General features: G+C 36.2%; 1 protein-coding gene across 1 annotated transcript; it reads left to right on the top strand.

Annotated features, from left to right (window-relative positions):
* The first annotated feature begins 93,226 nt into the window (after positions 1-93,226).
* MMP16 (matrix metallopeptidase 16) lies at positions 93,227-265,889 on the top strand. The gene is made up of 10 exons (XM_014870751.2): positions 93,227-93,634; positions 176,074-176,222; positions 183,729-183,851; positions 192,132-192,436; positions 212,201-212,362; positions 215,336-215,553; positions 238,055-238,193; positions 246,371-246,521; positions 250,462-250,577; positions 255,025-265,889. Exons 1-10 carry the CDS (start codon positions 93,503-93,505, stop codon positions 255,357-255,359), a joined length of 1,830 nt encoding a protein of 609 aa, XP_014726237.1. The 5' UTR covers positions 93,227-93,502; the 3' UTR covers positions 255,360-265,889.
* Positions 265,890-288,358: the final 22,469 nt, after the last annotated feature.

Raw genomic sequence — 288,358 nt, 5'->3', positions numbered from 1 at the left:
TGTTGAAACAGTTGAAACAAATTTATTATTTCATAGAGAAATTCACTCAGATGATGGGATTTCACATAAAATACACTAAGTGTGGAGTTGTGCTTTTTGTTAGTTCTAATATTCTAATATAATTTTTATTTCATATGTATGGATAAAAATAGCATTCTAATAAATAATACTTCTGTATTGATTTATCATAGTAAATTACATAATTAACATTATTCTTTTTTTTTTTAATTTTAATTTTAATAGCAACTTAAGTATTAGTAGGTACATTAAAACAAATAGCCCTATTGATAGCATTGACAGCCATCTAAAATTAGGTCCACTGTAGTATGTGTTTAAATTTGTGCCTATTCTATTGTATTTTTATAATGTATTTTGAAAACATTATTAATATAGAGCTTAAAGAACTGATACAAGTCATCAGTAGCTACAGTTCTATAAAGATTAATAAAGGCATGGTCTGTAGAGCTAAAAGTGTAACAATACTGCAAAAGATCTAAATATTTGAGTATTTAATGGGAAACACATGGAAGAGACAGAGATGCCTAATTTTTAACTTATCACTTTAAGAAAATATTAGTAAACCAACTTTTCTTTATGCAGCCGTGTTTCAGTACTTAGGTGCTGAAACTGAAAAAAAAAAAAAAAAAGAAAATGCATGTCTATAGGGAAATGTGTAATCAGAAAAAATTGATAAGTGCCCAAAAAGGCACATAAGACAATATAAGAAATGCTTGTTTTGACATTCTTAGAGTTGCCATTATTTCTCTACAACCTCTGTTTTCCTTTTATATTGTAATTTTTGTCCTCTTGTTTATGTACTTTGTAATACAACAGTTTCTTTCCCCAAAAGATTTCAGTTTAGACAATAAAACCTTAAATATTTGCTTAGCTATTTTTTCGAACAGAGTAGACACAGTGATACCAGCAAACTGTGTTAGTTAATGGAAAGAAATGCTGTGGGTGAGACTATCCAAGCACTAATTAAACTTCAGAGGAAGAAACAGGAATTTAGGAAGAAGTGTTGAATGGAAGTGGGTCTGAAGGAATTAGAGAAAAGTGATGGGAGGAGATTTAGGTGGACAACAGGAAAAAGTGCTGGAAGAAAAAGTCAGTTTGGTATTTGAAAGAAAAAGGCTCATAAAAGTCTCTGATAAGCCTTCTGAAAATCCAGTCATCCTTGCTCTGACCAGGATTTTGTTTTGTCTTTCTCTCTTGCTCAAGGCCTGTGTATTGGTTTTCCATAGCAAGATTTTGGTAGCAGGTGGCTGCATAAATGACTCTGTAAGAAGCTTCTAGAAGCTTCCCCCATGTCCAACAGGGCCAATGCCAGCTGGCTTCAAGACAGAGCAGCCACTGGCCAAGCCCAAGCCCCTCAGCAACAGTGGTAACACCTCTGGGAAGGCAGATTTAAGAGAGGGGAAAGCATCCTGTGCATTCACACCTGGAGATGGGACTGGGAATATGTGATAGAAACAACACTGCAGACACCAAACACAGGGAAGAAGGAGGGGGGAGGAAATGTTCCAAAGTGCCAGAACTAAGATTCCCCTACAGCCCCTGTGCAGAGCATGGTGAGGCAGCCGTGCCCCTGCAGCCCCTGGAGCTCCATGGTGGAGCAGAGATCCACCGCAGCCCTTGGAGCTCCGTCATAGAGCAGAGATTAACCTGCAGCCCCTGGAGCTCCGTGGTGGAGCAGAGATCCACCCGCAGCCCCTGGAGGAGACAGACGCACACCAGGGCAGGTGATGCCCAGAGGAGGCTGTGACCCTGCAGAAACCCATCCCGGTAGAATCTGTGGAGCCATGGAAAGGAGTGCACGTGGAGCAGGTTTGCTGTGAGGATTTGTGACTCTGTGGAGCACTCACAATGAAGCAGTCTGTTCCTGAGGAACTGCACCCTGTGGAAGGGACCCATGCTGGAGCAGTTTGTGAAGAACTGCAGCCTGTGGGAAGGAGTCACCTTGGAGATATTCATGGAGCACTATCTCCCATGGCAGGAACCCCACTCTGTAGGGATAGAGTGTGAGGAGTATTCCCAATGAGAAGGAAGGAGTGGCAGAGACATCATGTGAAGAACTGACTACAGCCCCAGTCCCTGTCCTCCTGTGACACTGATGGGGATGAGCAAGAGAAAATGGAAAGTAAAGCCCAGGAAGGGAGGTGATGCTTTTGCAGGGAAGACTTTTAAGATTTGGTGTTATTTCTCATTATCCTACTCTGATTTGATTAGCTGAATTAATTCATTTTCCCCAAGTCAATCTCTTTTTTCCTTGATGGCAATTGATAAATTATTTCTCCCTATCCTTCTACTGGCCCATGAGCCCTCTATTTTATTTTCTCCCCACTGTCCATCAGTGGAGGAGAAGAATAGAGTGCCTTCAGTGGGAACCAGCCATCCACCCAGGGTCAACTCCTTCAGCCACTAAAGAGACCAGACTGTGCAGGAGTACAGGGCCAGTCAGGTGAAGATCCAGAAGGATGAATTCTGCACTCAATATGTTCCATTTTGAGCAATATGAGATTTAGAGTCCTTTAACCTAGCTACATTTATGGAGTTTTTTGCATACAACCATTCATAAGCCAGATTTAAATTTTCACTCTGAAGTATAGTAACTGAATTAGTTATTTAAAATAATGGCTGAGCATGGAAAAAATTTATTTTCCCCATTACTGTTCTAAAATGGAATTTCATTGATTTTTAGGAGCAAATGTAGTATGTGGCAGCTATTCCACCATATTGTGGTTCAAACTTTGGCCATATCTTTTTGGTTGGTTTTTTTTCTCTTAAGAATGGAAAAAGCAAGGTATATCTTGCTATGTGCAGTGCTACAGTTACTAGCCATAATGACATGAGTACAGAAACAGACACTTCAATTTCTTCAGAAATGTCTAACAATTAAGCCCTATAAATGCTGAACTAAAAATAAATCAGAAAACCCTGGGTCTGACCAGCCTGACTCAAAACCTTTACTTCTAAATGAGTCCTGCTGTGTAATTTAAATTCATCTTGGAGTATGGATACAGAAAAAAGCCTCTGAGCTACTACTTTTTCAACTAGGCCTCACTGCTTCCTTTTTTTTTTTCATAGACCATCAGAAATGGATGGCTTTAAATGAATAGACTTAGAGAAATCATATTAAAATGAAAATATCAACACTAAGACTCTCAAATTTACTTTTACTCTGTAATAAAATTTACGGTATAGGACTGTCTACATGTCATAGAAATCCCTTATTTTAATCTTTTTTTCTGAATTATTTTAATCAGAATGTTTTAAATGTTCATTATTATGAATAATATCTGTGTTTTGGATATTTGAGGTATTAATTTAGGGTTATAAGAGTTTTTTTTTTTTCCACCTGCACTCTGGAAAGACTGATAAGCAGCAAGAGAGTCCTGTGTTCTAATCTTTTTGCTATCACTCATGCAAACACAGATTGAGTTAATCCTGTGATGGGATCTGTAATAGTTGAAGTAAAGCATAGGAAATTACAGGCCAGAATCAAACTGGGATCCAGGTTATTTGGATATAAAATTTTCATAAGCCTCCTAGAGACTCAATAGGATGTCTCCTTCATCTTTACAGAGGACTTTGAGCAATTTACTTATCTGCCTAGAGTAAAAGAGAGAAGATATTCTGTCCCTGGTGATGCTGGTATACACACTTGTGGAAGGAATTGTTTGTTACTAGTAATAATTACTTTAATTAGTTTCCATGTCACAAAACTTGGCATTTCAGGTTGCATTAGTCTTTCATTCATTCATAATAAGATAAAGGAAGTGAATAGAAAGAAACATAATGTCAAATAAACTAATGACAGAAAGGCAGGGCATGCTGCATAATGCGAAGTAAACACCAAGATTTTCAAATGTTTGAAGGCCTATTTCAACCCTATAGGATAATTCCACAATCTCTTCACTTATGCATACCTCTTAATCTTTGACAGGAAACAGTTAACTGTTTTTGGTTTTCAGGTAATTTAGCTGATGCTGCATTCTATGAATCTAGTTTTACACTGCAATTATGCTGAAATCAACAAAGCAAAACATTTTTGTTAATAGAGTCCTGTGATTTTTTTTCCTCAGCATTTTAGCCATTATCATCCCTATTGACTTGCTTATTACATCTTAATGAGCTCTTTTGTTAGTCCTTCCAGTCATCAAAAAGACTAGGAACTTAAACCTGATTTCTCTCTTCTGCTTTCATGGTAGTGTTACTTCACTGATTTTACTTGAACACATATTTATTTCAACCTGTTTAACAGGATAATCAAATAATGTGTTTCTTATATATTTTTTTCTTATCAGTTCTAAGTTCACTTTACCCTCTTTTTAACCCCTCTTTTTAACTATATTTCTTATCATTACATTATGAATCAGAATAACTTCCCCTGTTGGTGTTCTCAGCAAGGCTGCAGCATCTTAATTTTATGTTTTGGGGCATTAAACAACATGTTTCAGGAAAAAGTACAGCTGATTCTTAGGTATAGAACTAAGAATAGGGACAGATAATTACTCAAATTGCTCTGTTTTTGCTCTTTTTAGTGATCTTGCAGCCCATCAAAATCTATGTTATCTATTTTGTAATAACAGAAACCCAGGAACAAGAGGTTGGGCACAAAAATTTCTCAGTCAAGGGTATTTGGCTGCCAAATTGTATGTTGGAGTATTTGAATGCATCCAAGTGCTCACTGCCATTGAAAGGACTTCCATCTGGCCAAGAATGGCCACCAACTCATAGTCAAATAATTTCTTCAAAAAGCCTGTGAAATCTTCAAATTATGTTTATTTAGATGTTTATTCTGAAAAAGATACAAATAATATAGGCTATGAATGGGCTTTACTAGATATCACGAATGTATTTATTTCACCTACAAAAGGCTTGGATGCTAGAAAAGAAAGGATGACAGAAAAAAATGCACTGGTCTTTGCTTGTGAATCCAATCCAATGAAATAGACCCTTTCTGCTATGTCTGATGGTAAGTCATTCAATCATTTTATTCTTCTTATTTCTTGCACGTAGAACCAAAGGATCCTGAAACTCTCTGCTGGAATCTCTCCCACGGTAATGCAGGCACCAAATACTAAAAGTTGTTGTATGAAACAGCAGAAATACACATTACTTGGGGAAAACACTTGGCTAGATCTCAACTGTCAAACTTACTGAACACAAATTGAAATGTGTCAAAAGCATCAAGAAGTTGATTAAGAGCATGTCTACACTTTCTTACTGCTCTAAATTCATCATGACAATGATAGAAGGTCCTTTGCTTATCACACTTACCTCCATTAAAGACATAAAAGATGTATGTTGTCTAAGGCAGTGTAGGTGACTTCTGTGAATTACTGAAACACATAAATTTTATTTGTTAGAATGGCTAAGGTCAGCTGGTTTGTGATAGGTGGAGACTATTTATCACTCTATTTCTGAACTTTAAATTAATGTATATTAACAGTATTTATTATTCTTGATAATGCTGATATATATTAAATTTTGGCTTTTAATAAATTAAGTAAGTTTACAATATTTATCAATGTGCATTTGTCAGTACTGGAGATGTTCTGGACAGTATTTGCTCACATTCTGCTACAGCATTACAATCTACAGTGTGAGAAACAGATTTCTGTGACACTTGGTAATTGGGCCCTAAGATCGCCTCTCTTTGTGTGAGGTGGGCACCCAAGTCCAGAGAGAAAGATATATAAATCTATAAGTCTTGTACTGCAGGAAGTTGATAGAGAAAGACAAACATCCTGCTCTCAGCACAATTGGTGATGTTTCCAAACAGGAAAATATATTACAATGTAAAAGGAAAATAATCTTCCTGTTGCCTGTAACATTTGCCATGAAGATAGCAAAAGAAATAAAAGGAATCAGGAACACAGTCCAAAAGAAAGAAAAGGATCTCTGAAGGTGAATGTGAATCACATCACACAGACACATTTTGCAGTCCAACCACCTCCACCTCCTGGCTGAAAATGACTAATCATTGTCATGGCTTAGACAATTTAAAGCTAAAGTACCAAGAAAAATCCTATGGAACAGAGACAATAACTGCTTTGAGACAAATCAGATCTCCCACTGATCCTGAAGAAAATGGAGATGGTCAAAGCTTGTGGTCTGTGTCCATGAGAATACTGCAGGGTAGACAAGGAAGCAGGCTGAAACAAAAGCAGAGGAGAAGACTTGCAGATGACTTCTGTCTGGAGAGTGATGTGTGTAAAGGACAAAGAATTCTGGGTCTGCAGTACCCATTGCAGCATTGGCAGTGGGTACTGATTTTAGGGAGCCCTTACTGAGAATTATTTATATGAGGGAACTAAGATAAACCATATTTCCTTCCTCTTTATTTAATCTTTTCCTTCCTTATATCTGACCTAATTTCCCACTATAGTTTCAATATTTCTTCTCCAATTATTGTTTTGTCACTCCTTCTTACCCCCTTTCCCTCTTCTGTGGGTGTTCTCACATTATTGTGCCTGTATACAATGTTGTATTTTCTTCTTCTTCAGAAGTATTGTCTCTTCCAGTTTCCATCATATTTATCCACCCAAACTAATTGTCATAGGCATAGTCTAAAAGTTATTGCATTTTAACTCACTTTCCCTGTCATCTTTCCTGCTGAATTTCAACTACGCATGCCATCTACACAGATTTTGCTGTAATGAAAGTAATTACTGCTGATTACCAATTGCTAGGTATCAGAATACAGATTTGTTATCACCTGAAGCAACCTTGAAAGATATTATGCCTCTTCCATTTTAATTCTTTAAAACGTAAGGTAGATGCTATAGAAAATAAAATTGTGTTTCCAGACAACTTTTTTTCTCTCTCTTTTCAATTTTTTTAACTTTTACTACACCACAATTAAACAGGAAGTAAAGAGATCAAATATACCTGACTGGACTTCTATAATTATACAAAGTGATATAAACCCAGATTTTAAAGCATTTACACCCATCCCAAAGATCCCAAAGTCATTATTTGGACCAAATGAAATATTTTGAGTCTTTGAGGGCTGTAAAAAAGCACAGCAGATGGTTTAGATACAGAGAGATATGAAACAAGAGCCATAGCTTCAAATGACCAGAGCTGAAACAAGCTTCTCTGTTTTAGAAACAACTTATTACAAGTCAATTACAAACATTTTTTCACAGTTTAGGAAACAGCAGTTTTCACAGAGAATGGAGGGCAGCTTTGTCTCTTACATCAACCAGTCCATATATTCTGCAATATCTAAAAAAATCACAGCAAGCAGAAAGCAGCATGCAGACGTGGTGCTCTTAAACACAGCATGAGCACACAGCATAGATTCCTGAGGAAATCAGATGTCCAAATCAAAGTGACAGTGCTTGTTCAGACCAGTTTAAACACAGCGACATCACTGATATTTAAATTTGAAACCATAGATTTCTATTGTAATGTAGTAATTTTCTGTTCTGTGAAAGCAATACTTCTTCATACACAATCATTTTAATAACTGAAACTTGATCATTCCAATACATCTTGATAAGGGGACATAAGACATAGAACTAGATGCCTTCTTGACTGAGTACTATTGTGTTGAGGAAGATGAAACAGGAAAACCTTATAAATATGATTGCCTGGCAAAAGATTTTGAGACTATGGAAACTATAAGCGAGATTGAAATGAACACCATCTTTGAGATACCAAACCTTAGTTACTAAACAACTAGAAAACAATAGTATAGCCAGCTGAAAGTAATCTCCTCTTGATTGAACAATTCCCTCTGCTTGCAGACAGGTCCAAAGGGCAGAGGAGACCCTACTAGCTTGGTAAAGGGGGTCCAAAGAGTAGTTTTTAGGGTTTAAAGTGTAACACAGTATGGTAATGTAATGATTCTTATAGGCTGTATGTAAATGCTATAGGATTTGTATCTTGTATTAGACTGGTTAGGGAGAATAAGAATTTTCAACACAGAAGAAGATTTATTGTATTGTAACGGGAACCTCACTCTCTTACCTCTTACTCTCTTAACTCTTTACTCTTACTTTCTCAGACTTCTCCATACTCTTGCTCTCCTGTTCTCACAGACCTGCTCCAAGCTGTGGCTGGCAGCTCCAAGCCCCTTTCACCCACTGCCTTTGCAATAAACCACAGGTTCCAAGACCTGGCTTTGGCGATCTCTCCTCTCTGTCAGTCCCGACCGTCGTGCCCACCGTTGCTCCTACGCTATTGGAAACGAAATATATTTTAGCTTGTTTTTTTTCAGTAGTACAATCACTATTTCTCTTTTTTTCACACATTCTGGCAACTTCAATTTCACCAAAATCCTTCTATCTATAACTTCCTAGTTTGGGCAACTCTTTATGCAGTGCTCTTCTTGGGACTTCTGCAATGCTTTTTGATATCTAGAATAACCCGACTTTCTTCACAGGGCAGACCCAAACCTGATGGAGATTTTAGTTCATTCTGAATATCCATGAGCTACTGAATGCTTCTGCCTTTCCTTCGGTTGAAGTCTCTATGGACCATTTCATTCAATTCTCCCCCAGAGCTTAACAGTCCCTTTTTTTGAGGGAGAAACATCACATCAGGTTTAGCAAGGTTCTTTCACAAAAAATGTTTATGAAGATGAACAATTTACGAATTGAGCTACTACATTTATTTTAAAAACTTATTTTTTTGAATATGATCTTCCTTTTATAATATCCTAACAGAAAGGATATCAGTTTAACAGCTCGTCTATCTAATTTTTGTTAAACCTATTAAATCTTAATAAAGAATGCTCTTAATGTAACATTTTGCCTCAGAAATTATTTTTGCAATTTTTAACTCACAATATCATACTGAAGACTTTTATAACTGTATTCATATCTATTTATGTATTATTTATATCTATATCTATATATTTATTTATATCTATTTTATCTCTTTATATTTATATAACTGTATTTATATGTATAGACAGATGTGTATAAAAGAAATAGAATGCTGAATGTATTTTCTACAGAATTTCTTGGTAATACTGACATTGCAGGGCTGTGTTAGAAGAAAATAAACCTAACAGAGCAATGCAGAAGCTTGAGACAATAAAAAAGCATCCACCATGAGAGTGACTCAGCTATAGAAGCTTCCATGAAAAGGCTGCCATTAACAGCTATGGAAAGTCACCACAGCATGATTTCACCTACTACTGCTAGGAGTCAAACCTATAGAAACTGGAAAGGAATTACTTCCACAAAATTCCATGGAATCATAAGGAATAGACCCCGAATTTCCGAATTTATACCAAAATGAAAGCTCTTTAAAAGAGATTTAGAAAAAGCAGGTAAGAAAACTACAGCGGTATAGAACAAAATTTTCATACTGAAAGGGAAATGTTCTGTTTTACTAAAATTCAGCCAATACAGATTATGAAAATCTGTGCATGTAGGCAATAATAAGTTACTACTTTGAATGCAGAATTAGATGCTATTCAAAAAGAATACACGGAGTAGGAGTAACAGAATCCCAAGGAGAAGATTTATTTCCTGCATGCATGAGATTAACAACCTAAATAATCTGAATAAATATGAGACAAAATAAACCATGCTATACATTACTTGGAATATTTGTCATATTATTAAGCACATAACCTATAACTCCTCTGCTCTAAAGAATTTATAATTGTGTGCAATGGTTTAAGCTGATTTTTTTTTAATAAAGTCTTAAGACAGTTCTGGGTATAAATAAAATTAAACAAATGAAAATGTCATAAATTTCTGCCTTCTAAAGCATTTTTGACTGAAGAATATCAATTACAAAATTCATATTATTAATTTTTTTAAATAATATTTTGCTTCTAATGTATTCCTAAGAAAGCTAAAGAAAATTAGCATGCTTGAATCTGTAACTATAACAAAATCAGAAAAAAATTAGAATCCATGAAGGAAGACTTCATTTTAATAATAAGCCTGCAAGGACTTTCTTAGTCAAATGTTATGCAGAGACAGGTAATAATGATTCTGAAGTCTAAATGTGTTGTAAATCTTCACCTCCTTGGAAAAATAGAGAGGACCAATTGGAAGAAACACAAAAGCAGGGAATTATCTTCCTCTGAATTATATTCTATGGGCCTCGTAATTTGTAATACTGCCCACATCTTCCAGTAAATGAAGGCCTATGCAGAAAATAAGCTATTAAACACTGTCAACCATATATATAATTTTCCATTCTCTGAGACAGAGATTTCCTGCCTCTTTGAGCCAAACTAGTTACAATGAACCCCAGTAAATTAGAAATATTTAATGGTCACTATGCAAGCAAGCTTAACTGCATGACAAATGTATACCTCCTAAATATACAGTTTTATATTATTTCTCACAGTAGTGTTGCTGTTATATAATTCTTGTTCAATTCTTGTTGTTATTATTATTAATTTCTTTGTTCCTGATGCATTAACAAAAATCCACAAAGCCTAATAATTGATGAACAAGCACTGCTTTACAAATTAGGCGCTTAATAGTTTATAATATTAATATAAATATATTGTTAAAATATTTCCACCAGAATTTTATTCACAATCTATAGTTTTGTGAATAAAAACAGTTATTTTAATCTTGATACTTTTTTAGATTCTAACAACTGCAATTTAAAAGACAACATATGTAAGAATGCTCTTACTTCTTTTTTTGACATATGACAAACATAATTAAGGTCCTGATCAGTTGTATTTTAATCAAGTTCAAAAATACAATCAAAAAAGATACTATTGGATGAAATTCAACTTTTATATAAGCCCATTTCCTTCAAATGAACATCAGCTGATTATACCAGATCTTGATGTTGTGGGGTGAAAACAGATATTGTTGGTAAGAGAGAAAAAAATCCTTAATATCCAGAAATTGTGGCCTTGTCTTTCCCTTTTGATTATCTTTTGATCACATAGTTAAATAGTTTGTTAAATAAATAGGATTTTTTTAATGTTGAATTTTTCAAAATTCACTTATACATAACCTAGAGACTTGTGACTATACATATATCAGATTAAAGGGAAAATTTTTCTGCTAATTTGAGACACGGAATGCCAGCTTCATCCTGATGGATCTACGATATCTCTAAAATTCAGCCTAATATTAAATATCTTTATAATTCTCAATTTTTCCCTAGACTCTTCAGAATTCCAAAATGGCAGCCAGACAGGATGTTGGAAAATGCAATATTATTCAAAATGTTCCAGATCTACCACAACAAAGTGCTGCACTGCCTGCTCTTAAATTTATATGGTAATGGAGCAGACTAAAACTGAAGATACTGGAATAAATACTAATTGTATCTAAAAAAAACCCAAACCCAAACAAACCAAAAAAACCCCAAAACAAACCCAAAAAGACCCTCCAAAACCAAAAAGAAGAATAAATTTAAATTTTGATTTCCTGTGGGTGGCATATAAGTCCTTGAGTTACATATTGCAGAAATGGCAGGCCATCTCAATTTAGTATAAGTGAATTGAAAAAAAAAATGTAACAAGCCTAAGTGATGATTTAGGCAGTAAATTTGAATTCCTCATTTTTAAACTGAGCCTAACAACAGTAGAGACCTTGAACATCTTATTTCCAGACAAACATCACTGTGAATAGGGAAAATGTTCAACTGAGCAAACATATGAAAAGCATACCTGTCCGTGGATCCCTCTTTTCATTGATCAGAATATTGTGTTAAGTAGCATCTCCTCCTTCATTTTAAACTAGAATTTCCCTTATGTTGTACATCATTAATATGCATATCTCTAGAGATGAATTTCCAAACTGATTATCAAAATTTATCTTGCTAGTCCTGGGTCTTGCAATAAACATTTTTTAATCTGTTTTTCTACCGTATCAATAAAGATAGTTGTCTGACAGAAATTAGAATAATTTCCTTTTTTTAAATTTGTTTGTTTGACCTCATTTACACAACCCCTAATCTGAGCTCTCAGTAGGTTATAACAATGAGCACAGAAGTATTTGTATCAGGGTAGGTTGTAATTTTTTTTACCCTCTGGGGCATTTTCACTGTGCAGGCACCACATGTCCCTGAGCCAGTTCATGGTCCTTGCTCCTGCCTCTTGCAGCACCAGGCTGGCACTGAGCTCCAGCCTGTGCTCAGGCCAGGAGAGAAGTCAACACAGGAAGATGTCACCCAAGGTTATAAATTTCTGGTGGAGATGAATCTCACTAATCCCAAAACATAATCCACACCACCTTGTCTTTTCCTTCATACTTTCCCCTCCTTCTATTTTTCAGTTTTTCTTCACACCCTCACCATTCTTCTGTCTTTAGAGCCAGACAGCAGTCAAATTTTCTGTTGCACAGGAAATTCCAACATTTTAAAACTTGTTTTTCTTCTGTATTAGACATCACGTCATTTCATATTAAGCATTAACACTACTGGCATGTCATATTATATTAGAGTATGATACATTAGCCAAAATATTATATTATTTAATTTGCAGCATTATTTTGATTATGTAAGACTGCTTTTTATATATTGTTTATTTTACTTTTCTATTACTTTAATACTAGATGCTTTTTCATTGTCATGCTCAGTGTCAAACATGCCTCATTGCAGGAAACGTAAACCACACCGTATTAAAAAATGTCATATCTTATTATCTTCTCCTAATTAGACTAAAAGGTTTGAACTGACATTACTGAAGTGTGACATGCACTAATCGCAAATCAACCAAGAGCTCATTGGAGGGAGTTCTAATTTAATCTGTTTATTGGCTTGATCTTTGTAAAAAAAAAAGTACAAACATTCTTTGAGAATGAAGATTTAGAATGATTATATAACATAAAAGAGAGCCTTTATTCATTAAAAGTCCAAATTTTGTTCTCTAAACCAAGACATAATTCCTGTTAAAAGGCAACAGACCCAAAGCTGTATACCCACCACCATGAATATGTTCACATGCACATACTGTTTCTGGGACATCACTTAATGGAAATTGTAGGTTTGGCCATTGCAGACCTTCCTACAGAGACACCTGTTTGTGACTGGAGAGGTGGTCACTTGGTAGCACGGGGAGGAAGCAGAGTGCACTAGCAGGATCACCAGCTAAAGTGCTGATATTCGAAATATACCTCTTGCTTTGCTTGTCTTCCAGGGAAAAAAGAGGACTGAAACTAGCAATTATGACTCTAACCTTCACAAATTATGTAAAAAGAAAGAATATCAATTAACTTTAAAAAAAACCCAACAAACTAGAAATATCCTTGCATGTGATATGAGCAGGGCAGGGACAAGAGTTATCTGGAGGGAATGTAAATATTGAAATTATTGCTGATTATATGTTTCCAGGAAGATAAGAGACATTTAGTCTAGGAAATTGCTTATTGGCAAGATAATTTTTTTTTTTTTTAAGCAACTGCGAGCAATGTGATTGTGACGAAAGAAAAACCACGGGAAACTGTATGAGAAATGTTTTCCTCATATATTTGTATCCTCTTGTCCTTGTTCTCCTTACTCTGATTCAGCTTTTCCAAGACGACAGGGAAGATGACTTTCTTACAGTGATAAACAATATGACAGCTTTGAAACTCACAGCAATGTTCTGCAGGGATATAGTTTGATGACAACTGTCTTTGGTAGAGCCTTTTCACTGCTGCTTTGTCATTCTCTATTACCCAGCATGTAAGGTGTATACATTTCCATACAGAGTCAGATGGGAAATTTGTCAACATTTACAGAGAGAAGAATAGTATTGTTGTAAGGGAAAAAAGCCCCTACACATTCATAGATAAATGTTAAAAATGCGAATCTAGAGATCAGAAAAGATAGAACACTGAAGATAAATAAGAAGAAATTATGATTTAGCTCTTAGTTTACAATAAAATTTAAAGAAAGATGCTTTTCATGTTGTTAAATCATGAAATTTACACTAGACTTGGCAACACCAGACTTATATCTAAGAGCTGTTTATTTTAGTGCTCCATTTCGGACAGTGGAGGGTATCAGACTTTACATTTTTATCTCTTTCAGGAAGAGGCGTTCAGGCCTCACATACATAAAGGACAATTTTGAAATAAAGCAAGTCGAAGATGTTTCCTGAACATAAAGCGAATTAACAATAAAGGGCTGCAACTCTGACATATTACTTGAACACATTTTCCTCTTTGGTGAAGGAGAAAATGCAGCAGAAGTGAATGTCTTCCTAGGAAGACAAGGAAACATCAAACACTTACTTTTCCATCAAAACTAAAACATTTAATGGGCAATTTATCGACTTTCGAGAAATATGCTGTTGTTTGTTAGATTTTCCATTGATCTAAGGTCTGTGCTCAGAAAGTCTGATATTATGAGTCATAAAACTTACTTTCTGTGAAGACAAGTCTTTGTTAAATTAGCAAAGTTTAACAAGAAAACATCATTCCATTTCAGGAAGTATACAATAAAAACAGGTTTTAAAGACTGATATTTTTGCTGACCTTTTTCTAATTTTTTCCAGCACTAATATCTCACCTTGACCAAAGCTCCTATGGAAAAAATTTAGATAGTGAATGATAAAGTGCAAGAGAGGTGAAAAATAAGAGATAAAGCTGTTATGTAATGAAACAAATTAGATGAAACACTACAATTCAAAGCCAGTCAACATGTATGAAATGTTCTTGACAACTTTTGCTACTTGGCATTTAAATTACTCAGTCTCAGCATCCTTGGAAAGCAGTCTGCCACTTCTTATGTTGAAATTAAAGAAAGTACATATTATTTATGTGTATTTTATTCCTTACATTTTTCACTCACAAAAGACAACCACCACTCCATAAATACATGAATACAACCCAGGAAAGAGAGGCAAGCACATGGTGTACCATTATTTACAAGCCATCAGTATCAATTAAGACTGTTTGTAAGACTATGTGGGGTGAAATAATACATTTCTGGATATGGAGACAGCACTAAGGATGTGCATGCCTACCAGTGCTCAGGTCTCCTGTACTGTACCACTGAAAAGAGAGTTTCCTGCTCTCTGGGAATGAAAATGGCATGCCATGTCTATGGCAAGCCCATCAAATTGCTGAGCAATCCCAAGCTGCAAAACTCAGCAGCTCTGTGCTATATGGAAGGCAAAAGGGCACATATTTGTGGAAGCAGATTCCCAAGGGCATTCCTCTGGCTAGCAACATTTTTCTGCATCTTCTTTTTCTACAAAAGTCCGAAGTACAAAACTTTTTTTGCTTTCATGAGACTGCAGAAGACACTGTTCTGGACCAGACTGAAAGTCCACCTAGTTCAGATCCTGTCTTGTCACTGTCTGACTTGGAGGCTATTTTGTCCTTTCATCCTGATCAGAACCACGTTTTTGAAATTTATTGCACATGATTCTGTTCCTAAGGTTTCCTCTTCACAGCATAATGTGATCCTTAGCCAGGGAGAAAGTTCTGATAATTCCATTATTTTGCCCAATGAGAACATGTTTCAGACAGAAGAGATTGCTGAGCTTTCTGACTGACTGTCCTTGAGCTTTCCTGTCAGAGGACGTTCCTCAGTATTTCATATTTACTAGTTCAGTGGTCCTACTTTTTTTTCCAGGAAATAGGATATATACTTAAAGGAAGTCCGATATGCCTGATGTAAACCCACCTCAAGGATTTTTGTCAGCACTAGTATCTTTCAGCAAATAAATGGATGATGCTGTTGTTCCTTAATCAGCCATGAGGTGGCTGTTAAGTTTTCCATAACAAATTTCATTCAAGGCACGCCTGCCCATCACAGTGTAAGGACTTAATGGCGTTTCTGTCACAATCTATGCGAAAATTGATGCTGCTTTCAGCTTGTGCAGGATCAGCACTGAAGAGCATGGAGCTATTCAAGGCTGTGAAGTGACAAGAAGTTGCAGCCAGGTGCAGGGTATGGCTGGGAAAATTGTTCCATTAAAATCACATCTCACTAGGTTTTTACTGTTATTAGTTAGAATTTGAAACAGTGTATATAAGGGGTAACTGGAAATGTTAAATACTTTTACATATTCTCTTGATTAGTTGTTTATTTGGGGGCTTTAGGTGTTTGTTCTTTTGTTGTTTTTTTTTTTTAAGGATTGTCACGTTGCTGTTTTGTCACACTAGTAGGCACAACTGTACAAGCTACAGCTTTAAATCTTCCCAGGTCCAACTGATTTAGTGTATCTTGCAATGTTGCCAAAAATATCCTTAGCAGTAATTTTGACAAAAAATTCCAAATCTTCTCCTACCATAGCCAAAAACTGGGCCAAAATCCAATGTACTTACAGAAAACAAGCAAATTATTAGCAAAATATATTTCTTCTTTTGTTACTTTAATCATATAATATTACTGATCTAAATAAATCTAATAATAAAGATCGAAATAGAATTAGTTCTTCTGAGACAGCAAATATGATGTCTCAACCAAAGGTTATCTATAGGAGGACTACAACATCTGTCAGATGTCATTGCACTGGATTTATTTATACAGCATTTATCATGCTCAGAATTGCTGACCAAGGATGCAATAAACTGCTTCAGAAAGCAAAAATACATGAAATATAATGCAATTGTGAACAATTCATTCAAATATGACCTGTAAAAGATGAGAGACTTCTCATATACACTTTGACGTATATGCTTTCCCAAAAAATAAGACACTACCTGAATTATCAATAAGATGTGCAATTGTCCCTGTCATTGATTTGAATCTTTAGTGTTAACGTTCACTTTAAACAGACATTTCTCTTGCATCTGTTGTCTATCCTCATAATACAAGTCAGTCCTTTGCTCAGAGTAGTAGAATTCAATACTACACAAAAATTCTTATACATTAGTATTGATAGCTTCTGAACTACTCCAGCAATGTTTCACAACAAAAGGTTTTAAGACTTTTTTACTGATAAAAAATTTATCAATAAAATAAAATAATTAAATAAATTCAGGCTTCGACAAGTTCAGATGAAGTTAAAACCCTAGGATTGAATGTGCAGTAAGATTTAAGTCATAATACTATTCACACTTAGAGTATGAATAGCATAATTATATGTGAAAAAAAGTTATATACATTATTTTAAAATTATTTTGTGTTATATCAAGCAAGGCCATTTTCCTACCAAAGCATTTGCCTTGTCTAAAAAAAATTACATTTTTAAAGTTCAAATTAAAGTTATTATTAGAATAAAGGTAGCCTAAACCAGCTCTTTTTTTAGCATTAAAAAACAGAAAACAAAGAGCCTCCTCTCAAATAGTGTATTTTAATAAGAACTTAGAGATTGTGCTTTCCCTTTTATGCATTCATGACGAAAGCACTGCAAATAATGTTTAATAATCATCATTTTGGCTTTTTTACATAGGTCTGTTTCTATTCAAAGTGGATTCACATAACTGGAAGCCAGAATTATTTTTTTTCAGTCACAGCTAGTTTCTAGGTGTAAAGAGAACAACATTTCCTTACCACATGTACCAGTACGATTCCTTTGTAAAGAGAAGTTAAAGATAATTGTAAGTAGCATGAGATTGTCAGGTAAATTACAGAAAAAGTATCTCCTGCCATGGTTATTTCCTGATTGGTAAATATTTGTATAGGTCTTGAGCTTGTGGATTATAGACAATTAACACCTCTTTCTCTCAGAATTACAATTTGTCTTTAGGGAAAGCACCTTTGCCAATATCCATAATAAAATAGATATTTCAGTACATTTTTTAATCTAGGCTATCATGTTAAGCACTGCTAAATTTGATTTTTCCCCCTTTTTCACCAAATTTAGAAATTTGAAACAATATTTTCCTTATAGAAAAGAAGAAACAAATTAGAGCCTCAGCTGTTCACAGACAAGTGCTACCTTATATTGGCTTATTTGCCTTGCTAGTACATAGAATGCCTGCCATAATTGCAATATTGGGTTACTTATTGTAAATAAATAGCTAGTATCTGCTTTGATTTTTAGTAATTTTAACATGTACTTACATTCTTAAGTAAGTAAGATATTCTTGATTCTGTGGTCTGTATAGAGGTATAGAACTAAATATCCTTATCAATCATGCATCAAAATCTGAACACCCCTTGGTTATTTTAACCCTTCAAATATGGATACGAGGAACTAAGTCTTGGCACAGAAATATAAGCTACATAAATAGAGATATAAGATATATAAACTTATAAAAGTAGATGCATTATAAACATGCAGCTGAGAAAAAGAATAGCTATACATTGGATGTGAACAGTAAAAAAGTAAGTTAAAGTATTATTCTTGGCAAAATAAAAGAACTTCGGACTAGGAAATAGGCAAAAGTAAGACCTACATTTAGTTAATCTTCCTTTAATGTTTCAAATAAATTATTCATGTTCTCAAGCAACAAAATGTTGACCTTTACTTTTAATACAATGTAAAGTTCACTTTGGGGTGAACTGTGGTGACACACTATTTTAATTACTCAAGATTCGCTTGCAATTCAGATTTCTTCCTATATATTTAAAAGGAATAAAAATCCACAGGAACATGAGATTAGCAGAAATTTCAAATACCTTTGCCAATATCTGAAATTTCATCTTGAACACATTGCTTAAAATTTCTCATAACAATTTCAATTTTTAATATTTTAATTAAGCCTTAATCCCATGAATGTAATTAAATACTGTATATTCTATATTGATCAGTGCTCACAGACTTCTTACCTATTAGTTATGTTAGTGTTTCTACATATTTTTATTAATGTGGGAAATTACTAAATTTCTCTTTTGTGCTGTTCTTGAGAAAAAAAAATGTTGCATTTTTTTGTGCTAATGTCTTTCCAGGAAGAGAAATGACAAATTACTGGCCTCCTGCAGTAAGGGAATTTGACAAATGTTAATGAGGATGGGAGATAATGAACAGCATAAATTTCAAATTAAATACTTTTCATTTAGTCACGAGGTTAAAACTCTTTTCCAAAGTGCTAACAAATACTTTGGATATGGATACATCACATTGAAAATCTAAAAGTGGCAAAAATGAAGGTGACAAAATTTTTCGTCTTTGCATTAAAAAATACATGAGTGTTTTATACCCAACCAAGAATTTAATCTATGTATCTTATATATGGCTACTAAAACTGTGAAATAACTGTGACTGAAAAAGGAGTTAGAAGACAGCTTCAGAAAAAAATCTGAGGGAATCTAAAGGTGGACACTGCAGGGTTATGCTTTTAGGTACCCATCTGTCAGAGCAGAATAGAGAAAAGAGAGCCAAGTCACAAATGCACCTGGGTGTCCTAGACTGGGAGCAAAAGGAGTCATCTCACCAGGCTGGAATTGCCCTAGTCCAAAAGGGAAACATGACTTAAAAAATACTTAACCATAGCTCTAAAAGATTATCTACTTGCAACTACCGTTCTACAGTACTACACAGTCTCCATGCTGTCTTTTCTGTATTTCTGGTAAGCAATTCTATTGTGAAACTATTAAAAACATAAAGACGATATGATATCAATCCCTGAGATTCTATTCCTAGTTCTGCTACTGTGTCAGTATTTCAGGGCCATAAAACATTTCAGTCTAAACTTACAGCTGAGAAAGATCTCCTTCACTTTTTAAACAGTTTAGTGTATGCAGCTCTTAATTATGCATCTTATAACATGCCAGTATTAATATTTTCGAAAGAAATGTGTATCCCATCCACAAAATAGCTTTTATCTGTATGGGTTGGCAGTATGAGCTGCAGGCCTCAGAATTTAGACAAATGTTCAAAACATAATTGTCCAGGCTCCCTATGCAGTGTGTACGGTCTGGTGGAGGGCAGACCTGAGGCTCAAGACCACTCAGCTCCATGTGCCAGCAGGCCAGGAGGCATGGAATGGCTAGGGAGAAATGGGATCTTTCACCAGGCAGCCTGCAGGCTGGCCACATGGCCTCAGCTAAACCTCTCTTGGGACTAAATCTGGAGGCTGCTCTTAAGAACATAGACATGACATCTCTGCATTAATAATGTCTTCCAATTTAACACACACAGTCTGGTTTGAAAATGGCTTTGGATTTTTATGCTTCTTGATTGAGTTAGTGGTAGGACTTTCAAGGGCCACCCCTCTGTAGCTAATTGAACATCCTGATATTAAATGACACACACCTGTTGACTCCTTAATCACCAGAATATGCTGCTTCAAGGAAAGGGGAATTAACTTCTTGGCAGAGCCACTGGATTATTCTGAGTACATATAATTGTTCCAAACTCTTGAAGTAAAAGAATCCAGTTCTTACCAGTTCTTGCAAAACAAGTTCCTCCTTCCCTTACATAGGGTTTGTACAACCTGTACAGGTAGACAGGAATTGTGTTTCATGCATCTGTCAAAAGAGAAATTCAGCATTTTAATGATAGAAAAATCCAGTCTGTCACCTTATATATACATGTGTTTTCGGAGATAAATTCACTTGAGTGAAGACTATTGCCTTGCACTCTTTCCATCTGTTAAGCAGAAATGTATCATTAGTAAGAGATAATTCTTGGATATCACATATATGCATAGATACATCCATTCACTGATTTTCTTTCTTAAATCTGGGTATCATTACTGTTCTGAGTAAATTAATCTGTAAAAAACTGGCTGAACAGCCAAGTCTTTAACTTAGTTTTACAGCTCAAACTGATTAATGATATGACTCCATGTCTTTAAAGCTAGAATCATTTGTTGTCTTTTAGAAATAATATAGAAATTATTGCTGTCTGCACAGAAAAAAAAACATTCTGTCTGTAAAGAATTAGTAAAAGTTCCTAACAGCACAGTGCTAATTGATCTTTAAATTATTCATAGAATTCCTCTGGGTTCTTATTCTCCGCAGGAGTTTAGGTTTTTTCTTTTTCCCTTAGTAAAATGACTTTATCATTATTATAATTTCCTGTAAAGTAACCAGCTTTTGTTTGGAGTTTAAATGAAGGACTGAGTCCATTAACGTACAGATTTAAACATTTTTTAAGTTAAGACCTTGACTAAAACACTGACATGAACAGAAATGAACAGAAAACTTATCATCATTTCATAGTAATTGCATTAGCACTATCAGGAAAGTCAGAATAATTCTATCTGCAAAATAATTTTGGCTAGGAGGTTGCATATCATTGGTTCCCCCCACTACTTATAAAAGTTTAGGTTTGCCTTAAATAAATATGAATTTACTAATAAATGAATGAGTTCTGATTAATGAGTTCTGTTAACCTTTGTTAGTGTGTAATTCTGCATGTGTTTCTTTGTCACGAGAAGATTCATGTTTTGTGTCTAACTGTATATATCTAGAAAGTAGGTTTTGCCTCCAGTTTTGTTACTTGTGATTTTCTGAGGGGAAGGAGATGTTTGTTTGTCTTTAAATCACTACAGAGAGAATTATTTCTCACCTAAAAATATCTTTAAGAATATTTCCCAGGCGCCATAAGAAAAAAAGCAATGTCTGACCTGGATTTTTGCTAATATGGGTTACAACTTCTTTTCAGTTCTGTTGTTGACATATATGGTGTATATAATCCCATATGGTATGTGCCAGTATATTGACATACCCCAGAATAAACTCTGATCCAGAGCATTCACCTTAAATGAAATCTTTTTCATTCAAGAAGACATTGCCTGAGAAATTGCAAGTACACTGTTGAGCAAGTTATCCAAAGCAGGCACCCAAATTATGTGTACAAATGGAACCATAGAAAATTAATCATGTAAGGATTAATTAATTAATCATGCAGCAAACAGCAGTTTCAGTTCACATTTATCACAAGCTCTTTTAGCGTGCATATTTTACTAATAAAAAATAGGTACTAAAAAGATACAAGCAAATTCAAGACTGAATACCTACTGTCTTGATCTCATTTGATATAGCCAACCTAATGCAAAATCCACTAGAACATTCACTTTATATCAACTTTATTTCCCTTTACTATTTAAGGTGAGATTAAGTGTCTAGCTAACTATTGCAATACAGAGTGAGAGAAAAGAGCCCTTAAGAAATATTTAGTCACTGCTAATGGTCTTCTGTGTCATTTGGGAGCTAACTTATGGATTGTATTTCTGTCTCCATGCATTAGGATGCATCTATTATGGAAGTTGGACCAAAAAAGTTTCAGAGCTCCTTTGCAGTCTACTTATTTCATAACCCCGAGATAAGACTGAAAGAGTACAGAAATACCTGTGGTGGAAAGGAAAAATGTGTGGTTGAAACATGTTACACTTCCCTTATTCTTTTCTTTCTCTATAGACTACATTAGGTGAACTAATGTGCCAATTAGCCTATATTGTGCTAAAGCTTATATAGTAAGGCTAATTGGAAAACTTCTTTTGTTTGTGGAAAGAAATAATTTGGGGACTCCATAATTAAGAAAATAATATTGAAGAAGGAATTCCCAGATAAGAAATAACTGACAGTTAGAAAATTGCTATGGAGTACTACCATGTATATTTGCTCCTTTCTTCATCTTCCTTAGTATCTTCCCATGGCCATTAAAATTAAACACCAGACCCTTCAGTCTTAGACATGACTCAGTAAGGACATTAGTTTTGTATTCTGTTTATCATCAGGACTTCTCATCTGGTGGTATTTATCATGTCAACAAGTGATTTGTGACTTTCTTGGACTATGAATTTTGGCCTAAATATGTTCTCCCAAAAGTTAGCTTCACTCTAAAGTGAAATGGGGAGATAAATTAGCCTGATGATGTCCCATCAACAGATGGACAAGACTGAGAAAATAGACTTTTTTGGAGCAAACATAATTTTAAGATACAGCCCTTGTGTCTCCTATAGCACCACAGCCCAATCAGAATAAAAAGAATCACCTGTAGAACAAGTTGAGCACAATTTAATAGCTATACATAAGGGACAGTATGATATGACTGTCTTACACTCTGTACAGCTTCTGGATGAGCCCTGCATGCTCACCTTAAGAGCCTGTTCCACTCACCCTGACTTGAACCATGAAAGATCATTTCCTATGGTAACAATACAACCTATTCCATCTTCGCCATTCTTGAACTATGATGAATGTATTTTGGAATTTTTACTTATTCCACTCTGTTTCTTTCAAGGACAAGACAATCAGATACAGCTTTCTTTCCTTTGACTTGAATTTAAAGTATTTTTCAATATTCTTTTATTTCATTTCATGTAAGTAGTCAGTGCATAAACGCATGAACCAAAAAATTTAGATTTTAAAAAGTGAATTTTAAATATCTCTGGACTTGACATTTGAACAATTATTATTACTCTTTTTGCAGCAATATAAAGACGTGGAAATCTCACAGAAAAGACAATTAAACATTGTGTCAGCAGCTAGAGTGGATCAATGTCAGCAGTCATCAGGTAGAGAGATTTTGATATGGCAACCAACACCCAGATGCAGTAGATGATTTTCAAAAGGCAAATTACTTCTCTGGAGCCCCAATGTGGTCAATGACAGCAGAAAATAAAGAACACATGTTCAGAGAAATATCTACAATCTGCTTTTCATTTTAAGGTGATATATTTCTTTTTTCTTTCCAGAGGATGTTTTATTTAAATGCAGAAATGGTTGATCTGGGTTTTAAAATTAACCTAAGATCAGATATTTTTAACATTAAAAAAAATTGCAATCAGGCTAGAAGCTTGTGTTAGAAGTTGAAGCCAAATGTAAATTTAAACAGCCAATCCATAAACTTATTATTAAATGACATTTTAAAGGTAGTGGTTCCAATTTGAGCCTCCATCCTTCCTCTTTTCTGACAGTTACCCAGCATTCACAACCATTTCTCTTGACCTCTCTCTCCTACTCTGCCCCATTGGCTTCTTTCCTGGTTTTCAACGATATTCTGAAATCTCTTTATAAAATTGATCAGATGACACCAGCTATTCCTCAAGCTTTTCTAAATTTTCTCTCACTTTATTTAGAATCAAAGAGCTCTGCTGCTCCTTTATGCAAGTTGACTAGTAAGCACTGGCATCTACTTTCTTTGAAAGATGCTTGATTGTTATTTAAAACCTGAATGACCTGACTCAGCTCAACTGAATAAAATGTTAAAACTCCCCTAATTTTGTGGATAAGACACAAGACAATGGGTATTTTATACTGGATTCTGGATAGGATATGGTCTCACTGCAAGATTAGACAAGTTTGATGCATCCTTTTTTCATTTTTGCCACTGACTCAAAATATATGGCAGGATACATTAATTTACTCCATTCTTTGAGTCAGAAATTTAATTGCATATTCAGTGGAATAAGACATCTAAATGATTAAAAATACACTGGTACTATTAGCTGTAAGCATTCCTTATATTTTAAACTACATCTCTACTCCTTGGTCTCTTTACCTGTAACACAAAAATGAGATTACTCACTCACTTATGTTGAGGCATTTTGAAATGTTAATTGAAAGATGCTTTTCCAGCACACCATTTATTTACTTATTTATTATTGTCTCTCCATTCAAATGGAACTTGAGAGATAAGCAGCATGTGGGTAATTCCAATAATATTATAGAATCATAGAATGGCTTGTGTTGGAAGGGATCTTAAAGATCATCTAGTTCCAATCCTCCTGCTATGGACTAGGTCACCTTTCACTAGATCAGATTGCTCAGAGCCCCACTTGGGACAGTGGATAGAGAGATGGGTAGATAGATAGATAGATAGATAGATAGATAGATAGATAGATAGATAGATAATCATTAAAAATATAATATTGTTCTATCTTTCCATCAGTCACCGTGTGAAGGGAATCACTAATAGGTAAATTTTAGATTGGTTTTTTCCTACATACTACTTTGATCTGAGACTCGGGCCTTCAGATTCTAACTACCCAAAATATCATCTGAAGCAGTGACAAGTCTGTTAATGATGAGCCAGTCGGTCAGTTGTGCTCATTTATTTGGTGACTTTTGTATTCTGCAGAAAAAGAGAAAGACGATGGTGTTGAGATAGTCAGTCTCAACCTTTTGGGGTTTACAACAAAATACTTGACAGACAGGATAGTGGGATTCTAATGGCTCCTTCACATATCTGTTGAGGTGAGGATAGTTTCAGATAGACTAGGACAAAACCTCCTTTGTGCGTGAACTCTTAATTTTATCACAGATTTCTGCCCTCTGAAAACACATACAACAAGTCATTTTCTGCACTGTATTTTGGGAAGAATTTGAATTGAAAAAATTGTAAGACACTTTTCTTATCCTACTAAGCCATTTTTATCCAGTTCATGTATCATGGATTTTGTTCATAATTTTATTTCATTTTCTCTCTGCTTGTATTCATAGCAGGAGGGATCTTGGCTAAGAAATATCACAGTAACTTTGAGATTATTCTTCAGTGGTTAAGACTAGGATTGCTTCCTGATGTAACATTCCAAAATGTCTCTTTTGTATGTGGTGCCTGTCAATATAATATATGCAGATTCAAATATGACTGCTATTTTTATATCTATAACTAGTCTAGCCATTTCTCTCTTTATACTATCCAGTTCTCCATTCTCCTTCCATCTCCTATACAGAAGAAAGAGGACAGCTTGTTTTGTCATTGTTTCACACAGATAGACACTCTGATATTAGAGAAATATTTTCATAGGAGCATACAGAGAAAGGAAAATATCTCTTAAACCATTTTTTGTGTCTCTCTACCATGCCGAAATTGTTCCCTACAGTATAATTTTTATTTTTCTGTAGCTTGAACTTTTATATGTATCTCAAATGAGAAGACTTCAACTGTTTCTCTTTAAAAAGATATTGCATAACCTACTAAAGCTGCTTGATAGCATATTTCCCCTTCAACATTCACCTATATATTTAAACTAATTTCCAACTGACTACACAGTTTTTCTGGGCCTTGGCGATTTTTTTCTTTTAAATAATTATAGGATGACATTCCTTCTCCCGCCCCATTTGTAATTTTACATAAGAGTATACCAGTAAATATTGTGGTTATATTTATTATTCTACTAATCTGACAAAGTACTTCAAATCCTGTAGTTTATTAATTCAGGTATCAGAGTTACACCAAAATTAAGGATTAATTTAAAATATGAATTCAGATATCAAATATTAATTAAAAATGGCCTAGAGATAGAAATGAAACTGTCTAAATTACTTTAGGGACACTACAGTATACAAGAACAACTTCCAAGCTGAAGAAAACATAGTCCTGCCAAGAGATTTTACATAAAATTCAATCTATCAACCAGACTATTTATAGGAGTTAAACATATTATATTCTGATTATTTTGACACAAAATATATCTTATAGTGCTCCTAGTAATTACTTTATGGCAAAGCAAAGGACTAAGGATTTCTTTCAAATTACAAACAAACTGAAAAACTCTGGTGTTTGAATTTTATCTGGCATGATTGATCTACTTGTAATATAGTATACTATAATTTGTGTAAGCTAGCAATTTTTAATAGAAGGTAAACATAACATAACTAGGAACATAAATACTAGTTTTGCTATTCAACCTTGGCATATTTAATGTGCATTTCAGAATGCTTTCAATTGACACCGTTGAAAACCTCTGTTCAAGGCTTCCCTGTTGAGGGCAGAAACAACCCTTAGCAGAAAACTCAGTTTTTGAGAGAAATCAAAAGAAAAAAATCCAAACACTTAAAACTATGAAATATTTTTAGCAGTTTTATCACACAAAAGGAAAAAAAAAGAGGTTTAGCAAAATATAGTCTGGAAAAAAGTCTTTTTCTAGTATTTTGCATTTCTATATACCATGCCTAAAATATTTTCTTTCTCAATATGTACTCATCCTACAGATGAAAAATGGAGAAAAAATTAACATAACTGCACATCTAGACTAGTCTTTATAATGAGGTTTCTAAAACATTTGTAGCAAAGAGACTTCTAGCCTCAACCCAATTAATACAGAAGACATGTTGACAGGAACCAGCTTGGAAACATCTATGGAAGTCTGACCTTATCTTTTGCTTGAAGACAACTGCATGATTGTTGCCAAGTTACTCAGGTCCAACTCTTGTCTTTATGAACCATAGGAACATTTTATAGAAGTAGGAAAAATGTTTTTCTTATCACAAATGACTGAGAGCTCTACTGTCCATTAACAAGAGAAATTGCAATAGTTTTTCATTGCCTTTCCCCCCCTCCTTTTGCTTTTCAAATATAGCCTTGGGAACATCCCCCACATGGGCTGCAGTTTTTCCAGAGCCTCAGCATTAGACTGACTGTGACATTACAGCTGGCAAAGCCCAGGGTGGAAAATCAATGAGCACTGGAACCTGCAATATCCACTGATGAGCTTTTGGGGTTGTTCTTTGTCATCTTAGACCTTTAAGGTTCTCCCAGGTCATTGTCTTTGTACAACTTGTCTCTTCTCACTCCATGGTTTGCTCCATTCATACTTTGCTTTCACAAAGACATTCAAACCAGCACTCTGTCTCCATGTCACAAGCACACTAGAGCCTCTACTCTTAACAAACTGTAAAAACAATGCAGAGAGTTATTTGGTAAAGTTTTATATATGACCTTTGCTGCTCTATCTTTAATTTGTGTAAAGAAAATGCACGGCCTTTTGCTCTGCAAGCATTTACCAAAATGTTCTCATTTGAGCAAATGCCATGCCATTAGTGTTAAACTGTTGCAAGCACTTACTAAAAGGTTTCTCCTCCCTACATTTATGACAGTTTTAGCAAATAACATTAGCAGTATCATTCCAGATGATACTGGAATCAAAAAAGAGTTGAGCCTTGGGGCTATGTTTTCCCACTGATTCACTAGATAAAATTTATTATGTTTACAAAATATATCAGCATGTTCATAAAACTTTTTGTTAAAGAGAAGTGAAAGAAGCTTTATGTTACCTAGCATTGTATTTCTTTGCAATTTTAATTTAAAGCAACTGTAGCAATAAAGATGGAATGTATTTCTTTTTCAGTGTTTAAATACAAACTGGTGAATGTAGGTTTTGCATACCAGACATGGGCTGCTCCTGCATGAATTAATAAAAACAAACTGAATTTTCATTCCCTCAACTTATGAATGGTGCCAGTCTTACAGTGGGATGTCTATACTATTATGTGCTTAAGAAAATATACAAATTAAAAGCTAGGCTACAGGGGTGCACATTTTTGAAAGTAATTTCAAAATAACTGTACCATAAAGGACTAAGTTGTTACCATGTGTTTTTGAATATTAGCTAATACTACATTTTAGTTTAAGAGATTGCCATCCAAGGCACAGTGAGGAAATGCTAATCAAATACTGAGTCCATAGATTGTGATTCCACTCTACTGGAGACTGAAAAGGCACCACCAAAAACATAGCAACATTTCCAACATTTATTTTTCCTTAAAAAGGCAGAGTCTAAGTTCATGTGTATCAGGGTAAGGTAATTTGTTCATCTGTACAGGTGTAAATTAAAAGTGACTCTTCCAGTGTCTAGGACATACTACTTAAAGTAAACCAATCTTTTTTTTCTGCTGCTCATGCACTAGAGCTCTGGTCACAGTATTTTCTGTTTTCAAAAGCTTTTTGTCTTCCTATAATGTCACACATCTTTACTGATTCATAAAGAAATGTTCTTAAATATTGGAAAATAGAAAGGAGACCTGGAGATCCTGATGATCAAGAAAGCTTGTGGAAGGATATTTATTTCTTTTTCTTCTGAAAGTGAAATTGTTGCATATAACAATTTCCTGACTGAAGACAGTGAAAATCACTTTCAAAGACTAAAAGTCTAGTCAGGGACAATTAGAGTGTTTATCCACATGACCCTCACAAAATATATGAAGCTGTGCTCTAGACATTTATATAGTAGGTAAATTAATTAAATCTCTGCAGTCATGCTTTATTGTGAGGTTTTCATGGAATAGCCAAGAGTGAGCACTTGCTGAAAAGATACACTTGGTCTAGGAGAATTCACTTCCACTGAGGCCTGGACCATGACAGAAACCACCAAGAACTGCTTACTCCCTCTGAAAATCATGGCCAAATTTTGAGTGCTTTGGAATGCATAGAAAAAGACAGAATTACATGTTATCAGAGGAGATAAATGCATATGACAGAGAATTTAATCCTCATCAGTTGCAGAGATATAATGAATGAGCATCGCAGCTACAAACAATTAGAGCCTCAGTAAACCACCACAGGACGACTGATGGGCTATTAGCAATGCCAGCTGTCATAAGATAATGCACATTAAACTCTGCATCCCCACACTGCTATTAAATACAATAAAAGAGGGACACATGACCTTTCATTTCTAGCCAAGAAAACTATTCTTATAAAACAGAATATTTTATGTTTACAAACAGGGAAACTGATTAAAAAAATGTAATCTTCACAGCTCCATCTATCAAACTAAACAACAGCTTGTTCTCCTGCTATGCAGTGTGAATTTCCCACATTAACTGTAATTTTCTGGTAGTGGTAGGTGTTCAGGACCTCACAAAAACAAAAAACAAAAGAAAAGGTACCACTGTAGTAATTCCATTATTCCATGTCCCCTCTGGCCCTTCTTTATATCTGCTCCTCTATCAGAGGAATACCCAGTACACAGCTTGTTCATATACAGCCAAGTCACATGAGAGATGTCTCCTTGGTGCCTTGGGAACACAGTGCTCCATTTAGCTTTGCTTCTTCTCTGCCAGTGGTAAAAAGCAAAGAACTAGGGATGACACTGAGGCAGAGACTTTATGTTTTCAGAGGAAGACATCCATTCTGGAATTCACGATGTGGATGTAGAGAAGGTTCAAATCACAAGTAAGCTGAAGAGTAATCAGAAACTTTATGTTGACTTTAAGTTGAGAGCAAAGATTGGATGTATTGGAAAAAACACTGTAAGGATACATTTTTTCTAATAACTTAATCGTGGCTAGTAAATATATTGAGATGCTGAGGGATGCCCAGAAAAGGGCAATGAAAGGTCTGGAGTGCAAGTTTACTAATAGTGGATGAGGAAGTTGGGGCATTTTTCCTGGAGAAAAAAAGGCTCAGGAGGTCTTTATCTCCCTCTACAACTGCCTGAAAGGAGGTTGTAGCCCAGTGGGGTTCAGCTTCTTCTCCCAGATAAGAAGTGACAGGACAAGAAGAAATGTCCTTAAGTTGCACAGGGGAAGGACTAGATTGGATACAGGGAAAAATTTCTTTACTGAAATGGTGTCAAGCACTTAAATAGACTGCCTTGGGAAGTGGAGGAATCCATCCCTGGAGCTGATAGAAAGATGTGTGCATATGGCAGTTGGGAATATGGTTTTGTGGTGAATACAATGGTGCCAGGTTAACAGTTGGACCCAATGATCTTAGAGGTGTTTTTCAACCTTAATGATCACATGATTCTCTGACTCTATGACTTAGTCTATGTCTCACTGAAGCAATTACTACAACCTCCATACCAATCATATCCAGCTCTATACACAATCCTATCCCCCCAAACAGGCCAGTAACACTTGAATTTTCTAAAAGCTTTGCCCAATTCTAATTTCTAAGAGGTGGCTAGAAATTGTTTGTAAGGATGCTGTCTGACCTGAGCAAGAAATGGGTCAGGGGCCATAGTGGCTGCTTTACAGTGTAGTTAGTGGAAAAAATGCATATAAATTGCATCACATTTTTTCCATATAAATGTAACAACCTTTTCTAGATCAGATTTCTCCCGAGTTTCTCAACTCCCCCCTATTTCCACACAAAATGTTTCTTGTTTTCTTCTTATACCTATGGCAATATTCAGTCATTCCTTACAGTTCTTTCTCATGTTCCTTAACTCCTTTATGTTTCATTTAAATCTCAACCAAGTGCTTGAAATTTTGCTAAAAACTTCCTTAAAACTCAAGAAAGACTTTTTTTGTCACTGACCTGGAAAAAAAAGTCTGAAATTATGCTCTAGCTGTGATACATTGACTTCAAGAAGTTTTCAGAATCAAGAGATGTCCAGGGCATAAATAGAAAGATTTAGCACTGTATAGTACTATATGTCCTATGTTTCATCTTACATTGGGAGCCAACAACAACTGGGCATTTACCAGAATCATTCCTTAAATTTATGGAGTGTTTGAGGAATTTCCTACATGAAGTGTCAGAAATAGTACAAATATTGCAATAAAGGTAAATAATGTGGTAAGGAAAATATCCATTTTTATATTACCAAAGATATTTTCATATTTACAGTTATCCAAGAAAGACCATATTTTACATATATCTTCATTGGAACCTTAATCTCACTGTAATATATGGGTCTTTGCCATTAACTTCAGGGTGGATCAAGATTTTTTATGAAATACTTATTGTCTATCTTTCTAGTGAAAAACAAAGTATACAAAAGAGAGTTTAGGTACATCTTACATAGTGTAAAAGAATAGAAAAGTGATAGAAAAATTGAGCTGAATATTGGAAGAGGGTCATTAAACTAAGTATTGCACACGCTTCTAAAACCACACACAAAATACGTGATGGAGACCATTATGAACCTATACAAGCACTGTCTATAAGAGTCTTGTACGTATATAATTTTTCCATGTGGGAATGTAACAACCCAGAGACAACATGGAATCACTGTATTTGGAGTATTTAAAGCACAACTGGAAAATTCCTACAGCAGCTCAGTCCAACTTTGAACTTATGCTTGCTTTGAGCAGGATCTCCAGAGCTCCTTTCAAACCTTTTTGTTTTAGGTTTATGTTCTGGGGTAACATTTTATTTTATTATTTGCATTCTAATTTCAACGTAGGCAATGTCCAAATTTAATAAAGCACAACTGTTCAATTATCTTCCAGTGTTTATAAACTTTACTTGCTTTTCCTAACTTTTAAAATCCCAACAACATTACATTTAGACTAGGACCACCAAAATCAAATCAAGACAGCTTTGTGTAGTCATTCAAATAAATCTCCCATATATTCTAGAAATGTTATTAATTCGGAGATCTCATGTGACAGTAAGTATCTCCACAGATGTTGAACAATTTGCTGATTTGTGACCAGAGTAGAACTATGTTCCTGCAGGCAAAAAAATATTCTTACAAGAAGAAATTGTAGACATGACCTAAGAAAGTAAGAGAATATTACTGGCTCATATTACTAGAAAATGTATGTCTAAAAATTAATAAAATCTAAAATAATTAAAGAAATTAAGGACATTTTAATATAAGAATTTTTCATCAGTTGGTTGAACTCCACTGGGAGAGGTGCATTTTGCCAGGGGTAAATTTTGCCCAGTGTGTTTAAAATAATTGAGGGCCCAGAAAAGAATCAGATGAAAACAATGGGAGAATGAGCACTGCCCTAAGGTCAGGCATCTGAAACCAGGGACTTCCAAGTTCTCTTATAGATACTGGGAAACTTCATTGCTTAAAAATATGCCTTGCAAGTGTTATCCCCTTTCTTAACCTAGTTTTGGGTATCTTGTTCTTTGTGAGCACTATTCAACCTCAAGGATTTCTGATTATGTCGAAAAAGTCCCAATTTGATATATGACAAGATTCTTAATCTTTCTGCACCAAGAAGGAAGGTTATCCTGCAAAGTAATTTCCCCTGTCATGAGCTAGGAAAATAGGAAGTCAGCAGAGAAAACACTTTAAATGACCTTGCAGTATTGAGCTGCCACATCCCATTTCTGGAGATTTCTGTACATTAAAAGACTTCCCTGGTGTCTAAGAAGATCAGTGATATACAAAGCAGAATGGAGGATTAAAAGCCACAGGGATATCACTGGGATAGAAGTAGGCATGAGAAAGCTGTATTTGGATAAGTTGGAAGAATAAGAATACTGGGTGTCTTTTTTTAGCTGAACTCTTTAGAAAATTCTTCATTAGAGTTATTTGCAAAATAGGTTTTCTAGATATTAACGTTACACATTATTTCAACATAGAATAAACTGCTCCAATAAAAGTGGGTTTTGTAAAAGTAGTTTATAAAAAGTCTTCTAAATTATATAAGCAAAAATGAGCATCAGCAGGGCAAAACCCTAGGTAAGCCTGGCATAGTACAATGCTGCCTCAATGCTGCTGGTTTTAGTTCAACATCTGCTGTACTCCACTGGCAGCATCATGTAAACAGGAAAATAAATTGCTTGCACTTGCACTAGAAGGCTACTTGGTTATGTAATCTGGTGAGTATATTACCACTATGGTTGCCTTCTGTCAAAAGTTTTAATTTAATAAAGCTAAAGGTGACCTTAAGAATATTTAAAAATGGGACTCTATTGTTTTAATATATTAATTTATGCAACAGTATCATTTCTACACAATAGGAGCATGTAGTGATAATTAATCTAATAATACTTATTTATTTGTCACTTCAATATGCATGCTAGTATTTTTGTCACAAAAATGGTGAAAGGTAGATTTGATTAAAATGAGAACATTCTAGGACCACAGGTAATGAAAAACACCTCATATTTCCTTACCAGATAATTTTTCTTGTTTTGTTGTGATGAAGATCATGAACTACTACTGAGGGTTGGAACATTGCTGGTTTCAGACAATGTTCCAGCCTCCTCCAGATAGAACCAGAGGTGTCCATGACCAAAGGACAGGCACAACCTCTGTGACACACCACTGTGGACTCTGCAGGCAGGAAAAATACTTAGCTGAGAGGATGAGCAAGCCTCTGCCTGCCATTTCAAGCATAAACTAGAATAGATGAAGGGAAAAGAAGGTCCTATCAGACTGCTGTGGTAGTCTAAGGAAGGTGAGAGCAAAGAAGCACATTTCAAATTAAGAGCTGAAAAGACTTTTTATTTAATCAAATTTTTTATTTCTTACCATATAACACTACTGAATTTCTAGCACATGATATGAAAGCTCCAAACACTTCTCTCTGTCAAAGACAGATTTTTGGGCTATGCACACCAATGTTGCAGAACAACTTGGCAATTTTCACCCTGCCATACTTTGGGTAAGCATGACTCAACAAATTCCTCGTGCAATTTCCCTTAGATATTGAACTTTCATTTCATGCCTCGGCAGACTTGTCACATGGCCCAATATTGAGTCTTGTGCTAGAGAGTCTGTTGAATAACAAGGAAGGGATTCAGCTGGCCTGGAAAAATGTGCCATCAGGAGGAGCTTCTCCTGTCTCTGACCAACAGCATCTGGCCAGAGGGGCAGCAAGGATTCTGTGCTACTGTGAGAGGAGAAAACAGGTATACAGATTTTGGGATTGTGTGGGGAGAAGGTGGGAAGAGAATAGGCATTCTGAATCTCTTGGCAAGTAATTTTTAAAAGTGATTACTTTCTAAAATAGAGATTGCTCAGTGCTAGACATACTGATTTTCTTATTATCATTACATACTGTGCAGGTTTGATATGAATCTTAGAAATCCTTAATTGCAATAACTGCTTAGGGATCCTTGAATAATAGCTTCTGTGGAAAAACATATAACTCGTCATAGATATACTCAATTAAAAATTGCTATCACTGGTGTCTGAATTGCAGCAGAGCCCCAAGTCCCAAGCAAAGACTGTAGTCATTAGGAGACAGGGTGTCAGCACATTTTTTCAACTAAAGTTTTAAATGAAAAAGTGAAAATTACTACAGACATAGGAAGTGACTCATTTGAAAGAGATCTACAGGTGAACTGCATTTGGATCCAAAGACTGAGTAGTGTACATAAGAGAGTATTGCTCCTAAAGGGGCAAAAAAGAAAAGACCCTCCTAGTCTTCAGGGCTGAGAACCTGCAGTAAACATTAAAAAAGTGTTTGTTTTAATGTTTCCCTCAAGTTTTATTCTGGAGAATATAATTTCACCTGAAAAGAAACTTTCACATTACTTTCTTTTAGGGCTGGGAAAGGCTGATTGCTTTCACATCAATGAAGCTGATGTTTTATAGGGCCTGTAAGGTGAGGTTCTGTAAACACACAACAAATAAAGCCCATCTTCTTCCTGCCAGTTCTTACCACTTGCAGGTACAAGTCATCCCTTATAGCTGATCTGTTGAAGTATCTACACTATCCAAAACAAACTTTCGCATTTCCAGACAACTGTAAATATCCACTGAAAAGTAGATTTTTAAAAAACATTAATTCCAACTTACATCACAGAAAATTTAGATAATAGCCCATTAGTTCTAGACTAAACATACACCAGCCATATTTTAAACTCAAAATTCATGTCAGCAAGTAGAAATGAAGTGGACACTAATTATAGGAGGTATTCATTACCTGTAACATTGCAGACTACACACATTCTTTTGGACAAGTTGAAACTATGTACTGTCTAAAACTGAACTCCAAAGAAAACTTTTTGAAATCTGAATATATATCATAGGTAAATAGCTGGAAGAAGCATGTTAGGAGAGGAGGAAATTCACCCAAATAACATTTTGGAGAAAACTAAGACTATTTGATTTCTACTGTATTCTGCATTTTTCCATGCATGAATATGGGTGTATTCATGAATATGTAAATTTCTGGTATTAGGTTGGATCCCACTGTGATGCTGGCACATAATTAGGAGCTCATCACTAATGATTTATGAGCTGATGCCATGCTATTAGCATTTAGAAATAAAACTACCACAAATAACCTTTTATTTATACTTTACGAGGGCTATTCCTAACAGTGGCCACATTATTGAAAATCTACAGGAAAAACATCAGGTCTTCCTTCTAAAAGGTGATGTTCATAAAACTCACAGGATGTGGGTGTTTTCTACAGAGTGGGAAGAAAGCATTGGTGAAGATCTGAAAAAAACCCCAACAAACCAAACAAAAAAAACCCAGAAAAATAGTTCCTTAGTTTAGAGAGACAATGTAACACTGACATAACAGATGCAATAAATAGCAATAATTAAAATAAAATAAGATAAAATAAAATAAAATAAAATAAATCTCAGAAAGAAAAGAAAATAAAAGCAAAAAAAGGAACAAAAATTACAGCAAGTGCTATAAAATCAAAATATTCCTACTTATTATTATACGAATTCTGTTACGGCTTTTTCCCGGCCGATACAGAGTCTTTCACCTTCCACCGGTCTAGCTCAGGTGTTGGGATGATATTCCTCTGGGCCTTAGCCACAAAGACGTAGATAAGATATCAAAAGAGGCTCTTTCCCCTGATAAAGTTACAGGTTTATTTCTCGTGGGTAGTGAGTGAAAAGGGAAGGGAAAAGAGAGGGGGGAAAAAAGAGAGAACGGGAAAAGAGTGGGGAAAAAAGTGCGGGAAAGAGTGCGGGAAAGAGTGGGGGAAAAAATGCGGGAAAGAGTGCGGGAAAGAGTGGGGGAAAAATGCGGGAAAGAGTGCGGGAAAGAGTGGGGGAAAAAATGCGGGAAAGAGTGCGGGAAAGAGTGGGGGAAAAAATGCGGGAAAGAGAGTGAGGTCAGCGGGTCCTGACCTTTTCTAGGGTCTGGAAAGGGGGGGCGGGGAGAAATTGGATCCCAGCCAGCTCTGTGTGGCCAGGAAGGGAGAGGGACCAAGATACAGGGCACAGTAGGGGTCACGGGATGTACCATTTACAATGTATCTAGGGAACGCAACATCTCCCCGTTTTTTGTTTAACAAAGTTGAAAGAAGGATATTGGTATCATTCAAATTACGATTTTGCCCACCACTTGTAGCTGGCGGGAGGGTTAGATTGTTTCAAGTCTTTCATTTCTATGTGATTGACTACTGAGGTAGAGGGAATGAGGCTATGAATAGCCTTGAAAACCAAGTGACGTAGGATCCCGAATGCCATTATTACAAGGAAAAGAATAACAAAAATTAACACAATTGTTTTGACTATAGATGTCCACCACCCTGTGAGTCCCCAGCCTTTGAACAGTCCATTGAACCAATCTTCAGATTCTTGCTTTACTTGTCCGATTAAGTTGTTCATGTTTCGGAGGGCAGCATGGATGTTAGGAGCTCTCGAGTTCAGGTCCATACAGCAAAGTCCTTCAAATTCCTGGCACTCATGTCCGTGTAGTAGCAAGAGAAAATCTATAGCAGCACGATTTTGGAGTGTGGCCTGCCTGGTGATTTCCTCGTCTTCTAGGAGGGAGCTGATTGCGGTGGATGTTAAGTTTGCCTGTTTGACAACCCCACACTCTAGGTGGCCCAATTCGCCTAGAGCTTTAGCTGCTGCAACCCACGGAAGAAACAGGGATGCAGCAATTCTTTTGGACTTGGCCCAATGGAAAATTTCAGAATTACAGTTTGGGTCCATATTGTCTGCACTTCGTTTTTGGATTTTATTACCTGATTTGTTTTTGTGAGTCCAATCGCTAATTAAGGTTTCGTTGGGTGCCAACAGGGACAACCGCCCGAAGGTGCATGGCCCTCCTAAGAGCCGAGAAGGAATCCCTGCCCACGCCCGGTCTCCACAAATTAAGAACAATCCCTTTGGGAGGCTTTTGGGGCTTGAATAAGTTGGGGTATCAGTTGCAATATGGCTTATAGTATTGCACCACCTTTTGGCAGTGAATTCCCCACGATGTTGCATTATGTTGTGAAATTCCTTTATGCTAGAAGGTTTTGGGAAGATTCTAAAGTGAATGCAATATTGTGCTGGGTAGGAACCTAGCAGTTCTAATTCTTGGGGTTCTTGAGCTGTTTTGGGCAAACTTGGCAGCAGCTCTTCTATGGGGTTTTTATTTACTCCAGCTTGCTGCCTATGATTTTTGTGTGATGAAATGGTGTGTGACTCAGGAATTTCATTGGGCAAGTGTGTTTCAAAACTGGCTGAATATTCTCCAGCCTTCAATGGGATTCCTACCAGGCAGGTGGACATAGGGTTTGCTGTTGCTGCTGTGGACAGACATATGTTTTCTTGTTGGAGCGTCTGTGCCAGGGTCACCCAGACGTTCTGACGTGGCTGAGGGACGATCCATGCAGCTGCTAGACTGTTTAGTGTTAGCAGGAAGACAGCTTGGATGGGGTTCATCACGGGACTGAGAGAAGAGAAGGTTTTCTCTAGAAGGAAAAACAAACATTATAAAACCTATTAAAAGTCTCTATTTTCCGGAATGCCACCTTCTATGAGGATTTCTTTTCCTTTTTTCCGTCGGCGTCTTCTTTTTGAAGCCACTGCTACTTGTTCCTCGTTCTCCTCAGTTGGAGCAGGATGTTTGGGAACAAACGGTTTCACCCACTTTTGGGGAATCCACCGAGGGCCTGAGGGAGTGGATACACACGCATAGCCACGCCCCCAGGTAACAAGCTCATAGGGACCTTTGATTTCCCAGGTTTCTGGGTCCCTAATCAAAACTGGAGGATGTTGGGATAACTTGAATTGTTTGCTACTGTTAAAGTGACGTACCACAGGTGGACTCATGTTTTCAAATGAACAATTTAGGAAATTGATAGTAAACATGGCTTTGCAGAGCTTCTGCTGTGGAGACATCCACACAGTTGAACTGCTCTGTTTAGCCAAAACCTGCTTGAGTGTCTGATTGGCTCGCTCCACTATACCTTGGCCTGTGGGGGAGTGGGAGGTGCCAGTTTTATGTTCCACTCCCCACTGCTGGACGAATTCCAGGAACTCCTTGGACTTATACGCTGCGCCCTGATCAGTTTTGATTTCCTTAGGGATCCCCAACACTGAAAAGGCTTGCACTAGGTGTTGTTTGGCATGCATAGCCCTTTCTCCTGCATGGGCAGAGGCATAGACTGCGCCTGAATATGTGTCAATGCTAACATGCACATATTTGAGGCGACCAAAACTAGGAATGTGTGTGATGTCTGTTTGCCATACCTCACAACTGCCAAGACCTCGGGGGTTTACCCCCATGCCCATTGAGGGCATGGTGTGCAGCTGACAGTTGGGACAGGTGGCCACAATGGCTCGAGCCTGACTCCGTGTTAGCTGGAACTGACGCATTAGACCTGGTGTATTCTGGTGATACTGCTGGTGGCTCAGCTTTGCCTGTTGGAAGATGTCAGGAAGGCGTGCTTGTTCTGCTGGGGTGGCTTGTTCTGCTGGGGTTGCAAGGGAGTCTGCCTGACGGTTCCCTTCTGCAATTTCGCCTGGCAAATCTGTGTGTGATCTCACATGCATCACATAGAACGGATGTTCTCTATGAGAAATCAAATAAATTAGTTTGGAAAGCAACCTGAAAAGTTGCTCATTTTCGATGTTTCTGAGCACTGCCTGCTCCGCCCTGGACACTATCCCCGCTACATAGGCTGAGTCTGTCACCAAGTTTATTGGCTCTGAGAACTTTTCAAAGGCTCTCACGACTGCTGCCAGTTCAGCTACCTGGGGTGACCCTTCCACAAACTCAACATCAGCTTCCCAATGCTGAGTCTGAGGATCTCTCCAAGTCATCACCGACTTGTGGGATGCCCCAGATGCATCTGTGAACACTGTGAGAGCTTTGAGTGGTCTCCTACTCCTCTTCTCACGAGGAATGAGGTGGAATTCCTCATTAAACAGCTTGTGAGACGGGGCATGGACTGATATTTGTCCTCTGTAGCTGTCCAGGGCTAATTGGAGACTGGCATTGCTCTGGAGCAAATGCTCAAACATCTCTTTAGTCAATTTGTCAGGAGAGTTCTTTCCCTCCTCAGACAATTTAACAGGGAGGTGAATACATGTGAAGTCACAGCCAGCTAGTTCATACAGTCTGATCCTTGCTTTCCGAATCAGCTGTGCTATTAACTCTTGTGGCTTAGTGATAGTTTTGGATCTCTGGTGGGAGAGGAAGACCCACTCTATGATTAAGAGTGACTCTCTCTGCTCCTTGATCCATTGGAATATTAACCCGTGTAAGTGTGGCAGTTTTCCTAGGATAATGAATTTGAAGGGCAGCTCGGGCTGGTAACGGTGAGCTTGCCTCTCTCCTAAGGTCTTTTGTACCTTTTCAATTGCAGTCTTTGCCTCTGGGGTCAGTTCCCTGGGAGAAAGCAGCTCTCTCTCCCCTTTCAATAAATTGAAGAGAGGTTCTAGGTCCTCATTAGTGAGGCCTAGCCAGGGCCTAACCCAATTCAATGACCCACACAGGGAATGGAGATCTGCTAAGGTTTTTGGATTACAATTAATTTCCAATTTCTGTGGAACAATGGTCCGTGCAGTGATTTCCAGGCCCAGGTACTTCCAAGGTGGCATCCTTTGGACTTTGTCCTCCTGCAATTCAAATCCAGCAGAGGTTAAAACTTTAACCACTAGGTCAAGTGTGTCCTGGAGTAGAGAGTTATCGGGTGCACACACTAGCACATCATCCATGTAATGAAGGATGATGGCCTCCCCTCTCTGGGCACGCACCTGGGACAGCAATGAGGCCACATGCCACTGGCAGATGGAGGGACTACATTTTAATCCCTGGGGCAAAACTTTCCAGTGGTAACGCTTCATTGGGGCCTCTCGATTGATGGTAGGAACCGAGAAGGCAAACCGTGGGGCATCCTCTGGGTGTAGGGGTATATGAAAGAAACAATCCTTGATGTCTAGAACAGCCAATTGCCAATCTCTGGGAAGCATTGTTGGAGAAGGCATTCCAGGTTGGAGAGACCCCATGTCTTCAATTACTTTGTTTATTTCCCGGAGGTCGTGGAGCAGCCTCCACTTGTCTTTGCCTGGTTTCTTTACCACAAAAATCGGGAAATTCCATGCACTTGTGGTCTCTTCTATGTGGCCTTTAGCCAATTGTTCCTCCACAAGCTCCTCAAGCGCCCTGAGCTTTTCCTTACTCATGGGCCACTGTGCTACCCACTTTGGGGTATCATCTAGCCATTTCAACTTTTGGGTAGGGCGCCCCACAGTGGCCGCTTCTAAAAATCCCGAGGAGTTTTAGGGATAATTAATTTTACCCCCCACTGCGACATGGTGTCTCTCCCCCATAGAGGGCATTTATAATCTGTAACAAATGGACGGATGCTAGCCAATTTTCCATCCGGCCCCTCAATTTGTACGATGCTTTTTGATATTTTTGCCAATTTTACCCCTCCTACACCCTGGATTCTGCCTGCCACAGGCTGAAGTTCCCAATGTGACGGCCACATCCTTTCAGGTATGATAGTCACATCAGCACCCGTGTCCAGTACCCCCTCCACATGGAGGTGATCTGATCCACGGGTTAGGTTGCATGCCAGAGAGGGCTTGTCCTCACCCACCACTTCTGCCCAGTAGACTTCAGGTGATTTTCCATCTACTGGGACCTCCTGTGGAACAGGAATGGCCTGGGCAAGGATTTGTCCCTCAGCCAGGTAATATGGTGGTAGAGGACATCGTGCCAGGAGAATGAGGCTAGTTATGCTTCCCTTGATGGTCATGGGAACCACCTCAATCTCTAGGGGTGTGTGTGCTGTGTCACCGACAACAAAGTACTCACTGTCCAGTTTCATGTGGTTTAACGTCACGTCCTGTGTACTGTTAGGTAAGTCCACTGTTATGACTGTCCAATCAGGTGACCTGAAATGAAAACCTCTGGTAGTCACAAGCCTAAAACGGCCTAGTGGCTTCCAAACCTTGTTAACTGAACATTTGATATTTTCATTGACATACATCCCCACACCCTCTATCCCATCCTCCCCCTTTTTGTTTATGAAGAGAGAGTCTTTTGCCAGTGTGGAGCCCGCAGTATTTATAGCCGAGCGCGCTATGGTGTTAATGGCGGGCACGCGCTGTAAAGTTAGTTTTTTTGTTTGTTGGTTTTCTTCTGTTTCTGGTTGTGTGGACAGTCCCTGGCGAAGTGTCCTGGCTGCTTGCACTGGAAGCAGATGATGTGCTGCAGTTGCTCTGGTGTCACTGGTTGTTTCTTGGCTTCTGGTGTCACAGCTGCCATGGTTCTTGGGTGTGCCAGTCCTGGATTTCTTTCGTGTCCACTGAACAGTTCTGCTTTCCTGGCGCAGGCTTCAATCATCTGTGCTAAGCTAGGTGCTGGCTCCAGGGGAAGGCCAAGGATAACCCTACGGCAGGTTTCATTAGCATTCCTCTGAGCCATTTCTTTAATTAATTCAGCTTGTAATACTGGATCAGACACTTGTCTTTCTACTTGCATACGAAGGCGGTCCACAAACTGTAAGAAACTCTCAGAGGTAAACTGTTTAATGTTAATATAACTGCCTTTAGTATCTACTGTTGGTAATTGGTTAAAGGCTTTTTCTGCAGCATTGCATATCTTATCTAAGACAGACTTAGATAGTACTCTAGTTTGGTTTTCAGGGCAATGCCAATCTTTCTCCCCACATAGGTGTTCATATGTGATATCATTATTATCAGCATCCTTTGCATTATCTGAGCTTTTTAAAAGCTCTTGTAAAAGCACTTTTAAAGATCTTTTCCATAGGCTTTCCCATAGATCATATTCGGAAGGGGTTAACAGACACCGGAAAAGCTCTTTGATATCGTGTGGAACCATTTCGTTTGAATTAAAAGTGGCTCTCATTATGCCTTTAAAGATTTCACTATTCCTACCAAATTCTCTTTGCACTTTACAAATTTCTTTTTTATCTTGGTAGGACAAAGGTTGATAACTTCTTTTTCCGTTTCTCTTACCAAGATAAACTACAGGAGCAACTGATGGTACATACTCTTTCTCCTGGTGCTGACTTTCAGGTTTGGGCATCCCCCCCCCACCGGGCCCGGGAGGCTCCCCGCCCCCCCCCACTACGGGAGCACCATCCATCCCCCAGGGGCTGTGAGCTGATCCTTCCCCACCCCCACCCCCTCCGGCACTGAACCCAGCAGGGGCTACATTGACCTCCCCCACCCTGCAGCAGCTTGGAGGGAAGGAATGTGAAACCGGAGAGGGGGAGGGGTGGTGGAATTCAGGATTGCAACACCTGTGGGCGGGGTCACCAGGTACCAGGCAGGACAGGGTCTTGGAGGGGGGAGGGGGCGGTGGAGCCGAGGGCAGGGAGGAGTTATGGGAGGGGACAGGCTTAGGGGCTGGGACCAGAGGGTAAAGGGGGTTGGGGAATGAAGGAGGAGACACGTGGCTGTCACCATATCGGCCCTCCCCCACTCCCTGAACCGCATGTCCAGTGCTATCTGGGACCCCAACCTGTCCAGATACGGCCACGTGTTCGTGGCCTGCAGGGGAAGGGAACAAGGAAGGAGAGCTGATAATTTTAGAAAAATCGTCAGAACCGGGATACTGGGGAGGATTTGGGGTTTCAGCACAGTTACAGCCGTGCTGAGTATGCTGCATTTTCAAGGGAGACCCTAGGGTGCTTTCCAGGTTATGGTTATAGGGATTTTTGGAACGGGAAGGTGAGCTTGAATCATTTTGCTGCTGCTGTCTGTTGTTTTCTGTCTGAATTAAAACTTTCCGAATTTGTAAGAATATCGGAAGGAATACAGAGGCAGTTTTATCTCCATTTTCTACTTTTGAAGTCAATAAATCCCCTATTTCATCCCAAAATGAAATCGAATTTACATTTTGCAATTCAAGGTCCGATATTTCAACAGACAGCCAGCTGGCAAAACGGGCTAGTTTTTTATTAGATATTAAAACATTTCCTGAACTTAGTATTTCTTTGAGTTGTTTTGTTATACTCTTTTGTAAAGCAGATTGCTGTATCCCCATAGTGTTAGCAATTTGCACTATATCTACTCCACACTACCGTTAAAACACAGGAAAGGAGTTAGTTGTTAAGACGTACACCACGGTTTTCAGGCTTTACTAGATGCGGAACCGATGTTAATTTCGCCGTTTTTTGTCAGCAAAACCTACGTGTGGCGCCCGCGCCGCTGTAGGGACCGCCCCCGCGCCGCAACAACCCGTAAAAACCGCAAAAACGGAAAAAAAACTCCCCTGTGCCGCAGCTTTGAAACCGATCAAAGCTGCCTGCCTGCTGCGCCGCGCCTGGGGTGGCCGCGTCCAGCCCCCCCCAGCCCCCGCGCCGCACCACGTGGCCGAGGGCTTCCAAGCCGCGCACGCTGCAAACACACCCGCGCCGCCTGTCCTTCCGAGGACGGCTCCGGGCCGGCAAAACGCCACCGGTGAGACGTCCCCCACGGAGCTCCGGGAACCCCCCCGCCGGAAAGGGACGCTTAACTCACCTTTTCTCTTGCAGGCAGACACGTCTGTGTAACTGTAGTGGATCTACGTCGTGAACCGACCTGTCTGGGACAGACAGGCTGCCGGTTCGTGCTGAAAAGTCTTCGAACTGCACAAAATGCAGCTTAAAGAAATTTTAGCTAGTTGATCAGCTCCTATGCTGGTCGAATCCCGAAATTAGGGATCACAGCGAAACGTGGGTGCTTTAAAGAAACACGCACGTGGGGCGCCAACTGTTACGGCTTTTTCCCGGCCGATACAGAGTCTTTCACCTTCCACCGGTCTAGCTCAGGTGTTGGGATGATATTCCTCTGGGCCTTAGCCACAAAGACGTAGATAAGATATCAAAAGAGGCTCTTTCCCCTGATAAAGTTACAGGTTTATTTCTCGTGGGTAGTGAGTGAAAAGGGAAGGGAAAAGAGAGGGGGGAAAAAAGAGAGAACGGGAAAAGAGTGGGGAAAAAAGTGCGGGAAAGAGTGCGGGAAAGAGTGGGGGAAAAAATGCGGGAAAGAGTGCGGGAAAGAGTGGGGGAAAAATGCGGGAAAGAGTGCGGGAAAGAGTGGGGGAAAAAATGCGGGAAAGAGTGCGGGAAAGAGTGGGGGAAAAAATGCGGGAAAGAGAGTGAGGTCAGCGGGTCCTGACCTTTTCTAGGGTCTGGAAAGGGGGGGCGGGGAGAAATTGGATCCCAGCCAGCTCTGTGTGGCCAGGAAGGGAGAGGGACCAAGATACAGGGCACAGTAGGGGTCACGGGATGTACCATTTACAATGTATCTAGGGAACGCAACAGAATTCCTCCAGATAAAGATTTAATTTCCGTTGGGAAAGTGTATTTTATTTAACTTTTAGATCTTCTTAATTACTTCATAGTCTATATAGATAAAAATCAATCTGGGAAAGAAGGGGCTTGTGGGGGGAACCAATCCATATATATAAATACTTGGTGGGAAGGACTGATGAAGAGGGAGCCAAGCTCTCTCAATAGTGCCAATTGACAGAAGAAGAAATGATGAAGACAAAGGAAAAAGAAAACAGACAAAAAGCATTACATTCCATCTGAACACAAGCAAGCAGAGAGGCACGGAGAGGTTGTGAAATCTCCCTCTGTGGAGATACTCAGAACTCGACTGGACAGGGTCCTGGGCAAGCTGCTCAAGCAGAGCTATTGGACCAGATGATCTTAAGAGGTCCCTTCAAATTTAAAGGATTCTTCTGTGATAGAAGAAAGGCTTGTGAGGAGAGGGAGTATCTTTTACTAGTCCTTGTAGGAAAGCTGGAAAACAGCTATTTTAGGCCACATAAACAATATTAAACCTAAGAAGCAGCATCAAAAAACTAATAGTCATACTGCTCTTAGCTTAATTATCACGATATATTAAATAACAAAATTGCACAAAATATCAATGCATAGCAATAAAACAGCAGTTAACATTCACAAAGCAGAAGTTATTGGCAGAGAAAGAAGATAACTAACTCTAACAAGTTAATGCTTGCATGGCTCAGCAGTAGGGTTGAGCGAGTTCAATCTCATTATTGTATGTTAAATTATATTGATAAATTAGCAAGAGTATGCGACTAAGATTTTTGACCTTGTTACTCTTAGACTTAATCTGTATTAGTCTTAAACAGTCAGTGCATTTAAACTTCAGAGCTGTCATCTCTCCCCCTGTGATCTGTTTGCAGTCTGGAATGCCAGCCATGCCCCTGTGGTTTTCCTTTGGTTTCAAACCTGACCAGAACCTGAGAAGCAAGCTCCTTTAAAAGAGCAATAAAACATTAATGCTGGTTCAGGTGGCCATCTGCAACATGGAATTGTCAACCCAAATTTTCTTCTCATCTGTGGCTCATTCTGACAAGATGAACACAAAGTAGCTGTTACAACAGTCTTCATCTGCTCAGCTATGGTCAGACTGATGCATGAGAGCAAACTGTCTTGTTTACCACAAACCAGATACAGAGAGAAGAAGCACATGAAGAAATTAAATTACAGGAGTCTGAACTGACCTTCAGCATGCTGATTAATGGCTTCCTACTGCACTCAGCCTCTGAAAAGAACAAATAACTAATGCAGACAATCTTACTAGAAATGTGGGAGAAGAGCCAACTGAAGGAGAGTTCACATTTATGGTGAACTGTACTGAGGTCACTGCTCATTTACTATAGAAGATACTGCTGCAGAGTGACAGTGGGTCGAAGAAACATTTAGAAGCTGGCAATACCAACTCTTATCTCCAGATTTACCACAAGGCAGTTCCAGAGGTTATATTCCCCATTTTTAGGAATCTAGTTTCATGACATTTTCAAGAGATGGAGACATAAGAAATCACACTGGAAATTTCCTTCAACATCAACTATTTTCATATTAATGCTGTGTTGTTATACACGCACATTTTTACCCTGTTTTCTCTTCTTTTCCTTCTCCTCCTCCAGTTTCATGTTGGGTTCAGTAATTTATCAACAGAAAGGGGTATTGCTCAGATGTTACAAGAGCTGTAGGTCACTGCCAATATTTTCTGCAGTTACTTATGGATGTAGTAACATCTAGAACATATGTCCATATTTCCATAATACTTTCCTGGCTGATGTCAGGCAAACAAGCCATATTGTACAGTGTGCACTTACAAGGAACATTTCCAGGGTCTTAAATCTGACTGTCTTTGTGATAACATGTTTTATTTGTGTCTGACCGAGTTTTGGTCCATACCACGTTGTGTCAAACAATGACCAGCCAGTCTGGGCATCAGTACAAGCTGCAGAATATTTCTGGTAGAGTTCTCTGAATTTCAAGAGCGTTTAGTAGGACTCAACTAGAACACCCATTTTCCAGTTAGCACCAAGTCAGAGAAAGAAGCTGAGCATGCTTGGGTTACTAGTTTATCTATTTAATAGCTAATTAATATTAATTATATAATATACTCTACCAATTTTATAATAACTGGCATTATAGAACTGTTCACAGGTCATATTGGTTGCTACCAGAGCTTTTTCTTGAATGGCATTAGAGCAGGTGAGTAAGTGAAAATTATGGAAAATGCAGCAGTTTCAGTCTTTGACTGGATCCTGGTTTTATCTTCCTCGCAAAGATCCTCATTCCCATGAGTCCTTGTCCTTGGTCCTTGTGATACCATGCAGAATGGGTGTCAGAAGGGCAGGCATGGAGCCCATGTGAAACCATAGCTATGAATGGCTCATTCACTGAATTAGGAGAGCCAAACTGGGAGGGATATCTGAGCTGTTTGGCTGTGCAAGCTCCTGACAGCTGCCTGCTACAAAGCACATCAGGCCTATGCTGGGTGACAGCAACGCATCACAGATCCGCACGTTTTGTTCATAGCTGCAACTTTCTCTGGCACATCAAACCCTATAGCCCTCAGGAAACCAGCACTGCATGATCCAGGCTCTGTAGCCCTCAGTATCGGGAGTCCCTGAAGCCCATGGAAATTAATTTCCATACATTCCATCTGCTTAGGCTTTACAGTCCCTGAAAATCCAGGCTTATAGCTGATGTCAACCCAGGTCTTTCTTTTTCCAGAAGGGGCCACTCTTACAGTGGTTTCACTCAGACATTTAAAATGGATCACACAATTTTAGTTACAATCTGACTATTGAACAAGCAAACAGTGCAAGGATTTCCTGAAAACTTAAGTCAACATGCATGTGTGTGACTCAATTTCTAGACAGAAATTTTCTCCTTGCTTGATTTGCAGTAGAGATTTAATTCTAAATTCTTCAGTGTTGAGTGTTAGGATATTCTAGGGTGGATTTGGGGGTTTTTACAGTATTCTGTGCTAGAGTTCTTCCACTGTGTGTAAACATCAAGCCCAACTTTGACTCTCAATAGTAAGAAGGAAAGATTCAGAAGAAGAGAGGTTACCCCTCTCATTTGAACATATGCACTAAATTCACTATGGTTTTTTACTACTATTTCTCCAAAGTTGTACATTGACTTTATTTTTGTTTTCTACTTTTCCCTGTCTTATAACAGAGAAATATCTGGCACATCCACTTCAGAAAGGAAAAAAATCTATTTTAAACAGTCTCTAGTGGAAAAAGACACAGGAAGTTAGAAAAAAAAAAAAAGAAAAATAAACAAAAGAAAAAAATTACTGAAGGATGAAGTTAAGAAGTCTCTTACCGGAATCAGTTCTAAAGGAAAAAAAGGTGACCACATCTGATTGCTCTTTCAAGTATCAATAATATGGATATAAAATCAATTTGGCCAATACCCTACTATACTCCCTGCATTGCTTGTAGAAAGGGTCAGTTTGTGACAGACTGGAGAGCAAACCCTTGTACTCAAACATGGACAGGTGAGAAGGCCTGACTTTCAAAGAATGGCTGAAATCAGTTTGTGCCTCATCAGAGGCAGAGCTGCTGATCTCTCAATTGCTGGTGACCACAAGGAAATTGGAAGAAGTTGTGACAGGAGGAGTTCAGATTGGACATTAGGGAATGTATCTTCACTGACAGGATGATCCTGGAATGATGTCCCCAAGGAAGTGGTCACAGCACCAAGCCTGACAGTTTTAGGAGTGTCTGGATGATGCATTTAGTAATATGCTTTAGTTTTACATAGTCCTGCATGGAGCAGAGGATTGGACTCAGTGATTCTTATGGGTCCTTTTCAACCTGACATAATCTATGATTCTATGAGTGTGTTCACATTATATGGGATATAGTTGAAACCACAAATAAAAAATTAGCACACATGTACAGGAACAGAATTTAAAAACTAGCACAGAAAACAGGAGACAACTAATAAGAAAGGGATAATAAGGGATATTACAGAATTATTTCAAAACTCCTTTTTATGCTATGGGAAAGTGTGATCATTTGCACTATCAATGTGGACAGCTTTGGATTTTGAAGGACAAACTTCCCTGCATAAATTCCTGATAGTATGATCTTCCATTCAGAAACAGATAGTTTAAAACAATTGGTTTTGTATGTGACAAAGATAAAAATCATGTTTTCTCTTTTTTTTCTCAGCAATAAATAAATGAAATGCAAGATTTTTGACACAGCAAGTATAATTCTAACCGGATACAACATTATTGTATATTTATGAAATATAATATAAACTAGGAAACTGTTTTAGTACATAGTGGACTTCACCTTGGCATTGTAGATTTCTACTACAATGAAGTCAGAATCATTTTTTCTTTGTCTGATATTAAAAAATAATTACTTTGCTTATTTAGACATGCAACTCCTTTTAATCCTTTTACTGACAGAATGCCTCATTGAAAAGCTTAGAAATGCGAAGTTAACACCCTTAAAGTTCACATGCTCTAGTGCCTCAGTGACCCCTCCTCACAGCAAAAACTGTCACAAGATTAGTCCTTTCCTATACTTAGTTTTTATTTTAAAAGTTAATACCAAGGGAGAATTTTGTCTACATGTATTCATACTGAAATAGTGTCTTTTCATTGTGAAGACTAATATACTGGATGGTATATCAATGAGATGAAAGCAGGATCTCATTCTTTCTCATCCAGCTTCAGGTAGATGAATTGTATAAATCCATCAAACAGGCTTGTATTTAGAATAAGTCCTTCAGATTTTGACCACTGGGCATAGGTGTTTAACTCTGGACTGAATTCTGAAAAAGACCAAAAAAATCCCCTCAAAAAAATAACCAATACCCCAAAGCCTTAAAAAGTAAAAATAAGTTGTCACAGATGTACTAAAAAATTATTTTTTCTGACAAACTATAAATAACATGAAACATTTGAAAGAGATAACAGTTGGCAATTTTAAATATGAATGACCTTGGCAGAATCAAATTCCAAGATCAAAGACATTAATGGAAAATATTTTGAAGGGCAAATTAATAAAATCTGTAAGAAAATTAAAGAAACTGAAAAATTGCTTCTGGGTGAAATTTTCTACTGACTTTCTCTGTTTTTCAGAAAGAGATTAATCTGTGATCTTTGTTGTAAAATCCCTTTGGAAAGTCGACCTCACCTGCTTGTGGAACACCTTTAGTGGAATCCTTGTGGAATCTCCTTAGTGATCACAGAAGACAATAAATGCATAGAAGACAGGAAACATATATTCATCTCATTTCTCAAAAGGGGAATGCTATATAATGAAAATGGAGAAAGAAAGTTTTTAAAAATATAAATTATAGAAGAGACATTAATTACATTGGAAATAATAGCAAAAAAAGTACTTTTGATCCCATTCTGACTTTCAAACCAACAGACTGTTTTTGTGGTATTTTTCCTTCTCTGCAAAGGAAAAATTCAAAAATTGAAAGAGGAGCATTGTCTAAGCCAGAAGGACGATAAAATTGGAATGTACTAAAGAATGGAAGACCTTAAGCAAGCCAGGTATCACGTATTTTTTAGTGCACACTTAGCTAGCGAGCTGAATCCTCCCTGGCAAAACAATCTAATGCAGAAGGAGGTGGTATTTGCTCATAAGCTTCTACACACTTTCAGTCTCCTTCCCAATGAATTTAAGAACAGGAAGTGCTGGCTCAAGGTGCCCTCTCCATCTCTACTAGAATGCAATAATCCTCCTGCTGATTAATTTAAACAATATAATAAGTATTTTAGACAATATAACCTTTAAAAAATATTCATTTATAAAAAAAAATAGCAACTAGATTAGTTTTATGGGATAAACCTCCTCTCCAATTCTATTTTTTTTTTAAGCATTCAAACTTACTTCCCCCACTCAGTCATGTCTGAACACCTGTGTTGCCAGTCTCAGTGGTAGCTACAATTCAAAGTTCTTACTATATGTGACTCCAAGTACTGTGTATGCTAGTTGATGGAATATTCTATTCAAGTAACTTGTGCTCTTTCAGACATTACCTAACATCTTTTACCTAAATCAGACAAATATCGCTTGTCTGACAAGCCTCAAGAATTCAGACTCTTACAAGTAATTACAAGACAAAAATCCTACTATAACACACAGCCCCCAAGCCTTCCTGTCTCTCAGATACACACACACACATAGCCTTGGCTAAACTTAATAAGATCATTTACTAAATATTTTTTTTTTAAGTCTGAAAATGCATGGGAAAGAACCAGATACTCCTTAAGGGACTAGTGAGCAATATTTGAAGATGCCTTCCCTTTAATTTTCAGCTCCTCTATGAGATTTATCTCATATGCCCTTTTAGCCTGGTGTTAGACAGATAATGAAACTAGTACTAGGACTAGTACCATTCTCAGAAATTTCAAGGATGTTCTCCCTCAGCTTAAATTTTCTTTTCTTGTAAAGTAGAAAATATATTGTTCTCAGGAGCATCAATTACTAGTGCTACATGTTCTTTATACTAGGAATGCATATTTTCAAGAAGGCAATCAGAGAAAGGTTTCTTTTTATATATTACTCAACATTAACACAAACTGAACTACCACAGGTCTCCTAAAGTCTCTAACTAAGAACATGAAGTTAGAGAAACCTATTCCTTTACAGATTCTCCCCACAGTGCAGTTGCCCTAAAACCAAAGCCTCTCAGTACTACATGAATCTCATTTATGATGCAATTAATATTTCTTTATTACTGGTTTCTGCTACCCACACAATGATGATTTTCCTCCCACAATAAACACTAAATAATGATAAATTCTATACTGGAAATGAAACTCCCCTGTGTTTAATAATGAAAAAACATGCAGATATGCTATATGCTTGAGAGTAAAACTTTGCATTGAGATGTGGTAACTCCCTACAGCCTGAAAATATGGGAGTCTTTGAAGTGTATCAGGGTCTGTGACTTGTAAAAGAAAAAAGGAACTGAACCCCTTTATTTTTGCCAGGGAATTCCCAGGAAGTCTGCTGGCCTGCAAACTCATGAATGGATGAACTGTCCAGGAATGAGAATGTGATTATGTCTGCTGTACAATTGTTATCATAGTCCTTTCCCTGGTACTGGAACAGTAATGACATAGAGAAACAGTTTTTTACAAAAAAATTCTCGGGAATAGCTTATGAGTTTGCTAATAGAATAGCCACCACAACCCATTCACAGACATCACAGCCCCAGAATCAGATTCCTTAAATGTTCACTGTAGGATTTATTTATTTCACATTTATCTCATAGTATGGCTTTTCCAGAGGTCATGAGGACCACATCATTTGGGAGTTTTCAGGAAAATGAGAGCTAAGATGCTGAGCTAATTGTACAGGAGAGATCAGATGTCCCAGAATTTGTCCTGCTTCTACACACTCAAAGGCACAGACTGGTGTCGGGGGGGATAAAGGAGAACTAAAGTCCCTAAGTGTTTTCCATGTGCTATATCAGGGCCCAGATTTTGGATTTATTACTTTAAACACAATAAAATTGTTATAATCTTTGATTCCTGATTATTTCCATTGAGGCTGTCTATATTCCTTTGAGTTCCTACTGACAACTGTGGATTCAAGATCTGACCTTGCACATCCAAATATACAATTTAGGCCACAGTCTACACGTGAATGCATGTCCCATCTGATTACATTTTGAACAACAGAGATTGCTACAGTTTTAGAGAATTGAATCTATATAATATTGCAATATAGTATCTTCTATTATGGAATGAATTTATGGTCATTTAAAGAAAAAATGTTATTTGTCTGTTCTTATACAGAAGCATGTTCAAACAGTTAGTTTATTTTTCTCCTGTCCAATATTACAGAATCTTCACTAGATTAGAGTAGTTTCAGTACTTTGAGGAAAATATTACTTAATTTTGCATTTTTGGCTGGTTTAACTAGATCAAGGCTTGTGACACATAACACAGTCAAATCAGGCACTCAGTTACCAAACTGCTCCTTACACAATATATTGACCTGTGGAACAGTATAATGCAAACAACATCTGGAAATTTTATTGCAAAAGTTAGTTTACTAAATTGTTTTTAAATTGTGGATTATAGGTTGAAGTAACAAGTTTTTTCTTTACTTTTCTCAAGCATAATATGGAACAGTTCACTCTCATATCTATATTTATCCTTTTTTTCTTGGTCATATAAACACCTTCAGGACCGCTGGATATTGATGAATATTGTTTAGAGCATAGATGAGTGAATGGCTTGTTATGAATAATTTATGTAAATCCTTTTGCCAGATCTATGAGTAGATTGCAGTTCCTTCAAATTTATAAAATACTCAGAATTCAAATAGCTTCTTTAAAAAGTTGTTCATTTTAGGGACTGAATATGAACTGTTTTTTACAGAGTATTTGTGTCTTAGATGCCTTGATCAACAAAGTCATATGGTATTGTTCTTATTTCTTGATTAGATAGACATCCAAGCAGTTCTACTATAAATCCTCATGCATGCAAACATAAATTTAGATTTCAGGTTATTTTCATAGATGTGACCTTGTGTTCTCTGTCTGCAAACATTTTAGCTACAAAAAGTAATTTTTACTGGCTTTAATAAAGAAAACAAAACAACAAACCAAAACAAACAAAAAAAAACCCCACAAAGTATAAAATGTGATTAAAAGGAATGCATTAAAAAAGTCAATCAGATAATCACAGAAAATATTTTGCATTCTCTTCCTTTACCTGATTTATAACCATTAAATTGTTATTACTTTCTTTCTGTTTGTTTTTCCATTATTTATGAAAAAGGTCTGCAAACTGTCATTTCTTGTTATGAGTCTTCTGTCTCCTCTGTTTATTGAAAGATCTAAACCTGTTTTTCTTTTGTGCTAAATAATTACATGTCCTTTTCATGACACTTGAAAATCAATAAAGCATAATGTTTAAAGGAAAATTCAAAGCATGAATTTTTCATGGACAGGTTATAGATTAATCTGATCATTCTGAATATGACTATTTTACAGGCACATGCAATGAACTGAAAGGGAGTATGTACAATCCGTGTACCTCTCAAGACAAAAATGTGTATGTCCTATGGCTTCTTCATATTCTGAAAAGAATTAATTTACTACCTACATAAATCTGGTGGGGTTTGAGGTCACTCTGTTGTTCAGATCAAGACCTGTAAGAATGCATTACAGTTCTTTCTGTAACCAAAGTGAGATTGATGTCTGCTTTTGACATATTCAGATGCCCAGAAGATCTCTGTTATGGGAACTTGTAGTCTAAGACCCTAATGTACGGCTAGACAATTTTTATACAAATATGTGTGTAACAACTTCATTATAATTATAAATAGTACTAGCAGTGATAACTACAGCAGTAGTAATACTGCACAAACATCAATATAATAATTAGATTTCCTTTTTAAATTCATCACAAACATATAAACCAGAAGACAGTGACTGCCTCTGACAAGAAACTAGACAGAGGTTGACGGTGGCTAGAACGCTATGAAGTCATTATTGCAATGTCTCTGTTTGTGCAACTGGGTCATTAGAGCTCATAACCCCCCTCTCCTTCCTTTGCCCTTACACATTTTCAAAAGAGGAAACGTTTGACAACATCTAGGAAAGAAAAGGAAGGCAGAATAATGACATGTCAAAGATCACAAAATAGCTAAGGTCAGAGGTATTAGTAGAATAAAATTATTTTCATATCTAGTCTTGTCTCCTACCTACTGGCCTCTAAACACATTGTCAACTATTTCCAAGTAAATCTCTTAGGTAGCAGTAGGAATCCTCAAGACAACTATCCAGAAGGAAACCTATTTCTGTCTGACAGTTTTTGACAGGAAGCCAATCCCACTTCAGCCTCTCTCATGAATAAATACATAGTTATATTACCATTTAAATAGCATTTTACATCTAAGGGTCTCCAAATGCTTATCAAACACTTCTAACTTCCATTGCATAAAATTCTTACGTGACCAAGAAAGAAGCATAACTTGCCTGAAGAAATTTCTCATTGTTCTTTCAGCTTCCACTAAACTCAAAGTTGGGTCATTCAATTCAGAGGCTCCCTGACCTTTTCACTAGAGCTAGCCAGACCATCTGCCCTCCTCTAGCACATGAATCTTGCTTTACTTTCAAATGGGTGATGTGTTGATGAAGAACATTTTAATGTAACATTGAAGATTTAGAGGAAAAGCAGAAACTTGAAACTTGGTCACAGTTGGTATTTGCCTGTTAAATTTTTATCACTTTGTAAACATCTTCCTGTTGCCACCGATGGGAGATGCACGGTGGTGTCTCTGTTTACCCAAACTGTCTGGGTTCCTGATTCCTGGTTACCTCGGTCTATATGGTACTGTGTCACAGTCAATGACAGACCAGACTTAGTCACCTCTGAATATAACTCAGAATGCTTTTGGGTTTTGAAAAGGTGAAAGCAGTTTGTGGGTAGTGTATCTATATAAAATCACAGACATTCTAACTATGCCTTTCCTTGTAATTGGTGAATTACATAAAACATCTCCTACAGAAAAATGTTGGACAATATATGGACGAGATTTACATTTTTCTTCTGTGATGCATATTTTATAGGTGGCTTGAGTCAAAGGAAGCATAAAGACATACTAACTTTTAAATTTTGTTTAGTCTTGCATTCTGCAGTACTATCAACACACAGTTTGTGCTTTCAAAAGAACAATATTCCTTAGCACAGATAACTGAGACTTTTTCCATTTCCTTTTAATGACATGGAAATTTTAAAATTGATGATCTTGTAGATATTCAGAGGTTAGGAGGGCAAGAAATTTACAGTGTTTAAATCCAGTAGAGATATTGTAGCATTTACTGTGATATTTACCTTAGGAGTTTTTCTTCATTATGTGTCAAAGGTGTCCATGATGTGTTTATCTAACAGAATAGTGTTTGTGTATTTGAAATATATTTCAAATACTTTTAGAAAAGTCCTTATTTGCCAATTAGCTTTTACTATAATAAGAAGGGCTAAAGCTGATATTAGACACCAATGAAAAAATACTAATAAATGTTCACATGGAATTAACTATATAATAAAAACTTCATAGTTTATATTTAACTGTTCAAAAATCTAAGAATGGGACATTTCCACCAAGCATCCTTTCCATTTGCCTAGTTCCATTTCATTATTCTCTGAACCAAGATTATTAGAATGTTCTGAGGTTGATTGAATTTTTAGAAATTAGAAATAAAATGTGTTTTATTAAGTGAAGATAGTAAAGAAGGAGGAATTCAAAATTAAGATGAGCAGTTAACTGTAGATGGGACACGATCCAACATAAATGCACATTCTCTCTTTGATTTCTTTATGTTTACCACAGGAATCTCATAAGTATGGCCAGAGCTCTTACCCCCAAAAATCCTTTTAGCTGTGTGAATTCCATTCCAAATTCAAGCCTTATTAAATTCAGCATCTTAGTTATTCCCCAGAGGAGTAGTTAGGAGGAAGTATAAGTACAGTTTTCTTAGCATCTTAATCCAGTTTCTCTCCTAACTCATATATGGGTACCTGCAGGGAATTTTAGCTTCCCAACTCATCTTTTAGAGCTTCTTCCATAGACAATAGTACAGTGCACAAGTCTGTCTGTCTACTTGTATGACATAAATTAATAGTCTAGAGGACTTCCACCTCCAATCTGAAATCTTGAATGCTTGCCTTAAAGATCAAGCATTCTTTTCGTGGTAGGCTATAATAGTCTACAGATAATGGACTCTATGAGCCTCTTGCACTGGATATGCTTAATGATAACTCCTCACATGAAGGCTCCAGAAATAAGGAAATTAGAAAAGCAAGGTTTCTTGGCCCTAGATCTTTACTCTTTAAGGCATATAAATGATCACTTTGATATACATCAATAAAAAGGTAATATATTCTATGTAAGAGAAATATGAATGATAACCCCTGGGTCCGGATAGTTTTCAGTACAATGGGCAAATATTATCCAAAGTCCCATGGCTTTAAATGTCATGAGTTACTCCAGGGACAGACAAGTTTTATTTCTGGTCTGGTGCCATACAGATTTTTGGCCCCTTACATATTTTTTCATGCAGGCAGCCTATATTCTCCACTCTTTTTTCCCATTTGGTTAAGATTTAGCCTTTCATTTCTCAGTTTTAACAGCAGCTGATGATGCAAAAATAAAGAAAGAAAACCTGTCTTACTTGAAATATGTCTCCCAGTAGATGTTACTTAAGGGAGGAATTAAAAAGAACACATCAAAACTTAATGTAGAAAATTCCTGCTGAGGTAAGAATTTTGTGAGTACTCACATACTCTCAGCTCTGTTGAGGATGGGCCAAAGACAATCTCAGTGTTCCACCACCACCACTGTTTAATCCTTTCTACATGGTTTAAGTGAATGGCTCCTCTTGTAATTTTGAAACTCTTCCCGATGTAATTATTTTAACAAAAATGGCGATTCAGCCTTTGGAATTTCTTCAGCAAATCCTTCTCTGATATTATTTATTATTGCACTTACTGCAGCACATAATCTCAGTGACAAGTGTATCCTGGTAATGTAATTAGATACCACTGGGCAATTGTGTTTATATGACTGCTTTTTCAAGATCTCTTGCAAATAAAATGCAAGTTTCAGAAGAACCTTTTAGTAATGATGCCATTCCTGCACTTATTTCTATTTTCACCTGCAATTACCTTTCTGAAATTTCAGCAATGGAGCTGCAATTTTCTTACCAGACACATGCCTTGGTCTAAATTTCATAAAATTCACACAAAGTGAATTCAGCTTTACCCAAATCTGAAGTATGTGAAAAAAAAACCTGTGTTCCCTATGTTTAGAATCAGCCAGTGACTATTTCTCACAATACCAGAAGCACAGCAAACATTTAAACACAAAACAGTGTTTTATTGGAGATGTGAAGTCCATCCCTTTGCCTCCTCTGTGTAAAAAACCCTGCTAGGATTTAAGGCCTTCTAAAATTTATGAGTCACATGCCATCAGTTATTCTGAGATTGACTTAAAGCTTGTGCATGTGTTATGCACACTTCTGTCTATGGCTGGTGAGTACTGTTACCTAAGCTTCTGTATAATGGGATTGTTCTGCTGGCCTTCCCCATGACATGCATTTTCCACTCACCTAAGCTGAAGATAAAACTGAACCTAAAACCAGCCTATGAATTGACAGTTTTCCTTAGGCTTGTGACCCAAACACTCAGAATATCCTCAGTGATGCTAAACTTAGGAGATGTGGCAAAAGTAGTGACAAGTCTTGGACCTGCATTTGGGAATCTTGTCATTCACCATGGTAACCACAGAATCGGTTTTTCATGCTCCCTAAGACATGGCTAGCTCTTTCTTGTGAACTTAGCTCCTTATCTTAATCTGTTTAATTTTGTCTAAATAGATAAATAAATCTGAAATGATTTTGTTACTGAAGCTCAAATAAAGCACCCATATGGATTCCTAGCTTGTAATGGAGAATCATGGCTTCATAAAGAGTCCAAAATATGGGTTTTTTTGGACCTAGTAATTTTAGGTTTAAAAAAAGAAGATGCTTTTTAAGATGTGCAACGGAGAATTTAATGCTTAAAATTTCTGCTTTTAAATGATGAGAATAGTCAAACATCTATCTGTATGAGACCAAGAACATGAAAGGTACGTAACTTCCAAAATATATTTCTCTTATGGCCTAAGGCTCCCAGGCAGATTCTGTGGTATTAAATGATCAAAAAGACACACCATCCTGAGTTTGGCATATGGCTTTGTTTATAGGCCAAAGAAGCTCAACCACAAAATCCAGAAGAAAAGAGACTAGAATTAGCCTGGTCAAATAAAACATCTGAAAATCTATCCACCAACAAAGCTAATGGGAGTTGTGTATGTTAATCTTAATGCCTAAAAAGCAACTGTATACTTAATATTCTAAGAACTATTCTGGTCATCAAAAATTACGTGAAATTGATCCAAAAAGGAGTAAAGCTTAAAACTATTAAGTAACAAGTAGATTAATTTTCTTAGTCAAGACTAGTTCAAAGAATATCCAGAGATATATTCAAAGACTGCCTCTGGTATAATAAAGTTTGAAAAATATTTTTCTATCAGAATGCTAGGTAAGAAAAGACATTCCTAGAAAAAGTGAGATTATTAGACTTCCTTCATAATCAAATAGCTTCTAAAAGACAATGTCAGAAGATGTTATTGGAGTCCATGACAGCTGCTTGGTCTGTTAGCATTACTGTCTAATCCCATATTAAAGGGATTTGATGAGGACATTAGTGAAAAGCAGGGTCCACCCTGGCAAACTCCATCAGAGAGAATACATGCAATAATGATGGGATTAATTAAATGCACAGAATGGATTAGATTCTCTTTAACAAGAAGATACTGCTCCAGAGCAGATTCAACAGTCATTGCACATGCCTGAGAAACTTATAAATATAGATTACTATTAGAAATATGCCTTATGTTTTTATTACTATATATACACACATAACCCATTTTGGAAAATTTTGTATCAAAATCTCAGTGAAAATGGCAACAGAAGTGTATCTGAATTACTCCAGTGTAAGTGGATCTGAGAACACAGTACTGCTTTACTTGCTAAAATTACACACATTACTGTTTTCTCAGCTATCTATTTCTTGCCTTCTCTTAAACATGGAAAGTGTTTCCTGTAGTAGTCCAACTCTTATGAGTTCAGTGCTAAAATGTTTATAGGCTCTAACAAGTATTTTCTGGTTTCAATTGGATGATTGAGATAACAAAACATTAAACAAGAAATTAATCACAAATTATAATCTCTGCTTTTTCCTTTGATAAAAAACTGCCTCATATTTAACAAATGACATTGGTGATTATGTGTGCTGGTAATTGAGATCTCAATGGAGTTCCCTGCCAAACCACCCACAGCAGGAGCTGGCACAAGGCCTATGCTGTGGATGGATCAGAAATGGCATGTACATAGAATAAAGTAATTTTTGGGGTGGGACAGACAGCTGACCAGGATTAGCTGAAGGTGTGGAGAAAAATGTACTAGTTACAGACTGACCTTCTGTGGCAAAACTTATATCTGGCATAAATATGCACCATACCACTGAAGACAATTAAACTGTGCCTGTTTATGCCCTGGCTATAATTTGGTCTTTACTTTCAATTTCATTAGGAGAGTGATGTAGTTGAGAGCCAGTCACTCCTAACCAGATATATATTTTGCTGCAGTCTTGCTAATGTAGACTTTGAACTTCTGCCAAAATGCTTATACCAAATTTAATTGATTAAATATCGGAATGAATCTAAATTTGAATCATAAATTCATTTCTGAGGGAGCATCTCCCAGTACTAGCTTTCCTTTGTGCATGATCTTCTCTCACAGGTGACAGGGAGCCACTCTTTCTCAAATCCTTATTGATAAGCAGAAGCCATCTTCCTAGTCACCTCCTATTTCTTTTCTCAATTCATGAAAACCTCTTCTCTCTAATGGTATATTTATTGCTACTCTTGCAGATAGATGAACTATACCAAGCATAACCTGACCACAGATGGTATAAAGCTCACTTTAATCAATCTCTTGCTGTGTTCCTGGAATCAGAATTGGCTTGGCCCCAACTTCATAAGCTTGTTATGTCAATGCCCAGGCTGTACAAAACATCAGGTGCATGGGGCACTAATCTGTTTATTTTTGCCCAACAAGTTATAGACTGTTTTCACAATATAGATTTCATATGAGAAAATATTTGTTTGCTGGTCACTGATATTTTAGGATTTCAAGGGCCACTAATCTGTCAAACCTGAGTGGCTCCAAGGTGTTTGGACTTATCTTTTCCTAGCAGGTAGTCAGATGATAAAGACAGCTTTGATCTTTAAAAACCTAGTTTAGGCTCATTTCATGAACATCTTTGGTTAGACATAAATATTAAAGCAGCAGGAATTGGCCTGATAACAAACTGGATAAGACTAGTCTGGAGGGATAGAAGGTGTCTCCATTTGGCCCTAGTGAGGGACACGCTGGGGCAGCATCTGCCATCGTCTGGCACCCAGCAGCAGGGGAGCAGCAGCCTGGCTGCCAGGGAGATCTGTGTGGGCAGGAGCCACAAGAGCAGCTCCCATAGAGGTCCCTTCTGACCTCCTTATGGGGATCACAAGGACAAAACTGAAATTCCAGCACTGTTTTCTAACACTGGGTTCCTGCTAACCATTCAGTTTTGAGCGCTCTATTTTCTGTCTTTTGACAAAGGCAACAGCCATGGTTAATACGTATTTTTAAAACGTGACAATGTTTTTTTCTAGGCAAGAGATGGAAAACTTCTCATTCCATTTTAATATTGAGCTAGATTTGAACCCAGGCCTTAAAAATAGCTTCTGTGAGATCATAATTTCCAAGATGAAAATGAGGATGTAGCACTAGGATCTGCAATGTGGAAGATGGAAAATACTTTTTCAGTGCATTGATTTTATTTTTTTAACCAGTTGGTTGATGTTTCCCCAAGGTCTGAAAATTAAAGTAAATCAAGGAGAAAATAGGGTAGTGAGTAGAGATGAAAACAGACAATCTAATTCGAGCCTTAAATGAATAGATCACATTCTTCTGAAAGCAATCCAATGCCAGCACAATCTACTGCAAAGATGATATCCATTTCTGCAGCCATATTCTTCGATGGACAGAAAATTATACATATATTAAAAAATTATACGTATATACACTGCAAGTGAAAATCAAATTTCACAGCTTTTTAAAAAGCATTCAAATACAGAAGAATGTAAGATCATGTTGAAAGAATAAATATACAGAGTGCCATGCTTAATTGCTAAGAAAACCTCACAATATATATTAACTGATGGCATGATAAGGTATATTCAGTTCTTTAAATTACTATAGAATCTGAGAATTTTTAATGTGTTTTCCTAGGTGAAATCCCCATTAGTTTCAATAACTACTTAGTTTCTGCTTTTGTAGATCCAATGAAGGTATAATAACACAATTTTTATGACCTGAAAAAAAGTATCTCTGTGTGAAAAGCCTTAAGCAACATATAATCAGTTACACATGGGTCCTACCGAATATGATAATGACACAAAAAGATGAAAAATACAGCTTTGTTGGAACAGCATCTTCTCTACCATGATTCTCAAAAAATCAGTTCAACACAGTTTCCTTGAATGGAACTTCTTTGGCATGAGCCTGCAAGATGTTGAGTGCCCATGACACTACTAAAATGCCATTCTTGAAATCTGTTAGGATTCAACATTTTTGAGGTAATTAGGTCATCCTTGGATACAAAGCCGTTTGGAATGTAGTTATTCATATTGCACAATAGAACCTAAAAATTTCTGTGTCTATATAGGTTTAGGGTGGTTGAGGAGGGACCATGCCACCTAGCTTCTTTGTTCCAAGTATTAGAGTAGCTGTGAACTTCATATGAGGGCAACTTTAAATGACTGTGCATTTTCTGTATACTGTTTTCTAGAGCTCTCTTGTCTGTACTTAAAATGTCACCTTAACATCCTTAAGCACTTATTTTTAAGTACTTATTTTTTTACCCAGAGCAATTAAAAAATAATGTACAATGGGCAAAATGCAGCCCTATGTATGCTGAATGAGAGCCAATATATGGCTTAATCTGATACTTACAAAAATGTGATTGTGGTACAACACAAGTAAATTTTCACAAGACAATAAGTTTATTATTAAGAGCAATAAATACATCTAAACATCCTGTCATATAGAGAATATTCAAAACCTTATGAATTTTAGGATTGATTATATCAAAGGGCTATAAAATCAGAAGTGCTAGTTAAGCAGACTTTTGCAGGTCATGTAATCCAATACAATTCTTTAGTACAGGAGATCACAAGTATCTAATGAGGTCAGTAACGTCTTTGCCTTATGGAGTCTTGACAAACTCCAGAGATGGAAATTTCATCATCTGTTCCAGCACTGCATTACCCCTTATCAAATTTTTCACCTAATCACCAACCTTTGTATTACAAGCCTCAGCTCGTGGCAGGCCAGGCAGCCTGCTTAGTCTCTAGGAAAATAATGGAAGAAGTCTTTTTTGTACACTTTCCAGGAGAAATGAGAGAAGGAGGTAATTGGAACCAGCGGCATGGATTTACCAAAGATAAATCATGTCTAACCAGCTTGATTGCCTTACATGACAAAATATCAAGGTCTGTGAATGAGGCAAGCTCAGTGAATATAATCTACCTTTTGCAAGTTTTTTGATACTGACTTACACAATATTTTTGAATCCAAATTAGTAGATTTCAGTCTAGATAGGTAAAAAGATGATTGGAGGGTAGTGGACTCAGTGACTACCAGTAAGGAATTTGTGCTCCATCTGCAGGTGGCAAAAATTTTAGAACTGCAGGGGTCTGCTCTGATATCTGTTCTGTTTAACACCATTATCTTGAAGAAATGACCGTGCAGTCTCCTCAGCTATTCAGAACAGACTAAAATGGAGTGAAGAGCTGATCAGTTGAGAGCAGACTGCCATCCAAGGTGCCCTGGACAGGCTGAAGGCATAATCCAACAGGAACCCTATAAAACTCCACAGACACATGCAAAATCCTTCTTCTTAGAAAGAAGAAGCCCTGGAAATGATATGGGCTGGGAAGAGCCTGGCTCGGTAGCTGCTGAGCTGTAAAGCATCTGGGGGTCTTCACTGATAGCAGGCTGAGCATGAGCCAGCAGCGTCCTGACAGCAGAGACAGCCAACTGTGTTCTGAGTGAAATCAACAGGGGCACAGCAAACACAGCAGTTCCATTCCACCCAGAACTCATGAGACCACATCTGGAATACTGCATCCAATTTTGGATCTCCCAGTATAAAAAATATTCTGAACAAGTGAATCAAATTCAGAAAAGAATTTGGAGCTGGAGCATTTGGTGCTCCAGGTTGGTGCCGGAGCATTTGTCATATCAGGAAAAAGTGAGGAAGCTGGACTTGTTCACACCAGAGAATGGAAGACTTCAAAAAAGCCTAATGGCAATCTACCAGTACTAACAGGGAGTTAGGGAATAGGATGTCAGGCTCTTCACAGTGGTGCATATCAGGTGGACGATGTACAGCACGCATAAGTTGAAGCAAGACAGGCTCAGACTGCATATAATGATAAACGTTTAAACAATGAGGACAATCAAAAAATGGAAGAGGTTGGCAAGGGAGGTTATGCAGTTTCCATCTCCAAAGGTTTTTAGACCAGATTACGTGAAACCATAAGCAAACAGGTCCAATCTCACAGCTGAATATGCTATGAGTAGGAAGTCAGCCCCTAGATTTCTTGAGTCTCTCTGCCTAGCCTGACTTATCAACACTGGTTGAAATATTTGCTGAGAAGAGTTTTGCTCCCTCATGTTTGTAACAGCCCTTGAATTAATTAATTCATTGTCTCTTAAGTCTTCCCTCTGACAGTCCAAAAATCCTCCCTTATCCTCTTCCTATAGACTTTTTTCTCTGTCTTGGTAGACAACTTTTAATCATGCTTAAGAGCACCAATTTTCTTTAGAGACAGAGACATTGTTAAAGACAGTAAGTCATACTTGTTTCCCATTGAATTTGTGTCAAATCTGTACAATTGCCTTTCACCTGATCACCCTTCTCACAGATGCTCCAAACCCTTCCGCAGTAATGCTTAGGAATAAATCTAAATTTAAAAATAATCAATCAAAATATAGTGAGATGATGCAAATGCTTTAGACATACAGATATGCAAATTTTTTCCTAGGCTCAAACTAAAAAATGAAACTATTAATACGAATTGTCCAGGGAGTCAAAAAGAGGGATATGTGAAAAGAAAGACAAAAACAATAAAAAATAATTTTATCTGTTAAAATTGATGGCAACATTTCACCAACTTCAGTGGAACCAATATTTCATCCACTTTTTCCAAAAAACCTCATTCTCAGAGATCACCCCTAAATTTCAATCCTCTGTTTTGTGAATAATAAATTGCCCTTGATCTTGTTGGCTTCTGGTTTTGCTGTCTGATATTCATTATTACACATCTGTGTACTAATCTCTTCTGCTCATAAGAGAACAAAAAATACAGCCTGTAGTGGATGGAAAATAGTATACAGAACATGTTCAGCACTGCCCCCAGTTAGACATTGCTATGCTTTTGAATCACAAGAGTTCTCTGTTTATCTGCATTTCCCAGGTTATTCCTTTCCTCTGGAGCAGTACTTCAGGCATTGACCTGAAGACCCAGAAAGAAACATATCAGGGTTTATTGATGTCATACGTGACACACGGATGTGATGTGCATTAGAAAGTAATTTCTCTATTAAGAGACCACAGAAATTGGTTTTTGGTGCAGATAGAAACAATTGCAGCTTCAAAAAGACTTCATTTTCAAGGAATAGGCAGAGTAATATCTTAGTGCTGTCATAAAAATGAGTTTGTGCTCTAACTTTAGTGACTCAATAACATGAAACACCAATATAATTCATCACAGTGTCAGAAAGAAAGAACCGGGGAGGAGGGAAATAAAACATCACATTATATTGTAAACCCAGTATTTGCAGTTCCAAGGGAGTAGGGTACCCAGCTGACTGATATTTAAATATCAGATCACTAAAAATAGCTCAGTTAATAACTGTCATTTTAAAAGGCTTAATTATTTAATTTCATTTTTTTTTTCCTCTTCTGGAGAGTGGTCTTTTGGTTTATCTTCACCTGTTTTAATAAGTCTTTCAGTTAGGGCTCTGAGTGAATTCTGAGAATATTACTTCTCATTTTTGATTAATATCTTAAAATTATTATCTTTTCACACTAAACTTTTCTGAGATATAATTTCTGAGCTGATTTAATATAATGGGTCATGTTACTTTGTTTCTAAGCCATTTAGAGAAATGCAGCAGATTTAATCAGCTCTTCACTAAAAGAAATTAATGCAGTGTCACATGGGATGTTCATTAAACCAGGAATAATAGAGGAACTGTATTATAGGTAAGAAATGGACCAATGAAATCTGAAAAAGAACTGAAATTAGATTCTTCTTCATAGAAGAAACTTTTTGGTGAAGTTCCTAAAAGAACTTCAAAGTCTTGGGTCTGATGTTATTTAAATATTTCATTAGGGACTTGGCACAAAAGTGTCAATGTGATAATGAAATTTATTGCTGATGGAGAATTGAAAAGCACTTTAAGTACAGAATATCATGTGAGTATGACTGAATGATTCTGAAGACTGGAATGAAACATAAATGGGACAATGTAAAAAACTTAAAATGCAGGGCCTGGCATTGCAGGCTAGACCCCAAAGTATTCTTAGAGCATAGCCTGCTCTGTTTACCTTCCATTTCTTTTGTATAAAAGCATGCAAACTTCTAGAGGTAGAGCTCACATCCATTTGGTCAAAAAGGAGAGTAGGTGCCTCTGAAGTCCTCATGAGTGACATCACATCTGCCTAATTTAGGTGCTTCTCCTTGGACAAATACACATTTGCAGGAGAGATAAATCTTACCACACTAGATATCTAAAATGGGGATGTTAGCTATTTATCTAAGTTAAATCAGCTGCATTTAATCCCTAGGAGAATATTGGTTTGACATGTGAGACCTACCAGTCTGGAATAAAAAATAGAAATTAAGAGCCTTGATCTCTTGCATTGTAAATGATGCATTAGGCAATCCAGAAATGACACTGCCGAGCAAATGCAGAAGTTAGGAAGGGAAGCAGGTTGAAATCACTGTCCTTTATATAGTTTAAGCAAGAAACCTCACGGATTTCCATTTCAAACACATAGATTAAAGGGAGAGTAGGTAGCACTTAGCACTATGAGGGTTTAGGAGTAAAGCACTTTCCCCAGCTAAGTGGAGATGGGTCAGGATGAACTCAGGCACGAGTTCTGAAAAGGGGCTGACAGTCCTGGGGTCGGTGATTTTACACACACAGATTGCCTATACAAACCTGGATAAGTCAGGAAACTCAAGCTTTTCTACATCAGACACTTATTCCTCTGTTCACAGGCATGGGTAGACACTTATCGAGTCTGGAACGGACAGATAAGATGGCACACTGTATTTGTAATTTCCTTATTTTTAAGTTGCAATTGAGTCTCACCAACTTTTTATCTTTTTCCTGCCCTTGCAAAAATATTAAAAGGAAACTGACTGGATTTCTGCAGCAGCAATAACTGCTCAGTATAATATAGCTCAACTTGCCTCTCTTCTGACAAAAATAGCACATTGAATTCTATAATCTCTAATGTTTTTCAAATGCTGTCAAGTGAATATTTTTCTGCCTAAGATTCTACACAGTTAAAAGGTTAATTTTTTTTTTTTTTAAATCAAGAATGTACTATTGCAGTTAGCAATATTTTGTTTACTCACCTTCATTGATTATTTAAGTTTCAAGTGTTTTGATTGTTTTTTTACCTGTGGGTTTAAAAGTTTTACGCTTGGTTGTTAGTGTGAACCAATAACAATGGTTTTGTTGGTGAATTAATTGTTAGGCTTGAGGCACCTTTTACAAGGGCATCAGTAAGGACTGCCCAGTGTAATTAAGAGCAAAAAAACTTTGGGAGTTAATTATTTGTTTATGTAGATAAATGAATCATTGTTCAGGATTTTATGAGCCAAGAATGTGTAAGTATCATACAGTGCAAAAGATTTCAAGATGCATACAGTTATCAGGGTGTGATGTGCCATTTGTGCTTTTGTGCAAGGTACTGCACTGCCTAACATCCTTACTTCCAGGTATGTGGAGCTTTGGATATCAAAATCGAGCCTTTTCAGAATCTGGCCTAGTAACTGAGGATGTTATTACAGGTGTATCATCTCTTTTGGAGCTATTTGTTGAATCTGCATAGAAAGGCACATTTAGCTGCTATTCAACACTTCTGTGTACCTAAATGTCTCACTAAATCTAATCCTCTGTCTGTCCCCAGAGTAGTTTATTACTCATTTTTGTCGCTCTGTCTATGGTTGGTCCAGCCTTGAATAGAAAAACATAACCCAGTGGGAATCAATTAATGCAGAATTATCTGTCAGTTACTTAGTTGCTAAACTACTCTTCAATACCATTAACCATCCTCAATGAAAGCCTTCCAGACTGGAAGGAAACAGCAAATGTCTACTCTATAACTTTAAAACAGCACAAGTGGAGAAAGCAAAGAAGACACAGCACAAATGGAGCCAACCTTATCATTGCTGTCATTCTGTAAACAAGCTCTCTTTTGTGAGATGTTGCTGTCTCCATGTTGTATTAGCTGCATTGAAACAGTTTTGAATAATATTAAGGAGTCACTATGGTTTTGCCAGTTTTGCATTGAAGATTTTCCAGTATTAGGTACATCTCGGAGCTTTAAATATCCATTAAAATTATCTGTTTTCCCACAGAGCAAAGTAGGAAAGGTATTAAAAAATCTGCTGCCAGCATGCATTAATGACTAATCCAATAATGTTCATGCAATGCCAGAGCAACTAAAATTATTTTTTACATTTAAAAATTTGCATTCAAAAATGCTAACCTATTAAACAAACTACCTACCCACATTTTCTATTTTATTTCAAATTCTTTATTTCCCTTGCAGATAAGCTATATTCCAATCCTCACTTGTTTGTTTTGTTTTTTTTTTTTTTTACTCAGGGAAATTATGTAGCACATTTTAAGACCCTAAATCAGCACTGTAATGATATAGTGAAATGGATAGCTCATTCCAATAAAAATATGGTAGTAGAAACAGACTGTAAGGCTGTTAGCTCTTCCCTCCTCACTTCACATTATATTATATTTTATCTGTGAACACATAAGCACAACTATGAATGGGAAATTTTAAAACCTATAAAATCAAAGTTTAATCTACATATATTTAAAATAAAATTTCCAGCTAACATAAAATATAAAAGTGTTTTCCAGAGAGACAGTTTTCAAATGCCACGTCAGGGGAAATTTCTCTGTTTTCATGTGCTTCAAATATTTATTGCTAACCAAAACCTTGCACTAGAAGAAATGAGAATGGAAGCAAAGGGTGTCACATAAATACTCTCATATCACAGCATGCCATCAGCATCAACAGATGTTTAATTTTTTCCTTTAGCATGGAAGTATGTTCATCCCTATTGTGATGAGAATTTACAGGTTTTCTGTTAGGTAAGAGATATTTTTAGAGCACTTCAGGTGAGAAGTATCATTTAATTACATCTTATATATATGAAAGGAATAGAAATTCACCTTTAAATTTAAATAATTTATTAATTAGACCACTGAATTTTAGGAATGCATTCAGTTTTCAATTCAGTGTCATGAAAATCCAACACAGTTGCTGCTGTGACATTAATTGAAGTAATTAATTTTGAAATGTAATGTAATATGGTATCAATTTCTCAGTTGGTAAATTATCTCTTTAGATTATCTTCCTACTTTAAGGTTAAGTATTCTAGATGCAATCCAGAAATTATATGAAAACTGTGATATTCAGTTTGTTAAATATTAAAAAAATACTATTTACAATGGCATCTAAGATTAAAGTTGAATCTCTGATATCTTTCCATAAATAGCATTAACTGGAATAAGTCCCTGGATGGATTTATATACTGTAAGAATATCCAGAATCATACGGAGAGCTTTGAAAATATATGAATAATTTTTAATAAAATGATCAAAAGAGGTATAACTGCCTACTTAAAAAAAAAACCAACCAAAATAAAAACCTTCCATCATATTTCATTCCTACATATGTCAAAAAGGATGAAGTCTTTTACTGTAGATACTTCACAGATAGGGAGGGTGTATCTGGTTTGATGCCTAAGTGCCATGACTCTCTACAGTGTATTTTTAAAGCTCTAATATTTAATATTTCACATCCAGCATACCAGCATACTTCATGGCAAAATATATATTTGGTCTATTTTTACAGTACTTGGCATCATTTCTTTCATCCATCCTGCCTGTCTACAATGGATCAGTTGTATTTTTCATTTAAGTGAGAGATTCCATTCAGTAAGGCTACCTGAAAAATGCAAGTAAACGGTGAAATGGGCATTACCACACTGTCAGCTCTCTTACAATCTCACTGAGAGGAGGCTAGGGAAGGTGTTACCCTTCTAAATGCAATCTCACCATTTCCATCAAATTGTAACTTGCCAGTTAATTTCCGTTTAAAACACTGAAATTCCACCAGTGCTAATGTGGTGGAGACAAAATTAAGAAACTGCTTAGAGTACCCTCATACAAATTAAGTAAAACCTAAAATCCTTAAGTAGTGTTAATTTGTAACACTCTTCCCTGATACTGTGAAGACAAATATTTTATAATTTTCTTTTGATGTAATTCTATGACTTACACTGATAACCAATTGTTACATAGGTTAAATTTAGAATCCACAACACAGATAATCCATTTGTGGCAGCGTTCTATTAATATATGAAAGATTATTCTATATATTTCCTTAATATTGATTATATAGAATAAATGCAACATTTCTCACTTAAAAATCAAATTGGGGAAAATTTGAAATTCTGCTTATTTGTGCTATATTTAATAAAACAGATTTTCATCCCTTTGTATTTGCACTAACTGCTTAAAGAATCTGCATCAAATTGATGTTAAATAACTCATGCTTGGGAACATCTGATGCTGTTTAAGCTATTTATTTTGTGCATTCTCAGAAGGTCTACATACTATAATAGCTTAGACACTAAAACAAAATTATAGATCTGGTGTAAAATAAATCTGGTGTAAAAAAAGAAAGGTCTTGCCATCCATTTGAAATGGGCTGGATGTACAGTTGGCTAAATCCAGTTTTCTTCTTGGAGGATAAAAATTGATGATTACTTCTGAATCAGAATGGAAAAAGATCTTTTCAGAACTCCTATCAATGTTTAAAAGTTTTTGGTCTTTAAAAGTTTGATTTTGATAGTATTTTTAGTACCTACAAGGATTTATCAGCTCATGTAACCCTTGTTGTAGATGTATTAGGCATATTAATTTCTCATAGGATGTCACTCTAGGTCACTCTGTAGGTATCCTTCTGTCCTTTATATACTGTCAGTCTGCCAGTTCCATGCTGTTGTCTACAGTTTCTCTCCACTGCTCTCTCAGTCTGTGTTTACCTTACAGGCAGTATTTTCCATGGGAACATGGGCTGTTGCCATTGTTTAGAAATTGGACAGTGATCATGCGCAGCTCTAGATCTTCCTTGCTACAGAGGGCTGCCCACATTGCTTGGCATTTCCTAATTGTGACAGAGTCTGTCATTTCTCTGATGGGGTCCAGATGACTTCAGGGGATAAAAATGTTTTTCTAGCTCATCACAATTTGTTTTGTTACCTGGGAAGATGCTCTGCTGGATCCAACACTGCTAGGTAAGGATCCTCTTCTGTTGTTTGCCCTTGTCATCAGTTTCTTGGATGTCTTTCCAAGGGATTATGCATGCCTACTGCTATCCATTATGTTTTCAGATTCCCAGATGCCACTGAATCACTAGAATCCTTCTGTAATGTGTTGCTCATTTCCTGACTCAATGTCAGATAGGTCAGAAATCTATTTTTAGTTTTGTCATGACATATTTTCCCCTCCTGATAAGAGTTTCTCTCTGAAATTGCAAATAAATCTTCTGGCATCCAAATATTTCCTAAATACTGATCCAATCTTTTTCAGGTCTAGTGAGAATTTGTTGAGGCTATATGTCCTCTGTGGTGTTTGTACTCTTCTCACTGTTTAAACATATGCACTGAAATCTTGCGTACACAGACACTTGTCTATATTTGTCCAACATGAAACATCCTTTATTTATTTATTTATTTATTTATTTGCTCTGTTCCTAAATCTGCACGGGCTACCTCTACAGCTTCCTTGGTAATTCGGCATATTTGTCCCTTAAGATCTGTCCATCCATTTAGTACATTTCTTAGCATTTTCCACAAGTGAGGATATGCTAGGAACCTGATGGGATCAGTATCCTGCTTTTCAGAGCTATCCTCCAGGAATCTTGCTTGTGCCACCTTGCCAACAGTTGTCAGAGGTAAAATATTTTCAACTAGAGGAATTTGACTTATGTTTACTTATGTCAGTTAACAGAAACTTTCGATAACAGACTCATGTAAAAAAAAAAAGAGGAAAACACAATTAAACACTAATATTTTCCTCCCCTCTCCCAGTCTCACCTGCTTGTTGCTGCCAGTTAACAGGATTCCAGTTTTTGAGACATTTTTACACTGCATTAGCCACTAACCAAAAGACTTTATGCACATATACTGGGGCCAGTGATGCAGCTGAACATGTTCCAAGGCTATTTTCAAGTCCATTACTTCTGCAAACTGACTAGAGCCTCCAGTCCCTTCACAGGTGGCAGCTCCTCCCATGGAGGGATTCCAATTAGCAGCTTACCACCTCCTGATCCCTGCTGTAATTTTACAAGATCTATCTGTAAACAAACTCCACTGTTTGTTTACAGCACTAAATTCATGATATGCTGGGGCTTCAATAGCCTGAAGAATTTGGTTTTCTCACATTGTTGATTTGCTGGCTACAGACTAATAAACTCACATAATAAACTTACAGTCTGGATCTTGAGCCAGTACGTATTTACTGGGTAAAGGTCAGTACACATTTTTGCTACATGGCAGTAGCTGTTCTTCCATCAGTGGGTTTTGAATCCCTAAAGAAAAAATGCAGAGCAGATAGTTTAGGGTATAATCACAGTGATTGCTCTCTGCCTAGCATTGAAGTGGCACACATAATGTCCTCAACAGCACCATACACCTCTTACTCCCCAGAAACGTAGTTATTTTTTAATATTTTGTGGCCTCAGCTCCTGAATCCCAACTGCTTGCCTTGTATTTCTTGAGGAGCTCGTTGCCATAAGCTCTTGCTGCTGTTGTCACAAGCTGCCGTTGTCTCCTGTGCTGGTATGTGGCAGAATTTTTACTCTCTCTTTCTGATCAGTACTAACGTCATTGCACATTGGTCAAAAGCTCAATGCTACTTCCCTCTCAAAATGAATCTTTTTTTGACACCACTATGTAAAAGTTTGGATTGCGTGCAACTGAAGATGTGCATACACCAATATGTATCAATGATCAAGAAGGCATTCTTGTTGATTCACCTCTGTAAAAATATAGTTGAGAAAGGGCAAAATCCACCACACCAGTGGTTCCTGAAACATTATTTAAAAATAACATATTGGTGTTCTAGTTTCTGAAGAGGTAAAGTTCTCTAGAAGATCAATCTTTCCACAGTTCCACTTTGCTTTGTTCCAAAGTATTTATTTCTTCACTAATCAAATACTCCTCTTAACTCTGGATCTGACAAGATAAGCTCCTGCCACTACAACTAACATAACACTAGTTACTTTGGTTACATTAACTCATCACATAGATGAAAGCACATAAGGTTTCTAAGGATAAATTGATTTTTTGTTAAGAAAATTCTTATTAATTTATTTACACTATGTACAGCAAAAAGTCGAGCTGTAAATAAGCTGCTTTCTTCCTTCTTTTGAAAAAGTATTCTGCCACAGCTGCTACCCTTCTAAGTTGAATACTACTCTGGCCACAAGCTAACATGGTGTGTTTAACCTTGATGCATACAGCAGAGACCAGTTACCTTCCATCCCTGTATGCTTTCATGTTGTTGCCAATTCTTACTGTATTTAATGTGCTCTTCTTTAAATATCAATACTCAGAGATAAGTGTTTTCACTTATAGGATGCTTGCAGAGAGAAGTTGAGTAACATCTTATGGCCACAATAAAGCAGGAACAGGAAGGATGACAATATTATTACAATGAAGAAGTAATTTAGAAGCCTAATTTAGAAACCACTTCTAGGATAGACGATGGTGAGTGTGAGTTACGTATCCACTACATCTGAACATTTTGGTGGTGCTGCCCAAAGTTGTTAGTTGTTGCATACTGTTTAAAGGTTTCTCGTATCTGCTAGTTCAAAATAGTTTGCAGAAAATTCAGGAAGTATGGGCAACAGCAATTAACTGATATTGATATATATATGAATCTGTGACAGTTTAAAATGTTGAGGGGTCCTTTCACAAACAACTTCCCAATTATTTTGTTTTCTAGTGATATAGACATTGATACCTAAAATCAAAGTGCATTACTTTGCATCCAGCTGGATATTTATTTGCTCTGATTTTGTATGAGGAAAATCAGTGACTGGAGATGAAGCAGGAGATATATGTAGTGCTCTGGCTGCATTTTCTCTATTCTTCCCTTTAACTTGTACTTCACACGATAACCTGTGCCAGGCTGATCTGGGAGGTTAGAGCAGAAGTTCCACTAATACTTCAGTTATATCCCTTTCCTTGGGAGGGATAATATTTGAGCTGTCTGCTCAAGTCCTCCTCTTGCAAAACTCTGCTACAGTTATTATTAAGGACAGTTCTACATGAGGTCAATGCACATCACACCAGAATAAGATATGCAGAGCACGCCCTCCTTTTACCAGACATGCTGAACTCTTTCTTACACACTCATTGAAAAGACCAGCTTGTGTCTCAAAATTTTGTAATATAATTCAGGGTACTTGGAATGTGAAAGACAATTAACAGAATCAGATGTTATTACATTTAATCTTTAGCAAAAAAGAATAGGAAAAAAAAAGTCGAGATAAGGTCGATATATAGAAGCATTTTATATTTCCTTATCACCCATTTGTTAAGCTGAGATGTCAAGTTTCAGTCTGTGGAGACAAAATTGTCTCATTACGAGGTGAATGCAGATATCATTGTTCTGAGGATTTTTTCATTTTATTACTATTTTAACTAAGTGCTATGGGGAAAAGGAAGAAAAACCTTAAAGCTGCTTTACCTGTTACTTTGTTCATATTTATGTATATACTTTAATGAAAATATAACGGAAATACTAAAATTAGTTCAATTTCATTAGCATGACACAGCTACTTTCTACCTTGAAAAGAAATCTGTATATAAAATGAAATGAGTATTTCCTTTAAGATGAACATGCAAAATCTTTTTCAAGGAGAATCACCAAAGTCACTTGTCATCTAAAGTGACACAGTCAGTGGATCTAAATCAGAGCAACTTGCTCAGAAATATTATTTTTTGTATTATTCTGACATTGCTCTACAAGGAGTTTGGGATAATAATGTTATTATATAGTTGACTTGAGGCCACTGGAGTATAACAGCCCAAGCATATTCAATGCATAATTCAATACCTGATGGAAAAAACTTTAAGTTTATAAAAAATTGCTACTATTTCTGCCTTTCTTTTGGGAAGTAATAGTACAGGCCCATGAAGAAAGAAAATAGTGATTGTTTTCATTCTTTTACTCATGTTACCTTCAAAGAATTGCCAAACAATTCATACTAGAAAATTGAAATAAGAAGTCAGAGAATGTCTTTCATGACTTCTCATGACATGAAAATGTGAATTAACAAAACTTAAAAAATAGAAGTATTTTGACTACCAAGGTCAGATTTTTTACCATGCCAAGCAGTTCAGACCCCAGTTAAACTGCACTGATAGTTATTGCGCATTTTCAGAGCAGGACACGCTGGTGAATCTCAGTCTGTAACTGACTTTACAAAACCTTAGAGGGCTGCATAAGTAAGGCAGTGCTTTGTAAGATCTGGACATAGAAAGTCACATTTTGGACATCCTCTGTATCTCTCTGTGTTAAGGTTTCACCCCACATTTCTTATCTTATTTGTCCTGTTCCTTGTCCCTAGACCCAAAAAGTTGGTTGTGACAAAGACATGAGAAACCTTCAATTATTTTGGCAGCAAGAAACTATAGACATTTTTGAGGACCATTAACTGAAAGGTATCAAGAAGTCTTGAAAGAATTTTTTTAATCTTTCAGAGTCACCTTGTCACAGATACAGCTTCCTGAAGAATAATTCTAAAGGAAGGATTTTCCTAGCCATGCCATTGTCATTTCTTGCCTTAATTTTCTGAGGGAAACTAATTGGTAAAACACATGGAGAAAAGGAAGACATTGAAACAAAGAGAAAATATCCTAAGGAATACTTTAGCTTATAAATCAACATGTTTCCTTGTACTTTTTCAGCAAAGGATTTTTTATTGGCTAGGATAGGTACTTGAGAAAACTTAGGTATACTTTTCAGACAAAGAAAATTAGCAGAGATTCTTATTCAAGCACAAAGCACAAAATTCGATCACAACCATCCTATCTATGATTCACTGGACATTAGTTCTGATTTTTTAGAAATACATTATTCAATAATCTAACCATCATACATAATAGCACAATCTCAGACTTCCATAAAATCATATACAGTTTAGAGAAGGCCTACATATCTGGGCTCATCCTCAGAAAGAAAAAAAATAACAATTTACTTTAAATATATTTTATTAAAATTATACCCATAATTATGTCTATGCTTTGACTTTTTATATAATCTGTGTAGAAAGTTTCCTCCAGAGGTAGTTCAGCATGTTAACTTAAAGTAGGAACCTTTCTCACTGACAAAGAAGAAAGCTGTGGAGATTATCCTTTTCTCTACTCCACATCCTCGCAAGTGTTAGTAACTCCAAAAAAGAACCCAGTAATCCACTTAAAATTGCCTTATAAGGGATATTTTGTAGAAATCAAAAAATAACTCAATCTTCTAACATAAAATTAATAAGATTATATATTATTTGTGCTACTTGGATTCTGATCTTGTTTAGAGTGCTTAAGGTCCCTTTAAAAATATGGTGAAAATAATATTTCCTCCAAGTTGCTGAAGGATTAATTTGAAAAGTTTCCATATGCAAAGAATAGAGGCTCTGAGTTTACTGAAAGTTCACTGAGTTACTGAGGTGTCCACAGAAGAGGATTTCACTTGCATAAGAGCGAGTATTGCCTTTTGTTGCTGGCAGGACACTTTCCTATCAATCCTGCCTTCCTGTCTTGGAGAGTGAACTTGCAGTTTTAAAATCAAGAGCATATAGTTCTTGAGAGATAAGACTTCACATATCATTTAATAATATTCTTATAATGAACTAATTTTGAGTTTGTGAGAACACAGTAACAGACAACGATTTCATTGTAATAAAGTGTGGGATTTATTTCAGCTATGCTGCACCTGGATCTACAGACTGGACATGATGATTTAGGAAATATCTAACTAAGGTTAAGAGAACAACTGGATGTGGGATTTATCTCTTCAAGGTTTTAAATTCAGACCTCTATTTTTTCTGAAAGCTTTACAGTTATTATTAGTGAAAACTTGTTCAGAAGTTGATTTCCAAGGATCAGAAAGGACCAACTGCTTTCATGGGGCCAGGGGCTGGGGCCCTGACAGCAGTATTCACTGCATTAGGTAGGGCATAAATCCTTCCTGAAAGATTATTCCATAAAGCTTCGCTTGGATATTCTGGAGATAAAATCCATCTAGGCTTTTCCAATATGAGTTTTAATATTTAGATGTGTTATTTTCTTCTTATGTACATACTACCTAGAGGTGATTAAGATAAATCAGAATTTATGCAGATACAATGATTTTACAGGTCCGGTACATTTGGGGGAAAAATGGCACAGGCTATGGACTTACCTTAACATTTACCCGGGTAGAACGAAAAGACGGTTTAATGTTCTATTTCCCTTGCTTCCACGTGCCCATCAGAAAGCACAGGGAATTCAGCAGCCCTGGCATAATAGGGAATCCGTGGTGTGCCAGAGAGAAGGCTCAAGCAGAATATATTCCCTATTCCATCTAGTGCAACAGTTAAGACCTTCTAGTTTACAGTTTCCTTTGTGAATTCCTCCTGGAGCATACATCAATGTTACTTTATCTTCAGGATTAATTCAATGTTACTACTAAACAACATTTGCTCATCATCTTTGACGTCACATCCCAGTCATTTTAACAGCATCTCCTTTGGTATCTGGAACATATTTCCATTTAAACTGATTTACCTATAATTTTATATGCATGTTTATTTCCTTAATCCATTTCAGACCTTGCATGTAAGTGTATGTGTGTTTAGCAACTAGAGATATTATTAAAGCTTGGTTAATACTAGGATGAAATTTAAAGAGAGATTTTATTTCTACTTTCATTGCTCAAATTAATTTGCAAGATTAATTTTATAACTGAACATAGACTAGCTGGATTGTTTCCTAATAAATGCATGTTACTATTTTTCTCTAACATACTCCTTTTCTAAATGCTGTCTCACTTATTTAATACATATTTCCTACCCACATGTCCTCTATCACAAAAGCCTAGACCTCTGAGAGACCTGACTAGTGTCACAACCACTAAGTTATGTTTCTTCAAATTTCCTTAGCTGCTGTTCCCAGGATTCACAGGTAATGGCAATTTTGCCCTGGAGCAAAGCATTATGTGGAGAGGATAATTTTCTTATAATATCAAACAGAATAGCATTTAGACAAAACTACATATAGCCTTTATAAAGTATCCAAATTTAGTTTTTGTTTTCTCTCTTAAACATCATTCAATCTTTTTTCAAACAAAATAGCAATATTTGGTTATGGACAGCTTTGTTTGGAATTATATCTGCAACAGAGTTGCCGGAGTTCCTGAGTCTGAAGGGTCTTCAAAGTACCCATGAACACACAAAGATAATTTCTTTTCATTACTTCTTCTAAAGGTATGATTTTTTTGTAGATAATAGACAAAAGTCATACAGGGAATTAAAAAAAAACAAACCGTTTATAGTGCTCACTAACTCCTGGAGAGTGTATTTGCAAAGAGCATCAGTTGCTGCTTCTCCAGTTGTGAACAGAGCAGTTGATTTATCAATACTTATGTTGACAAAGCCTAAATAAAAGTCTGATTTTTTTGGCATGACAATAGAGGGCCATATGCTACATGTACATGCTAAAGCCTGTAGTGTCTTTTCTGGTAATAAGCATCAAAGTAGAAAAATCTAGGTGAAGGACACCAATAGACTGTTTAAAAGGTTTTGTTAGCCTTTGCACTCCAATGTGTATTACAGAATTACAGAAGCACAGAATAAGCTGAGTTGGAAGGGATGCACAAGGATCATCGAGTCCAGCTCCTGGCCCTGTACAGAACATCCCCAAGAGTCACACCACATGCCCAAGAGCATTGTTCAAATGCTTGAACTCTGTCTGGCTTGGTGCTGAGGCCATTTTCCTGGGGGACTCTGTTCCAGTGCTTAATCACCAAGAACCATTTTCTGATATCCAACGTAAACCTCCCCCGACACAAATTCATTCTGTTCCCTCAGGTCCTGTCCCTGGTCACCACAGAGAAGAGATGGGTGCCTGCCTCTCCTCTTCCCCCCACAAGGAAATTGCAGACTGCAATGAGGTCTCCCCTCAGTCTCCTCCAGGCTGAACAGACCAAGGGACCTCAGCCACTGCTCACACAGCTTCCCCTCAAGACTTGTCACTATCTCCATTGGCCTCCTTTGGACAGTCTCTAATTGCTTAATGTCTCATATTGTTGTGCTCAAAACTGCTCCCAGCACTGGAGGTGAGGCTGCCCCAGCTCAGAGCAGAGCAGGACAATCCCTTCCCTTGCCCAGCTGGTGATGCTGTGCCTGATGCCCCCCAGGACAGGGTTGGCCCTCCTGACTGCCAGGGCACTGCTGACTCATATTCAACTTTCCATCAAGTCTGAAATTGCATTCTATTTATAATTTTTGTACTCTTGCTGTATAATCCATGGACTAAAATTAGGCTTTCACTTACTGTAGAATCACCACTCATTTCATCAGATGTGAAGCATACATGGTAGAAAGCTGTACCAAAGCACTGGGGAACGAGCTGGGAAATGACTAGAATATTCATTCAGAAATGTTCTTTTTGCCGTTCCTTATAGTTAAAACATTTTTGAAAGAGACTCCTAACTACTCTTCTATCTTTTCTCTGATTCTTTATTCATGTTTTCCTTCTCAAACTTTAGGGTTTAGTGTAAACTCCTAAAGGTTAGCTCTAAAAAACACTGGTAAGTCTTTCTGGTACTTTGCAGGTCAAAAAGGGATTTGATAGTAAGTATTTTACTTTTCCAAGTCTTTTATGTAAGTAAAGGACATTTTAGCTACTAGGACATGAATTTATTGTTGAGGATAAAGACCAAAGGTCTTAGTATCTCAGGTTGAATTACACTAGGTAAATGAGGTCCCTGAAATTCTCTACTTACAAAATTGTCCTTCTGACATTTCCCTTTCTCCTCATGTAAAAAGGAAACATCTGAGGACCAGTACATCTGAAGATCTTGACCAGGGTTTTCATTTGTATGCCTGGAATACGAAAACTGAAGAAGCTGAACGAGTAGTGCTCCCCTGGAGTCAGTCAAACACCCAGTCACTTATATGGTTCCCTGTCTTCTTTATTCACTTCAATTTTTTAAATCAAAATGAAATGTTGCTATTTCAGCTACATTAACAATGTTATTGCCCTCTAGTGGACTTATTTATTTGCAATTGCATCAATTAACCTGAAAAGATTTTTAAAAACACATGCTCTGTAACATAGAACAGTGAGTCTGAACCAGAAAATAACTTTGATTGAAAAATATCCCATGAATTATTTTCATAAAGTATGTGCTGAGGATTATGAAATGTAAATTATATTGGAAGATTGTAAGCCTCTTGTATTACATCAAACAATGAAAAAAGTCTGTTGCAATAAAGGTTCAAATATCCACCTGGCAATGGCACCAAGCAGTCAAGTACAGCATGACTGCCTAAGACCCAAACAATGTATTTAGTGAAAGGACAAGGGGAAATGGCTTCAAATTGAAAAATGGTAGGTTTAGGTTAGATATTAGGACAAAATTCTTTGCTGTGAGGGTGATGAGGCACTGGATCAAGTTGCCCAGAGCAGCTGTGGATGCCCCATCCCTAGAGGTGTTCAAGGCCAGGCTGGATGGGACTCTGAGCAACCTGGTATAAGGAAAGGGCCCCTGTCCATGATGGTGTGGAGTTGTAACTGGATGATCTTTAGGATGCCTTCTAACCCAAACCATTCTAAGATTCTATGGTTTCAGCTCTTCAGTGCACTAATCAGTCTCAATAATTCTCAGACATGATTCATATTCTATTGTAGCTTCAATGCTTGGTTAAATTTCTGAATTAGTCAGCATGTCAAACTCTGTTGGGTACAGAGAGCAAGCCTTGGAAAATATTCTTTCAGAGAAAAAAGTAAAGGGTAAGCACTGAAAGGCAACAAAAGAAAATATTATCAGAAGTATATTGGAAAATTATCAGGCCATGCATAAAATATAAGAGTTTTTAAATTACTTTATAAAGATTAAAATTTAAGGGACTGGTCTAATAAAGATCGCTAAGGTGAATAAAGATATAGATGGATTTTACAAAGAAACCACAAGGGTAGGTACTTAACTTGTTGACTTCTAAAAGCATTGTTTAAGGAACCTAACTTGCCATTGCAAATTGCACTGATCATCAGTCTAGATAGCATAGTTAGAGCCCTTAATATGTGTCTAAATATTAAATGAATTGCAATCCATATGTTTTAATTTGGAACAAGAATCAGTGAAATCTCTTTGGGACAAAATATGTCTGAATTTTTAATGAAATACTGAGTATTAATGGGAGTAAAATATGGCTTCACAAATATCATAAATTTCCATGTTGCAGCATTTCTAATATTGATATAATTTGATAAGTTAATATTTTTAAATACCTGGTGGGAGTTGTTTTAATATTTGGAGTCCATCAATAATACTTATTTAACACAATAAGGAGCTACATAAATATTTATTAAATGATGCATAATTTTTTGAAACCATTTCTTAGCACATAGCAGGCTTGAAAATTTGACTGAGAGAGACTGATTACTGCAAATTCCATTGCTTATGCTTTGAAGTGAATTGGATTAGTCTGGATTTACACAAGGGCCCGGAGAACATTAACAGGCTTTAGCTACCCTAAGCAGCCTCACCTGGATCCTCACCCAGCCACTCTTCTTATGGGCAGGGAGGTTTCATGAAGCTCATGCCAGGACACAGAGCCCTGCCCTGCTATGGAGGTGTCCCTGAGCCCTGACCTGCCTCCCTGTCCTGCTCCAGGGGGTTACTGCACAGCCCTGGAACATAGCCTGCAGCAGCCTTGTATCCAGCCCTGCCACTGCTGAAGGAGCCCCTGTGATCACCCCAGACTTGACCCATGATCTGATCTTATCTGGGACTGCTGGTGGATGCTGCTCCTCTCACAGCCCTGCCTTCCTGCAGCTGCACTGTTCTTTTGTCAGACAGAGCATTACCCTGCCTGTGCTCGGCTCCTGGCTCATACTCTTCAACACACCAGTGAACCATCCTCCTCTGCACTGAGCCAGACCCCTTTAAACAAGGGCTTTTATGACTCCCTGGAAAACAGGTATATAAAACAAGATTTTTCCCCTAAGAAATTTACATCCAGTATCAGCAAATTAGGCACAAATTTATGTTTGTTTGAATTTTGTGAATCATGTTTAATGCTTCTGAGTTTTAAGGGCAGAAAGGACTGCTACACATGGCTCATAAAGAATTAGGTATGCATTTTTCAACAATATATTTTTTGTACCATTCTGAATATTTTTAATCTGGTATTATTTGGCTCCTGCCATAAAAAAAACTTAATATATTCATAAAACCCAGCCCTCACTTATAATCCCTTTTCAGAGCTCTAACTGCTAGATTGTATCTGCAATTTAAAATTTGGCTTCAGATTGCATAATTTACCAAGTATATTCTCTCAGCAGCTGTTGATTTAGAAAAAAAATCACAGCAAAATCACTGTGAAAAAGGAGACATCCACAATAAAAATCTAAAATTAGACAAAGACAAATCTTCCTTTCATTATTTGGTGCCTACCTAGGAGTTTTACCTCTGAGGGTGGGGGAAATGCGTCACATTAACCTTCTGGTGAAAATGTGGGCAGATAGATATACTGTATCTTATACAGCCTCCAAGAAGAATGCAAGGAAATCTGGCAAGCGAGTGCTTTGCCTCTTCCATTATAAAAAATTGATCAGTTTAAGTGCTTCACAGTACAGGTGAAGTAGACACCACACTAAGTCACCATATGCACAGCTTCTAAGGGTGAACATAGTGAGATGTGCGTCAGCCATGCAACAATTCCATCCCTCTGCTATTCCTGGGGTCAGATAACTACAAAGAAACTCTGTATGCAGCTGATGAAAGCAAGCAGCCATTTGGTCATGACTGTGATCCACCCTTAGATTAGACAAAAAAAATGCCAATAAGGTGGATTCCTCACATTAGGGAATCTCTCTGCTTATTCTGACTGAGTTTGAATTGTGCTTGTCTTGTCAAGAATTTCATAACATTCTATAAAATTATAGGATTGACTCTATGAATAAAATTGACAGGATCCAGATTTACAGCAATATTTGTGAATGAGAATCTAGGACTAGTTTTATGATAAACAAATCTATAGGCAAATATTCAATAAACTGGGGGGAACTCACATCTCTGGGTTGTAGTTATATGACACATGCCCCTTTGAATTTCAGTGGATGCAGGATTTCCTGATTTCTCCTGCAAGGAATCAAAAACTGTTTTCTGTGCTGCACAGTAATTTTGCCCATGCTGCTTAACATCGACCAGGCAATTTCCAGATGAAGGATATTTTCTCCCAATTCAGTCAAGCAGTAATAAATCTCATAGTTCACTTCTTGATCTCATGCTATTACTTCACTGTTTCTTTGTTCTGTTGTTCCAATCATGATGTCCTCAGACAGTATCATTTTTCCTGCTTTCTCTTAGTAGCACTGATACCTCATCTTTACCATAGCTAATCAATCTCTGGCCTACGTCTGAAAAGGATATTCCCCCATTCAGTTTGACTCATCATTTTTTATCAGTCATTATCTTTTTCCTTGTTGTTGTTGTATTTTTTTTTCTTTTTTGTTTTGCTTTGGTTTGGAGTTGTTGGTTGGTTGGTTTTTGGGATTTTTTTGATGGTTTTTTTTCTTTGGTTTGTTTTTTTTATTATTATTTTTCTGCTCTTCTCTTTCCTTATTATGGAGTAATTTGAAAGTGGCCTTCAGATAGATGTCACAAACCTAAGCTACCCCTTTGAACGGGGAAGAGATTGCTTCTTCCATTCACCACAAAAATCAAAATGCCTCCCAAAGAATGAGAGAACACACAGAGGCAGTAACAGAAAAGTGAAAGACTGTGATGCCCTTTTCCCACCTGTAACAGTAAGATTAGAGACTGTACTGGTAACTGTTATGGGAATCCATGGCTTTTAGAAAATGAGATCACTTCCCAAAGCTGTACATGCTGTAATTACATCACAATTGTAATATTGTCATCATATTCTCAGAATGGCAAGCTCTTGACATTCCAAGCAACTACATTTTTAATCATTAAATGAAAAGGCTTTAATTCCAGGACCTAGAGAAAAATATATCATCTGTCTGCAAAAATGAGAGAATACTAGTGTTTCAAAGAGTAGTCCCATTAGTCAGCACACTAATGTGTTCCACAGAGGCCCACAAAACTTCAGATCATGCAATGATCTTTCCTGACCAAGGGAAAAAAAGAAACAAACTTATATTTAATAACCACATTTGATTTATGTACTGCAGAAATGCAAATATTTCTTTGCCCTGTATTCCTTCTCAAGGGCTGGAATTAGTAAAAAACTTTAATATATATTTAAACCCTGATCAAATATCAATTTGCTTTTTCCTAAGGTTGATTGTATTATTTACCTGTAATTCATCAAGAAGATAATTAGTGAGTCAGTCACTTGGTCAACCTACTCTGCTTTCAGGCAGGAGTAACTTGAAACATTCTTAGTTTTTAATTTTCATGGCCTTTTTAAAGTAGCCTCTTCCAATATTTGCATATTATTACAGCAAGGCAAAAAATATGTCTAACTTAACTGTTTTGGGTTTAAATTAAATCAAATTTATCTCACAGTGACGAGGGATAAATGTGTTCTTTTCATGACACTTGTACATTTTCATAAAGATGATTGCCATGTCCTCTGAACCATCTTTCTTTCTAGGCTATACAAATACAATTTTCAGTTCAAGACAAAAGCTTTCCTCATCTGTCTTTAAATCTCTGATCACTTTGTTGCTCTTTTCTGTTTGTCTTCTTTTAGAGAATGGTGCCCAAACCTAATTTCTAGATGAAGCCTTGCCAAGACTGAGGAAGGAAGAAAAATATCAATCAGACCTGTCAGTTTTCCATGAGCCATTCCCAGAACAACATTTACCTTTTCTGGCAACCTCTTATAAACCTTAATTCAGACTATGGCACATTTATAGTTTTCTGTAGTCTTTCTTGTGTTGCTCTCCTCCTTTTGTAACTGCCCATATAACATATTTTCCAAGCATGGTACTTTTATATAGTATGAGTAAATTTAATCAGATTCGAGATCTTTTCTCTGACATGTTGATCTCCAGAATACTTGCAAACTCCACGTACCAGTTCAATACCATGATGCCAATGTCATTGTATGAAGTACTGTCAAATAATTGGAAATTCTCCAAAAGGTTGGAAAAGTAAGTATTCAGTAATAATACTTTAAATTTAAAAAGTTCTGTGTATGTGATATGTGTCAGCAAACCATGCTATATAGTGATTTTAAAAAGTGAGTAAAAATCCAAAGAACTGTATAGCAAGATTATAAAAAAGACTAAAATATTTTGAGCATTTGCAAAGTACCATAATGAAAAGGTTCCCTTAATACACATCAGAATCACTTTTGAATACTGAAGTCATCTTGTTAGACTGAAGACCTAAGTTCTACATAATCTGCACCTACCTGAAATTCCTATTATAAAAAATAAAAAAATACTTAGTTTTCAATGTTATTATTGCTTCTTTTATTACATAGATGCTAATCTGTTATCTGATGCATTAACAAAATATTTAATTGTAATGTGCTACAAGAAATTCTTTTAGTCACATAGAAATTTCCTGAAACAAGTCCTTTGGTAGTAAAAGTTAGTTCAATTGAAAACAATGAAATCATGCACATCATATTGAATGCTGGAAATGACTCTGTCTGCTTTACACTTTTTCGGAGCAGAATTTTTAATCAAATTATTTTTAATTCATAGGTTACTTGCAGTACACTTACTGGAAATTTCCAAGTCTTGTATGAGTCTGTGCAGCCTCCAAGTCATCTGATTATTACTTATGGTCCCCAAGAATTTTCTGTATGATCACACACTTACAGATGTATTTGAATTCCTCATCAAAATCTAAAATCAGCTATTTTCTTTACACTACTGCTCATTTATGTGCTTTGTAGATATTTAGATTTTTTCAATCCTTAAATTTTAGTTTTTCAATGATAAGCTTTGCTCAGAATTACATTAAATAAGGAAGAAAAATAGCTACAAAGCTTATAGAAACATAGAATGGTTTGGGTTGGAAGGCACCTTAAAGGTCATCTAGTTCCAACCCCCGATTTTCCTTTTTCTTTTACCAGTGTGCAGTAGAAACATAATGAATTTAAATCTATTTTAATAGCGCTACACACACCTACAATACCAGCATATATACAGATAGGTTTGAAATGTGACTCTAAACAAGGTCATCCCCACAAAAATTCTAGAGTAATACTGTAGTGCATCATCAGATCTATCCCTTTCTTCTTGACAATCTCCACCTCCATCCTTTTCCACATATTTTACGCTAACTATTTAAATTTCTGTTGCTAAAGTCATGACTGCCGCTGGAATAGCAAAGAACAGCCAAGGTGGCCATGCAATCTGACTGATGAAAAAAGTTAACAAGACAAAATTTGGTTTCAGCTTAATTATTTTAAAATAATTTCCTATCCTCTCCTTCTGGAATATAAATTAAAAACCACCTGTATGAGTAAGAAGAGAATGTTCACGGTGATCTAATTAAGAAGTACACAGTGTTAAAAACAGAAGAACTGAACATTCTTTAGTCAGAGGAACCTGGGCACAGGAAAACTGAGTCAGGTCCACATTTACATTCCCCAAAGATATGTAAAATCATTTATACAGTGCAACTAGATTCTGTGAATATGCAATGCGTTTTCAGACAGCAACATCCCAGTAAATAAGTCCACGCTACTATTCTGAAGAATTCGTTTGATGAATCTTTTCTTCTCTTCAACTTTTCCAAACTTTTCACCTTGGGATAAGTCTGACTATAAATATTCACCCACATGCTAATATTCTTGCACTTAAAAGCTGCATTTCTAAATTTAACGTTTCTTATTAGGCTACCAGCATTCAAGATAAAAAGCTGAAATTGCAAATGGAACCTTTATGCTAGTCTCATGAGAGTGTGCATTATTTTATAGTCCTCTTTGACCGTATGACTACTTCCCAAATGACAAATATTTAGTCAATTATAGCAAAAGCATGCTAAAATAATCTTAACATGGAAAGTTGTCAATAAAAGGGGAAAACAAACAGATTGTAGTTGGAGGAATAGAGATACAAAAGAAACTGAACTCTCTGTGTGTGATTTTTCCTCTCTCACTTTAATAACGGTTTCTAGCAGATATACATCTGTCACTTTGGGTGTATCTGTATTGAGAGTTAAGTAAAAAAACCTTAACCTTAAGAAACCTCCTCTTTCTTGAAGGCTGGCCTCTCCAGATATGTTTTCAAGTGTGTCCTTTTAGAAAACATTTTATTTTGTTAGCATTACTCTCCCATCACAAGAAACACACAGGTTTTTTTCTCTAAGCTCTCCCCTCAGCTCTCCTTGAACAAAAACTCATATGTGTATGGTATAAAGTAAAACGATCTTAAGAAGTCATATGTGTCTGATGGTTTTTGAGAGAAGCTACTCCAGCTCTTGGGCTACTAAAGCTGCAGAACTGCTTTTTAGAACATAAAATTTAATTCATGCAGAACTAAATAATCAAATAAATTATCCTGTCACAGTAAAGATATTCCTGAATCTGTATGTCAAGCATAATAATTATTTTCTTTCCCAAGACTGAAGAAAAATAGCTTTAAGAGGTGCAGTGATTTCATTAGTGACACTGGCAATTAACTCTGAAACTCACCAATGATATTTAAATATTAAGATTCCTATCTACTTTACTGGTACTCGTTTTGCCAGCTACATCCAGTCCATCTGTGAAATTCCAGTCTTAGGTCTACTTCTTCCAAACACAATGCTATTTCTCTCAAAACTCTAATTGCCAAGACTTATCTTTCCCCACATAACACTTCCAACATTCACTTATGCTGTAAACATACGGGAAAAATGTATTAAGGATGTCGAGAGCTAGAAAGAGAAAATATACAATTCATTTTTGTGGATAATGAAACAAATGACACAAGTTCTAAATATAGTTTCTATAGGGACGTTAATTAATAGACTAGTTTTAAAAGTGCTTATTTTCAGCTATCTTGATGTGGAATTTCCAGCTGGGTTTGAGCAACACAAAACCTGGAATATTTATTTTCCCTTTAAGATTCAAATTGATATAGAGCTACGGAGGCCTTTGTATTTACATTGTAGAAGCCATCTATTAACTAGATCTTTAAACATAATAATTATGACAGACACCTGTTTGTGTCTTTCTTGACCAAACCCTGCAATATTTCTTAGAGGACCTGGTTACTTTTCAAGCCATTTAACTGTGCTTGTGTATCCTCTTGGAACTCCTCGTGTCTTTCGCCTCAAATTTGTCAGACTCATCTGACATTGATCTGTATTATTTTTTCTGTTTCACATACTGTGTTCTTCTCTTACCTAATAGCAGTATCATTCTTAAACACAGAAGACCTTACAAAAATGAAGGAGATTGTTAAAATTATGCAACAATCACTGGACTAACATTCAGATCCTACTGTAAACTCAATGAATAATCACCAGCACAGTCCAAAGGACAGATGGACTGCTGATAAGCTTTTGGCTGTAAAGAATCCTCTAATTTGAGATAAACATTTTGGGGAATTTTTTATAGACTTGATGATTGAATAGGCCTTTCTTCCTCTGCAAGAAAGAAAAAAATCAGAAAGCATGGAGACAAGGCATCAAGAGTGAGAGAGAAAAAAGCAGCATGAAGATTGTCATGAAGCAAAGAAAATAAAGTTTCATGTGAATGGTTTCACAGAATAAAGAAGTAAGGACTTGACTGCTCCAGTGTATTTTTTTACCTCTTCTTCACTAACCCAATAATAACTCACTTTTCTAAAAATGTTATTAAAAAAGAGATTTTAAAAATTACTGTATAGTTATTGATGATTTTCTTCCAGAAGCCATTTCTCTTTCTAACTCTATGTTCTCTCTCTTTCAAATGTCTTTCTCTCAGCATGCAGCTGCAGAATTCTATTTTCTATTTCTCTTGACCACTTCTCCTGCCTTCAAGAGATTAGGAGATACCTGCTCTACTTGTTGAAATGGGTGTTGTCTCTACAGAGACCAAAATAACTGAAAGCCTCACAAATGCCTCACAGGAAGAGGTTTTACTCTCAAAATAGCTCCCTGAGACAGAGAAATCACATTGAAGATGAGAAAATTATGATTGGGTTAGACTAACTTGATTCCTAACTCCCTGAGCAAGCACCAAAGTAACCTGAGTTTCCTCTGCTTTGTACAGAGTTGGACATGACTTTAAATGTCTCATTTAACCTAAATTATTCTATGATATTATGGTTTTATGAATTAGAAATTAAATTTAAAACTTCCTTTAAAAAAAACCCTTACCCTTTCAGATTTTCTTCCTCTCTGACTTCACTGGCTCTTTGTCAAAAACGCCAACCATACGTGAACCAAAATATTCTGAAATATTACTGATTTTTATGACTCTAAGCATTATCCTTGTGATTCTACAAATATGTGTGAGGTTTTACATTGTCATTTCTTGTTATCTTTACTTAAGTTCTTTACAAAGCCATCGATGGAGCTGTAAGACAACCTAGAAAAGTGCACTGACAGTGTCAGTTCTACTTCCTGACAGAATAACCTTATACCTACAGTGAACTTTGGGTAAACAGATACCTGAACACAGGCAATATGAATGTGATCCTGACAGGAATATATATTCAATGTAATAATTTCTCCTATGCTGTTAAACTCGTTCATTGCCTTCACAGCCCGTAGGACCTTTCAAATAGTCAAACAAAATTCATACGGACACATCTATGAAAATCTCATTCCACGAATAAAAGGCAAGGTGTTTAGAAAATCTTTTGCAAACCACAACTAAATATAACAGTGTGAAATACGTGATACCTACCTTCACTCTTTGCAGTTTGCTGTATCTTGTAATAAAGCTCTCTTTTCTAAAAGTTCCAGCTGGTACTAACTGCAGCTAAGCAACACAAAGTGTAGAAAGGACAACATGTAATATTTTCTTTTTTTTAATTTTAAATATTTTTTTAGTGAATTTCTATTCATAATTTGCAAACAGAACAGTGAAGGATTTTTGCCTTGTATTCAAAGATGAACATGGGACTGTATCATATCCATGTCAGATTCTCCTTTCATAAATTGCAAACCTGTGACTACAGTCATCCATAAAAGATATATTCTAGAGTTTAAGAAACTCTGACAATATATAGGCTGACTGGTAACACAGTAGAGAAAGAGATCTCTTCCTGCTTTTTTAAACGGCTGAAATTTTAGAACTAAAACTTTAAGTTTTTCAATTTTGCTTCCATACAAACCGGCTCACTGCTTATTAATTACTGCTGATAACTGCCATAGGCAAGAATATAAAAAAAACATATGGGTATTTGATAAAGATAAAAATCTCTAAGATGCTTATAAAGTACATGACTTGAATCACTCAAGCACTTCAACAAACACTTCGCATTTCTTTCCTATTTCAATTATTCTGCTTTCTTCCTTCACTTGTTTACTTACTCTTTCATCTTTGTTGCTTTTTCTGTCTTTTCTTTAATCTCTATCATAATCCCATACACACATAAGTACAAACAGTGCTCTGTATAGAGATTATAATTCTTATCTATTTTATTTTTCCTTCTTACATTTCTCATGAGGCTCTGACCCTCTTCTTGTATTTTTCTGCCCGAAGCTTACTCATAAATATTCAAAGCCCTTTCCCACCATTTCTGGCATTTCTTCACTTACACAAGCATTCTTGAATGATATTTTTCACTTCAAATATCTTTTCTGTCCTTCATATGCCTCGTCTCTCCCTTGGTGTTCCTATTCATACATTGCTACTCACTTTCCTTACCTATCTCCCTCTACCTGTGTGATCTTTCTCTCTCTTCCTCAAACACACTTAAGAGATATTCATGTGCCTTCCTTGTCCACCATTCTCTTCATACCATTGCTTTTCTTCTTCTTTCTTTCAATGGATACAGTGCAAAGGAAGGAGGTGGATGTATTTATGGCCCTGTGCTTTTCACAATAAATAGCCACAGCAGTCCTGGCAGGGCAGACAAATGAAATTCCTCTTACAATAACTTATCTATTTCAATTTCTGGATATTGCAGTAATGGCAGATTCTACAAAACAGATCGGCAAACACAGAGCTAGTGTTTGCTGAGGGAACACACATAGTCCCTTTGGGAAAGAGGAAAAACAATAGAGACAGTACAAAGTTAGTGTTTCCTTCATACCAGTTACAGTGATGAATTCACAGTAATAAAAGGAAAGAAATTACTGAATTACTTTTGCTAGAAGTAAAAAAGTTTACTAGATCTCATAATACAATCCACTTCCCTAAGAATAGAGAGGTTGACTATAATAATCTTGCCTATCAAACCTACATATGGAAGAAATTCCACATTTCCACTATGTCGGTATCTTGTTCCAAATGCTAAATTTGGGACATTATTGTGTTCCAGTACATATAAAAACACATATATTTCAGTATATAAACCGTAACACTTTAGAAAGATTTGTCCAACATTGAATCTGAACTTTATGAATAATTTATTCTTTTTTTTTCCCCCAGAAAGAATGAAATTTCTGTCCTTTTCACAGCACTGCTTACCACATGAAGAGATTGTTTATTTCTATCTTCTTCAACAAGTGTTCTTTCAGCTTCTATACCCATCTCCAACTTTCTACGTGCTCTAATTTTGTAATTTTCCTCTGGACTGTCTTCAGTTTGAGACCAAACACAATTGGCTTCATCAACCCTTTGCAGAAAGATAATTTGTCCTGTCAGATGTACTGCACACATATTAATACACTCCACAGTGACACTGTATTTTTTCTTTAACGGTAGCACATTGCTGACTCATATTTACACTACAGCTCCTAGATTATTTTCTGAAGTGCTGTTATTTTACCAGTATCCGTTTAATTTTACTTTTTTTCTTCCCAAATATAATTTGCATGCGTCAGTATCACGTTTTTTCCTGCTTCTTCCAAGATATTTCTTTAACTTGTTCTTAATTATTAATTTTACTTCCCATATTTGTCACCAAAGTGCCAATAGGTCCTTTTAGCTTTCCGACAACTCTGTATTTCATAATTTCATAATTCACATAATAAACGATCAGAAGAACAGGAAATGCTTTTAGATCAAGCACTTAACATCAAAAAAGTATATTACATAAGGAATTCTGCTTAAACAGGATTACTTTTGATTAGGCAGATCATGACTTCTTCATATAACTGCCTTATTCTTAAGATGCCAAAAGGTAGATAACCTAATACAGTCCTACACTCTGCTACTAGGTGCTGCCAAAATTGTGTACATCTAGCCTGCACGTGTTTTAATTTCAGCCATTGGCTTCAATTATCAGAATATGGAAATTTCACATTGGGTACGTCTTCATCCTGATCATATAATGATTAAGGGTTTTGTTTGGTTGGTTGGTTGGTTTGGTTTGGGGGTTTTTTGTCAGTAAAGTTGGGACTTTGGGTTTTTTGGGGGGTTTTCTCCCCTCCCCTTTTCCCCCCCAAGATGCATTATGGCAATATGTCCACTGATGTACGGTGAATCTCACCTTCCTTTCACTGGATGACATATCAAAAGGCCATATGTCAAATATATAATAATATATATTTATGCGGATAAAGTCCCGCTTACCATTAAATCACTGCAAGAGTAGTTGAACTGTCGTAACCACAAGGCATTTTGAATATGACAATATTCAGCGTGAAGTTAGTTGGTTCTATAGGATTGCACACGCTGTTTTCCCTTAAGTGTATGGCCATGTTTTCGGACGCATTAAACAGATTTTCCCCCCAGGCAGCACCAGGGGCAGGGAGCGCGGCGCTGCCCGGGCACGGGTACCGCGGGTGGCTCGGGGCGCTCGCTCCGCGCCGGGCGCCTCCCGTGAGGAAGGCGGGGAGGCTCCGGCACTCGTGCGGCTCCTGGGGACGGGGCCGTGGGGAAAGGCCGCTGGCCCAGCACCCGGCGGTCCCCAGCACCCGGTGGTTCCCAGCTGCCGCCCGGGGAGGCTCCGGGCCGGGGCTCGGCGAGCGCGGCCGTGCGGCTCTGGCGCGCCGGGGCCGCCTGGTGGGGCCGTCGCCTCTAGGCCGCCTACGGGGCGGGGCCATGTAGGTTTCGGCTGAACATTCTGGAGTGGAGGGGAGCGGCGGGGGGCGAGGCGAGGCAGGGCAGGGCAGGGAGCTGAGCCGAGCCGGGCCACGGCAGGCAGCAGAGCCAAGCCGAGCCGAGCCGAGCCGGGCCGCGCCGGGCCGGGCCACGCCACAGCACGCAGCCCCGGGCCGAGCCGAGCCAAGCCAAGCCGGCCCGCCTTCCCCGGGAGGAGGCGGAGGCTGAAGGGGAGGAGGCAGGAAAGGAGGAGGAGAGGCGGAGGAGGTGGAGGAGGCGGGAGCGGGCGGGAGCGGAGGGAGGACACGGGGAGGCGGCTGCTGCTGCTGGGCAGAGAGGAGTCGTGCAGGAGCAGCGGCTGCACTCGGACGCCACATTCGCTCTTTATGGGGCTGGTGGTGAGGATGAGCGAGAGCTGACCCTGCCGCGCCGCCGCCTGTGCTGTGAAGTGTCTGCTCCTCCTCCTCCTTCTCTTCTCCTCCTCCCCGCCGTGGGTGAACCTGCGCTACGGGCTCTTCACCGACACGGGGGAGGTTGGTTTGTTTGTGCATTTGTTAAAGGCAAAGAGAGAGAAAGAGAGATCTTCCACCCGCTGAAGCACAGTTCACTATGATCGTACTCGCATCCAGCACTGGAAGCCGGTTGGATTTCGTGTCTCAGTCCAGGGTGTTTTTCTTGCAAACCTTCATTTGGATTTTATGTGCTACAGTGTGCAAAGCGGAGCAGTATTTCAATGTGGAGGTAAGATCAGCCGGATGCGTGTGCGAGCGTGTGTGCTTCCCCCTCTCCCTTTCCTCCCTTCCCTTTTTTCATGTCCCTCAAATCAAATCAAATAGCCAGCCAGCCATGTCTTCCAGCAGCCAGGGCATACGTCTGTGTAGGCTTTCCTTCCAGCAGCCGGTAGCTAGCTCCCCTCCCCGCGCTGCCCCGCCTGATGGATGCGTTTCAGCCGGAGATCCCGTTATCCCGGCAGCGCGATGCCGGGCGCTGGAACGCAGCCCGCCGGAGACGGGAAACCCTCGCACGGGCACGGAGGAAACCTGGGGCACAGGATGTACATGCAGCTCAGGAAACGTTCGCTGAATGTTTTGGACTTAAGATACCACTGTCTTTCTGAGTTTTCCCAGCCTTTTTTGGTTTGGTTTGGTTTTTTTTATTTTTTTTTTTGGTTTTTTGGTTTTTTTTTGAGGAATGAATGAAAGAGCGTTATGGGGACAGGACGAAAGAAACTTGAGATTTTTGGCACGTTTCTTTGTGGTAGACTATCTGAAAAAAAAATCATTTTCCCATGTAGACGTAAGAAAAAGAGTTGCCACTAGAAATAGTGAAACAAATGGCATAAAGGTGCAACTACAGCTCGGAAGTTAGGGGGTGTGGAGGACAAGGAAACAGTATTTTTCTGAGAGGAAATGAAGATTAAAATGTGGGGATACCAAGATGGGGCAAACCCTAAGAGTTTACACTTACAGTGACCGTCCATTTCCAGTCACCTTTGTCTACACTCCCAGTTTCCCCATTAGGAGTTTTTACATAGTGCTTTCACTTATCTAATGTTTCTTTGCTGACTTTTATCATCTTTGCATATATTCTTTTCTCCTTTTTCTCCATCCTGTCACTTCATTTGTTCTGCTGTGATCCGCTACTCTACTGCAGTAGGATGTGTCTATTCCCTTCTTCTTCTCCATGGCAATTCAACATATTGATTTTTCTTGTTATGTCTCTGTAATTTATATGTGCTGTCTAACTTCTTATACGTAATTCTGGTATTCTCTTAGGTCACTCTGTACCTTTACTTCCATCTGTCCGGCCAACCCCACTCAAAACTTTCTGCTGCACCCGTACACCAGCTTTTTTTTATATAATCTCCTTAGTCTCCTGTGTTCCCATGATCTTTTATCTCAGAAAAATGAAGTCTGTGTCCCTGTCTCACACATATGCACACTTGCTTGTTTTATATGAGCTCTTGTTCTCACTCAGTGACACACATTCTTGCTCCTTTCTCTGATGAGATTGCTCATGCAGATCCTGCTCTGTTCCTAGATTGTTTGTCTAAAGTTCTTACCTGTATGTGTTCTCCCTCTGTCTCGTGCAAGATCATATCAATTGTATAAAGAACTCGCATTTTCTTTCTCCATGTCTGTTTGCATCCTACTCTTTCCTTCTCTACAGGCAGTTTGCAATTCTCTCAGCTTAACAACATTCATCCATTGATTCTTTCTTTGACTTCCATCTCTCCAGAAAATACTGTCTTTTTACTCCATCATTAAATTCTTTCTTTATTATAAATCCAAGTCTTTTTTCGCTGTCATCTGTGCTCTAGTCACTCATTTGACCCTTATCACAAATATGCAATGTTGGATTGTAAGGTCTTTGGAGTTAGGACTCATCTTCTCACATGTTTATCTGGTGTGTACCATGCTCAAGTCTGGAGTACAGTTGTGACACTTCTGCTATATGAATATTAAAGCTGCATGTTTAAGAGCACACAATGACGTTTTATCCTTCTGCTCATGTCCTCAGCTGCCTTCTTTACTGATGAGCAGAGGAAGGAGCTTGGAAGAAAGGAAGTTGCTCTCTGTATCCTCCCCATGCTTCACAGGCTGGCCCCCTGCAGAGTATAGGGATGAAATTCCAGCGACAGAACTTTCTCCTCCCACAGCAGTCTGCTTTGCTGGCATCTGGCTCTGCTGGAGAGACGGGCGGCAGATGGAGCTAGTGTGGGAGGAGAAAAAGATTGGTTTAGTCAAGTGGAATATGAACAGGAGGCCAGCTCCAGTCAGGATGAGGTTTTCTGAGGAAAGAAGGGAAACACTTTCATTCTTGCCACCTCTTCCATATGGAAAACAGCACATTTTGAGGGTAAAGGCAATATCAGGAGCAAGAAATACTGTTGGATAGAATGAAGTGGCATGTATGTGTGATGAGGGCACATATTTCTCCTTTTTGAAATATGCCATCTCCTGCTTTTCTTTCCAGCCTTTCTGAAAACAGAGTGTTATCATATGCCAACGCTTCCAGTCTTTTCATATGTAAGTCTTTGAGCCACACATTGCTGGGAGCCAGAAGAGTGTTCCAGGGGATTGCTTGATTTTTTGAGAGTTGTCCTAATATAGGACTTTTTCCTAGGTCACTGCCTTTGACCACTGCTAGTGACATGATCCTGGTCTAAATGAACCTCAGATTTGCCCCAGAACAGCCATTTGGTGTGTTCACATTGTTTGGATAGTGCTGAAAATTCAATTCTCTTTTTGCTGGGAAAAGCAAAGGCTAAAAGCATGGGAAATTTGAGGCAGAGGACTTGGCAGCAGCATGTATGTATTGTGCTGTAAAACTCTGCATGTCAGCACAAGTGTATTAAGCAGTTGCACTTCAGAGTAAATAGTGAAAATATAACAAAGATTTCTTATGACAATAAGAATAAATATGCAAAGTAGGCTTCAAGAGAGAAGTAGTGTACATATAGCTGAATGAAATGTCACTGAAAAAAGTGCTTAGGATTGTTGGAAAGTAGATTTACTTTTCATTCTTTCTTGTCTTTAAATAAAATACAGATAATACCTGTTGAACATTATAAAATGTGGAGATGATTTATTTCCTCTTGTTCTGTCTTGTTTAATCAGCTTTCCTGATTGATAAGTAAAATCTGTGCAGTCTTGTTGAATTTTTGTTTTGTTTCAGTGCTGTGTGCCAGGGCCCTTCTTAAGAGATACTACTATAGCTCAAAGACATTAAATAATAATGTTTCCTTTTAAAAGTAAAACACAAAGCTGAAATTTACAAGCTTGTATGAACATTTCTGTTCCTTGTAATTTGGTTTTCTTGCTGTCAGATTTCTTTTAGCCAAAAATGAATGAATTCTTCAAGTTTCCAATGATAGCTGAACGCATCTGTCTATCCTGAAATGTATTAATGTATACAGTATTTCATGTAATAGACACAGCAGAGTAGGATTCTGATATGATACGTGAGAGGGGCACTCTTGCACTCTGTATTGGTGAGAGTTTTGTGCTAAGGCTTCATGAGAGATGATTGTAACTGATAGGTTAAGAAATGATGATGAAATCTAGGACTCAGTCGTACCTGAAGGAGGCTTTTAGCATTAATTTTCAAAGTTCATTGAATACCAGTAGCATTTTTGTGAGACTTTGTTTCTGACATCATGAGAAAAACTACGGATTACACTCTTAGCTCCTTCTTTTAGAGCTGCACTATTGGTCCAGAACGTAACTTCCTTAAGTATACTAGTGAAAGACTGTCATCAGCGTTGAGTTTTGCTGCTGTTTTCAACTATTTCTGTACCCTAACAGGGGAAGATATCCATCAATGAGATAGTGAATGGAATAACATTTATGAAAATAACATTCCAAATATAAAACTGAATCAAACACATGGAAACTAATTGTTGCTTAAAAAGTGATAGAGCAACAGACTACCTCTTCCCCCTACTGGGCTCCTTACTGCAGTAATAATATTTTGTGTGTCTCGTTCCTTTGTGTGTTACTGGGTGTGTCTATAGATGGTCTTTCACAAGTGTAATCCATTTAGTGTGTATATGTAATATATATATATTTGCCTTCCTAAGCCAAACCATTGAGCTGGGATTGTTCTGCAAATTTATCTCCCAATGTTATCCACTAGTTTTTGTATGTACTTGAATAATAAGTATGTTTTTATTTAATTAACTATTAAATATCCAATATAAAAAAATGTTACCAAATGTTACCATTTTGTTATGGGAAAAATGGTTACTGAAACAAAAATACCTTGATCAGAAGACAGGATCAGCATGCATCTGGAATACAATTGGTCTCTGGAACATAATGCTGCTTACTCTTACTCAGATGAGTATCTGCCTAAGCCCTGTCGAGGAAAGTGATTTCAGAATTCCACCTAGTTTCATTGACTCTATCTGTGGTGTGGGAAACACTAGAAAGAAAGCACGCCTCATCATCTCTCTCCTCAAGCTGACAGTTATGCTGTTTTCCTCCTTCTATTGCTAAATGTATGAACTTGAATCCCTAGGGGAGGTCTTAAAATGACTCTTATTTTAATATGAGCAGATCTTTAAAACAATACAGTCATCTCCCATTTTAAAAAGTGGGATGGTTAAATTGCATATTGTGAAACAAAACAGAGTGGAATCCAAACTTCAGAAAAATAAAATCAGTTTCCTCCATGGTAATAAGTTTCTGAGAACCCCGTTGTTTTCATTGTTTATTTACAATTAGCCTCCAGCTCCTGCTAAATGGTAAGGCATGACCTTTTATTCCATAAGCTCTTAGTCTTTTAGGCTTAAAACCAGACCAGTTTAATTCTTCAGCTGGCAACTGAAAAGAAATAAACATTTGGGAAGGGAAAAAATCCTCCAATATCACCTTTTTACATACTTTTGAACTTGGACTTGGTTGTGAGGTTTATAGGCAAAACACAATACTTTTATAGTTCATTAAAATGCAAGCTGAAAACTATGGAAAAGCAATTAAGGTGGTTTTGATATCAATAGTGCCATATGTCCTAACAGGAATTTACAGGATCTTCTGCATTGATTTAAGTTACAATCACTATGCATGATTCTCAGTTACTTAAATTCTGAATCTCACTCTTACGTAGGATATCAATGAAATGAACTGGACTTTTGTTAGAACAAGGAGTTCAAACTGAAATTGTTAGAAAGATGGAGAGGAGTTACTTAATCAGGTGATGAAGATGATTAGTGGGTGAAATATTAGTCAAGGAAAATATAGATATAACGTGGTGTATTTCATATTTGCTTATTCATGAAATACAAATACAAAGAAAAGCTCCTATAAAGGTCTCTGGTGAGAAGATATATCTAAATAAGGAAAACAATTAGAAAATTATGTGTCTGATAGTAGGCAACAGAATGCTTTCCTATCAAAGAAGGAGAATACCTACTACATAATGATCTGGCTCTCATTTGATATGAAGAAATACATGTGAAGAAATACTACTTAGTTGTTAGAGTGCATTTCCTACTGTAAAGTGTGAGATTATTTTGTGCTACTGACATTGCATGGTTTCTGTTGCCTATGTTTTTTTCAAAGGCATGTTGCAAGGATGGTGCCTGCTCCTATGGATTCAGTTCTGTCATAGCATGTTATACCTTAGGTACAAAACATATTTGTTTATTATTGTAGTTCAGCTTGTTTTCCTGTGGCAAATTTTTGTCAGTTTAGTGTTTAGGCATCACAGCTATTAGTGAATCTCAATTCTACTAAAGGAAAGAAATAAAATGGTTGAAGAGATTTATGTAATCACCTTATATAGTGCAAGATGAAGCTACAAAACCAGGTTTTTGTAATGTTTTCTGACATGAGAGCTTACTAAAATAAATACAAAATTTATTAGCCCACCAGTAAACCTTGAACAAGCCCAAATTCTCCCATTCTGTTATTTGGAAGGCATCGTGTAAAACTCCTGCATAACCATTCATTGTTTCTTCAACATGAATATACTGTGTTCTTTAACTGGTTTAAGATTTATGCTGCTCTTTGTCAATTTTATTTGAATCCATCTAAAAGGTCAGTGCTTGCTCTAGGCACCTCAGCTCTGCTTATGCACTCAGCAAGACTGTGTTGTAAGAGTTTATAAAGATAGAATGTTGTATTATATATATTTTAAAGTATTTCAAACTGCATCTATTTTTACTATTGTGAAGTCTGTCTCATTCTTGTACTTTGCCGATTTATCATTTTATGATGTTAAACATTTGAGGATTTTGTGTTGATACTGTTTAAAGATCCTTAAGGAAACTATGTAAGTTTTGAAAAAGTATTTTAATTACCTAATTTAAATTGCTTAAATCTTTCAGCTCCTTATTTCAGATTCCAGTTCACTGTCTAACCTTTTTGCCATCCTCAAACTGTACTGTTGACCATAATCTGAAGGAGCAGGTTGAGTCTGTTTAATTTGTTATCTGTGATATGTCAAATGACAGATTTGGTTTCATTCTGTATGAGGAAGGCCAGGATTAGTGCTGCAAACATGATTTTAGTTGGCACTGAAATGGATTTGAAAAATAATTATGATTAGAGCTTTATCCTTTAAAGAGAGGTCATGCTATTTAGAACCTTTATTTATTGGTTGCCTGGCAACTGTTCATTCATGTTCCTGCTTATCATCATTCATTGTAAGCATCTTTGCTGTACACTAAGACCAATTAAGTGGCAACACTTTATTTCTGTGATGAATTAAATTTGACATAAATTACAGATAAAGAAAAATTCTGTAGTTTTACTTATTAACCAAAACTGTTGGTACAGTGTTTCTTTGCTTATTAACATCTGGTTTATACCAGCTGAGGAGTTCAGCTGCAATAATAATTTTTCTAGCATACCTTTTGAGGTATTGCAGCACATAATTGACTTAGGGGCTTGTTCAGGTGTTTTTGCCATGTTTAGAAACTCCTGTTAATTTCAAGATCAAGGCTTCAGGGTTCTAGGAAACCTATGTCCTGTTGGTTTCAGAGCTTAGATTAGGCAGTCCAATCTCAAGTATTGAAGCTTGAACCCAGTCATTGGGAAAGGGGTTTCACATTCTAGAGTTAAAACTGCTGTGCTAGGAGATGTGCAGGTGAAGCAATAAGAAGAACATTAAAGTCACTTGATGCTTTCTCTGCTGTAGAACAATAGCAGTTTTTATGACACTATGAAAAACGCATAAAGCATATTATTCAACAATTGCTTTGTGAGTGTGGATGAAAATATTTTGCTCTCTTTATTAATTAATTATGAATCATATGATTGACCCTTGTGTGGAATAGCAGTGTAGAATGAGACTGTTGGGTTATGGAGTATTTGTAGAAGTTGTCTTTTTAAAGAATATTGAAGAAAATTCCTTATAGCTGCATCTTAAAAGAGCATCTACACTGTGTGGCCAGGTGGAAGTAGATTTATGTCTCTGCTGCTACCATTTGGTAGGATTGTCTCTATTCTGGTTGGCTCAGTGCTTTGGAAGAGAGGCCATCTCTGTTCACATGGATGATAAGAATGTCAGGAGTAGTCAGCGTGGATTTACTAAGGGTAAAACATGCTTGACCAACCTGATTGCCTTTTGTGATGATACAAATGCCTGGATGGATGAGGAGGGGAGCAGTGGGTATTGTCTACCTTGACTTCAGTAAGGCTTTTGAAGCTGTTTTGCTCAACATCCTCACAGGCAAACTCAGGAAGTGTGGGCTGTGTGAGTGGACAGAGAGGTGATTTGAGAACTGGCTGGACAGCAGATGCCAGAGGGTTGTAATCAGTGGCACAGGGTCTAGCTGGAGGCCTGTCACTGGTGGTGTCCCCAAAGGTTCAGTACTGGGCCCAGTATTGTTTAACTTTTCACCAATAACTTGGATGAAGGGGCAGAGGCCTCCTCAGCGAGTTCCCTGACAACACAAAGCTGGGAGGAGTGGCTGATACCTCAGAGTTCTGTGCAGCCCTTCAGAATGACCCTGACAGGCTGGAGGCATGGGCAGAGAAGAACCATCTGAAATTCAACAGAGGTGAATGCAGGGTCCTGCACCTGGGGAGGAACAACCCCATGGACCAGTACAGGCTGGGGTGACCTGCTGGAAAGCAGCTCTGTGGAGAAGGACATGAGGGTCCTGGTGGACAACAAGCTGTCCATGAGCCAGCAGTGTGTCCTTGTGGCCTAGAAGGCTGATGGTATCGTGGGGTGCCAAGAAGAGCATTGGCAGCAGGTTGATCCTGTTGCTCTGTTCAGCCCTAGTGAGGCCACATCTGGAGTTTTGTGTCCTGTTCTGGGCTTCTCAGTACAAGAACACAGGCTGAGGGATCTAGGCCTGAGAAGAGATGACTGAGAAGGGATTCCATCAATGTCTGTCACTATCTGGAGAGAGGGATCAAGAGGATGGAGTCAGGCTTTGCTCAGTGGTGCTGAGCAATAGGACAAGAGACAATGGACAGAAATGGGAACACTGGAATTTCCACCTGAACATGAGGAAGAACTTCGTTATTCACACTGGAACAGGGTGTGGAGTCTCCCTCACTGGAGATACTCAAGAACCATCTGGACACAACGTGGTGCCATGTGCTCTGGGGTGACCCTGCTTGAGCAGGGAGATTGGACCAGATGGCCCACTGTGGTCCTTCCAACCTGACCCATTCTGTGATTTTGTGAAAGAATGTCCCTCTGGGACTGATGCCCTCTTCCTTGTGCTTCTGATTGTATTAACTCACTAGTACTCATCATGTCACAGTTAGGGGGAGCAAAGTAACTGCTGTAAGACAAATCTGTATCATTTTTCATCATATTTTCCCATTCATGTGATATGTTGGTAATACACGAAGATTATGTTGTGTGTTTTTCCCTTTTACAAAACAGTTGAACTGGTTTCAAAGCTGTATAGACAATATGAAAAGAAATGCTAACCTCAGAAAATCTGGTCTATAGTATTTTTTTTCTCATAATATTGTAGAGAAAAAGTAATTTTATTTCACCAGTACTGTTCATGTTTGCTGAGATGTAATCACAAATTCACTTACCGTTGTTAAAAAGATGTTGGCAAGGGGAAGACTTAATTTCTTAGAAAATTACCAGCTGAAAGGCAGAAAGAAAATTATCAATGTCTTTAAAACAGAGATAGTAAAACAGAAAAACAAGCCTCCCTTTCAATGGGAAGGAAGATACTTCATTTGAATGTATTGGTGGATATTTTAAAAGCGTACAACAGAGGAAATTGCTTTCTTTTTGTATGGCATGCAGATCTGAAGGTGATGATCCTGTCACATTTTTACCTCAGACATTGGTTGTGTGATGTTCTTCTAGGAAATTGCTTTGACTCACCGTCTCTGCAGAGAAATTGACAGATTGTATCTGTCTGTGCTGTAGTTTATGTTTAATTGCAAGTGAAAGAAATAATCTTTCATGCAATAAAATGTATTATTATTATTATTATGAGAAGTAATAGAAATATATTGTTAACTGTACAGCATGATTTTGGTCTTGGCATATGAGGCTTTTTTTTTGCTCTCATTGCTTCTATGTACTTAGAAAAATGAAATAATAATAAAAAAAACCCCCTCAAACCAACCCAGGACAGTGTTTCAGTGTTTGGTTTTTCTTGATTATGAAGTACAGAGCTCTGATACATCTGTCCTTTGTTACTTGTGCATGAAATGCCAGCTTCGGAAAGACTTCTATTATATTTTTTCAATTGCATATATTTTTAAATATGTGGGGAAAAGGATGAGATGTAAGTGGCTGACACATTTCATGGGGGGGGCGGGGCTGAAGATCCCGGTTGTGTGTCCAGTTCCATCATGAGTCTTCATATGGATCATGTAGTTCTTCCATATTTGTAACTAGCCTTTTCCAACACATATCAAGAGCAATAGAAGAAAAATGATGTAAAAGAGCCAGGAATATATCTTCATCATTCCTTTATCTTGGGACTGTTTCACTTTTTTCCATAAAATGTAGTAGAGGAATATAATAAAATATAAATATAGCATTTCAATTTAATCATCTGTATAATCATTCTAGAAGTGAATGTGTTCAAAAGAAAGTACCAGAGCAGAAAAGATGAAAAATATGTCTATAGCAGTTTGAACACTGGCTTTGATTTTTTTGTGCTTGTTTTTTTTAATGGTCTTTTGGGTTTGGGTGTTTGTTTGTTTCTTGTTTGTTTATTTTGTTTTTGTTTTGGTCTTTTAAAATATGAGTACCAAAACTTGGTAGGCAACACTATTAGGATTAGGTGAAGGATGTCATTAGATAACTGAAGATGGAGAGCATCACAGTCTCTTTCAGAATGAAAGTTTGAATACGAACATTTTTGTTACATAAACATACTTAAAATTATTTTAAATAAATGTAAGTGTTAAATAAATGAGTTTTGGATCAGATTGTAAATACCACATAATGCACAATTAAAAACTGTTCTGGTTTTGAGTGAATATACCCTTAAACAAGTAAATTGTTCCACATGCATTCATGTTTCCTTTTCATCACAATACCTAAGGTTCTTCTTTTGTATTTGAGTATTTGTGGATTTTTGTGGCATACAGTAAAAGATGTATTGCTCCATGCATTTAATGTTTTATATGAGGCACCACTAACAGGCAGCCATACTGCTCACATACTCCTGGATGTTAAGAAATTAATGGGGAGAGGATAAGGTAAATAAGATTTGGTAAGACATGTTAGGTGTGATAGAAATGTAAACTGAATCTTCTTCCTCAAGGTTCCTGTACCATCTGTTCACCTTATGACTCTGTTTCAAAGTGACTTGAAGTATTTTTCTGAACTCTCCTGTTGTTATTAACCAGAAGTGTGATTAAGTTGCACACCTGTGGGTATCGAGTGCCTTTTAAGGTGCCCTTGGCCAAGATGTGCACAAGGCTGGCAGAAATAACATGGGACCAACAAAAGTTTCCTCTTTAGGCTAGCAACAGGAAGCCATTCTTTGTGTTCTAAGTCAGCTCATATGACTCTAGCCACTTCTATTTAGGTAACTAAAATCTGTTTCTAGCTTTAAATGATGGTGGAGAGTGATAAGACCTGTATCTGTGGGGCTCCCCCAGGTACACACTGGCATTCCAATGTCATAATTTGGAGTTGAATACTTTCCCTCTGTAGTGGTAGGATTCATTACACTTGTGTAGGGACCTGGTGCTGTTTAGGCCCTGTGGTGTGACTTGCTTGGTCTCTAGATAGTGTTCCAGAAAATCATGGGCCTCCTAAAATATCCAGTGATATATCTCTCATCCCCTGGTTAATATCATTCATCTCAGATCACACCCGACACCTGTACTCCTGACAAAACCAAGAACAGAGCTCCATCCTTACATCACTACAATTTTTACCCTCTCACTTTGATGCCCTGCACACTATTAAATATATTCATCCCTTAGTGTGTAAAAGTTTAACACTACCTCACGTCTTTGGATCTCATGTATTCTGAGTATTTAGTTAGGGATTTAAAGAATACAACATTTCTCTACTGTAACAAGGCAGATCTCAACTGCAATGAGATCAGGCCTGAGCCTGTTCAAATCCATGTAAAACATGTTACCTAGCTCAGAGGAAACGCTTACAGCAGGTTTTATAAATTTACCGCTTCTGACTGTTATTTTGTGCCTTACCTTAAATGGTTTTAAAGACTCTCTTTCCGTCCTAAACTTACAGACATCTAAACAGTTTGAGGGGAAAAAACAGAATGTTAAGCATTTTTATAAAGAGCAAGTATATTTTAGAAGAATAAGCTTGCTAAGTGTCTGTTGCCTAATCGACAATCCCCAAGAAGATAAAAATGAAAATGACATTTTAATAATTTCTTTGGCTAAGAGCCCTCAGCCTTCAAGAATAATAATCTTGTTTTCAAGTACTTTTGTTATGTAAAGCAAAATGGGGATTAAGTCAACAGAAATTTACATTCCTGTGTTAATACCAGAATTTAGATCTTCAGGTTTTAGGATCGCTTTAGATCTTCAAAATGGTAATATAAACTGTCAGATTAAGAGTGCAACTGACCAGATTGTACTTATAAATTTGCTTATTTACTTAATTTGTAAATCCAAAAATTTGAAAAACTTGAGTATACTACCTGATGTACTATTTAAATGAGCTTTCTGCAATCATGTAATTAGAGAGACTAGATCTGCTGTGAATTTTTAAGTCTGCATTTGCAAAGAAAGAGTGACATATCTGCAATCTTTTAATACAGAAGAGCTTCCTTTGTAATAGATAGCTCTACTCTTGTTTTGCACTCACAGGCTCATTTAGAGATAAAACAGTATTTTAGATCCTTTGTGAATAATTCCGTCATTTTTCCTAACTGTTGAAGATACCCACTTTTTGTCCCAGCAGTCAGATAAAGATATAATAATTGTTCTTCATAGATAGTTGCTTAGATGCCATTTCTACTGAGATATTAGAGAATTTTCTACATGCAAGATCTTCCTGAGGAGGTGGTGTCAATTTAATTTGGACCAAATATTTTGGATTCTATAGAAATATATTCTTTCTCTAACTTTGCTCAAAATAAAGATTCTGTTTCATTAAAAGTTGGGAGAGTTTAATGTCTTTATGAATATTCACTTCCTTATCTAAATTTTCAGCACCTGAGGAAATGATTCTTAAGGTGAAACTAAGCTTTTAAAATGTTGGAACAATACATTCTGTGATGTTTTGTAAAAGTTACGAGTGATAATGGACAGGGGAGCCTAAAGCAATTACAGCTTTTCTCATGTCCCATCTCAAGTAATATAATAGAGAAATTCATCATGCCTGTTAACTTTATCCTGATAGCTAGGAAGGGAAAAAAAGACTTTTAACTTTAAATGTCCTGCAGTCTGAGGGCTTTATAGGTTTTAACTTGATTTTAGAAATAAAATAGCTAAGCATGTGGTTGAAAATTGTGTAATGGTGTTTGGTGAAGTAACTAAAAATCTAAAAAAAAGTGGTTATTTTTTAAAAATTTGAAACAAAGAATTAATAGAGTTGTTGAAAGAAGTCAAGAGCCTTCAGAGTTCTATAGAAATGGGGAATATAATTTTTCTCCATACTTTCTTTTTCTGGACCTCACATATTACCTATGTTTCAGCTATAAGAAGAAACTAGAGGCAAGAAGAAGAAGAAAGGAAATCCACCCATATTTAGTTTATTTTCTTTTTTGTAACTGTTATTTGTTTATTTATGTACTTATTAGGCTAATAAAATATCTGGTCTTCATTGGAAAACTTGATTGGGACTAAGTTCATGAAGTTGTTGAGATTGTGCCATTAATTTAATTACATCCAAGGTTTTACTCCAAGCTATTTGAAAAGCCCAAAATTATTAAACATTTTAAATTAGTAAGTTACAAGTATGTATATCATAAAATCACAGAATGATTTGGGTTGGAATGGACTTTTAAGATTATCTAGTTCCAGCCCTGCCTGCCATGAGCAGGGACACCTTCCACTAGACCAGGCTACTCAAAGTCATCCAGCCTGGCCTTGGATGGTTTCAGGAATGGGGCATCCACAACTCCTCTCAGCAATCTGTGCTGGTCTCTCACCACTGGTACAACGAAAGATTTCTTCCTGACTTCTAATCTAAACCTGCCTTCTTTTCATTTTAAAGTTTTTGTCTTGTCACAACATACTTTTCTCAAAAATCCCTCTCCAGATTTCTTGTAGGCCCCTTTAGGTATCAGAATGCTGCTAGAAGGTCCCTGAAGCCTTCTCCTCTCCAGACTGGGAATTTATATACATATATTATAATTTATATTTAATATGAATTTTATTAAATATTTAAGATAAATATTGGTGTAAAAAGCCATAGTCTTAACCTATATATAAGGGATGAAATTAGTACAAAAGGAAGTGGAGATTCACTATCTATGCATAAGCTGAGTCTTGTAGTCAGAAGAAAGTTTCAAATCATTAGAGGAATGGTATTCTTGAGCCATCTTTAGAAAAGAACAGTACTGCAGTCGTGCAGAGAAGAAAAAGTAAACTTGAGATGGGATCTAACTATTTAATGTGAGGCTTACAAAGTGTAACTTTACTCATCAGCAAGAACAGACTGGCATCCTTCCTTGTTCTATACTCTTGTCTAACAGTAATTTCCTCATTCAGAGAGGCTGATAGCTCTACTGACAGCCATTGACTGCAACGTTTATGCTTCTGCATTAGTGTCTACTTTAAGAACCCTATAGTTATTGTATTAGACCAAAAATGTGGGCTATATTGCTTCATTACAGTTTTCTGCTTCATTGCTTTTTGTCATTTACACTTTTCGGTCACCATGTGTGAAAGTCTCTTTTTTCCAATAACATTGAATTCAATGCTTAAAATTGTAAGTCATGCCCATGGAATCAACCATTCTTGTTTGAAAATCATAAAAAAGGGCTTTCAGAAAATTTTTATTGTCTTCTTTTTGAGCTCTTGGGTTCGCTTTTTTCACTTTTTCCTTTTTGAAACAAGAATGAGAAATTCACAGTTGAAGAAGAAACAGAATATTTTCATTTTATACAACAAGCCAAGTCCTCAAAAAGCTTTCCAAAAGATTAACATGAAAGCTGTCTAACACTAGCCACACTGCTTACTTATCTCTTTTCAGTTTTGATTGTCTTCAAAATTGTATTTGCTGCTATTTTTGCTCCTGTTAAAAGCTGCCACTTCAAAAGGTCAAAGTACGTCTAACTGCTGACAAACACTGTTTTTCATTATATGATGACTGTTAACATTGCACAATTTGCATAACACCTTTAAACTGTTTAACAGTAGCTAACTGGCTGACCTTGTGCATCACTACAGCAGGAGACACCTGTTTAATTCTCAGACATAGATGCTAATTGTAGCTGCAATGACTGGGTAGTTCTGAAATTTAGCTTTTATTTTTATAGGTGTTGCAATTTCTCCAGTAGGAAAAGGAAAACGCATATTTTACTGCTTTTAAACTGCGTGACTTTTTACTCTTGATTTGGTATTTTGTAGCACTTATGAGATACAAAAATAGGATTGTAAGCGAGGTAGGACCAGTGTTACAGAGGTTTAGGATTAGACCTTCAAAAGCAGCATATCAAAGTACCAATATCATTAGTGACATGTACTTTTAGTCATAAAGTAACATTAATTTTTGAGCTAAGGAATTTAATTTAGATAGTAATATTTAAATAATACAAATTAATTTTACATGAATATTTAAATAATATAAATTCTCCATTCTCCTATGTAATCTGGCCTTCTTATTTTGTTGTTTTATTTTATTTCACTCTGAGATACATGAAATTTAACAAGGTAGGACTGCCTAGCAGCTGACTACTTAGGTGATATTTTCATGAGAAAAATGCATTGATTGATATATATTCAATGAATATTAGTTGAAGGGGGGATGGCACAACACTATAGACAGTTGGCTGCCAACAATATAAACTGAAACTTGAAAATTACCATGCTGATTGAATTCATGTCATGAATCGGGAGTTGAAAGTCAGAGGGTGGCCTCTGGAAAACCTGCTAATAGGGATTCTACTTATTCAAGAATGCAGATGAGGAATTTAACATTATTTAAACCATATATATTTATAATAGAGGGTATTTTAAATCAGCCACCCATTTCTGTTCTACAATTCAGAAAACATTTCTTGGGTAGAAAGGAGACAGCAAGTAATGAATTTCAGAGATAAACAGACTGTAATGTGTCAGAAAAGCAGTAGATAGTGTGGCTTTCAGTTTTGAAAAAAAGAAGAGGTAATCTGTTCAGACATTGCACTTTGATTGTATCAATTGGGTTAGATTCAGCTCTTCAGCTGTAGTCCCACAAAGGGGAAGGAGCACCCAAGTGTGGAGGTGAAAGACTAATATCAGCTGAAGCAGAAACAGTGTTAGCTCTGATCATGACCCACACAGCTGGCTCTAGTGAAACATCTCCCTGCAGTTTGTATGTTTGCAGTACCCTGTAAATTCCATTAGATTGTAGATTTTGGGTGATGCAATGGTTGCCTCACAGTCTGGCCTGTATCTTCGGGTAAAGTCTCACAGTGGATGGAATTTTTCTGGAAAATGTGTTCCCCTTTCATGAGAAAAAAGGCCCTTTGAGGCACATGGACAGTTGTATGATGGTGACATGATTCATATCTGGGATATTATGATTCAGGGAAAAGAAGAAACCAGTTCCTGGAGTCTCCTCTGCTGAAGATTAGGTAAGTCAAGAGAGCTTTCCAAGGCTCACCACTGTTTGGTAATTCCCAGTACTGTCAAGGAAGAATGGCACTGAGAATTGATCTGTACTATATTTTTGGGAACCGAGCTGGGATTTGCAGTTTGTTTTATATGCTAGCAGCCCTCTGAACTCGTGTAGTAGCAATGGTGTAGCAGTATTAGCCTTTCAGACCACCTTCAGAGTAGTGCTTAGAGTCTTCCTCTGCTTTATTCCTTTCCGTTTCACTTGATAACCCCCAGCTTGGTACACAGCAGAGGATATTAGCCTTGATCTGGAAAACCATGCAACTGAGAACTGTGTTTTGGAAAGCTAGACCAGTCAGCATCTTGAAAGTAGAAAGCCCAGAGTGGCTTTTTGTTATTGATACTATTAGCTTGCTCTGATAGCCTGTGAAATACTGCCTTCAGTATGAACTGTGTAAACAAAATCAAGATATTGATACCTACTGAGCTTATTACTCCTACACAAGTCAAATGTTTTTTCTTGATCTGACACCCTCCTTTTTTGTTTCGAAAGCCACTTCTTAATCTCTGTGAGCAACTTTTCTATGTCTGACCTTGTAGGTGAAACTGCTGTGTGATGCAGCATCAACTGATTTGAAACTGACATCAATGAAATGTTCATTGTGTAAAATTTATCTCTGTCATATCAGACAGCAATACATACAGTATTGCTGGTTTTGTTTTTTCTTGATGAATTTAAGTTACTTTGGCTGTTCTGTGATGCCTACAATTTTAAAGTCTATACATTAGGCTGTAATTTACAATTTCTGTTCTAAAAGAGTTACTGGATTGTAGTTTTTCAGATCCTCTCTTGTTCTTTAGGTAAATATAGTTATTACCATACAATATATGGTTCTTTCTCTCTGCTTTTAAGATAATTTCTTTATTCTAAGTAGAAGAAAGGATTTCGAAAATACAGTGAGACCAAGCTACAATTAAATCCTTAGAGTGAAATTGTGTCCTGACTGAAAAAAAACAGGAATTTTACTCAGACTTCTGTGTGCCTATGGTTTCACCTGGAGCACTTCTCTTGCAAAGCTTTCAGTTCAAGTGTGAGGGGTTATATCTGAAGCTGTGAATCCCCTGTGACCAGCTAGAGTGCATCATGTTACTTTGCTCTTTGCTCCCAGGATTAGCTCTTAACTAATCCTTATGAGTGCTGTAGCTTGAATGCCGCAGACTGTGGGGTACCTGTAATTCAGGAAAGTGTTTCATGCAGGATGATAATGTGGCTGATAATTTTCCAGAAATGTTTCAAGTGTACTTGGCAAAGTTATCTTCAGGTCACTTATTTATTTTATTTAGAAAATGTTAAAATGCAAAAATAAAATACATCAAGTGAGGCAACACAGCAATTTGAGATGAGGAAACCTGATTAAGAATCCTTTCAATAAGGTGTCTGGAAATTTTCAAGGTAGGGTCTAAATTTAAGCCGCTTACAAATGTGGCACATTATTATCAACATGTGTAACTTATCTATATCCACCAGGTAGATATACACCAGATCACTAGAAATATTTTTATTGTATTTCATCATGATATAGAATGAGGAAATAGTTTCTGCACCAATTTGAAATTATTCTCTCTTAAATTTGTTTATTCTGATATGAATAATCGCCACCAGAACAAGGTGTAAATGTTGTTACTTTGACCTGACTTTTTTTTGTTTCAACTGCTCCTGGGACAAATTATTTGCAGTTCTTTTCCATGTGGATCAGGAGAGTATGAGGTAGATTGCACCATGGCCACTCCATTGGTGTTATTAGTGTTACTGCTTCTTTCTTTAGGCAAGGACGAAATTAAGTGTTTCTTTTAAAATATATGAAATACTCATGTCGCTATAGTGATGAATAGTCTGTGATACTGTCTGTGATGTGCAAGGGGTATCTGTCCTTTAGTACAGAGCAAAACACACATATCCTGAAAGTTACTGATTCGACCTGCTGTGCCTGATATTTGATTGGGCTCCCAGTAGCAATCATACACTGCTATGCCTGACCCTGAAACCCCCATATCCAAAGACGGAAAATTAAAATGTGCATGAGTAGATCCAAACCTACATCACTTTACTCCTTTTAGATAGAGATCTAGTCCCCTAGATCCTCTAGATCTCTTCCTGACTTTAAGATCTGTTTTGCTGTATTTCATTTTCCTAGTCAGTGTAGCATTTTGTTAAGCAATTGTCTTAGCTTAACCTGAGGAAGCAGCTGAGCCCAGCTGAGCCCTACACAACTCGCTTTTCCCACAGTAAGATGGGGGATAGAATTGGAAGGGTGAAAATGAGAAGAATCTTGGGTTGGAGTAAGGCAGTTGTAGAGGTAAAGCAGAAGCTGTGCAAATGAGGAGAGCTAAAAGGGTATTCACCACTTCCCATGGTTTAGCCATGCCCAGGAATGCTGGGCTCCATCTTGCATGACAGACTTGGGAACTTGCCACAGCTTTGAATGTCCCCCCATGCCTTCTTTCTTCTCCCAGCTTTGCATGCTGAATATAACATTAAATGGCATGGAATATCTCTTTGGTCAGTTGGGGTCAGCTGTCCTGTCTGTATCCTGTATTTTTGTTTTATTGCATATAAATATGCCATTGTTCAAAATGCTTGACCAACATAATCAAAACTTCTCATAATAATAATAATAATAATGCTGAGTAAAAGTACTTCTGTAGCATTTTACAGGACATTTATTGAAACCTTGTATATATATGTATGTGCTGGAAAATGTTAGTCATCATTCCAGGCACTCTTTCAATCACTCTGTCACAGTCCTATAGTTCGTTTTGAGTCTCCAATCTGTACCACTTTTACATTCTAGACGTGATCACTCTTGGTTTAAATATCCCATTTGGCAAATGCCGTCCATCTCCAGTGATTTCTATGGATCCATCACATGCCATAGCACTTATTATGGTGTAGTGGTAATGTTAGTAAGGAATCATGGTATTGATCCAAAGTTCTTGCTCCAGAAGGCTTCCTCATATGTAGCAGTTCAGGTATAAGTGAGATGTTTGGTAAAGTGATCTTTGTGGTCAAAAGCAAGCCACAGTACACCATGCTTGATGCCAATACATGTTTACCATTATAGCCTTGTGAAACTTGAGCAGATCTTTGACAAAAGTATGCCCTCTTTGTCAAGTGGGATTTTTCTTAGATGCTTTTATTAGTCTGTCATAGATATATTCATGAGGAAACTGATGTCAGTTAATCTGCCCGAACCTTGCTGCAAGAGACAGATCCAGACATCATGATTAGTATCTTTGGAAGAACAGTGTCAGACCACAGTGTCATACACTCTCCTATTAATGAGCTTTAAAATCCTGTACACCAGCTTTAAAATCCATACACTTGCACATATGTCACACTGTCTGCAAGACTTACACAGGATGAAAAGAAATGGAGATCAAATAACTAACATCAGAATGCTTAAGAGATTCTAAAGGAACCTGGAGATGGAAAGAGACCCAAGCAACCATAAAGAAAGGAGAAAATTGCCTCCCTCTGTTTAGAGATGTGGCATCTTCTGACGGAGGACAAGGGCTTGAACATTCTACCCCAACTTTCCTTTCTCCTGAAAGGATAAAGAAGACAAAAATAATTGCTTTGGGACAAGGTGAAAATTAATGCACCTCATGTAAATAACTATTTCTTTACCCTCTTCTGTATTAAAAGAATTCTGAGTTCTGTAAAAGACATTTATGTCTGCTATAGGAATTCTGTCCAGAGAAGATTGGAAGAGCAGACCAGTAGCTGAAAACTAAGTAAGAACATTTCCTATGTCTTCTGTGTCCCACATGATCATGATAACATAAGAGGAAGCTATATGACATGAAATGTGATTTTTCTGTATTCCCATTGTTTCTTTGACATATACCCTCAGCAGTCACTGAAGCCATCTGTTACATTTTCTCATAAATTTTCATGGTAATTGTTCTTTCTATATTTTTCCCCATTTCCACTAACGCTAAAGAAAAAAGGCGTTCTCAAGGAAATGTGTGAACAAACTAGTTTATGCTGTATCTTTGCACATTTTAGAAATAAAGCTATTAAATATTTTTATTTTTGCAATCAACAGTTTTTAGAAAAGAGATTTACTGACATAAGTAACTGAAAGGATTTACAAGGGTGTAAGTGCAATATTCATAAGACAATAGATAAATTTAAGGCAGGTGAGTAACAACCTTTTTTTTTCTCTTTACAAGCTGTGCATCTTCGGGAGAGGATAAAAAGCCTGGCTCTGGAATAGATTCCTTCAGTTGTTTAGAACATGGTGCTGGTAACACCAAGTTTGGGCGTTCCATTCCCATACAGGCCATTCACTTAAGAGTTGGATTTAATGATCCTTGTGGGTCTCTTCCAACTCAGTATACTCCGTGATTCAAAATTAAATATCCTCTAGTCCTTTTAAACCAGTGTGGGCATCAAAATCATCAGCACATTTCCTCAGCTGTCCAACACTTGCTGGTGTTTGTGTTCCCATATCTGGGTTTTTTACACATCCATAATGAGGTCTTTCAGATCCATGATAACCAGGCTGTTCTGTGTGCTGCCTTGGAAGCAAACCAGACCTGTCAAAGCCAATGGAAAATAAATGAAATGGCCAGCTGGCTTAGAAGGCTGCAGTTAGATCATCAGGAATGAAAACTCCCCTCAGAGGTCTTCTCCTGAGGTGGCCTTTGTCTTCCAGCAACAGATCATGCTATCACTATCTGAGCTGCAAAGCTTTAAACTTAGGGGTCTTTTAGCATTTCATAATTGAGCAAAGGGGCCATACTTGTTTTATTTTTCTGTCTGAAGTGTGTCAGAACATCAGCAGAGATTTTTTGGTGATATAACAGTCTCTTTCTAGACAAGGGAACTCTTGTTTTTGGTGTGATGAAATAGTGAAAAGATGCCCACATGCCTTCTGCCCAGAAAATATGCTATGACAAGAGTCACTTTTCTGAATTGTTTCGTGGCAATATGTTACTCTGAAAAAAAAATCTTCTCTGTAATACGAAAAAGTAGTTTTTTAGCTCTTTTGCCTCAATAGTTAGACAGCAAAGACAAATATGTTGACAAGGTAGGTTTTAGTGGGTGGACTGGGATTTATACTAGGCTTGATGGTTCTGACATCAGGGGTTGCCTGACTTTTATCTCCCCTGATTTTTTTCAGGAACTGCACTAATTTCCAATTTTTATCTATCAGACTTGCCTCAGTGGAATCTGGACTCAAATTCTGTATGGCTTACATACATGCAATTGCCAGAGTCAACACTGTTGCAAAATGTAGTGGAACTTCTGTTCATGAACTTTAATTTGAACATGGAGAATCTCTGTAGGAATATTGAAAATCAGAAGAGATCAATTATTTCCACTCAGCCCTCTTGTACTTTGACTACAGCGTTTAGTGAAACAAAAATCTGTAAGGAGAAGTGATAGACAAGAATATTGCTGGAAAACAATGAGCTTAAGCACAAAGTGGGATTAACAGTTCTAGAGAAGATAATAAAGGAATTGGTCTATACTAAACACAGGTTTTGAAACCCTAACAGGAGTGTGTATGGCAGGCAGTGGGAAGCTCTGTAAGACCTTCCAGGGTAAGCAGTCAGAAATACTCTTCTTGTTTTCAGGTTTACCACACAGAAGTTCATGTGGTCCTCTCACTTATGTACTTGTGGTCTCATACTGTAAATTTTCCCATTATCACCTATAGAGAGCTCACTGTGGCTTGCAAAGGCCATATATACAGTACTATGCTGTATTAGTGTGATGTCAGCATTCCACAGAATCACTTTTTCCAATAAATGTGTAAGCTTGAGGACATGGGAATGTTTTAGAGGGAGGAGTTTTATATTATTTCTGGAATAAAAAGGGTTACAAGTGAGCAAGAAAAAAAGAATCAAGAAGTTTAGAAGGTTGCAGACTATAGTTTTTTTTGAGTTTTATAATTTATATAGCTAATAAAAACATGACTTATGCCTTGATTTTGAGGTGGTTTTGGGTAATAAAATACAGTGATGTTTAATAACAGGTGCCTGGAGAACAAGATAGTCAAGGAATAGCACTACACAGCAGGAAAAAAGGAAAGAATAGTAATTATGAAGTTAAACTGATCTACTATAAATACATCAGAGTATGTTTTCATGTTTTTCATTCGTAAAGAATGCAAAAATGCTGGTGTCATGTTAATGGAAAACATTTAGTGAGAAATAAAACAACCCTTCAATAAACACAGTTCAAAAGCATTTTTTCCTCTTTAATGTAATATAATTTTGCATTTCTAACTGCTATTTTTTGTGTTTGATAATAAATATACCTGTCTTTTTAAAGAGTGATGAGAGAACTCTAAAAATCAGTATTCTACAGAAACTATGCAAAAGATGATAAAAGAAATCTAAGCAATAAATCTTATTTCTGTGTTAGGATTTCATTTTACCCTTCCAACTCTATTTTAGTAACAAAAATATATTCTAAAGAAAATCTATCTTTAATAATTTTCCATCTGCATTGTATAGAATAATCTATTTTTTTGAAGAGCAGCAATAGCTCTTATTAATAGTGGGGGGAGGTTAGTACTTCTTTCATGTAAAATAATAGTTGTAGCAGTCCAAATAGGAACTGCTTAATGACTCATTTGTCATTTCAGTCTTTCAATACAGCTACAGAAGATGCTTTTATATCCTTATTTTGCTGCTTCTTTCTTTTTTTTCTTTTCCTCTTTTACTATAGCTATTGTTCAGTGCTGAAATGAGCAGGGCTGCTCAGCTGATGCCGTTTTTCCTGGGCTCTCCCTGCAAGGGAGGGAGATGAAGCTGCATGCAGGTCTCCATGGCGACCTTGCTCTTGGCCTGGTGCCTGCAGTCTGGCCTGCTCACAAAATGCTGTGCCCTGATGAATTATTTAGCTCTGCTGAATAAAAAAAAAAAAAATAAAAAAATAAAAAAAAATACAGCAACAGGCTCCTAGTGAGTAATTGAGGAGAGCAGTAAGGTGACATCAGTCGGTTTATTCCAGCATGCTTGAGGGTTCTCACTGGTGAGCAGAGGCATTGGATTACTCTTTCTTTTCTTAAGGCTCTGTGCTATTTATCATTGTCTGTGTTGGATTCCCGCATTTTGACAATGTTTATGAACAGAAAATAAGAGAATAATAATTCAGTAACTTGATACTCTGTTTTTCTTTTGATGATCTTTTTATTCAAACAAATTTTTTCTTCCATTTTTAACAGTCCACATTCTTAGAAACTATGACAAGAGTTTGAGACTGTCGTACACTGAATTTTTAAGCCCAGAAGTAATTAAGTCCAACATTTCTGTGTTTCTGTGTATTTAGATGATTGTTAAAGAGTATTTGGCAGTTATCAATACTTAGTGACAACTGACTTCTATTCTATATATGAATTATATAGTGTTAGTGCACTTGGTTACATATATTTAACCCTAAACACATATATGCAGTTTTGGCTTTTGAGGCCAACCTGCAGGTAGGGAGCACAGGCAGACTAGACAGGAGTTACTGTTTTTTTCTAACAGTATTATCTACTGTAGGTATGAAGGAAATTTGGACTCTTGCGGGAAAAGGTATTGTATTAAGTGTGCACTGCTTGTTTTGGCACCTCAGATTTTGCAGACAAATTTTACCAGTTAGCCTGATTTTTACAAGTTTAGTCTATAAAGGATTTTTCCTGTGCATGTACTTCAGGGCAGAGTACTATTACATGAATGTGGATGACTCAAAAGCCCTCTTTTTCAGAACATCTCATAATATTCTTTCTAAGGAAGGGAGATTACATCATACTACCACTGACTAAAGATTTTATCATGTCGATAGAGTTAAATATTTAAAATAGTTTTTACCCTGGACTTGGTATATTTTTGCATGTTTTTGGGCAGTACAGTAGCTCATCTTATGCCCCATCCTGTACAGCAGCCCTAAGAATTACAAATGAGCTGTTCACTGGGTTCAGTGGGGAGCATGTCTTTGTCAGGGGGTTGAAGTTCAGGTATATGTTTTTGCTTGACTGACCAACTCCGTTCAGTTTTAAAGTGGCAACACATAATTGACCTTCTGCATGAAATCTGAGCCAGCAGAAAGAACGTTCCCTTCTTGGGATATTTCTTAATTTGTTCTTGAACTAATCTGGCAAAATGCTACCAGTGCTACTCTTCACCATCAGTGGCTCCTAAAGGAGCCTAACATTCACTCCAGTCCTCTTTGCAGCTTCGTGCTCAACCAGAAGAAGCATCTTAACAGCTCTGTCAGCTTGCAAATCCAAGGCAGGACAGAATGAGGTGGCCAAACGTACTCTGTTCCCTTGCACTTTGCTTTTGTTTTAACCAGAAGTTACATGAACTGAACTTCACTAGCTAAGTATTAGAAGTAAAAAGCTGCATGTTGACTATTAAGTTCTTATTTTGAAAGCAAGTCAGTTAGTCTAATAATCTCATTTTGCCTTGGGACTCACATGTCTCGAAAATGAAACGTGCAATAATTTGCCAAAGGGAAAATTGTAACTCCTCTACATTTCAAGAATTCCCATGCCAGTGTCTCCTGAGTGTAGCTAACATCTTTGCATCTGCCAGCTGCAAATAAAGATGAATTAGTAAACACAGAACTCATTTACAGTCAAGAGAATACAAGAATGTGAAGACCTTACAAAGTCACTGTAAAGATATGCAACATAATTCAAAGGCAGACAGCTAACGATAAAAAAAAAGAACAATAAATCATTTTTTGTCAGAGAAATGTGCCACAGTATTGAAGCACTAAAGTGAAGAAGCACTGGTGGCTTCACCAGAAAAAATATAGATTTCTGACTATACCAAATTATAAAGTCCACATTTTCTATGAATAATCAACAAGTACTCTTCTTTTTTTTTTTCATTAAGGCTTACTTTATCCACTTTATTTTTCTTCATTTATAGGAATATTCATTATTCTTGGGGGAACTGGTTCTGAATCTGTGAGTGCTCCTACCAAAGGCTATTAGGCACTTAATTACAGCTTTTAGATTGTATTATTTTTGACAGGTGGAAGGTCTGAGCATTGTTATTACATGGATTATATTTACTCTCAAATAATCAAATATGTCAGCTTATACTTAGTTTCACTTTAAAAATCTTACCAAAAAAATTACGTCAAAGTTTAAAGCATCTCTGTAGAAATCATCAAAAACGATTGTCTGTGCAGTAAATAAATTTCTTGAAATACTATTGCAACAGTAGAGATAGAAATCCATTATAAAATCACAGACTGATCTCATTAACATTAGCTGGATAATTTGTAATTCTAAAGAAAGTACTGAGAGATGGGAATGGGTTATTTTTGCTTTTAAAAGCGTGTAAGTAATATATCTTATTTTCAGAGATGCATATTTTATCTGTCTTGGTCATTTGCATTAGTCATCCAAGGTGATGGCTGTCTTGCTACTGCTGAGACCGTCACCAGCTTCAATTACGAATTGACAGTTACAATTATTTATGAGATAAGTCCTGTTTTTTCAACTCTGGCTTCCGGGAAAACCTGGTGTTTACCTGGTGGACATGAAAATATTCTACCTGTATAGTGTGTGAGTTTGTCTATGATGTTTTGTGCATTGCATTTGGTACAACTGACTGTTTTAATCCCCTTGTGCCATTTTGCCCTGTTGAAATTCCTCCATTTCCCACCGCACCTAGTGAAGAAAGAATTTCAATCTCTGTATCTTCTGGTTTTTTAACTGTTTGAAAATCGTACTCAAAATCCACTGTCTTAGGTTTATTGCTTAATGGTTCAACTATGTTTAAAAGTGAGGTGTAGAACCTCTAATCAGTATGCTTAAAAATTTATCAAAGCATTACTTAAACTGATTTGTCAATGGCCTAGCTGTATAATGTGATACTAATTTAGAATATTTGCCATATTTTTTCTTACGTTGTCTTTTGTTGCTTGAAACAGAAGATTCTGGAGCAAGGGTAAATGGTCTTTAAAAAAATATTATGAGGCTTGCACATCTTTGGTTTGCAGTTGTGTTTACTGAAGAGTTCCATTAAGATAATGTGACTTCAGCTAAGCCATCAGAGATGCATTTTGTGCTTCGCAGAACCAAAACCAAAAACCAGAAAATATTTTTTAAGAATACAGTAATCATGGCAAGCAAAGTTCTCCAAACCAATTAAAACTCTGCCATCCAGTTTAGTATATTATTTCAAATGTTTTCCTGACATGTTTTCTGAATTGAAGAATTTTTTGTAAGCTAGTTTCAATTTTATATAGGTTTTTACTCAGAAAAAAATGCTGTTCAAGTGCACCACTACCTGCCATTTTCATTCTAGATAAAAGGGAAGAGAGTTTTGTCCCAAGTTGTTCCACAGAATTCATTCGCATGTCCTTAAATTTATGGAGAAACTGAAAGAAAATATCCTAATTAACATTTAATGCAGTGTATGATCTCATAGCTTGACTGAAGAAGACGACTGTAATCCATAATTTAAGACTGTGAAATGCACTTTTCTTTATGCAATTAAATCCAACATTGTTAAAGAAATACTTTTCCTATTAGATGGCCAGCCTTTCAAAAATACAGCACAATTTATATATGGAAGGAGAAGTTTCTATTATGTAAATTCTGACTCAAAAATGACACTTTAATTCTTTTTGGTTAGTGCAATGAGTTGAATATCCTTTAGTGCCTGCTTACCTTAATCAGCTTTTGGTATTTTCTATGTGTTGAACACTGGCATGAATATAACAGAAAAAGAAGCATGCAAGAATTCTCATGACACATCTAAGCTTCTGTAAAGACTGCAGAGGGGAATGGCTTTCAGGGAAAAGATGTTACCTGGCATGGGTTTGGTGATTGGTACAGCTATAAAAGAAGTTGCAGGTAGAGAAGCAAAATTTAGTGTATTCCCTGCACTGCTGGACAGTTCCCCCATGCCCCAGTCCTCTGCAGCTGCTCCCCTTCCTGTGTGTGTTGCTCCAGAAATTGATGCTGCTCTGGGCATACTTCTGTCATGACAATGAGCATGAACATTGCCCTGAAATTAATCTGCATTATTCAGTGTGCTGTTGTTAAAATTAAAAAGGATCAACTTCAGACTAACTTGAAAAGCATGAGCTTCCAAGAAACATTTATAAAAGTTCGATTTAAGTAAAAGACTAGTAAAAAATACTTGAGGGGTATTAGTAAAGTTATAGAATGGTTTAAATTGGAAGTGACCTTAAAGATCATTGAGTTCCAACCCTGCTGCCATGGTTAGGGACACCTTCCACTAGCCCAAGTTTCTCAAAGCCCCATCCAAATCGGCCTTGTGCACTTCCAGGGATGGGACATTCCACAACTTCTCTGGGCAATGTCACAGTTTGAAACCACATTGACAGTGTTGAGACTAATGGGACCCCAGAGAGGTAATTGGTGCTGTGGGCTTGGCTTTCCTTGTGTTGAATCTGACTTTGTTGTTCATGAGGCATTTCTTACGCCTTCAGGTAGCTGGTTGTCTGACAGCAGTCAGAGGTAAAAGCTAGGCAGAGTTGAGTTCTTGCATTGACAGTCAAACCATGAAGTTACTAAACCAACAGACTAGGTACAGCTCGATTCTGTTATTAGCTCTTTTCCTCAGTGTCAGTTTTGTTTTATTTTGCCAGAAATTTCTGAAGTTTTCCTGATTTGAGAACTTTTTAGTTCATGGTACCCCACGTCAGCTACTCTTGTAAGGCAGATGTCTATAAAATTTCCTTTATAAGAAGTTATTCAAAAGAAACCAAAAGGCTTTTTAATAAATAATTAAATACATAAATTACCTTTGGGTTTGATTAGAATAGAACTAGATTATTTAGCTTCCTAAGAAAATCCAAAGAGCTGATAAAAGGCAATACAAATAAGAGTAAATGCAAAACCAGGCCATTGCAACAAAGAATGTGCAGCAATACTTTCAGAAGAATACCCATGGCCTTTGTGTATTTATGGGCTTTTTACTGTTTTTGTCTGTGCATGATTTTAAAATTGTTTTCATTCCCTTATACATGCAGACAGTTTTATGATTTCATCTGAAAATGATCCTACTTCATTTCAAGGAAGAGTGAAAGATTTTGCATTGAGGGGTCATTTCTAAATGTTCCTTCAAAGTATACTCAAACAGAATTATTTCTCTGAATAATGCATAATGAGCGTGTGTCATACCCTTTTTTAACATGATGATCAGCAACTTTTCTTCTCAAAAGAGAGACTTAAGAGCAGTGATCCTGCCACCTGAGAAAAAGCCATTCAGTCACTGGTGTGTTCCTGATTGTGCTTCTGTGCCTCTAAGTGTGTGTATGCGTGTTCATGGGGATGGTGATTGTGTACATGGATGAGAGCTTTTTCAGAGGTCAGTCTAATGAATCCAGAGTCCTTATTCATCCCCTTGGTGACAGGCCAAGTGACCAAGGAAATGGCATGAGCTCTTCCTTTTCCTTTTAGTACTTGTGGAGTTTAGCTGGTGAGGTGTGTAGGTTGGACATATGAAAACCCTTCTGGTGTGATGTGATAAGTGACTGTGAGAATTAGGCACTTTTCCTTCTGAAATAGGTTGTATGGATTTTGTGAGGTTTGCTTGGCATGCAGCTCTAAATGAAAGCAAACTTTTAGTTTCCATAGAAATAAGTACAGCATGTGTTTAAAAGCTTTGAATCATGACTCTATTTAATACTATCAAAAGAGATGTAACAGCAATGTAAATCTGCCTGCTGAATTTGCAAGCTACTTGCCACTTTTTTGCTATTTAACGTTTTTCAGTTTCTGGAAATATTTGTATATGCATTGTTTCTCTAGTTTTTTTAAAGAATTATTGCATCAGCAGCTGTATAGTAGATAAAAGCTGAACATTCAATTTACTGTTCATGTTCACAAATCAAAGTAAGGAAATAGTTTAATGTGTGGCTTTCATTTCTGCTGGTTACATGTGACATATAAGCATTTCTGTCTGTCTGAAACAAGAACAGTGTAAAACAGCTCAGAAACTGAAAGACTGTTTATGGAAAAGCTTTGACAGAATTTCATACTGGGCATGAGCTGGAAATTATTTGGGTTGGTGGCTAGGTATGAAAGGAAAAGAGAACAAACAAAAAGACAGCTGTGAAAGTTTCTGCACAACTTGATGAACAGAAGGTTTCTATGTCTGTTTGTCATCCTGCTAATATATCCTAATGCATGTTGAATCTTGGACAAAGTGTCTGGCAAGCATTTTGTGATAAACTGGAGCTTGTCATTCAGAAACTGAATCCAAAGATTGGGCTATTTAAAAAACAGACAGTAAGTCAGTGGGGTCAGCATTTCTTCTGTAGTAAATAACACTGTATGGCAATGGATATTTTTCCATTCCTATTAGGATATTGAAAGTTCTGCAGGAGCCTCCTCTTTTGCTGAATAACATTGCTAAACCAGTATTTCACAAATTAAATAAGAAAAGCCAGCTTACAATATTTAATGCAATGCAATTTTCCCTTTTCAAGCATTGACAGCCATTCCTCCAGTTTTGACCTGCTTGCATGCCAGAATTCTCTAAAGCTGATCACAGAAGTCAGTCCTTACAGTCTCAGAAAAATACATGTATACCAGTGTTTTAAGGAGGTGGTATGTCATTATAGGAGAAGTTCAGATTTTCCTTGAAGAAATAATTGTATAACCTTGTAGTTGTGATTACATTCTAGAACACTGAAATCTTATTTTTCAATATTTCTCTTCAATAGAGATTGTGTATCCCTGCAATAGATTTTTATGGTTTGGGATTCTTGAGGGGCAGCTTGATAAGTGGGTATTAAAAATCATGAACTGTTATGACAGATTATAAATTTAAAGCAGGTATGAGCATAAACACGGTAATGCTGATGTCCTATCCAAATATTTGATATTTTAGGGCAGTGTCTAGATGAAGAACAATAATTGAATGTAGAAAGGAAAGTATGCGTGGTAAGAGAGGCTTATCTCCTTATATAATTCAGGAGACTTAAAATTCAAATTTGTTTTCAGTTATATTGAAAACTTATTAAAGAAGTTCCTCATGTCAGTGTAGACATTAGTGGAATATGAACTGGTAAATTCATCCACTCTGCAGTGTAAACTGCTCCTCAGAGTATCAGAGTATCACTTATAAATCAAAGTGTGAAAGCAGAATTTTTGAAAGTAAAATATTTGGAGGATGTAGAAGCCTCCAGGTAAAGCTTATGAGTAATAACTGGCTGTTCTGGCTCAGGGATAGCAGGTACTGTTTCTGTAACTGTTTATAAAACTATTGGACTGTTGGGAGTTTAAAACAGTGAAGAGATTTCTTGGTATAACAGAGAGTAGGAAGATGTGGGAAATCACTGCAAGCGAAATAAGCTTGCATTACAGAGACAAGGCATTTTTAAGACTCAGCTCCCATACTACCATATCATTCAGGGTTTATTATTGGAGCATGTTGTAATTTGGGCATGTGCCTGGAACAGAAGCTGACAAGCATGCTTGCTGATAACTATGAAGTGCTTCACAAATTAACCTGAATCTTACTCAGTAAGAAACCAAGAGTTTGTGATAGTAGCTGGGGCCCAACCAAAGACAAATTGGTGGGTTTGGGTATTCTGAATCGGTTCAGATGGGAAAGCTCAGCATGGAAAGAGTTTCAAAGGCCATGAAGCAGTCTACTAGGTTCAACAAAAGATACACCACCTTGGAAATTAAAATCTAAGAGAAATGTAGTGTCAGATCTCAGGCACTCTCCTAGGGAATGTTCCCACGACATGATGCAGTGGTTAGTCTAATTAGCTGTGTCAGAACACTCCTATAGTGCAGTTACACTGCCTCCAGTATTTGAGCTGGCTTGTGCAACTCCACAGGCAGCATTGTATCCTGCTGACATAGGCTGGAATTCAGCTTACTGCCTATGCAGAACAAGAGCATTACAGCTCAGAGCCAGTCTGCATGGAAATTCAGGTGATGAGGTAAAAATACAAGCACAAGAGTAGGACTCTGTTTTCATTAAACCCATTCTCTAAGTCAATGTGTCTCACTGGTTTCTTTTGACATTCCTGTCCTCCCCATGCTGTACCTTCCCATTGTTTCACGGTGGAACAGCTGGACCCTTGATTATTACTGAGTGAACTGGAATGGATGGGTAAATCCCAGCTTCCAGCAGTACTAAAGCAAATTTGGCAACTCTTCCGCTGATTGTTTTGTGTTGATTGGTCTGTAGTGGTAGGACAAGGAGTAATGGGTACAAACTGAAAAAGGAGAAATTTAGGCTACGTATTAGGAAGAAATTCTTTAGTTTGAGTGTGGTAAGATACTTGTTTCCCAGGGAGGTTTGTGCATGCCCAAACCCTGACAGTGCTCAAATCCAGGTTGGATAAGGCTCAGTCTAGTGGAAGGTGTTCCTGTCCATGAGAGGGAAATTGGGATTAGATGATCTTTAAATTCTCTTCTAAACCATGACATCCTATGGTTCTATGATATTCTCTTAGTTTAGAATTATCATGGAGGGTTGTTTGGAGGTTGTGTAGTCAATGCCTGAAAATTCCTCCTCCCTTCCTAAGTCAGAAGCTTTGAACACAGCTGTTATAAACAAGCCCTTGTAGGGATGAACAGTGTTTCTGGAATCAACATTAATTACCTTGATATCAAACAGAAAGTAAAAAATAAACCTTTCTGTGGGCTACCAGTAATTGGAGAAAAGACTCCTGATTGCATCTTTCTTCACTGAACCTCACAAACAAATGTCAGCTGTTGACAAAGATTAGTGGAAGCTTGATGTCCATGCCTGGTTGGAACAAATCTGAATAATTTACTACTTCTGGCATGGGTTTGCTCAGTTCTTTCTTCTCTTTGTTATTCATTCCTCTTTTTTTTTCTGTTCATCCTACTCTTTAACCAAGAGTTTCTATTCTACCTCCAGCTAGAGACGAGTGCTGTTGGTTCTTTCTGCATGATCTTGTTCACATACAACAATGACAATGTCATGGAAAAACATTGGCACATCCCTGCAAAGCTAAGTATTCTGCTTCCCAGCCCCATCTCTGGATCTTTTTTATCTTTTTATCCTCCTCTGAGAGCAAAACTGGAAGGAAATAGTCACAGATGGAAATAGAAATTATAGGCATGAGTGCTTGTAAAAAACTCCAAGTAGGAAAAGAAGGCCTAGAGAATTCTGTTCGAAATTAAAGTCAATGCCAAAAAATTAAGCCATAAATTTACCTCTTTTAATGTAATTACTTATGAGTTTAGACCAAAAAGACCTATGTTCATATTGAAAATGAGGGTGAGAGATCTATATCAGTGGCTGGAATGGGAAAAGAGTGGCCCTTCTCTTTCATTTTAATCACATTCGTTGCCTGGGTGTGTTTCATTTGGCATGACTTGACAGATAATTAAACTAAGACATGTTATTTCAAGATTTTATTTGATCCTTTTAGATATTAACTGAGTTAGCAGTTGTTCTACTGAAAGAAGATGTGTTATGTTTTCATTACTGATGATTAGTTCTGGAATGACCTTACTGCATGAAGTGGATTTGGACATGAGTGATAGTTTTCAAGGAGGAAGTAATTACTGACCCACCACATATGGGTGATATCACATTTTAGTGATATTGGGCAGTCTGCAGCATTTATGTAACATACATGAAAACATTTCCATATCTTTAGTCTCTTTTACAAAAATACACAGAAAGCATTCTGGTACATGAATGGGAATTCAGGTAGAAAATTAGGACTTGAATTGAAAGACAGTTCTTCAGAAGCCTGCTCAGAGTTGACCACTTACCTACAGATGTTTAGAGATCATGTAATTTTTGTTCAGGTGCTCAGGACCCATAACCCAGTTGAGGTTATTGGAACTTCTCAAATGAAGAATCCTTAAACTCTGTATCTCCTCAGCAGACAACATAAGATGGTAGTTTCAGGAAATTTGGAGAACCTCCATAAAATTAGAGGACCTCTTTTATAACCAGTGCAATTGTGTTTCTTTTGCTCTAAACAAACAAATAATCTCTTAGGTAGATATTTGTTACAGAGAAAAGAATTCTGATTTTCAGAATATTAATCAAAAGCAATTCTGAGGGTGAAAAATCTATTGCATTCTAAGGTTATCTCTATCCAAGGCCAAAAGGCGAAACATCTTTTACAGATGTTGAGAAAACTCTGAAAGGATTTCCCCTGTTTAAACAGGATTAGAGTACCTGCAGGTGCATTTTATGTGTTAAGGGATATGATAAGAAAGTCAAGGCCTTTAAGGTTAAAAATATTTAATGAAAAGCAGTATGAAATTTGACTTTCTGGATAATCCTTGTTTTATAATTCTGAAAAATAATTTCAAGTATTTGATAAACACTTGTTCAAGTTTGGTCAAGTGGTCTTCACACATTAGTGAAGAATGTTAAAGCAGTGGTATACTAAATTTCATATTTGTAATATAACAAGACTATTGTAGTTGATTAAACCCTGTTTTGTGAGAACATTACATTACTGCAGAAATTTTTGAACCTAATCTCTTATGTGGTCCTGTCCTCTGTTTTGTCAGTAGAGCTTTCATTTTGGATGTCGACTGTATAAGGGAGCTCTCAGAAGATGCAGCATTCTGAGGATATTTTTATTTTATTGTTGGGTTTATAACTTCAGTGGAGCTTTTCCTACTCAGTGCTTTTAGCATAGGACAGGCCACGGTAAGAGCCAGATGGACTATTTTTATTAGGGAGGAGCACATGTCAGAAAACACTGGATAAAACAAAAAAATTTGTAGTGTATCTTTTCTTCTAACTTATTTTCTCCTGTGATGAAGACTCATGAAATATGGATGGGTTTATTTTTTCTGTCTCTGTTTCTTTGGATAAATCCAGACTGGTGATTCAGAGTTTGTAGCCTGGTGCTGTGAATAGTGCTGGTTACATTACAACATTTTACCTAAAAGAATAATTTCAAAGCATGATAGCTCTTTCTTGATAACTGACATTTACATTCATTTTATTATATTTTCATTGAATTTACTGATCTGTTAGAACCCTAAAGCCTAGGAGTTTTAAACTTTGTGCCGTCAGACGCTAACCCCCAAAAGAGCACTGCTTTTTACCTAAAACCGTAGAGAAGGCTTCAAAAATAGAGTAATAAAGTTAAAATCACTGGTGTGTGGTCTGAATAGAAGTGTGTAATATCACATAGTGAAAGGTTTAAAATTTAGAGTTTTAAAATATAGTAATAGGTATAGAACAAAATGAAAGTTTAAGGCAGTAGTTTCTTCTTCCTTCTTGTTCGTTCTTCTTAGTTTTAAGTAGTATTTTTTTGTTAAAGTACTGCACTACAAGTCATGAGTGTCTAGTCATTAGGTCAAAAGTCTAAATAATATAAGTGTTAGTTTTTAATTAAACTGTTAAGCTTTAAAAGACCTTATAACGAACAAGATACAGGTCCCGTTTTTTCACTTTTATCTTGTTAGCTAAAAATACTGTAACACTCACTGTACTATAATAAGAATTAATAAACAACTAAATCCAAACACAAAAATCCATCTCTCGTACTTCAGTCCCAACTTTAATTAAAAACAAAAAGCAACAACAAAAATCAACAAAAAACCCCAACAACAACAAAAAAAACCAAAACAAAACAAAAAAAACCCAAACAAACAAACAAACAAAAAACCCCAAAATAAACAAAACAAAAAAACCCACCAATAATCATCTGCTGGCATAAGCATTGGAAGGAACTGAAGAGCTCCAAGGGCTTCCACTCAATTTGCTAGTTATATTTCTTTTTAAAAGCAATATGGTCTTCTTAAAAAAGGGATAAACTTAGGCTGTAACTTTTAATATATTGACTTGCAAGGTGCCTGACATGTGGAGTGATAACTCCCTATTTTCATCCCTTTCTGTCTATGTTCCATGAGGCTGTTTATGGTGAAATCACTTAATCATTTGTTTTATAACTTGGGAAGGCGAAGAGCAGAAGGTGTTATTACATCAGATAAAGTGTTGCTATGTACTGCAGATGCCGTGCTAGTACAAGATACACAGTCTATGGGGACATCCTCCCATATGGTCTGTGGTAAGCTAAACTCTTGGCTGATGCTGATGCCCACTATATTTTGTGTTTTTTTCTCAATGTAAAGGCTGATTTGTAAAACTTAAGTAAGCATTTATTTAAAATGTATCTTCTGGATGGCTGATTGATTGTTGATTTTGGAAAGCTTTCTAAGATTCTCTTGTATGTCCACTGAAATTTGAAATACGTATGAAACTTATCAGGACAAAAAAGGATTGTCTTTTTAAAAATGGTATGTTTTCATTCCACACTGTTTGTATATTGAGCTTTTATGTTCAAATTGTTGCTGCACATTGTATTTCTGTGCCTCAATCTTGAAATGCTTGTACTAGCTCAATATAAGTGATGGCAGCTGCAAAATTTTATTTAATCCTGGAGGATAGCACTTTTACTGTTTGAATCTTCCAGAATTATCTATGCATGTTTATTTTAGATTGTTCAGAATATGATTACTAGTCAGGTTTCTGTAAGTAGGGAGCCAAAAATAGTCTGCTTTGCCATATTGTTGGTATTGTTTGGTTTGCTTTTTTTTTTTTTTTTCCCTTTTGCTTTTTTTTTTTTAACTAGCTTGTACACCTTACTAGGAAGATATTGCAAGGAGCTGTGTGATGTTCTGGTGACTGGTTCTAATACTTTAGAGTATCTTTAGAGTATCTTTAAAAAACTGGATGGCTGCTTCCAGTGACTGGTTGAAAATGGAATAAATGCCTACCTAATGAAATGTACTTTTAGAAACCAATTTTTTGATATTTTGCTTGATTTTATTATTTCAAATAGAAATATGCTGACATTTCAAAAAAGGGAAAAAGTTTTACAAGCAATTCTCAAATTCCATTACAGATTTCATCAAGTTGTTTAGCTTTTATCTAGTCTTTGTAATTCCAGTTAGTATCTCATAGTTCTGTCTATGCGACTGATGAGGTTTGAGAAATGTCTTGAGTGTTTCTGCATCTAAGGAGAGAAGATACTTTTTGAGGGGAATCCCCATGGCCCTACCTACCTTTGGTGAAACAAACTGCATCATTTGAAGTTAACTAATATATCTTCCTGTAAGAAGGCGAAAGAAGAGTTAAAAGTTCAAAGAAAAGGTGATTTTGGTTTCTCATCCTGAGATTTTAAAAACCTTTATTACTTAAATAGACAAAGCTGTTTTTTTCACTGTTATATCTATAAATTACTGACTAAGGTGAACATGTTCTAAAATATTTAAAAAGCTCACTATGGCTTCCTGTTTGTTTTTTTTCTTTTCCTTCTTCCCTTTTTCTGTTCTCCACTTGCTACCATTATCTGTTTGCCTTACTCCCTTTCTCACAGAACTTGACCTAACATTCTACTTCCAGAATGCTTTTATAACTGCCCTGTGTCCCCAAACCTTCTGCTTTTTCTTTCCCTTTCCTTCCTCTACTTTACCTCCCAATCTTTATTACTCCTTCCATTGTATTTCCATTTGTCATTGTCCAAGTCCCTCCCTGTACACTCTCCCATTAGCTACCTTATTCTATTCTCCATTTGCAATGCCATGTCCCAGCTGATGAAGTTTTGATAACATCTCAAATGAGAATGTGGGATGAAGCAACCGCAGAACATACCCTGCGTGACTGCAGGCACAGCAGGTGAAGCAGATATCAAAGCATAGCAGAGAAATATTTAAGAAAAGTAAGCACTCCACAGGTAGGTCTGGCACAAGCTATTTCAATAATACATTGGAATACCAATATATGCTTAAAAATTTAGAACAGACAAACTTCTGCAAAAAAGTTAATGGGGAAGGAGTGAAGAGAAAGCTTTTGTGTAAAGTTCATCCATATACATTGAAGAGAAACATGTGGTTCTGCACATTTTCTCGTTCTGTGACAGCAAGAGACAACCTGCACTGCTTATCCCAGAACTCATCAGCTAAAGGCAGCTGTACCCAAACCTCTGACCTTAACTTATCTTGTCTGGGCTAAACTGTGGCTGATGAGCTACTGAAGTTTAATCCACAGTACCAGCTAGCTAAAGCTATTACTCTAAGATTTACTATTGGAAAAACTTTACTTTTCTGTCTGTAAGTGACTGCTGAGTCAAATACATCTAATTCAGAGACGGACTGCAGTTCCATAAATGTGAGTCGCTTCTTGTCTGCTACAAAGTGAAATACCCTGGACCAGTTTTCTATTGAAACAAAATACATGGAAGATCTTACTATATTTTTTAATATGCTAGGCTCTTTGTACAAAGTTGTTTTGTTTTGTTTTTTTAAATCATATTGTCACGGGGGCACACAAGAATTTTTGTTGTGAATAGCACCTCTGTAAAAACAGGATATTTTTTCAATGTAATAATAGCAGAACTTAGCAACTGTCCTCAAGGTCGCTTTGTCTTCCTTTTCCAAATACCTTTGAAGATCTGTATCTGCAAGTAACTAGAGCTGTGTATTTGTAGGAAAACTTGTAATTGGCTCCATATATCATTTATTTACAACATATTATGCATAAAATGTTATTTGTCTGGTTAATCTTTTCTTTGAGACAGAAATAATCCTTATATGCCAATTATTCCTTACTTTTTTTTTCTTTTCTCTCTCAATAGAAGTCAGAGTGTTCAGGGCATGAGCACAGAGGTGTTTGTTACTATATTAGCAGTACAAGAGCCAACCCCAGATTTTTATTCAGGTCCTCAAAGATAATGTAGTCAGACTACTTTGATTGCAGTGTAGACAGAAGACAAACATTATTAGTCTGTCATGATATATTATTAAGTAATAGCATGTCAGACATCAAATCAGGCTCAGCCACTGTTATCTTCTGCTGGGTTGTAGTCTTCAGATCCCCCATACCTAGGATGGGTCACTGCTGCTGTAGTGTGATATTGGGATTCCTAAAAATCACTATTTCGGTGGAGTGCACATTGATTTCGGTTCTTTGCCTGTAATGTTGATACATTTTAAAAGCAGTCTCTATTCTTAGGGTTATGCAACTATCAGTCTAATGGTGGTAGCATGCAGACAGAGATATATGGAAATGTCAAGACTCTGCAAGTTGATGTTAACTCTTATTAAACAAATGCAGACATGCAAATTTCACTTCTGATGAAGGCACAAGGAGAAAAATCAATGCTTTCCAAGTATATATCAGTGTAAATATATTAAAGTGTATCTCTGTCTTCTCTTACTTAAAGTTAAAGTTTCTAGTGCATTACTGCAGTCAGTGCACTGAAAAATATAAACATGCATTGTTAATTTTCTTACCTGAAAAGGATAGAAGAATACTGCTAAAGAGAAAATATTTTTTCCTTTAAATTCATGGCTTATATTTGAAGTTGTTTACTCCATTTCTGAATGTATCGATTTCTGAGAATGTGGAGTTCAAAACACGTATGGTTTGTGCACTTTATACATTGAAATATTCATTTTATGTAATAATAGACAGCTATACTTATAAACATATAAATGAGAATAATTTGCATGGTTAAGAAGCAGCACTTGACTGAAATAAGACAATAAAGGGAAGCAAACTATGTTTGATGGTTGATGGGTTTGGTCTTAATGACCTCTGGTCTAGACTTTGAAAGGGTTTTATGCAACATGTGCTCAGATACTGGAACCATACTAATATAATACATAAGGTATCATTTTCTGAGAATTTACATATACTTTGAGCAGTTGTCTGAAATACCATTTGCAGAAGAGAAATGCTGCAGACTAAAAAGAGTGATACAGGGCTCTCAGATCTGACAGGATTTGCAAATTCAGGATGGTAAGTATCTCTTGCAACATAACTGATATATGTACTGCTTTGTTCTAATGCGAACACCACCTTCTCCCCATTCCTTTTAAACTAAAAGGGTTTGTACTTTTCTATAGGATTCATTAAATAAATCTGTAGGCACATATATATGGCCTTTATAGTATGATGTTCAAATGTCAATATGACAGAGAGCAGGTTCACATAATCACAAGTTTTGATTCCTTTATAAGCTTAACCCTTTAGCTTTATAGTTTCATTAATACACTTAACAAAACATGGCACTGTTTCACAGAAGTATTCCCACAGTTCCATCAGGAAGCTTTAGTGGGAGGAGAGTGCACATTCAGCAAATTTCCATTTAAAGACATTATGCATTTGATATCTTGTGATAAAAGTCACTATTTTGCACATGATTTGTTTGCTTTTTCCTCTCTTGGAGGGATTGATATTTATACTTATTATATAACATTTTTTCTTAACTCTTAAGGAAAAAAATCCTTTTTTCCTCTTCAGAACGACCATATCTGTAGAATAGGTTTACACTGCACATGCATACTACAAAGCATTCATTTCTTCATCTTTGATACACTTTATCCACTCTTCTTTCCTTCTATCTACTATTTGCTTTTCACCCAGCGCTCTGTGAAACAGTGAACCATTACAGATGCTTTTGAGTAGTTCTCGCCCTTTTTTTTTTCTCTTGATTACATTTTTCATACTCAAATAGAAAACTCTTTAGAAATAGAGTCAAAAGGACAGAGGTATTTGCTTCCTGGAATTTTGGAGTCTGGAAGATAATTTTAAGTTCCTTAAAAATTATTAAAACTGAACTAATATGTATCAAAGTTCTCAATAAACATAAATGGGTTTAATTATTCCTTTGTGTCATTGCTATGAAAAAATAATGTTAACATTTTTACACTGAACCTTCCTTCCAACTTTTTATGCACCTGCATGCTTGAGAGTTATGAAAAAAAGGAGATAATTACATTTTGAATAATTCTATTCCCAATGCATATATCTGATGTTATTCTCTATTTTTAAGTAGCTAAAATGAGAAGTGTAACTCCTCTGAGGTAATTTTGGATTTTTAAATGGAGAAGGAGCATAGTCAAATATTCAGGAAACTTTTGGGTTGTTTTTCTGTATTGTACTGAATTGCAAAACTCAGGCAGTTTTGGACCAAGTTACAGAGTCATAGAATTATGGAACAGTTTGGTTAGGAAAGTTCATCTAGCAAGGGTTCATTCTAGCTCACTCAGGTAAAATGCCACTACATGAGTGGGACAAAGTCTTGCCCAAGAAAGACTAATTGTATTCACCCTTCAGCAAGGTGCAGGTGTGAAACCATTTCTTTTTCTCCAGGTACTACAAGGTCCTTCTGCAAATAAATCTTTAATCTTCCCAGTGACCTGTATTAGCCTTAGAGCACAACTGCTTCTGCAGTCTGTGTGCTGGTACTAACCTTCAACTTTCCCACAGGAAATTCTCAGCTTTTTAAATAGACCCATTGACTTAGATAACATCAATTACATTCTTAGTAGTTAAATACATGCTTGAATTACAACCTAATGGAATATGATATAGTATATCTACAGTACACAATTCTGGGCATTATTAAGATAGACTTAATGAAGATAATATTTAGAGTATGAGGTGAACTGTTTAGCTTGGGAGGAATACCCCAGCAAAATCACTTTGTAACATGTTCATAATTGAGCACCACTCCTGATTATACCTATATAAGTCTTAACAGGAATGGTATGCTGTGGAGTCTGAAGTTTATATTCTAATTAAAACTTCTGAAAAGATCTGACAGTGGGAATTATGACTATTTCATAACCTAGCCATCTTCTTGATCTGTTTAAAAACACTTTACTGCTGAAGAATGGTTTTAGGAAAGTCAGCCAGGGATTATTACTTACATGACTGATGTTTTAGTTGTTGACCTTGAACACTATGGCTCAGTGCTGCAAAATGCAAGTGTTTGATTAGGTAATCTAGAATTTAACTTCTGACTACCTAAAATATTATGAAACGTTGACCTTCTTTTCTTGTGCAGTCAGAATGATTAAATGCCAAAACTTAATTATTTGCTAACAGAGATGATAGTTTACCTGTAAATATTACAAATGAAATGTTGATTTATGGTAAAGAGGTAAGAGGGTTTTATTGTGCTTGTGTAGTTTTTAAAAATACGAAAAAGTAATTAAACCACTAATACTAGCAAACATAAAAAAAAATGGTGGGCTATAGTAATTTATATCCTTATATAGCTTGAATTTACTCAGCAGGTAAAGGTGGTTGTAGCCTTCCTCCTTAGTTCTGCTACACAGTCTTAGTGATGCAGCTGCTTGAGTGCATTGCCTCTCCATATTTTCTGCCTATCTCCCATCTGCCAACCTCTCACAGGCTGTGGCAGCATCCATCCTGATTCCATTGTCCTGCATGCTCTACGATTGGTGATGAGATCCCAGCCCTTACTGGCGATGCTCTGCTGTAGCAAGAGCAGGTGACAAATTGTTATTGAATTTTACGTCCAAAAATAAGTATCTGTTTTTCAGTGTTGCTTATGTCACGTCATTTTTAATTGAAATGCAACTGCTCTTTATTCAAGGTGAGCTTCTAGAAATTGAAAGTGGCCAATCCCTCCAGAACTCAATGCTTCATCATGATTACAGAGGAGCATTCTCAAATACTCACATTAATCATGGGGGCTGCTACTTGTGCTGCCTGTCTGGTGTTACGTGCCTTCAAATAGTGTGTAACAACATTTATTTTCAAAGGTGCACCTAGAGTTGGTATCTGCCAAGAATCTGGAAAATTTGGAATAAATTACAGTTATGTTCTAATATGTGTATAAGAATTCTTGATATTATCAATAAAATAATTATTTTCAGTTAAGATAATTATTAGTTGTCTGCATTCACTGATGAGGAGAGCACTTCAGAGAAATGATTCTTGCCATAGTTGTCCCTTGGCTGTGTACAAGCTAGATCAAGATTACTGGGGAAAACATGAGAGAAAGAACCTTTCTGCATCCCATGCTGACAGCTTGAGAGGGGCTGGAGGGGGGAGTGGCATGCTTTGTTATAATCATGTTACTTGTAAACTGATAAATGCCACTAAAATACAGTAAACACTGAGCCATCAAGTGCTGGTTTTGCAGAACCATTCCTTGGGGTTGAATCGCCCCTTAAAATTGACTGTGCTCACTGGTTTAAGAAGCGTTTTTTGTTGTGCTGCATTCTATCACCAGATGATACCTAAGGTGCCACCTGGACTTGAAGTTCTTTGGGGGTGTTTTTTCCTCTGTGTGTGTCTGTCTTTCATTCTTGTTTTGAATATAATTGTTGCTAAGACAGTGAGAGTTAACTTTTCTACAAATGAATATTGCCCAGTGTGGGGAGATGTGAGAGGGAAAAGCAGTACTATTGACATTGATTCCCTTTGGGAAAAGCGTGAATGTTCTTTAGGCAGGGCCATTTGCTCTGAGCAGCTCTCTGGCCAGAAATCCAGTAGCAAATGACAGGAGCATTAGAGCAAGAAGAGCTGCCACTGAAACAGCAGAAGTAAGAAAATTTTGAAAGAAGCATGCTGTCTGGACAAAGAAGGCTGCTTTTGCCCAGAAATGTAATAGGAAAGGGAAAAAGGAAGTGGCTTCTGGATGAACATAAAGTCCATTAGACATTTCAGAAGTAAAATTATACTCGGGAACTTGTTGTTACCTTAAGGAGCTTACTTCTCCTCTCAAACTCACTTTTCTTTTTTTTCTTCTTTTTTAATTTTTTTTTCACATTTTTCTTTCTTTTCAGGAGACTAGCATTTTTTTGTGCGGTTTAGAAATACCAATGCGGAAGCTGAATTCTTTCTGTCTGTTACCGACTTGTTTCAAAAATTAATGATAAGACAGCATCTCTGATATAGCTGTGTTTTCTAGGAGAAATATATTCAATTAAGTGTGGTACTTTGGAGACTTGAAAGGCTGCTCCCGAGTGGAGGCAGCTGAATCTGAGGATCCTACTGACCTGGAATAGTGTCAGATTAGAATTTGCACTCAGAGAGCCAAACCTAGCCATGTTTTTCACCTACTACTTAAACAGAGGGACCTTTATAGTGTGTCAAGATCTGTGCATTCTGTCAGACAAGCTTTCAGTGAGAGCAGCAGAGCTGAACCAAGCTATGATAATGGCTTGGTTTTAATGTTATCAAGGATGAACCATTAAAAATATCTACTTCTTGGATAAATGCTGAAAGAGGAAAAAACCTAAGAAACTATATCATAGATTTTCAGTAAATTGAACAGGGAATAGATTATAGGCTTGCCATTTTACTGTTTGCATAGTTGAAGAAACAGAAGGCAACAGGGCTTAGGACCACAGTGATGATCAGAGGGGATGGAGCACCTGTCCTATGAAGAAAAGCTGAGAGAGTTGGGGTTTTGCAGTGTAGAGAAACCTTTGGGAAGGTCTCCTTTTGGTCTTCCAGTACCTTAAAGAGTCTTAAATAAAAAAGGGAGAGGGACTTTTGATATGAACAGGTAATGTCAGGACAAGGGGCAGTGGTTTTAAAATGGAACACAGCAGGATTAAATTAGATGTTAGGGATAAATTCTTTGTTCAGAAGCACGAACAGGTTGCCCAGGGAAGCTGTGGGTGCCACATCCGTGGCAGTGTTTAAGGCCAGGTTGGATGGGGTTTCAGCAATTTGGTAGGTGTCCCTGCCCATGGCAGTGGGGTTGGAATGAGATAATCTTTAAGGTCCCTTCCAAACCTAAGCATTCTATAATTCTGTGTTTCTATGATTCTAACCAACCCACTGAACTCACAGGAAATTAAAAGTTATTGATTGCACTTAAATAAGAAAAATTAATCATATTTGGGTACTGATACTGTTTACAGGAATGCATTATCTGGCAGTAGACTATCACATTTCTTTAGTGTCTGAGTAGATAGTAAATACGAATTCAGAATTTTCATGATGAAAAGCTGGATGTATGGATAAACCTATCTGTTTCTTCTCAGCAGAATAGATAGTGCTAGCCACTGGAGCATTGTTTTGAAAATAGTTTGCATATGGAATATAGTTCACTTAAGAAGAAATCAAATAGAGCTTGGAAGTGAAGTTTAGACTCTTCAAATAAGCAAACTAGAAAAAAATATAATGTTCATAATGTTTTGTGTCTGGTAGAATTATGGCCTTCACTGATTTGCAGTAGTAAATCTGTAATGGAAAGAAACATTGTACTAATGGGAAAAGTAGGGGTGTGGACTTCAGCCAGACATGGCATTTTCTCATTTGCTTTTTGTGCCCTACTTTTGCCTTTCCCCTGTCACACCAGAAGGTTCTTTTTTCAGTGCCTGCAATTAGATGCTTCATACTGTCAAGTGTTCCTACCCAGTTACAGTAAGGAAATTAATTGTGCTACATGAGTGAACTAGTGCTTCTCATTCTGCCATGCATCAGTTTTATTTGAAGCAAATTGGAGTGGTCTGTCTCCTTTGCAAAAGCGGTGTCAGTATGCAGTAGCTGTTTCTTGGGTTTAGCATCTGTCCCAGATAGGAGCAGTATCTCTAACATCACTGCTCATGCAAATGAGTTTAAGTTTGGAAAAAGATGAATAGGCTGCAGAGTTACTTTGCTCTTTCACAGGAGTGGAGAGATGCTCTAGACGCATCTTTGTGCATTAGATCTACTTGAAAAGAGTGCTAATAAATCAATTCTCACTCTTAGTGGAGGTGCTTTACACTACAAAAGAGGAGAGAAAAACAGTGTTAGCACTAAGAAACAGTGATTGTAGGAAGACAAATTGGTGTGGGAATTGTGGGCCTGTAGTGTATATGCATCTACTTTAAACAGTGCACTTGGAAATTAAGATTATTTCTTACTCAGTCTCCTAAACAGATGCATGATGTGCAGGTTAATGTGGGTACATTATCTTTTTCTTCTGTAACAAGAAATTACAATTTCTGATCTTGCAAGTACTTAAGGCGATAAGCAGGGTATACTGGAGTACTTTTAAATAAGATAAGAGTAGATTTTATAAGGTTCATTTTAAAGCTTTGAATTTCTGTAGGTCATGCATATCAATGTTTTATGCTAACCACAAGCAATGAAGATTTACCCACAGTTTTAATTAAGCAAAGTCAGAATTAAAAACATGATATTCTGTAGTAGACTTCACTAATGATAACTGAAAGATGGACATTTGCTTTTTCAATTAAGAAGATAAAGTCTTCCCTTTCCTAAATTACACTTTTAATGTCGTTAGTTACATAGGCACTGTATTTCACTATTTGTTTTCAAGTAGAGAGGAAATTTAGTACCAAGGTAGCACAGCAAAGCAATGGTGCCAGAAGAGCTGGATTCTCTAATTGACTTTGGCCCTAGTCCATCACTGAAAAGAGGAAGACATACTGCATAGTTAAAATGACCATAAATAAAATTTCTGGGGGTTTATTTTGTTTTTGTTATAAAACAGTTGAAGTCAACTGTTATGCAATCTCTTATGAGACTAGCATAATAATTAATTTTTAACTTTCCAGAATACAAATTGAAAAATGATGAATGTATGCGTAGTTTACCAAAGTGATAGTTTTCTAAAGAGAATGTTATTTATCTTAGACTACTAAACTAAAAGTAATATGGTGTCATGGTAGATTTTCAGGTCAGTCTTCTTTAAAAAGATTGATAAAGTGAACAGAAAATCTTCTGATGACTTAGAAATCATCTTCTTTCATAAGACCTCTCCAGCTATCTACAGGTTTAGTGGGAAATAAGACTTCACAATTCAGCAGTTCCAGAAGAATTATAAGATTACATTTCATTAAATATCCAGAGGCAGAGGTGTGTGAACATTCTCATGAGCCTTCATTCACTTACATATTTCATTGGTCAAGTCTCCCTGTGTGGCCTCTGAGTTGCTGTGGAAATGACCCAGCAGGAGCTTGCAATGACCTGGGAGACTGAGAATTGGCTTGGCAATTATCACAGCATAATTCATGTAAACAGTGAAGTGGCCTTGTTTGCACTGTGGATATAAGGAGATAGGGAGAATTTAATGTCTGCTTGATGACTATTGTATATCCAGTATTGAATTTAATTTTCATTCAGAATTAAGTGATTGCACCCTTTAGAATTCACCACAGACAAAAAGAAGATTCGGAGGTCTGTAGATTGTGAATGAAATGAAGATTGCAAGGGTAAAGATTGCCTTAAGAGGCTACAATATCCCAGCAGTATTGAGATCAGAGGCAGAGAACCCTTTAACTTCAATGAAAGCAGCATGCAACCCCTGTAGAGTAGCATGGTTTGGATGATAGTATATATTTTAGTCTGAAAGTGAATTAGGACAGTTGTAATAATAAATGATACAAGTGATATCTTAAAATGTTAGGAAAACAGTCGATTTCAGGTCTAGTTATAGGTCTTTTTCTAATGCAGTTTTGACATGTGCCTGGATCTAATTAAACCATCTTTTTTTTGAGCAGCCCACAATGGGAATTTTTAATTCAGAGAACGAGAATTGATTCTCTTCAGCTGATCCAATGCTCATCTCTTCGATCTAAACTCAGGACAAATAAAGATTTGTACAATTGGATCTACAAATAAAGCAAAATAAGTTTGGGTTCTTTTCTACTAGCTGCTTACAGAGTAAGAATTTAAACAACAGCAAGAACTGAAAACAGGAATTGTTTGTTATTCTTTGAATTCACCCTTTCTTTCATAAAGTGGCTGTAGGATCTTTTAGGGTCCAAAACCGTTAGTATGTGAAATTAGTATAACTAACTTCTATATGTTTACTAGGAGCTATTGAGAAGTTGCCTGATGATGACTACTGTCCATTTGCATCGAAGGTTTAGTGATCAGCCTTAAACATAATTACTTCATATTTTAAGCTTTTTCAAAACTGAGTAAAACCAGATAAAAAATCTGACAAGCAATCAACCAACAATGAAAACCTCACCCCTGTTCATTATCCTGTAACATTTTATATTGAAATGTGACAAACTCTCAAGCAGGGCCAGATGTTTTCTCCCTAATGCTCTGAGGGCATCTTTCTTCTTATATATTTGACAGAATGATGAAAACTGTTTAGAACTACTAAATATAGCATCTTTGCCTTGTCAGAAATAGAAAGGTGCAAATTAGTCTAAGAATTAAGTAAATACAAAGCTTAAGGATTCTGGGAGAAGCAGGGAAACAACTGAAAGATGAATTTGCTAGCTGCTTATGTCTCCTTCATGAAACTCATGCCTCAAGCTCAGTCAATCAAAGGAAAAGTTCCATGAGCAGCCTTTAATCATGTACATACTATGTGCATATAAATCTCTTGGATATTGGTTTTGAGAGCTATTGCAGATTCTTAATTAAATAAAAAGTTAAACACATGTAACTGTTCAGAAAACATGGATCTTGATAGTTAATTCCTTGAAGTTGTAAATATAGTCTCATTGTTTTATCATGTTAGCACATGATATAAATCTACACTGCCAGTTTCAACTTCACTTTTCAGAAACGAGTTAGTGGGGCAGAAGTCTTTCAGAATTTATGATCACCTACTTCTTGTCTAAGTATCAAGTCTCCTAGTACAAAAAAAAATTACAGGGAATTAATTACTCATTTCTTGAAGCATTATGTGCTTTCCTTCCTCTGCACTCTGCATTCTACAGTCTACAGATTCTTGCATGTATCCCAAAACTGACTTTAAAGAGTCCAGGACTTTATTCTAACAATGAAAGACAAATTTTTTGGTAGGATTTTTTTTTTTTTCCTTTGTTACATTTGTTGGTTTTTGTTGTTGTTGTTGTGTTTGTTTGTTTGTTTGTTTTACTTAAAACCTTTAACTAATGAAAACATTTTTGTGAGAAATGAAAGATACTGTTGAGAGTGGTTGGTTGGATTCCCTACTCTAGATTAAAAAATTGTGACATGACCCATATTTATTTGCAAAATATTCTTTTTGTCTTAAATTCCTGTAATGAATAATTCATCCTCTTTTGTTTTATAAGACTCTAAATTTCACTGGACATTTTTCTGAATTCTCTTTTGGTCATAAGTTCTCAGTACAGTTCAAACCTCTATCTAATATTGTAGCTGTGATTCTTGGACCCCACTGCTGGATAGCAGAATATGTGATATTAGTAAAAATCTATGAATAGCTCAATAACATTGTTGGTTGGAGGATCTGGTAACAAGGATCTGATTCCAGTAAATTGTATTAAGTTTTAACACATATGAGTTTTCTAAGTGCCTACAATTTATTACAGTATGATTTTCTTTACATATCTTTCCAGCCCGTTGACATCTTTTTGATTTGGCAATTTTCTGTTTCTCAGGTGTGTCCCTTAATTAAAATGTCTCTTACAGTTTTTGACAAAGTTCATATAAACATTCAACCATTGTTTTAATAATCTTCTTTTAAGTTTCTTTAACATTTTAGTGTCATTCAATGAGCAAGAATTTCTTCAATGTGTAAGGTGAACTTTGGGCATGTTATGGAATTTCTATAGCATTTTTCTGCTAATAAGGGAAAAAGCTTTGTTCCTTGCTAGTGGAAACTGTAAAAACATCTTACTTTGTTGGCTCAGGCACTGTAGGCTACTGCAGAAACAGAGCAGAGCTAACTTATTATTTTAACATCAATGATGAATAAATGTCTTTGTAACAAAGTCTAAGATGGATTCATAACATCTGACCCCTCTGTTTTTTAATCTTGAAATCCTTAAATTTTTGAATTTCCTGTGAAACTTCTCCTGGTACTTTTCCATAGACTACATTGCGCTTTTCAAGACTTCTTTTTAAGACTTCTGGATAATATTTTCAATACTACAGTTTTATTTGAGCTTTGACATTTTTAGTATATTGGGACAGTGGAGGGATGGTGTTACTGCATCCTAAGGAAATCTGGGTATTGTTGAAGCCAGTGGGTCTTTTGTTGATTTTAATGTTCCTCTTTCTTTTAGAGAGCTATAAAGTTTGCATTGGGCCTTTTGGCTTCATCAGGAGTGTTTGTGCAATTCTGAAGTTTATTGTGCTATAGCCTATTTAAGTTGTCTTCTAGTGAAGAGATGTTATCTCTCAGTATCTAGATTTTTGCTGCTTCTCTTCCTCTTCCTCTTCTTCCATTTCTGTTTTTTCTCTGCACCAAAGACCCAACTCTTTATAAACTGCCATTATCTGATTCACTGTAATGAGATAAACTATGAAAAAAAGTGTTTCTCCATTTTAGTCTCTTCAACACAGTGTGAGGAAGGCACTTTACACCACCTCTGAAACAACACCAGATTAAGGCACCTTTGGAAATCATGGAATAAATTAAATGCTTTTTTTGCTGTCTCTGATAGGTTTGGGGTTTTTTTATAATACTATCTTGTGGTGGGAAAGACTTAACACATACTGTGGTTTTAATGATTAGGTTTATGTAACCTTAAAGACCCCAGAAGCCATCTCCTGTGTCTTGTTGAAGAGAAATGCAAGAATAAACTCAAATGAGCTGGAGATAAGGTCATTTTAGTGGAACCTTTAAACAGACATTAAAGAAAGCAGCCTTCTCTCCATATTTAGGTCCAGCTAAAAGGAGTGGAAAACATGGGAGAACTTCTAATGGTATCAGCCTATTATCTTATCAAAAACAGGACAAGAAGCTGAGCTTACCACCTTCTGGAGAAACTTTAAATATTTTTAAGCATGTATAAGCCACAATGATTGACATTTTCATAAATATTTGTACTGTAGAGAGATTGTTAAATTGCCAGGCATTTGCTAGGGAAATGTAAAAGAATCCCTGTCTTAAAAATTAAGCTATACTGCAGTAGGATGAAAAAGTTTTACTGTATCAGAATTGTGCATAAAACTATACTGAGAAAATGACTACTGATAAACTCTCATGTGAATGCAACAATAGCTTAATTAAATGTAAATTAAGCAGTTAAAATGCAAATGATGGCTCTCTACCAGTTGATAGTTACAAAATAAGTGTTTCAGTTTGTTTTGCGGTAGTGTATGTGAAATGTGAAATGTAACATGGTATATAAGAAAAATATTCAATATTATTGGGATTTATTTTTTCTTGGAATTCTTTTTCATTTAATTTGATTTTAGGACAAAGAAGTTCTACATTTTTGACTCAGATGCCAAGTCTTTCAATTAGTATTAATCTGAAATATTAAATCAGTCTTATATAAGCAATAGCTTTTGAATATAATGGATCCTTTTAAATTTTCATTGCATTTTTCTAATAAATTTATAATGCAAAATGTGTAGACACTTTCTAAGATCTCTTATGTCCATTCAAATAATACAGATCATGCTTTTATTTCAAATTAGCATATAACTGTGAAAATATTTGCATGTGCAGATGTATTTTTCCACTGCTAGATATGCTCATAAAATTATAGATGTGATAACTGTATTTTTTATATAAATAATTCTTACAAGTTCAGAAATTAAGATGCTATGCAGATTGCCTCAAAATTGCATCTGATTGTTTTATTGTCAGTGGTGGGATTTTCTGTTGCACATAGAGCCCTTTTGCACAATAACCTCCATGCAGCAAATGTTGTCCAGTGTTATGAATACACACTGTCAATGCTTATTTTAGTGTAAACTAAATGATTTCACTTAAAGTCACACCTTTTTCATTGTAATCTTTATAATTCAGAATTTTCTCGCAGTTCTTAAGATAATTTAATGAAAAATCCAACCATAGTGAGATCAAGGGACATGACTGACAAGTATTCACATCATATATACTACTTTAAAAAACAGTTAGGATTGCATTGCTTCTGCATAAAGCAATGACAAAAATGATCAAGTCTTTAAAAAGATACCTGTAACAGAATTGTTCAAAAACAAGTAAGTATTAATTTTGAAAGACTTTATTAATATAGTTCACAGCTTTTATTGTGGGGTTTACAGATTTTGTAAATACCTTTGTTTTCCCTTCTTTTTGATTTTACTTCTATTAGCATAAGTGTATATATAGGCACACAATTAGCAGAACTCTTCTGATGAATTTCAGGATGATAAGCCACTCAATTTTCAGCTCACTGAGCCATGAGGAGAGGACAGTCAGATTGGAAAGAGCCACAGAAAAGTTTGGATTGGAAAGGACCTTTTTGGGATCATCTAGGGCATCTGTAGGCAGGAACATCATGCTTTAGGCCAGGTTACTCAAACTCCCATCTCACCTGAGGGTGAGATCCAGGGATGAAGCATCCACAACTCACCACCCCCACAGTAAAATATTTCTTTCAATCTAAATCTACTTTCTTCCTGTGTAAAGTAGTTGTCTCTTGACCTGCCATTGTCGTACAAGTTTTGGCAAAAAGTCTCTCTCCAGATTTTTTCTGTGCTCCCTTTAACTATTGAAAGGCTGCAATAAGGTTTCCCCTGAGCCTCCTCTTGTCCAGGCTAAACAACCCCTGCTCTTTCAGCTTTTCCTCACAGAAGAGGTGTTCCAGCCCCTTTCACTCAATTTTGAAATGAGTTAAGAAGAAAGCCCTGCTCTAAAGCTATCACTGATAGGCTGAACTATTCACGGATCTGAAAACTGAGGCAGGAATCTGAAAATTATAGAAGGATAGGAGGAAAGATTGAAGGTTAATACTGCTAAGCATTGTACAGAAATATCTGAAGGGCATCTGGAAATGTTACTTACTATGAATCACAGACACACCACGATTTTGGACTAGTGGGTTAGAAGGGTAAGACCTGTTTAGAAAAGACAAGCCAAAGAAAACTGGTGGAGTTACATTTCATTTGAAAAATGTGTTTCTACTTTTCTGATGATCCAGTAAGAAAGTGAGAGGTAGAATTCTTGAAGGCACACCTTCATGGGCTGTAAAGGGAAAAGAGTTGAGATATTATCGTTGTTGGAATCTATTGCAGGCAGCTTGGAAGAATGGAGACACTAGAAATGTCTGAATGAATTGGCATGGCTGAATTGAAGAGCATTGGATATTCAGTTCCAAAAATGATGTGTAAGCATAGAGAAGGTCTGACATATGAACAAGTTCATTTTAAAAGATAAAGTTGTTATTATCACAGTCAGATTTGGCTGAGACTAAGAGATTTCTGAAACTGGATGAGTGTCTCCACTTGGAAGCCAGTTTGGGTGAAAGTGACTATAAAATGGCAATATTTATGGGTTGAGGAAGAAGCAAGCATAATAGTAGAACATGAACAACTAACTTCAAAAAGAGCATACTTTAATGAACCTGGGGACCTAGTAGAACTGATCTCCTGGGAAGATAATCTAAAGGATAAATCAGTGAAGGAGAGATAGCAGTTACTGAAAGAGAACATGTTAAAAGAAGAGCTGAAAACTGTTACGATTGGCAGGGAACACAGGAAATAAGCTCAAAAATATGGATGCATTAGGGTCCATAAATAAACATGAAAACTTTGGGTGAAAAATTCTGAAGGTGCTAGAATGATGTATTAGAATGATAAAAGGATAGTCCTGGTCCATTACTCAGCAAGAAAGAATAACAAGGAAAAAAAAATAAATCCCCTTTCTGTAGGCAAGTATTTAACCAAACAACATTACCATTATCAAGTAGGTACAAACAGAATTGGGAAGGAACAATATAAAGAATATTAATGTAATATGATGTATTCATGTTGACAGGATCCAATTAAATTTGCCTTTAAGTACTTAGAAAACCTCGCCAGCTTAATCCCTAAACCATTAGCAAACATAGTACCTAACTTTAAAAAAGGAAAAAATAGACTATTGTAGAATTACAGATGAATCAGTGTAATTCCAGCATCTGGGAAGTTACTGGAACAAGTAACTAGTATTCAGTCTGTGTGTCTACAGAGAAGATAAAATAATAAAAACAGCTAGAATGGTTTTGTCAAAAACAATTGCATCAATGTACTCTAATTACTTTCTTTGATGGGATTTCTGGGTTAATCGGATCTGGGAACAGATAGGATTAATTTTGACTTCAGGCAAGGTTTCTGACACTGTCCCACAAAGAAGTCCATAAATAAATTAGGTCAATATGATCTAGATGAAATTAAGATGAGGTACATAACTAGTTGGAAACAATATTTAAAGCTGAGTTACAGTATCTGACTACAAAGAAGGGTCAACAGTAGGTCTGTTATTTTTCAAGATTTTTATAAAATACTTTGCAGCAGACTAACAAGTATACTTTATATATTTTATGGATGAAATGTGACAGTTTGGTAGCTTTTCAATAATAGGAAAGAAAGATCATTATCTTGGGAAATTTTAGCTGTTATGTATCACATGATGAAATTTAGTCATAAAAAACTGTGAAATGATTAGTGAGAAGAGGGAAATACACAAATAGAAAATTAGAATAAAAATCAAAGTATTTATTCTGAAGATCAGTATATGAATGCTAGAGTGGACCACTGAATTTGTGAGCTAAAATAGTAATGGTTTTGAAAAATAAACATTAGATGTTATTCTGTTTGTCTTAACCAGATTGCCATATGCAGGGTATGTAAGTTAGTAATTTCACTCCAGACCTGATGAAGACTTGACTATGAAGTAATTATGAAGTAATACATCCACTCTTTGCCTCCCTACTTTAGAAAAGAGCTAAAATTCATGGCATGCTCAGAAGAGAGTTGCAAAATTACAAGAGGTAAGGAAAATTCTTGAGCCTAGAAGACATATTCAATTTTTTCATCTAAATGGTGTAACTCATGATAAAAGATTTTCATATGCAAAAGACTGTTATGAACAAAAGACATACATGTGTATAATAGGCAATAAATAGTTTGGTTTTCAAGAAAAACACTAGAGGTAACAACCTATCAAAGGCCTTTAGTTTTGGTACGTAGAAGAACTCTCACCTTTGAGAATGAAATGCAGGAATGCTGAGTAACAGGAAACAGTGAGGGTTCTCTTTCACTGGTGTTTTTTAAGGAAATAAAAACCATCTGACCTATATAGTCTAGCTGCACTTTATTCTGCTTTTGGGGTAAGCAAGTGATTTCATTAATCTTGTACACTCTCGCAACCATCCTTTCTTTTTTAATGGTTCTTTGTGGAATCTGTGTCAAAATTCTGGGTTTGCCCTCGTCTCTATTCTTTTTAAACTTCTATTTAGCTTAAAGTGATCTTTAAATTGGTCTTTGTATCTAGGGAACCTGACAGGTTATCTCAAATATGATGCTTTCCTAATTAATCAGTTATTCCAAATAGGTTTACACATACAGAAGCAGGGAGAAGAGTTCCTGAATCAGCTCAGGATGAGTCACTTACCAGACTGCTGCTATTAATTACTGTGCAGATACTCTCTGCAGTTTTGCACGAATGCTCTTCTGTCTCGTGGATGTTCCAAATGTACATCTGGAGCACGGCAGCCTCTCTCTGCAGTGCACTGAGAATGTCACCTCTCCAGGCTATGATCTTGTTTATTTGGGGCTTTTTGATGGAAATGGCAGCCACCATATCTGAACACATGACATTAGAGCTAGCTGGAATCATAAATTTTGTCCCAAGGCAATTCTAGTCTTTTGACATTTGTTTTCTGTCTTCCTTACTAGATTAGATCTCCTCTATCACATTGGTTTCATTTAGACTGCAGTGCCTCATGGAAGATGTAGTTCAGACTGCCTAAAAGGTGTTTCAGCACTGTCTTAGAACAAATTGTGCTGGGTATTCCATTTGGTTGCATGACATTTGTACCAGACCAATTATATAACGTTTCATAGAGTTATTCCTTATTTATGCCTGTGTAAGCAAGAGAACCTTAAGCAGATATGTCAAACTGTGATTCAGTAACAAAACAGAACCTTATTCATAATTAGGGGGTTGGTTTTTTTTTTCAAGAATATTTCCTGCTCTTATTTAAGAACTGAGGGATTTATATGAAAGCACTGGTTTTATTTTCATTGATGATGAAATTAGCTTCTACAGATTTACCCATCTTTGTTGCTTCAATAAAGGGAAAAATAAAAGGATCCTTGGTTGGAGTAAGGAAAGACATGGCTTAAGGAGCAGCAGTAATGTAAAAATGTAATACTTTGTTTATTTGTTTATTTTGCTCCTGCTCAGCTGATGGGTAGCACTTAATGGTATTCTGGTTATTAAACAGGATTCTTCTGGTTTTCACTGTTGAAGTGATTATGTAAGCAAAATTGTTTGTTGGATATTTTTTATTATTTCTGAAAAAACATTCACATTTTCCCTGCATATATTACACTATGGTATTAGCAGTTTATTTGTTCTTAAAAATAAATAGCAGACTACCATGTCATATTATTTTTCGGTGGAAGTTCACTAAAGATATAGTATTCCTTGAAAACATTAAAGTATTTGCTGTTTTGTGGATAATGAAAGCTACCTCATACAGAAATTCTATCTGTTTAAACTATAGCAACCATATACCTTCATCCATTGTAATGCTCTTCTTGTGTAGTTTTCATTATTCATTTATCTTCATTGATTAGTTGTGCATTTGCATTTCACTTCTTTTTTTTTTTTTTTTTTTTTTTTTTTTTAGCATGACTTAGATCCAGGAGCTAAGTGATGGGAATTTCCTATCTGGTCTTATATGTGTTTTATTTTCTAGCAAAACCTGCACAGGTGTTTTCTTGCCTATGTGATGTTTTCATGGGTCTTTTTTTCAGGCTCTGTCCTTTTACATGGGAAATGATATCTAGTATTTACATTTTTCTTGAGTCCTCAGAAAAAATAAAAAAGATTATTCTACCTTCATTTCTTTTCCTTTTCTTAGAAGAGCATGGGAAAAAAAAAACAGAAAAATTACTTCTAGGCCAGGGATACCTAGAAGTACCTGTCTAGTGGAAAACCCATGTGAACTTGCTTCCTTGTCCTGACATAACCAGCACTGAGATGTGTCTGCTGATGGGGAGTGTGGAAGGTCTCTGTCATGGCATTAATAGGCCTGGCAAGCACTGAGTTAAAATAGCAGCACTTTATCCAGCAGGACCTCTCTGCTTTCTGTTCCAGAGAGCTTTTCAATCGTTTTGAGTTGTGTCTGCAACTATCATAGCTAGATTTTGACTTGTCAGTCAACTTTTAGTAGTAAAGTCAAGCAGCACTAATGGCAGTGTCCCTGCTGCAGACCTACATCTACTGTGCTGGCTTTTATCTGTGACTTTGAAACTCCTCAGGGCTTTGTCCTTGTTATTCGGTATAATTACATATTTTAAGCGCTCTGTAACTTTTATATAACAGGATGCAGAAAAAATATTTTTTGATAGCATTGGTAGTGTGTATTTTTTGTGTAGCAGGATGATGTTTCAATTTATTTGTTTGGATTTGTGATAAATTAAAATCTTATTAGGGAAAGCTAAATTATACTACAATCTCTAGTAAAGCAGACATGCAGTTGATTAAATAATTTACTACTTTGCCTTTTTCTTCTCTTTAATTGAATCTAGCCCATCTCAATTGGACAAACAGGGCTCTTTGAAGTTTTTCCTTTCTGTCAGCTTGCATGTATGGCTCTAGATAACCAGGTTTGAAGCTTGTGCTCAACCATTCTTGTAACAGTAATTAAATACAATATTTTAAAAAGAGCAGTAGAAAGCATGGTGATTATTGCTCCAGTACTTTGATGTAAGTCTTGCAGCATGGAACACCAGCTTTTCCCTCTGATTGCATCTACAAAATCAAGGAATAATTCCACCAAGGCTATCAGGATTAATGACAGAATGATCAGATGTGTTGTTTACCCAAGGTCTATTGGAGTGGAAGAGAGACTTATATTCAAGATAGGCTGATTTTGCAACAGGCAGAGCAACGAAAAAAAAAAAAAAATAATGAAGTTAAAATTTGGTAAATCATCCATTAAAATCTCAGGATTTTAAGGCCTTCTTTACTTTGATATTCCAGGTTAAAAGGCAGGTTTTGGTCATTATGGTAAATAAATGAGAGATGTAGTTTGGGTTTAGTCAGAATGAGCATGACCTCTTACCTGGTAAAAAAGACCCAGAGACATTATAGACAAAGGTGGCGAAGGAATTGAGAGAAAATAAATTAAATCAGTTTTCTTTTATTGATTATCGGGGGGGTGTAGTCAGAAGAATTAGCTCTACTCTGATTTCTTGCATGTGGCATTGCTCAGAAGTGCAAAACTATGTGTGGGTAGTGAACTGCTTTCTGATTTGAGCTGACTTTGCCGTTGGGTGTCATTAATGAGCCTTTCGAGAAAGAGGGAAACACATTGCCAGGAACAGGAGAAGGAGAAAGAAGAGGGAGTCATGAACAGTTTGAAAAGGAAGAAATGGACCAAAAGTTTATAGATATCACAGAATTGTTGAAGTCTGGGAGGCATTCCTGGACATAATCTAGTCCAACTCCCTTTCTCAAAGTATGATCATCTAAAGCAGATTACCCAGGGCCATGTTCAGCTGGATTTTTAATGTGTCCAAGGAGATTCCAAGACTTCTCTGGACGGCCTGTTCTATTGCCTTAAAAATGTCACAGAGAGAAAGATTTTTCTTAAATAAAAAGAGAATTTCCTTTATGTCAATTTCTGTCAATTTGTGCTCACTGTCCCTTGTCTTGTCCTTGTCCTGTCTCTGGGAACCCCTGACAAGAGTCTGCTTTTTTCTTCTTACTCTTTCTCATCAGTTATTTACACTGATGAGATCCTTCCTGAATCCTTTTTTTCTCCAGGATGAAGAGTCCCTGCTGTCTCAACACCTTCTGGTATGACAGGTGCCCTATGAGAATCTTCTGACCCTTTGCTGAACTTCCTTCCATGTGTCTATTCAGCAGAAGTTTTGTGCAAAGAAGATTTTTATTTATTTTTAAATCCCCAACCCTCCAAAACTACAGAGGAAATGCTAAGGGCAAACAAGAATGAGTACTCTTATGCACTCTTGCCTTTTTTGCTTCATCCAGGAATAGTTTCCACACATTTATATGAATTCAGTGTGGAGTTTGTGACATGAAGAAGAGTTAGAGGAATAAAGAAATGTTTCTTAAGATATTCCATAGGTGTATTTAGAGTCTCTTATATGGGCTCTGAGAAAGTGCAATGTGAGTTGATCTGAGTCAGAAATACCTCTGTATGTTGACAGAATGCTGAGTTCGGTCTGATGTATTTCATTATCTCAGGAGGGCTTTTTAAATTCAGGCTTAACTCCATGTAAAGGAGGTTCGTCTTGGCTAGCTCATGGTGTGGGCAGAACAAACTCATTACCTGCTGTAATGCACTGTGTAGACTCATGTGGGCCAGTGCCAGAAAGGCTATAATCTGCTGTGGAAGCTGCAGGCTTGGAAAAGGCAGGCAAGAAGGCTGCAGCAATGCCTGGCTGAAGTGAGTGAGCAAGTACTGCACTCAGAATTCATGATTTTAAGTGCCAAGGCAGGTAACAAAAGAGGAGGAAAGGTACCATTTTCTTGGAGTTTATAGAGAGGTTAAAGGGGGTGTAAGTAGAACTCTGTAAAAGTTGAGCAAGTAGAGGCAGCACTTTGAAAGTAAGTCTAAGAAGGTAGAGAAGACAGGTGAATGACAGCAGGGAGAGCTTTTGGAAGAGTGTCAATCGGGTTTTCAGAGACAGACAAGTGGGCAAATAAATGGAAGCAATATATGCTGTCACATAAAACAATATACTTAATATGCTTTTAAGAAGGAAGACTGTCTAAATATCTGGTTCATGAAGGAATGTCTGATTCTTCTAAACTCAGAAATTGCAATTTATTTAATTCATAAACTGTGGTGAAGCATGGTGCAGTTGATATTTACTCTCTCTCTGTTCCTACTCCTTTATAATCAAAGGGCAAAGATATGAAGCTGTTGAAGATTTTTCCAGCTGCAGTTTCTCTCTTTACAGTATAATCAACACACAGCTGCTTTAGAGCATACTTCAGGTTGATCATATGGATTTAGTTCTGCTGATGGCTGCCTGCATGTTTTTATTCGAGAGAGCTTGCGCATGTCATTCTGTAATGGTTCATATTTCCATTTTAGGTCAGTATGCTTGTGATGGCAAACTGCTATAAATGGCTCCACCAGGTGCAGGCATAAGAAACCAAGCAGAAGTATCTCTTATCACAATATACCCACAAGTTTTCCCCTTGACAGCAGCGTTTCTCTCCTGCAACATACCAACCCTATGTTTCCAAATAAGTTGTCATAATATTCCATAAAAAGAAGATGTTATACTGCAGCATTATCATTTGTGAGGCTCTTGATCTTTCATAGTGGAAGTCAAATGCCTGTTATAGATCTGGAAAGTGACGGGCACTTGAGGTTGTGATGTGCTATGAGTGATCTTTAGACACATTTGTATAAAATGTACCAGAGTACATGGTAACCAACAGCAATAGCATGGATATCCTTTTCTTATCTGAGACAGATCTGACTATAAGATATAGTTCTGACTTTCACACTGCATTAGGGTAAGCAATAGGTAGCTCAGTTTTATTTTTATTCTGAATGAAAATACACAAGTGCATATATGTTCCATAAATTCCACAGACCTGTCATCAGCCTTCACATGCCAATCCACCAGCTGCTTGTGTTTTTGAAATTATTATACTCTTCTTTGTAACAAAAAAAATCTTAAGAGCTTTGTTCTTATTTGGTAGTTGTGTTTTGGTTTATGTTTTTCCACAAAAGGAGAAAGTATTTCACAAATGGTCTGGGAATTATTTACAAATAGGAGTAATTTATAAAAAAATCAATGAGCAGTAGGGCTTAAGCCATATATGGCTTGTGCATCCTGCACAGTGTAGGCGAGTAGAAAAAGAATCAAAATTATTTGCACGTGTCATAGGCAAACTGTAAAATGTTTCCTATAGGTACATATTGGAATTTATTTAGAGTCAATTGAAATTTTTGTCTTAGAAATACCTTTGTTTGCGAAGATCTTATACAAATTTGAATGTATACAAGTATACTATTCTCATCCTTTGTGTTTTACACCATACTTACATTCCACTTTTCTCTCTTCCTCCTTTCCAGAGGAACCTCAGAGGAGTTTTGGCAATTAACCATCTCCCACATGATATATGATGGCTCATTTTGCTTAAATCTGTTGAACAGTATGTTTTGACCATGGAAATCAACTGTCACAACCCACTTTTTCCCAGAGATCTGAGAACTTGCATGAACAATAGCTAGGTGAACTGTGATTTTCAGGTGGTCAAAGGTTCTGAAAAAGATTGTTGAAAGGATAAAGTAATGGTGTAACATGTAAGGAAATGGAATAGGGGAAAAAACTTCAACTGGTTAGAATTACATGTAATTCTTAACTTCTGTTAACTCTTTTATTTTTAATTAAGTATTCCTTCACAAGTGCCAGAAATATGACTGTGTGGGATGTGTAGTTTCTCTGTATTACACATTCTTATATCTTAGAGTTGTCAGTTTTCCTAGACACTTCAGCTGTGTCGTTTCTGCTCTGCTTTTGCTTAAAACAACACTGAAGTGTTGCTGGGTTGTATTGTACAATACTACTCAGGAATCATTGGACTGTTTTCAGAGTTGGGCTTTTTAATTATATCTATAGCATATAGCTGCATATTACTATACTTAAAAAGCAATAGCTGAACATTGCATTATTTTAAAATTACTTTTATCACAAAGGAGACAACTTTACAATTGAAATTCAGATTTTTCTCTTTCCTGTTGTGTTTCTGGACATTTTTGTCTGCATCTGTACTAAAAATTATATTGTCAGTGTAGCTGGAAATCATTCATAAAGTGATCTGCCTTGACAGTTGTACCATCTGAAAGCTGTTACCTTTTTAAAGTGAAGGATGTAATTTTTTTTTCCAAGTAGTAGAGATTTTTATTTTGGGTCATAACTGTAGCCAAGTAGTGCTTAGCACTTCTGAAGTGGTGGATGGTGCAAACATCCCTTCAAGCCAGGTTGGTGTCTCAGGAAGCTGGTCTCAGAGCACAGGTGAAGTCTCCAAGTGGTGTGTTTTGACTTGCGTTGGTTGTCTGTGACTCCAAAGGACTTTTAGGACAGCAATGGCTTTGCTCTGCTTTGCCTGTGTTTCCTGCCAGGCTCTACTGCCCTTAGCTGGGACTGGTGAGAGCTTGGTGCAAGCTGTCAGGATCAGAAGGCTGAATACTTTTCATGCTCTAAAAATATATGGGGGTCACTGTTCATCCTGACTGTCTGGAAAGCACTGAGCTAAAATAGGAGTGTCAGTGCTCTCAGTATTTATCATTTCACAATAGATGAGGGGTATCACTCTAATGCAAATGTTCTAGTTGGACTTCTTCATGACAACTGTGGAGCTGCTTCACTACCAGCAATGGGCTGCAGCCAAGTCTGAATTGATCTTGGGTATAGCAAAACCGTCTGTTGCTGTTGTTTTAGTCCAGAGCAATGATTGCCAAACTGCAGTCACACCATACTGTGGCATACCTCTATTCACAATTCAGACACCAGCTATTCCAAAGTAGCATGTAAAACAATAGTATGACATCTTGCTCCTTTATTCACAGAGGAGATGAGTGACAGCTGGTAGCCACTAAATGCCCCTCCTGTTTCTGTGTTTGGCACAGAGATGTGCCAGCTACTGCCACTGCCATACGGAAGAGGTGGGACTGGAGCCCTCCTAAGTGTGAATGTGGCTCTGCCCTGACTCTGCAGGAGAGGCTGCTCATGATACAGGGAATCCCTGTGGAGAAAATGATGTATTAGAAAGCATCACAAGCGAGGGGGACCAGCCAGAGAGCTAAGGGGCATTTCCACATATTTTACCAATAATTGTCTAGCTTTCATGTGCTACGTTTTGTTTAAAGAAGCCTATGGCAGAGATGATGATGATGATGTAAAATACGTTTACAGTTTAACTTAATATCAGCCTTAAGTGATTCTTTTCTCCCTGCCATTCCAATGGGACTTAGAAATACTAAACTAGCATGTATGAAGAGTGGCATCACACTGTCCACGCTCAATATTTTGTTTGGAGTGCTTGTTTAAAGCACTCTTTAAAATAGTGGTATATTTGAGGTGACTTTAGCAGTTTATGCTCATTAGATGGCACTACAGCAGCTAAAAGATGTGGTAATTTTTAAATTATTCCTATCATATTTGACTTATCTAACCACTGCCAGGCTTTGGTTAAAAATACAAAATATTTATTTTTAAGGTTGGTGACTATCATAGGTTTGTGCGTCTTCTTCATAGTCCAGTTTTATTTCATGTTTGTGCTTCTACCTGTAGGCTGCTATACTAGATTGGTGCAGGAGACCATCTAGTCAGCATGCTAAATATTACTATTACTGATTTTATTCTTTCAGTACTAGCAAAATGAAAAGGAGAAACAACTATGCATAGATTAAAGCATTAGTGCATGTAGTACTTCTGGAAGTTATTATCTGCTTATTGTAAGTTATCCTGGTGGTTAAAAGATATCATGAACTATTGAAAGAACTGAATGAATTATTTAATTCAAATTTACTTAACTGCTTCATCCTGCCAAAGAAAAATCATCATAATTTATGAATCATTATTGTACATAGTATTTCAACAGTGGAAGGTAATGAAAGAGTTTGGGCCACATTTATACTCTTTTGTAGACTTCTGACTGATCAGTTACACCTAGTCTACTATAGAGATCAAGCAGTGCTTGATAGTGGTTTCAATAAAGCACTTTTTAGCTTTCTGTAATGTTACTTCTACTGTTTTTTTCCTACATAATTTTTCTTAATTCTGCACAGGGTTCATTTCATCCATCCTTATTTCCATGTAGTGTTTGTACTTGAATTTTCATAGTTAGCTATGAAAGTAAAAAGGTAATGCTGAGCTTCCTTCAAGACTCAAATGTCACCAGATTACTGTAGTTATTTTTCTGACATGTCCTTGGAAAAAGTTGAACTCTGAGCAAAGCAAAGTGTGAGTAATTCTACCTTGCTGTCACATTTTGAAGAGGCATACAGAAGGTCAAAGTGTTCCTGCAGATCAGAAGCTCTGAAAAGTTGCTGAAGGGCATTGTCTGCATAGACAGGATTGAGTAACTCATGAAGGAATAAAACAATTAAAGTAGGTTTATGGCCTGGGGGTTTGACTGAACAACTTTGTAACTAGTTAACCAGAATTTAACCTTATACGAATTTTTTCAATTAAAAAATAAACACGATTTTACAAATACTTTGAGGAATTTTAAAAGCGGTGATTTAAAGAAAATACTATTTCCTGAAATACTTTTTTCTGATAGCTTTTCTAATAAATTCAACAAAGAGTTTGAAGTAGTCTCGCAAACTGGAGTATTATGCAGATTTGAAGGTGACAGCATCAAAGAAAAACCAATATTTGCAAACATGTTAGTACTTACCCATAGCATACTCTGATATTGCACAATCTTGTTTAAACTAAAAGAGAGTATTTTCTTCACCCAAACTGCTGAATTTTGTTGTGATGGATACGGCAAGCAAGGTTGTCCTTCTGCATTGACCTTTCTAAAGCTGAGCATGTCAGATTCTCATCACAGATGGCATTGCTTAGAGGTTCTTTGTCAGATCCCTTGTCACTGAGATTGTGTTTGAATTTTGGGTCAGTAAAATATAGGCTGATAAAAACCTTGAGAGTTATTTGGGCATTATCTGAAAATGCAGCTCTTAAAATCATCTATGATACTATAATGTATCAGAAAATAGATAATTTTTTTTCCAGCAAAATCAGGTGAAATAAAAACTGCCCTTCCAAAACACTAGTCATAATTTATTTAAATTCTGAAAATACTAAAAAAATATTGTTTAGCTATTCAAAAAGAGAGCAAGCAGTTGACAGCAAGTCTGACTTGGTGCTACTTTTAAGCATTTCACAAGATTAAACATCTGGTGAGGCCACTTTAATCCCAATTTTAATAATATCCCATTTAGATAATGAACTTCTGACTTTCATGTGCTTGAAGCTAAGCCTTTCCTCATGTGCGAGCTTGCATGAATCTGTAACACACAGGGAAGGACATCTGGATCTGGATTTAATTCCATGTTTCCACAGCCAAGTGTTGAAAAAAATAACATAAACTTAAGACTGGGTGTTTGCAGTTCATTTTATTAATTGGAGCACAGTTATCAACAAGAGCTTGAGTGTTACATGCAACATAAAAAGCATTACTTGGATACATTAAAGTATGGTGAAACAGGCACTTCTAAGTATGCACAGATTTTGTTGCAAAGATGGAAGATATTGAAAGTCAAGCCATTGTTACTGGGCTCAGTAACAGTAAAATGATTGTATTCAAGGTGTCTTATGGATTTATGGACTTTTTTGCTGACAATAGGACATGAAAAATTCCTGGTATGAGCTGTTTTTGTGGACCCTCTCTGTCTAAATTTAGTTTCTGCCCAGCTGCCAATTTGTGTCATTATTTCATGTTGTAAAAAACCACCAAATGTATACCAGAATAAAACTTAATTTCACAGTAAACTGAAATGCAGTATGTTTAATCAAATGAAAGGCATTTTAAATAATAGAACAGGGGTAAAACAGCCTGTGAAGGACAGTAAGCAGAGTCAAGTGATAAACATTAAAATATTTTGAAACTATGAGACAGCTAATGTAATAGTAATAGAAACAGAATGCATACACTCTGTGAAATTCATAGCTCATTTCTATCTGGCTGCAAACACAGCAAATGCATACAAGGTATTTTAGTCTAGTCAGACCAGTGCATGTAGAGTCTGCAATTTCATTGGGAGAAATCCATGGTTTTTGGGTTTTGTCACATAATTAATATAAAAAAGAGAAACTAGTTATGGTTTCAATAGCTCACTATATATTTCTATGCTTTAGATGTGTTGTATTATTAATGTATATGTACTCTATTATTGTATCCATTCCACTGTTTTCATTTACAATTGAAGATTTTTTAAACATTTTGTAGTAATGACCAATGTAAAATTCAGGCAAGTGCAACTGTCTGTGAAGATATGCATTTTATATGGTTTTGTATATATTTTACAAATCTTCAGATTAGTAATGAACAGTATATGGTATGAAAAAAAGGCTTTATTTGGGAAAAAAACCCAAACATTATGCTATAACCATCCTGGCCAGAAATGCATAATGAAGAAATACTCAAAATATGTAGCTTGTGTACAGTTCCACCTGACCTACTCAGCTGTCTTCCAGAAAAGGCCTTGATTTAATTTTTCCGGCTTTTGATTTTAATGGATGCATTTCCAGATTATAATTTATTACTTTCAACTGACACCGAATATGTGTTCAAATTCACTATTAGATTTCTCACTCTGCCTCTGAGTAGCTGCTCTAAACTTAAAGAGCTTAAGCTACTATTTGAGGACTTTTGAGGATTTGTGGTAATTATTCATGTTATTCTTCTTTTTGTGCCATCTATGAGCCTTGCAAAACCCTAGAGGCATTCCAGATTTCACATAAAAGGGTGTGGAAGACAAAATATGAGCTGGTTTTGATCACAAGGGTGAAGGCCCCCCTAGGTTGCCTGCTCTTCTGTATGGGACCTGATTTTTATTTTTTCATTGTTATGTCTTTTTCCTAAATTATTTGAACATTTTAAGCAGTTCATATTGATATTCACTGTAGTATATCCTATGTGCAATCACATGTGAAAAATGTCTGACCCAGGAAAAAAAGCAGATATAATGTGACAAAGTTGAATGTTAGCAGGGCTTGGACTGCAAACAGAATTTTAAAAAATCATGACCCAAATCTGCATTCTTTTAACAGGTAAGGGAGAATAGGGTATTTATCATCATGTGTTATAAAATACCTTCAGCTTCCATTCACAACTATGGACAAGATAAGTCAGTTACTCTCCTTAGGTTTTGTCAAGTTAAAAAAGCTCTTTGAGTCCCATAGTCATTAAAAAGTACTTAGCTGGTACTAAGGAGTCATTGAATTTTCCACTGTATTTTTTTAAATAAAGCATTTGCTCATATTTTGGGCTCTTCTTTAGTCTCTTGTAATAGACTGTTAGACTACAGGCAAGTTAGGAGCTTCTCTCATCTGAAGTAGTACTCCCATTTAGGAAGAATGTTACCTGAAGCAGTGGGAATGCCTCCACATGGGCACAAGTAACAGTATGGGGTTTTGTTCCAGTGGTTAGAATAGAAAAGAAGAGAATAAGACCAAAAGCTGTCAATTTCTCTTCCTGTGAAGGAAATTTTCATGCATATCTGTGTGATATAAAGATCTTTCTGAATAGCAAAAACCTGAATTCAGAGCAGCCTGAGGAATCTGGGTTGATGCTTAGGCTATCCAAGGAAAATGTGTTTGTCTCCAAAAATAAAATAATTGAGCTATAGATAATGCACTAAGAACAGTTACCAAATCTACAGAGTTCTATAATAAGGGGTTTAGAGGAATCGTGGGGTACATGAGTTCAAATAACAGCTTATTTAAATTGTTTTATTTTCTCATATATAAATATTTATTCCCATAGGTTATAAGTATTCATACAAATAACTTACAGTATGCTAGTTGATACTGCATATTTTGTAATATTAGCACAATATAAATATATTTACTTGCTTAAAAGTATGCCAAATTTGCAGTTGTTTTAAGACATGAATGTATGATCCAAAGTAGACTTTGGGGTCACATATGTTAAGATAGTGAGTAATACAAGAGTCAAGGTGCAGATTTTAAAGCTGTAGTATTTAACCATTATGGGAGGTAATTTTAAAAATATATATTTAAATCGGAAATAAAGTATTAATTAACTAACAGTTAAATACAACCCACTAAAATGGCTCTATTTCTGAATAGGGAAATACCTTATAGAAATATATGTATAGTAAGTATAGAAAGTGTGCTTTCATATATGTGGTGCCTTTTGGAAAGACTTGTCCCGAAGCCTTTACCTTTCCTTTACTTTGTGGGTATTTTTATGTATTTTGCAGACCATTTAGTCAAACATTAAGGTGAAAGTAGTTTAATCAACTTCAGGCACTTGAAAGTATCACGTTTGTTCTGATGAACCAGGAGGAAGCTCACCTGGTGTCCAGGAATTTTCTCTCCTCTCAGTCTCCTATCAGACGTTTAGGGGGACAGTTCCTCTGTGGAAAGAGATTACCATTGTTTCTCCCATCTGATCTGCTATAAGAAGAAATCTTTTAAAACTGCAAAATACTCAGGCAAACTAGTTTTTTTATTACAATGCAACCTCTATTATACATTTTTATGTGTACATGTCCATGGCATTAGCTTTTCTGTAATAAACTTATTCCAGTCTAATGTGGAAATTAAAGTCTGAGTATTTTAAAATTAGATTATGCACCTTTCTAGAAAGAGCAGCTGCTCTAGAAGACTTTCAGAATGGCAGAATAATCCCTGAGGGTACCAGATCCACGTTACATGTGGAGGTCCTTTAAGCAGAGTTTACAGAAGAATTTCCAACTCATGATATGAGAATCAAAACAGTGTTTCTGAGACAATTCAGACACTTTCCCACTGTTACAAGTTTTCTATATTTTAAAGTTAATATGGAAAGAAGAACATAAAAAATATCTTGAGTAGAGGAAAAAAAGAAGTCTTGCTATGTATTTCTGTTAAAGTGTTGAATTGTGCACTACTTGGCAGTATCTGAAATGTTTCATGACCTCCACAAGATAAGGAACAGACTTTATATATATTCTTCTCACACTGATTAGTGGTCAGGATTTTACAATACTTAGTTCAAGTATTCCATTAGGAAAACTTGGTATGTCTGCTGCCCTATGTGCCCTACAGAAACAAACAAAGCAAATAGCTCATTTTGAATCAGCAAGCAAATTTTAATTAATATTTTTTTCATCATATGTCAGAAAACTGGCCTTGGTTAAGTTTGAAAGGATGTCTGCATATATTCTGCCTGTCTAGACCTTGTGTGCTCAGTGAATCCATTTATGTACACAGGTGCTGATCCAATTCTCCTTCACAGGACTCAGTGGCAGACTTTGGTCCATTTCTCTCAGACCCCTTTCCCTACAAAGCAGTTCAGTGCTCAGTAAAGCCACATGAATCTTTTGCAGATCCTTCCAGCCCGACTGGTCTGTACTAGTCCCTCTGCAGACTTAGGTCCTGCTTTTTTTCATTAAGGCTTCTGCACTGTCCCCTGCAGGCATCAAATGCCAGACCTCCCAAAGTCTTGTGATGCTATTGCTTAAATATGCAGCTTTTGCTTATGGAAAGCTTCACCTCTTTGCTGTCACAGCCTTATGTGTTTTGCTGGAACGAGATAAATTGAACAGGCACAGAAAGACAAACTGGTGATTGCTAGATCATAATATCTAAAAATTCAAATCTAATAGCTTCTGCCATGGTGATTGTACTAGTATGCCGTCACATCCTCCTCGTCATGAAAAAATATTATCTCTGATGAGATCATTAATTCTAGGAGGAAAATTATGTGAAAGCTTTTCTCACAGAAGACTGTTAATCATCCTGCTTGCATAGTAAAGGTTATAAGACTTCCCCGAACTAATTCTACTTTGAAATTATACACACCATTTGGGGAAAATACACTCCATCTTGATTTTCATCTTCCAAGTGAAAAGAAAATTTCTTAAAACTTTGAAGCATTTTCAATTAGCCACTTAGACTTGCAAGACTTTTTCCCACAATCTTTGTTGAGAAGCTCATGGTGAGATTTTGATTTGAGAGGGAGAGGGAATACAGATGGAGAAAGAGACAGGGAGAAGTTATTTGCAGAGTGCTGTAGTTCAGTTCTCAGCATGTGTGGATTGGAGTGAATGGTTGTCAATTTATTGAGGATGGAAGGTGAAATTCAGTGCTGAAGGGGTAATGCCTGCTAGAGGAGATCATTTGAATTCTTCACACACATTGCAGATTTCTAAATTAATTGTAGACACTGAGAGAAGAGAGTTGGGCAATGTTTTAGACAGCTCAGCAAAAACAGCCGTTCAGTGTACTACAAAAGGAAAATGCCAGGGCTTTAGAAAAAATTCTAAAAATCCTGAAATATTTTAATATCATTAAGATACTCTGTTACTATCTTCTTGCATACTGTTTGTTGGGTTCTGAGAGCTTAATTTCAGAAAGTGGTTCATCAATAAAAGTATTCTAGAAAAGGGTGAAAGGAAATTTGAGTATGAGAATGCTATTTTTTAAGGTTCTGTATTAATATTGTTTCATTCGAGAAGACTAACAAGGATCAGCCTTAAGAATAAGAGAAACTAAACTGAATTCTATTTATATTTTCAAAAATGAATGTGGATCAGTTGAAGTGGATAGTAAACTTGGAAGTGGAAATTGCTTTTTAAAAATCAACGTCTGGAATTAATATGGATTTTCTCAAACTGAATATTCCTTTGATTGGAAGAAGGAAGAAAGGTTACTTTTAATGAAAAATTACAGGAAAAAAACTATTGTGGCAAGCATATATTAAAAAAAACTAACCTTAGGGTAGGTATGATGATGGTCAGTTGCAGAATTTTAAGGTAAGTAAGGAAGTAGCTCTTGATAAAAATGGGATTTATACTGCAGATGTTTATCATACAAACATCACCTTTAAACAGTCTAAAAGCATACTGTTATATCTTACCAGTAGAACTTTTAAAAACATAGCCAAGTTTCTAAAATTAGCTCTACTTTAGCTGTCATACAGAAAAACAGCACAGCAACATGAGAATACCTTTTCCATGATGTCCACCACATACTGGAAGATCTCAGTTGGAAATATCTTGTGTATCATTTCTGATTTGGGATAGAATGGACTAGAAAAATGAATCCTAAATAGTTGATGCCACATCAATCATAATCTGAATTTTTTTGTTCACTATATATGAGTCACAGGTTGGAGGGTTTTTTGGGATCCTTACTTGCAATTCTGAGGTACCCTAACCTGTAGAAGAGCTTAGTGTTTGCAAAATTCAGGATTCATTTGATTCCTGACTCTGTTTTCTCTCTTTTTAAACTTTGTTTTTCCTTATGTTTTGTGGAAGGCTTTTTTGGTTTGTTTTCTTTTTGTTTTATTGTTTTGGTTTTTTTTTAGTTGTGTTTTTTGTTGTTGTTTTAGTTGTTGGTTTTTGTTTTCAGTACAGCAAAATTTACACTGCTCCTTTTTCCTAAGAGTTTTCCTTCCATTAGGAGATCAGAAATACAATATTCAGATTGTTCATTAACAATTGTTAACTCAATTATTATATTAAAATATTTTTTCTTGTTTCTAAGACCAAAACTGAAAGAAAAATGTTTAATTTTTCTTGGAATCTTATATATACATAGAGAAACTGTTGTAAACACCCTTGTCTTTAGTCTTGTCTTTAATGCACACAAAAGCTGTTCTCACTTGCACTTTGAGCCTCTAAAAATGTATACATACTTTAGAAAATTTGTATTTAATTGGTGATTGGGTAAAACTAGGTCTAATTTTGCCTCTAGTTTATTGTAGATCAAGTCTATAAACATAGGTTAAACTAAAAGCAAATTAATATCAAATAAACTGCTGCTTAGGATGCTAAATATTGTATTCGCAGGATTAAGGTACTAAAGGCATTGCTATGAGAATACGGGACCTGTGATAATTATTAATTGCAAATGTAATTTTCAAAATGTACTAAGTTACTTAATTTCATGGAAGACCATGTCTTTTGGAAGAAAACAGTAAAGTATACCATATAATTTTCCCTGACCTTTTCTGCCATTGTGATTCTATCTGCATGTTTTGGCAAGAAAACCAGTGTATTTATGAAAAAAAAACCCAATTTCTAAAATGTCTGAACTTCACAAATATTACCAGTGATGAATGAAAGGAAATTATTTTCTTTAAGCAAGTTATTTCTTTTAATAGACATAAAAGTATGGATGAATTCTAACCTTGTTGTTTTAACTTGATTGAGTTGAGCTGGGTACTGAGGGCTTTAAGCATCCATCTGAACCTATGGCTATTGAGAGCACTCAGGGATTCACAGCATCAGGTCCTAATTAAGCAAAGCTGAAATTGTTCTGCTACATTTTAAAATTGCAAAACACATGACCACAGCCCATCGTGAGCTAATAGCTTGCTTTGAAGCAATTACTCTGAGTCCCTTTCTGCCTGCAGGAATCACCTTGTCACATCCCTCACGTGAATCAATCTACCACTTCCCCTTCCCCCCTTCTATTTTTGTAACTCTGCCCTTTAACAAAAATAGAATTTAGAGGATGACATAAAAAGGAGAGTTGCAGATGTACTGTAATATATTCAGTTTTTCTGCTACTTGCAGGAGGCTTACAAACAGCTGGTGAGTTAGTGTACTGCAAGCAAAATAGGCATCAGATGATGTATAAGGATTTTTTTTGTCTTTATGAAAGTAGGAGGCTAATAGAGATAGCCTGAGTTGGTCTTAATCTGCCACTAATTTACACAGACATTGTTTCAAGGAAAATAAATATTTTACCTTGGGATTTATGTGTCTTTATTAGAGCAAGCGAGTTTTCTCTGTACCTTCTGTCTTTTTTCCTTCACCTTGACATCATTGGCAGGAGTCAAAAGCTATGAATTCTAGTACTGAATTCACCTTTTCTTGCTACGTAAGATTTGAACTCCATACAGAAATGCAACTGTATTAATCTATTTTGATCCATGCTAAAACAGGATTAATGAAAGATATGTGATCATTGTTGAAGACGAATTTAAAAAAGTTAAGATGTTTACCCAGTGTTGTGAAGCTGCCTCTTTAGCTATAGGGCACTACATGGCTTCATTTGAGCCCCACATACCAGAGGAAAATAAAGATAGGTGCAATTTGCATAAACCACCAAAGAGAATCATCAGAAGCAAGCAAGTATAAATGGCAGCCCTAGGTTCTGATTGATCCCTGCCCTCCCTGCAGCAGAGTCATCTCCCACAGGCATTTTCTGAAGAAGTGTTGGAAATAAAAGTGGGAAACATTAATTCTAGGTCAATATCCCATGGGAACTGTTCTAGTGGACCAGCATTCTCAAATCTGAGGAATAAGTCAGATTTTCTGTACTGCCTTTTGCTCTTCATCATTAAGGTCTCTGATCAGATACACTTATGTAGCTGAATTGATTGTGTTCGTTGAAAAACAGTGGCTGAATTAAAATGTTGCCCTTCTTTCTCATGAAGAAATCATACAATTCAGGAAATTTATTTCCTTTTTTTATTAGCTCTCTGTCCTCCTTGCAGATGTTATGAGGTTTCTCTTCTAAATGTTCTGTTATAGTATTTACTTTTGTTTTGTTTCCATTCTACCATGTGGAACAAATAAAGTAATTTGGGAAAGACAGAATCAACATTTTTGTTCATTACATTTTCTTCTTGTCTTTCCCTGGGAAATTACAAACTTACATCATACATCAATTTTAGGTATTTACAAAATCCATGTTCATCTTCTATCTACAGATTTCTGCAGGAAAATATAAATCTGATTTTTCAAAGAGCTATAATAGTATTGTAAATATCAAAAACTTAGACTAGACAAAAAAAAGGAAGTATTTCTAAAATATGCAATGACATCCAGCAAGGGAGTGCAGGATCTGAAATTCTGCATTCTACATATCTGGCTTTGAAAAGCAGAAGGAAAAAAAAGAATGTTTAAAACTTAAAAGTGGATATAACATTTAAAAAATCTTTTGACTGTGGTAAGCAAACATATTGTGTTATAAAAGTGAATGTTGCTAATATTCATGATATTAATTGCTCAAAAACTCATAGAAATAAAAGTGATATTCATCCAAACAAAGGAACTAACTGCTTTAGTTAAATACCTTCTGTTTCCACTAAAGGCAACTTTATTCTTGACTTTGGCATAGCCAGTTGCTTTTCTACAAACTTTTCAACACTGGTTATGTGTGGTAAAGTATAAATTTACATCCAATCTTATTTATAAAGGTGCAATAAAAAACCTATAAAGTATAAATCAACAAAACCTTGTATTGAGCTGTTCAATATCTGTACTTTTGCTTTAATGCAATTTTAGTTTAACCCATAGTATAAGAATATTCATGATATTGGTATCTATTCAGAAAGCATTTATGTAGATATTTAGTGGATTTTCTAGAGTTCAGAATATGTTCTTATGTTTATAAAACAAGAAAAAACCTATTATAATGAAGAAAATTAAATAAAGGCAATATGGATAAAAAAAGTTTGTTCAAATCACATTTCCTTTAGATGTTTACATTGCATTTCATCCATTTCAGTGCTGTAAATTGAAACGGCATAAATTATAGTATAAATTATTAGTAAAGTTATTTTATCTAATGGATTCAAATGCCAAGTGCTGAATATGGTTTGAATAATCATTTCCCCAAAGGAACTTTGTAGATTGACCTTTTCCTTTTTTACAATGGTCTACCTTCCCACAAGCCTTTTTAAAGTAACACACCACCATCTGTTGGTTTCCTACATAAATGTTTTAGAACAAAGTTTTGGTGCTTTTATAAAATTTTTTGAAACAATCTGTTGGGATATATAAAAAGGAAAGTGATCATTACCGTATTTTTGTCAATACACTGCTGGTTTTGTTTTTGTTTTGGTTTACATCACAGAATGTAATTTATAATTGCACCATAGAAGACAGACATACCAAATAACCAAGATTTCTTACTTCAGTCTTATAGTAGTATAAAGTTTCTGTTTCTTGTGTTGCTGCTGCTGCTAATGATGATACAGCCTATGAGGAAAAATGTTTTTTTTTTTTAAAAGTTTTAGTGCATACCTTTTGAAGTACATGACTGCCTGCAATGATATTCTCAGAGCCTAAAAAAAAATGTGGTCATTTCCAGCTAGTGCCAAGCACTTGGGCACTTTCCTGCTTGTAGGATGGCAACTGAAGCAGGGAGGCAGTCCTCATGAACTCATGATGAAATGCATTGCTTTGATTGTTATGTATATGTGTGTGAGGGGAGATAGGCTTTCTCTTGAGAAATCTAAACCAGAAGAAACAAAAGCTGAAGCAAGTACTAGGCTGTAGGATCTAAGCAGCAAATTCTTTTTCCCTAGTTGTTCATTTCCCTGCTTGCCTTTTTTTGTAAGAATAAACAACTCTACCCTAAAATATTGTTATACTAAGCCTAGTCAATATTATACCATCAATTTATTTTGGATTATATCAAAACAATCAGCTTGCAAGTAAGGTATTGCAAAGCTGCAGGGGCCTAAGATGCTAATACCAAGGCAATGACAAGATGGGGTGATCTTCTGGAGTGTGGTGAAAGACTTGGAACTCTTGACTTTTTTGATATATCACCAAACAACACTTGCCTTTATATATTGAGTGATATGTTCAAAGCCTTGTTTAAATACTTGCAATGTTGTGAAGAGGAAAGCTGGGAGGCATCACTCATTTCTCCTTCCAAAAATTGAGTGATGGTTTTCTAAGGAACACATCATGGACCTTTGGTTCAACCAGAATTGCTCTGACTCCAGGCTCATCATTGTTTTTGTTATATGCCCATCACCTTGATCTAGTCAGTGGTGTTCTGGGATCCAGGCATCTGAATGAACTCCACAGCTACATGTAACAAGCCAGAGAGAACCATAAAAGAAAAAGCTAAACCCAGGAAAGATCAAGAATGTTTCAAGTAGGAACATATGAATAACCTCTCAGAAGATACACAAAGAGGGACAGAAAGAGGCCAAAAAAGTAAAAGGTTTGAGTGTTAAAGGAACTGGGGGTTATGGAATCTTATGGGCAATCTCCATTCCCCACAATATTATGGTTATCAAAAGAGTAGACAGCAATTCTTTCTAAATGTATACAATTGCTTAGCTGTCAGGCAGAAACTTGCAAAGTTGCACCCATGTTCGTGTTAGTTTGAAATTCATATAACAAAGGTGTTATTGAATAGATATTGTTGAAAAAGGGCTCTGTCCAACCCCCTTCCCAGGACCATATCCAGATGGCTTTTGAGTATCTCCAAGAATGGAGGCACCATAGCATCTGTGGGCAACCTGTTGCCAGTGCACAGTAAAAAAGTGTTTCCTTAGACTTGAGAAGGAACTTCACATGTTTCAGTTTGTACCCATAACCTCTGCTTACGTAACTGGGCACTGCTGGAAAGGGCCTGACTCCATCTTCCCTACTTCCTCCTTTCAGGTATTTGTGTAAGATACCTCTGGAGCCTTTTTTTCTCTAAGCTGACAAGTCACAGCCCTCTGTCTTTCTTCATAGGAATGATGCTCTAGCCCCTATTCATCCTCATGACACTAGAAGTTTCTTTTTTTTCCTTTTTTTTGGGACCAGTCAGGACAAATTCAGCCAGACTATCCAATACAGCATTCTCATGCCTGCAGAGCACTTAATATTTTTGTAGAAGCTATAGAAATTCTAGTAAGATGCAGAGACAGAGTCCTTTAACATGAGCTGTATGATTGAGTATTTGCATCTACTAAAACTATAATATTTATTTGTGGAAGTATTTCCGCTGGTCTGGGTCTCTGCCAGACTTTGCCAGAAATTTCTATTAGTGACTGAAGAAAATTTCCCTGAGCAGCTAATGAATAAGGTCCACATTCTGAAGTCAGTTATAAATGTGTTACAGGGAATGATCAAGAGTTTCTTTCCAGGCCAGGGATTTGTGTCAGAGTTGTTATACCACTAACCCACTCGCCACACAGACAGTAGAAGTAGTGAATAAACAATGTAGCTTCTGCATTTGGAGCTGGGTAATGTCTAATGTCTGTTCCAAGCATATTTTAGTGGCTGAAGGACAGTGCTGTATGCAGACCCTGTGGGCACACATACTGAGAAGGCAAAAAAATTACAGCCTGAAAAATATTCCTGGCCAGAGCTTCTCAGCTCTGTTCCCAGCCAATAAACTGGTCCAGCTCAAAGTTAGGGAGAATTTCTCCCAGGATGATAACTTGGTCAAAATAGAGAGTAATTTAATAACAAAGATAGAACACCTGTTGTGGTGTGTGACCAGGCCCTGGGAATGGGGTGTCTTCTCTCTGATCCAATCATCTTTTTTTTTACTCTTGGAGTTGCGAGTCATGCTATAAAACCAAGGGTGTTTCTGAATAAACTTGTCTCTTTCTTTCCTGTCACGAAAGAAGACAATGTAGCAGTGTGCTTCATTTCTGCCGCATCTAAAGGGTTAATACCCCTTTCAGCGGCTGCAGACCCCACACCTGCTCCTTCCTGCTGGATTCCCTTCTCCCCGGGATCTGCCAATGCCTCTGGCCTGGTGCTCCCAAAAGCTCTTCTACACCTCCCTCTTCTGCTGCTCTCAAGATACTTTGATTTTCCCATGTGTACTTGTGGCAGTAAAGGAAATTATTTAGAACATTTAAACTAAGCTTGAATTACAAATGAGAGGAATTCAGCATGCAGTTTTGAATACATTTGCCATTTTACTTTTGTCACTCCTTGGACTCTGAGTTTAAATCAAAATCACTTACAAGGCAGAGTTTCTGGCTTTGGGCTGCAGTCTTCCTTCTTGAGCTGCCTCTCACTGGGAGGAGGAGTACCCTTTAAAAATTATCTCTGTCACTCTATGTGTGAGTGGGGAAATTCCACATTGTCACCTCTCTGCTGACATGCAGTATCATATCTTGGTAAATCTCGTTTTGTCGTGTTGGAGGCTAGTATAATAAGATTGTTCAATTTCACATCTATTTTGTAGCTAGAACACAGAAAAAAAACAATAGGCAGATACATAATAGAACAGTAGAGGTGCCTTAAATAATTTTGAACTGGCTAGCTGCAGCAACACGGAACCCAATGAAACCCAGTTTATTCTCTTCTGTGACCCACTTTGAGATCAATTCTGCTACTTCTAGTACTGTATCTGATTATTTACTGTAGTGCAGGATGCAACCTAGACATCCCACAGACTTGTCTAAATTAATTAAGTCCCTGCTAAAATTTTTGAAATCCCCAGTAAAGATTACAATCATTAATATGTCTAAGAATGTGCCAGTGTCACATGTAAATTGTTTCCTGGGAGATTGTCATGATAATTTACAAGAAAATAGGTTGGTCGCTTTCTAGTTTATGTCAGTGAGAAATAATAAATTTTGCAATAAAATAATAAATGTTGCAAGTTGGTGTTTTGACTTTTTCATTCTGGCACATTCAAAGTGATAAAAAGGATAATTTCTTGGTCTGAAGATGTTTTCTTCAATTTAAGACCTTTTCCAAACTACTGTACAATTTCCAAGAAATTGATTTGTTTGTGAGCTTCAGTGTACTCTGAACATGCAAGCTGGTTTTTTGGTTGTTAAGGATTAGTTATCTCATTTTAAAACTATGGGTACTAAACCAGTCATGACCATTAAACTTCTGTTTTATCTATCATAATTCTTATTTTCATTCTGTAGACATTGCTGATAGACTAAGTTAGACTCCCCTGGACTGTGTGTTCTTATATGCTTTTTCTTGGGAGTATTTTTCTTACTAGATACGTGCCATGTACCATATATCCATTCACATCAGTATATTCTGATAAGAAGAAAAAACACCACTGATAAGGAAGTGGTGGCACTGGAGGCAAGAGGAAGGAAAGACATCAGAAGATTTCATATAATGCTCTGTGTAAACACTTTGGTTAATTTCTGACTGTCTATCAAGTTGTCAGTGAAAATTCAGTATTAGCTGCAATAGATAGGTCTGTAATTAAACCACACCATTAGTCATGGTTGTTGACCTAAATTAAGAAATAATTTGGTCATATGAATACTAATTCTAGAGCTAGCTTATTTATCCTTACTACAGTTAAAGCCTTCAATCCCTTTCAAAATTACATCAGCACTTGAACTACTAAATCCTGTGATCTCTGTAAGTTAGAATCATAAATGCATGCGTTTTGAAAATATAAAACTCTTGAATTACTCAGACACTTTAAATAATTTCAGTTATAATGTCTTTGGTGGAAGTGTATTAAAAAACAGAAGTCAAAATATTTTGAAATTATGAAATATCAGTTTTACTCATTGCAGATAGGAATTCTGTTTGCAGATAAAATCTAAAACAAGAATAGGAATACATGAATAATAATGATATGCAGCTGCACTACTGAAGATATTTATGAAATTGTTTTTATCCGTGCTTTATTAGACTGATTTACTAAGCCTTCAGGTTCATAGAACATAATTGTACTGTAGCTTATACTGTGTGCTGTCATTCAGTTAATAATTTGTTGCTAAGCTTTCTTCTATCTTAGAAATCAGTAATCTCTCTGAAACTCTGATTATCTTAATAATATTCTTGTTTAATCTTTAATGATAATACATCGGTTTTCTTTGTTCTTAATAAGAGTTTGGTGTCAACATATTGTTTTTAAGATCAGTCTTTCTTCCTAAACTAGCAAAGATCTGAATGATTAAAATCCCTTGGTGTGTTTAATACACTTTAAGTTAGCCCATTCTTTATTCTTTAGAAGAGAAAAAAATTACAGCCATGAGAGGAAGTTTTATCTGTTCCATAGCCAGATGATCCATACAATGTAACATAAGTAGCAGTTAAAAATTAAAATGAAAAGATTTTTTCATCATGTCAGAAAAACCCCCCAAACCCCAGGTATCTAGTCAATGGTACCCAAAACCTGGAAGGTGATACAGCTCATATGCTGAGCACTTACAGGTTCTATGGATGCTGTAGAAGTGCCAGGTCCTCAACAAACTCCTGTAGTGTCTGCAGATTTAGTCACCAATGGATTCAGTTTATCGTTTTCTTTACAATTATGAAAACAGAAGGTGGAATTAAGGGTGAAGAAACTTTTCTGGTGAGCAAAATGTGTAAAACATGGCTATAAAATTTTAAATTGTATAGATGAATGGGACATAAACCTTGAAGTTCTGTTAATTAATAAAATTATTTTTAGGCTAATTTTATTTCTGTTTTTTCTGGTTTGTTTTTGTTTTTCTTTCCAAAATTACTTATTTGGGTGTCCATATTCTTCTGAATTACTCCTAACACTTCAGCTAAACTGCAGTGTTTGTTAATAGGTCAACAATGGGAACTAACATAGAAATCTAGTGCAAGCAGATGCTTAGTAAAGATAGATTTTAGCTTCAAGTTTTCTGGAAGTTAATGCAGATAATGAAATGTGATTAAGCAAAAGAGGTTTCTTTAGTTCATATTTAAAATAGTAGAAGGAGTGACTCACATCAGCAAGTTCAAATACATGAAAGGCTGCTTCAGAGAGAAAATGAATAACTGGATCCCTCTACCTGTAGGTAAAATAAAATATTACAGGCTTAAATTCTAGTAAGAAGGATTCAACTATAAAGGATACTTCACAGCAGTAGGATACTAAAGCACTGTACTAGAGATGGAAATGGTGAAACCAATTGCCTTCCAGCTGTGTTTTTCTGTGTTACCTGAGAGATACCATGGATCTCATTTTGCAGCAGGACAAGAAAATCCTGCCCAAAAACTTGACTTGAAGTAGCAGTACTTTAATTTGTATAAAAGAATGAAACATATCACTTTTTTGGAGTCTGTGCAAAGGGTCCCTGTTGGCATCCAAGACATAACATGTTAGATGGATCTGCTTCACTATTTCTTTATTCCAAGACCAAAGATTTCCTCAGGATGAGGCTTGCCAAGATACTGTCATTGCTGAAGTACCTTAAAGGCAGACTAAGTCTAATTTCCGTAGAGGGGAGGGGAAAATTCTTCTATATATAATTTCTTTTATAGCTTGCCTCAAAAATACAAGACCAACAGAAAATTCTTTTCTCTCATTGTCCTTCTCATACTGTTTTCCTTTTTGCTGTTTTGGCCACCTATATATTCTCGGCATTAAGTTAAGCTTCTCCTCTATAGTTCACTGTGTTTGGGCTGTGCACAATAAAATGTGCATATAAATAAAATGAAATATGCACTGAGATGCATAGTAGTCTGAGCCAAGGTCCTTCAAAGTTTTCTATCCTTCCTGCAGAAAACTGCACAACCAGATTTGCTGTCTTTTTGCTTGTTTCATAATCCTTTCTCATAAGGACAGAGTAAAGAATTTGGTAGCACTAAAAGCTACTAGCTCTCAAACATTCACCAGCCTGGAGGTCAATTTGTCTGAATTTTCAAAAATAAACTTTCAGTGTCATCTGACTTTCCAGTACGTTGGCTGTGTCTTCTAGGCTGTTTTGAAGGCTGCAGGAAGACCCAGGTGGTCTGCTTCCTTTGTTGTATGATTGGGGGTGGCTTTCAGGCATCTTGTACTTACCTTGTATATAAGATTTTTTAGATAGGAAAAGGCTATACTGTGCTCTCCTGCTGTTTCTGAGTCAACTCTCTTTTCCTTTTCTGCCAAGTGTCTCTGCAGTGGCACTCTGCTAGATTCCAGTTTGTTCTCCCTGCTCTACTTCTCCCATGAGCAGTAGTCCCCAAGATATTTTTTCTGTCTCTGTATTAATAGCTTTTATAATTCAGATATCTGAAGGTTTAACTTGTGGCAAATTTTCTTACTTGCAATCCCATACCTCTGGCTTCTTCAGTTTTGCCACAGTGAGGATGGTTTTGTGTAGTCATAAGTGACCTCCCAACCCTACCAAACAATTCTGTATGTCCTTAGCACCCGAGAGCTTCATAAAAATCCTTGGTCTGTGTCTGCATACCAAATTCTTGCTGAGAAGGAGGCAAGAAGGTGGCACCATTTTACATAACCGTGACATGCTACTCAGAACTATTTTTCTTCCCTTACTATTTGTTTTGTTATCACTGACTTGAAAAGATGAATATAAAATTAACCCCATTCTTAAATATACTCATTGTAAATCTTAATGCAAAGAGATTCTACATACTACACTGAAATCAATCCACTCTGTGTCAAACTTAAATTTATTTCTCAATTCTATGATCTTGGTTCCACATATTACACTGCTCTTGCAACATTCAGGCTTTGTCTGGCCTTTCAGAGGTATCTTCCAATAACGTAGGGAAGAAAAGGCTTTAATGCAAAGTGGAACATAAAAATCTTATTTCTGTAATTACCCAAATCTTGCATGCACTTAATGTACACAAGCTCTCCTGTAAAGCTGAAAAGTGCAAGAAGGTATGAATGTGTAAAGTTGTATGTAGGTACTGATTGTAGCAATTCATTTATAATGTAAATAAAACCATTTTCCTATCTATTAATTTTTTTCGTGTTCTTAATGCTTCCTGAATATAGAGACAGTGTAAATGCGAAAGACTTCAGTCTAGGTCTTAGTCCTGTCTATACTTCTGTGTCCTCATGTATCTCCCCATTGTGTGCAGCTCACAAACAGGTTGTGGGTTTGATCCCTGTGTGTCATTCATTTAAAAGTTGGATTTGATGATCCTTGTGGGTCCCTTCCAACTCAGAATATTCTGTGATTTTGTGGTTCTGTGGTTGTTGAGTTTGTGTGTGAACTGCAGAGGTAAATGTGTGTTTAAGGTAAACACGTTTAAATTAGAAATTTCTAAATTTATAACCTGAAGATTTCCACAATCTTTAATGCCAGTTTGATCTTTTACTTACACTGAGCCCATGTTCACCTCTAATGCACCTTCGGTGTTAATAAAGTGAACCTTAATAATAAGTTGATTTGATATGATCATCTTCACTGTGTTCATAAAAGAGGAGTACACTACAATTGTAGTTAACCTGCTGCAAAGCTGAAATGGTGCTCCCAACAAGATAAATTTAAAACTGAAAATAGATACATAGCTTGGTATTAGGCTGCATATAAACAGTGCATATACAAACAGGTAAAAACCCAAAAGTGTTGTATGAGGCAGAGACACAAAACACTTTGAGGTGTGGTGAGTGAATATTGTTCATTAATGTGGTGATTCAGAACCTGTGAGTTGTGATGTGATATGTTTGAAAGAGGTGGCTGAATAATTTTTTTTTCTTTTTCTTTTTTTTTTTCTTTTGTTAAAGAACACAAGTTCAGATTTATGGTGTCACAAATATTTTGTTACTGGGGGAGTGAAATTGCAGCAATACATTTTAACTGAGTCTTGTAGATTGGCAATATATGTACCTTTCATTCTAGTGAGTACTTCCAGACCTCAAATGAAAAGACATTTTTAAAGCTGTATCAGTGTCTTCACTTCCTCAAAAGTCTTTCACTGTTTTCTCTATAGTCTTGATTTTGAGAAACATTATGAAACTGCAGCTACTTGTTTATGAAACGTTGCCTCAAGAGGACAGCATGTTTCAGAGGGCTTGTTCAAGTGTTATTAAGATATTGGCTTTAATCCATGAAGCTTTCAGTAATTTGGACCTCACACTTCTACACAATTAAGAGCATAAGCAGTCAGCATTAAATCCATCTTGATTTAAAAAGGCAATTCCTCTTATCAGAGTTTTCTCTAAGTGAAGGCAGAGTTTGTTACTTCACTATTTCCTGGACACATGCCTATAAGTACGTGATTTTGATATTCTTCTCAGAAAGCTGAATGTCTCCCTACCCTCTCTTTCATATTCTTCTAGAGACAATAACAATTTAGTGTAAATGTGTGAGCTATTGTGGATTTATTATTGTAGATGGTGAATATTATTATGTGCCCTATGGGTAGTCAATTGTATATGGCATATATTGTAGATTTATATTTTGTCTGCTTAAAACACTACTTGAAGTGCCTAGAGCCAGGGTTAGGTGCTTAAGTTGTAACTTCAAATAAATAAATAAATACATTAAATAAATAATTGAAGCAGGCAGTTTCAGATAATAAAGAGAGATGACTTCTGGGTAGAAAATGCTTTAAGTCTTAGAGCAACAGAATCTTTAATAAAGAAGGTGAAATAAAACCCCCAAAGAATTTCTTATCTGCAGCTAAAACAAATAAAATATAAAAAAAAACCAAGCACCCAAACTAGCAGGACTTAAACCTGGTGAATTAGAAGCTTCTTTATGTCTGGTATAAAACTAATTACTAGGGAGCATTTTATTTACCTCTAATTTCTATTTAATAGCCACTGCACTTGTCATTGCAGGTATGGTTACAAAAGTATGGCTACCTTCCACCAACTGACCCCCGAATGTCGGTGTTGCGCTCTGCAGAAACCATGCAATCAGCTATAGCTGCCATGCAGCAGTTCTATGGCATTAATATGACAGGAAAAGTGGACAGGAACACAATTGAGTAAGTAACCAGTACTGAACTGCTCTTGACTTTTCTGTTTCTAGCAGGGTAAAATAGAACTGGGAAGCAGCAGTGCAACCGGAGTATCCAAATAGTGTTGCAGCTTCAGATGGGGAGGTAAATTGTTTCTCTCTTTCCTTGCCTTTTCATTTTCTTCATCTTCTGTATTTCATGGTAGCAGGTCATCACCTGCCTAACTGCCTTCCGCCTCTGGGCAAGTGATTGTAAACAAGATGTTACAGGGTTACCTAAAGGAAGGTACAAAAGGTTATCATTGTGGAAGAGAAGAAACATTTTGGAAACTGGCAAGAATCCATGAAATGTTTCACAGTTGAAGGAGTCTTTTTTACTGGAAAATCTTTAAATTTTCTTTATTCTTATTTATTAAATTTGGCAGACTCCACTGGCCTATTTGTTTAGTGGTTTCCAGTAACAAAAGGCCAGGTATGGTCATTTTAACATGCAGTAAAATTGAATTAGTTTGCATGCCCTTTGTGATTCTGAAGTTGTTTCAGGCTCTCACTGTGTGATTTTGGTGACAGAATGGACACAGAGAAACTCTGTAGAACAGAGCTAGTAAAGGACACTTTCAAAGAACTCTATACTATGCCAAATTCTAAAAACATGCACAAAAAATAAAACAGGGACTATTAATACACAATTAAGAGAACGTATCTGGGATTAACACAGCAGGACCAGGGCAGTGATTATGCCCCTGTACTTCATATACTCCTCAAATCCCATGTTCCATTTTGGGCCCTTCACTGCAAGAAGAACATTAAGGAGCTGGAGTGTGTTCAGGGAAGGGCAGCAGAGCTGGAGAAGGGTCTGGACCATGAGTCCTATGAGGAGCAGCTGTGGGAATTGTGGCTGTTTAACCCGAAAAAAGGAGGCTCGGGGGGACTTTATCACTCTCTACAACTGAAAGGAGGTTGTAGCCAGGCAGGGGTCGGCCCCTTCTCCCAGGTAGTAAGTGACAGGACAAGGCTCAAGTTGCACCAGGGGAGGTTTAGGTGGATATTAGAAAACAGTTCTTCACTTAAAGCATTGTCAAGCATTGGAACAGGCTGCCCAGGGAAGTGTAGATATGACACTTAGGGACATGGTTTTATGGTGGGTTTGGCAGTGCCATGATAATGGTTGGAATCAATGATTGTAGAGGTCTTTTCCAACTTAAACTATTGCCTGATTTGAAGTGCTTGTTGGACTCATTTCAGTTCAACTGTGATAAAGATTATCTTGTGATTTCAGAAAAAGTTACTTCGCTTGAAAAGTGAGCAATAACTCAATAGTGCTGTCACTGCATATCCAACATTTGATTCAGTGAAATATGCTTCTATTGATCTAAAATGCTTATTTGGGGGGGAAAAATCCTCCTTCATTTCCCATTTACCACCCCCAACCTGATGTGTCATCTTTTGTTATTCTTTTATGCTAAAGTAGCTGACATTAATGATTTTTCTATCATTTAGAGTTTAGGGAAGAGACTACACAAAATGCTGGCAGGATTGGAAAAATCATTTTATTCCACTGACACATACTCTATTGCATTGAAAAGCAATAAAACAAAGCAGATATTGTGGCTGCCCTCAGGGGAGGTGAGTTGATCACACAGTTTAGGACTTGAAAGGATCTTAGGCCATGCAGTGCAATAGCAGTAAATGCCTTGTGAGAGAGCCGTGTTCAAAAGTATGTTTATGGTCCATTCTGCAGGGTGAAGAGTGTGCTCTTCATTCAGCCTCATTGATTGATCTTTGAGGAGAGAGTGCTGCCAGTAACTAGTACCCTTTTCAAGACACGTTAGTAGCAGCTTTGTGAGAGACAATATATTTCACTAAAAGTAAAATAGTCTGTTCACAGCAGCTCAGAAGAGACAGAAAGGGGTAACCTAAGGGAAAGCAGAGGCCATCTCTTAGTTTAGAGTATCAGCTGGAGAATTGAAATAAAACAAACCAACCCCAAATTCCAAACTCAAATGGAGGTGGTTAATGTTGCTAATTTGACATTTTGGCCAGCAAGACTTTCTTCACTTCTGCAATTTAAGAGATGAAGAAATCCATCTATGCAATAATCCAAAATATTAATCTTACAAGGTGATGAATATTGAGTCTTCGATATCTTTTGATGTGTGATTTTCTTCTGAACAGAAAGATACATTAATATATTGCAACTCTTAGGTACATGTAACTCATGCTGGATGAATGCTGCATTTATTTAGATATTTGGAGTCACCTTACCTTAAGTCAAGTTAGGAACAGATCTGATTCTTAAAGGCTTGCCACACTTATATTGGTTTTGAAAAAACGAAACAACAAAAACCTCATTTTTAACTAAATTCTGGCCTCAGGGTACCATCAGTTCACATCACTGAATATTCATGGGAGATATGACTATAAAGGGTAGATTGTTTTTCAGTGTTTTATTGTGACATTTGGAAATTATTTTCCCTTTCATCTCACAGAAAGTATATATACTCTTTAGGTCAGAAATATGTGACAGTTTATAATTTGTTTCTCTGGGATTAATATGCTGTAATAACTAGCAATGCTGGTGTTGCCAATAATAAATAAAGCAGGGACCTCATAAAAAATATGTTCTGATCTTGTGCATGAGGATTTACCTGCCTTCCTTGACACATCTTGAGAAGAGATTATGATGTGGCTCTTTGTCTTCAGAAGGACAAACAATTTAAAAAGTTATAGTAGCAATTTGATAGGAACCAACTTTGGGGATATTAACAAAGAAATAATGCCCTACAACAGCAGCACCATCAAATGTCTCCTGAGGGGTTTTTGCTGCTCTGAAAAAAGATAATCGCTCAATGAGTATTTTGGTATGCATAAATATGAACAGTATTCATCTTCTCCCTACTACTCAGCATTCAGTTGTTTATGCTTTTTTTTTTTTCTTAAGTGTCTTGAAAAAAATGGTGCATACTATTTCTGGGGATAAAGAAAACTGAGTGATAGGAAGAGACATCCTTATAATGGTGTAAAAATGTGAGGGAGGTTCTGAATACAAGTACCAGGACGATGGCTAACCCAATGAAAATACTCTCTGACATTTGCATGGACTGCCACAGTACTTTCTGTATTTCATTTATATATTAGCAAACATAGTCAATGATTCATGAAAAAGGACATTTCTGAAACTGGACCCACTGGTGGCATTCCTGGTCTTCTGCATCCCTAAAAGAAACATTGTAGAAAGACTAATTGTTGTCTTTTCTTAAAACTCCTGTACATATTTATTCCCAAAACTTGTTTTGCACTTTTGAGGAGTAGAGTGCAAACTTCTTGATATACAGATGGAATGCTCATGTATAGGATGCTGACTAAATCTGTGCAATAATAACAAAACTTTCATTTTATTCTAATGTCATCCTTTAGAAATAAATTATATATATGCTTATTTCAATGCTTAGATGAGCTTCTAACCGAGTTTATGCTCTCTGCAGTTTATATATTAACTTTCAGTCGCGAAGTAAATTCTGAGCTGTTGAAATTGATCCTAATGGTTTATTTTTTTAGTAAATTAGTACATTTTTTTTGTACAAAAGTATGCATAAGGTCTGCACCCCCATCAAGTATTCAATGAGAAGTCTTGAAAAAAAATCATCAGGGCTGAAATACCATATCTTACATCACTCTTCCTATTACTTAGCAAGTGTCAATAAAATCCTGTAATAGCAGGCTACAGTAAACAAAGATGCATAGAAAGACATATCTATTTCTCCTCACTAGAAGTTTAAGGATATAATTTAGTAGTTTTCTTAAATAGGCATCTACAGTTTGTCCAGCCACAAAGTTAAGTTGCAGTAAGTCAAGTTGAACCTTCTTGTTTAGTTTCCTTTTTTGCTATAACTCTGTCCCAAATAACCCCCAAAGCCACAACAACAAAACAATTCTGTAACCTTACCCGCAATTTTGATAAGGGATAAAGCAGTTGTGGCCTTCAACCAGAAGTATGTTTTTAATATTTTCATTCTGTGAGGGTATTTTTTTTTCCTGAAGGCTCAAGAAAAATAAGAGACAGAAGGACATTTTTCCTCCTAGACACCAAAGAAAAAAATATGGTTAGGCAACTGGCTTGAGGTAGAAGTTCAATTTCATCTCTCTACTGGAATAGCTGCATATTTTTCTGCATATTTTTCTTTTAATCTTTCTAAATTTGCTATGAGTCTAAAATATTTAAATTTTCCTGACATATATAGCTCTTCAAGATTCAAACTAATGGAGTTAGAAGAAGAATGTGATGTGACATAGTGTACAGATAGAGAACATTAGTCACAATTAAGCCTCTTTATTGAGTACTTATAAAATATTAATTTTGAAGGGCTGCTGCACATAAGATTTCTACAAGTTCAAAAACAAAGTGATAAAAGAGAGGCAAAGTCATTATATGTATGCACCTTTTAAAAATGAAGCATATTTCAAAACATTTCAAAAACATGTCAAAAAAATCAAACTAACAATCAGGAACATGGAAGACCTTGATTATATTACGTTAGAAGAATCTATATTTGGAAGAACACAGAAATCAATGTTTTATTTGTCAATTCCCCCAAGGGAAGGCCATATTATGTGCTAAGTATCTGAAATGTCATGAGCATTAATGATTATTACTAAGATAAGTCTTCCTCCCAGTGAGTGTGAGAACAATTACCATAGAAAAAAAGAATTAAATATTAAAGAAATAAAAGGAACATTTATGTATCTGAAAATATTAATATTTTTACCTCATTTCTGTGCTAGAAAATACTGAGCTCCCATACTAGTCATGCACTAGTTTGTTTCAAATTCCACATCTAAACTTAGCTCAGCTAAGATCTAGGTGATAGATTTGGTGAAGTTCCAAATCTTCGTCTGTGAATTGCATCTTTCCTTAAATTTTTCATGAAGATAATTTCCTGAAAGCTACTGAACTGCCCATGCAATGACTTCCATTTGATTTATATTTGGATTTATATTGTGTGAACTACAGTCCCAGACCTCGTGTAAGAACAATAAGAACACTAGTGGTCCAGACAGCATGACAACTTGGAACATCCCCTCCCTGTCCAAACCAATAAGGGTACAAGCATAATGTCCTTGATAGGTACATGCTACTTCAAAAACAATCCAAGAACAAATTGCTTGAATTTCATAACATGTTATTTTGGGCTACATTCTATTTTGTTAAAAAAGGATTGTCAGTAATTCTAGTAAGATAATACAATGTTGACTTTTGAATCCGTGTTACCTACTGTTCTTGACTTTTGGTATTCATTCTAAAGTGTGAAAATTTTTTTACATTAACAAGATTTTCCATAAGATTATTGAATCTTATGGATTCAGTTTGACTGGAGAAATTATTTCAATAGCTTTGAAGACTAATTTTTAAATTCAGAACTTAGAATATTTATTCTTATCTGCCAGTATCTCAGTTTACCAGTATCTCAGCTTATCTCAGCTGACCAGTGAGCAAATGGTTACTAAAATAGGTCTCCATCATTTAAACTAAATAATGTAAACCTTTTGGAGAGGAGAAAGCCCTAATTCAATGACTTTTAAGTCATTGCCCTTGAAATGATACAACTATCAGTGATATATATTTTATTCAATAGCTTTGTAAATGTTTCTAACAAAATATAATCGTTATTTGGTTTTGCTTTATTCCTTTCTTCTTGCTTTTGATGTAGGGATATCACCTTAAGGTGAGAACAGAAATCTTTTGTTATGTTTACATCTTTTTCTGGAATGTGCATGTGCAGTTTCAACAACATAATCTATATATACCCTGCCATTGAAGCGCTGCATACTGATCTGACATGCACTGTGAAAATGTATTAGTGACAATGTGTCTAGAAGGTTTTGAAGGTCTGAGTCAATTTCAATCTCATGAAGTGTAGATATATCATTTTACTAAGAAGAATATTATTGGCCTTTGGTCTGTAACAGAGATCTACTTCTTTCCTTCATTTTCTTTCATTTTTAGAGCAAATTAATCTTTTCAGTAATATTTCGTCCCAAAAATCCCTAATGTCTACTTTGTTGAATTGTGATTTTATTTCAAAAACCAAAGGAACCTGGAGTAAAGTTGCAGGGTGTTTCAGCAAATGCTGGTGGGGTAAGGTTTTTTTAGATTTTTGCAGTATGGTCTTTGCAGGCACTAGGGAAAGAACACTGCTTTCCTTGCATATGTGCCACGCAAAAGTATTTTAACTATTAGAGCAATTTCTGAAATTAGAGCAAATCATTCTATGTTTCTTATTTGAAACAGGCGATTGTAAACTTGATGTCTTCAGTTAAGGCAGTTAAATTCATGAGTTTTGGGTTCCTGACCTGTACTATTCAATAGATTTGTCTCACATCAGAGATTTTACAGACATTTCTGCTTATCAGAGCAACTGGAGTGTAGTGCCATCTTGGTACTATCAAGAAAGTTTAGTACTTTCCCACAGGCTGGTGAGCTTAACATCTACTTGTGCCTTTGAAAAACAGTTTGCTATATATCCATAGCTACAGCATGTAAGTGTTACAAGTCTAAGTTACTTTTAAACTGATTCTTGCCCATTTATCAAAATAAGTGAGGCTGATGATTGACTATTTGCTTTTTCGGAGCCTTTTATTACCTGTACATATTTTAAAGGGAATCTACTTCCTTAGATGACATTTCAAATTACTTTTCTGTCATCCAATCATACATATATACAACTGCTATGTGTACATTTATTTACAAAATAATGCCAGTTTAATGGTCAGAAATTCATCCATGAAAGCCAGAATATAGGGTATTACTATTTTTCTGGTAAATGCCATTGACAAACTGTAGTTTTTGCATAAGTAATTGTTTGGCATAGAAATATAATCCAATGAGATGAAAAAGTAACATATGAGATTTTTTACTTATAAGTAATAGATTTTAATCTTACTCTCTTCTTGATGGTAAGAAGAGACATTCAACTCATATAAAATTATAACTTTAGCTGTTTTCTTTGAACTAAATAGTGCCTTACAAGTGGGAAGCAGTTTAAGGATATTGCTGTGGAAATTATACTTTTGAATTAGATATCATAATTATAATATACTTTGAATGCTGGCAAGTTTAAAGTTTTTGAAATATTGGAAAACAATGAAATATTGAAGAGCACTGTAGAAATACAGACCTTCTCTGAGAAATCTGGTGCTTCTGCAATGGTAATTCTTATTGTATGTGATTTAGATTTTTCAGCTTGATTAAATATTCTTAAGCAATAATTCCTGAGTTAAACATCTCTATTAGAAGCTTACAGTTGCAATGAGATACTTCTCATTGTGTGGAAGTGTAAGATAGAGAACTTGATAGTATCAGAAAGTCAGCAATTTCCATATCTTGAACTAAAAGAACACCAAGTGTCTGTTGTTTTTATTAGCTTATATGTTCTATAAAATTTTATATTCAGATAATTAAATGTTTGTATTAGGGATGCAGTGGTTATGATTTTTCTTTCATGTTGCTTTAACTGTGTGGTGCTGTTTCTTGCAGCTGGATGAAGAAACCTCGATGTGGTGTGCCTGACCAAACGAGAGGTAGCTCCAAATTTAATGTTCGTCGGAAACGCTACGCGTTAACGGGACAGAAATGGCAACACAAACATATCACTTACAGGTACTAAAGATTTTCGTATAGCTATTCAAATGTCACTAATAGCGATGACTTTTCTTTTAAAGTAAATATAATTTCCTGATTTTTTTTTTCAATATTTTGAAAAGTTTATTATTAATGTATGATATAGAAGTGCTACTATGGATACGTCCTATAAGTATGTATCTGCTGCATAAGAACCAAGTTGTTTTCTTGTATTAAAATTGCATATATTTAGTAGCCAATAAATTCTCTGAAGCTTACAGCATCAGTTTAACACCCAGTATGTCCTTAAGGTTACCTTTCAACTTTCTTGGCAGTTTTTCAGGGAATAATGCCCTGAATCTAGGAGTGCTGCAGTGAAACTCAGATTTCTAATTTAAATATGTAAAATAGGTTATTGAAAGGAGTCAATCTCTGCAAAATGTAGGTGTCCATGGGTTTATTCTAAATACAAATTAATTTGATTATAATTTGTTGAGTTGCTGACACGACCATTTCCTGTCTAGGTGATGATGGACATGGGAAGAGTGTGTGCAGGGCAGTACATTGATATCACCCCTGAGTCTGGCATGTAGTTAGCACAGTGTGCCTGCTGTCAAAACTGAGGTCTTGCAGGGAAAGTTAGATGGAAACTTTCAAGATGTTCTCACTAGAGCTCTGTCAACCAGAGAAAGTGTCATGTATATAATATAAAATCCATAATCTGTCAGCAAACCAAGGATTCCAATACAGACTGTTTGAAAATTTACATAGTCCCATCATGGATTCCTGTGATATCTAATAGGAGTAAGTTCTGAGGGATAAAATAGTTTTCAGATTCATTAACTTGTGCCATTATTCATGAATCCATATAAGTATTAAAGTTCATAAGCCCTAATGGTCATACAGACTGTTCCTCGTACCCTGGTGAAGATATAGTTTCATTAGTAACCCTATGTCACTACTGTGATTTATGACTGAATTAGAGAATTCTAGTTTGAGATATTGCATATAACATTAAGCAATAGACAACTGACTGCCTTGGGGTTGGTATGTTGTATTGGCTGAAGTCCTTTATTGTTAATGTAAATGTAATTGATAGTTGGTTAGAATAAGAATGCCCACCTACAGCACTTTACATCTAGCTGCATTTTAGAATTTAAATGCAGTGTGTGCACACTTAGGAGGCATGCATAGTCATCTACTCTTATGTGTGGTTTTCTACCACTCTGATTTGTAAGGAGTCTGATTCCCGATTTCATTACAGAATTTTTTGCAACAGTCTAAATCCTACCACTTGTATATCTTCTGGACTGTCACCCAAGGCATTAATCCAAATAACATATGAAGGTGTTCAGTATTAAACTAAGTGACAACTATCTAGTAATCTTTCTCACTTTGAAGAATTTATAGCAGTTTTTTATCTCCTGCCTCCCCTCTTTGAAAATGTTCTCTCTCTCACTTTGACAAGACCTCCAATCAAACAGAGCTTTGAAGTGAATAAGTCTGTAATATTTTTGCCGTGAATTACAGTACAAAAGACATTTAAAAGAGAAACCCTAAGTTTTATCAGAATAAAAAAGATATTATCTTTTTGAATTAGAAAATATCCCAAAACAAATAAAGACCAAAAAAAAGAACTAATATTCTTTTCACACCTTTCACCAATTCCCTGCTTACAGGCTTATGGCATCTTAAATGAATGACATTTTAACCTGCTTTGTTCCTAAAATTTGAATCATATCTCTAGTATCATTTATCTGCTCCATTTTTCTCTGTGCCACTCCTCAGTCTCTTTGTAATGTGTGGACTTACAGATGCATTCTGTGCCTTCCTGGCCAGTCTGAAGTGTGCCTGCTAAACCAGTTTAGTAATTCCTCCCCAGAAACAGCAATTTCTCCTTCATTTCAGTGTGTGCTACATCTTACAATTTTCTGGAAACCAAAACCCCACAGCAAAGACTCCTGAAAGCAAGGTCCCCACCCCTCCTTGCCCTGGAACTTTTCCACATTTTTAACATGTAATTTTTCCACCTGAAACAGTTATGCAAAATTTCAAGATGGAGTTTCAAAGTGACTTAAAATTACAATTATAATTAGAATTTGCATTAATGGTTTTATCCCCATATTACATTTTGAATATTTATTATGTCCATTTGGAAACAGATTAAATTTTAGTCTTAGGTGATATTTATTCTTAGAAAGCATTGTGTTTACAGATAGGACCAAAATACAGATTTCCAGTATTAGGAACATCAGCATGGAATGGACAATGTGTGGCATTAATTATGCTTACTCTCTCTCTGGGAATGAACCTTTCTTCTCACTTGAACTGATGTGTGATGTTTCTTAGAATTTCTGTTTCCGATGAAATTACCTAGTTTACAATATTTTTCTGCCTGGTATAGTTCATGCTGATAAACTTTGTGAACGTCATTAGTATGTGTGTTATAGACTAACATACCTTTTACAAAGAGAGAAACAGAAAGTATTTGAAACTTTCTATCAGTCAAAAGAGTATAGGGGTGAAAGAAAACATCTAGAATACAAGAGAATTCCCACTCCATTACCGAAAAAGCTACAGAGATCTTAATGATATAGTCTTAATCTTTCCCTACTGTTTTTGGCTTTGTCAAGTTACATTGTATAGAATCAGAGAAGAAATTTAAGAAAGCTATGAAGAGATTTTAAAAAATTATTTAAAATTTTAAAAACTTTTCAAGGAGGTATTTATGATTCTCAAAAATGTAGTCACCTTCTCTTTTGCTAGGGAAATAATCCAGTGCTTTAAAGAAGGAGCAATGTGAATCAATAAAGCTATTAGTTTTGTAAAAACAGATCATAAATGTTTATATGTCCATTTTAGACAGTGAATCAATGAAGCCCCTTCTCATCAAGAATTCTGTGCATACTATTCATAATCTGAACTCCTGCAGTCAGTCATTTCTCAATTGCCCAGATTATTCTATCTGCAAAATACTTTTGCAAGTAAGATTGGAGAATGTTCTATAAAAATAAAAGCTTTACCTTGAATTATAACCATGACTTAGAACTTGTAATGATTGAAAATCAAATAATAATTTAAAAGCTATTCTGATTTATTTTTTCTTTCTTAAGAAAGGAAAAAGCTAAATTCAATCGATCAGCAATATGTAATAATTTAATTGGTGTAGGAAACTTAGCTGTAGATAGTCAATATCTTCATCTCAAACCCGCTATAAATAATTTAATCTTTTTCTTGAATTCAGAGGACAATGGGTCAAACCCCAGATAATTGACATTTTCCGTTTACAAGTTAGATATATCTTAGATTTCATTTCTGAAAGAAGATGAAAGGTTTGAACAGGTCTAACTTTATGCTGTTCAGATAAATGAATTAATGCAAGCTGGGAGCTTCAGTAATGCAATGAAAAGTCTTGTCTGGCTTGTTAGCAATAGACTATGCAATTTCAATAGTCTGAATGGTCCATATTGTGCAGAATATGTCAAGTATTTTGCTACTCTTGGGATTTTGTCTCGGAAATCCCATTTCTTTTACATATCATCTTCTTTTAATGAATGTTGAGGAGAATGTTACCCATGAAAATGAAGAGGCAATTTAATTATAAATTCTTTCAATCATGGCAGCAGTAGGTTGAAAATCAAATCCACAGAAAATCAAAAGTAACAGTTTAGGTTTAATCAATGTGAGCAAGAGCTGTATGAACCAAGATAGCACTCTTAGTCTATAGCTACAAAGAGTCAGCAAACTGAAACTGGAAAGAAGTTGAAGCTAAAAAAGCCTCACATCAGCAAGAGATCAGTGAAGCAACTTCATAGAAAGCAATTTCTAGGGAAATAATGGCCCAAAGTGAAATATGTTTTTGCCAGAGGTAATTTATTACTTTCAATAAAAGTTACAGTGTGATTAAAAACCAACCAACCAACCAGCTAACCAACCAACCAACCAGAAAACCCAACATAAAACAAACAAACAAAACCACCAAAACAACAAACTCCAAAAGTGTTGCTTCAGTTTAGGTTTGATTTACTCCAATGACAATTCAAAGGTTGTGTCAACAACTTATTCAAATCTAATGTATGTTTCATTTCATTTTACTTGAACAGTTTAATATCAAGCACAGATCTGTAACTAGATGACTTCAAACAGATTATTGACTGCATCTTTTTACCTACTCAGTTGAAATTCCTGCTCTTTCATCTATTTAAATTTCAGATTGCTGATTTTACACAGTCAAGTGAGGTATATCATGACAATCTTGCAAGGCTCCTGAAGCTGATGCAGCCAAAAATATGTCAGTGAAACATGGATAATTTTTCTTTTAAGATATTTTGGGAAATGAGTGGGAAGGGAAGGAAAACCCAAAGCTTTTCTGAAATCAATAGGACTAAGGATTCTAGGATAACGCTCTCAAAACAGGACTCTTCAGGCAGCTGTAGAAATAGTAAATCAACATGAAAAGTGCAGATCAGTGATAAAATCTAATTGTTCTTGTGGAAGACATGTCTTTTAAAGTTATAGTGCTTGAAGCAACTATCAGGTTGAAAATCATACAAAACCAGCAATAATAACCACAAAAAACATAATAAAGTGATTCATGGTTGTAGTTGCCTAAAAATAACAGCTCTCAAAATTTATTAAAAGTATCACTCAGTTTATTAGTTTGTAAAAAATGTCATGAAAATAAATGTTTCATCCTATAGATTGCCTTTTGGTTAGTAATTACAAGATCTTCAAACTCTTTATAAAGTTGCACTGCCAGTCTGGTCAAGGTCAGCTTTGCATCTTTCTCTCATTTGAACTTCTTTGCTGTGAAATGATCGCTGGGCTTTAAGACTAGGAAAGCAAAACTTAGAAAAAAAGATGGATTTTTATTATGAAGGCTTTTGTCTTGCTATGCTTTTCACCTTGCAGTAAGAGTGGTTCTGAGTTGTCACGTCCTGCACTTACTTCTATTTGAGCTCCATTATCTGGACATGTGGAGTGTAAGATACCCAATTCCTCTATTGTTTTTACTGTCTGTGAGAGTTACCACTATTTCAGGTGACTGCTGGATTTAAGATGTAGATCTAAATGTAATAGGAAAGGGCTCAACTAAGACTTTATTTGCTATTGCAATCATAGGTATAAACAAGAATTTAAAAGATGAGTCCTAGTATCTCTGGTAATTGATAGACTGTCTTTATGGATTGATTTTACTTTACTTACCCCTTGGACTTTGTATGATAAACAGCAGGAAAGAAATGTAATATAACTTGGGTTTCAGATATCTGCATTGGTGAATTATTTTAAGCAAAGTTCCCAGAAAGACAATTTCAATGTTTGTGTTGCACAGTGCTGGTATTTGCTCTTTTAGGATTAAACCCGAATTTTGTTTAATGCATTAAAAATGGGCAGTTATTTTCTGCAAATACTCTTGTATAAGAATAACTGCTGGTTTTTGTATTTTCTCTTTCAAGCAACACTTTTCAATATAATCTTGCCCACTCCAAAATGTTGGTTTGGAAGCCGGAAATCTCTCTGGTTTTAGTACAGAAAGTATGCTTTGAAAAAATATTACTTTACAATGAATCTGGAGATGTAGGATTCTATTACAAAAGTAAGTCAATAGCTGAATCCCATGGAAAATGCTTGCTATCAAAGGTAGTCTAGTGTGAAACTAGATGGCTCAATCACTCAATTTCTCATTTGTAATCTGATTAAAATTTAACTCAATGTGCTGAAACAGCAAGACAATGTAAAATAAGTCTTAACGTTTGAGTCAAACCCTTTTAGACCAATTAATTACTCAATTTAATATCAATACAAAATTCCAATCCATTTTTATCCATTTCTTCATTTCACATAAACTAGCAGAAGACTCTTCTTTTGTTCTGTTTACTTAAGACCAAAGTGGGACTTTGACCAATTACTAACTAAAAAACAAACAGAAAACCAAAAACCCGATAACAAAACAAAACAAAACAAAACAAAACAAAAGCTGCATATTTCAGATGAACTTTTTCTATATCAATATTTCAGTTTTTCTAGACATGCTCTGTTTTCTATGAGAGCCTGTTGATTCATTTGCCATATTCCTTATACATGGCAAATAACAGAGGCTCTAATCCTTCAAAGAGCTCTGCTTGAGGCCATACACGTGCCTTAGGGAGCACACAGCAGGACTGACTAAGGGCACATCTGCCAACTTTGTATTCTTAACATAGCAACAGTGAAGTTTTTGGTAGTGGCAGTATAAGTGTGCCACTGTGATGTGTTTTTTTTTTTTTTATTTCGTGTCACAGGACAGGTTCCAAAACGCTGTACTTTCTCAGGGGCCACAGATAGTAGTTTATGAATTTGCTAATTAAAACATCTCAAAAAACCTGATTCTCAAAGGTGGGAGCTTTCAGAGAGGGGTTCTGCAAGGGCTGAGTTTTGGTCCAGTGTGTCCAATATTTTTTTAATCACAGAAAAAGCAATGCAACATTGATCATAAAATTACTACTGAGCAAATAATTATGAAAGGGCATCATAGAAAGCACTTTAATGTCACATGACATTTACATGATGTAATGTCATGCCTACATATCAGAGGACATTTTCTCTCTGACAGCAAGATCAGTACTGCAGTACTTTATAGTTTGAAAGAGCCAGTTTTAAAAGAAAATTTTAAAATTGGGTTGAATTGAATAAAAACCATAGAAAATATTTGATAGACTGGAGAAAACGTCTTCTAGCCAGAGATTTAAAGAGTTCAAAAATTTTTATTTCTTAGAGACAACAAGAAGGTAATGACTTAGCAGTGCAGAAATGTCTTTTAAATGTCTTTGTATAGGGGGAAAATTTTTGAAGCTCATGCATGTTAGAGAGAAAGGCAGAACAAGAACCATAATACAAGTCTGGGAAATAATAGAATAGGCACAAGTATTGAAGAATTGATTGGTTAAATCACCTTTGGAATAAAACATCAAGGGAAGCAGTGTATTCTCTACATTGTAGTATCTTACAGCCCGTGTTGATATCTCTTTGGAACATATATACCAGCTAGAAAATTATGCTTTGGTTAGACAGGACTATTGGACTCAATACAATAAAATCTTTTTGGGTGGAAGTCCAAAGAGGTAGCTTTATGTTTTCTACATGAAGCTATGAAAAAAATGTATATATGAAGTAAAATCTATAAAATTACACTTGAAAGATTTATTTCCATTTATATAAACATAAATACCATATAATCAAGCACATTTAATGTACCAAACAAATCAATCATTTGAGGTTTATTCATGGAAGTATATTTGTTCTCCTTTAATGTGCCATGCTGTGTAAACTGACAAAAATATTACATGTACTGTACATTTCTGAAATTTGTGCAGACATTCAGTCGTGCGCATGTCAAGTGAACAAAGAGAATCTGATTGCAGCAGTTTCAGAGCAAACACAAACCTAACAGAGTTTTTGCTGCCCATATGAATTGAGTGGAAATGATGCAGAAAATTGGATAGGTCTGAAATTTATTATTGGCATTATTTTCTTGAATTGAATAATGAAAATAAAGATGTTTTTAAAGATGATTTCACTATAATTTATTAACTATGAGAGTAAACTTCAATTCTGATGGGTTTTTTGCTTTTTTCATGTGTATGTCACTTGAAGAAGCAGTGGGGACTGAAATTTCTGTTTAAATACATAGTCTTGAGTTAGCTCTTCTATAAAATGATTTCTCTGATGGATTCTACAGTTTTATGCAAGATTTGCAGATGTAATCAGATCATAAAAGGACATCTTAGCCTGTACTGAAGTCAAAAGGCTTTGTTTCTGATAAGGAATTTATCCAGTTGCAAAAGCAATAAGGCTTTGTGAATACTGGTTGGTGGTCACAGTATGGAGTTCTGCTTTTGTTAATGAACTCACTAATAAGTAAAAATTTCATTTAACTGAAAACATTTTTCTTTTGATCAGAAAGAACATGACATTCTTTAGCTGTGATGGATTCTAATTGTGGTCCAGGAGGTAAACAGTCAGTGGTTGATTAATCTGGTTATCCCACTGTTAAGAATTTTTCAATTTAATATATTTTTAATCTTCTAAATATAAGAGGTTTTTTTGTACTGCTGGGAGTAAGCTCACTAACATAATAAGTTCTAGCTTAAAGGGCTATACAGATTGACACCATAATTCTGCACCAGCTTGTTTAAAAATACTCTTCTTAAAGTATATAATGCCAGAACTAATGTGTTTTATTAAAAGCACAGAGCTTATAATAATTAGGGGGAGATGGTTATAAGCAGTGTCACCGCTGTGTTGAATTTAATCTATGTAATGTTTTTCTCTTTCTTTCAGCATAAAGAACGTCACTCCAAAAGTAGGTGATGCTGAAACCCGTAAAGCCATTCGCCGTGCCTTCGATGTGTGGCAGAATGTAACTCCTCTAACATTTGAAGAAGTTCCTTATATTGAATTAGAAAACGGCAAGAGAGATGTGGATATTACTATCATTTTTGCATCAGGTTTTCATGGAGACAGTTCTCCCTTTGATGGGGAGGGAGGATTTTTAGCTCATGCATATTTTCCTGGCCCAGGAATTGGGGGAGACACTCATTTTGACTCAGATGAGCCATGGACTTTGGGAAATCCCAATCATGATGGTAAGAGAGGATTTAATTTTAAACAATATACGTATATAAACATATATTTAAACAATATACGAATATACGTAAGTGGCATGAATTTTCAGCTAACAGAACTACTTTCATATTCCCCTGTTCCTAAAGTCACATGGTTTTCTTTCCTTGGTTAACATTACTTTTGAAATATATTCGGTTGATCGATCTCTTTGAATCCAAGGCAGAAAAGTATCTGAATGTAATGCAGTATGAAAACATGTTTTGCTTGAAAAACATTGAATTCTTATTAGGAAACTTCATGATTATTCAAATATTGTACTTGTGAATATTTACCTAAACTACTTTAGTTTTACATTTTTTAGCATGTCAATCTTATTTAGGTTTAGGGAAAATGTGGAATATTCTTTAGCAGTGATATAAGAGGTTAAGAACTACTCCAGCTATCCACCAGTTCTGTGGATACCAGTGTACATAAAACCTAATCTTCAGTTTGTATCTGTGATGATACAGTGGCAGCATTTAAAAGCAGATCTTAAATGTGCCATTCCAAGAGCAGAATTGGCGTTTCTCAAAAAGTTTTAAATGTCTTTTGGAATTGTTGATTTTAACATGTTCAATTTACTTAAGCAGTACATTCCCCATAGTCAAATATATGACTGCAGAGCATTTGACACACCTAAAATTTACCAAATAAAGACTAAATATACCCTTTAAAGTTATTCTTCACAACTACAATCTGGCCATTGCAAAGCTCTAAGGTGATGTGACTTAATCACTGCCATTATCTGGGAATGCTAATTTAAAGCTAAGTCTAACTGCATCTCTGCACAAGACTGTCAAAGAAGTGATTTTCTATAGACATATTCTGTGTTTGATGTTGTGACAGGTTTTGTTTCCAAGCAGCCTCAGTTTTCCTGGTAGATCTCTCTAAGCCAAAGTTACATGAAGTTTGAGACAGCTCTTCAGCAAACAATGATGCACAAAAGAAGATGCACAGATACACAGATAGGATATTTCTGGCATACAAAAGATGATAGAGGACAAGAAGTGCAGGACTGTTTATTTCAATGTTGCACTGAATTTGGGAATGATGAGAGGCTTTATCTAGTTCCTGTTCTTTCCACATCTCACCTGCGATCTTCCAAGTAAAATTCAGAGCTTTTTATGTAGCAGTATTTGTAGCCTTTGTAGTATTTGGAGTCTGCAACAAAACCTTAATTTAGCATTTTAGGAGTATAAATATGGTGTTGTGACTATTCCATTGGTGCAATACTTCTGCTGTGCCAGAGCCAGTTGAAGCAAGAGCTGTGTATGGCACTGTGAAAGCCCTCAGTTGTGCAATAGGTTCAAGACACTTCTTTCTTGTGACACAGGCCCTAGATTCTTACTTTAGCAAAAACTGTGGTACTGCACAGCTCATATTTGCCCTCTTCACACATTTAGCTCAAAGGAGCACTGGTGGGAGTCCTCTGTTTGTGCAGTTCAGGTGCATCATCAGTCACAGCTGAGGGTGGGGGTAAATGAAGGTGATTTTATGTGTCAGGTGTTTTATGTTGGTTGGAGACCAGCACCACATATAATGTTTAGTGGTTTTGGAGCTATTGCTTCAAGCACTCGGGTAAATCTACAGGTGTGTGTACATTGAAGTCAGGATGTCAGTTTAATTGGGTAACTCTTTTGGAGCAGTTCCACTCCTTGTATAAAAGTGAATGAACTTCTGCTTGTCTCATTCTCCTTTAACTTAAACAATTCTCATAGTGCAAAATGGCACTTATTTCTTTATATGACTTTTGAGGTTGAGTTTTGTAGAAAAATTTTCAAAAGCTATTGCTTGTATTAATGAATTTCAATATATTTTAATGAAAAAAATCTAGGGAAAGTAAATTGGTGCTATGCCTAAAACTGTGCTTTTATGTATCTTAGAACTTTGAACTTTTATAATAACAAAGTTTGCTATCTATATCACGCAGGTTTAAGAGTTGTCATTGGAAATTTTTTCTGCAAATTTAATAACTTATGTACTTCGGTGTGCTCATAAATACCTTTTTGGGAGACACATAGTCCTGATACAATATTCACAGTAAAAGAAATGGAAGATTTTTTGAAAATACATGATAAAAATATCTTACCAATGCAAGTCCTCTGAAGAATTTTGACAGCTTCTAGTTTCATTGTGGAAGTGATGGGAACCATGGTTCATAGGTCGTAGTTGTTGTCCAGCAAAAACTCCCCTCTCACTGTAAACCTAGAAACAGCAATATCTGTGCATTTCATCTGAAAATGCAGAGCGCCTGTTTGACTGATTAGTGACTTTTAGCTATCAGGTAGGCCAGGCTTTCTTCATTGCCTTACTGATTAGCTTGTGTTTAGGAATCCTGGAGGATCATGCAGGTTTTGGGACTCTTTGGTCTTATTTGGGTTAGGTTTTTTTTGTTGTTGGTTTGTTTTTATTTGTTGGTTTGTTTGGTATTATTTGTTGTTTCTGTTTTGGTTTAGTTTGGGGCTTTTGTTTGTTTGTTTTTGGAGTTTTGGGGTTTTTTTGTGGGGTTTTTTTGGGGTTTTTGTTTGTTTGTTTGTTTGGGGTTTTTTTTGTTTGGTTGGTGGGTTTTTTTGTTTGTTTGTTTTTGGGTTTTTTGTTTGTTTGGTTGGGTTTTTTTTTGTGCCTGGGAAAAATTTCCAGGGGGAGAAAGAAGACAAACATGCCTTTTGGGATTGACAGGAAAGAAAGACTTACAGCTCTCTTAGGCTTCCTATCATTTTGAGCTGTCTCAGAACACTGAAAAGCAGAAGATTAGAAAATATATATGTGACATTAGCTATGAGTCATTTTTCCCAGGTGAGTGTCAGTTTTAAGATCCATTGCTCCAATAGTCTAGTAGTCATCTTCATGTAATATTATTTGAAATCCAGTAGAATGGGAAAAAGATTTGATGATTTATTTTTATTTTTAAACTAACTCTCACCCCAAGGGGCTGATTTTCTCTGATTCCTATTCCAGTATCCCAGAGAGATTCAAAAACTCAGAGCAACTTGTTTACTTAGCAGTAAGAATGCAAAAATAAGGTCCTTTGGAAAAGTCCTAGCCTCATTCTTCACCTTGTACTGTTCTAATGAAAACAGTTTATGTGCCATCTATCTCAGAAAAGAGAGGCAACTTAATGAAATGCTGTCATAAACTGTTGGGGTTTTTTTAAGTAATTTTCTTTCCAAATAAGGAATCATATACAGAATCAGTATTCTGAGTATAGTTGATTACTATAGCTATTTATTCTGACTACTTAATTGCAGTGTTTTCATACTTCAGGTTTTTGTTTGATTTGGTGTTTTGTTGGGGTTTTTTTCATATCATGTTTGATTTTCTTGTATTTTTCTTTGCATTAATAATACTCTAGACTCCAAGGACAGTTGCAATAGAAATACATCATCTGCACAGTGCATTGCTGCGTTCCTTTGTTCTCACTTCAATGCTATGTTGTCTTATCAATCATGTTCTGCAAAGAGGTCTGTGCTTTGACTCCTCCCTCATCCTGAAGAATGAATGAATGAATGAGGCTTTTGTAGGAGTAAAGACTAATGGACCTGTCGCTCAGGAAAAAACCTCCTGTCATACAATTTTACACTTGCAGGCTTTCTGCAAGGATATATTTCTTTGCTTTCATAATACCCTGTAAGCGGAGTACAGCTGGTACCTTAACTCCAGCTGAGCTCTGGTGGTCTTTTCTCTGAATTTCCATTCATGGTGCTGCAGGTGATCCTAGAAATATTGCCAGTAAGAAGGACAATAGATTAACCATCACAGGGAAGCATTGGAAGCAGGGACAGGATTTCTTTTGCCAGGGAATGAGAGAGATACTGGAGGATAAAATATTATGCACTTTTTTCTTTTTTTTCCTTTTCTGCCTTTTTTTTAATAAGGAAAGGGAATGCTATTCTTTCAATACTTTATGCAAAGTGTGTGTATTGGACTGTAGTTTTCCTTCAGTCAGCTCTCATCTTCTAGTTTCCCTTTTAGCACAGCTGCTTTTCAAGTTCCCGTGGGAGTAGTCTGTTTTTACTTACAGTAGACTCCCATTTCCTTTATGATCTGCCAATCTAGACTTCAGGTGAGATAAGAGCCTTAGCTTTTTTAATTATTTGGGACAGGATGGTTTCTTCATGCACCTTAGAAAGTATCTTCTTCTCCTAGGCAGTCTCAATTAAAGCTCAGGTTATTCTGGTAGTGCTTGGCAGATACAGCAGCAGAAGAAAAAACACTGTTCAGGAACAGCAAATCAAAATAGATAGGATTTTACAGGAAAATGTTTCACAATGCATAGACTTAAAGATGTAAAAAGGTAAAGGAATAAGCAGGAGATAGAAATCATGTTGCATAAGTAGATATCTGAAAAATCAGCACTTTTAAGAAAAAGATTAAATTCTTATTTTCTTTTGAACTTAAGAACTGGAAATGGAAAAAAAAAAACAAAACCACCCCCCCCAAACAAAACAAAACAAAAAAAACCCAAAACAAAACAAAACAACAAAAAAAAAAACCAACAACAGCAACAACAAAAAAACACAACAACCCAAACACCAAACAAAAAAAAAGACAAGAAAAAAGAAAGAGGAAGAAACCTTAATATACCAGTCTTGAGACTGGGAAGAGATTTCCTTGTTCCCATGACTCCAGTCCATTTAGGTGATATATACTCTCATTGTTTTTAAATTAAAAATTTATGGACAATGAATGATGTATCTAAATCCAGAAAAGGACAATGACTTCTTCCTAGAAGTGGCAATAATTTGGAGATATTGTACTGTCAAAACTTTTGACAAAAACCTTTTTCAAAGTATTTTCTTCAATGGCAATATTTCAAATATTTCAAATAGACTGTGATGAAATTCAAAGTCACTGCTAGTGAGCATCTGGGATAGCTACTGTCTTCGTAAATTTTCTAGTAGCTTGAAGAAAAATCATGTCTTATGTCCTGTGTTTCTGTACTGAAACTGAAAGGAACATCTTTTTAGCCTTATTGCACTGGTTTATCAAAATCGATTTCACATTTGTCTGTCTACATGTACTTAAGTTAGTTTAAACCTTTTTTAAAGCTGTTATTTTTTTCTGGGAAGTTACTGAATGCATCTAAACCCATTTAAGGGAGTGTTAAACCAGTTTAAATTGAGAGTGCACTACTTTTAACTAGATTAATTTAAGATTGACCTACTTGCACAAGTGCAGCTTTTTAAAAATGGCATGATTTAGAAGTGCTTGGGGAAAACAAGGATTTCTTGGGAGCTTAGTTTTCAAGCACATTAGACATGATATGTAATGTACCAATTACTGGATAAAATGTGACCACAGAACTGTGTCTTCCAGCAGCAAAAAATATTTGGCAAAAACTAAGTGTAGATAAACACAGTAGATCAGTAGTGGTAATTTGATACTGTTATCTTCATATCAGCAAGAGAGATAGAAGTCAAACTAAAATATGTTCTTTTTTACCTCTGTAACAAATTTACCAGGGTAGATACTGTACCATACTGAAATTCTGCAGAAAATAGGTCTTCCATCAAAGAGCATATGATAAATAATAACAAGTGGAACTCCCTTACAGAAGTAGTAGATGGTTTTAGTGTACAGTGACATATAAGGAGAATGTTAGGGCAGAGTACTTACATACATATGGGGTATTTGTAACTTGTGTATGCATAAAACTCCGTCTTTGGGAAAACAAAATTCAAGAATTCAGTTTTGTTTAATTTTTGTTAACTCTACAGCATTCAAAAAATTATTCAAGTTTGGAGGCAATAACAAGAAAACAAACAAAGAAACCTGTCACTTTGTACCATGCTATTTGTAGATTGCCAAGTAAAAGCTTCTTGGACCTGATGCAAATACAGTGTCTTGTGCAATGTACTTGTCCTCAAGTTAGTGCGTAGATTCTGCTGTGGGCACTGTGCTGGCAGCCAAGAAAAATTTATGAAAATCCTGATCTCTGAACTGCATAGATCAACTTGTAGTAAATTTCTTTTGGCTGCCAGTGTGGTTGACACAGTGCAGGAGATATATGCTGTTGGAAATGTGAACCGGCGGAGTTGTGAAAACCATCTCCTAAGGGAGCTCTGTGTCTTGAACAGTGCTCGTGCTGTGGCTTGGTATAAAGGAAGCCAAGCATTTCAGATCAAAGGAAGCTCTGTATTACAATGTTAACATGGCTTTAATTTCATAAAGCATAGTGCTCTTAATTGATTATGTATGTTTTTAATAAGCAATTATCAACATCAAATTTGATCTGTAACCAAGCAGTGTGACCTTCCAGTTGTCACATGCTTATTTTCTAGTTCTGCACTAGGATAACTATGTAAAAGATTAATATCTTGTTTGAATTTTTTATTTTATAGTGCTTGTGTATTTGCTTTGTAAACAGAGAATTGCAAAAGTGGGTTCAGATCAAAGGTTATCCTATAAAATATCCTATCTCCAGTTAATAGCTATTAACAGATACCTAAAGAAGAGAATACGAGCAGGGTAAACATATGGCAGAAAAACCCCAGCATATTCCCTCTTAGCTTCCAGTAATCTGTGGCTCATTGAATTTCTGAGGCACAGGCCATATTTTTGTGTTTAGTAGCCTATGAGGGATTTCCTTTCATTAATCGGTGTAATCTCTTTGAACTCACATAAGCATTTGGTATCCACAACATCCTGTGACAATATGTCCTGTAGTTTAAGCTGATGTGAAATACTACTTTTTTTCTGATTTTTTAAGACAGATGGATGCTCGTATTGTATGGAAGTAATTTTCTAATAATTTTATCTTTACCATTCATATTTTATGGGCCTCTGTCATATCTTGTTTGCAGGATAAAGAGACTAAGACTGTTGAATTACAGCATTGTTTATATATAATTATAAGGTTAAGGAAATACAACTTCCATTTTAAATTGAAACTGTTTGAGTACAAAATGAGGGAATTAGCAATATTATAAAAGATGACAAACCCGAACTATTGCATTTATAATATTACACAAATGATGAAGATGCCAGGATAATATTTCAAAGAGCTTTGCAAGTTGCAGGCGTATTGAATAACAATTGACTCCTTTAATGTCATCATTTTCCCTGAAATCCAATTTAATTCAGGAATCAATTAACACAAATAATACTTTCTGTCACTAAACCACAGCGTTTTCAGTATTTAAAAAGAAACCAGTCTTTCCCTTATCAGTAAGTGCATTTTGTGCTGATAGAACATCCTCTGTCCTCAAACTTTCCAAACCTTCTTGGATTTACTTGCTGATGTGCACCTATCCCATATGAAGTCAATCCACGATCGTACCTAAAATCTTAACTCTCAGATATCCACTGTCTGATGAATAAAATGTATCCTTGAAAATACTATCATGATATGCAAAGCTGCACTGGAGATCAGAAAGATCCCTTTCAGCTGTTGAAGAGATGGGAAACTATTAAAAAAATAATAAATGGGCCTGGCTGCTTGTGAGGACTCAGTCACTGGACATGGGACTATGCAGATAGAAGAGGACCTGTCTCCTGGACCCCATCTACTGGCTGGAAGCCAGATGATGGAAAATGTTAACTGTTGGCAAAGTACTGACCTCATTTTTGTAATTTTTGGGGTGGATTTTGCTTTCATGGAACACTCTTTTGGCTTTGAGGAAAGCAGTTCATTTGCATGTTGTTAAAAGGGAAATCTGTTTAAAACTGGCAGTCAGTGAAAGCAGTCTTGTGGATGAATCCAGCCCCATGTTCTAGATGTATGTTTGACTAGATGTTTTTAATACATCCCAGGGACTCTCAGTGTGTAATATCCTAGTCTCAGCTTCCTTCTTGGCTTAGCATTTCTATATGCCCTATTCTGCAAAATGAAAGAGGGGCTGGGAAATATCTTAAGAGAATTGACTTTGTGATATTCTTAAAGCAATGGGATTGTGGACTTAGATGCACATCTTACATCATGCTTTTCATGTCTGTGGAAGCAAGGTGATATTTTAAAATGTAGCTTAATTGCCAGAGACAGTCCTGATGCAGGTTACAAACCAGAAAGGCAGCACAGCTCGAGTCACCAAATTGCATATTGCTTCCATCGTGGAGTGGGTAAACACAGATCATTGCAATCCTTTGTGGAGCAGTTAGGGAAGCTGCAAACTCAGCTATCCATTCAAACTGCCACTGGAGGTTATTTGCCACATACCAGGGCCAGCAGAACTTGCTTGCTTGCATTTGCCATCTGCCTCAGTTTGCAATCAGCCAGCCTATCTTAAACTGCTAATGAAAAGTGTTAAAGCGGATCTGGCTGACTTTGCATGGAAATAAATGAGGAAAGTTCACATTGTCTGTTACATCGACTTTGCTGCCAAGGAAACATCTAGCTGAAAGGCAGCATGGGTCCTTGCAGACAATTTTGGCAGCATTTGCACCTACAATCACTGGGGGAAAAAAAACCTGCCTTTTTTTTTTTTTTTAATTTTAAAGATGTTGTTGTCTTAAATGACTGTTTATGCACCAATAAAGTCAAGTTTATCTACGCAAATGGATTCATTTAATCAGACCCTAATATATATTAGGAGAACTGAATATATTAGTATATTAGGAGAACCAAGTTTACATGGGGAAATATAGTTGAAAAATGTGAAATTTGCTTGAAAAATGTTTGTTGAAGTGGCTAATAAGTTGAAACTAACAGTGTTGGAGTTTTTGATTCATTTTCTCTTATTGTCTTTCTCATTTTCCCCTGAAGTATATGAGAAAAGACCATTGGGAAACCATTTTTGTTCAGGCAAATAGATTTATTTTAAATGAATCCAAATATAAAATGTAGGCCAGCTTGTTTCTATGACCCTACAACCTCACACACAAATACCCTCTATCACTACATATACAAAAAACAAACAAACAAATAAATACTCCTACCTTATTTTTTCCTCCTTTTAGAAAGAAGCTTAGCAGATTTGGAGTACTGAATCTGAGAGAACTTCATATAATTCTTACATGTTTCAGAAAGTTTTAGAGAATGGGGAAAAAAGGAAATAAAAAACTCATGTTCCATTGCTTTTTATTCTTATCCTCTAGGTATTTTATAAGTGTTTACCATCAGCCTAACAGGCAATATTTCTTTAAAATGCATGATACAAACTAATAGTAGTGCTAATAATAGAGGAACTGCCTTATGAGCTATGAGATTTCACACCAGAGACTGAGTGTTAGGTTCTTGAAAGATTATTTGCTATGGAGAACTTGTGAAAAGCTGTATCTCAAACATGTTGAGTTCAAAATAAAAAAAAATAAAAAAAAATCAGAGAGAAAATTCCCTTTATTATTGCAAATAGGTCGAAACAAAGTTTACAACTAAAAAATCAGCTAATGAATGAATGGCTTGAAATTTTTTTTCTTTTCAGTCTGGTCTCCTAGTAGCGGTAATTTAGGAAAGAGGCATTATCTATGAACCTAAAATTCTCCCTTTAGACAGAAAGTGACATTTCACTCATTTAAAGCAGGCATCAGGCTTAGCATTCCAACTCCCATGTGATCCAGGGTACCTCAAGTCTCTGTTTGTTGCTAGGGCCACTTAATGGAGACTTCTTCTTCAAGATAGCAGATTTAGGAAATACCAAAGATGCTCTATGAATATTATTACTGCGTTACCATCTCATTTCTCCTGCCTTTTTAGGGGCATACAGATTCTGAAAAATCATGTTGCCAATTAATATGGATGTTGTCATGGTTTCCTGAGAGAACGAGACCAGAATTTTACAGTAATTGCATATTTGATTGCATATTTATTTATTAAGCAGAAATGTAATGGATATTGAAAAATTAGAGAGATGTAGATAATCCAAAAAATAAGATAACACTATATCTGAAATTTAAGAATAGTATATAATTAAATAATGAAAGATTTTCTACATTAGTGTTCTCAAGTCTAATCTGTGATTTTTTCTGACAATTCTTCAGTACAAAATGCTAAAAACATATGTTCTTGAGACTAAAATGATTTTAATCTATATTTAGACTTCTTCCTAACTGTTTGGATTCCCAAAAGTGCTGAACAGGTAACACCAATAGCTGGAAACATATTCAGCTAAAACATTAAGTTGTGAAAAAAGATGAAAGCAGAAAAATAAATAAAGGTTAAAAAAATAAAAGTTAAAAGAGCAACACTTTTGTGCGAAATATTTTTGTTTGGTTGTTTTGGGGTTTTTTTTAAGTTTAAAATCTCTCTTTCAAGTCAGCCTATGCTAAGTACTTCCTGGGTTTGTACAGATATCACTTAAGTCCGGATCCTCTATTTCTATAATTAATGTTTTGCCAGTGACTTAAAAGAAAAGACCTAAGTCAAAAGCCAGAAGACTTGAGGGGGTGGAATTAATCTGACCATATGTTGATGTTTAAATCTGAGTTAATCTCATGGAGTCCCTTTAGAGTTATAGGAGAGATATATTGCCTTCCTGGGTAAGGTTTGTTGCATCCTGAAGTAGGTGTCTAAAACAAACTAGATGAATCATGTTCTGAAATACCTGTTTGTCATCTCTTGCTGTGAGAGGTGCAGGTAGAAACATTTGTCTTACAGTGTTGAGTAGCTAGATAACTTCCACTAGTGCCATTTCAGGTTTTAATGGTAAGTGACATTTCAGTCTGTAGTGATAAGAACTTCACAATAGCAACACCAACTGGGGTCAAAAGAAATCTGTCTCAGCCCCAGAGATGACTGTTTTGGGAGCAGTTCAGTATAGCAGGCAGAAAGGGCAGTTGCAGGCATAGGCTGTTCCCTGCCCCTCTCCTTATGGTAAGACAAACACTCTTGTTGGTCTGAATACAGTAATTCACAAGTGGGTTGCACGTCTGAAATTTAGAATGCATAGCTGGTAGTATGGTAATGTGTAAACATACTTTTAGTCTCCCATTTCTAAGAATCATACAGAGCACCTTTCTTGTGATGCAGCTTAGAAATGGATACTATGTTAGGATGAGGAAATGGGATTACCACTGAGTATTCAGGATGCTGAAGATCCAGTAGTGACATGGAATTAATATTAGCTGTGCTCCAACTAGCAGTGCTAGCAGAAGCAGCAAAAGTAGTAGGGCCTGAGCTTCAGGAGGAATTAGCAACTAAAATACATATATAATCAACAGATTATCAACTCCTCAGCTGTTTTTTGTTTTTAATGACCACTTGTAACACTGGCAGGGCTGGCTGTAGTGGCTTGCAGAAGTGCAGAGATGTGGACCCAACCTCCCTGAGTGTGGGATGTGGCACAGCACCTGTGGGAAATTGTGGCCCCAGTGACTCTATGTTCAGATCTCTGCTTTCCCAGTGGGAAGCTCTGGTCTGAGAGCCATCAAACATGGAACCTCCCTTCTTCCTGCTGGGGCCAACTGCTGTTGCCCCAGGCTGGGGTCATGCTGAGCTTCTAATTCAGAGAAGGGGAAATGCTAGGACTGACTTCTTCCCTGGCCTTCACTCTCATGTAAAATCTCTTCTGGACTTTGCCAGAGGCAACGAACTCCTGCCTTCATCTTCCTCTCTAAGGAAATTCTTGTATAGTCTTCCTTCTGCTGGGAGGCCCAGGAGCATGGCTTGGCTGCCTGACCATCTTGTCCTCTCCAGCATCCTTTGCTCTGCCCCCTCCAATCTGTCATCCTGGGGGCTGCCCCTCCAATCTGTTATCCTGGGGGCTGCCCCTCCATGGCAAGGGCTCAGTCATCTCCATGCCACCAAGTGCCAAGAGTCACTAGTGTGAAATGACCCCGAGTTCTAGAGAGGCTTACAGTGGTCCCTCTAGCTAGAGGATCATAGAGCTGTATGGATATAGAATCCTAGGATCTTAGCAGCAGATTCTCCAATAGATCAGAGCATTTCATATGAGTAAATTTTAACAAAGTAAGACCTAAGTAGCAGATTTGTCTTTCTGTCATTTTCTCTGTATACACAATCCCCAGTTTGAAGTTGTCTCAATTTAAAATATGGTGCACACTTGGATCAGGTTTCCCTTTGAAGTCTGCAGACTTCTTAGAAAACTTGTCTGCTTTTCAGATCAGAGAACTTTTAATGATTTTTTTCTTCTAATCACTTTGCCAATTAGGATTCAAAATTCCCACTTCTTTTTGTCACTGGTTTAATGAAAAAGACCCAAACCATGGACAAATCCATCTCGACTTTTTTTTTTTCTTAATGTGAAATAAAAAAAGCAAAGTAACAATGAAGAAAGAATTGTTCATATAAAAACTTTATCTATAAATACCTCTATGTCACTGTTTTAAAACTCTCAAAATCTTGTGTCCGTGTTAAGAGAAAATGGTACACTAACAATAACCTGGTTTTGGTGGGTTTAATGTGAGCTAATTTAGAGGATATTATAATTACTCTCAGTAGTTTACTGGTACAGGGTAAAAAATTTATCAAACGAAAAATTAGCCAACACAAGATTTACACATAAATTAAATTCTGTGTGCATTCTGTTGTGGGGATTCAGTGATCTTTAGGACTCTTTCAGATTTCTAGGAGGTGGTGAGATGCTAGAACAGGTTGCCCAGAGGAGCTGTGGATTCCCCATCCCTGGAAGTGTTTAAGGCCAGGCTGGATGGGGCTCTGTGATGGTCTCTGGAAGGTGTCTCTGCTCCTGGCAGGAGAGTTGGAACTGAATGGTCTCCAAGGTCCCTTCCAACCTAAACCATTCTATGCTTCTGTGATTTCTGCCCCATGACAGATTACATCTATTGTGAATATTTACACTATGACTTTGACCTTCCTCTTAGCATTTACAAATATTTCTTCAGAGGAGGACGCACAGAACATAGGGGTAAATGAATACAAATTAAACAAAAAGAAGCCACGGTGTTAAGAAATCTGCACTTTGGCTGAGTGGCTTAGAGGCTTTTTATTTTTGCAAAACAAGGGTTCAATTTTAGTACAGCTTCGTGCACAATTAAGGTTCTCTTGCATTTATTCTCACCCTAAGTGCCACTTAGGTGGGGTAGAAAGATGTACATTCCGTTCACATGAGTGACCCCCAGGGACGAGACCATGGAGGATAGCTGAGAATTGTGTCATGCATGCTCTTCTCATGTACATATCCAAATCTTCAATCCCAGCATGTGTTCATTTTCACTGCCTTCAGAAAGCAAGTTTAAGTACTTCTCTAGCTTATTTTTCCCTCTAAAAATAAAAACATAAACAAAGACAGGAAAGAGTATAATAAGTAAGGCTGTTACAGTATTTGCAGCATTTGTAATAAGAAGACCTTTTCTAGCAAAATGCAAAATTCCACTCAAATTTGAATTTATTTAAGATAGTTATTGTATAAACACAACCATGAATATACTTTTTTTCATTCTGTTAATCAATATGGCTTTATTACTAGTAGAATGAAAATGAGAATACTATGCAAATTAAGTAGTGGACCTGAGTGATGAAGAAATTAATCCCAGCAGCTAGAGATTCAACATAAATGTGGGAGTTTTAGTTTGCTAGGTTTCCTGTCACAGCAGGGTTGCCTCAAAGTATAAAATAAAGCCATAAACATTATATTTTCAGAAGGAACACATACCATCACACTGAAGCAAGCTCTCATGTCTTTTCTACCTCCCCTAGGATCATCTCTAGCTGCTGCGCTTGTCTCTCTTTGGGGAAGTTGGTATTGATTCACTTGTCAGAATGGTTTGCAAATTTTTTCACTCCTAGTGATTTAAACTGTGAGAAAAAGTGGAAATATTCTTATATCCAAGCTTTTTATAGAAAGGAATTTAAGAATACATAAAGTAATTAATTCCACCCATTTCAAGCAATTTACTAAATGTTGTAGAATGTGGTTGTAACAGATCTAAGTAGTAAGTCAGAAATTCTTGTCTTTTGCATGTCTTTGCCTTCTAAAGTACAGGCTGATATGAGTTATAAAAGAAGGTGGGCTCCTGACTTCTTCTAAATTATGCCCAAAATATGCAGAAAGAGTAAAGCACTGCCAGGATGGACTCACAGGCCGCTAAACTCAAATGTTCTCATCATATCTCATCAGTCACCTGAAGACAGCCATGCTCTGTAGTAACGTAGCCTTGTCAAATTTCAAGCAAGCAATCTTAAATTTTCCAGTAATCTGTTAATCTTTTTAAAATAGAATAGTTTTTCAAAAATATACACATATGGGTGTAGGTATTCTAACTTACAGACACTGTAATTAGTACAGACTTTGTATGTAACAAACTGTCTGTACCTCCCATTCTGTCTCCATATATATGTATGTACACATATACATATATATATATATCTCACTAAGCCTACTGGAAAGGAGTTTATTATGCATTTTATGTATTAATAGAGTGAAAGAAGACTTTTTATGTCACTGTATTTTGTCACATTGAAAAAGCCTAAATATATAGATATATTGTTGAAAAATGATTGTTTAAAATACAGTGTGTAAAAATAAATAGGCCAAGTTCTAGAAGAAAGTGAATATGCTCTATATGATACGTTTTTATTTAAAATTACAAAACATTAGTTTTGTTCTTCATTTTTCAAAGGTGCTCCATCCATCTTTTAGCAAAATTATCTTTCCAAATAAACACCAAGCTACCAAATCTTAGTGCCAATAGCAGATGTCTGAGATAATGTCAAGGAACTATATATGATTTCTTAGACTGGAAAATGTAACACCTTTATTTGGGTAAGAGTATTCCTATGATTTACATTTAGGTCCATGTATACTCTCAATATAGGATATATGTACATATATGGTGCTTATGTAAGTACATAATGTATATGCTAAGTTCTGCTGTATTGTAATAAGGTCAGAAAGAAAGAATCTTCTTTTATGACTGACTTTTGAAACAGCATCTTCAAAATTCTGTCCTGTCTGGAAAGGATAATAATAACAAAAATAAAACTTTTTTTTTTTTTCTTTTTTTCCTTTTTGTATTCTATGTAGAATAAGACTCTTACTCTATAGTTTGTAGCATTTCATCTGTTTGGATGCATCAAGTAGTACAAATGAACAGAAGAATGAAAATGCAAATTCTGCATACATCAAACAGAAAATGATGGGTATTTTGTGTGTGTGCAATATTTCTGATTAATTAAGTTTGCCTTTGAGATACTGTCTTGTTGGTAATAGGACTATAAAAAGTCTTGTGTAGATTTAAATTTCAGTTTGATATGAATTTAATTAGAAAACATTTATCTACATCATGAAAAATGAAATAAATAGTCTTTGGAAGAACGAGTGTCTATGTATAAAATATTTTTGTATTTTACAGTTTGTTTGTAAGTTGAAATTCAGTTTCTAAGGTTTCTTTTTCTTTTCCTTGGGATGCAAGTCTTCATAATTGAGGTCACATGTTAAACCATTAAGTTATTGCTTTCATAAATTGAACTCGTATACCATTTAAAATGGAAATTAATATCTTCAGAACCAGGTTTTCTTAATAACTTGCTGTAGACAAACATATTAGCTTTGTTTATCTGTAGATGTGAAAAATAGTGTATATATTAGCTATAGGGAAAGGCTTCCCCATACAATATGCTCCACACTGCTGGCTGTTGAATATTTGATATATTAAAACATATTTATATTCTGGAGTTTGGGCAGTGTTTGTAAAGTCAGGCAGATTTAGTGCCTAAAATAGTTTATAGCCTCAGAGAAAAGTGGCAGTATAAAAATAATAATTTTATCTTAGTTCTTTACACATAGTATCTTTTTTTTTCTTCCCCTGTGAAATCAAACTTGAGATGAAATAAGAAAAACAATCACAAACTTTTTAAGCATACAGCCATTCTATTCCAAACCTCCATGCTAATCGGAAACACAAGAATAGAGATGCACAAGTTTTGGACTCATGAAATATATTTTCCAGTATTTTTCTACTACTTATGGATATACAACAAGATGTAACTTAGACTATCACAAAGAATATTCACCATTGTATATCCTTCAGTAGCAACTCTTTGCTTTAAAAATCACTGTAGTCATATGCTATTAACTCTGTTGTGACTTGTTAGGTGGTGCTTCATTTTTCCATGTGGACTGAAATATGTCCTACTTGGATAATGTATACTGAAATATAGAATGATTTGTGACTCTCTCCTTCAGTGGTGGCAACTGAAAATGTAAAAACTCCCCAATATCATTAGGATAACAAAGTCAGCCTGAGCGAATAGGATTGCTCACTTATTTTTACACTTCTTCAACTTATTCTGAGTACTGACCAAGGAATTGAAGGTGTGCTACCATCGACCTTGTAGTCACAAATACATTTCTCTGCAGCTTTGTGAGAAAGAGCAAGACTTACAGAAGGTTGTCTTTCTGCACTCTCAGGAGCTTTCTGCAGTAACATTGAGGTACTCAGGGCAAGTCAGCTCCCTAAAGCAAAGAGACACTGAATAATCATTACCTAATTAGAGAAATCTAATCGTATGCAAAGCAAAAAGGATGGAAACTAAGGTAGTAATAAGGCCCTACCTGTACTAGACTCAGACAGCTCACCTTGGGCTGGTTTAAACCTGAGTTTCAATTGCACTCACTAAGTTATTTGGGTCAGTTTAAATTCAGGATGCCCTGGAGACAATCATGACTCTTGATGGAAATTGTTATGAATAATGGGGCTATTTGGCTACAAGTAGAAAATATGTTCCCTGTTAAATCATTGTCACCCCAGGCAAGAATATTATTCTCCCAGCTCTTTCCTGCGACCTTCTCCCTTCCCCCTTATTCATTTGCTCAAGGGCTGTTCTGCCTTTGCCACACTTAATGGCTCCCCTGATGGCTACAAGTTGCATTGCGTCAGGTGGAAATAAAGACTAAATCCAGAGGGGCAGTCAGACACTGAATGTAATGTTTGGGGGTTTTTGGTTGGTTGGGTTTTTTGTTTTGTTTTGTTTTGTTTTCTCTTTACGTAATGTCCCCTATCGAAAAGACAAAAGGAGAAACAGCCAGCCACTGCATAATATCTGTTGTCTGACATGGTCCCACTGTCACTTACTACTACTGTAGAAATGCTCTACTATATGCTCATTATCTGTGATTCTGGAAGGAAGATATGCCAGTAGCTGAAAGGCAGTTTGATTTGTTTCCCTGTTGCTATGTATTTCACGTCTTTCGGATCAACATGGAACAAAATGTAGGAATTGCTGGAAATCTGTAAGGGGACTCAATAAGGGCTGAGAACCAAAGGATGTGTTGATGCTTCATGTATTGCATAACTGGCACAAATAGAAGTAGTAGACTCTTCCAAGACTGTTGATTAACTGTGGTTTCTTGACATTTTAGAAATTATAACTAGTTAACTTCCCAGGCTTCTTGCCTCAAACAGTAGAGGTAAAACATGTAGAAAACTGTTTCATCTACTGATAATGGTAGAATAAATACTCTTAATTCAAAACTATATTGAAATAATTCAGTTAATAATGTGGCCAACTTGTTATTGCATTTTTTAATAGAAGAGATAATATTCTTAATTAGAATGTGGAAAGCATGGGCATAAGAGGGAAATTTGTTTTCAGAAGGTCTGAAAAGCAAAAGGAGGTTGCTGGTTAATTATTCAAGTTAATACCAGGGAAAGAAATTTTGCATTCTAATAAACCTAGTTTAGAACTTTCACAAAACTCAGAAAAGAATTGAAAAATAATATGAGACTTTTCATCATAGTCTGAAAGCTGTAGTACATGCTCTTCTGTCTTTCCATCTTAAACCTATGATTATTTAAAACTGCATTAATTATTCCATTATAAGTGCAGAATGAAAACCTTTACAAAGTTCCTTCTGTGCATCACTTCCTATGCTGATGTTAGCTACGGAGGCTGTGCATTATTCATATGAGATGATGTCAAGATCATCTTTGTCTGCATATAGAAGGCCAGCTTCAGATATCAGGAGCATTTGTCACGAGGACAGTTGGGCTTATCAAACCTATTGAAACAGCACATTGAGATTCTGCTTTACTATAAAAAGAGCTGCATCTAAGAAAAATATTGTCAGAAAACATTTTATCTGGAAACCACATAATTATAAATGATAGGATAAACTTCTCATTTCTGAAAGCACATTATGTCACATTAATTTTTGAAAGATGTTATTTTTTTGCACAGTTATATTGAATAAAAGATCAAGACCATTTAGTTGTCATATTTTCAAATTAAAAATCAGAAGTTATGAGAAGACTTTGTGAACTAAGCATATAGTTTTACTTGTGTCTGTTTTCATGATTTCATTCAAAAATTTATTTTACAGACATCAGCATGGCTTCATACATTATGAAGGCATCTAGTGTTTCCTCTTTCATATGTACTTTGGATGAAGTTTATTTTTTTTGTGTCAACAAGAGGAAATGCTTGAAAAATTGAAATACTGTCAACTATGTCCTCAAAGTTCTGTAATGTATATACATGTAATTTTGTTGCTGATACAACTTAATATTATTACTACTGACATTTTAAAAGTACTTCCAGATCAAGTTCCAGCAGTGGAAAATAACTGTCCATCCCCAAAGAATCTACAGAATATAGTTTAAGTGCTAAAGTTGAACATTTTTTTTTGTATTCACAACCAATATATGACTAATAGGCCAAAGCACAGGCCTTTTATTATTTATACTTCTCTTTCAACAAGAAACTACTTGCTATAGGTGACACCAGCTTCACATGAGTTCAGCATTTAAACATTAGATGGCCAGCACAAGCTGCTGATCTGGAGTGCTTCTCTTGTCAGCGGGACAGGATCACACTTCTGGAGGATAGCTCTTCCCATCTCTAGATGGTGAAATGAGCCACATTCTGGATGTGACCCTATTCAGAAAACTGGAATCTTTCTCCTGATCCAAAACACTTTTCCAAAGTCTCATTTTGTGACAGATTAAGTACAACAGAATCTGTATGAAAGGCTCATAGAAATATATGCAGAACGAAATCTTAGATGAGCAAAAATAGACAAAATTAGTACCATAGAAGTCCAGCTCTGAAACTTTTATTTTTGGAAAAGATTCCATTGGCTTTGATTTGTGTTTGCTTCAGAAGAGTGCCATAATTCTACTGCCAAATCTTCCAGTTGTGTCTAATGTTCAGTAATAAAGAATTTAAAGATACTTTTGAGAAGAGAATATAACAAAAACATTAAACTGGTCTATAGCATGAGTGCATGGTTTTGGGGTTTTTTCTTTAGTCCTACAAAAACTAAAAAAGCTCTAATACTTAAATAAAAAACTACAGTTATTTCAAGGAATTACACAGTGGGATATATTAGGACATCTATTTTCTTCTTTAGGATTTCAGTTACAGTGATTAAGAAATGGACAACATCTACATATAATCAGTAGGGGTCTGATTACAAGTGTTTGGATGACTAAGTGCTCTGTGGGGTTTGTCCTAAATAGGTAGTCTTCAGTTTGTGAAGTTTACCAAACAAAGCCAAGATATTTTCCTATTGGAACTATGTCTTGATTAAAGCATTTTTAGTTGGGTTCATGGCAACATCCAGTCATAAATTACACAAAAGCCTAGACACGAGCTATGACACTTGAACCCTACAGTTACCATGTGTATCAATTTAAAAGGTTTATATTTATGATGACTGTAAGATTATATATTATAGCATAATAGTTTTCTTGTTAGAGAAAAGAAACAGGAGAAATCTGCCTTTTCTGTCACATTATCCTTGATATCCTCGTGATCCATTAATTACTACTCATTACTTTGTGAAACTCAAATGCAGTAAAAACATCTTGCAAGTGCAGAGTCTTCCGTGTGTTATTTTTTTTTACAGGCTTTGTGGATTCAAAGGTCTTTTTCCTTTCTCTCTTCACAGGAAACGATCTCTTTCTAGTTGCGGTGCATGAACTCGGACATGCTCTGGGCTTGGAGCACTCTAATGACCCCACTGCAATCATGGCTCCATTTTACCAATATATGGAAACTGACAACTTCAAACTACCTAATGACGATTTACAGGGCATCCAGAAGATATATGGTAGGTCGTGTTCTCATCAGACAGCACAAGCTTTTTGGTTTAGAACACCTTTGAGGTCCTCCTGTCCATATCACCTCCCCAAAGAGTTCATTAGTCTGGACTTCACCGCTTGTTATGCCAGAGTCTCTGTGTGAGTAAAACATCCAAAGAGTTTGAGGATGCTCTTACTTTGTTCCTCACTGTCCACAGCTTATATTCAAATTTGCACTCATCTGGAATAGTAATTTTAAATTGCTAAAAAAATGTTTTAAAAATGCATAAAGAAAATTAATGCAAAATTATTCCAGACTATGAAAATATTAAGAAATGCAGACCTTTAATGAGATTATTTACATGTGTCCAAACTCATGTAACTGGATGAATTGATTGCTTCTCAGTATATCAGTTTTAATACAGAAAATTTCCCTCAAAATCTGAGGTCCTGAAAACACCCTTTCTTATGATAAATATTACAAATTGATCTCAAAATAATGTTGTCACCAGTCCCTACAGAGGTAAAGAAGGGACAATTTCTTTAAAATATGTTATTTAGGATTTTTATGGTCTGATATAAAATAGATGTGTTGCAATTAAAGTCTACATTTAACAAGGCAATTAAATTTTTTTTAAAAATCAAAACAATAACTTAAGTGTGGTTATGGGTTGAATGTAAAATTAACTCCGATATTAATCTCTCTTAAATTTCCAAAGACATAGCTTTAGTTTTGTTTTTAATGTCTTTGATTCTATTGGTATATGCTAAGTGATCTCTTTTATTTTCTTTAAAGATATATTTTATTTTTAGAATTGAAAATTCTGTCATGTCTCTGTGTTAATGTTCTGTATCCAGTGCATATAATTTGATATTGCCTTGCTTAATATTCCTTAATTAAATTTTCATTGGATTGAATTATATACTCCCAGTTTTTCCTGTGTAAAGTTTGTTGTGTTTATGTTGAATATTGTGAGAGCCATTCCTTCTTTATCTTTCCTACCAGAAAGGACTACTGTGGTCATGAAGAATTACTGTACTGCTAACTAGAAATCTGCAGACTCCATGGTGTAATAGCAACAAGAATTTAAAAATATGATATTCACAAGCACAAATATATATTTTCATAAAGCATAAATAGCAATTTCAAAATGATTGGGTGATCAAGTTTTGTTTGGTTGGGTTTTTTTCCTGTGTGATTAGCTGGAAGGAGGGTTGTTTCTCATGACCTCATAAGTTGGTAGTCTAGACTTAAGGGCTAGACAAGAATACTTTGCTGAAAACTAGCTGCTAAGCTCGAACAGCTGTGGGCTATACTTTAAGAGAAATGTGTTACCCCTGGGAAGTAATATCTGACATCACCACCAAATGGCATAAAAAAACTTTGATTTGGGGTTAAAAACTTTCCAACACGAGCTACTGCAAGCTGATTCCTTTGCTCCCTTTAAAATCAAGATGTGATCTGGAATCATATGCCTCAATAAAAATGTCACACCTATTAAAATAATTACTTTGGTCTGCAGTATTCCTTGAAATACTGTTATTAACTGTAAATTATAAATGTCACAAGTATTAAAATTGTGAATGAAATAAATGCCTTATCAAAATGCTTGACAACCATTTGGCGAGTTTAAGATTTCCTTACATAATCCATCTCTTTCTTTATAAAGTATGTGGTTTCTTTGTTAAATTCTCAGAAATTTAAATGTCATTTGTGCAGTTTTAGATTTGTCTTACTGTTCAAATGTGTTTCTGAAGGTGATCATGCAAACTATTTATCTTTTAAAGTCAAAGTGAATATCTGTTTAAATGATTTGGAGAGAGGCCAAAGTAGAATGAGCAAAAATTGAAACATTCATCTTGTTTCCAGACATCTTACTGATGCAAGTGAATCTTCTTATCTTTATTTTTATGAAAAATAAATGTTGCTGATATGTGTAGAGAGGGGAAGGCATTTTCAGTACACTCATTTCAAGTTGCTCAGTATGCCATTATGGTTATGATCAGTATCTGTCTGGCATGGGCAGACAGTATCATGTCTTGCAGGTAGAGAAATTATGAGTGGGATAGTAATTTTATAAAACTCTGTATATTTTCACAACTAATATATTTGAATTAAGAAAAATGTTTTAAGACTGCTCTATGGAGTTTTAATTTTTCACTTGAAGAAAATATGCGAATCATGGCAGGGGATGATGGGGTAGTGTGTTCTATACGTACCTAGGATTTGAGGTCCAGTTTTAGGAGCTCCTGTACTTACCAAGGGACACTGGATAAAGCTGAGAATGTCCTGTCTCTAATGTATATGACATTACTTGATCTAAAAATTTGGTCAGTAGGAAGTAGCAGGTATTCAACATATATGCCTGTGTGAATTGATGATTATAGATTAAAATTATAGGTTGGAAATATATTGACTGATGATGATCTTATAAGGAACAAGTTTTTTTTTTCCCATTTATTTGAAAATAATTCTGAAAATAAAAATGATTCTGCTATAAGAGCTCTTACTCAGTTGGCAAATAATTTGCTTTGAACTACTTCTCATCTGAAACGATTGTTTCAAAGCATCCTTTGGTTTTATTGGACTGTTGTTCCAAAAAGGAAGATTTTGGATAATGAAAACTAAATTATTTTCCTTGGTTTTGGTAGTCATTCTTTATACCCTTTATAACCAGTGCCTGGTTGGTAATTGGAATAGGCACCCCAAGGAAGTGGTCACAGCACCAGCCTGACAGAGTTCAAGAAGCATTTGGACAATGCTCTCAGGCACATGGTGTGACTACTGGGGAGAGCTAAAAGCTGGATTCAGTGATCCTAATGGATCCCTTTCAACTCAGCATATTCTGTGATTCTATGATTTAATAGCATCAGAAAGGTATGCTAGGCCACTTTTTCATTCCCCTTTCACAGCCGAGTTTGTACAGCTTACAGCTGGTTTTTGTTGTGTATGTTTCTTTTGGTGGGTTTGTATATTACATCCAGCTGCTGTATTTTTAAAGGTCCACCTGACAGGATACCACCACCAACCAGACCTCTGCCAACAGTGCCCCCACATCGTTCAGTCCCTCCAGCAGACCCACGAAAGAATGACAGGCAACCTAAACCTCCCCGGCCACCCACTGGTGACAAACCTTCCTATCCCGGAGCCAAGCCTAACATCTGTGATGGGAACTTCAACACTCTGGCTATTCTTCGCAGGGAAATGTTTGTTTTTAAGGTAGGAGGCTGTGAATTCTTCAATGTTACATCAAATGTCTACATTTCTCTTTTTTTTTTTATAAAGCAAACTCTCATTCATCATGACTCTACATTCCCAGCCTGCTCACAGTTAGAAAGTTCAAGAAAAAAATTTAAAAATAAACATACACATTGCTTAAACATCTAGCAGGGGACTGCTGTAATATTCTATTTTAAGAAAATACCCATGTCAGCAGAAACTGTAATGCCTCAAAATGTAGGGTAAATAAATGTTGCATGTTATGGAAAGATAAAAAGTGTAAATCAATTAATGAATAATAGGGATGCTTTTGTTGGGAATGCCACATGTCAATACACAGTACATACTGTGTCTTCAGCACTTGTTCTTTTCATTTTCATGGAACTATAATTTTAACTTTACAATTAGATCTGTCATTTATAAAGAAAGTTTGTCTTTGTGTTGTGGTTGCATTGAAGCCACAATATCTTACTAAAGGTCTTTGCCACAAAATTCTTACTGCAAATGTGTCATTATTTATTTTCATTCATCTTCTTGCTCTGAGCTGAAAATGTGCTGTATATACAACAAACTGAAATAAACAAACTGAACTGAAAGGCAGTCTTTTAATAGAAGCACTTTGCTAAGGCTCACGGACATCAAAGGTATTTTTAGGAAGATGATCTGCAATATGGTTTCCAGAAGGCATTGAATGTTGAAGAAAAAATACAGAATCATTATTGCTCAGTCTCAAACCAATTTGCTGACAGGTAATGTTGCGCAAAAAATTCAGAAACAAGCAACAAGATAATCTGTTTTTTTGAAGTATTAACGTGTCAAATTTGCTTAAGCAATGGGAAGTGTGAAATCTTTGTTTTGTAAATGTATGATAGGATCCTTTTTATCTTCAGTATTATAGGTAGAGAAGAAGGGCCTTTCATGTGACTAGATAAGAGTTTTCTCATCAGCACTAGTGTAAGTGCAAGGGAAAGGCAATATATTTGTCCCAAAACATGAAGCTCCCAGCTCAATTTTATTGTTCCTTCTGATAGGACTCATTTCTCCCTTGTGTGTTTTCTTTTTATATAACCTATTTTACCAGATAAATCTTATTAGCAATGCTACCCAGGCTTTCACTTTCCTTAGCATATCTAAAAAAACATGTACAAATAGCTTTACATGAATTCATTCAAAAATATTGAGCTACCTTCACAATCCAATGGACAGGAAATATTTTTCCCATAAACAGCTAAGGATTTTTGCAGCCTGGGGCTGTCAGCCCATTCCATTTGAATAGATGGTCTATGGTGAAATACTGGGAGGTCCTGAACCATCAGTCTTTTATGACTAAAACTCAAAGGTTGAGGAAGAACCTAATTTTCTAACTTGACATTAAACAGGATATTAAAATACCTACTTCAATCTCATGTCATCCACCTCAAGAGCAATAGAACATATTCTCATTTAGTTTAGACATAAATCAATAAACTGAGAAATGCTGTTCCACTAATACAAAATTTCCTGTCTAGGCAAGCCTGTGTTCCTGGATAAATATATTCACCGCCATTAATAATCACTCTTATCTGGTCTGATTAAAAACAAATTAAGTTTCCTTCAAAAATGTTTACTGCTTATTGCTTTAACACCACATATTTACAGTAAAGTGTGTATGCTTGCTAGTGTGCAGATTGCATTTATGTTCCAAAATTAAAATTCCTTTCATGATCATTCCAATGAGGAAATATGATAAAAGTCTCTCAGAGAAAAATGACCAGTAACAGAATGCTTACAGATTTCATATATAGGGTGAGGTCACTGCAATCATAAAAGCAATGTGCTAGGACTGGAAGTAAGAAGTCACCTTTGTTGACATTAATTTCTTTAGGGTCCCACAGTTTCCCTGTTCTCCTCAGGATGCCTAGGAACATAACAACATAGCCTGCCTTGGGTTAGCATGCTAAGCAATGGAATTTGCCTAAGTAGAGAGAATTTGACTTGGTAGAATGAGTGTCTTTGAATGCTTGAATTAGTGAGCCTTAAGTCTCTTGTTTGTGCAGTAATTTGCTAGTGAAGATTTTTGTCTGCTAAAGGATTTTTATTAACTGAGATATTTTGAGGGGGAGCAGGGGATGATGTATAGGGGGGACTATAAAAGGGGCAGAAAAGGGGAAGAGTTAGAAAAGTCAACTTTGCAGAATCCTGGAATATGGGACATGTTGTAAGGAAAAGCTCAGCATCTCTGAATGTAGCAGAAAAAAAGCAGGAATTAAGTCTTAGGAGGTGTAAGCAGAAATAGGGACTGAACATAGGGAAATCACCCAGCAAAGGAGGAAACCAAGCTGGAGGTTCTGTGATCTGTCACAACAAAAATAACCCAAACCTCTTTCTCCTTGCCCCTTAATGATACTGCAAGGGAAGACTGGGAGGGCATGAGTGATGGGCTGAGAGCCAAGTACAGAAAGGTGGAGAACAGGGGATTGATGACAGTACTGTACCAGGTGGAAACAATTAAAGAAGAATTATGACCTTCATTGGAAGAATTAATGCTGGATAGTTCCCAGATGAGTTAAATGAATAATGTTGGAGGCTAATCAAATTAAATCCTTTTCTTTCTTTGTCTTTATCCAGAGGTCTGCAATTATTGTGTAGTGGCAGATTTTACTGCCGCCTGAATGGAATGTATGCCATGTACCGATTTCAAATTGAAAATAGCCAGTTTTTTTTTTCTCATAGGCAAGTCTCAAAATCAGGAGCTCAGTTTGTTTAAATAATCCTTGAAATTGCTTGGGAACCTAGCCACACAGTTGAAGAATTTGAGCACTTTTGAATAATTAAATTCTAATTTAAGCATAAAACTGAAGCATGAAATCTAACACGTTGAGACAGACTGTGGATTTTCATAGTAAATGACAAACATGATTAATTCCAAGATTGTTTTCTCTTGGCTGTTGAGATATTAGGTATACTTAAGCGCATCAGAATCTTAGAAACAATTTCTATGTTCAGTCAAATTAATGACTTTGTCTGTGGTTTTAAGACTATCTGGCATTCTCAAATGGATATATCCAGAGTAAAACTGAATAGAACTAAATGTAAAGAGAAAATGCGGTTTACACTTATCCATCTGTTTTTATTGCTTTACCATCACTTTGACAAAGTATAATCCTAGAAACACTTGATAAAAATTGTAGGGTCATAGAGATGAAAAACAGGGGAACTGTTATTGATCTAACATAAATATTAAACACAAAAGTTAAGCAATCAACTGACTAAAGATTCTCCAATGGTCACCAAATAAAATTATAATTTTGCAGATCAACTTTTCTTTGTAGGAATGATTGGATTTTAAAGAAAAGATAATTATTTTACGCCAAATATACATGTCACTGATACATAAATGTATTGTCCCAAGAGTATTTCTTCCAGAATTCTTTAATTTAGATGCCCTTAAAATGTCCCTGCCAGCTGTAAGGTTTGGGGACACAGTGTGCTATGCAACGAAAATGTTGGTTAAATTCAGTACATTGTAACTATTGGTTTCAGTTGTCATCAGCTGATAAATACTGATGTTATTAGATTCATACTTGAATTAGTACAAGGAACTATCAGGGCAGAAGAATTTCTATGTCAAAATTCATGTGTGCCAAGTTTTTATCTTTGGAGAGCTTCTTAGCTTCTGTATTTATACTCAATGCAATTAGTATTTTGCTGTCACACTCTTTTCCAATCTTTTCTTCTGTTTAGTTAGAAGTCCTCTGGGACACAGAAAAATGGCTGAAAATGGTGAAAAAGAAAGATCTTCCTTTTCTGGGCAAGCTATGCAAAGTGTTATGACACTGTCTGCCTTTACTGAAAATCCTCTCTGCCATTGTGTGTGGCAATATGTGGTATCCAACAATGTCTTATTAACATCTCTTGAGAGTACCTCCAGGGCTAGTGCATCATGAAAATAAACCCTATTGTCTAAAGGCTGCAGAAAAGATCTATTAGTGAAGAAGTCTGCAGCATATACTTCCACTTTCTTCCTGTGTCCTGTGCAATTCACACTTTGTTCCACGGCAACAAAATTACCTGCAGCTCTTCTTGTGTGACTGCTGTCATTTTCCTTTTCCTTTACATTTTTTGCTGTCTCACAGTTTTTAAAAAATCCTGCTTTCTTGAGCAAATTGCATTTAGAAAAGCAAGCATATATGGAATTTGTCCTTCACAAGCATCAAATTAGAGGGACAAGTTACTGTTTTTTTTTAATGTGACACAGATTTTTGTTTCACAGAAGAACATTTCATTGAGGTTGCACTGGTCCTTTGTTTAATGCTAAACCCCTAGGAAACAAATTAATGGATCCTATATGATCTCTAATGGTTTTAGTATTCATGTTGGAAAAGTTAACTCCTTGAACAACAGCATTTTTAAACTACTCTCATAAACTGTGGCATTTGTTGAAATGTAGCTTAAGTATTAGAAAAAGATTTTTTTCTGGCAGACAAATAGCATTTACAGCTCAGAGAAATGTCTTCCAAACATTGCAGATGGTAGAATATGGAACCAGTTTGAGGAAGGCCTTAATGGGCTGTAGTAACTTCTCCACAACTTGCAGAAATTTGTTTTCTGACTATTCATTTGCTAAGAACTATTGTAAAAACATTTATGACATGCCAAACAAGCCAAGGCAATTAGGCTGTAATTGCTCCTTGGCATTAGTTTAGACTGCAATTGCTTTCATACGTAACAGTATAGGTTCCATTTAATATCCCTCCTAGAACTGTGTATTTATATAGAGTATGCCTTTAAACACTAAAGAAAAAAAATCTGTTTCTTTATATGAAATAAACACATGAGAAACTTTTAAAATATTTTAGCATTGGCTATTTAATCTAATTGAAAAATCAGTGAGACAGCGGGAAAATACTTCTAATAAAAGCAGAGGCAAAGAAACAGCTATAGTATGAGACTTGATTTTGCTGTATTTGAAAGCAGACTTTTTTCAGAGCTCTTGTGGTCTGTTTGTGTAGCTGGTTTTTGTCATGTCATGCTGTGGGTGTCTGAGCTGTCAACTGCTGCCTGGGAAAGTTCAGCAGAGGATCCTGAGGAAATAGACACTTTGTGATCTGCGAGGGAAAACCACTTAACATCTTAGCTATAAAAGAATAGGAACAGTAGTTCAGAAGTAGCTAAGTCTGCAGAGAGCAGATTCCTTTTCCCCTATTTTTTGTATCATGTTAGGAAGAACAAATTGATGGAATTTGCCAATTTTGAACTAATCAGGGAAGGAGAGCTACTTTTATTCAGATGGTTCAGTTTATATGTTGAAAAGGAGGGAGAAAACTAGTGAAAACTCAGTGGGTATTTCAATGTATCATAATATACCAAGCTAACTGGAAATGTACAGCATGGTTGTTTTATGAAAGAAAACCAAATTGTAGGATGTCAAGGAGGATAAAAGCAGGGACATGCTGGGATGTTGAAAAATCATAGCTTATCTGTTTTTGATAATTGAATACTTTCACTGACAGATGTAAAAATATTCTCCAAAAATATTACCTCAGCCTTTCAATCTGCTTCTAAGCTAGGAAAGGTTTCTAGCTAACACATTTCACAGGCTTAAAATGGGAAGTACAGTCTGTTCCTTACAGTGTGGAAAGTGGGTAGCATATTCCATCCAGCTGCAGAGCAATTTAGACAAGAATGTAATCACCTGGGTAATAATTGTACTGGAATATTTCTGTTTAAAATCCTTCTACTGTCTCTCCTTTTAAAAAGTTGTCTTGAACTTTATTACACCATTTGAAAGATGACAGTCCAGTCATAGCAATACTTATTATCTAGCACCTACACACATATCTCTGTATATATATATATATGTATATATACATATATATATATATGTAAATTTTATGTATGAAAAATTCTTAAAAAATCATAACTCTATTTTTAGAGCTCATAACTCTATTTTTAGAGCTTTATTTACAAAGGTATCAATATAATTGATAAACATCTTATTGAAACATACAAGCAACTTGAACTGATTAATAGTCTATACTATCTGCCTAGTAAAATTCCCATTAGTCATGTAGTAGTCCATTAAGAAGTATAACCTTACCAGGATGTATGACTCAGTATCTTCCACAGGGCTTTAGATTTGCCAGGAGAGGGAGTACTGTTTTTTTTTCAAAAGGCTGTGTTTTCATTGGCAAACTGTGGTGTAAAAGGATTTAATCAGTAGTAGAGCAGATGGTACTGAGTTCCTCTCATGTCCATCATATGTGCTTTGCTTTCAATTAGATACAGTTTGTCCTCTGAGGCCAAACAGTTGCACAGTACATGTGGTTCAGTTTTCAGAAGGTTAGCTAACCCTTAGACACTGGTGTCTTTGACTGTGCACCTCATGAGAGTGCACCACAAAAATGTTTCATCTAATGGTGGGTGTTACAATCTTGTTGATATCTAATTGCTCACACCATCTGGACCCTAATAAACCTTCACATGCAAAATATATTATTATTTCTTCTCATACAACCTTTTTTCATGTAACAATTGTATCTGTTGCTTGACTACCTCCGTGCTACAAGTTTGCATTGCAATATAGTTAATGAAGATGAGGTAGATTTAACAGCTCAAGGCATTGCCTTGAACTTGAAAACTAAAATTATGAATTTTATTTTCCCTGAGAGAAAAGAAAGACAGATGATTTGTTTAATTTCAATTTAAGCAGGAGGAAAAAGAATTGTCCCTACTGTAACTTTTTGTAGCAACAGAAATATGAGCACTAAAAAATCATAGCCTCCCAAAATGTTTCTCTCCCTTATTTTCCCCACTTAACTCCAAAAGAAAGTTTCAAGTATTTCTACGTACACCCCTAAAACCCCTAGAGGTCCTTTCCAATCTCAACCATTCTGTGATTCTGTGAATGTGCTAAAATTTCACTGTTTCACCCACTCACTTCGCAGTAGCATTTGCTCCATCTCCTTTGGAATATGACTGTCAGAGGCAATAGCTAGTGAGATTTGGTCAGGAGGCTGTTTTGTGATGTCTTCATTCCAGCTCAGAAAAGCAGACCAGGCAGAGGAGATTGGGGTGTGTAGCAGTTGCTCACAAACATGAACAAGAGAAGTGCAGGGGAGGGAATGTCCACCCTTTCTGTCTGTGTGAGATGGATGCTCTGCTGCCTCCTTCCCCTGGGTCAGCTTTCAGAGGAAATCATCCTCCTTCCTGGGGTCAGGCTCTGAGCTAAAATGCTTTATTCAAAGGCTGACTTGATTCTGCCTCATTGAAACCCTCACCATCCTGTAGTGAGCCATTAATACCCTCAAGGTGCACTCCCTAACCCAGAGTCCTCACAGATAAAAAGGAGCACTTCAGACTCTTCCAGGGTTTTCACAAAGAGTTGGACAGTCTAACAGGAATACTGGAGTGAATTGTGTGAATTATTATATAAATGTGGTAGCAGGCTTTGGGACAATGTTTAAAAACTGTGGGCAGTTAAATGTGAATCTAAATAAATTCTTATTTCTGATTTAGTTTTAATCTAATAAATACTGAAGAATATGATACTAAATATTTGCAAACCATTGGCCACAATTCAAAGAATTAGTCATTCTTTAGAAGCATTTTTAAAGTAGAGTGGAACTGGGGGAATCTGAAGGTGCTTGCTTTATGCAAAAGAATAGAGTGGGTCAAATTTTTATGTATTCTTAGAAAAGTATTTGTAAGTCGACTAAAAAAGTTAGAATTGTTACTTTTTCTCACTCCAAAAAAATTAATCCCCCAACAAACAATAGTGTGCTTATATGTTGTTACTTGCACATTTAGAAATGCTATTTTTATTAGTTGTTGGAAATAACTGTTCCTTTTTTTCCTGCCCATATGACAAGAGTTTCTTCTAAAATCTATTTGTTCATTAAAAACTGTTTTCAATCACAAGTTTTATATACTAGCAAATGTAAGGAATACTGAACAATTATGGTTCTGCATAACACTATTAAAAACCAAAAAGACGTTAAAAATGCAGATAAAAAAATGCATGTGAAAATGCATCTAATCTAGTAAATTTATTTCTTATGCATAACTCAACAATAGACAGAGAATCTCAGTGGGGAAAGTAAATGCCCTCAATGAACATTATCACTTGAGAAAGGACTAATGATGTCAATTCAAGTGGAAAGATGTAATCCTGGGGATTCTTCCCCTCACAATTACAATATTTGTGTCCTAAAGTCAGAGAATCCTGTGGCCCTATTAATTTTTCACTTGTTATTTTAATACAGTAAAAATTAACAACAGAAAATTTTAACTAAATTCTAGTGTGCAAAACGTATTTAATTTTGTAGAACTTGTCTGTTCTCAGAGGCTCAGTGTTTGGGTGTATTGATTAAAAATATTTCATTGGCAAGAGAACAGAAAAAAGCATTATTGACAAAAAATAATTGCAAAAACTCACAGCAAGGGATAATCTAAAATTACATGGAGGCATATCTTCAATTTTGTGCCACCAGCAAGTGTTATCTTGTAATATTAACAATACATTTTAATTGAGGCTACATCCTAATGGAATCAAAGGGAGTAATTGCAGAAACACTTCAAGCACAAGGCTTAATTAAAATTTCTCGTTGTATAAAATTGTGGCCTTTCAACTAATTTAGGTAAACGTTTTGGAAAACAATTTGAATGGTGTGTAATGTAAGCTTTTTCAAGCAGTGGTATTATTTCCTTATACTTTCTTAATCTTCATTTACAGCCAAAACTTTGTATTCTAGCAGAATTTGTATATTTTTAATTTCTTTGATTTTTTTTGTCCCTTTCAAGGGGTTGAAGGTCCACAATATAAAAGTTTGGCAGGGATTTAAATGCAAATAAACTAATATCATTTGTTCCTCTGAATTAGGCATTTCCTGTGCAAAACACTGCACTAATAAACAGTTGAGATCTTAAATAATGTAAAACACAGTATGTTTATTTTTTCAACAACTTAGTGAAATGCTATTCGCACTCTTGGCAATCTATTGAAAAATGACAAAAATTTATAACATATATTTACTTAAATGTTGCATTTCCTTCTCTTTTATAAGCTATAGCTTGAATATTTTTAAAGTGTTGCTTTCCTTGCCTATTGAGTGAAAACTTGGCCAAATTGAAAATAATGGTAAAAAACTCCACTGACTATGACACACAGATGATTTCACTTGGTTTTAATTACCTTTGGTATAATGAGGGACTATCTGTTATGAATAATACATATTAGGGGAAATCAAAAAAGAAACAGGCTTGTAATACGAAGTGTATGAAATAAAAAACTGTTTTTCTTTACAAAATCAAATTTTATTATGCTACATTTCCAGACAATAAATCAAAATTATACAGGGTCCATTTTAATTCATGATTTGACATATCTGTCTAATAAAAGTATCTTTACCAAGGATAATAGACTGTATTAGGTCAAAGGCTATACTTAAAAATGGCAGAATGCAATCCTTTCCCATTCTCCATAAGACTGCACCAGCATTTCTCCTCAGTCTTATTAGAATGGAGCCTTTCATTTTGTGTTGGAGTGATGTCTGGCCAGCCCTTTATAACACCCAGAGTCATCTACTACTTTAGATTGTACATTCCCAGTTTATCTGTAATCAGATGTGGTTTACAATATTACATATTCGCTATTAGAAATTCCTTCACTTTCTGGTTTAACAGAATCATAAATGACAAAATAGTTTCACAGACAAAACAGTTTCACTGTTCTACAAAATCTAATCCCTGTATCTGAGTGAGAGAGGCAGTGAGCAAAGACAATATCTATAATTTTCATATTTGCCTTGTCATGACGGATGTTATTGTTGGCTGCTGTTTTCTGGATGCTTCACTCTTAATGGCCTGATTTGCTCACTGGCCATTGCTGTCAACCTCAAAGCTGGGACACTCTAGAAATTATCACTGCTCACCCACTAATTACTCTGGGGATCTTCTACAGTCATTTTTTAATCCTACCATGCCCACCAAGGAGAACATTTACTTATCCTTGCCACATACCATTCAGAGTTAGATTTGGTACCCAGATATTTTTTTTTCTTTTTGTTATCATCACAATATCAGAGAACACAAGCATTAAAATGAGAACAAAAAGTATATATTAGCGTCTTATCTTGCAGTGGCTTGAATGCAAAATAACCCTCATACACTCACCTACAGGACATGAAGCACATTTCTCAAAGGAGAGAATGGACCTTAGCAGAGGAGCTACCAGGGCTCATTGACACAGCTTCAAACGAGATTGGAAGGGGGAAAGGGAAAAGGGACAAAACCAGTGCTAAGCAATTGGCAGTGATAAATGGTAGGGTGGCAGGCCAGAACTTGACAAACTGAGTGCTAGTGAGAACCCTTGGGGCTGAAGCTGCCCAGAGATGTGGAGAACAATAAAAAGAGGCTGTAGTAAATGGGGTTACATCAGACTGGTGTCTGGTCACTAGTGGGGTTCACATGACTCCAGGCCAGTTCTTTTCTACATTTTCACAAACAACATGGACACAACTTGAAAGGATGCTAAGTAAGTTTGCTAATGACACTATTGGGAAGAGCTGATTACTCCATTGAGGGCAGAGAAGCCCTGCAGAGACCTCAACAAATTAGAGGGCTGGGCAATCACCAACCATATGAAGTTCAGCAAGGGAAAGGGCTGTATTCTGCACCTGGGACAGGGCAAACCAGGATGTACAGACAGATTCAGAAACAAGATAATTGGAGAGAGCACCATGGAAAGAGTCTTGAGGGTCCTGGTTGATGGAAAGCTGAATCTGAGCCAGCAGTGCCCTGGCAGCCAGGAGGGCCAACCCTGTCCTCGGGTGCATCAAGCACAGCATTTCCAGCTGGGCAAGAGAAGGGATTGTCCTGCTCTGCCCTGAGCTGGGGCAGCCTCACATTGAGTGTCTACTTGTTAAAAGTATGCATATGTAGACAGAGGTGGTATGACCCTGAAGTGAGTAGTGTAGTTCCTCTTCCATTTCCCCTACAAACAATGCATTAAAGAGTGAGATATCATCTTGAGAAAATCATCATGGTTAGAGCAGCTTCGGTATCTTGTGTATGAACTGTCCTAAACTACTGCAATCAGGAGGAAATATTTTAATTACTCCCTCTTTCTTGCTTCCACCTGTGGTTCTGAAATGACTCATCAGTGCACTCCAAATTCTTCTGGTTTCCTCAGAGGTTTCATGCAATGTGCAGTGTGGAGAAGGCAGAGAGACAGGATAAGTGGTAGCACGAACACACACTGCATCTGCATGTCGGATCACATTGAATTGCGTATATGTGCAAAACTGTGAAATTTGGTTTCATGAATTATGAAGATTCAAGGAAGGGACATGATTTTTTTAAGTCTTCAGAGACATAATAAATGCCAATATGAGAGTTAATGACAGCTGATTCATGTTGTATTTCTGTATGTGTGTATGATGTGTACATAGTGGTTTCCATCAGTTTATGCTGTGAACTCTATCACTGACATCCCTCTTTCTTTACAACTGTAATGTCACTGTTCCATTTACTGCACATTTCATTTATTCATTAAATGTCTTATTCTTTTTCCTCTTACTTCCTTGTAAATGTTTTCCTATTATTAGTTATAGAATCACAGAATCAGAACAGTTGGAAGGGACCTTCAAAGATCATCCATTCCAACTTTCCTGCCATGGGCTGGGACATTAATTTGCATATGGAAAGAAACACATCTGCATATGAATTTATGGATGTGACAGAAATATGAAAATACAGGTGATATAGTGATAAATCATATAAACAATAATAACATACCACAATTATTTCTAGTAAAAAAGGTCACTGCTTAAAGGAAATTAAATCTTTCATTACATCTAGAAAAAATATTTGGAGTACTAATTTTAGTGTTCCTACAATATCAACGATAGATTTCTGATGATTTATTTTGGATAATCCTGGTAGACATAGTTTGTCACTGCCTCATCTTCAAAAGCTTTTAACCAACAAGAGTGAATGATAATGACTTATATTTTATTTCCACATTGAAAACAGACTTAGAACCTTCCTTAAGCTGAAAATTATGCTAAGTGATGTCATAGATATGCTATAGTTCACAAGTCACAAACTTATTCATGTAGGTGTACATTATTTTTTTTACCAGGTGAATCCTTCTCTATTCTATTTGAAGTTTTCTAATCTTCATGCTTTGCCAGGAATATCTACCTGGATTAATGAAACTAGAAATAAGTATTATGGTTTTGGCTTATTCATAATTTCTCCATTTGACTTCTTTCAGTGTTTTTGCTGCCAGCCTCTAGAAATTTTTGGTGAGAAAGGTCATACCCTCTCTTGGATTATCTGTAACTTTTGTTTATCAAGGCCTCCATTCCGTGCTTATTTAATACCCCATATCTTTTGGGAATAAAAAATAAGAAAGGTTGTTGAGTTTGCTCTACTGTGACCTTTTTGTTTTCCATAGAGTGCTTGAATCATTACAGAGAGCCTGATGACTCAGACATATTTGTCGTAGCTTTTAAAATTATCTGCTCACCTCCAGCAGAGAGTGAAGCATCATATTGCAAGTTACAGAGTGATAAGGGTAGACAAGTAGGAAAAAAACCCCAAATTATTCTGATTTCATTGCAGTGGTTGGTCTGTTTTGCTTGGAGAAAAGCAAGTCTGTCCTGAACCATGTTCACAGGTTTATATGTGAAGTTACAGAAGAAATATATACACACAAACCCCACTATTCTTTATTCTCTTTTCATAGGCCAGGATGGATAGCGAAAATAAACTATGAACAACTTTGGAAAAAAATCCTTAGTTTTTATATCGGATCCTAGGTTGTAAACTTGGTATTCTCCAGGAAGGAAATTTCTGTTTCTGTGCTGTTGTTGGTAAGGCAGTACAGTTTTGTGATAGGAAATACTGTGCAACTGGGAAAAGAGTCTTGAAAATGCTGTTATGTTCATATTCTCTCTATTCCTAAAAAATTTAATATGTTTTGAAATCTTCTTGACAGTTTCATTAACTGTAAAAAGGTAGTCCACAGTTATTGATCTTTCTATTTTTAAATAAAATGGTAAAAGAGGTTGCAAAAGGATGGAAGAAAAGTAAAGAGTATAACATGTAATATCAAAGAATAACTGGGTGATGGAGAGAGTTGTACAATTAGTGTTACTGAGCTTTCAAATAGATTAAAGGCTCGTATGTTTGTCAGATTTAAGCAGGCAGAGTGTCATAGAAAATAATGGGTTATCTAGTTTCCCAAAGAGTGCATCAAAAGGGAATGTGTTATTGGAAGAGAAATACTGAGAAGTAGGTGTTGGTCGATGCAAAAGGAGATTTGACTCATTTGAACGTTATGTTCATCAGATGTCCCAGGATATTTCAAAGAACCATGATCACATGTTGACATAACCTGTATAACTGAAGGCCTCTGAGAGAGCCAATCTACATTCCACCTTGGTGATTAGCACTGTTATTTATAAGAGAAAAGGATAGTTACTACAAAGCACATATCTTCACCTCATATCATAATGCAACTACATATTAAACCTCCTTTATCCCTTTTCATTGCTTCCCTTCTATATACCTGCCTGATTTTAAAGATGATGTATCTAGGGTCCCCTATTTGTATCATATTACATAGACAGATGCAAGTATTAATAAAATGGTGATTTCTTTTTTTTTTACATTTGACTCATCTTTATTAGAATATTTACAGTTTAAATACAGAATACTTCAACAGAATACTTTTTTTTCTCATACCAGGAGAAAGTTTTTCAATTCTAACCAAGAAAATTGGTATGTTTTTTGTAAGAAAGAAAATGTCCAATTTTCTTATTTTTCCATGGTTTAGAACACACCACTGCTCCATGAATTCATGGAATTCATTGCTTTTATGTTAACTCCCTATGGGGAAGGGCAACAGAACTGGGTACAAGAAAATTTACAGATGGTTCTATAATCGCAAAGTGCAATCACTGCTGAGGAAATAAACACTAAACTGCTCTGTGAAGGCCTAATGTTGATCATGTGCATGGAAGGTTTTGTGGATGGGTATGTGCTGATACCTACAGAGCATTAGGGGGAATTTGAACGTTCCAGAGATTCCTGTGTGCAAGCCTAGACTTTATTTTGCTTCTTTTATGTCTTTCTATTTGTTTCTTCATATTGGATCATAACCATGTGGCATTTTATAGTGTCTCAGTCGGTTTAGTTATTTGGACAAAATCAGAATGAATTAAAAAGCTCCGCTCAGTTAGGAATACAGAAACCCATCCAAATGGAGGTTGGTTTTATTTAATTTTTTGTTTCGTTATTATTTTTAAAAAGTACGTTCAGTTTGGTAAAGATAAAACATTGATTACCTGAGTTGCCACCATTTATATATCTATTGTGGGACAGATATCATCTCCAGCTGCATCATAGTGCAAGGTCTATTGCTGTCATACTTGTAATCTGAAGAGATACAGTGGACAAGTTCTCATGTGGAAGATTTACAGGAGGAGCCAAGTGCTCTTTGGAAGCATATGGTGGAGATACAGTACATGGTAATGATGGTAATCATCCACAGAGGGCCCAGATCAATCCATGGTGTTGCTACAAGTCTCAAAATTTGCTGAGTTTCATGCACAATGTGGGATCTAATGTACCCCAGGCACTGGTGTTAGCCAAAAAATCCATAGCAGGTTTTGTATGGATTCTGCAGAACAGATTTTCCTTGAGCGGAAAGTGTTTTATAAATGCTTACAGCTTTTGATTACTTCAGGATATTTTTGAAAGGTTAATGCATACAAAGAAAAGAAATGCTAAAATGCCATTGGTACTGTCTGCACAGGAAAAATAGAGGATAGATGTATATGCATCAAAAAATTGATAAAAAGTTCACATACCATTTTGATAGTGAAGAAATTATGAAAACGTATTTGAATAAGACTAAAGAAATTAAAATCAGGGCTATAATCAAAGAATAATTTACTAACAAAAACAGCTGTAAAAATGAGGATACAGTATTAAAAAATTAAATACTAAACAAATGCACATCAAAGTATTATTAAATTATTTACTTCCATAGAACACAAAATGCTAAGAGCAGTTTTAAGATATGTTTATTTTAGAATTATTTTTTTCTACATGCAGTAATATAAATTTGTTAATTTGAAATGTAGAGAATATATTTTTTGTATAAACAACTTTCATCTGCACTAGAAATTGGACTGGGCAATAGCAATCATATGACATTTGCAATGTAGATAAAAGTAAATTAGATAGTTACTGCAGTTATTTTCTGCACTCAGATGAGCGGTGACAGGAAAGGGCCAGGATTTCAATCAAGATGTTTTCCAAAGAAGAACTATAGCCATGGCTGTGGATGCCTCTGCACAAACAGGAACTATAGCCATGTGTGTGGATGCCTCTGCAAGGAGGCTACGTTCACTACCTTCATTGAAAGAGATACTTTCTCAGTCAGTTCACTCTGAATTGTACCGTTTATCAAAAATGATAAATATTAGCCTTTGAGCATTTTTTTTAAGCCTAGGATCTATTTTTAAGAAATTCTTGTCTTTGTATGTCTTATACATTCAATATTCAAGGAATCACATGAAGTGTTTGGATACACTAATAGTCAACCAAGTAGATGTCCAAATAATTTCTGCACAGTAAATGACCAAATTGCATGTCATATTTGGCTGAATATTTTGTTATATGTTGTTTAGGAAGAGGCAATGTAATTTCACAATATCATGCACTTTTTACATCTTTGCCTTGTAATACTCATGATAATTAGGAAAAATTCGACATGCGACAACCAAAAAAAGCTTGACAGATACATTAATGGCATGATTTGGTGGGCACAGTGGTGTTCAGTCAAAGGTTAGGCTTAGATGATCTTAGAGATCTTTTCCAACCTTAATGTTCCTATGATTCTACAGTTCTAAAGATATGAATAGTTTTATCTTCTTTTTATGTTTATGACATTAGACAAAATAACTGCTTTAAATAGCTGAACAATAAATGTTGTCTTTCAAATGAGAAAAATATATCACAAAGGAGTGATTTGCAGAATCTAATTTAAGAATTAATGGGTGCTCTTCAAAGTGTAATGAAGAACTGCAGAATTCTTGTGTAGCTTGTCAAAGGTTCAATATTTTTATATTGGAAATAAAATTATAAATTTCTCAAATCGGCTGCTGATCATGAAATGGTTTTTAATATGAAAAAGGCCTCTGAGTGGGGAGCAATGCTTTTACTCTTTCTTAAATGTATTACCACAGAGGCAGGAGGTTGGCTGAGGGGCTCAGGCATTCCCTGCAGTATTCCAGCACAGGTCAGCCCTGCTGCTCCCTCTGCCTGTACTTGGGCACTCTGAACAAATGACCAAAGTGCACATTAGAGAAAGAGTAAAACAAGGGAAATTAGAGAGGAAAGCAGAAATTAAAAGACAAAATAAAGAAGGAGAAACTCTGCATTGTGGATCTAGCACTGTGCAGCACTAGAAATGGAAATATTTGACTGTGGCTTATTGAAATCACTACAGAAATTCAGAATAGGTTTCAGAGGGACTGCCAGTGTTTTGGCTAATCGACCATACTTTAGAATTTGATATTGATGGTAGAGGAGATATTTTTTCTCCAGCTTCAGTCACAGTTCCTCTTGCTACGTCATGGTCCATGAAGGTTATCTGTACAGCAGTTTACAAATGAGGGAGGAGAACAAGAGGCTTCTCTCATGAAGAGAGTCAGAGTGCATATGAAATGCCATAACCCTTTGAATCTTTTCTGAAAAATAAATGGATTATTTTCACATTTTCGTTTTTTGTTTGTTTCGGGTTTTTTTAAAGCATAACTACAGATTTCAGCATGAGCAATGAAAAGCAGTTTTGGCATATCTCAAATGAGTGAAAGAGACTACTCAGGCTATTCAGGCCAATAGTTAGGACTCAGAACAAGATGCCAAGACAGGTTTGTTTTAACATAAGGCTATTTTGGACCCTGAATATATTACTTGACATCACTGTATTGTGTCAGTAATACGGAAGAGGAGATAAGAACAGATACTAGAAAAAAATGCTTAGAATACTCCTATGCAAAGATTTCCTACATAAAATCGCTACAAAATATTTCCACTTGAAAATGTATTTTATTGGCTTAGCTGAAGACAGATAATTTAAACTAATCTCAGTTTAGCACTTCCCATATTTAACAGTGGGATATGTTTGCCAGTTTTTCACTTGCTCCTGCGCCAGTTGTTAATTGTTTTGTTCATGGTGTTAGTTAGTTGTAACGTTGTTAAGGAAAAGAATAAGTTCATAAAAAGAAATGGTTTCAATTTGACTACAGGTGTTCTCCGGGTGCCAACAGTAAATAGTTGGTATTTTATATGATTGCATTTAATAAATGGCATCAAGGAAGTAAATTCTTCATTTGAGAAAGTAAGAAAGAAATAGAACAAGTATTTGGTGATGTCTTGGCCTATCTTTGTTTTGAATCCAATGATTTGGTCTCATTTCCACTGAGGATATCACCAGGAGGTTCAGGATCTCAGCATAGGAAGTGCTGAGATTTTTCTGAGTGGTGTTAAATGCTCTGACTTCTCACCATGGCTCTCAGACAAAATTTATGCCCTGTTCTAACTGGGTAACCATGCTGTTGTCCCAAACACATTAGGAAAGATAAATTGTTTCTATAAGTTCGAGTAAGTGATGCATTGTACATCCATCTGTTAATGAATGGATAACAGTCCTTTGTAGTTTAAAAGGAGCTTTGTTTGTTCTTAATGTGAACCAGCTTCATAATGAGCTGAGCTGAAGTATTCTCTGTGTGTGTATAAATAGTCAATTTAGTTGATTGTTTCCTAAAATGAGCTAGATTGGTAGCATCTATTTAATGTCTGATTCTGGTCTCAATAGAGCCAATTGTTTTCTACTATGGAATTAAGTAGGAACTGAAGTAGGACTAGTCTATGTTTCATTGCAAATTCTATATTGAGGGAAAAAAAAGAACAGAAAAGAAAAATAATTTCAGATTTCCTTCTTGTAGCTGAATTGTGCTAATAATTTTTCTGCACTTAAATCCCCTGGACTCTATCTTTTCTTTTCTGCTCCATGAAAATTATTTCCCAGAAATAAACTTATTTTGGTTTAGATACAATTACTATAACTTGTATTTTGCGAATTCAGTTTCTTAATATCCCATAAAGGTGTACAGTAGGGGAACTTGATTGTCTCCTTGATCAGAGTCTTGAAATGTAGTTTCTACAGGCTTTGTCCTTTGGTAAGTTTCTCTGTATGTAACTGGAACTCTTCCTTTTCTCTTAAAGAAGAATTTAAAGTTATTAAATATCTTAGTATATTATTTGCCACTGGCTTATTTTCTTTTTTTTTTCCAGCTATACTCAGATGAAAAAAAATATTAGAAGGATACTCATTTGTCTGAATGTGTCAGTCTGTTGCTTCTGTTTTACTTAGCTGCTGGGTGTTTAATCTGCCATTGACACAGGCCTGCTTTTGCACATGATCAGAATATGCTTGTGGGAGAGCACAAGACCCAATGTGATACCTAATCACATATCCAGTGTGATGCTTTTTGTCAATAACATTAAGCTACAGTATTGATTGAAATTTAGTATTTGATTTGACTGACATTTATTTAGGGCAGAAGTATTATGCTTATTTGGCTTTTTTTTCTTTTTTTTTTTTTTTTAATTAAATATGCCAAACAGTCATCCTGTGGAATCTAGAAATAGTAAAACTTCTCTCTCTATCAGCTGTAGCTATTAAATTTTGCATCTCACTCCATCCTATTAGGGGAATACTCATAACAGCACTATTTATATATACACTTAAACGTCAAGTCAGGCAGAAATTCACAGAGAGTTTTTTCTGTACAATGAAAGGATATTTCAAAAATTACTGAGGGTTCACACACATTTTTATAATCTTAGTCAAAATAGTATAATTTACACTTGCAATTTGGCCTTGTTTTGCACCTCTCTAACTGTCTGCCTTAAATCTTTACCTGCCTTCATCTCCAAGTTGTTAAAAAGGTGCCGGTTCAAAGATTTCTGATTTTTTCCTTCTTTCCAATCTGTTGTAGACTTTTTAGAATGTCTCTCACATTGGGCAGTCTGTTTTTACTGACTGTCGTTTGACCTTGAGTCAGAGTGTCACATGTCATTACAGAATTGTAGATAGAGGTCATTAGGTATGAGGTCAGACCTCAAGATATTTTGTAGCAAATTAATGTTTTAATGTTGACAATGGTTGTTGGTCCAGAGACATGACAGAAAATGAGGTGCTTAGACAAGAAAGATCCATTAATTTTGCACTAAAAGCTCCTCTAGTTTATTTATTATGGATAAACCAAAATACCTGGAGATTCTTTAAAATTCTCATACACATCAGTTGTGACCCTTAAGGAATCTGAAAGAGATTTAAGTTGGTAATGAATACTGAAATGGAAATTAATTATTCATAGGAGTAAATATTTAAACATTCATAGAATGAAACATAAAGAACAATTTAACACAATCATCACTAAAAAAGGTGAAATTGTAAGTTCTAAGATTGGGAGGAGACTGTATCTACCAACAAAGTGTGAAAATTATGCATTATAAGTCAGATTTTTTTTTACTCTAATACTCTCTTCCATTTAAGATTCTAAGAGTTAATAAAGAAGTGTTTTTATGATCATACATGATATACTATATTTTAGTCCCTTCAAATGCACTGGAAAAAAATATCTGAAGCATTTAGTGACAGTGAAGAATGATTTATGTATGACCTTTGTTTGGTTTGTTTTCTCTAAAAAGCTTTATTATCTTTTTTTTTCTCAGAAATATCTCATCTTCTAAATAAAATATCAAAACATTCAATTTGAGTGACTGCTACTGCTTCTTCATTCCACTGTTACTCTTTATCCATCGTAGTGTTTTTGAAACATCTTACAGTCTCTTCTCAGTGCCCATTTTCTGGGTTTTAGATATATTTCTCTATTTTAATTAAATGTTGATTTTTGTTTGTTTCAGTTTTGCTTTTTGAAGTGAGAATAATTGCCCAAGTTTAATTTACTTGGTATGTCTATAGTTGTAATATTTGATGATCCATTATTATGCCAGATCTCAGCTGCACAGGAGTGATCTATATTTTTGAAGCAGTGGGGTATCTAGAGATGCTTACAAAGAGGCATTTCCTAGCCAGCAAGAAAAGACACTAAAATCTATGTATTCAATGTATGCATTTGTCAGGCTTTGCACTGCAGTGCATGTGACAAGTCATGTGTTCAACCTGTCTGCTGTAATGTGTTTTGGCGAAACAAAATAATAAAAAGTATATTTAATCAACATAATGAGAAAGGCAAAAGGTTTCTCAATACACACCATTTCTCAAAAGAGACAAAATTGTGTTTATTCAACATAAACAAGTACACTGAGAAGTGTTTTGCTGGAGAAACTCTTTCAAGCTATTTACTTAAAGTGTGAAAGAGCTTTATTAGCCTGAATATGCTTTCTCTTGGACTGTTCCTCTCTTGAATTTCAATAATAGCTAAACTCTTGTGAAAACATACTTTCAGTAAATGTACATTTATTAAAATGCAGATGGTAAAATTTCTGGTAAATATAACTTTGTCTAAGACAAATTAATTACATTTGCATATATGTGCTGAAATGAGGCATTCTTTCTATAAGCTGAGCCTATCCCATCTGATACTTCAGAAAGGTCCTTGGCATGCTTTATAGCTACATGCTGGATTTCTTGAGTTCCAGAATTTGAACTCTGTCAGTCTAAAACCATTGAGTAGAGCATGTTCATAGGAAAGTCAGCCAGGAAAATTAAATTATTTATTATTTATTTATATATTTATTATTATTATATTTATTATAAACAAATTATTCTGTCAGCCTCTGCCACCACCTACCTTCCCCAATCTTATAAATGGTCCAAACTTTCAGTTCTGACCTCAGATATCTCCAAATATTTCCTGAAATTATATCTATTGACAAGTCATATGCCAGCCTCTGTCTGTTTAAATAAGGCCATAAAAATGCTAAAATTATAAATTTTTAAAATTATATTTTTGTGGAAACCTGCAGGATCCTTACTGATGAGCTATACCCCATTGTGCACAGTTATTGCAAGGACAGGTACATATGCTGAAAATAGGTGAGGAAAATAAGTCTATGAGAGGCCATCAACAGAAGAGAGAACATGGCATGTTATGTTCACAATTATGTTTCAGAATGGAATATTTTAACATTATAGGCAATGACCTGTATACATCTACGTATACATATAAACAGATTTAAAAACAAATTCATGGGGATATGCTGAATGAAACAAACATTCCAGTTCTGCCATAATTGTATTATTGTTAAAAAAATAAAAAAATTTAATAGTATAGCGGGAAAAATTATTGGTTTGCTAAGGAATTTGAGCAAATAATAGATAAGAATATTCTAACTATTATACTGCAAGTCAGCAATATGAAGTATGAAATACAGTTTGACATACAGCTCAACACCAAATCTGCAGAATATAATTTTATTGGTCTTGCTCTCAAAATAAAATAATGCAAGCATGCTCCGCAAATCACTAAGTCTGAAACATAACTCATTCTCAAGAAGATATTTGTTGACTTGATGTTTGTACAGGTTTTGTTGCACTGTGAAATCTGTGTTCCTTACACAGAGGAAGAACTGCATTGTAAACTGTGACAGATTATGGCAGAACATCACTTCCGATATTATTAAAGGGGGTTGTTTTATAGAATGCTAATGCTGAAAAATGTTCAAATGCATGTAAGAAGTTAAATACCTACCCTATCCTTCATCTCTAAATATTGAATGACCTGAAACAATTCTGAAGAGCACGGTGATTATATCTTTATTGATACCCATTTGATGTGCCATATATTGGTTTCAGCTGGATTTAGCACCTATTATATATAAATATATAAGTATATATAAATAAATAAATATATATATGGCTCTAATATTAACTATTCTATTTAATGTCACTTGGAAAGAACGCTAAACTTCACGACAGTAAAATTGTCATCGAAGCGTAGTTCTTACTGGACTGATGTAATAATGTTACACATATATCTATCAACCTTTCACTGTTAGAAGCTACTGCAAAAAAAATTAATTGGTCTTTAAAGGCTGTATGTAGTCCCGTTATTTTGGGCATTCACATAAGCATATGGTTCAATCTAAAAGCACTTGTAGTCAGACCACAAATTTTAAATTGGGCCCCTTACAAGAATGAAGTTGAGAGAGTTACATCATCTCGTACAACACACTGTATGTTCTGCTGAGGGCTATCTGCTCCAAACACCTGGTTCATGTGTGTAGCTTAGTCCCACCTCAGCAAAAACCAGTTCTGAAACATTTGCAGTGTGACACAAATGCAAACACAATGTGCTTATTCACTCAGAAAAAGGTCTGCCCTGAAAACGCCAGGATAGGCTGTTCAGTATATGCGAGACAGCAGCTGAGCCCATTTAATTATAGTAAGGAGTGTATGTTTGGTTTCCAGGATCAGTGGTTTTGGCGAGTCAGAAACAACAGAGTGATGGATGGATACCCCATGCAGATTACCTACTTCTGGAGGGGACTGCCTCCCAGCATTGATGCAGTTTATGAAAACAGTGAGGGGAATTTTGTCTTCTTTAAAGGTAAGAAAGAACAAAAGCGAGATTTTGTGTAACACCTTTGAGTGTGATGATTTCTTGAAACACATCTTGTTTATTTTTACTAATGATTTGTAAATCTGGTTGCAAATTGGTAGCTAAATGAAGAGTATATAAGTTAACATTTTCTTGTTTGGCAATTACATTTTAAATTTATAATTACCTTTCACAGTATCAGGTCATTTGCTCTTGCATATTCAATAAAAAATTGAAAGTATAAATATGAGATATATAAATGATCTGCTATGAAATAATTTTTTATAATATGTTTTAGGAAGACGCAATGAACACCTTTCCATTGTTAATTTTTGTGTTGTTCTCTTTTATCTTCTTCCTTTTCACAAATGAATTTCTTATATACTTAAATGGAGCTTCTGATTATATACCTCACTATACTGCAGTGTATTTGTTTAATCTCAGACCTGTGATGTTAGGAGTTTTATGTGGGGAAAAATAACCTTTTTCATAGACGTGTATTTAGTGTTTTCAAAGAAGCATAAACTCCAGAAAATAGGTGATATAGATCAAATTGTTGCTAACAATTCTTTCCAAATTTCACTCCAGACACCAGCTGTTCTTCAAAATTCAAGTTCTTCAACATGTACCTAATTTAGATTTAATGACGAAGTTATCTTATGTTTAATAAATGCATACTTAGCAACAAGTCTGCAAATTATGCAAAGTATGTTTTCTAAAATAATCATTTGAGAGAAGAAGAAACTGAATAGCTAACAAATAAGTGAAAAAATATTCAGCTGTTTAGTATTGTGAATGATTAATTTTTTAACTCATTACAAAAAAAAGGTGGATTTTTAAAAGTTGTTATATTAAAAAGATTAGTTCATTTTTACAAGTGGAGTCATTAATAGGGAACTAGAAGTAGTATTTCATTCACTAAGGAAACAGGATCTTGGATATTTTAAATGAAAAATATTTAATAATATGCAGAAACACTTCATAACAGTGCAATGAAGTTTATGTTTTGCCAATAGTGAAATTGTAGTTTCTGTGTGAATCATAAGGAAAATTACATTCCATATAGTTAATTTTCTATTTATATTACTTCAATGCAGCAGATGCTTTTACTTCTTTTGCCATAGAATAAACTTCAATTCACTGACTCTGGAAAGTTTATATATTTGGGAGTAATGATCAAAGTATCCCCAAATCTCCATCCCACTGGTTGATTTTTAGGTCTGTAGCACATGGAAGGGTAAAAATATTATTCTGTAGCTATTCCTTTGCACCATGTCTACAAAGAGCAAAGTAGCTACCCTGGGCATTCCAGACTTCTGCCTTGATAATGCCGGGATCCATTACCTGACCTCCAGGCAGCAATTATCAAACCTACTCTTACAGCTGCTTTCTTTTCCTTCCCAGTGACCTTGAAATATGTTTCATCATTATTTAACTCTTCACCTACTGCTGACTGGCTCCTGTTAGGTGTTGGAGGAATAGGTTGATCCTGTAGTTTGTGGGTTATAGATAACAAACAACAGAAGAAGGATGGAACTTCTCTATTTTCTCTGTGGGAAATTAAATCAAGATTAAGTAAAGCAAGCAGGAACAGCAGGATTGTGCTCTTAAAAGTCAGAATTATGTTTTCCTTTCACATCATCCCCACCTTTTGCTATTTGATTTCAGATCAGTTAGTTTTGTGCCTTTTAGCTGATATCATATGATATTTGGATATTCTTCTGTAGATATTTTTCCATATGACTTCTTTTCAAAGTTCCTTCCATTATTTTTCCAATGATATTTGTATTATCCCTTTATTTGCCAAGGCCAAAATTCTTTGTATTTCCTTGTGCGATTTTTAAAAAAGATTTTGCTTCTCTACCATGTCTTCATAACTCTTAATATCTAACTCTTGGTGTTTTCTATCAGTATAATTCATGTTTTTCCACTGCTACAAAATCAAAAATTTCATCTGAGTCTTCTGTGTGGGTGTCCTTGAAAATTTCTGTTTCAAGGATCTCGACTGCCTTGTGGAACAGGATTACAGAAGTCTATATAAATAGGCTGTAGGTAAATGATCATTGTCTAATTTCTTCTATTCCATCACAAAATTTCCTGGGAAAAGAGTACATGTCCTCCTCCCAAAGGTGCTAGAAATAGACAACTTGATTGTTGCTAAGATGGTGAGCAAGTAGAATGTCTCATCCAGGTAGTGTGCTTTACCAGTCTAAACTTGGTCCAAACAAATAAGTTCTAGAAGGAAATTTAAATCTGAAGTCTAGCATACAGATTTTTTGTGTTAACAAAATACATTCCTAAGTCAATGTCTACATCCATTATTCATAGAATAAAATAGAAAAGGTGGTTTAAGTGCCAGCAGAGAACTTGTACTTAGATTAATGTCACTATGCACTCCTCTGATCCACACTATAGTGTCACCTGTTCCTGCTCTCCCTTTAGTGCTGACCCATAATATACTACAAATATACAGGCTAGACATTAGGAAAAATAAAATTCCTCACAGAAGGAGTTGATGGATGGGCATTGGAATGGGCTGCCCAGGCAGGTTCTGTAGTCACTGTCCCTGGAGGTGTTTAATAAAAGACTGGATGTGGCTGTGGTTTAGTTGATAAGGTGGTGTTAGGTCATAGGTTGAACTTGATGATCTCTAAAAGTCTTTTCCAACCTATCTGATTCTGTGATTCTGTGACAAGTTCCTCATCGATCCCAGCAGAGCTCCATGCGCTCTAGCTGGTCATTGACACAGACAGCAACACCCCTGCTCTGAATAACGTTCTGTTTTTCCAATTTATCAAGCAACGAGATTAAATGTAGCAGCAAATTTTTAATAGCAAAAAATGAATACAATCAAAGTATTAGAGATGACAATTAAAGTATATTTGAGAATATACAAAATTTGGCAGTAAGTAGTTTAGTATAATTGAGGTTCGTATAAAGCATAAGCAAAACCGACTGGGGAGGGCGCCCCCCACCGACCAGGGATACAGGGAGGGACTCACCCCTCTCACCCCTCTCACCTCTCCTCACGTACCAAAGCATCAAGGCTACCAATCCCACTTATATACTGTAGGCTACAGAAGTTTCTAGAAAACTCCTCCTAGTTTCTTTCCTAAAGTCTGTGTCACTATGTTGTATGGCACATGCTCTACTAATGGGTTAGGGGGTCTCTCATCCTTTTGAGGGTCTTATTTCCGACGAAGGCTCGTCGTCTTCCTCAGTGACCGAGGTGTGACCTGCAGGTAGCTCAGGCGCACTATGGGACCGAGCAGATGTTTTCCATAACAAGACTCTAATTAAATCCCATGCCTGGAATCGTCCTATTTTGGCCCATTTCAAGATCGAAACTTTCTATTTCTAGATGCTGCTTGTCAGACCTACGTCCTTCTACTATTCCCTTCTAACATCCTTGTTCGACTCCCAACATCTGGAAGATGTTCTTTGCCCTGTCTCACCCATCTCCCCCCTCACCCTGTAACAATTGCCTTCTATTGATCTAAATACAATTTTGCTAATATAGTTAATGCGAATCACATTTATCACAGCCTCCCTGCCCATCCTTTGTAAAGAGCCAGTAGACTTCCATGCTAATATTTCATTCATAGAAGCCATCCCACCATGTCTGTGATGCTGGTAAGATCACAGCCCTGCAGGTGTGCACAAATTTCCAAGCATATCCCCAACTCCTGTTGCTTATTCCACATAATACCTGTGTTTCCATAGAGGCATTTAATTTGGTGCCCCCCAATGAAACCAACTTAATGGCTGGAGTGGCTGGAATTCCTTTGTGGTGTTTCAGGTGCTCTCCTGCTGACCTGTAATCTCTCTCCAGGCTCTGGACATCTCTTGCTGGCACTAGCATCAAACTGGTAGGAGTAGAATGGATTGAGGTTCTTCCTCCACCAGCAACTTTAGTTAAAGCCCTCTTTATCAGCTTGGCAAGTCCATGGCTGAGATGCTCTTCCTGTTCCCTGCCAGATGGACTCATCAGCTCCCAGTAGACCAGACCATACTCATAAAGTACAGAACAATCTGGTGGATAGATGCTTATAAAAAACAGGTGTTTGAATTCTTGTTATTATTCATTGCCAGTGTCCATACTGAATGATAATAAGATGGCATTAGAAAGACACCTTTTTATTTTCTTTTTTTTTTAATGAGAAAACATGAATAGTAAAATTAATTCTGTGTACCTTTGGGAATTTATATAGTGCTAAAAATGAAATTGTCAAGCCATCTGCACTCTTGAATGTTAGGGTAAACCAAATGTAGCAATAGAAAGGCTGCTGTAAAATTCATGCTACCAGTGCCTCCATCATAACATTCTATTGCACTTACAACATGTCCTGACAGTTTTATATTGAAAAATTGATTTACTATAGTGTCAGATCATGGAACAGAGAAATGACAGAAACTTGATGTGGGAAATAGGGAATGGGGAAAAAGGAACCATGAATATTAATTTTAGGATACTAGTAAAAAGACTCAAATTAAGAGGAATGTTGACTGAGAAAAAACATTCAGGATTAGATATTAAAATTTTAACTGATTTAAATTACATATAATTATTTAAAAGTTCAAGAAATCATCTCACCACTCGAATACAGTGATTCGTGTACTACGCATATACCATAATAGCAAATAATATGGACAAAAAATCCAGAAGCATAATTATTCAGAATTCAGATTCTATAAAGGAAGAACTAGTTACTAAAATATGCTTATTTGTTGGCAGTAGTCAGTAGGAAGTTAAACAGTCTGAAGAATATCTATAATCTATAATATCTATAATATTGTAATTTTAAGTGAAGCATAACAATACAGATGTCCTTTATTTCTAGTACTTTTTTTAGAATGGCAAAGATGGTATTTGAGAGACTTCAAATAATTCCGTGGTTCATCCTTCTCAGCTGTTTCCCTACAGTGATATTTAACAAAGCATTGTTTCAAAAGAAGACATTTTAGCTTTTTTATCACTTGCTTCACTCTCAGCTTCTGACCTTGCCAATCTGCTTCTTATTACATTAGACTTTACATTAGGGAATAAAAGCAGAGAGATTAAACATTCTGAAATTTCAGACTTCATGAAACATGTGGTGCTTTATTCTCTGTGAGAATAACAAACCTACCAATGAGACCTTAAAAAAACAACTTTGCAAAATAAGCAGAGTGGTGGTTTCTGCCAAGGGCATAAGTTCTGACTCCAAAGAAGCATTAGTTATCTATAAGAAAAATAAAAATATGACTAGTTTTGTCATAATTCTTTCCGTTATGATCACAATTAATCAAGTCTTATTGACTATTTATTAGTGGAAGTGGAGTATGAGCTACATGAAAGCATACTGACTATAGCATTAGTTTGTACTACATTTAAAGTTACATAAATAATGTTAGAAATAAAATTATTCTCATCACAGTTGGGCATCATTTGCACTGATTTTCAGCTTTAACTTCTCCTAACACTGGGTTCTGATCAATATTCTGTTGATCAGATCAATTCTCTGATCAATAGTCACCCACTTTCCTTCAGGTGACAGAGAGAAAAAAAAATCAAAAACAACAAGACCAACAACAAACCTAAAACCTCCTTAGAAAAACCAACTAAACAAAAAACTGAAGTGAAAACTGTCAGCGAGATGGAACATTTGGATTTCTTATATACAGTACTTCTCATTAACAATCAACACAGTTACAGCAGACTAAACGTGTCTTCTAAAGGAAATGTTAAATAAAATTCCCTCTAGTTAGCATTAATAGGTCTTGCTTACATATGTTAGAGCTCTCAATGCTCCCCTGTCTCTCCAGAATACAGTTAAATTTATCTTTTCTCTGTTTTCTAAGAAAGAAATTGCTTCTTAGTAAGAAATTATGTGAAGAATTCAATTTCTTATGTCTGTTCCCACATCTGCACTTTCCTTTTACTTCAGTATATCTGAATATGCAAAAAATACATGGTTCAGTGGTGCTGTCACTTACAATGGTTTGTGCATAACCATTTTGTATTTTGGTGTGACCTGATCTTGTTAATATTTAACTTTGCCTCCTTGAGTATGGCTGATAATGATCTATTCATAACAATTGCTTTGACTTTTATTCCTTGTGAGGCACAGAGAAAAGTATTGGCATTACATACATCACAGCATATGCCTCTCAATGCTGTGCAACAGCTGTCATTTTGAATGATCTTCTGAAACAGAAATAAGCTGGCCCGGGATCATTCACTGAATGCCATCTGTTATTCACACCATAAGTACCAGCTAGTAAGGTCCAAAACGCATGACTTTTCCTACCATTGCATTTGAAACTGCCATTAACATCTAAAGCCTTCTGCATCCAGTCATGTAAATTGGCAAAAGATAAACCACAAGGGAGGAGGGACAGAGAATGTTTGAAGATGCTCACCTCTGTCATTATCAAACCCTATAAATGAATTTTTATAAGGCATCTCAGTAAAGGTAAATCTCAGGTTAGCAATGACCTTAATCCCAGGTCAACAGAGAACTCAGCTTTCCATGACTGCTCTTCATAGATCTCTGTGTCTCTTTTATTTTCAGTACTTCACATGTCTCTGTACATACTCATTCTTTGAGTCCTTTTTTACTTCAACTGGCAGAGGAGAGAAAATGGATCTGTTGAGTAAACTGTAGTGTGTGTGCTTGAAAGTGGGTGACAAGCAGCTGTAAAGAAGCTGATAAAAAATTAACCCTGGAAACACAGCATGGGAGGGATGGAAACTATACCCCCTCTCCTAATTAAAACTCTGATAAAATGAAAACATGCTTTAAATCACCACAGTACAAACAGTGAGATTAAAAAAACCCTTCCTTTAAACAAATGTTTAATACCACAGAGACATAGCTAAAATATAAAACTAAATGCAAAACAGTTCTCTGGATTTTCCCTCTTGATGATTCTGGCATACACCTGATCCTAGGTCTTTGGGGTAATATTACATTTCCTTGTAAAATATTTATCCAACACAATACCTTAACCCCCTAAATCTGTAAAACAGCCTATTTTAGCCATAAAGGTAAGTACAAAAAACTAATGTGAACAGCCATGATTTTATCCTACATGCGCTTTCCAAATGTGTTTGAGCAAAATTTGTTTTCAAACTTTTCCCCTTATATTTTAAAACCTCATTGTCATGGATAGACCAAAGTGAAGAATCCAATAAGGCCAATTCAATATATATGTTCATGGATCTTGTCTAGAGTTTTTGTGATTTAGCTCAATGTGTCCATGTGATGTCAAAGAGTATCTTCTCCTTCAGTGTAATTATTATTAAAACTAGCAATGTTTTTTGGAAAAAATTATGATTGTAGTGCTTTGAAGAGAAAATAAACACATGGTTCTTTCACAATGGAGCCCTAGGCTATCATTCATATTTCAGACAGTAACCTGAGTAACCTGGATAATCTGAGGTTTGTGTAGACACTGTGCTAACATCTACTAGAGTCATAAAACTATCATGTATTTTCAGCACTTAATAAGTCAGTTGGGTGGTTTTGAATGATTTGTCACCTATAGACAAAGCTTAAGTCTTATTGCCACTGAATACCCCCCATCATTTTCAGCGACAAAAGTTTTTCACCCCTGAGACTTCAGATTCTCAGTTTCCTGTCTTTAGGCCACCCTGAAAAAAATATGCTTAAAAATTAAATTCTATGGTTATTTCTGAAGTAATCATACATTCTTCTTAAGTAATTTAACTTCTTGAGGAGAAATACAGAATAATAAAAGTATCTGGTCTCTATGAGGCTTGACATTTCTATTTTAATTTTTTTTGGTGTTTTCTTAACTTATTTTCTTATAAAATTCACTCTTTCCTCATGAAACATAAAACTGCTGCATAGGTTTTCAGTAAATGTATTACATTATCAACCACACAGCCTTGTAAGATGATTTTATTTTTGATCTACTTTTGATCTCTACATAGTTGGTATCAAAATATTCTGTGGACTTACTTGAAGAAAGGTGCTTTATAAATGCAAGATATCCATAAGGCATATTTAATTTTGCATTATCTGTAGCGATGGAACATTTTTGATTTTATTGCATTTGGAAGAACTGCTACTACAGACCTTTGGGAGTCTTTCTTATTTCTTAGGAGTGCATTAATATTTTTACTGACATTACTGATGACTAACACACATATATATGTGTATATGTATGCTTTTGTACAGGTAACAAGTTCTGGGTTTTCAAGGACACTACTCTCCAGCCAGGTTATCCTCATGATTTGATAACACTTGGAAGTGGAATTCCTTCCCATGGCATTGATTCTGCAATTTGGTGGGAAGATGTTGGAAAAACCTACTTCTTCAAAGGAGATAGGTTGGTATAGGATTTCTGCAAGGGAACAAGTCAGTGGATATCAGCTAAACATGTTTACCTTTTCCTCTATTTCTCAAAAGGATGAAACTAACTCCTCCTGCATAGGCTGTGCTGTTTTCACATGTCTCATAACCTAAATTATATTTGTGAATATCTTGGAATGGATATAAGTATATCCAGTAGAAAAGTTGCGTTTTAGAAGTCAACGGGCAAGTCACAGTTGTGGCAAATTTTTACTTAAATATTCAAAGTTATGTGTTTATGTACACTCTTACCTGTTTCTTTTTATCCACATTTCTAAACCCCAGCACACAGGCAGGAGAGGCATGATGCAAACCTTTTAATGTCAGTGAAAATTACTTCTTTGCTACTATTTAATAATGAGGTAAAAAAGGGAACTCAGAGCTAAACTTGGGAGCCAGAGAAGAATTTGAGCATTTTCTTGGAATTGCTTCTAAATAAATCTTATAGGGACACATATTTATTATTATTATTATTATTATTGTTGTTGTTGTTGTTGTTGTTGTTGTTGTTAATAATAATAATAATAATAATAATAATAATAATAATAATAATAATAATAAAAACAAAGCACAACCTCCCAAGAAGACAAGCACAAAAAGAAAAGTAAAATCCAAGGGTTTTTCCATTCCTGGAATACTTATACCAGTCATTTAGTGTCTGTGTCTTTATTTACCTGACAATTAATAAAAAGGAAAGGAATATTTGTCTGCTTTATAGAGGCATCAAGAGAATTTATTAATTTTTTTAAGCACTGTGAGTTGTCTGAATGATGGATTTTACAGGTTTTCAATATGGTGCTGTGTTTGTTGATTGATGTATCATTGTGCAAATTTTGTGCTCAGAGACAAATGATTCCTTATTAATAACTGTAATATTTAGATTATTCTTATTAAAAGTATGGTTGCTTTTGTTACTATGTGGCACTTAGTGTTCTCAGACACTAATAGTATGCATGGATCACTTAAGAAATAAATTTAATGCACATCATACAATATGTTTAGGACAGTATAGTTTGTAATTTTTTAGCAAAATTGTAATTTTGTAAAAATTACACTACAGAATGCTGCAATAGATTTTATGGTCGAAGCTATTTTTATTATTTTAAAAAATACAGCTTTCCAATACTCGTGGTGAGGGAAGTCAATAACTAAGTCAGATTTTTGTAACTTTTGTAGGTATAATTTCAAGCAATCCATTTCCATAGTGAGTAGAAGATGCCTAAATAATTTGCTTCCTATGATTGAATACATTTTTTTAAAAAATTCAAATTATTTTTCAGGTAATAATTTTCCACCTCCCCACACATATTGCAAAAAGATGTAAATTAAGAATATTTTGTGAATTTTAATTCCTTTAGGCTTTATTCAGCAATGTCCTTTTATATTTCCATGCATAGGCAGTTGCTTATATTCAGGACTTTGCTAAAACATGATTCGTAATAACAGAGAAAACAGATACTGGCAGAAAAGTTGCTACTTAGAGCTAACAAGCACAATGAAACTCAGCAGGATATAAATGTAATACAGTATGTTAGAAAATTAAACATGAGCCTTGCAGAGATAATTGAGCCATTGCAGGATATTGACCATCAGTGGGAATAAACCCTTATAATAGTAAGTTTCTCAATGTGCATTGCTTATGACATCAAATATTGGCTATCAAATAAAAAAAAATAATAAAAATGACCAAATGAAAAAATTAAGCAAACAAGAAAATGCCATTAACCAAGCCAGTAAGAAGATTTAAAAGTCAAACCAGTAAGCAGTCATATGTCTAAAGCAGCTCATGTATGGAACATCATTATCTATTTCAACACTAATGATAATTCTTCCAAATAATTGTATGAAACCTAAAAAGGGGAAATAATTTACTACAGAGAACATTAGTCTCTCTGTCATTCCTGTCCTACCAAAACTGAGCCATTTGGGACTAGAAAATAATAAGTTTGAGGAATTTCTTGACTCATGTCCTTGTTTATGCCCCATTAATGGTCCAACTGGTTTTATGCGCTTTAGAGTTTAAATCAATGGTTTTTTTCTTCATAAAACTTAATCATCCAATGGCTCAGGATATCATTAAGTAAATAGGCTTAGACATAGAACATGGTTTAGCAAATATTTTCCAAATTCCCTTTTTCTAAAGCTGTGTAGTGGACTTTCATTTTTTTCCTCTCTGTTATTTATCAGTCTTTGAGATACAGCAATGTTTATATAGGCTGTAGAGCTCATACCATCATTAGGGAGTTTTCTTGTGAATATTTGGCATGCCAAGTAGAATCAAGACTAGGCTTTTCCCTTACCTTGTAGACATGTTCATTATTCCAGCACTGATTGTTGAGGTGGCGTCGCGATCACTCCTTCCCTAATAGGATTTCTCATCAATGATGAAAACCCAGAAGTTTTGTGATTTCTGAGTGTGCACTGAGCATGTCCTTGCAGACTTTTAATGACAAAGTGTATTTTTAAAAGTCGTTCAGGGCTAGTGGAGAACCAGAGGCTATTAAAAGAAGGAGCTCAAAAAAGTGAAAAGATTGGAAGAGGAAAAGGAAAATGAGAGAAATTATGCAGGATGGAAATAGAGTTCTGGAATAGAGGGAGAGAAAAAGAAAATATATTTGTTTTTAAAAAAGTGCAAACTAAAGACCAAGAAGCTTAGATTTAAAAGGTGAGGAATAACTGGTTTCGTTAGTATTAATGTTAGAGCTTTGTTTACTACTTCTACATGTTGTTTCTGCATGTAAACTTTCAAAGATGTTACATATCCAAATAAAGAGCATTGTGTTGTTGGTTGGTAGCTGATGTATATGTGACAAGATTAATAATTGAGGCTATAAAAATTTATGCATAAGAAAGAAAAAATAAATACAAATGTCTTTTTAATCTAACTTGCCAACACTTAACCCACTTGAAATCTGCCATCTTTTAATTTCATTGAAAGTTTAAAGCCAGAGAAATGCCCTACAGGGAGAAATACTGAGGAGTTTAGACCACTATACTTTTTAAAAAAGATTAAAATACGAATCAGTTGGAGTGCCTAAGTACCTTCGCAGTGATAAAACATCATCCACTTAAGAATTTTTTAATATATGATGATCATAACAAGGATTTCTAAAAACTGCAGTCAAATGAATTCAATTGAGAACCAGGGTCAAGTTTTTATCAGTAACCAGATTATCAATGACAGTGATAAAACTATGCTCTAAATTAATGGAGCAAATCAAAATATGAAATGACCCACCAAAATATTAGGATACACAGGATATTAGACATGCAATATTCTTAGAACCAACCTATAAGCTATGCATAGCAATTTGATCAGCAGTAAAAGGAAATAGAAATTATCAATATTACCTGTAAGTGTAAATACTTATCGGATGTTCAGTATTACTAGAATTGCATGCTGAAGCTTTTTAAGTTTGAGAAAGGCTGGCTGGCAAAAAGACACACAAACAGGTTGAATTTTATAATGCACTGCATCTATTTAGTGATAATGAAATGAAATTAAAAGCTACTGTAATGCATACATATGAAGGGTTAAATTAAGATCGCTAGCAGTATTTTAATCTGAATCTACTGTCACTTGCATTATTACATTATCATGAAAAACATTAATGTACATTGGTTTTTTGCATGTCTCTGTGTCACTGTGCAAAAGACCTAGGCATCAGAATTGTGGTGATTATAAGTGAGATGCATCCTGGTTTAGTTGTTGAAGTGCAAAAATCTTTTATCTTCTATCTACTTACATGAAACAGAAAATAGATTTATCTGTAATCTGGTAGTGTTTTCAAATAGAAGAAGTCCAATATTTCCACTTGCAGCTAATGAATGTAGCAAGTGTAGGAGGGGGAAAACATAAACTTACTCATCTGTTATCTTAAAAGTGTGCTTTTTTTTTCCTTTAAAAAATATTTCAGGTACTGGAGGTACAGTGAAGAAATGAGATCCATGGACCCTGGTTATCCCAAACCAATCACAATTTGGAAAGGTATCCCAGAATCTCCTCAGGGAGCCTTTGTCCACAAAGAAAATGGTATGAACACGTTATTGCTTTAATGATTTATTTACACCCTTTATGTAAGATAGAGTAGTAGAGGGATGATTGACTATTCAGATTAAGTAGTGAAAGAATTCTTGCTTCCTGAACAGAGTACTTCCTGTTCTAGAACTGGCTTTAAATGGCTCTTTGTTTGCATGTACTGTTTAACCTAGGGCTGAAAAAGCTTTCAAATTTAGTGTTATAAACCTTACTTTCCATTCTTTTTTCCCCTATGTCTTAATTTTCTTTGTTCTCTGCTGAATTACAGTGCCTCTTAAAACAAGCTTCATAAACACAGTATATCTGTATTGAACCTTCAAGATGTTGTCTTTTTAAACAGCTTAGAAGGTATTGCTTTCATTCTCAAAAGCTAGCAAAGAGAAGCAAAGTCTTTATCTAAGCAGAATTATCCAATAAATTTATGTAAATCAAAGATGTCATATGTCCATGATGTATAAATGTAGATAACAGGGATTTTAGTATGATGTATTATTAACTTTATCAAGATGCATCATCACATACCTAGAGCCTGGAGTCTCAACTGGACACACCAGAAAACAAATGAGCAGCAAAATCTCCTTCATCTTAGGAGAATTCAGTGCTGCCCAGGAGATGGTGGCCAGCTGCCAACAGAGCACTCAGTTGCACAGAGTTTTAGATCCTTTTGACAGGAATCAAAATATGCATTGTTGGACAATTTTTATATGGCATATATGATTTATTTATTAGTAGGCTTGGAATTTATTCTGTTTGACTCATAAGACAAGACACATATCTATTGCCATATTATTTTAATTTCCTTTTAATAAGAAAATGAAAAGATTTCTTTCCTTTTATGAAACATTTTAGTCTCCTATTTGAACTTCAAACTTGATTAAGTAATTTTCCATGGAAATGTTTGGGGTTTTTTTCAGAAATATGTTTAATTGCTTCCTTGCTCTCCTTCTGTTTTACCCAGAAGAAGAAACCCTGTCTGTATTTTGGCCTTTTTGCTAGATTGGATTTTTTGTGTTGCTTTTAACTGGAAAGTAGGTTAATCAAGGCTATATTCTGCATACATCACACTCAATAATTAACCATTTTCTAATTAACCGTTTTATATATATATGTGGAAATAGTCACAAATGTTATAGAAATACATATACATGTATATACATCTATATCTGTGTGTCTATCATCTATCTGTCTATATCTATATATATATGTATATACACATATCTGTGTATATAAATATATTTATATATATATCAAAATATATTTTCTATACTGAACTCAGCTACATGTGCCTCCCATTAAAAATGAAAATTATCTTACTGTAACACCCAGACCATTGAAAGCACTGCAGAGGCAGAGCACTCATTCTTAAGGCATGAAAGACTTTTGCTTACATAAAAGGCACTTCTCTTTCTAACCCCAGTGGTTTAGATAGTCTGCCGAACTCTTTGGATGAGGAGGCTAGTAAAACATGGCATGAGATTGTGGAGGAGGTGAAAGGAAAGAGGGAATTCTTGAGCATCCCAGAAGTCTTATAAGGGCCCCAAGGCAGAAAAAGCGACTGAAAATGACACCATGAAGTTCCCAAGAAGACCACTAGGGCATTTTCCCTGAAATCAAGAAAGTCTTAAGAAGCAGTTCACAACTTTGCTGTTGTTTGTGTGGGGAAAGAAACAAAAGCAGATGCAAATAAGAAATATCACAGCTCAGTTGAACCTCAGTTCAGAATCACAGCTCAGTTGGCCAGAAACTGCTTTTATTTCTTTAGACAGAAGCAGAGTTGATAAAGAGCTTTTACTATAAATCTTCATAAGGATACATCTGAAAGCATATCTTTCAGGCAATCCATTTAATTTTAAAGTATATTTTTTCCTTCTTTTGTCTTTCTATTGTGTAACCTATGCAAATGAACACCTGCAGTGACTCTGGTCATGCAGAGGTTTCCTTCTGTGATGGCAAGATTTTTAGTAATCTTGCATTAAGAGTTTTGGAAAGGATGAGAAAAACCAATTTCCTACTCTAGTCAGTGTCCCGACTCTGTATCCTAAAAGCTTGGTAAGGTAATGGTACCATCTTTGAAACTCGTCCTGCTACTTCCCATATTGTGATTTGTTTTCTAACACTGTGGTAGAAACTCTTGGGAGGGGGTGGAGAAGAAATTTCCTTTCTTTTGCCACACGAATCTGAGATCACACAAAGTTCCCCAAATTGAAGAAATCTTTCTTTCTACCTTGACAGCAGCACAGAAAATTTAACTTCCCAACTAGAAATTCTGCTAAAGTGGATGGTGGGGAAATTTTTAGGTAGAAGAAAGAGAAAAGGTAGTCTACTTTATTAGCCCACTGTCCTTTTTTGCCTTATACTTACTATATAAGTAAATTTGAGGTAGTAGTGACTGCTAAGCCTTTCAGTGCTGTTTGGAACAGGTATTGCTCTCACTTCTCAGTGACTAGTACCTAAAAAAATTGTAAGGAGTAACTCTCAAAGCAGGCTTAACACATCTAGCAGATTAGATGAAATCACTTCCAACAATTGTGTGAAGTCATTTGTTCTGTCAAGAGAAGCAGTAAAACTACTCAGTCTCTTGTCCTTCTCTGCTGGTAGCTTCCATCTTTCAGCTGTAACTGACTATTATCCTGGTTGCTACATCAGCAAAAATGGCAGAAAAGTTTAAACTATGTTCAGAGTTTCCCAGTGGAAAATGTGCTCAAATTGAAAAATTGTATTGGATCTCTAGCAGCTGGCAATTCCTTTGCTACTTTAAGAGTTTTAATTTGACCTTTTACTGCAAACCAATTACTACTAACTAAAGTCTATATTTTGATTTACCTCTACCCGTGAGTATACATACATGTGTTCTGTATATATGCACGAGTGTCACATCTGTATATGGTCTCTATATATGTGAGTTTTGTTAGAGATAATACATCACATTTCCATACTAGAAATATTTATCCATGGTCAGGATGTGCAGTACTTTGGGAAAGGCATGTTTTTATATGGAATGCAAAGTGATTCAAAATACTGAAATTTTGCATTTGATAATGCTTTTCATTGAAACTACAGATTGCTTTAAGAACTTTATATGTGGTAAAATTTTAAAAATTTATCATATTTAAAGAATTCTAGTCCTCTTTTAAGTTTTATTCCAATCAAAATAGAAGGCATTTTCTGAACAAGTCTAGCTACTTTTTCGATACAGATCAGTAATTTTTGTTTGTTTGTTTGTTTATTTGTTTGGTTGGTTTTGTTGTTTTTGGGGTTTTTTTTCAAATTGTATTAGATCTTTCTATAAATCTACTACTGTATTTTCAGGTAATAAAAATGCAAGGGATTTAGGATTTTCTTTGGCTAGGAAGGCTATTTAAATTACAAAAATACCTAATGTAGAAGAATGATTAAATATTGAAGTTTTTCTGAAAAGTGGTAATAGATGATGAAGACTTTTCCTACAGTCTGAGCTGCAAAATAGACTATATTTTTTAATTTTTTTTATTTTTTTTTTAGAATTGAAAGAAAATAACGAATGGTTGAATAGGTGGTTAATGTTATCTCCAAATGGGCAGTTACCAGCCTTTTCAAAAAGCACTGTTAACTACAAATAGTGCCTAATCTGTCTTAGTAGCCTTTAATACTGCAGGAAATATATGAGATGTATAAAATGAAAATAAAAAAAATCCAGCTGTTTCCATTCAGCTCATAAATAGAAAATTCACCCATCCTGAAGGTTTGTGTCTTGCCAGATCAATGCCATTTTCCAGCCAGGTTAACAAAGTAATACAGATTTTTGGCAAGAGTCAAGTTTTTTTCTCAATTTAAACACATTCAATAATAACATTGGATTGTGCCTGAATGAACAAATATCAGATCTTTACAGAAAACTTGAATCTGGTTACACCTGTTTTCTTATGTGAAAGATGCTGTAATTTCATCCAGTCTCCTTCTGAAGTACAACAACAGGCTATGTGAGATTAAAGAGGGTCAGTTCTCATTTCTGGATAGCATTGCAATTTATTTTAGGAGACTTCCCATCTTGAAGAGGTTGTGATGCATTATTATCCTGTCCCTGAGGATTCTACCTCTAGTTGGTTTTCCAGTGAATGAACAAACTGGCCAAACCTTGAATTTTCCTAATTCCTATAATTATTTGATTCTTTTTTGTAGTAATGAAAGAAAATAAAATCCCAGTTTACTGAATGAAAGAACAACTAAAGAACAAACAAACAATAAAACCAAACCAAAACCCCCAAACTCAATGTTAGATTTCTAGAGACAGTAAAGAAATAAAATCTGTAAAAAAAACATTTGAAATGCCTATAACTGAAGTCTATTTCTTATGTGTTTTGATTTTTTTAATTACAAAAAGAATGATACCAGTAATTTCCATCGTGGTGTTTTGATGACATGGTTTCATATGACCATGAATAATTGCTACTTTCTTCCTCAGGCTTCACATATTTCTACAAAGGAAAAGAGTACTGGAAATTCAATAACCAGATGCTCAAGGTGGAACCTGGCTATCCCAGATCCATCCTCAAGGATTTTATGGGTTGTGATGGACCAACAGATCGAGATAAAGACCGACACAGCCCTCAAGATGATGTTGACATTGTCATCAAACTGGACAACACAGCCAGCACTGTGAAAGCCATAGCCATCGTCATTCCCTGCATCCTGGCCTTGTGCCTCCTTGTCTTGGTTTACACTGTGTTCCAGTTCAAAAGGAAAGGAACACCCCGCCACATACTGTACTGCAAACGCTCTATGCAAGAGTGGGTGTGATGTAGGGTTTTGGTTTTTTTTCTTTCCCTCCCAGGAGTTTGTGGTAACTTGAGATTCAACACAAGAGCTGTTATGCAGTTTCCTAGCTAGGAGCGGGCATCTGTCAGTCTGAAACAAAGCTGATCTTTAAAACCCAGGGGTTGCCTGTCCTGCACATGAGTGGCGATTCGCTCAGCTGGGAAGCTTCCATGATACACAGTATCTGCTGTTTCTTCAGTCCTTTGTCTTTCTTTGTCATTCAATTCTAGGCCTTCCCTCTGCACGCTCAATGCCCTATAAACTATCAGGATTAACTAACGAAGAGGAATAAAAATATCTCCAATGTTTCTACATTTTTCCCTTAAGGCCTGTTCCCCTTCGAAAAATTTTTTGCTGAAAGTAAATTTTTTTAGAGAAACACAACAACCAACAATGGAACTTTCAGGAAAGTGAGAAGACCCAAAACAGCTTTGTCTCCAAAGAGGATTGCTTTCTGTCTGCTACGGATAAAGTCCTATACTCCTACTTCCAGTTTTGTCAGGTGGGAGACTCGGATGACACGCAGGACTTCAGACTGTTCGGACAGCCATTTTCCAACAAACAAGGGGCCAAAATATCTGCAATATAGTAACAGCCTTAATACATTCATTTTGTGGTTTTTACAGCTGCTCTGGGCTATGTCCTCAATGTTTTAAACTCATATTCAATACTATATTCAAGCAGAACCTTTTTATTGGTTTGTTTGATTTCTGGTTGATTTTCCTACATTATCTTTCCCAAGCTGTACCAAGCCAACTACCCCAGGCCTTTTATAGGTCTGTCAGGAGCACTCATTCCAAAGAATGGTAAAAAGCAGTGTGTCACTGAAGTGGATTTCAATGAACTAAAACAACAGACGTGCTATTGAGAAACTTGACACTGGTATTATATTGGTGGTGTAACCCTTTGAGAACTACTGCACCCAGTTTTCAGAGTCTGGTGGATGTTAATCTTGGTCATCATTAAATTACAGAATTGTGTTTGGGTAATACAAGTTTCAAAAGAAAATCAGTTTTCCGAAACAGATTTCTTGTGACTGCGTTTTTAATTATTTGCATTATTAATAGAAAAGCATTTGTAACATGAGTAGAAAACAAAAATCTATTTACCAGCTACTTTCTCGTTAAAGGAACCAAACACGTTTTAATAATTTCTACCACTTACCAAGAATTTTTTCTGAGCTGACAACAATTTTATAGCTTAGCCTCTTATCTTAAGCATCTTGGATTTCTCTCTTGAGACTATGTTGCATGACAATTTGATTTGCCTCTGCAGAGGTAGAGTCACAGTTTCAAAGGGAAGCCAAGAAGATGACTCTGATAGTGCATGAGTATCCTCTCGTGTGTTACCCCTTTGCATGTTCATCATAGTTCTCAAAGGGTTAAAATTTCTGGCCTTCAGTCAAACTTGGTATCAACTGACAGAGCCAAGGGACCACCAAAACATTTTGTCATTCTGTGTAATTTGTGCTAACAGCAGTATTGTCATTTTCATGTGACCTGCAGAGCAGGTTTGTATCAATAATTTTTTCCTAGAGAAAAGTCAGCAACTGACAGACCTCTTTATTGATTTTAGGAGCTGCTTCTTGCAGTGATAGGCTTTACAGTCACTGGGCTGTGAACTTATTAAAGATGGTCAGAATGATGCACCCCAAAAGTCAGACACCTGGTTTTTTATGAAAGCCAGGTTTTGAGGGGAGTAGCTTTTGCAACAATGAACAGCTTGCCTTGAACTTGATTATTGACCTGTTGACTGTCATTACCAAGTTAAACATTGTCTTCTGTGAACAGCTTCACTGTCTGAATTTCCTTAAAGTGTACTGTCCTATGTCTTTGACCTTTAACTTGCAAACTGGCACAAACTGAAGGGAATCTGGTGTTGCAAATGAAATGAGTTTTATTTCTTGAAAGGCCTGATAGACATGATCCAAAATCTGAGAAAAAAAAAATTGAAGTGTTTTAGTAGGAGAGAAATGACATAGACTAAAATATTTATAATAGGTCTGTAGAAAGGTATTTTGCTATGTATACATGCACACTCTAAAAATGAATTACAGCAGAAGTTAACTTTTATTTAACTTGAATACAGTTTTCAGTATAAAATTATTATTTCTACAAATATCTAGTTATTAATGAAAATGATATAGGAAAGTATTAAAATACTTGAAATGGCCAGTATGGGCTTTTACATAAAATGAGACTTTTATACTACGTTCAACCAATTTCTTACTGGTTTCTTAATCTACATAACTGGATCACTTTTTAGAGAGTGTAGGTATATATACATATATATTATGATTATTATTGTTTTGGTAATGGATAGCTTGACTGCCTTGAATTTATATTTATATTGAGCATAGCATGAAAATAGTATGCCTTTTTTTCAATTACATGATTTTGTATTGATTTGAGGACTTATGAACATATGTGGCATGCTAGAAAGCATTGCAAACTTATTTCTTAGAGCATAAACAGATATACATATGTATGGTTAACAAAAATGAAGATTAGAAAAAGATATAGTTTTCAACAAATATGCAATGCAGATGGCATTTTGGAGATGTTTTGTAGAAGTACTGCGTACTGTAGGTTAGAAGCGCACCAGTATCAGCCCATAGCATTGTTTAGTAAATCCAAGTCAGTTGTTGCTGAAAATATATAGATTTGTTGACAATTTAGTTGCACAGGATTTTTGCTGCAGATCAGCTCATTTGGTGAATTTGAAATTCTATGCTGTTTGTAATATGTATTAAGATGTGTGTGTTTGTATACTTATAAAAGTACACAAACACACACATGCACACACATGCACATTTTAATCCATTGAGAAATTTTTATTGTCAACAAACTACTATAACTTATGTTCTGCTATAGACAGAACAAAATGATTGATTTTGCTATTCCAATTTTTTCCCTTGGATAGTTGGAGGAAAATACTAAAAGAACTACTTATTTTGTATTTGCTTTTCCTCTACAATAGGAAAATTTATTTTATATATTTTTTAAGTCAGAACAGCATCTCATCAGTTTTTTTTATTCGCTTGAAAATTTCATTTCAATTTTGAAATATCTTTCATGGCAGCTTTAATTTTTTTCTGCAACCGTTTCCCTGACAGTAATGAAGTGCTGAGCATGTTGACTGTTGTTCTTTGATAAGGTAACAAAAATATTTGTGTTTGGAGAATTTAACTGTAATTATGCAGGAAGGTAAGTGTGATAATTCTAGTGCTTGGTATATGGTACATTGTAGTTACATGAATACATGATAAGTTGATCGTTGAATCTAATTTCTTTTACTTAAAAATGCATATATGCTATATACAGAGAAAGGGAGAAAAAAATTATATTGGCATGTTTATGTCATGCAAAGCAAGATTGTGTCAACATTTCTGTTGCATACTCATGTTTTCAGTAGGTTGTAACGCAGTCATAAAGGTTTGCTTTAAGTAAAAGATGTAGCAGCATTTGTGTTCACTGTAATTTCCAAATACATACTGGCTAGTTTCAAATTAGAGAATTTCAGAGTAAATTAGTGATGTTGCCTGATCTAATTTTGAACTTAAATTCGTAAAAGTTCTAAGACAATTTTATTTTTTTTGAATAGTTGTTTCTCTACAAGGGCCTATGATTATCAGAATTAAGAAAAAGTAAATTGAAAACATTTTCAGTTATGCAATCTGGGTTCCTGCTCATGTGCCGCAACTTTTTTAATAAACATTTCCATATTGCTATTGTCATGATCTGTACTTTGGAACAATACAAAACTGAATATGTGTTGTGTTAATCAGCTACAGTCTATCAAGCTGACTACACAAAGTCAAATATCTTCAGAGTACTATGGTCTGTATGATGCAGAAGGCCAGAGTAGATTATGGCAGTGTTTCCTTTGGCCTTTCAATATCTAAACCTATGAAAAGGTTGTAGACAAAATTAATTTTTATCAAAAAAAATTAAAAATATGTAACTGTATATTTACTGGATAGACTGGGATGGAGAGACTCAAATGGCTCCAAAGGAGCCCTTTCAACTCTCCTGAATAAATGTAATACATATTTTATATATTCCTATGAACTTTTGTTCTTTTTCTTCTTTCGAAGTGGGAAAAGGGAGGGGATAATTAAAGAAAAAAATTTATAAGGCTAGTTTTGTGAATTAAAGTAACTTATGCTAATACATCCAAACATAAGGGGCAGACTTACACTTTTTCTTAGAAATATAATTCAAATCCCCAGTTGCTTGATCAAGAGTCCTGTGCCATTAGCACTGTGGGTTAAGAACAGGGTGTAAGGCTTAATTTTTGAATTTTCAAGTTTTTTGGGGGTCTTACTTTACAATCTAAATGTCAGTTAAATGTAGCTTTTGGTACCAAATTATATAGAATTTAATTCTAGCTTGTTGGTTAGAAAAAAAGTGCATAGCCTAGGAAGTCGGTCTGCCTATTAGCAATGGAAGCATTTTATTACTTTTTTTTTTTTTAACCCATTATTAGGACAAATCTTAAAACACACACATAGTAAAGTGAACAATGAATGTTCCAGGCACTGGATTTTTAAGGAAGTAGAAATGCAAGCTACCATACCATTAGCAGCCTACTTTGGAAAGAGCATGAGATGACTGGGTGGAGGAGCAAGGAAATGACTGCAGGGGCTTGCTCTGTCCTGGCTCCTATATCTCCTAAAAACATGGCCTAAGTTTCATCACCTTTACAGAGGTGAAGGAAGCCATGCACCATGACAGTGGGAGATGTGAAGCTGCCATTACAGAACAGTAGCTCCCAATTTGCCTTTTGTTCTTGTCAAGACCGTCTCTGGACACCTCTGTTTCCAGAAGTATAAATAGATGACTTCAGTCTAAGAGTTATAAGGGAAATCATTACTATCAGCCGAGAAAAAAATGACACTGGCCACTTAGGTGTCTAGCTATGCTGTAAATCAAAAAGTATTGTCTGGAAGCTGAGGAACAGATAACCTGTTATTCAGTACAATGGTATAGTTGTGATACCCCAGCACTGTAATGTTAGGCATACTTCCTTAGCTCCTACTTACACAGACTGCAGACAAACAGAGTGGTTCTCATGAGATAAGACCATTTAAACATATGTCAGTTACAAAATCAGGTATAAATGAACCATGTGCTCATAAAATTAATCTCTGATATATGCATGTAATTCAGTTAATTGTCTGCCACTAGTCTCATGAAAAATATGTAATGTGTGAGTCAAATCTGTCTAACCCATTCTTGTGACTTGCCATCTGAGATGTCAGAGGCTGATGAAGAAAGACATTGTCATCACTGCCATCAATGCTGAAAATATCTGGTAAACATCAAAAGCATGCCATCACTTGTTGCAAACTGGCTCCTTTTGAGGCTTGATGTAAGGTAACCTCTAATGTAAGGCAGCATAGATTTTGTATGATGTGGAATTATTTGATATATGTATGGAATAAGTAAGTAGGAATGCCCAGTAACAATCAGAAGATCATATTTTGAGGGATCATCAGTGTGTGAGCACAGCAAGTATCTGTTCCTAAAATCAAAATGTATTTTATGGAAGGATGTAGACAGCATTAAACACATGCATTATAAACAGATCTTCTTTCCCAGTATGCATAAGATTTAGCATATCATCTAAAATTATGGTCAGTTAATTAACATTTGGAATTGCAGCTGCCCATTTTGTCTTTGAAAGAGGATATTCTGTGAGTGGTGTCCATAAAGTATGTTTACTTTGTGGAGATGTCCTTAAGTGTTGGTCCGGACTACCAACAGTGTAAATGAAATAAATTTTAGCTATAAATGAAGAAAGGCTGATGTAAACTAGCATGCTAAAGGCAGTTTTCTATACTCGGATGTGGATGCTTGCTGTCACAGTAAAACTTCATAAACAATAATCATTACACATGCCAGCCACTTATGATGGCACGAAGCTTTCCAGTCACACAGCTTAGTTTCTTCCGCTTCTGTAGAATACCATTGTCCACAGATTACTATTACTATAGCCACCACATAAAACAAGGTTTTCTGTTTAATTAGTAGTAGAAATTACTACTAACTAAACACAAAACCTTGTTTTATATGGTGGCTATAATAATATGAAATTGAATCACATCTATTTTATAACTACAACCTTAATCTTATTGGAGCGGCATATCTTAATTCAAGCCTTTCATGACCTTTTTTTTTTAATTTTATTTCTCTCTTGCAGTAAAATATATTGAATATTTTCTCCATTCTGTGGAATAATCCCTTTCATTCTGTGCCATGCATGTGTCAATCCATCATTACAGGAGCTTTCTGGAAATGGGATTAGTACCAGAATCCTGACATAAAATAACTTCCTAAAGTACCTAGTTAGTCCTTAACAATATGACAGTGGAGTTTTAAGAGTTTTTAGTGAACTATTGTGTTACTTACATACTGGCAACAGAACAGTGTAACTCTGCCAATTAGTGAATGTCCCTATGGGTTTACCACTTGCAGGGTTGTGTGTTGAGTTATAAAATGCTTCTAATTCATATTTCCATCCTGATGTGTTGGTATTTAACACCCAGTTTACATACAAATTCATAGCTTACATGGCTGTGCATAAATTCATATGCCTTGCTGAAGCCAAGAGTACTTAGTGTCAGCACGTAATCTGTATTTATAAAATATAAAAAATTTGGTTCCCTTACTATCATTTTGCAACCTTAAAGAAGAGAAAGCAGGTTTTTCCATGGTATCACTTTTGCCATCACTTTCAGAAATGATGGTTTCTAATACTCTTTGGCAGTGTTTAAAATTGGATTAAAATATTAAATAGATCTCAGAAAGTACTATTTTACAACTGATATGTTGCAGGTAAATGCACAGCCTCATATTTGGGCATACAGTGATTCTAAACAGAGAAAAACATACTCTATTTGCTATGCTTGGCAATCACCACAAAATTGCCAGTGCTCACATACTGATCACCTTCATATCTTATGGGAACACTGTGTTGAAGTCAGCTCCGGGCAGTTTGTCTGCTTGGATATAAGTAGAATTATGTAACTTGGGAAATGATACATGTGATGACATGCATTCAGAAAACATCATCAGCAACCTACAGCACTGTTTTAAATGACCATGACAACTACAATTCATACCTGCAAGGCAAAGCTGCAGCTTATATGTACATGGTTGTGTTTTACCTCATAAGATAAAGTGCTATGAATTCCGGCCATGCATCACCAGGCAGATGAAAACAATCAAATAGACCTTTCAGAATAGCTGTTGTCAATACTCACAGCTTATGGAAATAAAGGACATCATTATACTCAAAGAAATTTTAACCTTGAATAGGAATCCAGAACTGAAGGAATCTGTGATGATGAAAATACTCTATTCTGAACTCTTACTTTATGTAATGGAATAGGTAAAGTATTAGGAAAAGGAATAAAAACATTTTGACTTATAAGTGCAAGTACAACACCAATTTGTCAAAAAGAGATGAAAACAAGGATCACTAACACTACTAAAATTTCACATGATCAACAATAAAAGAGAAGAGACATCAAGAACTTGGTGATAGCTTGGAAAGTATTATTGGCCTCCAACAACAAAGATATCTGTTAGGCTGTAGAAAGTCTACTGAATTCTGTATTTAGAGTCATAGCAGTCAGTCAAAAAGCTTCTCAATACAGTTGCTCTAAACCTGACTGCAAATATATATAGTAATAGATAGTAATTATTTATCTGGTGCAATCAAAATCTTTTGAGATAGATTTAGTCAAACTAATATTAACCTGAATCTCTGTGCAAAAACTGGTCACAGTGAAATGTCCTTCTGTTTGTTCTCAGAAATTAGATCCAAGATGATTTGAAGAATTCAACTGATTAAAAGACTATAGGACAAGGAAGTCTTTAATCTCTATTAGTCTATATTACAGCCATGTATCTTTATTTCCATGATAGTCCTGAAGTGTTTGATATGACAGAAATACTTTTATGGCCATTAGATGTATCATCTACTTCTATTTCTATATGTAAATTGATAAATACAGTCAAACTTCTGATTCTCCTCCATCCCCTTTTCTTATTGCACTTTGACATGTTTCCTGACTAATTAAAGGAATATTTAATTTTATATTCTCTTGGTAGGCAAGTAGGAAATAATCTGTTCATTATACAAATAAGCAAAACCAATTTTGTTGTCTATCTTGTTTAATCATGTACAACTTTTTACAGTTTGTAACTAGGAATTGCAGCTTTTTGAGTCTACAATGAAGAGGTAGTACCTTCTCAAATCTCCTGCAAATATTTGAGGAACTTGATGTATATCTTTCACTGAATCTTGTTCATTGTCCAGTACTCAACACTCAGCTCTAATTTACAGCAGATTATTGAAGTCTTTGCCATCCATTGACATTGCCATCCTTAAGTCTTTAATGAAAATGGCATGGTACACCAGGACTGATCATCATGGATTCTTTATTTGCATCTTGGAACTACTTGACTTGCCAGATATACGACAGTATAACAGCAGAGACCTACTATTTTTGGTGCCAGCCATTACATACCATTTGTATGTATGGCTTATGACAGTCTGTGCTATTATCAGTGTTTCCAGATCTCATCTTTAACCTGTTCTTTTCCTTCTTTGTATTCTGATGCCTATAATCTGTGTCATGGATATTCAGACAAGAATTTTATGTCTGGAGTCCTTCCTCTACCACAAGTGAGTTCATACACATACATCAATTACCATAACCTTACTGCTGTAGCATAATAGGCTAGCACTGTTGCATGGCAGAATGCTTTGCTATTATGCACTGTTTTCCAATTGATCCTAATTTTTCGGTATCACATATAAAGAACTCACTCTGCCATGTGCCACTGTAGTCTTGGATTCATTGCCCAGTTCAGACACAGCTTGCAGAGAAAGGTGCAGGTGTTTGACTTCTGAGGTTTGCTTCATGTTATAGGTGTTCCTATATGATCATAAACTGTTTGAGGGATGCAATGTCTTCTTGCCAGTCTTGTGGTAGTATTGTTAGCAGTTAAAAGACGTGCAGCTAGTTTTGTCAGTCTGTAGTCAACCAGAGTTTGATATGGATATGTACAAGAAGGGTACATTGTTTTCCAAGCTTCATACACATCCTTGTTTCTCTTTATGAATATCATGCACCTTGTGTTCTTTCCAGATGCTGTATTCTAGTATCTATCAGAACTTGATTTCTTCCTTCGTTCTTCTTGTTGAGTGCTATTTTAGCAGCTGATTCCATTTTCCTTCTTGTTGACATTCCTTCATCCCTGTAATTCCAATAGAAATTGTTCTGGCTCCAGTATGTTAGCTAGAAGCTACTACAGTTGTAGTTCTGCCCACCCAATGATTTGCTTATTTATCCTCCATGTCTGAGAAAGATGAAATCAACCTTTCATGCAGAGACAAGGGTGTTAATGTATTTGATAGGATATCTCTGAAAGTGGTTTTATGCATAACATGACCCTAAAACTCACATATTGTTAAAAATCTTCAAGCTCTTTATCTTCAACCACCCAACAGTTATTCATTTAATTTTCAAAGCCTGACAAATAAGTCAGAATATGGATGTGATTATCTCTCTTGTGTGAAACAAATTTCTCATTTTTATTCCCTTTTCTCTGCATAGCTCCATATTCATTTCATGCCCATGTTCCGCTTATTAGGATGTGTGTTAGTATCAGAATAACTGGAGCATTTATTTGCTTTCTGCAACTGAATTTCATTTTATTATTGTTATTTTATTTTATTTTATTGGCTCACACAGCATTCTATACGGTAACCTTTTTATAACTGACATATGTTATTCCTTCAGGTAGCTTCTACTGACAAACACAAAGCTTGTTTGTGTGCAAATGCAAGGCTGACTAAATGGTGCTAAAGTGTATTATGACTGTCAGATATAATCAGGCAAAATTTTGTGGTGCTTAGACTGATTTTTTTCATTGATTTTATTGATCAATGCATTGAACAGTGTTTTATTATACACAAGTAGTCTTTTGTTAGTAAATCAAGACCTCATAGTGCATTGTTAAACTAAATGGGTTAATTAATCTATGTAACAGCTCACCAAGCTAATACTGTTGTGTCATTAAAGGTCAAGGGGTCATGATAATAATCTCAGTGCTGTAGACCATTAACATGACTGAACATTTTCAAAGTACTTATGTTTACAATGCTATAACCCTTTGACTGCTGCGGCAACCTTTAACCACCGAACGTCACACGCTAGAATCATCATTATGGTTCTTGCCATGGCAATCAAAGAGTTAAGGGCTGTGCAGTGATTTGTTTTATATTTATTAATTTATATTTATTTTTTGTTTTCATTTGAGAAGGGGGGAATTGGGGTGGGGCAGTTGTCTGCTGTAAGTGTCTTAACCAAGGGAAGGGTTAAAATGGCTTTTTATACTATTGCATCTTATGTACTTACCATCGTTTCATTGTGTTGTAATTAAAAAAAAAATCTGTCAATAAATAAGAGAACAGAAAAAAATTTTGATAAAGGCATTGTGGTTTAATTGGTATATATTGCTGTAAGATTTATACCTACTGTTCTTTAGATATTGTATAGCATTAAAGCCAAATTTAGCCTCAGAACATGAATGCCTGTGTATAATAACAGATAATGACATTTATAGATATATTATGGATGTATCTGGCTATAAGAAAGGTGAAGGAAACATTAGTTAATTTTCCCAATCAAGATAGAATAGGAAAACTAATTTGTGTTGGAAAAGAGTTGGAGTAAGTGACAGTGGACCTACTTCTGCAATGTCTGAAAGATTGCTGTCACAACCACTACAAAAAATGACGAACAGGCAGCTGAATTCCCTCCTTTGTTATATGTAACAAAACCATGACAAATTTAATGTAAAGAAAAGTTGAGTCTAACGATCCAAATTAGATAATAGGCAAAGAGTAAACACAACAAAAAAAATTTTTGAAATCAAACTAAAATAGAAGACCAGAAGACTAAGAGCAAAGGAAAGTTTTGTAAAACTAGCAATCCAGCTCAGTTTTGCAAAGATATGTGTTTCTCCCATGTCAACAACCATGTAATTCTTCTTAGGCTATAAAGCATTATAGGTTTTCTACACCCATGCATATGTGTAGGCACAGGAAACCAGGAACAAGCTCAGTCTGTTGGAAGAAAAACATAAAGTTATTATTGGTTCAGTATTCTTGCAAGAATGACAACAGTGTTTGTAAACTGATCCAGGACCTGAGGCCAAACACATCACATACCTAAGCTACCTGAAGCTTTGCTCTTTTCCATTCTAGATAAGAGGTGCTTGGGTGAAACAGAAATCATTGGCTGCAGTTCTCAGCCACGAAAGAGGAAAAGGTCCCTGGGTGGGCCTTACATACAGGTGACTGACAGGAAAAGCACCAGTTCTGAATGGAATGGTTTGGGGAGAGTCTCTACCTCATCATCCTTAAGTTTGTGAAAGTGCATTGTTTGAAAGATTTGACTTAAAACAACTTCCAAGCTGATTCATGTCTTCTCAATACCATTCACTTCATGAGTAAAGGTGATGCTAGGGGCAGAAAACTGATTAGTAAACATCAGCAATTACAGTTAACATACAAGAAATTTGGTGCAGTTTTTCAGATCTATTGCCATATAGTTATGTAGCAGATAATTAGATTTTTTTTTTAATATTTGGGCCCAAATTCAAGCTTTAGCTTCCAGGTATTCTTCAAAAAGCTTTTCAATCACGAAATAATTACTATGTTAACTAGTTAGACAAAAATGATTATGAATAGCAGATATTCCTAATCACTGCTTGCCAACCACTTTCTTGTTGCTTGTTTGAATTATTAAAAAATGAACACAATCAACTAAACATTTGGACATGAATAGCTCTCAATGGAATTTAAGCTTATGAATATATTATATATTATTTTCTTCAGGTCAAAACAGCATGCAATGGCATAGAACATACTCATTTTCCACTCAAAAGAAACTAAAAATAAACCAATATTTTATGGAACACTTACTAAAGCAAATGGGAAAACTGGGCACTTATTATGTGGGTACTTATTATGAGTTATAAGGATTGCACTTTAATGGATATTATTTGATCCTAAAATCTACAATATACATGAGTGAAACTGCCTTTTCTCCGAGTATGTTGACAGTGTAGTGCTGATGTTGGGTAAAAATGAGTCTGTGTTGGTAAGGAGATTTTGCTATAAGATATGAAAATTTTAGGTGCACATTTGATCTGTGCTTCATTAGTATAAAAAGCTAGACCCTAATCAATGCCTAACCAGTGTTCACTCAAGTCACTTTCAGCCTAAAGGGAAGTGTACTCTGAGCCTCTGCACAAACATTCAGAATGCAGTTTTCCCAAGACTTGACAAAACCTTATCCTTTTACTTCAGTACGTGTCGTATTAAATGCAACATACAGGCTTTTTCACTTAAGTGCCTCTTTTCCTCATAAGTTTTAAATTTTTTTTATGTTTTAAATCTGGTATATTCAGATTCAAGAGACAAGAGAACTCAAGTATTTTATTGTAAAAGTAAAGCTGAATGGAAGAAAACAAAAAGAAAAGTATTTGAAAAATGTTTTTAAAGATGTTTTTATATTAGTATTTAATTTCTGAAAAGTTTCCAGGTTAAAATAAATATCATTGCTACACCACTCAATATATTGACATGAAGTTTGGCTTGCAACTTATTCATTCCTTTACACGTTACTGCAAAAAACAACTCCTAAAGAACATGCTTAATTTCCCAGATGTTTGTGTGAAATTAGTGTCATTAATAACCATATTGATTATCTTTCTTCTTTTCTCCAGGAGTCTTCTACTTAAAATGTTACTCTGAAGTGACATGTAGAGGCATTCTTGTTATCCATGACTTGCTCACTTGCTGTCTAATTGCTAGATGAGAGATTTACTGTGCAGTGCTTTTGTGTTGTGGTTTATAGATAATTCTTGCTTTGATTTTCAGCGTCAGTCAAACATTCTCACTATGACAAATGACAAGTGTGGCTGCACTCCTCTTGTTTCTACACCAGGAAGTTGTTATTCTGTCACAGTGGCCAGCTTCCCACTGCATGCCTTTGATCATACTGTGATTTAAGTAATACATTCAGTTTTAAAAGATTCTGAAGAGTTTTTCTATTCGTGTTGTTCTTTTATAATGAAATACTATATTATCTGTGAAGAACCAGTTTTACAAGAAAGATATGGAATATCAAAATACTTTCACAGTGTCAAATAACTTTGTCCTCAGATCTCTCCCAGGCCTGGTTTCCATGGCAGTCCACATTGTGTGTGCATTGCAGATTTTCTCTTGGAGTGCTCTAGCTGGGCCTTTTAGGCATAAAACCTGTGTTTACTTTTGAGAAGCAGTTATTCCAGGAATCACCATGGCATAGTGGGTAAGATAGAATCATTCTTTCCATATGATCCCAGTAGGTAGAAGAATTTCAGGCATAAGGCATGTTCTCAAAGTACTTAATTTCAAAAAGAAATAGAGACTCACAGTTCATGAGAAGTTCAGTTCAGTTATAAGAATTATATATAAGTTTGTTAGTCCTGTTTAGGTATAATTGACAAGTCAGGGACTCTTTAGATTCAGAACTGTAGTAAACTCAGAGGTAAAATTTGGCCTTCTCCAAGGTCAACTTAGTCTATCAGAAAAACAGTTTGAGATCAGAAAGTTAAATGCCCATTCCAAGTCTAGCAAAGGGAATAATTGCCAACTTGTACCTCCTAACCTGTACCTAAAGTAACCACAATAGGGCTCTACCTGAATATAATAGATTTGTATCCTAGCTGAGGGCCTTTGGAAGTTGGTTCTCTCCATTGAACAGGCAGATACATTTAGCAGCTAATTTAAGACACTTTCTCTTCATAAGACACATAAGTTAAATCAATTGTATTCCTTTCACCCCTCTTCCAGAACAGAGATGCAGACAATAGAATAAATGCTGGATACAGCAACACTCAGACTCACAGGATGAAATGAAATGGGGTATTGTCAGCACTGTCAGGAATCACAATACAAAGGAAATAAAAAGGGAAAATGGAAAGGGACCTCAATACATGCTTCTCTGTGGTTAAATAAGTGACATGAATTTGCATACCTGACTTTCCTACAGTTTTGTATTACCACTGGACACTGCCCAGCCAACAATTAAACCTGAGTATCCCATTAGAGACAGTCCTCCACAAACTTCTGCACAGTGAGTCCTCCCCAGAGGCTGTAGTTCCTCATGAACTGCTCCTTTGTGCGTCTCTTTCACAAAGTGCTGTCCTTCAGGAACAGGTTGCTCCAGGTTTGCTTCCCCATCGGTTCACAAGTCCTCCCTGCAAACCTGCTCCAAACCCCTGCAGAGTGACCGTCCTCTCTTCATGGGGCCACAGGTCCTGCCAGGTGCCTGCTCCAGTGCAGGCTTCCCATGGAGTGACAGCCTCTGGCAGGTATATCTGCCTGCTTGGCGTCCTCCCAGCTGCAGGTGGATCTCTGCTTCATCATGAGCCTCCATGGGCTGCAGGAGCACAGCTGCTTCACCATGGTCTGCACCAGGGGCTGCAGGGGAATCTTGGCTCCAGTGCCTGAAGCACCTTCTCCCCTGCCTTCTTCACTGACCTTCGTGTACTCAGAGCTGTTTTTTTCCCATATTATCACTCCTCTCTCTGTCTGCAGTTGCAGGGGTTTTTCCCCCCCCTCCTTAAATGCATTATCCCAGAAGGTCTGTCACCATCACTTGTGGCTCAGCCTTGGCCAGTGGCAGGTCCATCTTGGAGCCAGCTTCTATTGGCTCTGTTGGACATGGGAGAAGCTTCCAGCAGCTCCTCAGAGAAGATACCCCTCTGTTGTCCTCTGCTACAAAAACCTGGACATGCGAATACAATACAACCCATTTTGATTTCTTTTGTTTGTCAGCTAAAATTTAGCTATAATTAAGTCACTCAACAGCTGTACCTGTTGCATATATGCTGGCTTATATTATACAGGTTAAGCTTATAACTTGTGAGAAATGTTACTGCACTGTGTATACTCAGTTCTTTCAGAGGATGAAGGAACAGGTAAATTAATATACAGAGAATATTAATGATTTTATAAAAAGATGGAAATGGGGAAAAGATGAACAATCTGAAAAAATGAGAAAAGCAGAAAAGACCAGAGTATTTAGCAAGAGCAGTTCTGAGCTGTGCTTTACACTATATGGAAATTAATTTTGACAATGGAGTTTCTATTTATTTAAATTTTGGGGGGAAATCTGGACAATGTATATTTTTCTGGCTATATTACTTATCAAGCCCAGGAGCAATCAACAGTTAAAGAGAAAGCAGCAAATTAAATCCAGATCAACAGTACTGGGTTAGTATAAAATACCTGGATGTGAGATATTTTCTCAAATCCTTTAATAGGACATTGCCTAATGTTGTAAAGTCCCAGTGACCGTTGAAACTCCAAACAGGGAATTGTAATCTCATTTAAATTTTAATTAAAACAATTGAACCTAAGTGGCTCAGTGAGATGGGAATTTCAAAGTTCTAAGATTAAATTATTCTTTTGATGGGTCAGGCTGCGTGGCACTCTGCAGTGGGCATGCCTCTGTTGATGTGGGCTGCAGGAACAGTTCCTTGGGGGACAAAAACTTCTGCTTCACTTCTCCCAACTTTCTCCAAATTACACTGACACAATCATACGTGCCTGTTTATCTCAGAAGCTCTACAGTTCATGCAGAGCTTTCTTCTTTATACATAAAAGTAATTATTTTAGCCTTGATAATATTATTCCCCTAAGTCACTTTTCCTCCATAATCTTTACATGAATGATTGTAGTAGTCAGACCCAAACTGCAGCCTGGCAACCTCAGGAGTTCCTGATTCTTTGCATCTGCATAGAACATAAAACATGTTTGCAGCTACTTTGGTAGTCTTGTGACTCGAGTGAGAAAGAGACCTAATATTATTACCTAACTGGAATAATATTCAATTTCCCAGCACAGTTACACTGCTTATTTTGACCTTTGGTGAATCATATAACCATTACTGGCCAACACTCTGTATTGGGATGAGTAGAATCACCAATAGCGTGACTGAGCACCAAAAGTGTGATTTATAATTGTCAACCTGTTGAGCAAGGTGACACTTAAGAGTAAGAAGCACTGGAGAAGGAAGACAGTACAACTCTGGCTCTACTCGTCTAGGCACATCTGGAGCTCTGAGTCCTCATCTAGTGATGAACAGGTAGATTTCACATTTGTAGATGGTCAGCTCATTCAAGCATTTCTCCCTGGGGTGTGGAGACTTCTAGACTCCAAAGCTCCTCAGCTCAAGGGAATCTTGAGAGAGGAATTCTTGAAGAGAATTTTACTCCAGCCTTCATTTAGAAAATATTATGGCAACTGATGTGAATCTGATTCTAAATTGCCTCTCCAGTCAATGAATAAGGAATTTAGACACTATTTTGGTATGAAAACAAAGCCTCTTTACAGTGAATGTCTTCAGTTGTGCCACGACTAAATTCTGTGTTTCTTCACATTCTTAATGCTGCATCTGTCACAGCAAATTCTTTCTCAGTGGAACATGTTGGCTGACCCCCTTCCTGGGCACCTCTGGTGGCTTACAGGAAATTTAGGCACTGTATGTGCTGCCAGTGCCCAGGTGCTGGTAGAGCAGCTACAGGGTGGCCTTTGTGAGGAGAGGCCAGAGCTGCTCCATGCTGCACACAGCCATTCCCAGTCAGTTCCAAGGGACACAGTGATGGACACAACTGAGCCTGTCAACAAAGTGGGTGGTGCCTCTGGGAGAATGGCTGAAAATCCTGTGTGTGCAGTGAGGAGTGAGCTAAAAAAAAAAGATGAGAAGCATACCTGCAGTCACCAGGGTCAGAGAAGGAGGAAGGGGAGATGGTGCTCTAGGTGCTGAGCAGAGATTCCCCAGCAGTGCAAGAGAGCACAGTGGACCAAATGTGGACACTGAGCTCATGGAGGACTCTAATCTGGAGCAGGTTCGTTCTGAGGAACAGGAACTTCTGGAGAGACCCCACACTGGAGCAGGGAACAAGTGTGAGGAGGAAGGGCTGTAGACAGAAGTTGTTTCAGACTGACCACAACCCCTATTCTGTATTCACCTGCCCTGAACAAGGAGGAGAAATGTAGAAGAGCCAGGAACGCAAGAGTGAAGTAGAGCCTGGGAAAAGGAAAGGGTGAGGGGAAGTTGGTGTTTTAATATGTTTATGTTTTTCAGATATCCAAACTTATCTTAACTGTCAATAAATTAAATTCATTTCTCACCAGACTCTGTTTGCTGATGACAGTTATTGCTAACTGATCTTCCTGTCTTTATCTCAATTCATGAGGTTTTCCCTTCTATCTTCTGCCCCTGTGCTGTGGACAACAGGCTGTGAATAAACAGCTTTGTGAGTGTCTGACTGCTAGACAAGGATAATCCTGCAACTATTCTTTAAGTTTATTTTACTTTATTTGATGGTATAATGGGCACTGCTTTACTTCTGTGGAGATGCAAAATTCTGTAACTGGCTTAAAAATGAAGAACATGGAGAGGTCAAATTGTCTTCCTGGATGTTATTGTCATAGTATCACCTCAAGCTGAAATGTCAGTATGTTAGAGTAGTTGGTGGGATCACAAGTATCAAATTTCTGCAAATTTCTGTCATTTGTTTAAGAGTTCTGAAGGAACTGAAAAAAAGAATTAACTGATTTATGAAATGTGTTGACTCATTTCTTCCTAAAACTGCCTCATGACAGGAAGGTGCTTAAAGTGAAAGTGATTTTTTAGGGAGCTTTGTACAAAATCTGAAAAATTGCAGGAAACTGCTCTAGTGAGCAAAATAACCTTAGGAGAGTGACTTGTAAACACAGGGATAAAAATAGTACATTAGAATTGAATCCGAGTTACTTTAGTAACAGAATCATCTATTAGAGTTCTTGAAACATGTAAATAATGCTAATCAAGTTGGTACACTTCTCTGGATTTCCAAAAGGCATTATTAAGATTCTTCTCCAAATACTCGCAAAGAAATTTAGTTGTGACAGCAAAAGACTTAAGGTTTTCAGATGGATGAGCAAGTTATTAAGCTACAAGAAGTAAAAGAAAGCATTATTACCTAGTTTCTACAATAAAGAGACGTCATAAAAGTATCTGTCAGAGATTTTTATTCACAATAGTCATAAATTATCTGGAAAAAATGTGTGAGAAAGTTTGCTGATGATACTAACTAATAAAGACAAAGAATGAGTGTTAATTATAAAAATGCATAATAGTAAGGGATTGGAAATGAAATGGTACATAAATGAAATTATGTACAAGGGAAATACATATGAAAAAAATAAAACTCTTATCTATAATGATGTTTTCTGAGCCAAGTATTAGTGTTTGAAAAAAGCTCTTAGGACTGTGAGAGGGAAAGCTGTACAAGTGATACGTCAATATGCTGTGGCAGTGAAGAAAAGTGAATGTTAGAAGTTGTTAGAAACGAATAGAGAACAAAAAGACCCAAAATACTGAAAAATCATTATGCTGCTGTATAAATCCATTAGACACTTTCATCTCGAATTCTATTTGAAATTCTGCCTCCATTCCTCCACCTAAATGTCAAAATTTGTGTAGTAGCACAGTAATAATATTCTATAATGTATCTGTGTTTGGATAAAGGCTACAAGGATGAGCAAAGTTATCAAAGTTGTTCCTCCTCTATAATAAATGACTATGTATAGGATGACTTTTCAAACAAGATAGCTGAGGGGAAACATAAATGGTCTGAAAAACTGAGTTATATGAATAAGTCTATAGCAAGCACTTTTTCATGACTTACCCTTCAAGTGATTCAAATGAAACTGGTATGTGGTAGGCTTTAAGCTAGCCAAAGTAGATTCTTTACACAGCACACAGGTAAGGTGCTCATCTGCTGGTTATAAATGATCATAGACACTAGAAGATAACTACAAGTTAACTCAACAAATGAATTGATAAATACAAATAAACCAAACCTCTTTGGAGCAATGCAATAGAAACCACCACCACAGGCACAAGGAGCTCTCCAGACTGCACATGTCAAAACGTAGGACTGCTGAAAAGCAGAAGAATAATGCAGAAGAAAATTTAAAGTAGTAGACTGCTGAAAAGCAGAAGACAATTTAAAGCAGTATCTCTGAGGAAGGGGCTCAAGATACTGGACTAAGATCCCATATTCTCATTTATATGTTTATATATTGAGTTGGTAAACAAACAGCATTTGCTGTAATTGGCTTGACTCTGTGAGGAGTAAGCAACCAAGCTTCCCACTGTTTCGGGTAACTGAAATTTCAAGTGGTAATGTGAAGGATCTCCATTTATTGAATTCTGTATTTCATTATCAACCCATACATAAGTAGATATACTTAATGTCAATATTTAAATGGGATAAGTGCATGTAATACTTTTCTGCCTCTTCACTGAAACAAGACACAATGATAATCAGACACTTGGGGGATGATGAGTTTCAGGATAATGATCATGAAAACACATTTTTGAAAGTTATTATAACAGTAATGCTCACCATTAGTAATTGAATTTTAAACAGACAAAGGCCTAAACTGAGACAAGTATTTCTGTGTGTCATGTTATGACAGTCTCCCATTTACAGATCTTTACATTGTCAAGATTTATATTGTATATGCTCTCTGCGTGGTGCTACTTAGTGCGACTCATGAAAAGACTGACTTGGCACACTGAGGGCACCTGAGTACCTCTTAATTAAAAACTAAATCACAGAATCACAGAATCACATGGTCGGAAGAGACCTCCAAGATCAGCAAGACGAACCCAGCCCAACACCTCAACTCAATCATGGCATCGAGTGCCATATTAATCTTTAGAATAATTTAAATTTATCCTTTGTCTCCCTAACACATTAAGTTAATCAGTATAATTCTATGTGCTCATCTCCTCTGTAAAAAATGCAGTATGTGCATGGCTTGGAGTCACTTTGAGTGTCAATTAAAAGTGCTGTCCCTCAGGATCTGTACTGGGACCAGTAATATCTTCATTAATGGCATAGACAGGCACCCTCAGTAAATTTGCAGATGGCACTAAGCTGAGTGATACAGCCAACACACCTGAAGGGTAGGATGCCATCCAGAGGGACCTGGACAAGTTCAAGAAGTGGGCCCATGGGAAATTCATGAGGTTCAAGAGGACCAAAAGCAAGGTGCTGCACCTGAGTTGGGGTAGTGGTATCAACACAGGCTGAGCTGAATAGATTAAGAGCAGCCATGTCAGGAAGAATTTGGGCATGCCGGTGTCTGAGAGGCTGGATATGACCCAGCAATGTGCTCTTGCATCCCAGAAAGCCAAATGTGGCTTTGGCTCCATCCAAAACTTCAAGGGCAGTAGGCAGAAATAGGGGATTCTGCCCCTCTGCTCTGCTCTGGTGAGACCCCACCTGCAGGGCTGCATCAGCCCTGGGGTCCCAGCACAGGAAGGACATGGACCTGTTGGAGTGAGTCCATAGGAGGGCCACCAAGAAGATGAGAGGGATGGAGCACCTCTCCTATGAGGAAAGGCTGAGAGAATGGGGTTTGTCAACCTGGAAAGAGAAGGCTTTGGGGTGACCTAATTGCAGCCTTCCAGTACTGAAGGGAACCTAAGAAAAAATGAAGAAAGGCTACTTACACGTAAGGACAGAGCAAGGGAGAATGGCTTCAAATCAAAAGAGTGTAGGTTTAGATTAGATATCACAAAGAAATTCTTTAAAGATGGTGAAGCATTGGAAGTAGATGCCCAGAGAAGCTGTGGATGCCCCATCTCTGGAGGTGTTCAAGGTGAGTTTGGATGGGTCTCTGACTGGTCTGATGGAAGGTGTCCCTGCCTACCTCAGGGAGTTGGAACTAGATGATCCTCAAGTCCCCCTCCCTGTCATTTTGTGATTCTGAGATTAAATACACACATAGACACACAGACACACAGACAGACACACAGACACAGACACACCCACACACCCACACAAATATATATATATATATATATATTATATATATATATATATATATATATATATATATATATATATGCAAGCAAGAAGTTTAAGAAAAAACAGTGTACCTGAGGTAGAGTTTGCAATGAATTAGTTATTTGTCATAGTTTCTCAAGACAAGGAAAGATACTTTCCCTAAGGTATAAGAAAATAATTTAAAATAAGTGATATAGTATGTGACTGATTAAGTAAGACTTTTCTAGATGGCCTTCTCAAAGACCATCACTATAAAATAAATCTAAAAGCAAAATTTCTTTGACTTTAATAGATTTAATACTCTTTAATGAATTTAATAATGATAAGTTTTGACCACCATGTGATATTTTACAGGCCCTTCTGAGCAAACAAGCACAGGTAAATTTTGCCTTGTAATTTTGCACTAGAGTTTCTGCAGTACTTGCCTCCATAGTTAACAGCTGTTTTTTAACAAGTTTAGATGAAACAAATAGACAAGGAAATGACAAGGTAGAGCCAGGATGTGCGTGACATTTTTAGTCCTTAAAGAATTTGTCAATGAAGTTGAAAGTCTTTCCTCCCTGAAAACTACAAAGTTTGTTCTGGTGTTTCACATATTTGCTAGTGTTTTGAAAGAGGCCAAGGAAAAGTGATTTTGTCAGCAACCTACATATTACTTATATAGATACAAAATAGAAAACCTGCAAAAATCCAAACAGAATGGGAAAAACTAGCTGACAAAAGAAATAGTACTAACATAATTTCCCCTCTGCCACCATTTCTTCCCCCTTCAGTACACTGGAAAGATAAAAAGAAATGGGTTCTTTATCAATAACACTTGGCCATGAATTTTTGATACATAACAGGAAACATACTGCGCTGTGTCTGTACAGGACTAAATTGATTTCATAGTTTAGATTTTCCTCTGGGCATTTCTGTGGACAAGAAAGAATCTTTCCTTTGTACTTGGACAATTCTGTATCAGAACTGCATTTCACCTTCTTTAAGTGATACAGAAGACAGTCATGGTAGGCTAGTCCTGTACTAGGTACAGAACAGCTTAAAAAATAAATTTTTGCTTTTAATAATGTCAATTGGGTATGTTGGGTCTGTTTAATGTGGCTCAGATCCAAGCAGCTGTCTGTTTGCTGATCAAGGAAGAATTGTGCCTGCTTCCTGATCAAATTCACAGGAACCAGAAGCTGTCTGGCTTTTTGTGTAGCACATGACAGGGCTGTAGGCACCTAGGGAAGAATTGTCACCTAAATAGCTTCCTATTACTGTAAGAAATTGGGCATTAGGACCTTGGTGGCTGTCTTCTCTCTCTTCGTCATGTTGATTGCTTTTGTTCTCCACACACTTTTGTGCTGGAGGCATGTAGGAACTTGATGGGGCTGGGGATCTTGCAAGGAGTCAGGGTAAGGCTTATGGGGCCAGTCCCTGCAGCTCCTGCCCTCTGTATGCAAGGTGTGATTCAGCAAGGTCCTCATGGTCTATAAACTAAAGGGATGGCAAAGCCAGTGAGCTTCAGGACCAATAAAGTCTTCATTGTGTGGGTAGTAAGACACTGAAACAGGTTGCCCAGGGAAGTGTAAGATGGCCCATCCCTGGAACCCTTGGAGGTCAGGTTGTATGGGACTCTGAGATACCCAATCCTGTTGAAAATGTCTCTGGCCATTGCAGACGTGTTGTACTAGGTAACTTTTACAACCCAAACCATTCCATGAATCTGGGAATCTGGGATTCCATTCTCTGCTGCAGGCTCATTAGCTTCAAGGCTTACTAATAGAGCCTACACTCGTGCACTCACAAACGGGACATTGTGGTGGCTGGCCCTGTCCTAGGATGCCTCCAGTAGCTGTTCCCAGTATGTCTGGTATGCAGCCCCAGACCCATGGCCTGTACAATAACTGGCTCCCAGGCCATATGCTATGACCCACTGGCTAGTGCAGCTTGCAATCTGGTAGCATCATGCACACATGAATAGATCCCTCCCTCTGGCCTTAGACTATCAGCCTACCCAGTAGCCAGCCCCAGGTACCAGTCCCTCCAGCTGTCAGCCCCCCTTCCTATAAGGCCCTTTGCACACAGTCTCTATTTTCCATAGCAGCCACTTAGACCACCCTTCCTGCTGACCAGTTAGTCCAGCTTCATGACCACTGCCAGGTCTCACACACGTGTACAGGCACCCAGAGCATGCTCATGTAGAAAAATCATGAAAAGGACAAAACGTAATGAATGAAAAATATGAAAAGCAACAGGATGAGGCTATTTGTGGGACACAGATGAAATGAAGGCACTCCTGGACTCCAGTTTTCATAATGTTGCAGTTTTTTCCACTGCTGGGGGCATCCATGAAGGGCCATGCTGCTAAGTCCAGGTAGAGCCCCAGGGCCATAGGGTCATGGCAGAATTATTGCTGATCTTTCCTCTCCAATGAATCTCCTCCCATCAACAAAATTTTCACATTTCCTGAACTTCTTTTAGAGTTGGTTCTTCTTATTCAAACATTCTTTGATATTTCCCTGGTTATTGATTAACCTGTCTGCTCATCATCATCCTTGCCACTAGGTTCTTTCCAGGCTGAAATGCACTCTCAGGCAGTACTGGGAGTCCCCTTCACACATATTGGTACACCAAAGTTTGTGTCTTGTCACTTGACCTTTTGGCAATGTGAGCATCCCTGTGACTACCCCAAGAGCTGTTATATCTTACAACTAATATGAAACCAAATTTGAACCCACTTCTTTCCTCAATTACTCATAGCATTAAGATTTTTAAAACAGAACATAAAAGAAGAAATATATTTGGAAGAAATAAATTTGGAAGAAATATTTTATTTATATTGATATTTAAAACAGTAATACGCAGCCAATATCTATGCTTAGGGTCGAATAGAATAGCTTAATGCTTTCCATATATATATTTTTTTTTTATGTCTTGCAAGCTACAGCATGGAAATATTTTGCATTCCTACTAAGCTAAGTTTAAAATTCAGTTTAAATATTTTGTTCAAACAAAATTATGCAGTCAATGAATCTGCTTTTGTAAAGTACATGCAAAATAATTTTCTTTCGTATTCTGCATTACTTTGAGATTTTTTGGAACCTAGAAGTGTCTGGGTCTCTAGAATTCATCATAAATTTGACAGTGACACATTTAGTCTAACTTCCCCTGTTGGAACCTCCTCTGTTAACAAATATCATTTAAGTCTTCCTAGAGCATACACCTTCGAGTTTAAAAATGTGTGTTTTCAGTCCCACTGGAACACAGAACAAAGATCTCCTTTCATTTGGATGCTCTTGAAAGATGTTTCAGTCCTTCCATCAACACTAAGACTAGCCAGAACATGTAGCCAAAAAACTTTTTCCTGTGCCTGTTGGCAGCAGGATAGAGATCCTAATGAATCTATTATCAGTAAACACAGTCTTTATTTTCAGGATTTTTCAGACTGTGGGTCATTACTTGATGAGATGTCAGTTGTGCATATGAATGCACCAGTGTTCTTCCTCTGAAAAGAATATTTTTTTCATTAAAAAGGGGTACTTCTGAGTCTGTGTTTCAGAGCTGAATTTATAAACTAAAGGTTTCATGACAGAAATAAAGAATTAAAATTATATTTTTATGCATTTTGTCATTTTAAGACAACCCTATACAGAAAAGATTTTGTAACATAAAGGTTGAGTCTAATTCCAACATAAATATCTGTAAACTGAAATTCTCACACATCCATATGACTATTTTGGACACCTTTTCCTGTATTCCAGAGGGAGAATTTTGCTCAAGGGTATATGATTTTATTAAAATTATAAAGACGGATTTGTGCAGTTCTGAATCTGTTAAAATAACTTGAGGTGTTTCAGGCAGATGTAGACACCCTGCAACTGATTTGGAGGGATACTGCAGTAAAGATCTTAGGATTGTATTTCTTAGTTTGATTTTTTTTTTTTTTTAATGTTGGCATTATTACAGTCTCAGTTCATTCACTTATTTTCAAATAATTAGTTATAGTAATATAAAATCTTTTCCTTGCTATGTTAGTTCAATGCTGGAAGGTTTAATTGAATGAATAGGCATGAAAAACACTAAAGCTAGGTTCCAGACTGTTTTAGTTTAGGAAAACTGTCATACAAATTTTGAACCCTACTTCCAGCAAGGAAAAAATGTGCAGCAAAATTTTTATTTCCTAAAGAAATAATACTTCAGATACTGCCAGACGTTGCTCAATTAAAATCTTCCACTTCTTTTAAGTGGTCTGTACTCATGAACAGAATATATCTAAAAAAGCCTATGAGTGACTATTGTTTCACTTTCAGCGGCAATGATAAAAAGACATTGAAAGGGAGTTCAGGATTGCGCTTATTTAAAACCAGCTGGAAATTAAACCCTGGATAAGCCACACCCCTTCCCTGCCCCTTTAGCAGGAGAGGGACAAAGGCAGAGACCATAGATTGAGATAATAATTTAGAGAAAGCAAACTGCAATAAACTAAAAGCCGAACAGTAACAGCAGCAATATTAATAACAAAAGTATCCTCTACATGAGATGCGGGGCTTGGCTCCGTGTTGCAGCATCCAGCGCTGGCGTTGCTGCTTTCGGCTGCTGTGCCCGGCCCCGCTGGGCTCGCTTTGCTCGGCTCCTCTCAGCTTAGCTCAGCTCCTGCTGCCTCAGGTCACACTCAGGCTCCACTGCAGCCGAGCACTCCAGTTCCCTTCTGCTGGTTTTGCTTTTGCAGCACCCCTCGGTGCCTGCTCTTGTAGGAAGGGGAAGGAGGTGGCCATCGGTGGCAGAGGACCAGGTCTGCAGGGCTGATCCCTACAACCTCCCTGGGGGACAGAGGGAGACAAAATAATGCACTTCCAGGGGTGCTTTCCTTTTTTCTCCCCCTGGAACCATGGCCCCCAGCAAACATGTCAGTGGTTTAGAAGGGCAGCCCCCTTTAGAAGTTCCACCCCCTTTCTGCAACCAGGACAAGTCTCCTAAAGCTATGGAGATTTTATTCCCAACTGTACAACAATTAAGTAAAAATATTTTAGGGTGTTGACACTGTATCTGAGGTTTGAGTCTGAACAAGCTCTGTTTTTCTGAATTATATAAAGAAGTCCAGATGGTTTAAATGCTAATGACATAATAGGGTCTGAGAACTGGGGAATAGGGAGTTATTAGCAATTTATGATGAGCTAAGACAACTCATGAATCATTATATAACTGGTATAAGTAAACAACTTTATTATGGTAGTATCACATAAGCCAAAAATATAAATTAACACGAGTTACTGGAACAATGATTAGTTCCTTAAAGAACTTTACCTCAGAATGTCCAGTGAAAAAATGAGCCTAGCTATTGGTAACAGCAGATATTGTTTTGCTGTTCTAACAAATATAATATGAATGCCATCCTATTAATTTTCCTTCATCATACCAATCTGCTATGGCAACTGGCTAAACTAGACCCCAGATTAGGTAGGACCTATAATAAACAGGCCATTATGAAACTGCCATCCATGTTGTGCAAACCCACTTTAGTTAGAAAAAATGTAGAACTAGAATATAATTCCAAAACTCCTGTTTTAACTTTAGCTAAATACAAAACTTTCATAACAGCATCTCATTTAAAGTTACTTTTTTCTCATAGTTCAAAATTTTGCTGTGTTGGGGATCTAAGAACAACTGCCATCAGCTTTAAACATCTTTCTGTCATCTTCCTGTGGATTAATGGGTTTTTTTTGGTTGGTTTGTTAAAGAAACTACAGGAAGTACAACAACCACGTCAATTTGCCTTGAGTCTGAGAAAAACAGGACAACCCATTTTTCTTAGCTGTCTACTAAAACTTAAACTTGTCTCATTCCGGAAGGAGCAGATATATAATATACATCAGTGATGTTTGCTTTCCTCTCATTGGAGAAAGCCAGGGAAAACAAACAGTATAAAATAAAGAGAGGTGAATCACTGTGGTGGGCATTGGGCATCACCAGACTCCTACACAACACAAAATGTTTGATTTAGCAGAATTATAGGCGATATGTCTGGGGCACCTGTCCAGTTCCTGTTTATTTTCTGCTTCTGAAACATCAATCACTTCAAAACTCTTGCCTTTTTAAAGTTTACTTTTAGCAGTGGTTGAACATATGGTAGAAGCTCCTGTGAGAATGTCTATTACCATGCATAGATAAATGACAAGTGGCAGCATAAAAACTTAAGTTAGAAGGAAATAGAAATTCTCTTCAAATACTTTGCAAATACTGAGGATCCAATCAATTCCTTGACCAATATTCTAAGCATTCACATCAATCAAATTAATGAATTACATTTTTGTAAGCAGTTGAAGAAGGTGAGTTTGTGAGGAGAGTTAGTGATAATGATACCTTAAAGAAGACGCTGCCCCTAGGGGACAAAGGGAACAAGCTGTAACCAGGCAGCACTGAGAGGAATATTTAGCTTCATAGAATAGCTTGGATTGAAAGGGATCAATAAAAGCCACCAAGCACAACATCTGTAATAAGCAGGGACATCTTTCACTAGATCATCCTGCTCAGAGCCCCATCCAACCCGATCTTGAATGTTACCAGAGATGGGGCATCTACTTCCTTCCTTGGCAACTTGTTCCAATGTCTCACTATCCTTATAGTAAAGAATTTCTTTCTTATAACTAATCTGAATCTACTCTTTTGTAGTTTAAAACCATTATTACTGGTACTTTTGCAATTGACCTTACCAAAAGTTTCTGCCCATGTTTCTTAGCAGCCCTCTTTAAGTGTTGTAAGGGCACATAAAGGTCTCCTTGGAGCCTTCTCTTCTCCAAGCTGAACAATTCCAGCTTTCTCAGCCTCTCCTCTAAACCACGTATCATTCAGATAATGGAAGTCATATAAAAATATCTTTTTAATGGCAATATATCTTTTCACCAATGTGTACAAAAGAAAAAATAAATTTAAATGCACCAAACAAACAAGGGATTGTACATGAAAGGGAAACTGTTCAAAGGACTGAAAAGCTGATATGCATTATAAACTCTGAATTCTTCCCATTCTCCTCTTTTTAGTGGGAAAAAACTGAAAAATCACAAGCCAAAATGGATAGAGACCACCAGCAGAGGTATGAGTCAGAGGATTTGAATACTCCTTTGAAAGTGCATCTCTCTCCCCAGCTGTAAAATATCTTTCCAACTTAGATGCCTTGGATGCAGTGAATCGTTCCACCTCATTAGGTCCAACTTTTAGATGCCACAGAAGTATTTTAAATAATCACACAGGTGTTAATTATAAATCCTTAATCAGCCCATAATAATGCTTCTGTCAATTAAGTCTTGCCTTGTCTGCAGAGCCTGCTTTAGCAAGTGACCCTAGAGCATAACTGCTTGAATGGCTAGACAGAGAGAAGTAGATGCTTCCTAAATCCCATAACATTCAGACTTTAGTCTGAATGAGTTCAGTATCTATTTATAGAGCTTCTGGCTGGGACTAGATATGATGGTCATAAAGATGTTAAGAGAAGGCAGGGCAAACCCTAAAACAGTTGTAATTTTCCATTGTGAATTCTTACTTTAATTGGTGATGCTTATGTCTAAGGATTTTATTTTATTGAAGTGATTGGTAACACCTTTTATATTTGTTTGTTTGGGTTATCCTTGGATATGTTTTTTGAATATATAAATTAATTTCATTCAACATATTTTGGTGTAAAGTTTAAAGTAGACATATGGAGAAGGTAGATAAGTTCATCCTCTGTATGGACAAATATCCTATATAAAAGAAGAATGCTATTTATTTTAGATGCTTATTTCATAATGGAATGAATGTTCTCATTTATTTCCATTGACTTGACAGGAAGGTGGACCCTTTACAGAGCCTTGCTAACCTGCCTATTCTAGATGGATATTAGTGTCAGCTTACAAGATAATGTTTCTGTATTCCATTTTGCCAAGTAAAAAGAAGGGAGAAGATGTACATATTGCATCTGCCTTGTTCTTCAAGTTCTTATCCAAATTACAGGCTAGTGGCTCACATATTACTTTAGAAACTAGATATTTTAGGGAGAGGAAAGAAAAATTTATATAAAAAAGAAAAATTATTATGTTAAATTTAAGATTAAACAAATCTACTTTAATTTATCTTGTTTATGTGTTGTGTCTATTGGTTGGGAAATTTAAGTGCTTGTGTGTTTGATTGTTAGTAGTTACTCTGTTTAAAATTGGAGGAACTATTATCTTTGTATAACAAGTAAAGAAATTTGTCAAAGATTCAGAAGTGTACTGTAAAAGACTGGAAAACAGGAAGGTGCCCAGAACCTACTCTTAATGATTTTCTGCTCCAGAATTTGGATTTATGTAAAATGCTCTTTTGGCTTGTTTTTTTCCCTCTATTTTTCAGGTTCAGTTATCATTTCCGCAATGTAGTAAGAGCAGAGCACTATGGAATAATATGAATTGAAAAATTACTGCCTAATAATGTTTAAATGGGAAAGTCACATTATATGACAAACTATTATTGGAATAGGAGTCAAGGTCTATCTCAAAAGAATCAGAATGCTAAAGAGAGACAAGATTCACTTGCTGCTCCTTGTAATGACACTTTTCTTTTTTAAATCAGAAAAAGTAATGTAGTGATCAGAAAGACAGATGTGAAAAAAAACAGTTCAAACATACTGCAGCTGTGTATTACCCAAGAGATGCCATGAGGAAGCATTGCCTTAGCTGGAAGTTAAACTTCCAGTGGATAGGAGATAATTGAGAGAAGTGTTATGCACATCAAAAGGATAGATTGATCCCATCAGGCAAAACAGCAAGTGATAAATCAGAATATTTAAGATCCACCAAGGAAACTTCTTAGATGTCAGCTGCATTCCTTTGGCAGCTAAACAGAGGGACAGATCCAGAAAGGAAGGAAAATCATGGCAAGTCCAAGACTATGAAATATCAAATAAATTGAAACATCTGGGCAAGAATCATATAAATACATATATATCCCATCTTAAAAAGTGAAAAAACCAAAAACTTTTACCACATCATATCTCTGTGTGTACAGCTGATATCTACCTGTACAGAAAAGTAATCTAAATGTCTAAAGTAATGTATAGATCTTTGTGATGTTATTGATTGGTAAGGAAGTTACTTACATTTGTCTTGCTTAAGTAACCTCGTTTGTAATTAATTTATGAGTCTCCTATTAAGAGGCATGGCTTACTCGCACACCTCAAAGCTCCCAGAGTGTGTTACAGTGAATAACTCCCTGATGCTGAGACTGTGTCCTCATCTGTTCTAAGCGGAATTTTTCAGGTATCATAGAAAAGTCTGCATCTGCAGATGTGTTTTCTTTTTCATGTAAACAGAACTGGTTTTTAAAGTCCTTGCACACCTTTATTCTACCTTTGTAGATATGAAAAATGAAAAGTCGAACATTAAAAATGGGTTGAGGAGAACATGTCTGTACATTCAACACAGTGGCAAGGGTCTGCTTCAAAGGGGTGAGAGAAAAGAAAAAGGTTCAAAACAACCCCTATTATAAACGTTTTAGGGAAGGTATCCCAACAGTTTTTGTTGAAATCAGGCACACAAGCACCTATCTCCAAAAGAGCAGTCAGTATATGGGACTCATCTGGTCACAGATATCTCTGGGACCTTGAATCTGACTAAGAGACAAAGTAGAGCTTTGTTTCTCATAGGGTGACCAGAATAGAGCAAGGGCTGTGATAGGGAGTTTTGGACTCCCTCATAAATTTCAGTGGATAAATGGGCCTAGAATCATAGAATCATTAAGTTTGGAAAAGATCTCCAAGGTCATTGAGTCCGACCTTTGACCAACCACCACCATATCAATTAAGTCATAGCACTAAGTGTCATGTTCAGACATTTCCTAAATACTTCCAGGGAGATTGACTCCAACAACCCCCTGGGCAGCTCATTTCAATTCTTGACAACCATTTCAGTGAAGAAACTCTTCCTGATGTCCAGCCTGAACCTCTCCTAGTGCAGCTGAGACTCTCACCCTGTCATTGGTTGCCTGGGAGAAGAGGCCAACACCCACCTTGCTACAACCTCCTTTCAGGCCTGTAGTTCCTCAGATCCTCCTTCCAAATCATCATATAAATGGACATCACACTGACCAGCCTCCAGTCATCTGAGGCCTTCCCAGTTAGCCAGGATTGATGATCAATGATGAACAGCAACTTGGCGAGCTATTCTGCCAGGTCCCTCAGTACCTTTGGATGAATCCCGTATGGCCCCATATTCTTGTGGGTGTCTAAGCAGACTGCCAACTACTTCCTCTTGGATTGCAGGGGCTCTATTCTGCTCCCTGTCTCTGTCTGCCAGCCCAGGGGACCAGTTGCCCTGGTCTTTCTGTTAAAGACTGAGGCAAAAAAGACATTAAGTACCTCAACCTTTTCTTCATCCATCATATTTCCCTCCATATCCAATAAAAGATGGGCATTTTCATTAGCCCTCCTTTTGCTGTTAATATATTTATAAAAACAAGTTTTATTTTATTTTACAGCTGTGACCATATTTAGTTCTAGCTGAGCTTTCTCCTCTTTAATTTTCTGTCTCCATAACCTAAGGCCATCCTTGTATTCTTCCTGAGTTGCCTGCCCATTCTTCCAAAGTTCATAAACTCTTTTTTCTCCCCTTGAGTTTCTGCAGAAGGTCTCTGTTCAGCCAAACCTTCTTCCCTGCTGACTTGTCTTTTGATAAATAAGGACAGGCTGTTCCTTCACCTTTAAGATTTCCTTCTTAAAGTATGGCCAGCCTTCCTGGACCCCTTTGTTGTTAAGGATTGTTTCCCAAGGGACTCTCTGAACCAGTGTCCTGGTTCAGGATCTAGTTGCTCTAAGCACTGGGCTGTTGAGTTAAAGAGACATCTGCCTATATGGGAGGTCAGAACCATTAACCACATTTTTGAAAAATCTACTAAAACAAACATGAGAGATGATATAAACAGTTAAACACAACACTTATGAATATTCCTGACATATACAAGGAATAATTCACTTCTGCTATGTCATTTATGGCTTTGCATGAGGTCAGCAGTACATGTTCAGCACCTGGGATATCTTTACTACTAAAAGCTTAGAGTTCCAAGGAATCTAGGTACCTCCAGAGTTAGCTTTCAGCACAATCCAAATGCCCAGGAAAGGCATCTAAATCTCTAGAGAGGGATCTGAATAGGCAGCCTTAATGACTGGCTCAGTTAATCAACTTCTCATAATTTAGCACCACGTAGTAATTAAGACACTGCTATTAAAGAAGGGTAACTTAAAAAATAACATCGACAGAAGCTTATGATCAAATATTTTGTCAAATTAATATGATGAAATTTTTTAAAAATCCCAAATTTTACTGATAAAGGTGAAAGTTGTCTCACATTTTGACTTTACTGGATTTTAAATACATTATTTTAAATTATTAAATTATTAAATTATTTTAAATGGATTTAAAACTTTATATCTCCAAATGTCATTCTGAATGAAGAACTATCAACTCTTCTGAATTTACTGGAGCCCATGGTGATCTTCTTGGTTGTACAGTATTTAAATGTTTTCAGTTACATAGAAGACATATAATCATTACTGATAAAATTTACTGTTGACAAAGATCGGTGTAGTGGTTATCATAATGAAGAATACAGATCACTAATGTAGAAAGCTGGATCACCTTGTAAACTGAGTCCCTATGATTCTGTCTCCCTCCATGTAAGATAATAAATACATCTGGGAGCAAAGAATGTTGGTTCGGCATCCAATATGAAGCCTAGAAAAAAAGTGAGTCTGAGAGACATCCTAATGGAGAGTCTGATGGATGTGAGGTCCAGAGTAGCACTCTGGTTTGTAGAAATTACATGTAGAGAGCTGAATGCTGAGTAGTGGTGGGAAGTATCTAATAGCACTATCAGTGAGAATCTCAGCTGCTGGTGAGATGGGATGATTGCTCAGCTCTGCTGCATGCCTTTGATAGAAAGAAAACTGGATACGTTCCAGAGAAGAAAGAAAACAATTAAAAACAAAAGTTTAAAGGATATTAA

Source organism: Sturnus vulgaris, chromosome 1 (genome assembly GCF_052056855.1).
Source record: "Sturnus vulgaris isolate bStuVul1 chromosome 1, bStuVul1.hap1, whole genome shotgun sequence".
NCBI lineage: Eukaryota > Metazoa > Chordata > Aves > Passeriformes > Sturnidae > Sturnus > Sturnus vulgaris.
This window is presented reverse-complemented; position numbering and strand designations above follow the sequence as displayed.

Excerpts from the sequence above, each read along its gene's own strand:
- MMP16 (XM_014870751.2), top strand. The coding sequence starts at position 93,503 with ATGATCGTACTCGCATCCAGCACTGGAAGCCGGTTGGATTTCGTGTCT. Across the intron at positions 212,363-215,335 it reads GGGCATCCAGAAGATATATG|GTCCACCTGACAGGATACCA; the intron begins GTAGGTCGTGTT and ends GTATTTTTAAAG. Across the intron at positions 250,578-255,024 it reads CTTTGTCCACAAAGAAAATG|GCTTCACATATTTCTACAAA; the intron begins GTATGAACACGT and ends TTTCTTCCTCAG.